This window comes from Sciurus vulgaris (genome assembly GCF_902686455.1).
Source record: "Sciurus vulgaris genome assembly, chromosome: 4".
NCBI classification, from domain to species: Eukaryota; Metazoa; Chordata; class Mammalia; order Rodentia; family Sciuridae; genus Sciurus; species Sciurus vulgaris.
The window spans coordinates 147,486,279-147,774,636 of NC_136464.1; the positions used below are offsets into that span (position 1 = coordinate 147,486,279).

A 288,358-nucleotide genomic window follows, 5' to 3' on the forward strand; every position below is an offset into this window, starting at 1 on the left:
CTGGCTCAGCCTCCTGGAGCAGCTTGGATTATAGGTATGAACCACCATGCCCAGCCTCCCTTGGTATTTATTTTCAGTTTTCCACAAATAAAAAAATTATACTGTGGTCATAAAGCTTCGATTCCATTTCCATTTCCTAGAAAGCTCAAAGAACATACTACATATTTTTGTTTCTTGATGTATTCTGACAAATTAATTCCCAGGAAAGTGATACAAATTTATATTCCTATAAATAGTGCTCAAGGATTTTTAACCTCCCTATATCATAATCAACAATATATTATAGAAGTTTAAAAAAATTCACTGGTTTAATATTTAATAATTACAAGTTGACTTTTCTTCATGTAAGCCACTTGTTCTTTTATGTCCTTTGTTCCTTTTCTATCAGGGTACTGATGTTTTTATTTCTTAAAGATATACACTTTACATGACAGGCCCAATAGGCCTATGTCAAGCCTCCCTACTAAATCTTTTTATTCTATTTGAAAAAAACCTCAAATGAGCAAACATTTAACAAATATCAAGAACAAAATACTTCCTTATGCCCAGGAAGGAGTTTTACCTACCAAGGATTTATGTCTCACAAGACAGATTAATTTTGATTAAATGAAACTTGTCTATACTTTAAGGAGGAGGTAGTTGAGTTAAGCATCAATTACTTTCAAAAGAATATAATTCGTGGGCTAGGGATATGGTTGAGGGGTAGAGTGCTTGCCTAGCATGCACAAGGCATTGGGTTTGATCCCTAGCAACACACACACACACATACACACACAAAAGAAAAGAAAGAAAAGAGTAATTTTTGGTACTCAGAAACCACTGTTAGAGAGAAATGTGAAGTACCAAGTAGACCCTATCTGCAGTAATACAGATCAGACACATAGTATCTGAGGAGCACAGGTTACCCTACCTTACACCACTGTACAACTCTCAAGAACTTGTCAGAGTCATCAAAAGTTCATGATGCCTAACAGAAATTATAAAATTATTACTGGATTTTTTCTGTAATAATATAAAACTAACTTTAAAAAATTCAGCTAGAACATAAAGTTCAGCTTCTATTACCACTTGCAAATACTTATCCTTCACCAGAATACACTTCATCCTTTGGGTTAGGCCTGTGGGGAAGGGCAGGATGTAAAGCAGCCATGTTGGTTCACAGTCTGAGGCCGCATGGGCAGAGCATCGGACAGGAGCAGGGGGCCCCAGACAGCTGTGTGTGGCATAGCCACCTATCAGCTTGTGCTTTTTAGACATGAAAGAGGGTACTGAACCATGGGGTGCTTAATCACTGAGCCATCCCCTCAGTCCTTTTATACATTTATTTTGAGACAGGGTCTTGCCAAGTCGCTGAGGTTGGTCTTGAAGGTGTGATCCTCCTGCCTCAATCTTCTGAGCTTCTAGGATTATAGGTGTAGGCCCAGCTAAACTACTCTTCAACATCAAAATTACTTTTTAGTTTATCTATCATAGTAGCCAAATATCTAGTTATCACTTTACTTTTTTTTTTATACTGAGGACTAAATACCCAGAGGCACTTGACCACTGAGCTGCATCCCCAGTTCTTATTTATTTTTTTGCGACAGGATTTTATTAAATTGCTGAGGTTGGCCTCAAAGTCACTGGGCTCACAGGTGTGTGCCATCTGCCTGGTTTATTATTTGCAGTACTGGGGATTGAACACAGGGCACTCTACCACTGAGCAGCTACATTCCCAACCCTTTAATTTTGAGCAAATTACCCTTGATAAATCGCCCAGGCTGGTTATCCTCCTATCTCGGGCTCTCCAGGAGCCAGAATTACAGGTATGCACCACAGTGCTTGCCTCAAACTTGTATCTTAATTAATACAAATTCCAAGCTGGGGAGTGTTGGCTTTGTCAAGAATACAATGGAACATAAAATGTAAAGGCTCAATTAGGGTAATGGTGTAAAAACAGAAAAATGAATAGGAAAGCCATTTTGGATTCTGAAAATATAGTTATCTGGGTGGGCAAAAGAGAGGTAAGAATTTGGTTTTAAATTTGAACCACATAGACGATTCCTACACTAATAATCAGGATAGAGAAAATAAGAAGGAAGAGTTGTATACAAATTAAGTAGATCTCTCAAAAGGCCATGAGAAATGTCTTAAGTATTCAAGAGAAAATCTGACATGAACTGGGTCTCATTTGCATTCAAATAATAATTTAAGAATCAGAGATTACAAATGGGAGAAATTATAAGTTTACCTAGAAAAGGATCCTTCTGTCTTAAAAAAAAAAAAAAAAAAAGCCAGAGTTGGGATGTAGCTCAGTGGATGTAGCTCTTGCCCAGTATGTGGCAGGGCTCTGGATGTGAAAGAAAAAAAAGTCACACACATAATACTTTAAATTTTTTCCCATTAGGTGAAACAATCTTAATGTTCCACTATTTATCTAAAAGAGTCAGTGATTGATGGAAATCCTCATGATGCAGGCATTCTCTCAGTTTTATCCATTATCAAACTACAGTGGACTTTTGCAATCATTTTGGTTTTTTTAGTCACTTGTTTAATTTTCTCCCAAAATGGATATTGTATTGGTTAAAGAACAGAAAGGTGATGGTGGGATGCACTAATAAGGAAAAGAGAAATATTACTGTAAATTCATCTAAAAATGTTCCCCCACAGTAACTTTGTGATCAAAATTATTATAATACATAGCAAGGTATCTCTAGTACTTCAAAAATAATTTTAGACAGGTGTAATCCCAGCTACTCAGGAGGTTCAAGGCCAGCCTCCATAATTTAGCAAGACTCTTGATATAAAAACAAAAACAACAAAAGGGCTGAAAATGCAGCTCAGTGGTGAAGCACCCCTGGGTTCAATCACCAGTATTGAAAAAGATAAATAAAAATAATGTTTAAGGGTTTGTTGTGTAGCACAGTAGTACATACTGTGTGCTCCATTTTGAATACCAAGCCCTAACACCAAAATAAACAATTTTTTAAATGATGATTATATGTAATTTGATTTTTCAGTTACTGAATACAATATATTTAAAGTATATATTTGACTTTTTTTTTTTTTTTTTTTTTGCAGTGCTGGGGATCAAACCTAGAAGGGGGAAGAAAAAACCCTCACGAGAACTGCTTATAATCATCATAAAATCTTAACTCATAAAATAATTTAGATTATTAAAGTGCCAAAGGCAAAACTTCCAGAACAGGTTCTGTGAGCAGTTTATAGACTTTATTATGTTGAATCACATAAATGTTACAATTTATGATCTGTCAAACTACATTACATTCACTTAAAAGTTGTTATAAATTTTTTTTTCTCACTAACAGTGCTTCACTGGATAATGGGAAAAATCTAAATTTGTATATTCAATGGTATTGCACTGGAATATCTACCTTATCAATCCAAGTGAAAACTGATTTACCTAGTCATTTAACATAGTTCATTCAAAATGCCATTTTAAAAAAATTCTAAATATCTTCAGATTATTATGAAATTCTGAAGACTCCATTCTTCAAAGAAAAATCAGGATACCTAGCTATTTAGAAATTACACATATTTAAATTTACACAACATGTGCAATATAGTGAATTTAAAGATGCAGTATTAATTTTGACTTTAGTCACATTACAAAAGAAACTAGAGTGGTTGGTGGTATAACTTAGATGTAGAGAGCATCTGCTTAACACGGACAAGGTCATGAGCCCCATCCCCAGCACCAAAACAAACGAAAAAATCTAGAAATGTAATAAATATTCAATAGGAGAGACCTAAGGCACTGAGTTTAAGTTTGGCATTCATATATTGAGATTTTGTATGCTTTCAATAAAACTATGGTAATTAGACCATTCTTGTTTGTAGGCTCATCTTTTTTTTTTTTTTAATTAATATATGTTTTAGTTGTAGGGGAACAAAATACCTTTATTTTATTTTTATGTGGTGCTGAGGTTCGAACCCCAGCCTCATGCGTGCCAGGCAAGCGCTCTACCACTGAGCCACAACCCCAAACCCCTGTAGTCTCATCTTAATTGTCTAAATGTTTCTATAGTAAGACCTCTTCTCACAGAAAAAGGATCATAAACTTGTCCTTAATATTAGCGTGAATAAGTGAAAGTTACAAATAAATTTAGTCCAAACAGAAAGTCAAGTTTTCCAGAAAGTTAAAAAATTATTTTTTAGTTAAAAACTGAATATCCATATTTCTCAATCTCTGCACTTTTTATTTAATATATTGTCTAATATGCATTAGGCACATAAATAGGTGAATGAGATACCAACGTTTTAGTAAACATTTGCTGACCTCCAACTACATTTTCTTCTTCCTTTTTCTTTTTTTTTCTGCTGGGCAGCCAATCCAAGGCCTCCAGCAATGCTAAGCACGTGGTGGCTGTATCACTGAGCTGCATTCCCAGCCTCTTATTGATGTTTCTTACTCATTTTTCTCCTACCTGGTATAATAACTTAGAAAATTATTTATTTGCCCATTCTGTTCCATCGTCCCAGATGTGGACCAGCTTAAAAAAACAAACAAACAAAAACTTAAAATTGCACAACAAATATATCATTTATAACTTTGTAATAACTGAAGAATTGAAAACTTGGGACTCAATGTGTTAACATGCTCTTCAGCCATCAACATAAAATTACTGATACTTGGATTATTGCAACTTAGGTTTTGTAAGGTTCATGAATAAAAAAGTAAACTCAGAAACAAAATTAATTTAAAATGTCAACTACTTTTTTTTTTCGTTCCTGCAAAATGTCTCCACATGTCCAGTAGACTTGATAGGGTCATCAGTTAACCTTGAAAAACTGCACACTGAATTGAGGCAGGTAACTTCCTCCACTTTCTTTTCATGCATGTCAAACTGCTAAAGTTAATCACCAGAATACTGCTCTTTCCGCTTGGTTCAGAACCAATAATTTTTTTTCTCAAATGAAAGGCCATGTGTGTTTTCTACTTAAAGAAAAAAAGAAAGAAAACGAGGTCATTCTCTTCTTTTTTCCTCCCACCCCCCAAAAACTCAGATGCTTTCCCCTACAAATGCCTCTTCCAGCTCCAAGACTAAGCAACCAAGCATGGCACAGCAGATGGAAAGATTTGTAACAACAACACATTGAAACTAGGGGGAAAATTTTTTTGACAAGGCTATTCTTTCAGTTTCCCTGATTCTGCGAAGACTACCACTTTTAGCTTTTAAAAATAAGTGCTGCAGGAATGCTGGCTGCACGCGTATGTATTTTTATTTAAACACAGAACCTGACGTCCCCTAATAAAAAGGATGGCCTCAAATAGCAACTCTTAAGATGAGCAAAGTTCAGCAGCCACTGTGGCAAACGCCAAAAATGAAGAGTTCTCTTTTGAATTTGAGGACAGCTGGTGAGGAGTCTCCCTTCTCTCCCCTTCCATCACCAGCTTTTTTGGGTTTCTGAATCCTGCAGTCCAACAGCCAGCCAGCCTCCTTTACCAATAAAGGGGGTCGATGGTCAGAATCTTTCCGAGACAGACTGCAGAGAAACAGCTCTCGAAAACCAAGGAATCAACGTTGAGGTACGAAACTCCGCTAAACCCAACAATGACCAACAAACCAAAGCTTGGCATCACCACTGCCGCACCACCCTCGCTTTACCCAGCTAGGGCTCTAAGAAACTGTGCTTTCAAGAAAGGTAGAAGGCGCCACCTTTCTTCCTTCGGTCCCTCCTCTCCCCTGTCTCTTCCCCCAGAACTCTTCTACAAGGACAAGCCGCTAAATAACCTTTCAACCACCAAGAAGCCCACTCCTAGCCACACACAAGATGGCAGGCTCACACCTACCGAAGGAAACAGCGGCGCCACCACTCCAGCGATCCCTGCCTTTAGACTAAAGGTAACTCCATTGGCCCATCCAGGAAGCGCGAGACAAGACGAGAGCTCTGGCAGCCAATCAGGAGGCGGCGCGCTCGGGAAGCCGCCGCGGTGCCGGCGGTCTGCGAGCTAACCTGCTGAGGCGTAGATCGGGTGGGGAGTGTGACCAATGGGCTCTAGGCCAAGCGGTGAGATGTCTTTGACTTCCGACTCCTCCCAGTTAGTGATTGCAGTAGGATGGGTTGGGTGTTAGAGGTTACGCGCTTGCACCTCCCCGGCCGAGTTGAAGTGTAATAAATGGTGAAGTACTTCCTGGCCATAGGGCACCTGGAGTCGTGTAGTCTCCCGGACAAGGAATTGAAGGACCTGACCCGCAGGCGAATCCAGCCTAGCCGACAGAGCGGGCGGAGCGCCACCCTCAGGTTTGGCGGGCGGCTTGGAAAACGTCGGTGTAGCGGTGCACGGCCGTGGGTAGCTCCTTGATGGTTCCTCCTGAAAACCTCCTGGAGCCCTCCGCCGCGTGAGCAGAGGTTGCACGGCAGCCGGTGCCCTACCTTTCTTTTGCACCCACGTACGTTCCGGGACTGCAGAAGGGATAGCGGTTGCTCTAAGTTGTCAAACCCTATTTCATTCTCTTATGGTGCACAACTTAAGGAGAGGTGATTCCCGGTCAGCTGGGAACCGGAGGATCTAAAAGGGGCCATAGGATATGAACTACAGTATAAAATTCCGAAGCAGAAGTTGAAGGATTAACCACTGACCCTTTTCACAGGTAAGATGACACAGCCTTAAATAAGTGAAATCATTTTATCCAAGACCCCGGAGTTGCGATTACAGCCTAAGAGCTCCTGACTTCAGCAGCCATAACCCTATAAATAAAAACAGAACGGAAAAGTATATAATTTGCTGTTCTTTACCATGTGGAAATCTGCAGTGAGTTCTGCATAAATGAAGGAACCCAAGCAAAGAGGGCTAACTTAGAGGCCGAAGAGTGGAGTAATCAAAACATGGGCTCTTGATACCAGGTTGTCTTGTTCCTTAATTTGTGTGCCACTTACAATGTGGCATCCCAAGCTTATTCATCATTAAAATTTTTTTATAAAGGCTTCCCCACATGATTGTTATGTAGATTAAGTAAAAGCTCATGAAGTACTTAGAAGCGTGCCGGACCCGTGATTTATACTCATGTTCTTTGCCATCATAATTAAATAGGGAACCAAGAGGAAATGGTCACATTGTCTTGTCCTTTTAGAAATGAAAAGGAACTATACATTGAAGCAATGTAGACTGACAATTATTTTTCTCCCAAAAAATGAAAAATTGAGGAAAAAAAAAACCCATATTTTAAAATTTCAGTCCCTGAAATATTAGCATCCTCTGTCTCTGGAGTATAATTTAGTGAGTGATTTAAATTTTCTTGTTTATGCTTTACTGTGTCTTGCTAACTTCTTTCATTAAGGGTTTTGTAAATTAAGTTATCTTCACATTTTTGAAAGGTGTGAACTGCACAGAAAGGTTTTTTTTTAAAGCTCTTACTGAGTCTACTTAAGTGGAAGTCTAAGTTGGTAGGACCTTTCTAGAAGGCAGTGTGGTAATATACTATATATGGCTTTAAAATGGATGATTCCCTTCTGAAAATCATGTACTTGAGTACACTTTTCCAGAATCCAGAATCCCCGAATGCTGTCACTCCCTGCCCTTAATGGACACTGACAACTGGCACAGAGCCTTCAAATCTTTTTATATGTAGCATAACTTACATAGTCTCTTAATTTGCATGTATGTATTTTAATGGAAATAGCATCATACTGTATCATTCTGTAACTTAATTTCTTCACTCAACAGTGTTTTTGCTGCACATACATGTTATTCATAGCTCATGTTATTTAGAAATCATGTCTTGTACCTGTTGCGTAGTGTTCCAGCATAAGACTGAGTTGTTCTGTTGATGAAAAACATATCTTTCTGCCTCTTGATAAAAGATTTCACATTAAATTCTGTTCTGTTTGACATGTGCTTTGTCCTCTTAATGGGCATTAGGTTGTTTCCAGTTTTTCACCTTAACATTACTTCAGGGAATATCTTTGAGGTTTTTTTTGCACATGTTTTATTTCTCAAGGATATACTCCTAATAGTGGAATTACTTGGTTTTAAGTTATGAACATAGTTTTAGTAGGTCTTACCAAGTTTGCCTCCAAAATATCTTTACTAATTTACCCATCCATGAGGGTCCGTCCGTACTGTCTAGCCCAATGCCAAATATTATCTTAATTTTTACACATCTGATGACTAAAAATGACTCATTTTTAATTTTCATCCTCTAACTTAATGTTGGAATATCTATTCATGTTTATTAACCTCTAATTTATATGAATTATTATAGTTTATTTTTAAAACTACCTGATTTTCTGTAGGATCACCTTAATGATTTAAGGAATTCTTTACATTTCCTGAATACTGTGTACTTTTTTTTTTTTTCTTTTTTAATCAGCTCACGTGATCCTTCCTCAGCCTGCCAAGTAGCTAGGACTACAGGCATGCCTTACCACACCTGATTGATATCCTATGTAATTTTTAAAATCTCTTCAGTTTTTTCTACCAGGTTTTTATAGTCTATATAAAATTAAAGAAGTTCTCTTTTATTCCTAGTTGCTAAGCACCCTCCCTCTCCCCAAGTGATTGACTCCCTATCCGCTTCCTTGCCTGTTACTTGGGATTGAACCCAGGGGTGTTCCACCATCGTGCTATGTCCCTAGTTTTTTTTTTTTTTTTTTTTTTTTTCTGTTTGGAGGCAGGGTCTTACTAAGTTACTGAGGCTGAACTCAGACTTGCATTCCTCCTGCCTCAGCTTCTGGAGTGCATGGGATTACAGGCATGTGCCACCATGCCAGTCTTCAAAGTGACTAATCTTTGTAGAAAAGTTTTGCTTTGTTTTTCTGCATCTAAAACTATAGTTTTCCTCCATTTATCTGTTAATATAGGAATTTGCACTGATAAATGTTCCAGTGTTAAACTTCTTGAGTATTCCTGGGACAGACCCCAATCTTACTCTTCTGCTGGATCCCTTTATTTAACATTTTTGAATTTATACTCGGAAATGATTTTGGCCTTGAGTTTTTCTACGAGTCACGGTTATAATAATCTCATAAAAAGAGTTGAGTATCTTCCCATATTTTTCCTACTCAGAAACAGTTTGTATAAGGTAGAAAATTCCATCCTTGAAAGCTTTGTACAGTTCATCTATGACTTCATGGATCTGGTGTACTGAAAATGAGGGGATGGGAATGTGTGGCATGCAACTCTGGTGAGATCTTGTGCAGTACATTTTTGTTGTTGTTGTTTATTGTTTTATTATGTCTGCAGCCCAAAATCCTTATTGTTTTAATTTCTTTTTATGCTTATTTTTCTAGGTAGGATTTTACTTCTTGAGCCCATGTGGTTGTTTTTGGTTTTGTTTTTTGTTTTTTTGTTTTTTTGTTTTTTTTTTTTTTGGTACTGGGAATTGAACCCAAGGGCTCTTAACCATTGAGCCACATCCCCACCCTTTTTAATATTTTATTTTGAGACAGGATTTTTTTTTTCACTAGGTTGCTTGGGGCCTTGCTAAGTTGCTGAAGCTGGCTTTGAACTCAAGATCCTCCTGCCTCAGCCTCCTGAGTGTTTGGGATTACAGGTGCCACTGTACCTGGCTTGAGCCCATTTGGTATTTTATCTTTTCCTGGAAATTTTTTGGTTCATCTATGCATTGCTATAAAGTTGTTTGAACCTTAGCATGTTTAAAAATTCTTTTAGTGTACACACATATATCTTTCATTTGTTTATTTTCTTTTCTCAGCTTCTTTAATTGAATGATTACATGAATAATTTCAATTTTCTCATTTTTTAATGAAAAAACTCATTTAAGGCTTAACTAATGCTCCGTATGCTGTTCTGGTAGGATCCTTTCTTCAAGTTTGATATGTATTATTTCAGCTGATCTTCATTTCTCAGATTTCAAAAATTTTTGAATTTAGATATCTTTTAAAGCTTTGCTATCTGTAGACAATAAATTATTTGGAAATCTTTTAAAATTTCAAGACATAGTGTAAGATAGAGTTTAATGTTAATTTTGATTTTTTTACTATATTCAGTGACTGATTTATGTAACGTAATTCTTTTGGAATTGTTGAGAACTCCTTTTGGTCTAGTATTCAGGTTCTGTAAATTGTATGCTCTTCTTCCTCTTCCTCCCAAAGTATTGGTTATTGGAATTAGAGTTTTATACATTTGTTAAACTAAGCCTGTAAATATATCTCTGATAAGCAAACACCCTTCCACTGAGCTCCACCCTAACCCCCTTTAAATTCTGTGTATTCTGATTTTTTCACCTACTTTGTGAGTGCCTGAGAACAGTTTACTTTCCCACCAAAATTTTGAATTTGTGAGTTTTTCTTGTTACTTCTTTAAGTTTTACTATTTCAGAGTGCTATTATTTGTAGGAGGCAAATGAATATTAAATCTTCATGGTGAATTGTTCTCTCTGTAAAACACTTGTCTACACTCTTGTTTAATATGAACATTTCTAGTATTTACTTGTTGTCTTTTGAAACATTCCTTCAGTTTCAACCTTTCTGTGACACTGTTTAAGTTTGATCTCATTTAAAATTTTCACTGCTAGATTTTGCTTAATCCAAGGTGACAGTCTATCCTAATGCATTCACCTTTGTTATGATTATTAATACATATACCCTTATCTCATTTTCTAGGCTCCATCTTTTCTTTGTTCTGTTTTAATAGACTGGCTTTACATGTTCAACAATTCTTAAACTTGTATTTTCCTAACAAGTATAAGTTTATCCAGTATTGGTATTCTCCTGATAATGGAAAAGCTTAGTGTGCTTTTACTTTACTTTCTCTGATCTATTCCCCCTGTAAAAAAAAAAAAAAAAGAACATGATCTTTTATGGTGATATCTTCTAGCATTTTTGTTTTGTTATTAAAGTCCATTTTAGCCAATATTTATTTAGCATTAATACATTTTACTCACTTGCTTACTATTGCTACCTCAGTGCTCTTTTCTGGGTTCATTTTTCTTCATGAAGTACTCCCTTATTTCTTTCAGTCTCTTAGTGACTCTTGAATGTTTGTAAAAAGTCTTATTTTGGTATCAAAAGACCTTGGTTAGGAATAGAAATATAGGTTCACACCTACTTTCCTTTAACATTTTGTATTTGGTATATCTGGTGAGAAGTCTCATTACCAATCTCATACATGTTCCTAGATAATCTAGATTTTCTTAAAATTTCTAATACCATCTTTATTATTGGTATTCTGAAACTTATCACAGATTGTCTAGTGGTGTGTATTAAGAATTATGCCCTAGTTAGCACTCAGTGGACTCTGTGGTCCAATTTGTATTCCAGTTCTTAGAATTTCTTGGTCAGTATTGCCTCATGTACATGTCAGGGTACTTTGTATTTCCTCTTGTTTCTTTGCTGTAGGTACTCTATGAACTGCTCAATTCAATCTTTCAGGTTACTAACTGACTCATCATGTGAGTCTGTTCTGTTATTCAGCCATCTATTACATTTGTTTGTTTTGGATCTCAAATTTCTAGTTGGTAAGTTTTCAAAACTCAAAACTTTATATTATTTCATGGATGAGGTTTCCTTCTTTAGCTTTTTGAGGATATCAGATATAATCACATTTGTTTTAAAATTATTTTCAGTATTCTTTATTAATTCTCCTCTTCAATGTATGCCCATCAGTTTGATGAGCTTGTGAGGTCTCATTTTCATGGTGTAGCCGTCTTCAGACGTTTGAGGATTCTCACTTGAGCACTCATCTCTACTGATTTCTTGTGCATCTTCTTGTGTATGTGATTATGGTTGCCATTATCTCTGCAGTTTCTCATCTCTTTCCTTTCCCCAGAGAGGCCTCACAGACTTGGTCTATGGAGAGTTCCCTTTGTTTTCAACATTACTGTCTATCTATAATACACACACACATCTATATATTTTTTAAAGTCTTCCAATATTTTTATGAGTTGGTGTGAAAGTGACAGAAGAATTTATCAAAATTCTTGGTAACATTCTCAAGATGTTAGCTAACATCTTGAGGATGCAACTTTTTGATTCCTTTTTGATCTATTAGTTATTCTAACTAGGTATATATCCTAAGGAAATAATCAGATATGCATAAAATATATTTGCTCTAGCATTAATTATTATACTAAAAAATAATTTTAAAATGTCTCCATGTCTGAAATAGAGGTTTATTTACATTAGTAATTAATAATTTATTAAAATTTAATTATTAAAATCCTTAATGTCTTCTTTTTTTCCCTGTATTGGGGATTGAATTCAGAATCTCACATATGGTAGGCAGATGCTCTACTTCTGAGCACAACCCCAGCCCTGGGTTTTGTTTATACTAGGAATTGAACTCCAGGGCATTTTACCACTAAGCTACCTCCCCAGCCCTCTTACTGAGTTGCCCAGTTTGGCCTCATTTTGTAACCCTTCTATCTCAGCTCTCCAAGTAGCTGGAGTTATAGATGTGCACCACTACACATGGCTCTTAACATACTTTAATGTGTGGCTTATTGATCAAAGTATATTATATAACCATTGAGTCATGTAAAAATATTGATGTGGGACAGTGCATGATATTATTAGTGAAAAGATTTCAGAATTCTATATACTAAAATCTACATATTTTTAAAAATTATATACTGAGAGAATAATAATAATTGCTAATATTAATTGAATCCTTCACTTCTGTCAGGCACTATTCTAAGTGATTATTAAGTCTTATCCATACAACTACCAATAAGGTAGTTAGCATCACTATCCCTGTTTTAAACATTTTTACAAAGTATAAAATGGGAATAGTTTGTTGGTTATTGATGTAATATAAGCATTAATGACTGTGTTATATATGGGTGATAAGATTATATGTGATTCTCAGTAATTTTCTTAATTTTGGTATTTTACACATTTTTTCTAGTTAATGTATATTTTGTAATAGTTCATGCTATTTTAAAAGAGCTTTTGTTGTAACTATCTTTTTTCTTTATATGTTTTGTTCCTTACAAATATGTATCATTCTTTATTGTTTTCCTTACAGAAATGTTTCATGCACTTGTGAACAAAAGATGGAGTTGGTTTTTATCTTTAAAAAGATATTGTCAATGATCTGATACAACTGTAAATGTTCACTTGATGAAGATGCATGGACCTGTCTTTTGTTTGAACTAGTGTTCATTTATGACAGTTCTTCAATCAGTTTCTATTTGAAAATTCATATATTTAAAGAATATTGGGTTAAAAATGGCATAATGTACATTCGTGGAAAACTGGATTTTGTAAAGACTACGGTTGGATTCCAGTAATTTTCTCCAAAGTGATTGATGTCAGTCTTCTAATAACTTAATTTTGAAGAATTTCATATATACAAACAACTACAGAAGATGGGAGAAAAAAATGGTAGGTTTGAAGAAAACGTTATTGAACTTTCTGTTTAAAGTTTATAGACACTGAATTGTGGAATTTTCAAGGTTTTTCATGTAAGTGACATTTCTGAATAAGAGTACATTAAGAACTTTTTTCCTCAGATAGCTACCAGTTTTGATTGTCTTTAGACCTAACAGTTAATCAGTAATTTAAAATCAGAACTCTAATGTTATTTTTAAAATATACTTTACTTTTAAGAAGATGTTCTTAGTTCTACAGAAAAATCAAGAAGATAATTCCCATACATCTAGTACCCAGTTTCACCTATGATTAACATCTTTCATTTAGATGATACATGTTATAATTAATAAACTAATATTAATACATTGTTATGGGGCGCAACTTAAGAACAGACCGATCACCACTGAGAAGTCCAAATTTGAGAGTCTTTATTAAGCTGGCCGGCTGACTGTCTCACACAATGCCCAAAAAAATGGCTATTGGGAGAACAGCCCCAACCACAGGTTTGTAGGGGTTCTTATACCAAAAATCACATTAATCATAAGTGTCTGTTACTATGATTTGAAATTACACATTAACATCATGAGATCATCAACAGAGGGGGAAGTGGGTCAAAATGACCCTTACCTCGGTACAAACTAAAGAATGGTTGCTAACATCCACACAATCACTGTTCACATGGTACGTTGTTTAGGAGCAATAGGAATCAAAAGAGAGCAATTCTTTACTACATAGGAGTTGCCATTGTATATTATTAAACATGTCACGCCAAGTAACTGATGATGGGCACAGAGGCGGGGTGTTCCCGTGGGAGAAGCTTATTTCCTACATAACATGGAGTCTCAGAGCAAAATGGAGTCTGTTTAATCATTTCCCTTAGAGTTTGGCCTGTAACATTCTCATGGAGTCAGATATGTCAGCCCATCACAACATTATTATTAAATAAACTCCATCGTCTGTTCAGATTTTCCTAGTATTTATGTAACCTCCTTTTACATTCCAGGATTCCATTCATTATACCATATTTTATTTCCTTTTCAAGCCTTAGGCTCCTTTTGGCTTTGGTAGTTTCTCAAATTCTTGTTATTGATTTTGTATCCAAGTATTTTTATTTGATGCCCCTCTATTGGAATCACTCTCTGATGTTTTTCTTATGATTAGACTGGGGTTATTGATTTGGAGGAATAAGATCACAGAATAAAGTACCATTTTTAATACATCATATCAAGGGTACATGATTTGAACATGATTTCTCTCTCATATTGAGCTTGATTAACTGGCTGATTTATGTGTGTTGCAAGGTTTCTCTACCTTAGAGAAAAGTTACCCCCCCCCCCCAATATCTCCTACTGTACTCTCTGGAAGTAAATCAGTATGTGTAGCCTACACTTAAGAAGTAGGGATTATGCTCCCCCTCCTTGAAAGTAAAATATCTACGTGAACTAATTATAATTCTCTTGCAAGAGAGATTTTTGTCTCTTTTCCCCCATTTATCTGTTCAAGTTATCAATTATTTATAAATGGACTAATGGGTACTTACTGTATATTTGAGCTATAATTCAGTACTGCTTTACATATTTTCTTCCTCAAATTGCCCCATGTTTGGCCTTTGGAAACTATTTAAGATGGTTCTTATGTCCCTTTGACATATCCCCATCAGTGTAAATATTTCTTTCTTATTTTTATTTCATAGCACTTTTTTATTTTCTGTCACTAGAAAATGTTCCAGATTCACCTTGTATATTTCTTGTAACAGTCCTAGAATTAGCCATTCCTTGAATGGTTCCTTTTATTGAAGAATAGTACTGGAAATCAAGATCTGGGCAATAGGTGTGCTTGTTGTTATCGGAGTGCCCTTGTTTATAGGCTTTCTCACCTGACAGAGTAAGGAAATATTTGCGGGTGTGTGTGTGTGTGTGTGTGTGTGTGTGTGTGTACACATAGACGTGTATACAGATATGTACATATACACAGGTATCTGAACATTTCATTGTATAGCTATCTGCATATTAAGCTAAGCATAAAAGTATATTATTTTCAACTCCAGCCCATTACCACATGTATCATTCTAGTCTCCTATCCTTGCTAATCTCTAAATTCCTACTCTAGTAGTAAGAAACTTGGTTCCCACTGTCCATCATCTATTTACTTAACTGATCAATTCCAGTATATATGTATGGATTTATCAGAATTGTAAACCTATTCCAATTTCAGCACCTTTCTACCTGGCCATTTAGTGAAGTCTATTTGTTATTAGATTATCTTCACAGACTACATTCCTTACTGGGATTCCTGACCTCCTAAATGAATTTTCTAAAATTTGCATATGTTAAGGTTCTATGGGTTTGGAAAATGTATACCATCATATATTTACCTTTACAGTATCATACAGAATAGTTTCACTGATCTTTAACATACGTAGGTGGATTAATATACAGATTTATAGTATTGGTTTCACTAGTCTATAATCTAGGCCAGTGGTTCTCAAACTTTTCTTGGTTTTAGAACTTTATACTCTTTATTTGAAACACCAGAGAACTTTTGTTTATATGGTAATAAGGGGCTGATATTTACTGTATTAGAAATTGAAACTGAGAAGTTTCAAAATGTCATTGGCTTATTTTTAAGAAAACAATAAATCCAATGTTAAAAGTATTTTTAAGATCTCCTAATTTCTAAAGGGAAAAAAATTAGTGAGAAAAGGATAACATTGTTTTTTATATTGTTGCAAATGTCTTTCAGTATGTGGCTTAAAAGGAGAGAGATTCTTGTACCTGCTTCTCCTTTTATGTGTTGCACTGTGTTGTGTTGATTGAAATGTATAGACAAGCTTCACAAAGATAGGAAGAGGGAAAATTATTTTAATAATCTTTCATATAATTGTGAACATTTTTCATGATTTGTTTTGTACTTTGAATGAGTCTTTTTCCTATATATATGATTTTACAACATATCAAAGCCACTTACAAAAATATCGTTCAGGGGGTTGGGGTTCTGGCTTGGTGGTAGAGCACTTGCCTAGTATGCGTGAGGCCCTGGGTTCGATCCTCAGCACCATATAAATATAAAATAAAGGTATTGTGTCCACCTACAATCAAAAAAGAAATTTAAAAAAATAAGTTCAGTGAAATATCTTACAAATATTGACACATTTCATTATACAGTATTAAAAATCATATTTGTTAATGTGCTTACTGGTCTCATTTAAAAGGTGATTAATTATTGAGAAGTTTTCAAGCTTGCTATGGTAAGGTTTCCAGAATTCTCATTTTCACTTTGTAGCTTGAATTTTATCATTAGCAACAAATGCTGTTACTTTTGACCTTCAAGTGCTAGGCTCACTTTGTTCCTTTTTCAGGAAAATATGTGCCAAATTTCCAAGTCTGACAAACCATACTTTCATCAGTGGGTTTTGTTTTGTGTTTCTTAAGTAGAAATAGCTCTCCATTTACAAAAAAAAAAAAAAAAAAAAAAAAAGGAGGGAAAAAGGAGGGGGAGAACTAGTTTGCTTTGTTTCTTCCAACAATCCCTTTCCCTTGAGACATCTATCATCTATCATACTGATTGGACAAATAATTGTAATTTATGTTGTTTCATCAAGAATATTCTGCATGGGGGCAGGGTACTGGGAATTGAATCCAGGGTTGCTTTTCCACTGAGCTATGTCCCCAGTTCTTTTTATTTTTTATTTTGAGGCAGGATCTCTCTAAGTTGCTGAGGCAAGCCTTGAAGTTGTGATCCTCCTGCCTCAGCCTCCCGAGTCACTAGGATTATAGGCCTGCACCACCTTGCCTGGCCATCAAAGGGTGAAGATCACAATGACTTAGTGGTAGTGTGGTGCCACTGCCTTGATTCCTGCTGACACATCAGCAGTTCTACCCACCAATGCCTTTGTATTGTAGAAAAGGCAAATGAGTTTTTATTATTATTATTATATCATCATCATCTTGTTTGCAAGTAAGCAAATGCTCTACCACTTTGGCTCTCATTATTATTATTTTTAAAATAATCTGACCTCCTGTAGTCTCTGAAAGGATTTGGGGACTCCCTGGGATTCACAGACCACATTTTACTGTTCACAGTTTCAGAGATCCTTTAGAATAATGCATGTTTCTGTGTACCTAGGTCATTATCAGTGCATTCAGTAAGTGCTCAATAAATTCTCATCTAGTAAATGAATTCATATCAGTATGATTCATGAATATTACCCTTTTACAAAGACTATCTTTGAGTTTGGGAGACATATAGTATGACTATATAATTTACATAGCTGTTATTGCTTTATGGGGTTTTTTTGCACATAATTATATACAAGCATGTTTGGACTGAGTAGTTATTAGATAGTATTCTTCAATTCTGAAGACAAGTAGCAAAATTAGTCTCCAAGTACTTACTCCTGTATTTTTTGTAAGTATAGTGAATCATATTAAAATATTTTCAGGGTTAGATTGTAACTCTGAGCATGCATACAATGTGCAAATAAGATCAACTGCAAGAAACTAAAATTGTTCCCTTTGTAGTAGTCATCCACATAGGCTGCAGCTGACATAAAAGACACTGTGATGTTTCTTTTTAGGACTACTCATTTAGTGTCCATGTGCACAGAAGTTGTTAACTGAATTTATTAGTTCAGTTTATCAGAAAGTTTGACACCTCTTTTCTTGCTCAATATTAAAGGTTTATATAGCAAGAGACAGAAAAATGATCAGAGTGACACAAGGAGCAAGTGCTATTTTAATGAGAATTAAAATTATCTCAGTATGAGATAATGATATCATAAGGAACAATATATTTATTTAAAACGCAGAACAAATACAATTTGCTTACTTACATTCATTTCATATAGAAATAAATAGTTGTATTATCTTTGATTGATTTTGTTTTCTTAAATTAATTTGGGGATGGTGGTGCTGGGGATCCAATCCAGAACCTTATATGTGCTCAGCAGGAGCTCCACCACTGATCTGTACTCCCAGTCTGGTTCCTTAAATTATGTTGCTATTATCTTCTTTATTAATTAGTTCTAAGACTAATTAGTACTGATACTTCTTAAGTAATTTTGTTTTAGGTATTTCCTATCAAAATAATTTAGTAATAATATATTGACATTTTTAAGAAGTTTTAAACAGTAGTCACTAAAAAACAAATAAAGTTTAAGTCCTAAATACTGTCTTTTAACATCACCGCTTCTTAGTTCAGGATAGAATTGTATAGATTCCAGAAGGGTGTTTGTTTGTTTTTGTGGTGCTGGGGATGGAACCCAAGGCCTCTGGAGTGCTGGGCAAGTGCTTTCAAGTGCAGCCCTGGCCTTCCAGAAACACACCTCCCCTCACCACATGCACACACTTTCTATTTCCTTCCTTCCTTCCTTTTTTTTTTTTTTTAAGTTTTTGTTTTTTGTAGTACTGGAGATTGAACCCAGAGTCTTGAGCATGCTGGGCAAGCACTCTACAACTGAACTGCATTCCCAGACCTTTAGCACAACTTTTAAATTAACTGGTTGATTTTTTGTTTCGTATGTGTGGTGCTAGGAATCAAACCAGGGCCTTGAAAATGCCAGACAAGCATTCTACCACTGAGCTATACTCACAGCCCAATTGGTTAATTTTCTTTTTCTTCCTGCCTCCCTCCCTCCCTTCCTCCCTTCCTTCCTTCCTTCCTTCCTTCCTTCGTGCTGGGAATTGAACCCAGGGCCTTGTGCACAATAGGCAAGCATTCTACAGCTGAGTTACATCCCTAGCACTAGTTCATTTGGGGCGGGGCCAGGGATTGAACCCAGGGGTTCTTAACCACTGAACCACATCCCCAGTCCTTTTTCTTTTATTATTTTGAGGCAGGTTTTTGCTAAGTTGCCACAGGCTTCGCTTAAGTTGCTGAGGCAGGCTTCAAACTTGGAATCCCCCTACCTCAGCCTCTCAAGCCGCTGGGATTACAGGTGTGTACCACTGTGCCCAGTTTGAGTTAATTTTTTTTTTTTTTTTTTTATGGTGCTGGGGATTGAACCCAGGGCCTTGTGCTTGCAAGGTAAGCACTCTACCAACTGAGCTATATCCCCAGCCCTTGAGTTAATTTTTTAATGGACATAAAAGGACATATTTATGGGGTATGGCTTGATAGTTCAATACATGCATACACTGATTAATGTTCAAGTTTGGTATATATCTTTTCAAATATTTGTCATTGTGGTGAAAGCATTCAAAACTTTTTCTACATTTTTTTTAAACGTACAGTACATTATCATTATCAGTAGTCACCCTACTGTGCAGTAGAGCACCAAAATTTATTTCTGCACTCTATCTGCAACTTCGTATCTGTTAACCAACCTTTTCTCTTCCTTCCTCTCTCCCTCCCTCCCTCCTCTCCCCAGTCTCTGGTAGACACTATTCTACTCTTAACTTTTGAGATTTTTAATTTTTTAAATTTTGAAATTTTAAGGTTTTTAGATGCCATATATGAGTGATATCAAGCAGTACTTGTCTTTCTGGGCCTGACTTATTTTACATAACAATATCCTCCATTTCTACCCATATATTGTCATAAATGACAGAATTTTATCCTTTTTATGGTTAAATAATATTCCATTGTGTATATAGACTGTTTTCTTTAAAAGTTGTTTTTAGGTACTTTCAAAATCTTTCTCATCTAGATGTCCACCTCTAACAAAGATAAATTCTTAGAATGGATAACTCATATTTATGAAAGGAATCATAGTAACAATCAAGTGCTTTGAATAATAGTTTTTGTCTGAAAGCAGTATTTTTGTTGTTTTTATTGTTGTTGTTGTTGGTGGTGGTGGTTATATCTGTGAAAAACTCAATGATTTAGGGACTGTAGGAAAGACCTGCTTCACAAAATGTTTTTCTCCCTAAGCTGAAAGACCTCACAGTGGAAGGCTTAACTCCTTTTGCCTAAGACTGTACTTTGTTTAAAAATGTACAGTAATCTCTTGCCAGTTGCCATATTCTGATCTGCACGTCAGCTCCTTGAAATTCAGGCTACTTTTTATATCCATTTTACAGATGTGGTCACGTAACAAGTGGCAATACTGGGATTCAACCCAGTGACATCTGCACAAAGCCTATTTTGTTAATTACTATTCCTGTTCTTTCCTTGACTCCTGAGATGCTACTCCCTTGAGTTTCCCTTCTATCTTCTCAGACATCATGGTTCCTTTTCCTATTTATTTCCTACATGTTGGTATTTTACAGGAGACACTTCTTAATATGTTTTCCATGAGGAATCAAACCTGCCATCTGACCCCAGCAAGTATTTGTAACCTATTGACTACAAAATTGTATTTCTGAATCAGATCTTAAACTTTATAACCTGCATACCTTGAATGCACAAAGAGCCTGTCCCTCCTTGAAATATCCCACTTGTACCTCTAACTTCATTTCTACCCCAGTGAATAGCATTACTTTGCATATGGTTGCCTGAAACAGAAAGATGGAAATCATTCTTAACCCACTGCCATCTGTGCAGCTTTTTTTAAAGAGACATATCTGAACACATCATAAAAGTTTACAATTTTCGAGTAGCCTTCTACATAAAAAAATAAAAGTTGCTTAGCATGGCGTGTAAGACCCTTAACATCATGACCCCTCCCTGCCCTTTAAAAACCATCTGTCATCACTTTTTTCCTCTCACAGTGAATTTGTTTCAAATCTTGAAATCTTGTCTGAACTGTGCTTTGAGGAATTAAAAGTAGGCTTCTGGTGCAGTCCGTATCAGGGCAGAGTGTTAACAGGGAAACAGTACTCCTCTTGAGGCCACTTGCTGACAGCTGCCCTAATTAGCCAGACATCTCCTTTGGGAAAGGTAACTTTCCCATGGAGATTGGTACTCTTGAGATCTATGCTTCATTCCTTATGAAGATTCTGCCTTCTTCGCCAAATTTGGAGGTTTGTTGTTTTGCTTAAGGAAAATAAATTTTTTTATAAGGTAACTAGTTTGGGCTGTTCTCATTAATCCTCCCAATGGCTATTCAATGACTCTTCCTTCTAAGCAGTTATCATTATGTCGCTTCTTTACTTAAGGCCTGTTTTTTTAAACAATTTTGTTTATTAATTTTAACAGTTTACAAATTGTGCTTGACATTTTAGGTATTCTTGTTACTTGAAACAGTGTAAATGAGATTTGATTTTCACCGATAGTTATCTTTCTTATATTTGTTTTCAATGTCAAAAGGATTATTTCTCTAGGAAAAGATGCTTACATCTTTTTGAGTAAGGTGTTAGTTTGCTGATCATCAGAAATATTGGCTTTTTTATATAATGTTACCTTAAATAAACATGATTTTGCTTCATGTAATTAAAGTTAACATAAAAGACTTTTTCAGATGAAATTGGACTGGGTGCAGTGGCGCATGCCTGTAATCTCACAGGCTCAGGAGGCTAAGGCAGGAGGATCACGAGTTCAAAGCAAGCCTCAGTAAAAGCAAGGTGCTAAGCAACTCAGTGAAACCTAGTCTCTAAATAAAATACACAGTAGGGCTGGGGATGTGGCTCAGTGGTCAAATGCCCCTGAGTTTAATCCCTAGTACCAAAAAAAAAAAGAAAGAAAAGAAAAGAAATTGGACAACAGCACTGGGGATGTGACTCTGAGGTAGAGTGCTTGCCTAGCATGCATGAGGTCCTCAGTTTAATCCCCAGCACCACCAAAAAAAGAAAGACTGAATGAAAGAAAAGAAATTGGACGTTTATTTTAACAATCATTGAGATCTTTTGTTCTGAAACCATCTACCTCTATACTTATTATAGGTTATATCCCTGACACTTGAAAAGTGCTTTCTATACGTGTGCTGTACTACTACTCTATCTAAAGCAAAATCCTTTCTTCTGTTTTCCAATTAAGAAATAGTGTCATTGAAGTGATATATATATTGTGTGTGAAGGGTACTGGGAATTGAGCCCACAGGGGCTTCATGCATGCTAGGCAAGCACTAAGCTACAAATACAGCCTGCAGTAGATTTTTAAAGTTAGCAGAAACTGGTGAAATACTTGAATCATATTCTTTGTTTCTAGCTTTGATTAGGAAACATAACCAAAATCCTTTTCTCAAAGTGACAGACCAATTGAATTTGATTTTATTTAGAAACCAAGTAGGTTTTTCTATAACATATGCCCTGTGGAAATGAGTCTGTTTCTGTTAAACTCTGAGATTATTAACCTACCTGTTTTTGTTTTAGGTGATGCAAAAACTTTCTGGATGGAACTGGAAGGTGATGGAAAAGTGGACTTTGTATTTGAAAAAGTGCAAAATGTGTTACAGTCACTTAAAGAGAAGATCAAAGATAGGTCTGCCACAAATAAAGGTATAAAGGAATAATCAATATACCTAATGTTGCCCACTGGCAATACTGTATAATTCTACTTCCAGTGTTATTTAAAAAGTAAAGTAATTTTTGTTTCCTAACAACCTAATAATAGTCTGTTTGCTCTTTTTTGTGCACTGCTCTGAGGAAAACTGTGGACATTTTGTAATAGTGAATGAATCTGATTACTTATGAGTAATAACTACTGAATTTATTTATTCTTATATCAAGCTTACTCTTTTTTTAAAAACCTTTATGTCTTTCTAAGCTGGGTGATGTTACAAAAGTAATATCTGCTTCTCATATAACATTTGGCATTTATAGAAAAATACAAGAGCTTATTCATTATGCCATCATTCAGACAGCTAGTTCTTACATGTATGGGTGTGTGTGGATAAAGTACAGAGGCTGGGGGTATGGATCAGTGTGGTTTGCATGTATAAAACCCTGAGTTCAGTCCTTGGCACCCTGCTCCCCAAAAAGAGTGCATTTAACTGCCTGCTAGAAACAACTTCCTCTACTAGTCTTACGATAGTTTTTTTTCTTTTCTATTGTCTATCTTTAACCCTAGTTAGTTGTAGAATATAAAACTTTAATGTAGAATACTTCAGTGCATAGGTTATACAGTATTTTTGGGGGAGGAGGGTTGCTTTTTTGGCAGTATTGAAGATTAAACCCAGGGGGGCTCTATTCCACCGAATTACATCCCCAACCTTTATTTATTTATTTTAAGAAAGGGTCTCACTATGTTGTAGTCTGACCTTGAACTTCCATCTTCCTGCCCCAGTATTATTAATAGCTGGGATTATAGGTGTGTGCAGGACACACAGTTTTAAAGCAAAAATTTCCCCAATTTTTTAATACTTTCTGGTGACATTTCTGGTTTTTTTTTTTTTTTTTTTTAAGCAACTTTTTAAAAAAATATTTTGTTTTAGTTGTAGGTGGACACAATACCTTTATTTTTATGTGGTGCTGAGAATTGAACCCAGGGCCCCATGCATGCTAGGTGAGCCCTCTGCCACTGAGCCACAACCCAGCCCAACATTTCTGTTCTTAAGACATTAATCTATTATATATTAGTAAAAACAAAATGGTACTACTTTAATATTCCTTTTCAAGCCTTCACAAGTCAGATAAATGTATTTCTGAATCCAGTTCCACCACCTCTAGCTGGATGACCTAAAATAAATAGCTTAGCCTCTGAGCCTCAATTTCTTTATCTCTAATGCACATAATTGTAAGAAATACTCAGACCAGGCATGGTGGCACATGCCTGTAACCCCAGCAACTTGGGAAGCTGAGTCAAGTCAGGAAGACCGAAAGTCAAGGCCAGCCTCTAAGCAACTTTAGTGAGATTATCTCAAAATAAAAAGTACTGGGATGTGACTCAGTGGTTAAACTCCCTTGAGTTCAATCCCCAGTACCACTTGGGAGTTGTGAGGTTAAATGTGAGTAAAGTACGTAAATTTTTGAACACGATAGCTGGTATTGTGAATAAAGGTGAGGGTGATGCTGATTATTTTCATTCCTTTCCCCCACTTGACAGAATACGTACAAGCAATGATTCTAGTGAATGAAGCAACTATAAGTAACAATTCAACATTAATCAAGGGTATGTACCTTTCTTATCCCAATCCTAGAGTATTCTCTGTTATTTTCTTGCCATGAAACAGGCCACCCTTTATGTCAAGTTAATTAAAGATAATTTGAAATACAATATAAGATCCACATTACTAAGTTATAAAATCAGTTTCCTCCATTAAATGAAAAATTTTATCCATCTGGAGATGAGGAAAGGCAAACAGAATTCTGAGATTCTAAGTCACTATAAACCTGCTTCTGTGAAGAACACTATTAGAAAGGAATAGTCTGTAGATAAATTTTTCATTTCTATGGTGGTTTTAGACCATCAGTCTTCAAAGTTCTAAACAAATTCAGTTTAGAAGAATCAAAGATAATAAAGAAAAACTGTTTCTGTATTCACAGTGCTTCAAATGTGTGATTTTTCTATACCACACAATTGCCCCATATCCTGTGGACACTGATAAGATGTCCTATAATTTAATTGATTTCTGGCACTAACTGTCTAGAGTTAGCATAGATTGCACAGGTTTAAAGGCTGAGTCCCACAAGACTTGCCCCCCACTTTAAATGCCAGTCACAAATGCTGAACCTCTGCTACTTGACTGATTTGGCTACTGACTTGGCTATAAATCAGGGATCCTCCTCACAGCTTTCTCCTGTTCAATAATTTTGCTATAATGGCTCACAGAATTCAGGAAAATGCTTTACTTATACCAGTTTATTATAGAGGATTCAAGTGAACACCCAGATGAAGAGGTCCATAGGGCATGGTCCAGTCTGGAAGGACACCAAGTGCAGGAGTAAAGTTATGAGGTGCACCACCCTCCTAGGATATGGATGCTTTTATCAACCTACAATTCCTCCAAACCACATTATTCAGGGATTTTATGGAGGTCTCATTACATTCACAAATGATCGAATCATTGGTCTTTGGTGGTTGTCTCAATCTCCTGCCCCTCTCTACTCCCTGGAGATGGAAAGCAGAAGTACTTAGGGTTGAAAGTTCATACCCTGTAATTGTGCTTTGGTCTTTCTGATGACCAGCCACCATCCTAAAGCTCTCCAGAGACCCTAGTCACCAGTCAGTTATCTTATCAGTATACAAAAGACACTCATCACTGGAGATTTCCAGGGTCTTAGAAGCTCTTATGTCAGGAACCAGGAACTAAGACCAAAGTGAAACAGAGGATGCTCAATCACCCTACCACTTAGGATATTAGAAGGTTTAGGAACTCTGTCAGGAATTGGGACAGGTCAAATATATACTTTTGTGTTATGAAACAACATGTACTAAGACTAGAATAACAAAATGATTTTTATCAGAATCGCTATTCCATAAACCTTAGTCTATCACATCACCATTCCATAAATCTTAATCTATCACAAATGCTAAAGTGTTGAGGAGGTATAACATTTACCAGATTTTAATACTGCTGAGTATTGTTAGAAAAATTTGGTTTTGTTTCACTGTCATAATTTGGAGTCTTCAGAATTTTAAGTCTCTGAAAATGTAGTATAACATCACCAGTCTATTTATTTTAAAGACCCTTTTTGTTTTTCATAAGTATTCATAAGTTCAAATAGCTAAAATACAGTTTTAGGAGAATATGTTCTTCAGGAAAATATCCCCCTTTCACAGTATTCTTCAGTAACATTTGGATTCAGGGGGAGGAGAATCTTTTTATCTCAGTGGCTGCATGAGAGCTGTGTATTAAACTGACAAATGACAAATTAACAGGAGAAAAGGCATACAGGTATAAACTCTTTTATTTTACATGCATAGGAGCATCACAGAAAGAAGTGACTACCCAAAGCAGCAATGAGATTTGAGAGCTTATTATATCATCATAATAAGGAAAAGGAAAGGGTGAGGAAAATGATTTTTTAAAAGTGAGTGGGAGGAAGAAGAGGCACTTATGGAAGTACAAATGACTTTTGAAAGTAAATGGGCCCTGAGGAGAGTAGATAGGAGATATCATTTGTAACAATGTCTGGATATAGTATCAACCTCCTCTGCTCTCTTGTGATGTATTCCTGGTTGGTACAATTCCTGTGATTTGTAATAACTTAAAGGATTTGTTTATTTGTTTTGGAAGACCTGTGTTTAGACAGTTAAAGAGGAGTTCAGAGAAAGCCTCTTCCTGCATTCAGTGATTCTTGAATGTTTTTAGCTCAAAATAATTCCTGTGCCACTGTGGCATATCCAGACCCCTTCAGAATCAATATACCTTAAGGAAAATTGCATTAATTTTATAAGAGAAAGGCTTTAAATGCAGGAGATGGTAACAAGGAACTAATTGTAAACCATTTTCCCTCTGAAACAGTTTACTTTCTGGTAAAATTGAGTTTTTGTTTTGGATCTTTTAAAGCAATAATTTCATCATTAGAAATGCCAAATATTATGATTGCATATTTTTATATAGTTTGTTCATCTGAAATGTAACCTATTTATTAAAAGTACCAGTGGCAGAGAAATGTTCTTAAGTGTTTAGAGAAGAGTTATGTAGTTTACATTGTTAGCATATATAAGGATTAAAAACCTGGTGGTTATAGAAGTTTCATGCTAGCATTTATTTATTTATTTATTTATTATTATTATTTTTATTTATCTTTTAATTTTTTACAGACTGCATTTTGATTCATTGTACACAAATTCATGTACACAAATTGTACATCATTTCATTTCTGTGGTTGTACACAATGTAGATTCATACCATTCGTGTAATCATACATGTACATAGGGTAATGATGTCTGTCTCATTCCACCATTTTTCATACCCCCTCCCTCTCATTTCCTTCTACATAATCTAAAGTTCCCCCATTCTTCTCTCACTCCGCAACCCCCTACCCCCCTTATATATCATTCTCCACTTATCAGGGAAAACATTCGACCTTTGGTTTTTTGGCCTTGGCTTATCTCACTTAGCATGATATTCTCCAATTCCATCCATTTATTTGCAATGCCATAATATTACTCTTCTTTAAGCACTTTTTAAAAAATATTTTAAAATACTGAGACTGAGAAAAACAAAAGAACTTGGTTGGTGTCAAGGTCATAACAAGCCATCCGGGATCAAACCTGGGCTCCCCAGGCTCCTTATTAAACCACCAATTGCCTTTATTTTTTTTGCTTATATATGACTTATATATTCTTGCAGTGTCTCCATAAAAGGATTTGATACTGTTTTCTTGAAAGGAACTATTTCCCTTTCCTTCCTCATCTAATAATTAATTTAAAATCTCCATGTTTTCATTAACTCTTACTTCAACTTTGCATATATGTTTGTTTCATTCATATTTGCTAATATGATTTATATGACTTTTTTAAAGAAATTATCTGAGAGAAAAAAATCAGAAATCCTTAATTTGTAAAACTTAATTTCTAGTCGGTTATTATAGTTTTCTTCAGCTATCAAATTTGAAGCCTTTTTTCTTTATCTAGACAATTAAAAAGAAATTTCTGTTTTCTGATGAGCCAAGAAGAAGCCTTGGATTTTAACTTTAGATATTATTTTAAGGAATGGGGCTGTAGCTAAGTGTTGGAGCACTTGCCTAGTGCGTGTGAAACCCTGCATATAGATAAAATAAAGATCCATGGACAACAAAAATATTTTTTAAAAAGATATTATTTTAAACTTTTATTGCTGTTGGATTTAGTAAGATTAAACTGCTCGTTCAGACTTCAGTTAGGCTCCTGAACCTTCTCCTTGGCCTATCTGTATATTTCTTACAAATCCAGTTTTAACAAGATCCTTGATCCCCCATTCTTGATATGTAATCACCCTCAGTATCTGATTAGGTTCCTCATCTCCCACCATCTCGGTCATATGTGATCACTGACCTGTCTCCATCAAGAATCCTATTGTGGGGACTGGCACTGTAGTTCAGTGGTAGAGCACTTACCTAGCATGTGTGAGGCACTGGGTTCAATCCTCAGCACTGCATATGAATAAATACAAAAATAAGGCTCCATCAACAACTAAGGAAAAAAAAAGAATCCTGTTGCGTTGGTTTATCCAGAATCCTCTTTACATGTTTTATGTTTCCTCTTGGTAATTTTCCACCCATTGATCCCACCTTGATTGTTAATTCCCACCTTGAAGTTAATTCCCACTTGCCCATACCATATTGAGAACTGAGCTCGATCCCCTCCCTCATGGAAAATCCCATTGTAGTGGTCCTATGTTTGTCACGATGGTTGTAAATTAGGTGCTTTATGGTGCTTCACCATGTATCATTGAACCCAGGAATGCTCTATCACTAAGTTACACCTCGAGCCTTTTCAAAATTTTGAGACAGTTCTTGCCAAATTTCTGAGGCTAGCCTCAAACTTGTAATTCTCCTTCCTCAGCCTTCCAAGTTGCTGGAATTATAGGTATGTGCTACTGTACCCAGCTGATTAATTTTTTCTTTAACAGCAAGTTAACAGTCTAGGACACAATAATTTTTTTTCTTACAGTTCATTGTGCATAGAAAAAATACATTAAAAAAAGTTTTTAAACTATAGAATACTCCACATGCTCACTTTACAGAATATGAACAGGGAATCTAAAGCTTTTTGTCACCAAATATACAACTTTATTTCTATGTTATAGACATGTTAGAGGGAAGCATAGATGAAATATAAAAAGCAGGAAAGAACAGAATACTTGCCCAGCATGTGCAAGGCCCAGGGTTTAATTGCCAGCACTGCCCTCCCCCTGCAAAAAAATGAGATAGAATTAAGTGTAAACAGATGTATGAAGAAATATTAAAAGAGGCAACCAAATACTTCAACCTATCCCCCACAAAATAGATAGTTGTAGAACAATGAAAAGATAAAAGATGTGTAAATTTTCCATTTTGTGACCTTCTGTAAACCTTGAAGGGCTATGTCATTTTCTGTAAAATATAGGTAAAGGCAGTTGATTGAAATTCAGATCAAATTAAAGCCAAACTAGAGTTTCTTCAGAAAAAATTCTAAACCTTCTAAATTTTTTAACGTATCCTATATTACTTACTTAACACTTCTAAAAATACACCTAATCTTTTGGCTCAATCTTGAAGTCGTAATATGTTTGCAAATTTTAGGGTTCCATGTGGGCACAATTTCTATTTGATATTATTTGGAATTTTAGTGAACGATTTTTAACTTGTTGCGCCTGTTGCTTGCATTTGTACTTTTTTAATGTAGATCATAGGCCTGTGACTCGGAGTGAACGGGAAAACAAATCAAATGTATTTTCCTCTACATCATATGAAAACCTCTTCCCAGCAGACTGTACATTTCTGTATGTATATAAATTATTTTTTAATTATTTGCATAGAATAGATGAACTATATAATAATAACAGTTTTTCCTATAAAGCTTTAATTTTAGTATTTTATGTAGGATAGGGCTCATGAGTCCCTTAACAGGTTACTTAATATCCCTAGGTAGTCCAGTCATAAATTTTTGCTTAAAATGTCTCTATTTATTAATACAGTGAAATCAAGTTGGCAGGGGTTTTTTTTTGTTTGTTTGTTTTTTAAGTCAATAGTAGGTAAATGCAGGATTTGGTTTATTCCTGATAAACATCACTTCTGAAGTTCATTTTACTAGCTCATCACAATGTTTTGAATTTTAAATCATCTGTCTGTAATGTTTTCTGTCCTTTCTAGCTTCTCATCTTGTCCAAGTAAATTAAATCTTTCTAGTCTTTATTGTGGTCACTGAAAATATTTAATAGTATAGAACCAAAGACAAAAACTTTTTGCTTCCTCTCTACACCACAGACCTCTTCTTACTGTTTAAAAAAAAAAAAAAAAAAAAAACTGTTCAGTTGTGAATCTACTTTCCTCTACTCTTGTCCTGCCTACATTTCTCTCTTATAAGGCTGTCGTGAGAAATCAAAATTCATTGCTATAGTATTCAATAGCATTTCCAAAACATCAAAACTTATTAAAAACTATCAAAAAGAAAAATTTGGTTAATTTGAACTTTTCTCACCTGGCTGTTGACTCAACACCTAGTGTTGGCTTTTTAAATTCTAAATTTTCCCTGGGCTGCTGGGGATTAAACCCAGGGCCTTACATATGCCAGCCAAATGCTGTACCACTGAGCCAATGGCTGTACCAGTATTCCAAAATTAGGTATGATCTTTAAATGGCAAACATGCAAAATGTTTATTTCACAGTTTGTCTTATTTTACTGTCATCCCAGAATATAAGAGTAACTAACTATCATGTTAGTGTGCAGTGTTTTTTAAAATGTGGAATTGAACTATTAATTTGAGATACTAATAAATAATTATTAAATTTGAGATACTAATAAATGATTATTTTAACAGGTCCACAGAAAATAAGGAAATTCTCCCTCTGGAAAATAAAATTATAGACTTGAGGGGAAAAAAGTCATCTTTGAATTTATCTTACCAAAGTCATAGTTGCTCTGGTGCTTGTCTAATGAAAATACCACCAAATTTCAAGGGAGAAAACCCTCTACAGCTACCAATCAAGTGTCACTTCCAAAGACGACATGCAAAGACAAATTCTCATTCTTCGGCACTTCATGTGAGTTATAAAACTCCTTGTGGAAGAAGTCTGCGAAATGTGGAGGAAGTCTTTCGTTACCTGCTTGAGACAGAGTGTAACTTTTTATTTACAGACAACTTTTCTTTCAATACCTATGTTCAGTTGACTCGGAATTACCCAAAACAAGAAGAAATTATTTCTGATGTGGATATTAGCAATGGAGTGGAATCAGTACCTGTTTCTTTCTGTAATGAAATTGATAGTAGAAAGCTTCCACAGTTTAAATACAGAAAGACTATGTGGCCACGAACATATTATCTAAACAACTTTTCCAACATGTTCACTGATTCATGTGACTGTTCTGAGGGCTGCATAGACATGTGAGTAGAAAAATGTGACATTTTTAAAACTTTTGAATGTAGGGACATTGACTTGTCACAAAGTGCTACTGTGTATCAGTTGGCTATCTAAATCCTATTTACCCAGAGTCTAAAATGGAAAGTTACTCTTCTTCACTAGCTATATGAAAGAAAAAACTGCCAGGTATAGTAACTTGAAAATGATTTCTTCTGAGGATGAGTATTTCCTTTAACCTAGAACCATAATCATGATAATAGCAATTACACTGCTGTTTAACAGAGCCAGACACTGTGACAAAGTACTTTACATACATTTTCTTATTTCATCACCACCCAACCCATGAGGTAAGTAATATTATCTCCATGTTACAAATGAGGAAGTTGAACCTCAGAGAAGTCATTTCAGATACACTATGGGACAAACAAATTAGATAGCTAGAATCTGAACCCAAGTTTGTTTGGGATTATTTGAGATAGAGTGTCACAATGTTGCTCTGGCTAGTCTTGAGCTGGTTACAAGCAATCCTACCTCACCCTCCCAAGTAGCTGTAACTACAGGTCCTCTTATCATTTTGAGTTAAAATTCTTGTTCTTAACTACTGTGTTATATTTTACTTCTATAAGTCATTTAAAAATAATTTTCTGGCTAACTTTTTAGAAAATTAATGGTGCTTGCAACTAGTATTCTTTGCTCACACTGTTGACATTCCATAAAAATTAAAACCATGTTCTAATACATTGAAAGAGAAATTCTTTAAGGGTATGCAATATATATACATTTGAGGGTATGCAGATAAGGAGTGGAATTGTGTTATATCTATATTTATCTTAATGCAAATCTAGCTATCTGTACTAGGCAAAAACAAAGAAGAGAAAGAAATAATTTAAATCTCTTTGTTCCCTCATCTCAGGGCAGGAATGGTCAGAGACCCCCAGTGGATGCTTGAATCCTTGCGTAGTACTAAACCCTTCATAAACTGTTTTTTTCCCATATGCTCTGTAGCATTATCTCAGTAACAAAGTTATTCTTTCTCAGGTTTTTGCTCTAGTGCCTCTTTTCCATCCCTACACTTGTGTTTTAGGGCCATCATTAAATAAAATAAGGATTATGTGAATATAAACACTGTGATACCATGATAGCCTATATGATAACCAAGATGACTACCAAGTGACTAACGGCAGGTAGTGTATGCAGTGTAACTAAGGGATGATTCACATCCCAGATGGGTCAGCATGAGGTTCCATCACACTACTTAGAACAGCATGTAATTTAAAATTTATGAATTGTTTATTTCTGGAATTTTCCAATTCATACTTTTAGACAGTAGTTTAATGGAAACTGCAGAAACTGAAACTGTGGATAAGGAAAGACCTACTGTAATGGATATAATAGTTTTCATCATCCTCTCAGTTAGCTGGATTATGAAATGAGAGACATAAATCTGCAATTAATCTCAATTTGTTTCAGTTCCTTTAAGCCTTTAGTAGAGACTTCAGTAGAGAAGACCTTTCATTATCCTGAGTTCATTATTTAAAAAAAAAAAATATATATATATATATATACATATATATATTGTTGAAAAAAGAAATATATATATTTATATATATATATATATATATAAAATATATATTTTAGATTCAAGCATGGTGGCATACCCCTGTAACCAATCCCAGTGACTGAGGAGGCTGAGGCAGGAGGATCACAAGTTTAAGACCAGTCTGGACAATTTAGCGACACCCTGTCTCAAAAAAAAAAAAGAAAATGCAGGGGACTGAGAATACAGCTCATTGATTGAACACTTGCCTAGCACATATAAATCCCTAGGTTCATTCCTCAGTACTGCCATAACAAAACAAAAAAAAGAGAAAAGCATAAAATGAAAAATTCTTTATACATCCAAGAAAAAAAAAATAGAGGGGCTGGGGTTGTGGCTCAGTGGTAGAGCATTTGCCTAGCATGTGTGAGGCTCTGGGTTTGATCCTCAGCACCACATAAAAATGAGTAAATAAAATAAAGGTATTATGTCCATCTATAACTAAAAACAATAAAAATTACAAAAAATTGAAAAGATGAAACTTTCAAAGAGATAATTTCTGTGAGTGCTCTATAATTGCAGAAGGATTGGAGTCCTCAGATTGAAAAGGCCAACTGTGTATGAAGAAGGGAAAGGAAGATAAATATACATCCAAATATATCATGATTCAACTTTTAAAATCTCTGGGTAGAGTAAATCTCAAAAGCTATCAGATAGCTATCAGATAGTGGCACATGCTCGGGAGGCTGAGGCAGGAGGGTCTTGAGTTCAAAGCCAGCCTCAGCAAAAAGCAATGTACTAAGCAACTCAGTGAGACCCTGTCTCTCATAAAATACAAAATAGGGCTGGGGATGTGGCTCAGTGGTCAAGTGTCCTCTAGTTCAATCCTCAGTACCCCCCACCTGCAAAAAGAAAAAAAAAAAAATTGATATCCTACAAAAGAAAAACATACAACCCATTTTTATAAAAAATAATGGAAGATGGGGGGCTGGGGTTGTGGCTCAGTGGTAGAGTGCTTGCCTAGCATGTGTGAGTCACTGTGTTTGGTTCTGAACACCACATATAAATAAATGAGTAAAATAAAGGTCTATCAACATCTAAAAAAAATTTTTTTTAAATGAAAGATGAGGGGGTGGGGGGAAGCTATATTAGTTTAAAGTGCTGAAGGAAAATGAAACCAAAACTAGTACTCTATACCTGGCCAATTATTTTAAGGGGTGATTTTTTTTTTCCAGTTACACAGCAGTTGAAGACATGTATACCTACTTTACAGCACCAGTATTTTTAGGTAGGTTTGCAGCATTGTTTTCCAAACAACAGATTTAGTGGAATGAAATATTGTTTAACTATTTGTAACAGTTATAATTAGCATTTTTAAAATTAAGTACTATAGGAAATACCCAATTACATCACATATAATAAGGTTGAAGTTTCATGCCATTGCATTTTATATACTTACATATAAAAATGCATATATGCCTATATAATATCATGAAGAAAATGTATTTTTTACTGTGGATCAGTCAAAAATATTTGAAAGCCACTACCTTTAAGATGCTTACACTTGTGCATAAAAATAGGGATACTCATTGCAACATTGTTTACTGAAAAACTGTAAGCTACTTAATTATAAACCAAGTGAGCAATAGCTAAATGCTATAGAAAAGCTAAAGGCATTAACCAGATTTTTATATAACACAGATGAATCTCAGAAACACTATGTTGAAGAGCAAGCAAGTTATAGTGTAATACCTATAGTAAATTTTTTTAAACATGGAAAGCAATACAATATGTTGTTGGTTTATACATGTGTATATAAGATTATCAAGGAAGCCACATCAAATCTGTTGAGGGTTTAGTTTTATCAGTAATGCTTTTCTTAAAAATTTAATATATTTTTTCATATATTGATATATATATATGTTTTAAATTATGTAGGAAAAAAGGTCTAGACAAAATGCTGACAACTAATAGAAATATGGATGTTAATTGTGTTTTTCTGAACTTCATACATTTTATAAACAAAATCACATTGAAGAAAGATAGGTTTTTACATCCATAAACTGAATCCAAGTTAATTAACTTATTATTTTCTCCTGTTACAAACAGCAGTCACCATTCTGATAATGTAATTTTGTTATATGTAGAAAATACAGAAGAGATTGATAGAGAAAAAGACTGTAGAGTCACTTGTTCAACAAAAGAAACTAAGATCCAGAGAATTTTACCCATCTCACCAGTAGTCACATAGCTGATTCTTAGCTGTGATACTCAGGTTCTGCGGTGTATGTTCCAGTCAAATTAACCTAAATAGGAAGAGGGGAAATATGTGGATTCAATTTTATGGTTACAAGTGCCTAACAACAATTTGAAAATAGGGTTCTAGTATCCAGATGTTGAATATCAGTCTCCAATCTGCTTTTGTGTCACTGGAGTAAGAGAGAACTTAGGATATCTACAAAACTATGATTCTGTGAATTTGACACACCTAAGTTTATCTGTTGTAGAAGAGCAGAACTAGCAGAATATTCACAAACAGGCTTCTGAATTGGAAATGATTTCATTTTGAAAAGTTAAACTCTATAGATAAGTATTTATTTCATAGGCAAATAGAAGTACGGTACAGTTTGTAATTATTTTAAAGCTTTTGATGTTGTCTCTCAAAGAGGTCTATATAGAGAAGTCTCATGCAGTCCATGAACCAAATAACTATTTTAAATACAATTATATTCTTTACATCTACCATTTACATCATTTACACTTTTATCAAGACAGTCTCTTAACTTGGTGCTTTTTTATTCTGACTTCTCCATCCATCGCCTTTGTTTTAGAACAAAATGTGCATGTCTTCAACTGACAGCAAGGAATGCCAAAAGTTGTCCTTTGTCAAGTAATAAAATAACCACTGGATATAAGTATAAAAGGCTACAGAGACAAATACCTACTGGGTAAGATACCTTGAGGATTTGTTGCAGGGTGTTTGTATCTGTGAAGGTGGGTACTTTTTTATTGTGGTTTATAGTCTTACAGACACTGTTCTTATCTGTTTCTAATATCCATAATCTAAATTATTAAGGAATAATAATTCAGAAAATCCCTCTACAATGTTCTTGGAAATGAAAGTCAGAGACCACACATTTATTATGCAGTGTACTCAAATACTAATCTGCTTCCAGCCTGGCTCTTAACCCTCTTAGGATCAGCCTACTTTGGGTAGCCATTTCCCCATTAACAAATATACTGGGCAGAGCTCATCTGAGAATTAGGAATTTTTGAGGTTGATATTACCAAATAACACATTTAGAACAGAAGTAGAGAATTTAACTTCTAGACATTTCCTTCCAAGACATATTTGAAAAACTAAAATTAATGTGCCAGGCATCTGACTTACTTTTCATGAACAGCCCTATGGGTAACTACTATTGTATAGTCCCTATTCTTAAAATGAAAAAACAAAATGAACCCATAGCTAATAAATGCAGAAGGTATGATGGGAACCCAGATAGACTAGCACTAAGAATTTTCAGGGTTAGGGTTGTAGCTCAGTGGTAGAACACTTGCCTAGCATGGGTGAGGTGCAGGGTTTGATCCACAGGACCACATACAAATAAAGGTATTGTGTCCCTCTACAACTAAAAATACTTTAAAAAAAAAATTCATAATCTTCCTCAGTACCAGCAAAGTAGCAATATAAATTGCTTTTTGCTTCTTGGGGCATCTTACTGATTTTCTCTTTTGCATATTTTGTTGACAGTATTTATGAATGCAGCCTGTTGTGCAAGTGTAATCGACAGAGGTGTCAAAACCGAGTTGTCCAACATGGTCCTCAAGTGAGGTTACAGGTGTTCAAAACTGAGAAGAAGGGTTGGGGGGTACGCTGCTTAGATGACATTGACAGAGGGACATTTGTTTGCATCTATTCAGGTAAAGCAAAGGTTTATTATCCAATTATTCTATAGTAGGATCTACATTTCTGAAAATACATTTTCCTAATCAGGAACCAGTGCAGACTGCTCGTTTAAAATTCCAGGTTCACTTCAGGGAGGGCAGGAAGAAGCTTGCAGAGGTATTAGCATTCACACTTGGCTCTCTGCCATGCACCACTTATACACATACGACACAGCCTGCTTAGACATTTCTTTCATATTTCTCAAAATAACTCTTGAATGGAAACTGCCTCTAATATGCCAAATGATGTCAAGAAGCATCATTAGCTTTGTCAGCATCACTAGAAAATGCAGAGAATCTCTGATAATATCTAATGAGGATGAGTGAGAGTAGCCAGTTGCTAATTCTGACTTGTCTATTATTTTGAGTTCCTTGAAAGAAAATGCATTAATTTTAGACTAGTATTTTAATGTTATGCGGGACTTTAATATGAGAATAGACACATAGAGCACTGTTTTAAATAGGTCATTTCTAAAAGAGTATAGGTTTTAAATGCCAAAGCTTTTTTAACTAGATAAAAAAGTTGCAAACCCCCCCTTTTTTTTTTGGTGTGTGTGTATGTGTGTGTGTGTGTGTGTGTGTGTGTGTGTGTGTGTGTGTGTGGTGTTGGGAATTGAACTCAGGGCCTTGTGCATGCAAGGCAAGCACTCTACCAGCTGAGCTATATCCCTAGCCCGAAAGTTGCAATTTTAAGACTAGATTTCACCTCTCTAGAAATCTTTGATTCATATTTTTGTTTTATTTTACTATAGGTAAATCTCTTGTCTTTTAGGTTATACCAAAAAGGACAAATGCTTCTTTCAGACACTTATGTTTCTTATGAGTAGAAGAAATCCCTTACTGCTTTTTTTTTTTTTTCCTTTTTGTTATCTCCCAATGATTTTCTAGGATGAGTTAATGTGTTTACACAGGATCCTTTGGTCATAGAGAAGAAATAGAGATGTCAGTTTGTTGTTAGCAATTATATCATCTTCCATCTTGTTCAAACTCTTTTTTCTTTTAGGAAGATTGCTAAACAGAGTTAATCCTCAGAAACCTAATGCTGTTGATGAAAATGGAAAAGAAGAGACTGTTATAAAAAATATATTTTCAAAAAAGAGGAAAATAGAAGTTGCATGTTCAGATTGTGAGATTGAAGTTATCCCATTAGAATTGGAAAAGCAACCTAAAAGTGCTAAAACTGAGGAATATCCACCTAAGTTTAGTAATAAATCAGAAGAACCTATTATGTAAGTAAGAGCTTAGGAACCCAATCACAGTTAATCTGTTATGAATCAAGAATGGTTCTTTCCCCTTTCTTCTTAGTCCCCCATCCCCCACTCCTATATATCATTTTGCTTCACAGTTATTAATTTAATAATTTGAGAAATCTAGGCCACTTTAATTTTAAAAAACCTAACCAACATACTTTCCTCAGTGCCCATTTCTGGAGTTTTTCCTTGGATGATTTTTACCAGGTTTTTTAGGGATGTCATGACTTTCACTTTTTTTGTTTTGTTTGTTTTCTTTTGTTTCATATTGCCATATTTGCAAAACTTCTATAGAGTCTCTTCATTTTTATAAACATACCTCAAAAATTACTGACTTTATATTTTCTCCTTCAGTGAGGGGTAGAGATGTTCTTAAATTAATTTCTAATAATGCATATTTATGTTATAGTGATATTATCTACATTTTGAGGTCTAGTAAAAAGAATTTTTAGTGATATACAGAATAATTTTGTTTTTTCCTTGCAGGGAGATGAGCTATAACAATATCTCAAGAACTCAGTATCATTCAGTTATTAGAAGTCCTAAATCCAAGACAGCCATTTTTCCACACAATGGGAAGAAGATGGTAAAAACTGAAAAATGTAGATGGGGCCCTTCTGAGACCATTAACTGTTAAATCTTACATTTCTATCCTTCTTAGTTTAAAATGTTTATGTTACTTAATACTGTATAGAATTTCTTGTATTGTTTTGGAATGGGTATGCTGTTGAAGTCTTAAGACATTTTATTTACTTGGTATTGTCTATGGCAGTTGGCACATTTCCAACTTAGATATATGAAGAGAACATTTAATAGTGATATTAAAAAAAAAGCGATGGAGTAATTTAGGTTAAAAAGAAAAGGTTATTTTGAGATATAAGAGAAAAAAGAGATGCAATTTTATAAAAGAATCATCCCGAAAGAATTATTTCACATGGTAACCTGAGGATACACTTTTTAAACTGAACTGAGAAGACTAGTCAGAGACTGAAACTTGGAAGAAGAGAAATATACAGGAAAAAGAACAGAGGCAGACATAATGGTAGCTTACAATAGGGCTTAGTGGTGAAAAATAAGAAACTGATCTACATGTACAAATACTTGCCCTCTGCTTAGTAACAATACAGTAGATAACCTCCTCAGTATCATATAGTTTATGAAAAGATTAAGCCACTAGGACTGGGTTTAACCTCCAGCTCTGCTGCATTCTAGCTGGCAAACAGTTCCATGGGTGCTTTTTTTTTTTATCTGTTAAATAAGGATAATAGTGTCTATCTCAACTGTTCTGAAGATTAAATAAGATAAACAAAAACCTTTCTTGGCACATTGCTTGGCACTCAACTAAGTGTTCAGTAAATATTGACATTTCAAATATTAAGAACTTGAAGAGAAAAAATAGTGGTCAGCATTTATTGAGCGATTAGTTGGGTGCTGAGCATTATGTAAACATACACCCCTCTATTTTAAAGCCAGCATCACCATTTAAAATTACTGCATTGTCTACAGTGCATAAAAATAGATTCTTTAACCTTTTCTTTGAAGTGGTAACTAGCCAGTAAATTTTTAATCCTTGCGTAATTTACAGTTGAAGACAAATTTATAATCTTACACAGCACTTATCTCAATATGGAGGATTATTAGAATTGAGAGGTACAGAAAGATGTATTGGATTTAATGCCCAAAGAATGTCCTGGCAGTCTTCATAGCTATAGCTTAATAAAGTACCTAAAAGTAGAACACATTGAGAAGGGGTAACACACACTGGCTCCATTAGTGTAAAGATTCCTTATAATATTAGTTGTGAAGCTTTTCAGAATTAACCTAGTAAATATAGCCTATGAAGATTGACATTTGATGAGACCTAACTGCTGAATACTTTTTCCTAATCTAGGAAGTAAAGATATCTCTTATTTTCTTTTAAGGGAATTGTTTCCTTGGAGTCTGCCATGTCAGAAGATGACGATGGATTTAAACCAGCCCCAGCACAAGTGAACTCTAAAGCCAGGGAAGCACAAAGTAGGCTATGTTTCACTTTGTGATTTTCTCTTATCTGCCTGTTTGTCTCTCTCTTGCTCAGTAACCTATGGCTTATTTTCTCAGATTTCACAGCAAACATGCTGCATTTGTGACCAAAGTTACAACTTGTTTAGATAAGGTATTGGCAAACTGGTTTACATAGGCCTACTGCCTGTGTATGTGTGTAGGCTGTGAAAGAATGATTTTTACATTAAAATAGTTGAAAAATATCAGAAGGTAAATATTTTATAACATTGAAAATAACAATTTCATTGTCAATAAGTAAAGTTCCACAGTCATTCATTTACATATTGTTTCTACTTTCACATTGCACCCACAGAGTTGAATAGTCACAATAGACCACATGGCTGCCAAAGTCTGAAGTATTTGCTATTTGACCCTTTACAAAATACGCTTGCTGACCTCTGATCTTATTGCCAACATTGACCTGATGCGGGCACTAGGAGTAGGGTGGACACCTCTGACTCTACATGGTCCACAGGTGGTGTCGGTGGCTTTGTAAGCATTGTCCAATGCAACTACTTCCTCTTTCTTTTGAACTCTTAAAGACACATCACTCTTTTGCAGTAGTCTAGCCAACACCACTGCAGACGATGACAGACATCTAGCCAAGGGCTAAAATGTTGCTCTGCTGAGTGCTTGTCTTTCAGAATCACCAGTCTCTGCCATAGTGAATATTAGAATTTAAACAAAACTAGGTCTTGGTACTTTGTGTTTCAATGGATCCCACAGTAAAGGAGACATTACCGAGAGACATTCCTTTTTGAAGAATTGACCACACATTGCTGCCTTTTCTTTGAACCTTCCTGAATTTGGAAGCCTAAATCAAGAAAGGGCATTTTAATGTATTATATTTATTTCAACATTTAATGTATGTGAGCCATAATGAATAGTATTGCTTCTGATTCCTTTGTCATTATCATTGACTTCTACAGTGTATATAAGCAGACAGTCCAAACATAGTTATATATATTTTTAATGTTTTTTATAGGCTATTTAAGCCCTCTTCTTTTATCTTTTTTATATTTTTTTAGTTGAAGATGGACAGAATACCTTTATTTTATTTATTTATTTTTATGTGGTGCTGAGGATCAAACACAGTGCCTCACATGTGCTAGGCAAGTGCTTTTCCACTGAGCTACAACCCCAGCCCATGGGTTTTTATATTTAATTGACATGTTAAAAATACATATTTATGGGGTACAGTTTGACATTCAGTACATGAATATAATGTATAATAATCAGATCAGGGTGGTTGGTGTATCTGTCACCTCTGACATCATTTCTTTGTATAAGACACATTAAAAATCCTTCCTACTAGCTATTTTGAAATATATAATTAATTATTGTTCACCATGATTATTCTGCACTACATAGAACAAAAGAAGTTACTCCTTCTGTCCAGCTGCACCACAGACTTGTTAACTTTAACCATCTGTCTATGCCCCTCATCCCACACCCTTCCCAGATTCTGGTAACCACTATTTGTTCTTGGCTTCTATGACATTTTGGCTGAAATGTAATTTTGTTGTGCCATTGAGTTAAGTGATATAGTGGCACTTTTTTCTTTTTTTTTAATAAGTGATTTTACTTACTTCATCTGACATGCATTCATACTTTTTTTTTTTAAGAAAACTTTCCATTATTTATCAGTTTATCTGCTTTTGAAGTGTCATTTATAAAAGTGTAATTACTGAATGGTCATCTAGCAAAACACCAAACTTAATAGTACTAATCCCTGGTGATACATACTTGTTGCTATTGGGATTTGTAGAGTGGTTCTGATTCTGAAGGGGACTTCTCAGGCCTTTCATTGGCACATATGGGCCTAGAGTGCTTCCTAAACCTCCATCTGTTGCATCTGTTCAAAATATATTTAAATACAGTTTCAGAGTTGAAGAAAAGAAATTTTGTTAGAGATTAAACATGGTAATGGGGAAGCAACGTGTAGATTCATAGTCATTGCTGTATAGTAGAATTTAGACAGGAGCCAAACATATTTGAGTTTGTTACCCCAGTTCTCATTATGAGTTAGGCAAATCTGTTTAACCCTGAGACTCAGAAGTTGCATTTGTAAAATTAAAGGAGGACTACCTACCTTAATACATTGTAAAGATTAATGATAATGAAAACAAATAGCATCTAATTGTTATTGTTAATGTCAGCACCATTGCTTAACCAAGTAAATTTCCTGACAATGTCTATTAGAGGACTCAAGATCCAACCAAGTTGAAGATTCTGAAGACAATCAGCTGATTGAATCAGATGTAATAGATGTGACAGAAGAAACTGTACCAGGGGGCAGATGTGACCAAGCAACCACATTGGATAATGAAAATGTTAAAAAAGAGTTTCAAATTAAAAAGCCCCAAGAGGAAAAATCTCCAATATGTCAAAACCAGCAGGTCTATCATGATGAAGAGTTGCCTAGTGAAACCAGGAATACCTCATCTGATTCTTTAATGAAGTCCCGTAAAGGCAATGTTTTTTTATTGGATGCCACAAAAGAAGGAAATGTGGGCCGCTTCCTTAATGTGAGTATAGGGGCTGAGAGGCATATTTCTTTATTTTTTTTTATTTTTTTATTTTTTAGTCCTAGATGGGCACAATATCTTTATTTTTATGCGGTGCTGAGGATCGAACACAGTACCTCACATGTGCGAAGCAAGCACTCTACCAGTGAGCCACAGTGCCAGCCCCTGAGATGCATATTTCTAAACAACTTTTTTCCCCATGCTTTAAAAAATTATGAGGATAATATGATTAACAGACAGTTCTAAAGCCAGACTACTTGGGTTAGGATTCCAGCACCCCACTTGGGTGTTCATGACATGTTATGTTCTTTTTCCCTCATTTCCTACCTTCCTACCTTTGTAATAGGGGATAATAATAACTACTTAGTATATTATGAGGATTAAATGAATTAATATAAAGTACTTCCAACTGCCAAAACATTTGCTTAAAAAAAAAAAAAACCACACAAAATAAGAAATGGTGTGTAGGGGTTGAGGTATTGTAGCTCAGTGGTAGCGCATTTGCCTAGCACATGTGAGGCACTGGGTTAGATTCTCAGTACCACATAAAAATAAATAATTAAAACAAAGGTATTATGTCCATCTACAACTAAGAAAAATAGTAACAAATGGTGTATAAAAAGTATTTAAACATACCAGAAGGTTTCTGACTTATCTGCTCAAGTTAAAATGTATGGACAGGAAATAATCATTGAAATTTAATTATGGCAGATATTTCACAGAATATTGTGGAGACTTGATCTCTGCAAATTTTGTGATACATAAATAAGTTGATGGCAGCTAGTGAGCACCTGAACAATATCAGAATGATGGTAATATGAAAAGAGAGTATCATCACATTAGAAACCTTGGAATGAAGATAAATGGTTTTTGTTCAGCAGAGAATCAGTTGCTTACACATGACTCCTCTTCTAAGGTCATGTTTTTGACTAGGATGTAAAAATTAATTAAGCAATTATTTTATGAAAAAAATAATCATTTTCATACACATTGTTCCAGTATGTATTCATTTTAAACTTTTTGTGAAAACTCTTTTGTTTAAAAAAATAATTTTAAAAAGTCCTACCTTGAGAAGTACTGTGCCCCTATTTACCTTCCCCCACTCCATTCTCTAATATAGTCATGACTTTTTTTTGCATTCTGGTATTTTTCTGTGATTACGAATAAATATATATGTGTTATTTGTCCCCACCTTTTTACAGACAGAATAGTATATTCACTGTTATATATTTTGCTTCTTGAATTAACATTGTATCTTGCAGATCTTCCCATATCAGTACACAGAGAGAACACCTCATTCTTTTCATTTGCATGGTTTTGTTCATAAGCTATGTATAATTCCATTGTATCAATGTACCAAAGTATAGGCGGACATTAGAGTTGTTTCCATATTTTACTGTTAAAACCAATGCTCCATGAATAATCAATACATAGATATGCAGATGAATCTGTAGAATACGTTCTTAAATATGAGTTTGTTGAATCAAAGGATAAGTGCATTTATAATAATGATAAATATTGACAGATTACTCACTTTTTTGGGTACTATTTTGCATTTCTATTACCAAGATATCAGAATGTCAAAGCAGGGCTTTTCTGAATGAGTTTCTATTAATAGTACCATCATGAACTATAGTATTTTATATAGTAGCATAGGAAAGAAAAGAAAATCAGATGTGTTGGAAACAGAATGGTATTCTAATACTATAAAACACAAGGTATCAAACTTTATGCTATATCTAACCTCTGTATTGTTTTTTTGTTTTTTAACAGCATAGTTGTTGCCCAAATCTCTTGGTACAGAATGTTTTTGTAGAAACACGTGACAGGAATTTTCCATTGGTGGCGTTCTTCACCAACAGGTTCGAAATTGGTTTTGCTGATATAATTTAATTCAGGAACTATGATTTTAAATATAACAAGCAAAAATATATAAAGATGTGTAATATAGCCCCAAATATCTGGTATCCTGGAATATTCAATTATCCTAAACCATTCCTAGTCAATAACATTTTGAACACTTGAAATTTCTATTCGATTCTCACTTAGAATTAAATTCTGAAAGGATTTAAGATCTTACCCAGTTCAGTGGAGGGGATGAATGACAAAAAGTGCTGTATTGTCATCATCTTAGAACTATCCCCCATCTGCTTCTATACCATAGGTTTACATTTGCAAAGCACACTTCCTCCCTTGTGGATATTAGCAGGTTCCTTCCTACTTAGGATTTTAGTAGATTTGAAAAAAAATTAAAATAATAATTCTTAATAAAAGATCATCCCTAACTTATGGGTCCTAGGGAGATAAAATAGATGATATTTTTAAGATGGTTATTGATGTTAATATGAAAATCGACATTCAGTTTTGATTCATTTGATTCATTTAAGATGGTTATGATTATTTTCATTTCTACTTTCTAGGTATGTGAAAGCAAGAACAGAACTAACATGGGATTATGGTTATGAAGCTGGGACTGTGCCTGACAAGGAAATACTGTGTCAATGTGGGGTTAATAAGTGTAGAAAAAAAATATTATAAATATGTAACTAATGCCTGTTCATGAAATTAGATAAGGCTCAAATTAGAGCCATGCTAAAGAACCCTCAGTCATCAGTGGAATTAATTTAGGTTGCTGTACACCAAGGTAATTCTTCTCATTATTAATTTTTTTCAGAGGATTCATATTATATTTCTATTTTATATGATTTAGAAATGCCAGGAACAAAATAAGAACATTTTCATATGCATAGACTATTCTTGTTTTTACGGCTGTTCAACTTTACTTGGGTACAATGGAAGTGTGTATATTTTATATGAAATACCACTGTATAATTTATAACTTATTTACAAATTGTATATTAAGAAAAACAAGTCAAATAGAATTCAGCTGTTTGAGTTACTTTTTTGATCATTATTATTTAGTTTATACCTGCAAGGACCAAATTTCCCATATTTACCTACAAAATTGATGTTTAATTCCTGGCAAATCATTATAGGCTGCAAGGTGGGCAACAGAACCTGAGTAATATGTAAGAACTAATTTTATACATATTATTCCTAAGATGTGCAGTTTTTTGTTGTTTTTTACCCCTGGTGGTAGGCCTCATGCATGCTTGACAAGTGCTCCACCACTGACACACACACCCAGTCCTCCGAAGTATTTTAATACTTGTTAAGAGAAGCTATATCTGGCTCCATGAAACACTGTTCCATCAATCATTTGAGTGGGGAGAAAAAACTCTTCAGTAAGTTAAGGGTCTGACAAACTCTTTTATTCAGCTCTTTGAGAAGCTTTTTTCCAGTTTCCCTTCACTCCTTCAATCCAGACAGGACAAGAGGGAATAGAAAGTTGGAAAAAATTGAATACTTTGTTCTAAAGAGAATAAAGCTGTAAATAAAAGAAATGTTGAAATTAGAGGGAATTGTCCTGGACAAAAATTTCACCTCAAACAAAACAAAACAAAACACTTTGAGCTTCTAAAACAGCTCTTGTTACATCCTGGGCATGGCTGGTTGTTTTTGTAGAGAAAAGGGAGAGCTAACTACTTTGCTATAGGCTAACCCTGATCATCTAGTGGAAAAGGGGACTGAGAAGCTCCAAAAATCAAAATTAATTTTATCCCTTAAAGAAAACTTACATTTGACTGCTAGGAACTTCTCCTGAGAACCAGGATGGGACTGTTAGATTGAAAAGGAGTAATTAAATGGAAACTGAGGCAGGAGGAGCACAGGTTCAAGGCTAGACTAAGCAACTTGGTAAGACCATGTGTCAGAAATGAAAAAGGCTTGGTGGTAAAGCTCCTCTAGGTTCAGTCCTCATGAGAGATGGGCGGAAAGGAATTCTTTTTTGAAGAGTTTATGTCTTGTTGTTGTTACTTGATTTGAGGTTTAGTTTGATTACCTTTCAAACAAATCTATTTTAGGTTTGAACCCAGTTTCTTAAAAACATTGAACCAGATGAAAATTAAACTTGAAATTGTTTTAAAAAATGGAAAACAAAAGAACTAAGAAAGCAGCCAAAAAATTAAAACCCAACAGCCTGCAGACAGATGAATCAAGTTTAGAAATCTGTGTTTTCACAGTAAAGATGCAGGAATTTTAGTCAGTACACTAAAATCAAGTGAAGAAATTTGATCACATATTTTGTGCACAAAATATTGTGAATCAGCCAATAGTTCCTTGAGATCTGCTTTAGGAGTCCATCTAACATTCAGAACCCTGAAATAGTCTATCAGTTTTAGCCTCTTGGAGAAATTTCTTCAGAAATTGTGGTCTGCTTCATCCTCAGTTGTTATACAGCTAGCATCTCGCATCAGTACCCTAGAGATTCCCTTTGTCTCTTACTGTCCTGTTTCTAGTTGAGTTTTCTTATTTCCCTTTTCCTTAGTTTACTCCTGTATGTTGGTGAAGCATAGCTGCCAATAGCTCATTTTTATTTTTATTTTTATTTTTGGACTGGGGATTGAACCCAGGGGCACTTTACCACTGAGCTATATTGCCAACCCTTTTTATTTTTTTACTTGAGATAGGTTTTCACTAAGTTGCCCAGGCTGGCCCTGCACTTGCAATCCTTATGCTTTAACTTCCTGGGTAGCTGCGACAAATGCTACTGTGTCTGATTCCAATAACTTTTGAAAAAGGAAAATGAGAATTAAATGTTTTGAGACTCCACATTTGAAATGTCTTTTACTTGATTACTATTTTGGCAGAGTATAGAATTCTTACCTCCCTTGAAGTTACAGTGTTGTCTCTGGTCAGAGTCCATTTTCATCCTTCCTTCTACTGGTGTTTGGTGAGGTCTTTTAATCTTAAAACTTTGTCTTTCAGTACAGAAACCATTTCTTGAAGGCTTTCTTATCTCTTTTTGGAATTTCTGTTACCAAAATGTTAGATCTCCAGAATTGGTTCTCTGGTTTTATATCTACTTTTCTCATAATTTCCAGCTCTATGTTACTGCTTTACCGTCTAGGAACTTAATCTTCAAATTCATTTATTGCATTCAATTTTTATGGTCACATATTTTTAATTTCTAAGAATTCTCTTTTCTTCTTTTAATGTCATCTTTATAACATCCTATATTGGCCCATGGTTGCAGTATTTTATATTTGCCTGTGTGCATATATATACATATGCATGCATTCATTATCTGTATTTTTTTCCTTGCTTATTCTCTGTCCTCCCAGCTTTGTTTCTCATTGTATGTTCGTTTTGGTCTTTAACATTTTGGGCTTTCCTTGGAGTTTGAGAGAATAATGCTGTCTACTCACATTTTAGAAAGAGTGAGAGAAAGGGCTCTTGGATTGCTTTACCACGCCTGAGTTGTTTTGCTGAGAAATCCTGTCAATCTCTTAAGAGTTTTCTTTTCTGCTTGTCAAGGCATACTTCATCCTCCTGAGGGGAAAGCAAAAAAAAAAAAAAAAAAAAAAAAAAAAAAAAAAAAAAAAAAGAATCATACGCCTAGGGTCTGCTCATTTCTTTCCCTTTTGCAACACCTCTGCCCCCAACCCCCACTGCATTCTTCTATAATACATTTCATACTTGTCAAGGCTGTTCAAATTACCTTTTTATCCCCAATTTTGCACTTGCAGCCTTAGAAACCTCAAAGTTCAAGACCTGCAGAAGTTTTCCTTTAATTCTTAAGCAAATCACCAATTATGCTTCTATTCATTAGGTTATGATTTAATTATATATATTTATGTTGCATACACGTATATTTATTACATGCACTGAAAACCTCATCTTGTATGGTGCTCTGTACCCAGTGGGTGCTAAATAAAGGCTTGCTTCTGGCAACTGGATTTAGGGTCTGTTAATTTTGCGTCGCTTTAAAATATGACTGTTTAGGCCGAACAGTGTGATGGAATTTCAGAAGAAACCTCAGAAGAGCTGAGCACAGGGCCCGGGGAGCAGGTAGGGGCGCTGGCCTATTTTGTCGTTTTCTGTTGTTGTTTAACCTATTAAAACAAAACGATCCAATCTGGAAAACTGCGAGAAAGCCCCATCTCCACCGCCGAGCTGGCTCTTCCCGCGCCAACCCTCCCAGCGGCAGCGGCTCCAGGGACAGCGCGGATCGAAGGAAGCGACGGCGCCGCCGGGCACTTCCGGGAGCGCGCGCCGTGGGGCCGCCGCAGTCGCCGCCCGCAGCCATGGCCCACGCATCCCCGCCCCGGTCCGAGACCGTGCGCCGCGCCGGCGGCCCCGAGGGGCACCCTGCGCGGGACGTGCTGCCGTTTCCCACCGGTGAGTACCGCGGGGCGCGGGGCCCGCGCCGGGAATGCCCTGCCGCCGCGTCGGGGACCTGCCCGGGCTGCCGGGGCCGCGCGGGACCAACTCACCCGCGCTCGCACTCCCGTGAGCGCGTGTCCCGGAGAAGGGGAGGGCGGCGCGGGGCCCCGTGCGCGGGGGGCTCTGAGGCTCCTGCTGGGAGTGAGAGGCGGGCTCGGCCAGCGTTTCGCTGGGGATGAGCCGCCAGGTCCTCCTGGCTCTGCTCCTTTGAAACTGCGAGCGCGATTCCACCCAGTGGTAAACCCTGCTGCGGGGAAGCTGGAGTCCACAGGCCCCGGCGAAGGGACTCTACAGGCAGCCGAGGCTCCGGAAGCAGCTGGGAAAGTCCTCAGAGGATGTGACTGGACACCATTTCCTCTTCTCCCCTGGGTGGTTCCCTGGGCCCTCGGCTTGAGTGAGTCTTCGGAGTGAGCCTTTTCCGTTCAACACCTGTAGAGCTCCCGAGATGTGCCAGGCGCTGGGCTAGCCCTAGGGATATAAAGATGAGTTAGGCAGTCCCTGCTCTAGAGGATAAAAGGCAACTTCAGTTCGGCACACATGAGGGGCCACTAACTTCTCCTGATGTGCAAGGAAGGCTTTTTTTTTTTTTTTTTTTTTTTTTTTTTTGGTACTGGGGATTGAACTCAGGGGCAATTTACCACGGAGCCACATCCCCAGTCCTATTTTGTATTTAGAGACAGGTTCTCGCTGAGTTGCTTAGCACCTCACCATTGCTGAGGCTGGCTTTGAACTCGCAATCCTCCTGTCTCAGCCTCCCGAGTCACTGGGATTACAGGCGTGCGCCACCGCCACCGTGCCCAGCACAAGGAAAACTTTTTAGAGGAGGGGATGCCTGGTCTTAACTTTTTTAAAGGGCAAGAGCCAGCCATAAGTGAAAAAGGCTAATGCAGGCAGAGGAGGACTTAAGTTAGAGCATCAAGCCATAAAACAAATGACAACCATAAGCCAACCAGTTGACTGTTTCGTTTAACTAATACGTATATGGACTGCAAAATGAGAAGACAGAGATGATGTTCCATCCTGCCATCTTTCCCAAATTCCAGAATTGTAAAACCAATTTCCATGTCTGCAGTGATCGCAAACTGAGTACTTCCTGAAGTGAGCTTGTTTCCCCCACACTGCAAACTTGTTCAACCACCAGCCTTCCCCATTCCATTCACCCAGTTGTTCAGGTCAAAAACCTTAGTGTTATGCTTAGCACTTTTCTTTTTTCCCCATCCCATCAATCAGGCCAGTTTGTTCTGTCTTCAGAATGTGTTTCCTGCCTGACTACTTCTTAACCACCTCCATTACTTCATCCAAGCCCAGGCTGCCATTGTCTTCTGTCAGGCTACTGGGCTCCTGCAGGCCTGCACAGCAAAGACACTTTTCCTGTTCTAGGGGTCTCCCATTTCTGTACCGTTCACCCCATGTTCTTTTCTGATTTGACTTTACCCATTTTGATGACTGCCACCTTCCTGCTGCCTTGTGTGTCCACTAAGCCACCAAATCTGCTTCAGGATCCTTATATTTGCTATTTCCTTGGCAAGGAAATTTCATCCATACATTGTCCCATTTCATTTCATGTTTTGATGTCTGCCTAATTATGTATCTTCCCTGAGCCTTGTCTGCCCATCCTCTCTAATACAGAATGCCCTCTTTGCCTCTGATTACCTCTTCCTGCTCTTTCTCTATGGACTTATCACTGTCCAGAGGGGGAAATTTTGTTTAATGTCTTTGCCACTGGAATGTAAGTTCCATGAAAGTTGAGATTTTTATTCTTTTCTATCTCCTTAGTGCCTAGAACTGTTGGCCTTGTAGCATAGGACATAGTAGGTCCTCATTAAATATTTGTCAAAGGACTGAAAGGCTTGTTTATAAGACTAAGGAGCTTGGCTTATGCTTTGTAGGTGATGAGAAAAATGTGTGCAGATAAGATATTTTATTTTATTTTTTGTAGAGCTGGGGATCAAATCCAAGGCCTCATACATGCTAGGCAAGCGTTCCAGCATTGTGCTAATCCTCAGTCTCAGATTATACATTTTAGATAAATCACTGTGGCAGTAATAGGAGGATTGGAACACAGTCATGACAGGGAAAGCAGAGGCAAGGATGTGAGCTTATCAGAATAGACTCAGAAAACAGAGGGCCAGGCAATGCACCTTCCACACTTGCACTGGAACAGCACACACATGAGTGTGCCAGAGAAATCAGGTCATGGGAATTTGAGTGTCAGTTAAGACTTGCTGGATGCAAATAGTACACAGTATAATTTAGGCAAAAAGATGCTGTTTATTAAGAAGCCGTTCTGAGCTTCCCCGTCTGCTGAGCATCCTGAAGGTCCCTGAGATAGCCTAGTGATGAATCAGGAGTTGCAGTTAGCTACAAGTCACAAAAATCAACCACAATGACTTTAGCAGGAAGCATAGACAGCCTCAGAACACAGAGGCTATAGCATTTTTCAGAAAGGGCCCAAAACTAGGGCAACAATATAACTATATAACAATATACCCTACTGGAAGGGGATTTTAAATGAAAGTTAAAGGATTAGTGGATCTCATTCCATTTAATTTATTCTTAAGTGGCAGAATGTGTTCCTTGGCCACCTACCTGGCTACACGGATTCTGCCCCTCTCTCCTCCTCCCCCCCAATGAATCGCCCTTTTCTGGTGGACTTAAGACCATATCTAGCATTGGGAAGGATATGCCTGTAGAGACCAAAGCCTTAGCAGTTCATTCCCAGGTATGATGGGCCCAGAGGTTTGGGAATCTGGAGCATTGCTGTGTTATTTAAGTTCCATGATTCTTACGTCCCAGGCTTGTAATTTTTCTTCAGCTTCATTCTTAGACCCTTTCTTACCTATCAGTTTCATGTTTGAGAATTCTAAAATCCTGTCATCTTGTTGGGTCAATCTGTTGAGTCCATGGGCTTGCTGAACCTGCTAGAATGACTCTGGGGAGTTCTGCCAATCTTCACTGTTCTTTGCCTCAGCTTCTAATGGAGACCAATGGCTCATTCCTAAAAACCTCAACACCTACAGGCATCCCTCCTAACTGAATATGTATAGTTCCTGAGTTCAGATGGCTCAGGAACCAAGTTGCCTAAAGGTACTTGGTCCAAAAGTTTCAGATAATCTATACAAAGAGTTCAGATAATGAAGGATTGCCTCCTGTGCCCCTAAAGTGACAAGACTCCCCCAGTTACAGAGTTACATGCTTCCTCCAGTCTAGAACTATAAATGAACTAGAAGAGCTAAGATCTTTTAGGGTACTCTGATACAGGGGTAGTTGAGCAGGAAGAAGCCTCTATGAGAGCCTGTGAGTCCTACCTTGAGTTTATTCATTGGTACTGCAAACTCCAGGTCAGTTCATAGCAGTGTGGTGACCTCTGTATTCTTACACGCCAAGGTCCTTGGAGCCCAAGGACTTAGGAGTGCATTTCAGACAGGGCATAGAGCTGTCAGAGTGAGTGCAGGAGGCCCTGCTTGGGTATCAGCCCATGTAGCACACCTGTCTGCAAGTGACCTTCAACTGTGCACAGCAAAGAGTGACACTGAATGAAAGCGTTCAACTCTTATACAATAAGGAACAGGTACATATTGTCAGACAGTGTGTTAACTTCTCTCTCTCTCTCTCTCTCTCTATATATATATATCCACACACACATACACACACACACACACACACACACACACACACATACATACACATACATACACATACATACACATTTTTTCATTGTAGATGAACACAATACCTTTATTTTTGTGTGGTGCTGAGGATCGAACCCAGTGCCTCACGCATGGTAGGTAAGCACTCTACCACTAAGCCACAACCCCAGCCCCTGTTAATCAATCAGCTTTCTGGCTGTGACAAAGTACTTGAGAAAAACAAAGGAGGAAAGGTTTATTTTGGCTCATGGTTTCAGAGGGTTTCAATCCATGGTTGGCTGGTTCCTTTGTTTTAGGCCTGAGGCCAGGCAGAAATGTCATGGTGGAAGGGTCCAACCAAGGAAAGCTGCTCAGCTGACGGCAGGCAGCCAGGAAGAGGAGAGTGCAAGTGTACAAGAAGTGGACCTGGGGCAAGATATACCCTTGTGGGGCAAACTCCCAGTGGCCTACTTCCTCCAGCTAGGCCACACCTCCTATAATTTCTACCACTTTCCAATCTGTTCAGTTATGAACCCATCAATAAATTAATCCATTAATCTGATTAAATCAGAGCCCTAATAATCCAACTATTTCCCTGAAGTCCTACCTCTGAACCTTGGTGAATTGGGGACAAAGCCTTCACCACACAAGCTGTTGGGAAACATTCTAGATCCAGGCATCACATGTTATTGTGGGAAACATGATAGTCTAGGGAATTTTAGCACTAGTAATGTCACTGCCTGACACTGCCCTTTTTAAGTCTGTGCTTTGTAAGGTTTTTGGTTTTGGTTTCAGTTTTGGGTTGTTTTGGCAGGGAAGAGCTAGTGTTAGGGATTCAACCCAGGGTGCTCTACCACTGAACCATATTTCCATCCCTTTTTATTTTCATTTTGAAACAGGGTCTCATCAAGTTGCCCAGGCTGACCACGAACTTGTGATCCTCCTGTCTTAGCCTCTGGAGTTGCTGGGATTATGTTTATGCACCACGGCATCTTCTTAAAAGCAGTTTTCTACTATAAACCAAAGGAATAAAAGGAATAAAAGGAGGAACACTAGCAAGGAGCAAAAAAGAAAAAAAAAAAAAAAAAAAAAAAAAAAGCTCATGCTTGTTGCCAAAATAATAGCAAGTTAACAAATTAGAGAAGCTTGCCTTTTAACTGCCTCCAGTCAGAATCTTCCCAACAACTGGCTTTTTGCTTCCTCTCTCTGCCTCTTCCCTTTTCTTCCCAGCTCCTTTTCCCTTAGTTGTTTTTCCTTTCCCCTCAAAACAATCTTATTCTTACCTTTGTATCTCTCTTTCCTGACTGATCATAATGTTGAATTTAAAGCACATGTAAGTTACATTACTCATTTGCTTTTTTTTTTTTTCTTTATTTATTTATAGAGACTGCATTTTGATTCATTGTACACAAATGGGGTATAACTTTTCATTTCTGTGGTTGTACATGATGTGGATTCACACCATTCATGTAATCATAAACATACATAGGGTAATACTGTTTTGTTCTACTATCTTTCCGTCCCCCACCCCCTCTCACCCTGTTTTCCTCTACACCATCCAAAGTTCCTTCATTCTTCTCTTCCCCCTGCCACCCGACCTCATTATATCTTGTCATCCACTTATCAGAGAAAACTTTCGACCTTTGGTTTTTTGGGCTTGGCCTATTTCACTTAGCATGATATTGTCCAACTTTATCCATTTACCAGCAAATGCCATAATTTTATTATTCTTCATGGCTGAGTAATATTCCATTGTGTATATGTACCACAGTTTCTTTATCCATTTGTCAATTGAAGGGCATCTTCGTTGGTTCCACAATCTAGCTATTGTGAATTGAGCTGCTATGAACATTGATGTGGCTGCATTACTGTAGTATGGTGATTTTAAGTCCTTTGGGTATAAACTGAGGAGTGGGATAGCTGGCTCAAATGGTGGTTCCATTCCAAGTTTTCTGAGGAATCTCCACACTACTTTCCAGAGTGGCTGCACTAATTTGCAACTCCACCAGAAATGTATGAGTGTGCCTTTTTCCCCAAACTCATGCCAACACTTATTATTGCTTGTGTTCTTGATAATATCCCTTCTAATTGGAGTTAGATAAAATCTTAGGGTGGTACTCATTTGCTTTTTTAATTCTCCCAGAATTTGCTTTTGAATATAGTATGGCATAGAGTTATAATTTTGTTTTGCTATGGATAGTTAACCAGAGCACTGTTTCTTGACTACATCATTGTTGTTGATTTGTAATGACAATAATTACTATTGAGAGCTCATCATGGGCAAGGCAGTATTTTCAGAACTTTGGTTCTATTTAATTTCATGGTTGTGTTTCATGAATGAAGATCTCCCTCATTTTTAGGCATTTTAAATGAATTAATTTTTTTCCTTAACCCATTTAAATATATATAAAATAAGTTACTTTTCCCCTTAGGTCCCCGATATTTTGATTTTTGGGGAGTTGAGACTATAAAAGCAAGTACTTGGCCTTTAGGGCTGGAGGAAGAGGTGTCAAGACAGTGAAATTCTACTTTTTCATTTCTCACCAGGAATGTTACTTATAGGTATCTTTCAGGTTGCAGAAAAGATGGAAAAAAGAACATGTGCACTCTGCCCCAAAGATCTCGAGTACAGTGTCCTGTACTTTGCACAGTCAGAGAATATAGCTGCTCATGAATGTTGTTTGGTAAGTTACTTGAAAACTTAAGTGAAACTACATGAGTCCCTTTAGGACTGGACATACCAGAATAGATAAATGGTACTTCGAATACAGTGAATAAGGAGTTGGCCGTTGGGCTTGTAAGTGGAGATTATGGCACATAGTTTTCTAACTTTAAAGGGTTTTAGCTCTTATTACCTTATAATTACTTGTAATTTTATTTATTTATAACTGGTCAAACACACAAAGAGACAGAACTATGGTGAAGAAGCTTCTTCAAAGATATTTTAATGAAGCTGGACACATTTGTGCATGCCTATAAGGCCAGTGACTTGGGAGGCCAAACAGGAGAATCTCAAGTTTGAGACGAGGCTGGGCAGCATAGTGGGAGAAGACCCTGTCTCAAAATGAAAATAAAAAGGGACTGGAGGTGTAGCTTGGTGGTAAAGCACCCCTGGGTTCAATCCCCAGTAAAACACAAACGCACATAAGCACAAAACATTTTAGCTGGGTGCATTGGCACACGCCTATAATCCCAGTGGCTTGGGAGGCTGAGGCAGGAGGATCAAGAGTTCAAAGCCAGCCTCTGCAAAAGCGAGGTGCTAAGCAACTCAGTGAGATCCTGTGTCTCGATAAAATACAAAATAGGGCTGGGGATGTGGCTCAGTTGTCAAGTGCCCCTGAGTTCAATCCCTGGAACCAAAAAAAAAAAAAAAAAATTTTTTTTTTTTAATGAAAGATTTCAAGTATAACAGACACCTATAAATGTTCCACCCAGACATAATTTCTGTCAAATGCTACAGATGTTTTAGATTTATCCATGGTGATAAACATAGTTGTAAGTCTTTCACTTTAAATACAGTGTTTCATTGCATTCAGCTGTTCTCCTGTGAATGGGCACTTAGGTTTTTCCAGTTTTCTTCTATAACTAACAGTTATCTAAAGCCTCCTCACACATATGCAAATTCTCTGGTCTAGAGAATATAGCTAAAAGGAGTTGCTGGGGAACATAGGTGGTGTTTTCTCTTCCCTAAATTTGCCAAATTTCCCTCCAAAGACATTTGACTTCCACTATTGTTTCAGAGTATTTTTCTCTAACACCTTGCTATACTTGATAATTATGAGGTTTTAATTATTTTCCCTCAATTCATATGAAATAGTATCTCTTTTGAACTCCCTCATTCTTGAGGGTTGCATATCAATTCATGTGCTTATGGTCCATTCTGGTTTCTGCATCCGCACATCGGGTGCTGGTAGTCTGTACATTTTATCTTTGGAGATGTTAGTTTTTGCTTATACGTATTTATATAAAAATAATAATGCTTTATTATTTGTTGTCATTTAATTTTATTTATGGAGTTTTCTGTCAGACAGAAGTTTATAATGTAAAGTCATAATTATTTTCCTTTAAGAATTCGAGATTTTTCACCCAAGAAATTGTTTTCTGATTCTTTTTCCCCTATAAGTTTTAAAATCTTGCTTTTCTCATTAGTTTCTTAACTCTACTGGACTATTACTATTATGTAAAGTAGAAATTGATTTTATCTTTCCATATGATTGACAGTTTTTCCCTCCAGTCTGTTTGTCTTGTAGTTCTGGAGATTGAACCCATCGTAGCAGGCAAGCACTCCACCACTGAGTTGTACCAGCCCTCCCACCACTGTTTCATGAGTAATTTATATTTTTGTCACTCATTGTAATGATAATAATGATAACTGTTGTTTATTGTGTGCCTGGTAGTGTTTTGGGAGCTTTACCTACATTAAACTGTTAATCCTCACTGCAGCCATTACTATCCCTACACTAAAGATGAAACAGCTGAGGCACTGAGCTGTCACTTTCCCAAGGTCCCACAGTTGTAAATGACAGCCAAAATCCACAAGAGTCCAGTTCTTTACACTTACCCAGGATGCCGACAAGAACAAAGCTCGTCTATAATCCCAGCTATTTGGGAGGCTGAGACAGGAGGATCATAAGTTTGAGGCCAGCCTGGGCAACTTAGTGACATCTTGTCTCGAAATTAAAAGGAATAGGGATGTAGTTCATTGAAGACTGTGGGTTTAATCCCTAGTACCGCAAAGAAAAATAAAATGAGCCTTGGCTCTTACTTTGGTGCTTCAAACTTTGAGATTTCACAAAGATTTCCATTGGAATTTTGATTAGAATTGTATTTAATTTATAGATGAATTTAGGGAAAATTAGACAACTTCATAATAGGAATCTTAATAGGGTCTCTCTCTTCAATTTAGATCCTTTATGAGTTTCAGTAATTTTTGAAGCTGGGCATGGTGGCACATGTCCTTAGTCCCTGTCTCAACAAACAAAAACAATGTAGTGTTTCAGCTATCACAGAGCATTGTTTTAGGCGCTGTATTCAATCTGGAGATGATTTAAAGTATATGGGAGGATATGCATGAGTCATATGCAAATACTACATCATTTTATATAAGTGACTTAAGCACTGGAAGATTTTGGTATCCAAGGTGGGGAGGGTCTTGGAATTATTCCCCAGAGGATACTGAGGGACAACTATATCTGTATTTTCTTCCTTTTTATTTTTTCATAGTATTTCATTGTATGTTTATGTCACAATTTGTTATCCATTCACCCCTTGATAGACACATGTATTATTTCCAGTTTGAGGCTATCGTAATAATTCTGTTATGAACATCTGTAAATCTTCATGTGGAAATAATGCTTTTATTTCTTTTAAGTGAACATCTAGCAGAATTGCTGTGTCATAAAAGTAAGTGTGCTCTTGGCTTTAAAAGTTATTGTTTTAGAGCCGGGCTAGGTAGTGTGTGCTTGCAGTCCCAGCTGCAGGAGACTGAGGCAAGAGCGTTACTTGAAACCAGGAGTATAAGAAGAGTCTGGGCAATGCAGGGAGACCCTGTCCCAGAAAGAATAGAGAAGAAAAAGTTGCGGGCTAGGAATAGATAGCTCTAGCTCTATTGTGGTAGAGTACTTGCCTACAGTGCAAAGGCCCTGAGTTTGATAACAAAAATTATCATTTTACACCTCTACCAACAATGTATACGAGTTTCACTTGTTCCATGTCCTCCCCAACACTTTTTTTTTTTCTGTACTAGGGATTTAACCCATAGGTGCTCTACCACTGAGCTACATCCCCAGCCCTTTTTTATTTTTACTTACTTATTTTTTATTTTTTTAAGTTATGCATGACAGAATGTATTTTGACATATCCTTTTTTATTTTTTATTTTGAGACAGGGTCTTGCTAAGTTGCTGAGGCTGGCTTTGAACTTGTGATCCTCCTGCCTCAGCCTCCCGAGCCACCGAGATTACAGGTGTGCACCACTGCACCTGGCAACACTTGGTATTTTCATTTTTTTTTAAATTGGGGCCAGTCTGTTGGGCATAGAGTGGTATCCCATTGTGGTTTTAATTTGCCTGAGAGTTAATGATATTAGGCATCTTTTCATGTGCTTATTCAGTATTCACTGAAAATCTTATATGAAGTGTTTGTTCAAATTCCCTGCCTCCCTTTGTTTGGTGGTGCTGGGGATAGAAGAACCCAGAGACTAGGGCCTTGCATGTGTTAAGTAAGTGCTCTACCACTGAGTACAGCCCCATCCTTGCCTATTGTTAATCTGTCAATTATTGTTTTCTATATGCTTGTACATTGTCAGTTAGATGTATTATAGCTGGGTATGATGTGGTGGCAGATTACATCTGTAATCCCAGCAACTTGAGAGGCTGAGGCAGGAGGATCGCAGGCTCAAGGCCAGCCTCAACAATTTAGCAAGGCTTTCAGCAACTTAGTGAGACCTGGTCTCAAAATAAAAAATAAGGGCTGGAGATGTAGCTTAGTTGTGAACTGCCCGAGTTAAGTCACCAGTGCCAACAACAAAACAAAGATGTATTATAAATCCATCTAGTGTCTGTCTTGCCTTTTTGTTTTCTCAGCAGTGTCTTTCAAAGAGCAAAAATTTTCTAAGTCAAATTTATTAACTTTATGGTTTCTGCTTTCTGTAAGAAATCTTTGCCTATGCCAGTGTCACAAAAATTTTTCTCTTATATATTTTTGGCCTTTGTTATTCGAGTATGTGTGTCATATTGATCTTCAATTGAGAAGGTAGGTTGGATTCTTTTGATTTCAAGTGACCCATAGAAATTCAAGCCAGCCTAAACACGGAGGAGTTTGTAATGAGGTTGCAGGGCATTTCATGCTCCTGAAGGCGAAGGTGCCGGCAGGTCTAAGAAATAGGAGCTGGAAAGCCATCAGGAATATCCTCTCTCTTGTCCTTGTTTCTGCTTTTATTTCTTGCATACTGAATTGTGTGGCATTCACTATTGCTCACAGTCCTAGGGTAGGGAATCTGGCCCAACTTGGCATCAGGGTCCACCCAGATCCAATTAGCCAGTGGGGGTCAGAGTCACATAATATAAAACTTGCCTGGGATTCAGGGTGGCTTGTGGTCTAATCATACACCCTGAAAAGTGATCACTGTTATACGCTCAATCCATCTTCCTCCTGGTGAGTATTTTTTAGTACCATTTTCTGGCCTGCAGCTTTCCATACTACTTTGTGTGTACTTGTTCTTTTGTTTTCCTACTTCAGCTGTATTCTTCAGCCCTTGTGGAATGTGAGGATCATGATCCATGTAATTATGATAGAAATTTTGATGTGGAATCAGTAAAGAAAGAAATCCAGAGAGGAAGAAAGCTGGTAAGTAGAAATGATTTTACTTCTTATACAGGATGACCATACTCTTGGGGTCGCATGCAAAAGAAAGTCATTTAATTGATAACCAGAGATAGAGAAGCATTTTAGCTGAAGATGTTTAGTATTTTAAAATGAACTACCAGGCTGCATTAGTAAAGTAGGTATGAATTAGAATGCTTTTGGCTGTAAGTGGAAGAAACCCTAGCTCAGACTGGCTTTAACAAAAAGAATGCTTTTTTTCCTCACTTAACCAGAGGAAACTCCAGTCTTAGGACATCAATGATGTCATCAGGGGCCCAGTTTCCTCCCCCTGCCTTTCTGGTCCCCAGCATCAACTTGTCCCCTCCTAGCTGTAGGGTGGCTGCATGAAGGAACTGGAGTATCAGACTTTCCTGTTCATATCCAGCAAGAAAAAGCTCATTCCCTCATGGAGAATAAGAGGACTTATGGAAGTCTAATTGGGTCTCAAACTCTTTGTGTGCCAGTTGCCAGGGTTAGCCATAACTTATCAGGAACTACCCATGGAGCCAAACCCATCAGGGGGCTGGCTATCTGGGAAGGAGAGAATGCTGAGGAGTTATCCTATGGGGTCCATTAGGTCCCCAGACTTCCTCTGGGAAAGGCACTCACAGCTTAGCAAGCAGGATAGGAAGTGTGAGTGCCTTGCATGCTTCCACAACCACAGCACGGTTAATGACTAAGAACAAACATGTATCAAGTCTTCGCAAAATGTTAGCATCAGCAGGGTCCTGCAGTAGGTGTTCCATACATTGTTCTGTGAAAACTCCCAGCTATAGATCTGATGATGCCCATTTTGTAAACAGAAAAAATGGAAAGTCCAGCGTGAAAAGAGAACAGTCTAGATGGAATTTGACCAAGTATGCTTTCTCAGCATACACGATACTGTAGTAGATCCTGAAGCAAGGCCTAAAAATGGAGAGTATGAATCCTGCCCTGGGTGTGTGTAGGAGACTGGACAGTGGTATGATTCATGCTGACACAGGGATAGGGAGGCCCCTGGAGTCCATTCAGGGACTTTGGGTATGATAAGTTGGGTGAGTAAGTAGCCTTTCTAATTGGAAAGTAGCAGGCAGACCTCAACTGAAAGATTGTTTTTGTTGTTCTTTGTTAGTGGATTTCAGTGGAGTTAATTGACTAGGGTTAAGGAAACCCACCATTAGATTCTAGAGGTAATCTACATGTGAAGGAAGAATCCAGGCTGAAGAAGGCGGGCAGCTGACTAGAAGCATAATACACAGGAGGGAGTGGGTATACCCGAGGGGTTTTGCAGACACTGCAATTCAGACTAGCTACTAGAAAGACTTCGGGATGCATTGGAAGTGGAGGATAAAGGAGCAAGGAGTGCAGCCACCTTAGGTCAAGGTTGGGCAGTGTCAGTATGGTGTGCGTGGCTTGACAGGGGCCAGCACCACTCTCCTCAGCAGGCTCCTCCCTGCAGCTGGGCTTCTGGACCCCTTCCTAGTGTGTGGTGGAGGGATGAAAAGAAAGATGGGCAAGGAATTCCAAGAGAGGGAACAGGGTGTACCAAAGTGTGGAAGGCAGTTTGAAGAACTGTAAGCAGGTGATTCCATGGTACTTTATTCTCTACTGAATGCCTGGACTTCTGCAGAGTGTGCTGATTCATACACCTGTTCCCTTGTTAAACAATGAATCTACGCTTGGTTTTCACCATAAGTAATGTTGCAACCAACAGCTTTGCACATGATTCCTTGTGTGCTTGTTTGAGCATTTCTGTAGTGCAAGCTCCTAGAAGTGGCACTGCTGAGTCAGAGAGAATTTCCTGTAAAAATGTTGAACTGTGCTGACCAATGTCCCCTGGGAAAGGTTGTACTGGTTTATGCTTCTTTGTATAGTGGATGAATGAAGGCCTCATATTCCATGTGTGGAGATGATCTTTCTCTTGCTGGCTATGAGCTAGAAAGCCTGACAAAATGCTCAAAGAAAGTGTGGCAAAAATGAGTGTCACTGTTCTTGTTTATTTTTGCCAAGTATAGAAAACTTTTACTTCACAGCTCCCTGATCACTGAAGAGGCTGAACATTATTTCTATCCAGGCCTCTGCACTGCCCCCACCCCACCAGCCAGCAGTTCTTCCCAGTCCTTTTGCAGTCTGTGGCCCCACACCATGGCCCACCTCTGCAGGGACTTCCAGACACCCCTCCTTCCTCCCTCCCCTCCTGCACCAATCACTTTCTTGTTCACCTGGCAAAGTCCCATCTTTGGATACACCTGTGTTTCATACATAAACATAGTAGCATCAGCACTTAAGCAGCTGAAGAGCTGGAGAAAAACCCACAAATGCGGTGCCTGGCTTAGATTCATGGCTACAGACCTCAGAAGGGTGCTCATCACTTCCCTTACGTGTCTACTTCACCCTCCACCCTCTACGTTTCCTGTCTCACATCCTGTCATCTCTACTTAAAACCTGTCCCACCTCCAATGTCCCAATCCCAAGTTGGCCGTCTCAGCTGTATTCACCTGCTTGTCCTCACCCTGCGTCTCGAAGTACCTTCTATTTTGGGGTGGGGGGTGGAGGGTAGGCAGGGCATTAACCAGGAATTGAACCCAGGGGCTTAAGTTGAACCACTGAGCCATATCCCCAACCCTTTTTATTTTTATTTTGAGAAAGGGTCTGAGTTGCTTAGGGTCTCACTAAGCTGCTGAGGCTGTCCTTGAACTTGTGATCCTCCTGCCTCAGCCTCTTGAGTTTACAGGTGTGTGCCCTGGCCCCTGGCTCTTTTGCCTTTCTGGACACACACACTGGGTGTCTTCTACTTTTCTGGCTACTTCCCCCGAGCCCTGGCTGCTTTCTCCTCTCCACTCAACCTCTGAGATTGTGCCCCATGTTGTGTATCTCCAGTCCTGTCCCCGCACTAGAGTTCCAGTCTACCAACCTGACACATTTCCACAGATACCTAAAGCATCTGATGATTGGGTTGGCCGATAACACAACTCCACCCCATCCAAACCTCCTCCTCCTTCACCCCAATAAATAGCACCATGACTCATCTGTTACCCAAAGCAGAAGTCTAAGGATGATCTTTCCCTCATCACATCCCTGCCCATCAGCAACACCCCCAGACACACTGCACCCTCCACCCACTTCTCTGTCATTAATCCACTGAAGTCGCTAGTCGCTCTCTCAAAGGTTGCTGAAGATTGTTGACACCCTGATTTCCTCCTGCCATCCTACCCAGCTCATTCTCTAAACAGCAGCTTGATCCCTTAAAAATACTGGTCTGTTCATGTTCCCCTTAAACAAACATAAAATTACTTGGCCTTATTCTGGCTTGTAAGCCCTGCATGACCCTGCCCACTCACCCTTGCTGTAACCAGAGGCATTCCTCTTGCCCTTCTGGTAAGCTTGCCAGTCAGGAGGCTCATTCTTGCCACAAGGACTGAGGGCCTCTACTTAGAATATCTTTCTCCCTGCTTTTTCACATGCTAGGAGCTCTTATTATTCAAACCTATACTTTACTGACCACCCAGTCTGAAGTAGGGACCAATGACACTGTCATTTGCCTTATTTTAGTTATATACAATGCATAAACCTTCTATGAGGTGTTATATTTTTGTTTGGGGTTTTTGCCAGTGCCAGGGATCTAACCCAGGACCTTTCATGTGCTAAGCAGGCACTCTACCACTGAGCTACCTCCCTGGCCCACCATGAGATGTTTTTAGGTTTGCTTTCTTTAACTGCTGTACCTCCTTTCCACTGCAATGTACACTCCACCAGGGCGGGTACCTTCTCTGCTCAGTCCACTGTCTTCCCCCTTATCCCTCAACAGTGTCTGTAATACTATGTACTTACAAAGACCTTAAGCAAATGAATGTTTATTGCCATTTGTATTTCTTTTGTGATTTGCCTGTTACCATTTTTCTGGGGATTATCTTAACCCTTTATCTAATATGCTGCTTTTTTTTGTTTTCTTTTTTTTTGGTGCCAGGGATTGAACCCAGGGGTGCTCTACCACTGAGCACATCCCCAGCCCTTTTTGTTTTTTCAGTGGGGTCTCGCCAAGTTGCTTAGGGCCTTGCTAAGTTGCTGAGGCCAGCTTTAAACTTGGAAACCTGGGCTGGGGATGCAGCTCAGTTGGTAGAGTGCCTGCCTTGAAAGCACAAGGCACACAAGGCCCTGGGTTCAATCCCCAGCACCGCAAAAAAAAAAAAAAAAAAAAAAACAACTTGGAATCCTGCTGCCTCAGCCTCCCGAGCTACTGGGATTACAGGTGTGTGCTGCCACGTGCGCTGCAAACATTTTTCTTTCCATCTTTTCCTTGTCTTAAATTTTTCAAATAGTATATGTCACCATTAAAATGAAAGTTTAAATTTTGTATATAGTCAGATCTGTCTTGTTCTTTGTGGCTTCTGGGTTTTTTACCTTCCTTAGTCTTCCTTTGCCTCAACACCATGCTTTTTTTTTCTTTCTATTTCCTAATTTTTTTTAAAGTTTATTTATTTGCTTTGCATAGTTAAAGAGTTTTAATTCATTCAAACTTTATTTGGGAGAGTCTTGTGAGGTAGGGATCTTTTTTTCCTATGCAAATAGTCATTTGGTCTCCCCCCAGTTAAACTGTCATTCTTATATGGTCTGATTTGGAACTCCGCCTTTTATCTTAATCTTGCTTCTCACCTACATTTGAACTGTCTTTATTTACATATTTGCTTGTGCTGCTGCTGGGGAATTGTGTGAGCCATCTGTTTTTGCAAGATGATCTCATTGTGCCACCAGTCATGCAGCCAGAGTATGAGGCTGATCAGCTGCAGTGGTGGCTGGATTCCCTAAACCAGTCAGGCTTCTGTGGTCACACATTGCCTAAGCATCCACACCATCTTCAATAAAACACCAAATCGAGAAATAAAAGCAAGGGATCAGATAAGCTAAACTAAGAAAAACATGTTACCGCCCCATTGAGTTTTTGGTTTTCTGGGGGTTTTTTGGGAGGTGGGGCGCTCTACTACATAGATTCCAAAGAAGTTCCCTTATTTTAGCTCACATTATCCTCAATAGGAATCCAACAGTTATTGTTACCCCAGAAATGAATCCAAGAGAAGTGACTGGCTCTGATTGAACTTGTAATCCTCTTGTCTCAGCCTCCCATTTCCCGGCAGGAGGCCAGGAGCTGCTCTTGCCTCAAGTTCCTATCCCCACAGGACTAGTAGCCTCGAGATGAACAAGTTGGCCAACTCTGATTTTTAGAAATCTCTTTTAAAAAGACATTGTTTTTTGAAAGAAAAAAACATTTTCTGCTTTTAATGGGATCATTACAGAACAGTCCATGCCAAGCATTCATTAGTTGAGGTTTTGCTGAAATTTCCAAATGAGCAGCCAAATGTAAAGAATATCTAATGTTTGTATGAAAGATGAAACTTTACCAGTAATATCCAGGATAAAAATACAGGACTGCTGGCTTAAATAACATCTAATGATATTTTTAAATTTTAACAAAGATTATGAAAAACAGGATCTTATTCAGTAAAATCTATTCCTCTGTAGAAATGCACATTGTGTCGTGAAAGAGGAGCCACCGTGGGATGTGACTTAAAAACCTGTGCCAAAAACTACCACTTTTTCTGTGCCAAAAAGGACAATGCATTTCCACAAGCTGATGGAGCTCAAGGGATTTATAAGTATTTAATACAACAGTTTTAAGCCTAATTTGGGGGATTGGGATAAGGAACAAGACTTTAAAAGCTAAATTTGTATAACTGATTTTCAAAGGAGAAGACAGTTTGGGGGATACCAAGTTGGGTATTTTCTCAGTAGCATAGAAAAAACAAGGTTTTGTTTTGCTTTTTTAAATTTCTCTGTATCCTGTCCTCCCTGGTAAAAACATCACCTGTCATAGTGATGTGAATGGCAGGAGATAGGGACCAGTTCAAAGCTATTCTTTTCTGACACAGGAAGCAGTCTTTTCTTATATAGCCACAGGCTCATCAGTTTTTGTCTTTAGTCTTGTACGTGGAATAAATGTAATTTCCACTGCCATACCAGTAAACAGCTACTTGTTCTGAATAATAGGATTGGTGTCATGAGAGCATTTTTTAGAAGTTTTTGTAAGATTTATTCATAAAGTAATTTTTTAAAAAATCCTACTCAGAGCCTAGATCCCCTTATCGAAGTGTCCCAGGCACTCTTTTATTAACTTATTTAATAACCACTTTTTGCCAGGCAAAGTCAATGTGCTATATTAATGTTAACTTGTGTCAGTCCAGGGAGGTGGATACTATTATCCCTATGTACAGATAAAGCCCTGAGCCACTCAGGAACTTTCCTCAGGTCACACAGTTGATGAGTGGCAGAGCTGGGTGTCAGAGATCCTGAGTCCCTTGCTCTTTACCACACCAGTTCATCTTCAGGCTTAGGGACCATACCTTCTAAAACAATGTGGGCAAGCCTGCCCAAGTTTCCAAAGTAATTTTAAATGAGTCTGAGCAAGTTAAATAGGTATTTTGTTGTTTGAGACATTAGGGAGTGTGTAAATAACCTTGTACAGTACTTCTTTTTATATGCAATTTGCTAAGAAACTCAGGATATGCTCAGAGTTTCACTTTGTTTTTTTTTTAACCTTTGTGAAGGGCCCATTTTATGACTTTTTTTTTTTTTAACAAAGACTTTAAACATAAGATCAAACAAAAGCAAGCAAAGTTGTGACTATCTTAAAGTTGAGGAAAACACACTGATCTTATATTATAACTAATGAATTAGGTCAATGAAAACTGTGCTTGAAAAAACTTAAGTACTTGGCAAATGAAAGTTCTCAGTCACCAAAACCTAAGGCAGAGACGTGAGGAGTTACTTTGCGGTATTGCTGGGAAGGCTGCGTGGAGGAGGTGGGACTTAGAAGATGGAGGTGACTGCACATTCCCTTAGGAGAGGAAGGCACTGCATCCTGTCCACCAGTCCCAATAGGAAAAGAGGGGAGAAGTAGCTGGGGCCGAGACAGAAGGGAGGGACCAAAGAAAACCAGACCTGTGCAGTTCTCTCACTTTAGTTCATGTAGTCTGTTGTGTTGGTTTCTTTGAGGACACTGAACAAATTTTAGGTTCTTTGTAGGTTAGATATAAGATCTGGAAATCTGCCAGCTTTGAAATCTACTTTTTCCCTAAATTAATGCATGCACTTTTGTGCTATTGTTGAAAATCAAACTTTGCCTGGTCTTATAGAAATCTGCATATCTTACAAGATTTTGGATCTTTACGTATCTTTGTATAGTCGAATGCCCCTAACCACCATATATGAACTAGTACTGTTCAGTCTTCAATCAGCACTCACTCTTTCAGAGAACACAATCTTTCTAAGATTCAGACGGCAGAGAAGACATCTAACAGACTCATCCACACTTGATGTAGGTTAATTTTATAGTGGCTTAACATTTCTCTTTAAAAGTCACTATTTAAAATGTAGCCATCATGAAAAATTAGTACCTTTTTAAACCACAAGGATATTGACATTATATTTGAAAACTATTAAAAGATTTCATGATTCTTTGAAATTGCTTATTTTCAGGGTGTTATGCCGACATCATGCTCCCAGATCATCAACCAATGCTCAGAGTGGTAAGTCTCTACAATTTCAATACTGTGGGTTTAAAGAAAGCCAGACATTTAGGTAAGACATGGAATAGTCTGATATACTCGCCTCATTGAATTAAAATATGAAATTAATATTTTACATACCTATAAATTTGTCAGTTTCTCTGTGCACTTATTTGATATGACTTTGAACCTGGTGTGCTCTATCACTGAGATATATCTCCAGCCTTTTATTTTTTGAGACAGGGTCTCACTAAGTTGCTGAGGCTGGCCTTTAATTTGCGATCCTCCTGCGTCAACCTCCTGAGTCACTGGGGTCACCACCGTGCCCAGCTTGACTAGTTTTTCTTTGTTTAAGTAGACCTATCTGGCCATTCTCACCATCCTGGTAGGACCAAACTAGACACTGTAAAAGCTTTGACTTTGTGACTACTACTCTTCTGTAGGAGTATTAGAATTTTCAGTAGGTAAAATTAGTAAAGTGCCATATACTCCCTGAATAAAAACTTCTAAAAATGTTTTTGAGAAGCATTTCATTTTAATTAAGGTAGAATAGATCCTGGCTAACTGGAGTTACGGGATGTACATTCATTCACGAGTGCATTCAGTGTACTTCCAGAACAGAAGTGTCTTACCAGTACTAAATCAGGAAGGTTCACAGTGACCTGGAGTCAGGACCTCTCTGGAAAAGACTTAGTTCTGTGCCATGCCAACTGCATTTTATGGGGGCAAAAAGCACTCTCAGAGCAGTATCTCTATACTTACTTTTCAGTCATTACCTTTTTAACTTATCAGGAAATGCCATAAAAAAGATTGCTGTCAATCAGTGTTTACTGACAGACTGTAAGTTTTAAAAAGCAGATAATCTTGGGCTGTCGGTGTAGCTCAGTGGCAGTGTGTCTTTGACATGTACAGGCCCTGGGTTCCGTACCTGGCACTACAAAAATCTGGATGTAAATCAGTCCTTTCCTCAAAGGAAAGGCTTGTTCTTTAGAATTCCAAAAAATCTAAAACATACCATACCCACTAACATACATCGCTTTTTTCACTTGGCTGTATTTTAAAGATCCTTCTGCATAACACATAAGCTTATGCATAATATTCCATGGTACAGCCATACCACAATTGAACTGTTGGCTGCTTGAGGGACATTCAGGCTATTTCCAGTTTTCCATTACACTTACTGCCATGGTTAACCCTGTTCTCCACACATCTTTGTGCCTTCATACAAACTATACTGTTAAGTAAAATCGTTGATTCCAAGAATATAAACAGTGAAACTCTATAGATAACTTGTAGCTAATTATCTTCCAAAAAGATATCTGCAGTACACAGTTACCCAAATCTCTGCAAATATTGTTTATTAAACATCTTCAGTCTGATATGTGAAGAATTTTTACTTTTTATCTTTTCACCAGTTGTCTTCCTATGACCTGCTTTATTCACGTTTCTATTCAATTAACCTGCTTCCTGAAGATTCTCTGTATGCCCATTTTTTCTACTTTATTTCCTTTTCATATTGACTGTAAGATTATTTTATATTTTAAAAATTAGCACTTTCCTGTGTTGAAATGTTTGCTGTGTCTTTTGACTTTGTGGACTTTTGATATATATGAGTTTTATATGTCATGTAATCAATCTTTTCCTTTATTCTGACTTAAGTGATTTATATTTTTAGGTGATTTTTCAAGAGTGAAAGGAAAAAGAGGAAGGAAGAAAAGTCTCCCAACAGACATTCATGTACTGGTAATTTGACTTCAATTTTCTTATAGCTTTACATTTCTTTATGTGGTGTCTTTATTTAAATCATTCTGAATTTCAGGTGAAATGTACTTTCCAAGTCACTGGAATAGCCAGCATCTGTATAATATCCTTCATTTGTGTTGTCTGACTAGATAAAGCTGAGACTGCTTCTTTTGAGAAGAATCCCATATTCAGAAGTTTTTAGATAATTCCTAATGATACAACTATGATGAAATTAGTAAGGAGAAGCTGGAAGTTTCTAGAGATGACATTATTCCCACAGATTCTGTGAAGCATTCCTTAGCACCAGTTAGAACGTCTGCCCTTGTAGAGTGCTTAGGTCCTTATATGACTGCGGGTACAGCTGAGCACTGGTACATAGTATTTCCCAATTATATGATCCAACACCTTGTTTGTAATTCTCATAATTTTCTAGGTTATATATAAAGTATATGAAGTACTTATAGGATTTTAAGTATTAACATCAACTCATATAAGCCAAATTAATATGAGCCAGCAGCCTCCACCCCTTGCTTTTATTTAAGAGATGTTTCTCAGGCTGGGTGAGGTGGCATGCACCTGCAGCCCAACTACTGAGGAGGTTGAGATGGGAGAATTACTTGCAGCCAGGAGCTCAAGGCCAACCTAGGCAACATAACTGTCTCAAAAACAAATGTTTCTCCCAGCTTCAGAAACTTGGCAAGAACCCTGTCTCAAAAAATTTAAAAAGGCTGGGAATGTGGCTCAGTGGTTAAGGGCCCCCTGGGTTCTGTCCCCAGTACCAAAGAAACAAAACAACACACAGTTTCTCAAACACCTCTTGTTTTACATGTAAAGTATCTATAAATATAAGGCATGGTTTTCCCCATTAACAGGCATCTAATTATACACAGCAGATTGGCTTTTGTGTATTAAATGCCAACAGTACAATCACTACAATCTTGCTTTTTCTCTTCCTCTAGCCACCCGAGACAACGCCGTTCAATAGATTTGTAAAACCAGTGAAGGAAAGCACAGCAGCTACCCAGGTTGTGCTCAGTGACTGCTATAACATGGCCTCCAGTACTTGTGAAAATGTTGACCCTTCAGTATTTCAGCTGCCCACTCCATAAGAACCCCATCTTATTTATGCAAATAAGTTGACTCAGAATGGGCTGGTGCTTCAGTATTAAGGATACACTTCTAATGAAGAAGCTGGGGTGCCTCACAGATTCAGTAATGTGCCACCCCACAATTTCTTGTAAGAAGTGTGACATAATAACTGACAAAAAAAAGGGGCAGGCTGTCATCTCAAGGATTTGAAGCTAAATTTTAGGAATTCCTCTTAATTCATATAGTTATTGTAAGCAAGGTTTTATCTTACAACACTTCATTCACTAGCAAAGGTGTTGTGTTATTCACTAATTAATTATGTTCGCCCTCCACTAGGCAAGGTTTGAAGAAGAAACCATAAGTGGGATGATTAGCTGCCCTACCATTTACTTATAAAAATGTTTTCCTTGTTAGATGCGATTGTGAAAATTCCTTTTCTTAAGAAATGTAAGGAAGCAGGACTTCTTAATGACTTATTTGAAGAAATATTAGACAAACTTCATTTGATTCAAGAAAGACTTATGGATGAGACTACTTCAGAATCAGGTACTGAATTTCCCAGTACAGAGGCTTTTCACAGACCTACATGTGAAACAGACAAAATAAGGAAAAAAAAGTTTCCCTTTGCATTCTTTAATAAAAATCATTGTGTATAAGTCTACTGTCTATTATAAATCAACAGAATGTAGACAGCTCACAGACTCAGTAAGTAGTTCTGACTGCTCTGACAGCTATGGTCTAGTTCCTGTAGGTGCATATAAGTGGGTGGGTGCATCTGGAGCTGAGGTGGCCACGTGGCTGCTCCCCACCACCCCTGCACCTGTATTTAAGAGTTGATAACAGTTAGGTTACAGTGCTGATATAACTCAAACTGCTTCCTAAATAAACCAAGAGCCCTCTATAAATGTTTACTCAAAGTTTAAGGTATAGGAGAAATTTAAATGTTTTGATCAATGTGTATTAGAACTTTCTTACAGAAGTTTCTTGAACTCTCAGGGAAGCTGAAGTTCCATTTGTAAGGTGCAAGTACATAGCTACTACCTATTAGCTTTCTTAACACCTAGTCTGAGCATACAAACTTTAAAGTTATTTCATAAGGGAAAGCTTGACCATCTATATTATAGCCAGCAATGCAAAATATATACTTATTTGAAAGATTATATTCTATAGGACAACCTGAGCACTTCTCAAACTTTGCTGAAGGATGTGTGCACGCACAGATAGCTGCTCCACCCCGGGCCTGAGTCTACATTTCTAACAAGTTCCACAGGAAAGGGATGTTCTGTTTACACTTCCCTGTTTTGGGTTATTTTCTGAAGTGTGACTGCACCCATGAATTGTTTGAAATTAATACTGAAATGTTTTTTCTCTCTCCAGAGTATGAGGAAATTGGGACTTCACTTTTTGACTGTAGATTATTTGAAGACACATTTGTAAATTTCAAGCAGGTATGTAAGTTATAAAAACTTAAATATTGAAATAGTATGATGCTATGTGGTAATAAGTCATTTAACAATATTGTTTTATTAAGTGAAAATAGCCCAGCCCATTACAAAAACAGTATTACAGGCACAGAAGAAAAAAAATATACACATAAGTAGGCACACAGGACAATTGCACTTAGTGGAAAGAGCAGTTACTTATAGGTATTGGATTGTAGTAATTTCTTCTGTCTTTTAATGCTGAAGTTTCCAAATTTCCTATATACAAATACTTGGGGTTTAATGAGAAGAAACTCATTGAAAAGAAACAACAGGCCAGATGTGGTGGTACACACCTGTTATCACACAAGCTCTGGAGGCTGAGACAGGAGGATCATGAGTCAAAGTCAGCCTCAGCAACTCAAAGAGACCCCATCTCTAAATAAATATAAAAAGGGCTGGGGATGCAGCTTAGTGGTAAAGTCCATGGGTTCAATCCCTCGGTACCAAAAAAAAAAAAAAGGAAACAAAAAATGGATTGCAAAATTGGCAGAGTATTCTGGCCCATGTGTAGGCACAGGCAAAGCTGGTGGGGCTTCCTGCACCCTCTCTGCTCTTGGTAGTGGTAAGGTAACAGTAAACTGTTCTGCAGTTTCCTCCCTTGTTAAAATTGTTCCTAGTTCTCCCAACAAATCTAATCCCCTATGAGAGGCATTGTAGATAGTTCTAAAGTTCATCAAAAATAAATGAAAATAGTCAAGAAGTTTTTGTAGAAGAGAAACTCAGGGTACTGTGGGTTGGAGGAGGGAGAAACCTTTCTATAAAGTACCAACCACTTATTGAGTCTCGCTCGCAGCACTGACGGCCTCAAGACAGGCAGATTTCCACTTATGATTCTGATCTGACCTTTGTTAAGGCTGCCACACAGGAGAGCGGGAGGAGTGGGGGATCAGATTCACAGGTAATTAGGTGCGAATGGCTCCCCCCGCCCCAACCCTGCACAATATGGTGCCCTATCTATGTTTTTTGTCAGAAAATGGTCTTAAAACAAATAGTACATATCCATGTCTAAACATACACAACTTTCTCATTTGGGTTTTATGTTATACATTTCTATTTGAATTTAGTCTTAACTACATTTATAATCAGCAAGAAAAATTTTTTTTAAATTACCTCAAATATCTTTCAACTCTCTTTTGTATTTAAGGCAGCTTTGAAATTTCTAAAAATCTTTTTATTAGAGACTCATCTCTTATTTTTTCATATGACATAGTTACATGTTTGGATGTCACACTGGTGGGCTGGTTGGGAGTCCACCTGTTTATAGTGCAATGCAGCGGGTACAAGGGATCAGGAGACACCACTTGGAACTGCATGAGAACCAGCTGAAAACGCTCAACTTTTGACACCACATTGATATTCTCTAGCTTAATGTAGTCTTACTAATGTGTACAGTTAATTGCAGGTATATGGTTCTGAAGATTATGTATTTTAAAACAAATTTTAAGGCTTTTAAAATTAATTGCCTTATTTATAAAGCCTAATTATGAAAACAAGTATCTTCTTGTTCCACAATAAAAATCTATTTCTAACACCAAAAGCTTTATATGTAACAAAAAACATGGGATGCATCTCTATGAAAGATTTACCCTCATCCTTGATATTTAGCCACATTCTCTCTTCTATTTATCAATTTTCAACAAATGCACACAGTGTAGCATGGAGGTTATACAAGTGTTCAAGTTTTCAAAGTATACAGACAATAGGGACTTTTTTTGCCACAAACTTATCCAAAAATCTTAAAGACTTACCAGCTTTATATGTGATAAATGCTGGAATCCCATTCTGAATCAGAAGAGGAAGCAGGCAGAAAGAAACCAGTTCCTGCTCACAAGACTCTAGGCTTTTCATTCGAGGAACAAGCACTGGACAATGTACTTGCAAGTGAAAGGAGCTAGAAATAGTACATTATTTCTCACGAAACCACTGAATAGTCACTTTATTTCTTCTTTTCAAAGCAATAGAGAATAAAATTCATGAATCTGAAGAAATGCGGCAGCAGCTGAAGGAAAACATTGAAGCTACTTAAGGATTTAAAACAAACCTTGTGCTCTTTTCAAGAAAACAGAGACCTCAGGTCAAGTTCCACTTCGGAATCCTCTCTGTCTTCCTAAAGATCTTAAACCAGTGGTCAGGTGAACTGCAAGCAGGCCTTACACCAGAGACCCAGCCCGAGAGGCACATACCTTCAGGACTAGGTGCTTATCCCTGTCTGGGCCCCAAACTGTGATCCCCACCAGCCTCTGCTCTGTTCTTGCTGATTGGCACTGCCAGCTGGAGCTTCTTGTCTCCCTATATCATCATGTCACTTCTACTACTACTACCTCTCCAATAAATGTTTCCAGGTTCTGCTTGAGTAAATTCAGTCATGTCTCCCATCTCTCCCACCTTCTGCTCTTAAAATTCTACAGGCAGCTTCCTGCTGGTGCATCCCCCTCCCCAGAGATCTAAGTGGATTCCAGTAACACACCAGATGTTCCCACTCCCAGGGTCTTTGCGACATCCCTGCTATGAAGTCTTAACTACTTTCTTCTTCTGCCTGTTCCTCCTGCAGTACCTATACCAGCCTCCCATTTATTCCATCTGAGATTACTTTTCCTTCATACCACTTTCCGAGTTTAATTAGCTATATCTCATATCACACTATGAGAGTATGTTCACTGAAACAATTTGTTGTTTCCTATTATCCTGCTGTTTTGCTCACTATTATATTCCCATCACTTAATATGCTCAAGCAAGTTGATAAAATAAATTCATCAAAATCCATAACTTTTGCCGGGCGCACACCTGTAACCCCAGTGGCTCAGGAGGCTGAGACAGGAGGATTGCAAGTTCAAAGCCCAGCCTCAGCAAAATTGAGGCCCTAAGCAACTCAGTGAGACCTGTCTCTAAATAAAATATGAAATAGGGCTGGGGATGTGGCTCAGTGGTCGAGTACCCCTGAGTTCAATCCCCGGTAGCCCCCACCCCCAAAAAATCCATAACTTTTGGGACCAGTTCCACGCCATAGTGGCACTCAGATAATAATAAATCTGAATGTACTGTTTCTCTTGTACCAATTTACCTGTCTTGTGTTAGTCTGCTTTTCAGAAATTTCTTTTCAGCCAGTTATTACATGACTATTTAGAAAGATTTTTTTAAAATCTGTTTTTAGTTATACAGGACAGTAGAATGTATTTTGACATACACATACCTGGAGTATAACTTTGTACATGATGTGGAGCTACAGTGAGGTATTTTTTATGTATGAACACAGGAAAGTTATGTCCGATTCATTCTACTGCCTTTCCCATCCCCACAACCCGCTCCCTTCCTTCCCAGTCCTCAATGACCATTTTATCACCTTTGAAACACCAAAATCTAAAGTGGGACTCTGTTAATAAAAATGTAAGTGGGAATATGCAAGAATGAATAGTTAAATGTTTTTCTCAACAATACACGATTCAGATTTTTGTGCCCATACCACCACCATCTACTGACATTCTCCTATTTATAGTTCTAATCACCCCCTGCTTTGGGGGCAAATACTGGGGCTAAGGCATGCTAAGCAAGTGCTCTACCTTGGAGTCACAGCCCCAGTCCCCCCACCACACCAATTTTTTTTCCTGAGACAGTCTGGCTTCCTGACACACTGGCCTTGAACCTGTAATCTTCCCACCTCAGCCTCCCAGGTAGCTGGGATTACAGGTGTTTGTCTCCACACCCAACCACAGTTCTCTGACTCAGAATAATGTTGCACGTCAAAATGGGTCTGAATGGAGTCCCCAGGCATAAGTAATCAAAAGCATCTGTTGAAGGAAGACTGTGAAATAGATGGAAAAATATATTCCATTCCCATTTAACAGCAGCCCTAGTCCAAGTCATCACCTAAGGACAGAAGGACTAAATCAGTGTAGTAACTCTGGCTGCATACTGGAATCATCTGGGGCCCTTTTAAAACTACAGAAGACGAGATTCCATCTGAGCCTTGCTGAATAGAGACTTCCCTGGTCTAAGATGAGACTAACGTTAACTTCCTATCCCACTATGACATCTTAGAGCAAGGCTTATCTGATTAATGATTTTGATGTCATGATCTTTATTTAAAAAGCACTGTCTTCTACTTTACTTTCAAATTTAATCTGTCACTCACAGTAGGTCATTTGGCATAGTGGAGCATCCTGTATTTGGGGGTCATAAAGTAAGCAAACTGCTACAACAGACCTGAGTGCGCTTCTACCCTGTCATTACTAAAACACCTCAATCAAATTATTGAATAGATATGAGCCTAATTTCGTTTTATGGGACAAAATGTGAACACTAAATAAGAAAAGTGTATGAAGCACAGGGCACAGTGCCTGGCATTTGGGGGATAATTATTGACTGTATACTCCCCTTTCCAACATTTCCTTCTAATAGTCACTGGCTTATCTACATTCTAACCAAACAAACTTGCTAATGTAAGTTCTAGAAGGCGCATTAGCCCCAACCTCTTAAGCCTTTGTTCATGCCACTTACCCCCGTTCTAGAGATGAGCAGAAGCACCATTTTCCCTCTTCTGTGCAGGACATCTTCATTCAGAACAAACTACTTGTATTAACCCTATTATTTTTTCTCTTATGAAAAAATATATCTTACTGTGTCATTAATTCCTAACCCTGTCTCCCCTCCTAAAAATTTTATATGCTCCTTAGCAAGAGGTGTTATTTTTTTCATTTGTCAGTATCCCAAGAGGATTCAGATATGACAGTTCAATTGTAATATCTTTTAAGAGGAATAAAATCCTAGGATTTCTGTGTGTATAGCTGAGAATCAAGCCATGGACATGTTCACAGCCCTAATTTCTAGTTGCCTACCAGCTAAGAATTTTACTACTGATTTTTTAAAACTGTGATAAAATATATGTAATAAAAAATTGACCATCTCAACCATTTCTAAGTGTACAGTGACATTAAATAAATTCACATTGTGCAACCATCAATCACCAAAAAACTCACCTTGCAAAACTGAAACGGTACTCATGAAACAACTCGTTCTCTCTCCCCCAGCTCCTGACAACCACCCTTCCACTTTCTGCCTCTGCACCTGACTATTCCAGATATGAACCTCATGAGTACAATCACACAGAATTTGTCTTTTTGTGACTGGTTTGCTTTCAATTAGCATGATGCCGGCCAAGTTAATCCATGCTGTCCCACATATCAAAATTTCCTACTTAAGGCTGCATACTGCACACTTCTAAGTGGGGGAAAAACAACTCTAGATGCCTGCCTTACCAGATTACTTTATTAATATCATTTTAAACATTACATAAATACCACTTATATACTAGAGTATCAAACATTGTTCCAGTAAGAAGTCCAAGAGTACATGTAGCGATATTTTAAGAAATGTGAACACTTTGGCTTCTGTTATTACATCAAATGAAATAAAAATCAATTTAAAGAATTGCTTCCATCTCCCGCTATGATTAACAATAAAACCAAGTAGTAGAAAAATAAGAGTATATTTAAAAAAAATACTCAAGTGCTTTTTGAAGGACTTGTTTCTCTTCACTATCATACATACTCATACAAATTACTCAGTAATCTGAGAAGTGGTTCTTCACCTATATTAGGAACTTGGTAAATATTTGCTGAATGAATGAACTATCCATGCATATGGATCTACCACTTCATTTTGTGCTTTTTGAAGAAATTTATTTTTTCAAGTAAGCAACAGTAAACATACTGAAGTTCTCATTTTGTTCAGATCATAATCCTACAGAATTGTAATTGTTAGAAATACCACCCATATAGCCAAGTTAATGTGCATTCATCGATACAGCAAGAAAAACTCTATCATGCTGCAGAACTAATTTTAACTAATTTATTGGACTTCAGTCACTTGTGATACTATCAAGAGAAAAGAGGATGGGGACTTCTAAAGTTTGCACTTACTTCACCTATCAACAATTTTCTTTGGAGTATCCCCTCCCGTCACCCTAATACAATATTCAAGAACAGTGCTAAAATAGTAACATTTTAGCTGCAACATATCTTCTCTCTTGTGAATGTAGCTCTGAAAACAAATTCAGGCACTAAGTTCAGAAGGGTCCTCTCTCAGGAAACTATAGTAGAGAGTCCACAGACCAGAGAGTTCAACAAGGTTTGTTCTTACAGCAAGCTCGATGAACATGTGATAAAACTCAAAAGTGAACACTCTTATATCCCAGTCACATTTCATAACCAGACCAAAAAGTAATAACTGTCTTTTATATAGGAGCTTTGTTGGAAAACCATGATTTTAGGATTCCTTTAAATTAAATTCTGCTAAACAGTATTATTAGCTAAACACAATTAAAGGGGGAAAATCCCAATTGAAAGATGGTGAAGTTTCAAATAAGCAAGTCTGTGATGGAATTTGGTATAGATAAATATATGAAGCAAATTCCATTAAGTCCTTGTAAGAAGGTGGTTTTAAGACCACTTCCTCAAGTCATAATGCAGCAGATCTGATGATGCAGCAGCCAGAAGGCAGGAGTACATAATGTTGGTTTTTTTGTTTGTTTGTTTTTGTTTTTTTTTAATGAGTGATCATTTATAGGGGAAGAGGTGATGGGGTAATTTACATTCCATTTTTCAAATTCAACCTTACTGAAATAATACACCATGAGATTAGTAGAGATTCTAATTAATAAAATCAACCTTTACCCAAAGATTCTTCGTTATCCATTTTTCATGGATAGTTCTACAGTACTGCTCCTGGTTAACCTACAAATTTACTTTTACTCAATTATTTCAACAGATTTAACTCAAAGTTAAAAGTTAAATGGAATATTCCTTTGATATATCTTGAAGTTTAAAAAGCCATCAAGAGTGAATACACACCAACAAAAGTTTCAAACAATTCTAACCGTCCTTCCCAGTAAGGTACTGGCTGGAACTAAGAGCAGCACTTCACCTACCCCGCTCTTCTGCCTGGTCAGCACTGTGAATTCCTGGTGAGCCTGTGCTCATTTCACAATCACAGCTCCTGATGTCAAGGGGTTGTACTATGTGACCCAACAGAGTTCTCAACAACTTCCTTTTTTGAAGTTCAGAAGTTCCTCTACTCATTACAAAAACAAAAGCAGCTGAACTTTCATCCCTTCACAATGTTCCAGCCCAATGTAAGAAAGTCACATTTAAATATACATATCTGGAAAGAGAAGTTGTTTAAAATGGTGCTGAGGAAAAGCCGATTATCTTTCCTGTATTCCTACAGAGAACTGCTCTCAGATGTGGAAAAACAACCTGATGGGTTTTACCTGCAGATCACATCACCCGTAGAGCACAAGCTGGACACATCACCAACAGTGCCCCCCAGCGCTCCACACACCCCAGCAGCCTCGGCTTCAGTTCTTAAAGGCTCCGCATTTACTGGCTTTAGCAATGAACTCCTTTAGCAGAGGGCCATCCATTTGCCAAAATGCTGCCGTCTGTGTAACTTCTGTCAAATGATTGATGCAAAACTTAAAGCAGAATTCTTCTAAATCCTGGACACATACAACAAAAATAAAACAAGAAGAGCCTTTGTTTATTAATTTTAATTTAATTTCTTCTCTACAAACCCCTCATCCCAACTTGCTCACCCTCCCCCAAAACACACTGAAGAGGCCAGATCCCTGACTCGAGTGTGAATCTGCCACACACGCACACACTCGCTGGGGTGAGGTGGGGGCAGCAGTCTTCCATGGTACCATAGTCCCAGTTACACTCAAGACAGTGTTGTACAAAGTCAAATGCCACTTTAGTTCAAGTTTTGTTATGTTCAAGATACCAGAGAAAGAAATTAAGATGTGGGGTTTAAGGAGACCATTTTAAGAAACAGAAAATGCATAAAGATTTATGGTTCACCTAAAGTGATATATTAAAAAGAAAATCCCCGAAACTTCAAATTGACTTTTGCATTCTTCTAATAAAAATCATTTTTAAAGCCACAAAAAATGTTTAACTTCCACACCACACACCTCCCAGAAAGTCAACACCAGAGAAACAGTTATATAAATTGGATTTTTCAGGTAGACAACTGGGAAGTCACCCACCCACCAACATTTAGGAAAAAATAATTATATATACACAAGTAGGAAACCAGAACAATTAAAAACTTGATTTTTGTCTATGCTTACACATCCTTTCACTGTCCACAAAACTCTAATATTGTTTATTCCTTCTAATGTTGGAACATATACTTAGTAAATCAATTAGCACCTGGAACACATATGAGAAACTAGATACACATAGTAAAGCACATCACACTAAAAGCCCTTAGCACAAACAGCTTAATTTTTATAACTTGGTCCCTGGTTAGTTGTCCACCAGAAGTCAATACTCAAATTCAAACTGAACCAGAACGTGACCCTTGAACGGCAGGACCTTGATGTCAAGTTCCCAGCTACCATTAGGAGGGAATTCTAGGAGTGGGCAAACATGGATCTCTTTTTTGCTCTCAGCATAGACCTCTGCTATCAACTATTCCTTACGTTAAGGGTCTCCTGACCCTGGTTAAAAGATGCCCTAAACTAAACTCAGAATAAGAGATAAACCACACAGCGAATGTGTATTAGCCAGGTGGCTGCCTGAATTTGTTTCCCAATAAAACTCAAAGTATATTGACATGTCAGTACAATCTCTGGAACTTTTCTTTTCTTTTTTGTACGGGCAATTGAACCCAAGAGTGCTTTACCCACTGAGCTACATCTTCAGACCTTTTTATCTTTTTCAGACAAGGTCTTGCTAAGTTGTCCAGGCTGGCCTTAAACTTCCAATCCTCCTGCCTCAGTCTCCCAAATTGCTGGTGATTACAGACATGCACCATCATGCCTGGCTTTGGGTCTGGTTTCCTAATCAGAGATCTCAGTGGGCTAAAAGTACAACTGAATGTGTGTCATAATAAAATAAAATGCAAAACAATAAACTATTCCTTCTCAGATGATTATTCAAGAAAAAGCACTGCTCACAGTATTAAAATCCAGTGATTGAAAAACAGTTTTCGGACTAATTATTTTCCACAAGTACAAAAAAGTCACAATTTAAATCTTATTTAGTAATCAAAAGTAGTGAAGTAGTTTACACATGGCTTGGGAAGAAGTAGTCATGCGCACAGAAAGTTCTTCAACCATGTATCAGATAGAATCGTTAAATGTTACATTTTAATTGTATGATTTCAAATTCACAAAGGAAATACCCTAATTCTGGCACTGTACCTTATTACTGGTAAGTCTACTAACTGGAATTCAACATCTTTTTCAGAGTACATGAAAAATGAGGTTACTTACTAATTGTGCAGAAATTACCTTCAGCATCAACTTAAGAATACTTTTTACATACTACATTACAGGTATATAAATGGTGCTAATTATAATTCACTGCATACATTTATGAAATGCTTCTATCAAACTGCCTTCCCTTCCCCACCAATTAGTTTGAACTTGTGATATATCTTAATATTAATCAAGTTTAACAGTTTCAAATATCAAAAGTCAAATTATAGAATACTGAAAACAATATAAATCTAATTTAAGTAAATAACTGAACTTTGATCAAGGCACTTCTATGCAAAAGAAAGCTCTAAATGCATTAGGAGATAAGAGATCTGAGCTTGCAAGTTCATTTGCCTCAGAGAGTGGCACAGTTAGTACACTCACCAACAAAGGGCCTGAGTCAGTTCACCTTTGAGAGGTCAGTTAAACATCCTTCTGATGAGGCCATATTGGGGAGATGCGGGGGTGGGGAGTGAACCCAGGGGCACTTACCCACTGAGCCACATACCTAGTTCTTTGAGACAGGGTCTTGCTAAGTTGCTTAGGGCCTTGATAAATTGCTGAGGCTGGCTTTGAACTTGCAAACCACCTGCCTCAACCTCCCAAGTAACTGGGATTACAAGTGGTGCCACCACACCTGGTGAGGTCACACTTCAATAAACAAAAGAACCTGCATGATCTGTTCATCTTATTCTGCACTTACACAAGAAATGCAACTCTTTCCCAAATAGTAACAACTATAATAGGACTGCGGGGCTTTATATATATAAAACAATTCCAAAAAGGAATCATTTGACCAACAGATTTTTTAAAAGTTTAAAACAGAATAAAAATAGATGAAGGATTATGTAGCCAACAGATGATAAAGTTCATAATAAAAGGAAAGTGTTCTTAAGGTCCATGGAGTAGGGAAGAGGGAAGAATCTAAAACAGAGGTCTCATATAATATTCCTTGTATCTGAAACTAATTTTATGACATTCTGTGGTAAAATTATTATAAAAGTGATTTTCAAACAAATCAAAAAGTAGATTTATTGTAATTAGCAAATAAATAAATCAAAATTCTAAAAAAGTATTCATTCCATATCTTTAAACATTTAAATATCCATTATATATACTCTGAAAACAAGTTCTTTCCACAGATTTTCTTCAGTAACAAAACAAGGACTGATGATCTTAGTATTCTCAATTTAAAAAGTCTAAAGCAGACTTTAATAGAGTCCTTATCCGGTCTTAAAATTCCAAAGCTAAAATAATCAAATACTTGTGCAGAAGACCAAATGGGACAGAGAAGACAGGCTGCCTCGTGTCGCAGCCACCTTCATATACACTCCAGATGGGGCGGGGGTGGGGGGGGATCACTGATGACACCTACCTCTGTATAAAGCTGTTGCTGATTGCAAAAAAAAAGCCCCCAAACCATAAATCTATAGTTCATTTTATAGCATTTCAAGTACAAAGACCAATGTGGTTTTGTTTGGGGAATGTTCCTATCACATGGCAAAAATAAGGTGCTTTCTTTTGTTACACAAAAAAACATTTCATGACCTACAGATCCAGGAAAACTTATTTAGTCCTCAGAGGGAAAAAAAAAAGGCTTTGGTACTAAGCTTTCCAACACTCATATCCAAAACCACTGTTAAGAGAGTTTTGTACCCAAACAAAACTGTAAGACATGAGTTGCCTCAGCAAGAAAGATTTTTCTGGAGAGTTCTCTGCTTTGGTGAAACAAATAATACTTGTCAACTATTTCTCATATGTTCAACTACATGTAAAAGTCAAAATCTTCCTAAAAAAGGATCAGTATAAATACTCAGCATTTCAAGATTTTTACAATAAGATAATGAACGATCTTGATATTTTATTCCCATTTTATCTCTTGATGTCAGTATTTGTTCAGGTCTGTATTAGGGGATAATTAAACAATCATTCTTCAAGTCCTTCATAAAACTTAAAGAAAGTTTGATAATGCATTCGTAATGCAAAGGTTCCACAATAACCAGTTTGCTTTTTTTAAAATCCTCATAGCTGAGTCTACACATTTTTTGTGCACAAAATCATCCTGTCAAAGGGGACGTGGTGGGGCCACAATCACTTTTTATAGAGAAAAGAGTAAATGTGAGAAGCAGGCAGCCACCATCTTCCTCACGTTTTGACCTACTGACAAGGCTGACGGTCACCTAGTACCCCCAAGTTGAGCTTCTCAAAATTAGTTCTTACAGTTAATTTCCAATCTGACTTATTAGAAGCTTTCAATCAACTAACATGTTACAGATGTATACACACACACAAAGTTAGATTTTCTTCTACTGTAAAAACTATAGTTATCAACTCATTAGTCTATAGTATTAAGAAAATAAAAGGTAAATGCACCACCAATTATAATTGATAATTATGATGCTCATATAAAAACCTTAAAAAATTACTACAGAAAGAAGCAATTATTTCTCTTTTATCTTCTTCTCAATTCTCTAATTTTTTTTTTTTTTTTTTTTTTTTTTTACAATGAATGTGTAACACTTGTGGAATTTCGGGTTTGCTATTTTAGATATTTTTTAAAGCACCCCTTCACAGTGAGGCGTTTCAAATATAATCCAGTCATTTAATGTGTATTTTGAGTGCTGGCAGTATGCCCACACTGTGACAGGCTCAGGAAATTACATATTATTTGCAATCTCTAAAGGAACAGTTTTCAAATGTGTTTATACCTACTCTAAGAAAAATAGAAATTAGTAAGCAATCAGCTGCTATGGGTAGAAATGGAATTAGGCTTTTCCTGTAAACCTTCTGGGGCAGATTTTAACTGAAGGGAGTAAATTTCCAAGATGTTTGTCTCTATCCAGGTTGATCTGACCAGCCTAAGTCTGCAAGGTCATAGTCCAGGGTATGGAACTTTTGAATGCAGAGGAGTGTGCACATGCACAGGGAAGATTCTGGAATCAATTGCCAAACGGACAGAAAAGGCATTGATCCAATTTAAAATTATATCATGGGATGGAAAAGAAATCTAAAGAAACAACATTTCTAGTAAAGAGGTTCAAGGTGTCACAGGAAGGTAGGGAAGAATATTGCTACCTCCCTTTTCTATTAGAAATAATTTACTTTGATCACTCTTCCATCTGCTGTCAGGACACAAAGTCAGCTACATTTGACCTTATCAAATATTTATAATCGCAACGTAAGCTCAAACAAAAATAGTATACATTTTGAAAATGTAAGACTTAATGGTCAACTTCAATTTCTAAGTGTGATAGATTATGAAGTTTGTCCTCTATTACCTCAAAGGCCACAACACGGATCTTTGATAAATTTCCTGTTACAGGTATTCCACCTTGTAAAATGATAATAAAACACCTATAAAAATAGGCTAACACACCAATCTTAGCTAGACATCAGATCCCTCTATCCCCTCTTTTTTGGTGGGGTGTGCTGGAGGGGTGTGCTAGGGAAGATTGAGCACAGGGGTGTTTTACCACTGACCCACATCCCCAGTCACCCCCCCCCTTTTATAAATATTTTTTTCATTGTTGTTGGACCTATATTTATTTATTTATATGCAGTGCTGAGAATCAATCCCAGTGCCTCACATATACTAGGCAAACAGTGAGTCACAACCTCAGCCCTACTTTTTATTTTTGAAACAGGGCCTCGCTAAGTTGCTGATACTGGCCTGGAACTTGAGATCTTCTGCCTCAGCCTCCCAAGTCACTGAGCTAACAGGGCATGTATCACCACACCCAATTTCCCCTATACCTTATATTCTCTATAAATTTGTAAAACCAACCTTATTCTTACTGCATTCTTTAGGATACTGTTTCCTGGGATTCAACAAACATTTACCATCAAGTGCCTAATATATGCCAGGCACTACAGTAAGGTACAGCTCCTACTCATGAAGAGCTTACAATCTGATGCTTTGCTTCTCAATCTCAAGAATATGCACTTTTATAAACACAAAATTTAAGACTCCCCAAAGTCCACTAATTCAGACTCTAGAGATCTGAGAATCCCAGGTTAGGAACTCAATCCAGTGTAAACAAAAACAAAGGATTCCACAGCAAGTTCTTAACACATGAATACTTGTGAATTATAATCAGACAATGACAGAATTCTGGAGCACACATGGATATAAATCATATGCATCCTAGGTTTCTGAAAGGGTAGAGTTGGGGAGACAGCAGTGGGTCTTGAAAAACAAACATGTAGATGCTGAGAAAGACTAGAAGCTAAGGCTCTCTGCCTGTCAGTCCGGTTGGGTGCAGCACTTTATATTCCGACCTGCTGCACAGCTGCCGGGACCTCAGTCAGTTGGGTTCTTATCTTAGTTAAGAATGGAAGTGGAGGAACAACCAATCTGGAGACAATGAACAGAGAATAAAGGAGAAAGACCAGGTTTCATTTTTGAGGATCAGTTGGTTAACTGAATCCCTAAACAGGCGAAGTTACTCATAATGTTCCTTGGGTCACATGAGAGAAGAGGGGTAAATGAGCATAGGGAGCTACAGGTGATTCTGGTTTGCTGTTCACTGTTTTGTTACCTCTGCATCATATCTGACTGCAGCAGAAAATAGTGTAAAGGCATTCTCCACAGTGATTCCTCGCTTGATAATGTGCTGGCAAAGTTTTTTCAGTCTGTTTTCACAGTAAGATGTTGCCAAATCCAACAGACCTAGAAGTAAAGAGTATGAGAAGTTTAATCTAGTTTACAATACTTCCCATAATTTATAAACATACACATTTCATTGGTGAAAAGTTATGAAGTCACAAGTTTCTTAGCAAATACTCTTTTTTTTTTGTTTTTGTTTTGTTTTAGGTATCTTCTTTTTTTTTTTTTTCTTGCGGTACTGGGGATTGAACCCAGGACCTTGTACTTGCGAGGCAAGCACTCTACCAACTGAGCTACCTCCCCAGCCCTTTTATTTTTTTAAGAATTTAACCTGGGCTGGGGATATAGCTCAGTTGGTAGAGTGCTTGCCTACAATGAAAAAGGTTCAATCCCCTGCACCACCAAAAAAAAAAAAAAAAAAAAAAAATTTAATCTTTATTTTTTATTTGTTTTTCATGTGGCACTGAGAATTGAACCCTCACCCATGCTAGGCAAGCACTCTACCACTGAGCTACAACCCCAGCCCTCTTAGCAAATATTCTGAATTTGAGTATGTAAATTCTTATTCCCAATCTCTCCCACCTCCAAAACATACCTCTCCTGTGCTCCCTTATGATTTCTTCTATAGTACAAAGGAAGAGGGGAAATGGAATTCCCCCCTTCATTTTTTTCCAAAGTGAGAAGCCCATTAATTAGTAACTTATACTTTATATTAAAAATTAAAATAAGTCCAGTTATAAACTGTCCATAATTATTAACCATGAAAACTACCCAGAACTGTTTTTAAAACATTTACTTCAAACTTTTTTTAATAACTAAATAAAAGCCAATACACCTGAAACTCTTTACGTTTCATTACTGTAAGGCAAGAAGCAATGTGCTCCTGACCACATAGCCTGAGGTACCTATGGCATCTTCGGGCGGCAGATCCACCGTGTCTGTGTAGAGGTACTGGAGAAAGGCACGATACACGGGGTAAGAAAACTGGTCTATTTCTATCACCTCCTTCATGTCCTCATTCCAATATGAGTGGAACATGGATCGAAAGTGCTCACACCTAAAACACAGTAGCAAAAGTTACCTGATGAATGTAATGAAGTCAGACAAACAGGTATTAGAGGAACCCTTGGTGACTGTGTTGTGATCAGAACCTAAAAACATCCCCTGTGCCAGAGCGTCTTCAACTGCCTATCACACACCCTCACTTTGATCTTTTCCTTCTTTTTTTATTTTTTATTGTAAATGGGCACAATACCTTTATTTTGTTTATTTAGTTTGTTTTGTTTTTAATGTGGTGCTGGGGAACAAACCCAGTGCCTCACGCATGCCAGGCAAATGCTCTACCTCTGAGCCACAACCCCAGCCCTCACTTTCATTTCTGATACCACCTACTAAGTAGTAAGACATATGGACAGCCCAGAATTACCTGGCACTGCAACAGTACGACTGTTTCTACCTGACAGCCCCTTTCTGATCAAGTTTTTTGGCTCATTTGCTATTTTTAAGGGTACACAGAAGTGCATTTTAAATAATGAAATGAGAGCTGCAGATGTAGCTCAGTAGCTGAGCATGTGCCTAGCATGCACAAGACGTTGGGTTCCATCCGCAGCACTGCAAAAACACAAAACAAAAAAAAAATTCAGAAATGAGAATTCAAAACTTTTAGTTATATACTGACATCACTGAAATGGTTAATTATTCGTTTTATGTAATTAATTTACTGAGTTTAAATGTTAACTGATATCTGTTTCAGCTGATTACTGCTCCGCTATCTGACAGGACAGGTTTTTTTTTTTTTCTTTCTGACTTATCTCAAAGTCACTCTCAGTTTGTGTCTGAGTGGCCTGTTCACTCTCTTTCCTCCCCTCCCAGGCCTGCCACAAATGTATCTATAAAACACCTTCATTAACACAGTCACATATTTCAAGAAAACCCAAGTTGTTTTTTTTTTTTTGCATTATATTTACAGATCCACCTGCATGAGTAATTGATCTCTTGATACTGAATTTGCTTACAGTACAGCATGCTTTGATTTTTTGTAAGTCATTATTTAAAGTGAGATATGATACAAAGGACACACACAATATTTTCAAAACCCATTCTAAATACTTAAAAAAAAAAAAAAGGCTCCAGTTACATAATTACTCTGAGAAGTTAAAAAGAAAGAGTTGTCTAAGCAGGGTATAATGTACAGGTCAGAAAACTGCAATGAAAGGACAGACCAGCTGACCACAGGGTCACTGGCAGAGACACACATCCAGTTCATGTTTTCAACCAATACTGTGGTTCAGATATGTTGGCCTGAGGTAATGAATGGTATATAGTTTCTCGATTCCCCTAAAATGCATTACTTTAGTTTATAACTAAATTTCCAAAAAAAAGACATGTAAACAGTTAGCAGTTTGATTTTACATGTCTTTCTCTCTATAATAATAACCTCAGTAGCAATAGTTGAAACAGTTATTAATAAATGCATAGTTCCCTCATATTTATATAAGGACTCCTGCCATTTATTACAGCTAAAGAACTTTTCTTTAACTGAAAATTAGATGTTCCTCAGTGCCAGAAGCCTAGTATTCCTAACTATGAAAGTTTTCTACTTGGGAAAAATGAACCTTTAATAGAAGAGGACATTATGAAGGGCTGGGGTTGTAGCTTAGTGGTAGAGCACTTGCCTAGCATGTGAGGCACTGGGTTCAATTCTCAGCACCACATAAAAATAAATAAAGGTCCATCAACAACTAAAAAAATATTTTTAAATAGAGGTATTACTTAAACAAATTTTCCAATGCAAACAAACACTTGAAAGATTTTTGTTCTGTTTTGTGGCGCTGAGAATCAAACCTAGGGCCTTGTGCATCCTAGATAAGCACTCTACCCCACTAAGCTACATCCCCAGCCCCCCAAAAAAAAAAAAAAAGACAAATACTTACACACCCCCATATACTTTTCCTAAAAGTTGCAGGAGCATAAATGAAACTCTTTGATAATAAATGGATTTGATAAATATTTGCGAAAATATTTGGCTGTGATGTTTCTTTCTATTGCTAAGACTAATGCCTTGCAGTATCCATTTTGTGGCATAGTAAGTTAAATGCAAAAAGAAAACAAAGTTATTGATGTCTCTAAGTTCATCAAAAAATACCTTATTTTCAAAACAGCTTTATGGACATGAATATATTTTCCATCAATTCGAAACTTAAGATCAGCAGTTTCTGGACTATCAAATTCTTTCTTCAGTGACTCTGCAACTGTTAAAAAGTCTTCATGCTCTGAAGGCAACAAACACACTATTAATACAGAAAGCTCAGTAGACAGATTTAAGATATGAAAGACTTTCAAAAGATCATCAGCAGCAACATGGTAGCTAACTCCATTCAATTTTTTTTCCAAGAGTTATTTGACAAATCAATATCACGGTATTAAAATAAGTGTCCTCCATCTACAAACTACCATAAAAACAAGTTTTTGGAGAAGTCAAATACCAGTCTTAGATGATCAGTCAGTCATGAGAAATGTGTGTTAAGAAAAAAAAAAAAAAAAAAAATCCAGGTACAGGGAGTTCATAAGGATTTGGTAACTCCCTCACAACTGAGGAGGTTCTTTCCTAGAACTGAGAATATGTCAATTTTCTTTGACCAAAACACTAAGAACATCTCTACTCTGGCTTTGGAGTGGTTTGGAGGGGTCAGCAATAATCAAATCAAGGAAGCCTGAGACAAATTTACCATCAAGTGGTCACACTAAGCAGTTAGATTCTTAAGCAGAGACATAGCTTTACCTAATCATCTAAAATCTAAACATTCCACTCAACCCTAAAAATGAATGTATAAGCAATCCTCACAACCTAGAAACTGAGCAAATGCACTCAGTAACAAGGGCAGAGTTTTACAAGAGCAGGTGATATCACCCAACAAGAACTGCTGTGATGAGTCCATAATAAGCAGAACTGTGCTATCCTGAAGGAAAAGGAAGGGCTCCTTCACGAATTCATGCAACGCTTTCTTTACATATAGGAAGAAAGGAAAAGAGAAGAAGGCACATTACAGAAACAAATTCCAGAGGTTCTCACCAAGTATTGAAAAAAGCGCTATGGACATGGAGAGAGGCTTCAACTGCCTACAAGCTGAGAACAGGGGCTTAACCAAAGACTTCAGCTAAAACCTAGGCTATAACTTAACAAATGAGGAAGGAAATATCATTTGCCTAAGCCCTCTGACCTTGAGCTGCAGCTCTGACTCAACCCCACAATGCAGAGCCCTCCTGGCTGAAGAGGAACAGTGGAAAATTTCTCTAAATCTAGTCTTTCCTTGATTCTGAGCCTGGATCACCGCAGGACCAAAGACAGGAAATGACCAAGGAGCAGAAAGTGCAGGGGTGGAGATGGCTACCTTCCCATCCCAAACAGAGGCTCTTGTGGGTGCTGCCACTTTTGCATCTGTCACAGGGTGGAAATGGCCCTTCCCCTTCTTTGTTTCCAGTGACAAGTATAGCACCTTTCAGAATAGAAATATTCCCCAGAGGTATGAATTCACCATCTGACCCTCTTCCTAACACTCAGCTGAGATCATAAGAGAGAAGGAAAAAAAAAAAAATTCTGACTTTTAGTGACTGGAAGGGAAAGAGATCATTTAGTACTGAAACAATCACTGACCACATTTTTTTCAAACCTAATACTGAAAATGTCACAACAGTGTACTGAAAAGGATATCTACGCCTTCTTAAGATGCAAGAACCTGAGGAAGCCTTTTATAAACAGGACCAGTCAGCAGTGTATTGAGAAATCACAGGACATGTTGTACAGCTGCATTTGGGCTATTCGTGCTACCTGTGTGTGATAAGAGCTAAACAGTCCCACTCAGCAAACAAAATTCTTTCTAATCTTATGTATTGAGATACATATACACACAGTTAAAGAAGCTGGCAAAATGAATTTAAAGGAAATGTTCTGTTTATTTCACATTAAGTTTAGCTGCAGCCTGATTCCTCCTCAAGGTGCTCTGTGCTCATGACAATGAGAGTGGGGAATGGGGGTGGAGCTTACTGAATGCAAGGTATTCTTTTGGAGTGATGTAAATGATGGATGTACACTAGGAATATCCTAAAAGTCACTGGATTCTACACTTCAAAAAATGGCTAACTTTATGTTATGTAAGTTTTTTTGTTCGGGGTTTTATTTCCTTTCTTTCAGACAGTCTCTCTCTATTGGCCAGGCTGGCCTTGACTCCCGAATTCTCTCACCTCAGTCCAGAGCTGCTGGGATTTCAGGTGTGTGCCACCTTGCCCAGTTTATGTTATGTAAATTTGATCTCAATTAAAAAGAAAGCACTCAGGGAGGGAAAAAAGAATCTTTAGGAATATTTAATGACATACTTAAATATGGTTAACACTGGGGAAAAATATTAAAGCAAAAGAAAAATAAAACATGGTAGAACCTAAAAGAGCCCACAACTAGCACATATGCAGGAATTGCTAAGTGGTCAGTTGACAGTACCACTCCTCCTGGGTGGAAGATGCCTGGGTGTCTTACCTACAGACAGAAGGCGCCAAGAAACAGCAGGAGTGGCAAAGCACGCAAACACGTCGTCGGTGCAGGAGAAGTGGGTGAGGTGGGGCAGGATCACAGACTGGCCCCGGCACTGGCCCCACATGTACACATGCCCTCCCTGGGTCTTGGCAGCAGATGTGTGAGTGGAGTGACAGGCTGCGATCTCCACTACCCTGAAAAGTTTAAGAAAAACACATGTCACTTCCTTACCACAGAAGCCCTCAGCACACCCGACACAGAAATTAAAAAGTTCATGCTTGGAACACCTCAAAAAACAGCCCAAGATCCAGAGTCGCTAGCAGCTATGTCACATGGACAAAACCAAAAAAGCCCTGTCTCTCCCGCTTCCTGACAGCGTAGGGTAAGTTAGGATCCTTAGTTAGGATAAATAATACGTACTGTTGAGGAAAACTTAGAAAAGCAGAATAGAAACCAAAGAAAAAGGAAAGTAGAGACTGAAAAAAACGTCCTGACTATTCTGGGGAGTTAAAATGTAGTAAATACCAACATCTTCAACATACCATTTCCTTGTAACTTTCTCTCCCACCTCTACCAGAGTTCAGAACATTCATAAGGCTCATAAACACTGGGCAAAGGGTCATGGACTCTGAACATTCCCACCCAAAAGGTCATGAGGCTACACACTGCATTTCACAGCACACTCCCTAGGCAGTGTCCCGGAAGCACAAGTCAACGCTCAGCATTTAGTAGATGAAACCTCAAAACCTGGTTCATTAAGCATCTATTCCAGTAACACATTAAATTAATATTTAAACAGATAATGTCCTTTTAAGAGGTTTTATTTATAAGTGCGTTTAGTTGGCAAACAGGGAAAGTTTGTACCACACTGAATTTCAACATAATCACAGACCCTATTTCACTTCCCTACTCAAGGTAAAATACCAAATCAGTCAGAATTACACCAACATGCATTCACACCTATCCATCAGAGGTGGTTATTTCAGAAAGCTGCATGAGGATCATACCAACATCATGTTCATTCTGGCTGGAACTCAAAACCATTTTACTCAAAGTGAGAATGTTAATAAAATGGAAGAGTCACAAAGCCAAATACCACAGCTCTGCCACACACAGTCCCAAGACCATAACACACACACACAGTCCCAAGACATAGCACAGCCAAGTTACCTTTCTTTTTCCACCATGATGTGTGCTGGGCTTAGCAGGTTATTTTTATTGCCAGTTCCCAGCTGCCCATACGTGTTAGCTCCCCAGGCATAGAGCAAGCCCTCGTCTGTTAGTGCTAGAGTATGTGCATAGCCACAGACAATCTGCAAGTAAACATAAATTGTTACCATTATGAGGACAATAGGAAGGGCACGGAAAACATCTCAGAGATTACAGCCAGCTTCTGCAGAATGCCAATTCACCATCAGGTGTGGACTGACATTTGCTGGAACATTAAAAAGCATTAAGAAAGCCTAAACCTTAAACTACTGGATTTCGACTCCGGTTTGTCACTTGATATGCTAGCATCACGTGCTTCCTTCTATGGGAATTTAGGGAAGATATAATACTAAATGGGGAAGGTGAAGGCACTGAAATTTGCTGGGGTGCGGGGGTAGGAGGAGTAAACCTCTGATATTTCACCATCTGGCAAGAGGCCTCAACACGTACCTGGTTCACACACACACTGTGCAAAGCTGCCACTCTCACCGGGCTCAGCTGATTGCCATTGTTTCCCAAGCCTAGCTGACCATTGCCATTGTAACCCCAGCCATACACCTAAGAGCAGAGAGAAAAGAAAGAATAGGCTTTGGAAACTGCCAGCGAGAATTAATAAAAATCCAGTCCATCTAAACAAACCAGGTACTCCAACACCTGTATTCTGCTCTAGGTAAAACTACAACTGATACACAAATAGGAAAAATTTGGGGGGTGAAGAATGGCAGAATTTGGCATCAGTTCTCACTCCATAACTTCCTAGTTTAAAAGCCTTGATGAAGTCATTTGGTTCCTGTCTTACAGATGAGGAAGCTGAGGATCATTAACAATTACTAAGCACTTACTGTAGGTTAGGACACTGTGAAAGGTACTAGGAATCCAAGTTTGGTAATGGTTTAACATGGAAAGTGGACACATGCAAATTTTCTGTAGACAGTAAGAGCTGAAACACAGATAATCAAGGCACTACAAGAATAGTGAGGAGCAAGGGTTTAGCTCTAGAAAGTTTGGGGAATAATGCAGAAAGCAGAGCTGAGGGATGAACATGGGGAAAAGAATTGCAGGCAGAAGGCATGCAGTGTGTCTGAGGCAGAGATAGAAGACAAGCTGGTGGGCCTGGCTGGACACACCTCAGGCAGCAACAGAAGACAAGAAGGAAGTGCCAGGCAACAAGTGACAAAAGACATTTGAGAAAGTGGAACACATCTAAGAATTTTCCACTGAAATATTTCAAAATAGAGACTAATTTAATTTATATTTGATTGACCACAATATGAAGGGTGACAGAAACGTATAAGACTAGAGGCAGGAAGACCATTTAATAGGTAATTTTAGTAGGCAAACAAGTGAGCTTGGATGAGGCTCCACACTGAGAAGGAACAAGGGAGCAAGAGGGGAGACAGGAAAAAGGTTAAACAGGGGTCCTCACAGAACAAGGTAGTCCCTCAGCTGTCTTGAGAGGGGGGCCATCTGCTGAAAGTAACAGGTGGCACAGGTTTGCTGGGAGGCTTAAAGGTTCAGCACAGCCAGCATGGGAGACAGGAAAAAGGAATGATCAAGAAGAGACAAAAAAAGATGTAGCCTTAGGCTGCAGCTGGTGGCACACCCCTGTAATCCCAGAAACTCAGGAAGCTGAGACAGGAGGATCCAAGCTCCAAGCCAGCTTCAGTAATTTAGCGAGGCTCTCAGCAACTTAGCAAGACCTTGTCTCAAAATTAAAAATAAAAAGGTCCCAGGATGTAGCTCAGTGGTAGGGTGCCCCTGCGTTCAATCACTGCTACTACTATGGAAAAAAAAAAAGTATTCAAATTTTTCTCATATTTATTTTCCTTTGTTAAAATAAATCACTTAATAGTAATTTTAAAGTTAAATTTATCTTCAAAAAAATAAAGGCGTAAACACTGAAAGAGGATATTTGATGACTATCCCAAGGAATTCTGAAGCCATGCAGGATGAGATCAGTACTAATAAAATTAGATCAACCTAGGTGAGAACTCAGTAAATTCTAAAGCACTCCAGGGCCCCAATGCATGATGCTATAACATCTGTGTCCACAATAGTATTTTTGCATAATTTTCATGCACTGAGAAAGGGATAGGTGGCAAGTACAAGTTAAAGTAAAAGTTGCAACCAGAAATAATTTCATAGACAGAACCATCAGCTCAAAGGTGAGGGTAGTTGAAAGGTGGATTTTTTAAAGTAGCTAACAACAATCAGGACAAAAAAATTCTGCCCTAGCAAATTGCTTCCTTCTATGATCAAACATTCAAGAAGTAATAGGTAGCTCTACAAAGACTTTATCAGCTGGCGCAGCTGACTTCCACTGGGAAAGAAAGGTGATCTCAAATTCTTTAGTCACAAATACCTATAAGCATTAGGCAATAAACAAAACTTAGCCATGCCAGAATTTTAACTTGCAGATAAATCTTGGGATTTAAAGAAATCATTCTGAGGCGCTAACACCCTCTGGCTGGTGCTTGATATCAGTCAGAGGTCAGAGGGGCTGACAACACAAAGCCCTCTTCCCTCCAATGCTTATGGCTCCCAAGGACACTTCCTGAAAGTGAAGTGAACTGGGAAGGGAGTGAAGGCTCACCTCACCATTGTCCAGCACAGCCATGGATGAGGTCTGACCACAGGCAATGCCAACCACCCTCTTGATATGTAAACAGTTGGTAACCTTTCGAGGAGTTGGTTGGTTTGTTGTAGATCCTGATCCCACCTGGCCACAGTTGTTATAGCCCCAAGCAAATACCTACAAGAGAAGGGGGAAAAAAATGAGTGTTTAGGGTGTGCTCTCGGTGAGCAGGACAAGTAACTTTAAGACAAGCATGGATCTTGGTATTACACCTACTAGAAGCTGGGAAGTTATCTTCTACAGAATCATTACACATACTGAAAAACAAAACATATCTTAAGGGATGAGGTAATTGTGTATCTGATTTGTGGTCTTGGCAAACACTATGAGACTCAAACACCTTAAGAATGAATTCTATCTCTTTAAAAACAGGAACAAGACACGGATGTCCTCTTTCACCACTTCAATTCAACACTGTCCTCCAAACTCTAGCCAGAGCAATTAAGCAGACCAAAGAAATTAAAGGGATACGAATAGGAAAAGAGGAACTTAAGCTGTCACTATTTGCTGATGACATGATTCTATATTTAGAGGATCCAAAAAACTCCTCCAGAAAACTTCTAGACCTCAATGAGTTCAGCAAAATCGCAGGCTATAAAATCAACATGCATAAATCCAAAGCATTTTTATACGCAAGTGACGAAACATCTGAAAGGGAAATGAGGAAAACAACTCCATTTGCAATAGCCTCAAAAAAATAAAATACTTGGGAATCAATCTAACCAAAGAGGTAAAAGATCTCTACAATGAAAACTACAAAATATTGAAGAAAGAAATTGAGGAAGACCTTAGAAGATGGAAAGATCTCCCATGTTCTTGGATAGGCAGAATTAATATTGTCAAAATGGCCATACTACCAAAAGTGCTAGACAGATTCAATGCAATTCCAATTAAAATCCCAATGATGTACCTTACAGAAATAGAGCAAGCAATCATGAAACTCATCTGGAAGAATAAGAAACCCAGAATAGCTAAAGCAATCCTTAGCAGGAAGAATGAAACAGGGGGTATCGCAATACCAGAACTTCAACTATACTACAAAGCAATAGTAACAAAACCGGCATGGTATTGGCACCAAAATAGACAGGTAGATCAATGGTACAGAATGGAGGACATGGACACAAACCCAAATAAATACAATTTTCTCATACTAGACAAAGGGGCCAAAAATATGCAATGGAGAAAAGACAGCCTCTTCAACAAATGGTGCTGGGAAAACTGGAAATCCATATGCAACAGAATGAAACTAAACCTATCTCTCACCCTGCACAAAAGCAACTCACGATGGATCAAGAACCTGGAAATCAGACTAGAGACCCTGCATCTTATAGAAGAAAAAGGAGGTCCAAATCTTCAACTTGTTGGCTTAGGATCAGACTTCCTTAACAGGACTCCCATAGCACAGGAAATAAAAGCAAGAATTAATAACTGGGGCAGCTTCAAACTAAAAAGGTTTCTCTCAGCAAAGGAAACTATCAGCAATGGGAAGAGAGAGCCTACAGAGTGGGAGAATATCTTTGCCACTCACACTTCAGATAGAGCACTAATTTCCAGAATATATAAAGAACTCAAAAAACTCTACACGAAGAATACAAAAATCCCAATCAACAAATGGGTATGAACAGACACTTCACCGAAGAAGATCTACAAGCAGTCAACAAACATATGAAAAAATGTTCACCATCTTTAGTAATAAGAGAAATGCAAATCAAAACTACACTAAGATTCCATCTCACCCCAATTAGAATGGCGATTATCAAGAATACAAACAACAATAGGTGTTGGAGAGGATGTGGGGAAAAAGGTACACTCATACATTGCTGGTGGGGCTGCAAATTAGTGCAGCCACTCTGGAAAGCAGTGTGGAGATTACATAGAAAACTTGGAATGGACCCACCATTTGACCCAGCTTTCCCACTCTTCAGCCTATACCCAAAGGACTTAAAATCAGCATACTACAGAGACACAGCCACATCAATGTTCATAGCTGCTCAACTCACCATAGCCATATTGTGGAACCAACCTAGGTCCTTCAATTGATGAATGGATAAAGAAACTGTGGTGTGTATATATATATATATATATACACACCATGGAATATTACTCAGCTATAAAGAATAATAAAATTATGGCATTTGCAGGCAAATAGATGAAATTGGAGAATATCATGCTAAGTGAGATAAGACAATCTCAAAAATCCAAAGGACAAACGATCTCGCTGATAAGTGGATGATGACACATAATGGGGGTGGGGGGCAAGAATGGAGGAAGGAAGGACTGTATAGAGGAAAAAGAGGGGTGGGGAAAAAAAAAAGAATGAATTCTAGGGATGGGGCTGTAACTCAGTAGTAGAATGCTTGCATAGCTGTGCAAAACACCACACACACACACACACACAAAGACTGAATTCTACTACCAAAAGGGTAGTCCTGATTATAGAACACAGGTTATGTTGGAGAAGAGTGTTCCTCCAATACTTTAAGCTAAGCTATGCTAAGTACAAATATGGTCATTATTTTTTTTTAAAGTAGAGGACTTTCACAATGGAAAGTAGATGTGTCCCACCAATACAAAACAGATGAACATAAAACAAAATGTGATATATGTACATACAATGGAATATTCTTCAGCCTTTAAAACTCCTGTCAACTTGAAGATCCTATGCTCAATGAAATAAGTGAGTCACAAAATGACAAATACTGTATGATATCACTTCTATAAGGCACTGAGAATTGTACAAGTAATAGAAACAGAAAGCAGAATGGCATTTGCCAAGAACTGGGGGAGGGGAGAATGGACAGTTAATGTTTAACAGATACAGTTTCTTTTATAAGATAAAGAGTTCTGGGTGTGGATGGTGGTAACAACTGCATTAACAATGTGAATGTATTTAAGGCCACTGAACTGTACTTAAAAAAGGTTAAAATGGGTGCTGGGGATATAGCTCAGTACTTGCCTAGCACAGGCAAGGCCCCTGGGCTCAATCTCCAGCACCACCAAGAAAAGAAGTTAAGATGGTAAATTTTATGTCATGCATATGTTCCCACAATTAAAAAATAAAGAATAAAAACAGCACACTTACCTCTCCATCAGCTGCTAAAGCCATTGAGTGATGTGATCCACAAGCTACTTCAACCACCTGCTTGATCAGGAGATTGGTACAGACATGGATGGGAGCGATGCCCTGGTTGGTCGTTCCATTCCCCAGCTGGCTGTATCCATTGTGGCCCCAGGCATAGACCACCCCATCTATACACACAGCACACAAAGAATCAGCTCCAAGAGGAAGTGGAAGCCCTGGTACTTTCTTTCCCAGACTTTGTACACCTCATTCTCTAAACCTTCTTTCTCCCACATTGCCCTCTCTTCTCTATAAAGGAACCACTGGTGGAACAGGAAAAAGAGGGATGAGAGAACAGGACAGAAAGAAGCAAAATCTTTAATGAAAGCTCTCAGTATCAGTATAGAAGATCAGTTTTATGGTCAGATGCCAACCTTCATGTATATGAAAACTAGACTTTCTAAATATTGATTCATGGCAGTAGTTTCTATGACAGGTACCAAGCAAAAGGTAGAGTCACAGAAAAGTTTATCACCAACCCTGACATCACTTTACCAAAAACCAAGCTTCAGGGAACCCCTGGAGGAGGGCTGTGTTACTCATTCACAGTGAACAGAGGAAAGAGGCATGCTGTTTGCTAGGGCAACAAAAATCACAAAGCTTCTCTCAAGCAGAGTATTTTGGTGACATGAAATGTGGCTGAATTTTTGTTTTTGAGGGGAGGCTTTATAAAGTAACCATTTTATGATGCTTATTTATTCTGTGTGTCAGGAATCTGGACAGGGAACACTGAGATGCTTGTCTTTGCTTCATGACCTGTGTGAGCTCAGAAAGACAGAAAAGCAGGGATGACTTGATGACCAGGGGCTGGCCCTCACCAACGGGCATCTTCACTCTCACTGTGGCTACCTTTGGAGAAGATAATCAGTTTAAAGGACACAACTCAGGAACAGTCAAATGGAAAAGCTACATAGGGCACAGAGTAGGGGAGGGGTGCAAAGCTTCCATATGCCCGACCCCAACCCAGCACCTTGATGTGGTCAACAACCAGGACACTCCTCTGCCTGAATTTTTTAAAATGGACTTTATGTTTTTGGAATTCTGACAGAGGTAATTTTTCTGTTTTGTATTATAATTTCATGCATTTCTTCCCACAGTCTGCATGGGTTTCAAGAGCAGGTTTTCCCAAATTTGGAGTTCTTCTCTGGTCTTTCCCGTGGTAATAAAACATCCTGATATATGCAGGACAACCCAGACCTGACAAAATGCAAAGACAACAGCTGAAATCAAGAGTCATGGTTAGACTACTGCCTGGACGACAGTCCCAGAGCAAGAAGGGGATAGTAGTGACGTCCAAATAGGTCCCGGCTGTCTATCTAGAACAGCGACCCATACACACTAAGAGTACTCTGGCAGGTACAAGGTTGACCTAGAGAACCTCTGATGTGCTTCTCATGAGGTGCCCCTTCCTACAGAAACAATGACGTAACCAACCATAAATGGGGAATTTCATCCTAAGAAGTATGCCACTCACAACTCAAAGTTTAAGAAAGAGTTAAAAACTGATCCACAACACTATAGTGAAATTGCAACACGTTAAAAAAAAAAAAGAAAGAAAGAAAGAAAAAGTAAAGGAAAAGGAAAAGTAGAGGCTTTAACTCCTAAAAGAGAAATACATACCTTGTTCTCAGACAGGTAACAGTATCATAAAGATGGCAGTTTTCCTATATAAATGTGTAAAATAAAAACAATAGCAATAAAATCCCTCAAGTTACTTTCAGGAGCTAGATAAACCATATTTTTAAAAAAGAATGCTAACTCTGCCAGTTTTAAGACCCAAAAAATGTTTATAAACTAAGTTTAATATTAGGACAGACTGATCAATGGGATAGAACTGAAAGTCTAGAAACAGATTAATTGCATGTGAAAATAAAAGCAACATCATTGGAAAACAAACTGGTTTGAGATAGCTGCAGGGTCATTTTGACAAATTACATTCATTTCTCATACTATACATCATGGTAACTTCTGACTGACATGAATCTGAAATATAAAAACTATATAGGAAAAGAGGGGGAAAGTTAGTTAACTCCTCCCTAATCCAGGAGGAGAGAAAATTTTCATACCTCAAAAATCCAGAAGCAATAAAAAAAGGACTAATTTTGAATCTAGTTACATTTTAAAACATATGCAACTTTTATGTGGTAAATTCCAAAAAAAATGAGCAAAGAAAAAATTAAAAACTGGAAAAAATATTTGCAATTTATATTAATGAGTATATAAAATCCCATATAAAAGAATTTCTAAAAATACAAAAAAAGACCAAAACCTAGAGAGAGATGAATTGACAGTTCAGTGAAAGAAATATAATGACTCTTAACCATATGAACAGACAGATGTTCAACCTTACTCTTATGAGGAGGAATGCAGATGACATCTTTATACAAGAGCCTGGCTCCCATTCACCAGGGCAGATCTAGGTACTACCACTGTCAAATCTCCACTATGCCATTAACGGAGACCCATGCTGAGCCCCAACATAGCACCTCTCTAAAAGACACCAGCCAGTCAGTTGGTGGCAAGATATTTACAACAGACCCTTTATATCCTGGAATGGGCAACCATTCCTATCATCAGAAACATATAGCCCAGGTACTGGTTTCAGGTCCCCAGGACCTCAGCGATCACCACTAATGGAGGTTCATGGAGTATTTAATCCACAGACATGGAACCCCAAAAACATCATTGGACCAAGGGACCAGTTTTGCAGCAAAAGTGCCACAGTGTGTACCTGATCATGGAATTTAGGATTCTTTAACATACTGCAACACCCAAAAGCTGCTGACCAGAAAGCATGATGGACGGGTGCACTGGCCAAGGCATAGCTGAGGCATCAGCCAGGAGATGCTGTCTCGTGGGGAAGGGATGCAGTCCACCAAGGTGAAGTATCTGCTATAAATACTCTCTGGTGCTGTATTCCTAACAGGCAGAATACATAGGTCCAAGAACTAAAAATGGATATATGAGTATCCCTACTAACCCTCACCCCTCGTGACCAACTTGGGGGATTTGAGCTTGTTATCCCTTCAATTTTAGGTTCTATGGGTTTAGAAATCCTGGTTCCTCAAGGACTAAAGAGAGTTCCACTGAACTGTGAGATGTGGCTGCTGAGAACTAGGCACTTCTAATCAAAAAGCAAAAGTAGGTAAGAGTCAGTGGTGGTGGTACATGCCTGTAATCTCAGCAATTCAGGAGGCTGACACAGAAGGATCACAAGTTCAAAACCAGCCTCAGCAACTTAGCCAGACTTTGTCTAAAAATAACAAATAAAAAGGGCTGAGGATATGGCTCAGTGGTAAAGTGCCCCTGGGTTCAATCCCCAGTACCAAATTAAAAAAAAAAAAAAAAAAGAGGAAAGAAGAGGAGTCACAGTCCTAGCAGGAAGAGGCAGGACTGCTGTTATGAGGGCAGAGATGAATATGGCTAGCACCTAGGGTCACTCCTGCAAGTCATCTTGCACGCCTAATAATGAGAGTGAAAAGAAATGTGCAGCAGCCATGGCCAGAGTTTCATGGCCAGGAGCTCAGAATCCTCAAGGATGAGTCAGAATCACCAACCAGGTAAACCACCTATGGCAAGTACCAGTCACTATTGCAAAGGTAAATATATACATATACTCTCTTCCTGTGATGCAGCATAGGAAAGGTGAACTCCATCATGAGATGGCTCTCAGTCCCAAATCCTGGGGAAACCTTCAAAAGTGATGCAATCCAACTGGACACTGGAATACACCACCTAGCCCTTTTCTGGTCACACTGTCTCTTAACATACCAAGGACAAAATTTCAGGATCACTTGAGACTTAAGAAATGAGCAAAAATGACCCAAGGATATGAGATCAGGGTAGGAGAGTGGGGGAAGGAGAGCATGGAGGGAGGCAAAGGAGCACCCATGAATTTCTAACTTTTAAGGAAATTCAGTTTAGTCTTCTGGGACTAACTGGCTACTGGGAAAGTAAACAAAAACAATTGTATAAGCAAAGTAACTTAATATTGTTTCAGAAGACAAAAAGAAATCCTCAAGGGCTGGGGTTGTAGCCCAGTGGAGGAGTGCTTGCCTAGTATGTATGAGGCACTGGATTCATTTCTCAGCACCGCATATGAATAAATAAATAAAAAACAAGAAATCCTCGAGCCCAAGATCTGTATGTAAAGTAATTATATCAAACAAATATTGAACTTCAAAGTAGTCATCAGATGGAACTAGACACTCAGTTTAACCAAAATACTCCTAAAACGTCCTTCAGAAATACTACACAAGCCAGTGAAGTATGGAGAAATGAACACAGGTTTTTATCTTACACCCTTCCCCAAATCCTACTGAAATGATAGTAAACGGGGAAAAAAGAAACACTCAAGGAGAAGACAAACAATAGAAAAAAACAGCCAGCAGGTCAAACCACTGATAGACATTAGCATTTTCTCACATCCCTTCCTTGGGAGGCTCTGAGAGAATGTGTTTCACCAGAATAAGGGCAAAATAAAACATGAAAAATAGGAGATTCAGAAAGGAAAAAGTGAAGGGCTTTCAAGAATGGTCGTGAATAGACATTCCAGACTGACAGCCGTAAAGTAGGCCAGTTCAGACTGGAGCAAGGGACTGAGGACTCCAGAGATTACCTGACCTGAGCAATGTAATGTTCAGTAGAAGAGTTTGGGTGTAGGTTAATGACAGACGTACAGAAAAGTAAATGAAATACCTTGAGGCAGTTAATAACCCTAGGAAAACAAACAGTTGTACAAAAAAGGAGAAGGCTTAGCTATATATATAACACACAGTCCAGCAATGTAAACATGAATACTGACTTAACCAGAAGTGAGATATCAGTATATAGAAAGGACAAAGACAGGGAAGGCAGGGGACAAGAGCTAAATTCGCTTTGCCACAAAAGAAAGTAGAAAGAGGGCTGGGGATATAGCTCAGTTGGTAGAGTGCTTAAGCACAAGGCCTGTGTTCAATCCACAGCATGGCAAAAAAAAGAAAAAAAAAAAAAAGAAAGAAAGTAAAAAGATAATATCTACAACTAAATTTAGAAATTGAAGTGTAAGCATGTTATTTTAAAAATGAGATTAAATTTCAGAAGAAACACCTGGGGGAGTCAAAAGGGGCTCCTCCTAAAAAGCACAAAGGGTGAGGAGAGCTAAGGCAGGAATACCTCTTTTTTTCACTCAAAATCTAAAACCATTAGATGGTTTAAAGTATTGAGTTGTTTTTAAAACTATTTAACTGATTGTACTACATATATATCACATAAGAATATGGTATACAACATGCAGAATGTTCAGTGTATACTGTGTAAAATGTATTACAAAAATTAAAATCGAATTAAATGCAAAAAGAAAAAATATTCCCACAAAAAAGCATTTATAGCATAAATGTAACGAGATATTTGAAACTGTATAATGTAGACTCTGAAAATAATTCCAACAGGAGAGTTGTCATTTTCTAAGGTTATCACTTGGGGGAAAAAAATTTGAATGTGTATGTTTTCACAGGTTGACTCTATAAAAACATGGCCTAGTGTTGATGCCTGACATCAAGGACGAGTTAAAACTGGTATGTCAGGAAAGCCTTAAGTCCTTAGGTCATGCCGGATGACAGCTGAACCAGCTGGTAAAGCAGTAACTGCTTGAAAAAGCTAGAGTGATACCAGAAAGTGTGACTACACAAAGCAGAAGTGAGACAACCACCTCATCACACTCCACACCAGTTAGACTCCTACTCCATAATCAGCTCCCATCTGGCTCACAGTTTGAGAGAGTTGCTGGCAATTAGAAAGCGAGATGCTAAGGCACATGGCAGCATCCAAGGAGGCTGGGATTCCTCAGTCTAGACATAGAAAGGCAGGGATGAAATCTGTCCCCCAAAGTCCACTCCAGAGGATCATCCAACAAAAAGCTGAGAATCTCTGCAAGAGTGAAAGCAAATGGGCCCCACCAGGTACAGTGGTGCACACCTGTAATCCCAGCAACTGGGAAGGCTGAAGCAGGAGGACCCTAAGTTCAAGGCAAAAAAAATAGTAAGAGCTGGGGATGTCACTCAATGGTGGAGTACCCCTGGGTTCAGTCCCTAATGAAAAGAAGGGAGAGAGAAAGAAAAAGGGAGGGAAAAAGGAAGGAGGAAGAGAATGAATGGAATGGGATGGAAATACAAAAGGAAGAACTTAGGTCTTATGTAACAAACTTTCAGAGTGTGCTGGTTGCCCACAGCCCAGAAAAATTCTACCAAAGAAAAATGTCTAGTCTCCTTTACTGATCTTGGGGAGGCAGAGAAAAAGAACAGGAATCTTTCCAACCACATTCCCCACTCTTTCAATGGCACTGCCTTGAATACCGGAGAATAAACAGATTTCTCAAGATGCAAGATCTACACAAAGAAAGGAAACCCAATTATCATTTATGTTTATGAAAATGAACCAGGGAAACACTTGATGTTGCCTAAGGAAAAGTCAGATTGCAAGGATCTCCTTTGGTATATCTAATCCTTCACTAGTTTCTATAAATAGTCTAAGCAGCATGCACAATGTGCAAGACATCATGGCTATTTCAGAGGTGGCCTGAAGTGTTTAACTTCTACCTGCTTCAGAAGTACAGTGTCTGAGAAATTAAAAAACAATTCAAAAATCAATTCTCCAATACAGCCCTACCTCCCCTTTGGCTCAGAATTAACTGTTCAATTCCCCACAAACTGAAAAACTAGATTTGTTCCCTCTTTACCTTCGGTGCTGAGAAGAACATGGGGGCCACTCCCATAACTAAGGCTTTTAATCTTCTTTCCACATAAAGATTCTAGCTTCTTGGGTACAAGTGTGCTCTGGTTATCTCCAGTTCCTAGACAGTTACTATAGTTCAGTCCAAACACAAAGACCTAGAAAACAAATAGTTTTGTCTGGGTCATCTGCCTCAAGTTATATTAAAAGTGCCTTTCTCTACCCTGAAAGTGGAGTTCAATAGGTAGGAAGAGACGGATAAGGTTGCTAAGAAAAACTCAACCTCTGCTAACATTACTTAAGTTTCACAACATTTGTCAATTCTATGGGGCAGAGGCATATTAAAACAAGAACAAAAGAGAAATTTTATAAAAGTCCTAGTCTTCCTGAATCTCAGGTTCTCTTTATCCTGTAATCTTTTCTCGGTCTTCAAACCACATACTCGGAAGCCCAGTCCCAAAACTGAACTCTAGTGTTCAGCCTTACCTCATCATTGTCAGTAACATACAGTGCTTCATTGGCTGAAGTGCCAAAGACACATGCTTTCCGAATAGACGCAATTTCCTGAGGGGAGAGCAGAGTGAAGATTGGCCACTTTCCTACATCCACCATGACTCTGGCTTCAAGTGACCTAAAAATAAGCTGACATCTCTGCTGGAACAAACAGAAAGGATTCCAAGAAAAAATTAAATAATTGCTAAGTTAACCTTAAAAAAAAAAAAAAAAAAAACCTGTTAATGAAAGCTAATTCCAGAATAAATGAAGTACCTTTGATTAAATGGATCACTTGCTCTCCCCAGCAACGTTTTCAATCCTTGTTCCACCTTCAAATCCAGGCCTTTTCCTGTAACAAAAGCAAGACATACTAAAACCGGGCATTTGTCTTGTTCATTATCTGCTCCACAGGTGTTACATACAGTCAAAACAGCAAACAAGTAATGAAGAGAAGATAGGCTACCTGTACAGAACCAGGGCCTCTCTTCAGGGATGTTCCCCTCACCTACTGAGATAAAATTAAAGATGACAGATAAAACTAATTTGTCTAAAATAGTCAATTATCTAGTTGAGAGATAACCAACTAGATTATACAATCAGACAATTGTCTGTCTACTATTCTCTCACCTAGAGATTGTCTAATGTGTCTAATGTGTGTGGGTGTGGTTGTTCTGAAAATCAGAAGTACTGCTTCTATCCCCCAACTCTTTTACTTCCATTCCTAGGTACCTGAAATACCCAACTCCTTATAGAAAATCACTGCCATGTGAAGCCACTATTTAATGATGGGAATAAAACATTCCTCAGACCACCTAGATTAAGCAAAATTCTAAGGAGTGCTTGCCCAAGGTTTACCAGATGAAACCATAAAAGAAAGTATTATATTCTGGTTCTAATTTCTTTGAACACACTGTTTACATACAGACAGATCATATGTCACCCAAATAAGGCAATTCACCCCAACCTTGGTGTTGAGCTGATGACTACAGCCTTTGAGCAAATCATAATTAGCTTAAATGGTACCCTAGAGCTGGGTGCAGGGAACTTCATCTACTGAAGGAATTTTATGTAAAGAATCCTTCCTTGTTAGGGTTCAATTTTTCTAAGGTTAAAGGGGCTTTCTAGAAATTCCAGAGGTTGCACGAGCACAAGATCCTATCATGCAAGTGAACTTCCATTTTCACTCTCACTTCTGGAAACTGAAAATCAACAAAAATCGGAGTTTCCTAATGAGGGCCAGAACTCTTTGAAGTTCCGTCCCATTTACCCCTCAGAACACTAACCACAACCAAGAGAGGCAGACTCAAGACCAAGTTCTTTATGGCTGCAGCACCTCCCCCAGTATATGTAGAGTGCTTGGGAGCTTGAGTATACTTAACCAATACCTCATTTCCCACCAGCTACAGAGATTTTTCCCATCAGCACTTGGATGATGAGGATCAGGTGCTTATCAGCTCCAAGTATCACACCACATATTCAGTGAGGATTAAATACCCTCTGCTGCTGCACAGCAGACTCATCAAATAACATTTGACTGTTCTTACAGGTGTGCATGCGTGACTATGTATACATGGGCATGCACACATGTATGCTGTTTGTTAATGAGGACAGGTAAAGGATTTGGGGAGAGTAAAAATAAACATGGTAAGAAAAAAAAGTTGCTTCAAATGGTATAAAAGTATAGGAAAGTAATTCTCCCTACCAATCTTCTCTGATCTCTCCTCAAAAGCAACCACTATAACCAATTGTTTGCAATTCCTTCCAAAGATAGTGCATACTCATTCAGGCATATATGTATGCATGTCCGTGTGTACTTTATTTTAATTTTTTTAATTGTTGATGGACTTTTATTTTATCCATTTATGTATATGTGGTGCTATGAACTGAACTTAGTACCTCACACATGCTAGGCAAGTGCTCTACCACTGAGCCACAACCTCAGCCCTGTGTGTACTTTAAAAACAAAAAGGAAGTTTTCCCCCTTAACAGTATATCGTAGAAACCATTCCATATTAGCACGTGTAGAACTACTTCATTTCTTTCAACAGTACTATATAATTTCAATACACGATTTAACAATTTGTTTCCTACTGAGAGGTCTCTGAGTCACTTCCAGTCCTTTTCTGGAACAATACTACAATTATGGCTTGCATATGTTATTGTTTAAATGTCCTATTTTATAATAAATTTCTAAAATTTCCAAAAATGGAATCGCTGGATCAAAGTCTAATGGCTATTTTACCCTTGATAGCTATTTCAAACTGTCCTCTAATGAGTAGTACCAATACATATAAAATCACCATCAGTGCAGGACAGCATCTATTTATGCTTCATTTATAACTATTCTTATATAATTATCTTAAAAGCTCTTAAAATTAAAAAAAAAAGATGCCCCTCAAATGGCCTGCCCTTGTCTCTTACAAAACAAATGGGGAGTCACAAACAATAATAACATCTATCAGCAACAGATAAATTTCAAGAACGCCCAGAAGTACATCAGACTATCAACCATACCAAATTAGTCTTCAACATTTAAAATTTTACAATACAGAATTAGCCAAAAACATAAGATTCACAACACTTTTAAAACTACAACACAAAGGGATACCATTCAAAACCATAAACTTCCTGAGAATGGTACAATTATTTTGAAACCATTAATCAGAGGCAACTCTGCCCGAAGGGTTTGGTAATCTGCAAGATGAGGCTAACCTTCATGACAGTTTATTATATGAGTTGAGTTTACCCATGACTAAATTACTTGAAGTTTTATTTTACAAGGTGTTTCTCCAAAGACTGGTAATTTAAGAGTCTATATAAAAAACCGCTCATATGTCTTATACGTGCATATTTATCCTAAAGAAAAAAGAGCATCGCCAAGTCCTTGGCATTGCAGAAGGGAACAAGCACTGAGGCCTTTTTTACTTTTTTTTTTTTTTTTTTTTTTAGGTGGCGCTGGGGATTGAACCCAGGGCCTTGTGCTTGCAAGGCAAGCACTGTACCAACTGAGCTATATCCCCAGCCCTACGTTTACTTTCAACCAGTCGGTGTGACATGCACTTAAATTGTTTAAGCCTGACTCCCAAAAATCTCTGCTAGCTCTAAAAGTCTATAATTTCATATTTAAGATATAATAAAGCAGCTTTGGACAATTTCTTAAATGCACAAGAAGAAAGGCAAAAATGTTGGCCAAGCAAGTAATTTCTCCCAGCAACATGATCAGGCAAAGCAAATGAAGAGCAGGAAAAAAGAAACAACTATCAACAATCTGCCTTCCTGCACTGTGGGAGGCTGCTTCATATGTTATTTCCTTCAATCTTCACGTTAATCTCATAAGGAGATAATAATTCATTCTTAGTAGATAGAAACTGTGGCTCAGAAGTGAAATGACCAGCCAAGGTCACATTGCAGAAAGTGGCATAGTCAGGATTCACTCCCACCCCAAAAATTTTATTGAGAACATCAACCCTGGCCTCCCCGTAGCTAAACTTCTCCAACAGTACTTCCTTTTGACTTTAAAAGAGATAGAGCCTCTTAGAATTTTCTAGCATATACATCAATCCAAACTAGACCCAGAGAACTACTAAGATGGCAGGTATCCCAGAGCATGATTGATAATCATTAAAATGATGAGCGATAATTAACATGTCAATCATTCATTACTTCCAATGTACTTCACTAAAAATGTTTTTTGCTAGTCTTTTCCATATTTAATCTAGGAAAGACTTTCTCATAAATAGCATTAATATGTTCAGTCCTTAATTGTCACTCATGCATAATTAGTAGGTGAACTGATGATTTTTTAATGCATAGAGATAAAACAAGGGAAGAAAAAAGAAACAAGCAGAGGTAAGAGAGGAGTTTAATACCCTCCACCCACGTGGATCTCCACATATTCTTTGGCACTGGAAAATATATTCTGTTCCCCCCGACACTTGCTCTAAGTCCATTAGCACTAAAGATCAATATCCCACTCCCAGGGATGGCTTTTCATAGCTACAGTGCGCCTCAGAGAGTCTGTGGCATGGGGAAGAAAAGGTTATTTTATTTTATACTCTAAAAGGCAAACAGCCAAGACGACAGAGAACTTCCAATTTTAGAAATCTACATTTAGAACTAGAGGGCTGAAGGAGTACAATAGCAACCAAACTTTCGATACCTCTAAGAGCAATATTTCACTTTCCCCGGAATCAAGTAATTAAGGGAGGATGAGGGAGGATTTTATTTTACTGACCTAGCAAATATATATTTGAATATGTTTACAGAGTTTAAGAAACAGACAACAGAGATAAATAGAACAGGAAAACTTTCTGATGAAATATGGTCTCAATATTAATATTAGTGATTATCTCTAAGCATGTGACTTTCACATAGACAATGAATCCCCTCCCCCATTCTAACTAGAATGTTTGGCACAAGGAGACTGAGGAGCAAGACTTTAACCTCTGGACCTGTCTTCTGCTGACCTAAAAGATTTCTAAGGAAAACAGGTGAGAATCAAGTAAACAACTCTTCAGAACTGGTTAGCACCAAGATTCTGACTCCTCTTTTGGTATCACCTGTGGAACATGAAGTGAGTTTACATCGTTCCTTATCATAAAACTGATCCTCAGGGAACCACAAGGACTGAATGTGGACCAGTCCTTTCAAATGGTCAAGACATTCTTCAGCATACCAGTTTAAAGCCAGGCTTAAATTATTTGAAAAAGCATTGTCAGATATGAAAAATAATTTTTTAAATTACAAAACCTTTTAATTACTCACATGTACAATGAAGATTCCACACAGAAGTTTGTTTTCCTAAATTGAATGGGTGATTTTAGTTATCAGTTTATGTTGTAAAGCTGCCTTACAATAAGAATGTATAGTTAATCAGTTATTGATAAAGTCTAAAATGCCTCACAAAAATATTAACATAAATATATTTATATAATATATAATATATAAACATATAAATAATGTGAACAAAATAATAGCACATATTACTAATTCTCCTGTAATCAACCTAGATATCAAGAACTCTGGGTGATACATATTAATGTATTAAATGGTAAAAATATATGCAAAATAGTGACAACTATACAAAAATTATATATCCCAGAAAACTGTTGTACAAAAGTCTAAAATTCTCAATATTTTAGCAGATGATAAAATGTAAAGCCCTTCCTCAGTAAAGAGCATCTGGTTTCTTACAAGAAAAAGGATTCCTCAGAGCATGCTTCCTTTGTGACCAATGGAAGTTCTTATTTGAGCAAAAAAGATTTAAGGATGTGGTCATCTTTTTCTCCATTTCTGAACACATTCTATTTCAATTCCAGGAACACTTTCAAATAAAAGAGTTCTAGGGTTTGGGTTCAACTTTTTGATGTACAAACTTGCAACTTAATGTCATCCACCTATACATTAGCAAAAGCAATTCAAAAAGCTTCTCAAGTTACAGAAGAGTCTAATGCTATCCACACCAGTCTTTCAACTTATTCTGATGGGCCCTCTGGGAATGAGCAGATGCTACAACACTGATTCAGACACCAAATATAATTCCCAGGTTAAGATAAGCCTCTGAAATTGAATCAGTCTTGAACATTTTAAAACACAAAATACACTTCAAAACTGTTGCACCATTCTATGGTCTAAGGACTGCAAATAAGATGCAAAGTTTCAAAGATTTGCTGAGACACTAATTCTGATACAGCCTCAGCTGCTAGAACAGCTGTCATCCACTTCTCTCTTCTGCATGCTCACATTTGGTAAGAATAAAAGGGAAAGAATGTCCAGAATCTCAACAAATTCCACAAGAGTGAATCTGAGAATGTAGCATTCTCCAAACTCAACCAGTTTGTCATCATTCATAAGGATGCAGCTGAAGCAATCACACTACCCTACTACCTTCATTTAAACACGACTTTGGTCTCAGAATTTCCCAACACTGATTGTGATTACCCTTTGCCTCATTAGTTGAGTTCAAAGTCAATATGCTTATTTACAAGGAAAACAAAAGGACCTACAGCTGTCAATTCCCAACAGACAATACATGATTTGACTTGAAGCACAACTTGCAGTAATGGCCTTTAGAAGCATTTCTTCAGTCCTATCATACACGGAGTTGCTTTTATCCCACTGTACAGTATTCAGCAATTCTAGGACATGGGAATCTGGTAGCTTATTGTAAGTGAAGAAATAACCCTACTGAAATCATGTGTTCAGATTGGAATAACAAGCAACCCAAGTTCCAGCAGTATTAAAAGAAAAAAATAACACATCCAGGGGTGTGAAGCTGTGATCCTATAAAAGTACTGCCTTTATGGGATACTTTTCAAAAGAAAATCAGGAAGGAAATCTCAATGAGAATGCTTTCTATGGCTTTGTTTTCTGTGGCAAGCATATAGGCATAATAAGACAGACTACATCAAAATAGATGGGTTAAAAGGTTAAAGAAATTGAAATGGACAGAACACAGTATTACATTTTATTTTTTCTAATGAGTTCAAGGCTGGGATGGAGGGGTCAAGTTCAAACTTACTTATGGTTTCATGAAGCTTTCCTATGTGGGTGTCCTGAAAGTAATTTTGTCTACTAGTCTCCAGCTAAGTGAAAAGTATCCAACTGTACCCTGCAATGAATGAAAGCCAAACTCAAAATCCAGCAATGGACAGACAAAACCATACTCTACTTATTCAATAAATGTTTACTGAATGTCATTAGGTAAACAAGACGGAGCTGACCCCAGAGGCTGCCCTCAGCAGAGCTTACCTGCGGTAGAAGCATCTAGACACGTAAGAGACACTCATGACAGTGTGCCACTGCTCTGATGCTGGGGTGCAGGGGTTGAGAGGTTGTGGGAGCCTGAGAAATGGCAAGTGTGCTTCAACTACACACTTGAAGAGAGATGACACCTCTAAAATAAGCATACATGCCAGGTCAAGGTCTGATGGAAGGACTCAAAGTGAGCATGGCTATAGACAAGCAGCTCAGGCTTTATCCTAGGAGCCACATGTAATCCCTGAAGGGTATAAGCAGGGCATGATCAGATGCAGGTCTGTAAAGATTACTCTGTCTGAACATGCAGTCTAGAGGGGGTTGAGGAAAAGTGCTTCAAGGGAGTCTAAATGGCTACAGTAAGCCAGGAAATAAAGGATGGATCCTACCCCAGGGAAAGGGAGAACACTGGACAGGAGGGAAGTTCAAAGAATTCTGTGACTAAATGGGAGGCAGGTACTGGGCAAGAGGAAAGGCAGAGCCAAGGATTACCTGGATGCTTGGTCTGAGTGTGTGAGTGGACCTCACTACCACTCACTCAATGGAGAATACAGTGGGTACCAAGGAATGAGGAGCTCCATTCTGGACATTTTAAGTTTTGGGTACTAGTGGGATATCAAAGTGCACACATCCCAACAGATTGATTTACAAATGTGAAGCTCCTCAGGAAAGAGATCTGGAGTGGAAATTTGAAAATCTGGCGTGAGATCAACCAGGGAAAAGTGTGTGAAGTGAGAAGTACGGACAATCATGGGCAGAAAGTGAAGAAACTAACAGGAAAGGGATAGGGTGTACCCCACAGAAAAGACTATAAAGGAAAAATGGAGGAAAACCAGCAGAGTGCAGTGTGATAAGTTACATATTGAGCATCACCAGCAGGAAGTACGCCAGCATCCAAAGTTCCCGAGAGACCAAAGTCAGGGCTGAGAAATGTTTATAGCTCTAACAAGGAGAATTACTGATGACCCCAATGAGTAGTATTTGTGAGGCTGTGGGTGGAAGAAGCCAGATTGCAGTAGCTTGAGCAGTGTGTGAGAGGTTAAAAAAAAAAAAGAAAGAAAGAAAGAAAACAATGAGCATAAACAACCTGTTCCAGAAATCTGACTGCCAAAGAAAATAGAGAACCAGGGTAGTAACTGTGAAATAAGATGGAGTTGAGAGACATTTTTTTGTAATCTTAAACATTAGATACCTGGGAAGGAGCCAGCAGAAATACCAAAGATAGAAGAGGTCAAATGTGGTGGTACACACCCATAATCCCAGCAACCAGGGAGGTTGAGGCAAAAGAATTGAAAGGTTGAAGCCAGCCTGGGCAACTGAGAGAGACCCTGTCTCAAAATAAAAATTTAAAAAGGCTGGGGAGGTTTGGCTCAGTGGTGGAGTGCTTGCCTAGCACCTCAAGGCCCTGAGTTCAATTCCCAGCCCCACACACAAAAAAGGAGAGGTTAGGGATATAGCTCAGCAGCAGAGTACCCCTGGGTCCAAAAAAAAAAAAAAAAAAGGGCACAATAAGAGAAGATATAACAACTATATAAGGTTCTTGAGAAAGCAGCAGATATGTGAGAGAAGCTACAGAAAGGGGAAAAGTATTCCATCCAACACAAAAGGAAGAGAAAAGGATGGAAATGGATGAAAAACTTTAAAGGCTGCAGAGTCAGATGTTGGAGATATACTCATTCACATGATCAATGCTTTCTCTCTTTTTACATACCCACCAGTAACACAGTAACATGAGTGTTCCAATTTTTACATGAGGGTTCCAATTTTTCATACCCTCACCAACCTTTATCATTGTCTATTTACATTACAGTCACTCCACTGTTTGAGATGGTATCTCAGTGCAGTTTTGATTTGCATCTGGGAGCATTCTCTTCAGAGGTCAACTATTTTTCCCTGTGAGGAAAGAGGTAAGGCTTTCTGTTGGAAGAAAGGAGGTAACAAAATGTAAAAAGGAATAACCCAGAAGGGGAAAAAAAATGTTTGGAGAAGTCTAAAACAGTCACTGGGCAAGAAGAGCCCACAAGGCTTGAGGTAACCTCTCATGTCCTGAAGAGATTTTCTTCTCCAGGAGTTCTTTGAAAGTTGTTCTAACCAGAACTGGAATAAAGTTGCTCAGAGAATGCTTTCATTTCACAGCAGTAACAGAGTGCTCCTGAAAAATCTCATCATTTTGTTTAAAGTCACACCAGAAATGACACTATGCTTAAGATTCACTCATCCTGAACTGTGAAAATGAAGTACCTCTCAAACACATGTTCACTACAGATCGGACATCTTTACTGTAAGAATTTTTAACTACAACCAATGCTAACTTCATCAAAGTGCAAAACAAACATCACACATCCATTGTTTCAATAACAGGTCATTCTGTGCCTGCTTTGACAGCACATATACTAAAACAATGGGTCATTCCTTTAAAACACCTTCAGATAATCATATCACAAAGTGTTTACTTATACCGGTAATAAAAATCACATATGCAATAACCAGTAATACAAAAGAAAATGATTTTATTTAAGCAGTTACCTGGTATATACACAGTCTAACTTATTCAACATAAGTACATTCCTATGTGACATAAAGATTAGTATAGAGATTTATCACTAAAGTATACTACTACATACATTGACCACAATTTTTGTGCTCAAGTTTTACATCTTAACACTAACTTATACTGTGACCCACATTGATACCAAGGGTTACTTATGGTAAAAGATGCTGCTGATTCAATTGTCTATTGCTGAGTAACTCGCCACTCCAAAATTCAGTGGCTTAAAACAAGAGCAGTGTATTTTTTCTCTTGAATATGAATTTTGAGTGTATGCACCTAGAGTAACTCACTAGGGCACAGGCAGTGGGAATTTAACCAGAGTTAAAACAAGCCTCACTCACATGTGAAACAACCTCAGTGATTCTTTTTTTTTCTCCACCTACTCTAGACCAAGCTTCTATAAACATTGACTGGCTTCTAAGACAGTGAAAGCTAAAGTTGTCATGCCTCTTAAGGACTATGCCCAAAATTGGGACATTATCACCTCCACCACCTTCTATTGGTCAAAACAAGTCAGAGGGTCAATCTCAATACAAATGAAGCAGAAACAGCCTCTATCTCCTGATTGCAGGAGCTGGCAGTCAAGTACAGTGATGGGAAAATTGTAGGTGGTAGTCATTTTTGGAAACAATGTACTCCAATTGTAAACAATACCACAGGATATCTCCACTGTATTGAGTTCAGGACTGAAGCACTTGAGAAGGGACTGACTTTGTCTATTTCCAAAACTATTAACTTTTTCTTAAGTTTCTGAAAGTATACCCCAGCAAAGAGCTGACCATGCAGAACGCTAATTTCAGGAAACCCATGGGATCTTCTTTTCTGGGACTATGAGAAGGACATACACCATCTTTTAGAAAAGGTCTAAGCATGGGTTCCCCTGGATGAGATCCATCACTTCCTGAAGTTCTTTCACACCTTACAATTTATTATGTACACAAGTATGATCTCATTTTAAAAAGAAAATCTAACACACATTACATATAGAAGCATTTCTTGCTATTAAAACTCCAGCTATCTAAACTATGAAAACTCAAGTATCAAACAGATTTGGGGAGCTTCAAAACTCTTGCTACTGGCTCTCCTAAATTTAGGAATGAGCTGGATTTAGATATCAGGACATCCCTTACAATCTGAAATCTCACAACCTAATAAATGTGTATAGAAAAAAAAGTTCTCATACTCTAAACATTAATTTATCTTTAGGTAGTATAATTATATGCCATATACATTCTTCTTTATATTTATCTGCATTTCTAAATGTTCTTCCATTCTTTGCTCACAAAATTTAAAAAATAAGTCTACACTGTGAACTAAATGTTCTTGGAAACTTTTTAATTGAATTAATGTTGTGGGTCAAAAATAATTGACAGGTAATCACTAATTGATCTCCTCTAGGAAGTCTATTCTGGTTAAATTCAGCCAAAACCCAACATATTCCTATTGTGCATTACTCAACACATACAAAACATGCAACATTTTTAGTTTTTTTTTTTTTTTTTTTTAAACCACAGAATAAAGCTAGGCATGGTGGCCCACACCTGTAATCACAGCTAACTCTGAAGGTTGAAGCAGGAGGACTGCAAGTTTCAGGCCAGGATCCGTAATTTAGTAAGCAAAATAAAAAATAAAAAGGAATGGGTCAGTGGTAGAGTTCCTGAAAATTAAGATAAGGCCAAGCACTTGCTGGAACGTACAGGTATTTTCTAATTTTAAAAAACTTACAAGAATTTTTTTTTTTTAAAAAAACTACAAGTTTAGCAGGATTGGTGGCACACACCTATAATCCCAGTAATCCCAGTCACTTGGGAGGGTAGGGCAGGTGGGGAAGGAGAATCCTGTCGGTCTACCAGTTGGAGACCAACCTGGCAACACGGTGAAACCCCCTCTCTAAATAAAGGAATGAATGTATGAAGGTACAAGATTGATAGCTTTGGTTTTTATGGCTATTCGTTTTCTTAAATTGATCACTTGAATAACACATAAAAATCACTTGCAGAAAACTCCTTAAACGTTAATAATACACAAGAGAAATACCCTAGAAGAAAAAAAGGACCTGTTTATAAGTTCGAACACTGACTGGTATTCACACAATGCATTGAAAACCATGCCACGGATGAAATGCTATATTAATAGAATCTAAATATACAGTTACATACTCAACCCAGAAAGCAGTTCAAAGGGGTGAAATTCATCCAGTGCTCACTTCAAACGGCCACGCTGAAGTTTAAAGCACACTACAAACTGCCCTCAGGATTCAACCATTTTTCCATGCCTTCGGGCATTATTTCCAGGCGAGGTTCAGATGTTAACCCACAAAACACACCAGTTTCAAAACTCAATATTTGCCCTCTATGCACTTTCATCCTCCTCATAAGCGAACAGGGCAAAGAAAGCATGATACAAGATTGTTTTATAAAACTGTACCTAGCTGCAACGAGTTTTGCAGCAGATGTCTCACCTACTTATTTGCAGGAGAGACTTCATAAAAAGAACCGTGTGCTCGACGGTCATCTTAAAAGAAAGCAGGTAGTTTTTATCATGCGCAGGACAGGTAAAATCCATTCAGTTTACCACACTGTTCCTGGGTACATGTCCCAGTAATAGAGTCCCCCTGTCCCCGCTTTTGTGGATTCTTTGTCGCCGGGAAAGCCGAGACTACAGCTTGTGACAACACGACCCTCGCGCCCTAAGGAGGAGATGCCAATATCCGGGCAAAGACCAAGTGGAAAAGGGGAGAGTCAGCCGGGTGGTCCCCCTCTCGCAACAAGGCGCCAGCGCAGTGACACTACTTCAGCTGTGGGCAAAAATAACAAACAAAAAAATACCCGCGTCCGTGCGGCTCAAATCAGAGAGCAGGACAAAACTTTCGCTCTCCTCTCCCACCCCAGCCTCCTCTCGGCAGGAGGAAACAACAGCTGAGGTGCCAGAGAGCCGGCTCCGAACGCAGCGCCCGCGAGCCCGGGAGTCCGAGAGAGGCGGGGAGGCGGGAGCGGGCAGGAGTAACGGGGCACACCCGGCCCGGCCTGCGGGAAGGGAGCCAGGGAAAGGACCGAGGCGGGGGAGGCATCGCGAGCGCGACCCGCACCCACCGCTACCTGCGAGGCCTGCCACCGCCGCGCCGGCCGGGCCCAGGCTCCCGAAGCGCCGCTGAGCTCTCGGAAGCTCTGCCAGCCGCAGAAGCTGGAGAGAACACCGAAGCCGACCGGCCGCGAAGGGGCGGAGCGCTAGGGCGCCGGGCGCGCAGGTCACGTGGCCCGGGCCGCTCACGTGACCCGGTGCGGCGCGCGCCACGCTGCCGCCCACCGGCCCTTACCCCCGCGCCCGGCCCTTTAAGCCCTCGGCGCATAGGGCTGGAAGCACCCTAGAAGTCCATCGGTCACGTGAGGCCAGCCCTGAATCTCTATAAAGTGTGGTGGCTGCGGCCGGGTCTCACGCTTTTGTCCCTCCGGGGAACCGGGGACGCGCGAAGCGCGGGCTTCAACTCTCCTTTCCGGCGGCTGGACGGAGGGGAGGGCACCCCAAGGGAACTGGGACAGAAAAGCGACCCGGAAAGCCAGCTCCCCGCCCGCTGTAGGGCGGATCTGGCCCCGAAGCACTGCCCAGGTGGTACTGCCTGGGAAGTGGGGCCTAGGAGACGCAGTTGTTTTACCTGAGCACGTGTTTTTCCCGCCCCTCACGGCCCCGAATTGAAAGCATTTGAGGAAGGTCAAGGGGTAAGGAGGGTGGGCTAAGTTAAGAAGGAAGGGGACGGGACACAGGATCCGAGGAATGGAAGACAGGCAGAGGTACCGCGGATGCACGCTGTCAAGGTTGGAAGGGACCTAAGCAGACATCTGACGCAACCTACTTTTAAGAAGCGGGTGAACTGAAGTCAGGGGAGGAGCTGCGCATGCCCGTCACATATAAAGACCACAATCAGATCAAATCCTGTACAGCTCTCAGACTCCCAGTTGCCTGTACAGAATTAAGTCCAACCTTGGCGTAGCACTCTATAGTCTTGTTCAAACTCACCTTTCCCATTCGAGCTCCCATGAAAAAATATAAAAACATTTTGCTTTCCAAGTATCGCTTAATTGCCCCACTAAGTTACTAGAAGAAACCTACTTTTCGCAACTGCCACTTCACCGACGCCACTAGAGGCTCTAGGTACGGGGAATTGTCTTGACTACTCAATTTTCGTTGGATTAGTTCCTTTTTTTCTAACTTACTTTAGTACTCTGCGTTTGTTTATTCTTCTGTTTCTGTCTGAAATGTTCTGAATCAGCGGGGGGGGGATAGTTGGGGGATAGAGGGAAGTAGACAATAAAGAGGTAAAAACATTTTTCCACACATTTTTATTGGTACATTATAGTTGTACATAATAATGACGGAATTTGTTGTTACGTTTTCCTATATCCACATAATAGAACAACATAATTTGGCCAATGTCACTCCCCAACAATTCCCTCCTCCCTTCCAATCTCCCACCCCTGGTCACTTTACTGATCTTCCTTTGATTTTCAAGATATCTCCCCACCGTTTTTTCCCCTCTTAAAACCAGATTTTATTCACAAACTTGGGATATGGGAATTGAGCCCAGTTCTATATCCTAATGTCTAGCGTTCCTGAATAAAACATGTTTTATCACTTTACTGTTTGGCGCTAGCTTTTTGCTTTTTTTTTTTTGTACTGGGAATTGAACCCAGGAGTGGTTCACCACTGAGTTATATTCCCAAGCCTTTTTATTTATTCAAAACAGGGTCTAGCTAAGTTACTCAGGCTGGCCTCTTAATTTGTGAACCTCCTGCCTCAGCCTCCCAACTTGCTGGGGTCACAAGTGTGCACCACTGCCCCAGTCTGGCTCTGGTTTTCTTAAGCAAACCCCGAAGAACACATCAATCTCCTACTCATCTTTCAAAATCCAGGTGAAATACCATCTGCTGCTATTTGTCTACTAATTTTCTTCCTTCTCTACACCCTCCTTCCTGATTGAACTTAAGCAATTAAAATTCATTCAGACAGCAACAGCTGCACTTCTTCCCTGATTTCCATAACATTGTACATATCCTAATCTCACATTGCCTGGAAATGTACTACACATTTCCTGTAAGAGGTGAATTATCTATTGCCATCTTCTCTCCTAGTTTATAAACTCTTTGAAACAGGATTCTCTGGATTTAGAACAATATGTAGCATGTGGTAGACCCTTAATATTTATTGAATAAAGTGATTTAACCAAATTAATTGTAATCAGTGAATTTAAGAGGCCTGTTTTACTCAGAGAAATCAGTTTCTTCTGGTTAAAACTTGATCAAAAGAATTTCTGTGAAACATGTTTATTTGAGGCCAAAACAAAACAGGAACTTGGGGTTGGAGTATTTCCCAAGCACTCACTGCTTATTATGTATCTGATGCCATACTTGGAGCATCTTGGAGGATAAAGTTGAATGAGATAGGGTTGCTGACTTCCAGGAATGTGAGGTCTGGTTCCTTATTCCAGTGCAAAGTATCATGATACAAGTGCTAAGTGAATACAAATGAGGGACCACAAATTAGGGGTCAGAAAAACTTCTTGGGAAGGTGAATTTGTAGGACAAGTAGTAGATGTGGTGAGGGAGAGAGATATTCCAGGAGTAAACAATATGTTCAAAGACAGAAGACATGAAACATGTTTAGGAAAAAAGCAAGTAACTATATTGATAGACTTGGTAACTTTCTACCTCCAGGAAAAGGAAACCTAATTTGGTTAATTCTGATGTACTTGAAAGAATGACATTTATTTGTATTAGTATTATTTATTGGACTAACTTTCATCAGACAAATCATAGGCTCTTCATCTGAAACTGGCCTAGGTACTTCTGGGTGGTTTGTTTTACACGCCATCACTGTCTCCCCCCAACACACCCCATCTCCAAAAGCTTTCTATGATTGCTATGCTAAAAATAGCAAAATTACTTGTTCCAAAGAAGATTATCTTAGTGTTCTATAAATTTCTTCTACAGGGTAAAATAACTCAATCTACAAGTGTACAATATGGAAAATGGCAAACCCCAAAACAGTGTGGCCAGGGAAGAGGGAGCGAGGAAGAAGGCCAAACATTGATAACATTGATCCATCCCCAATACATCCTTTCCTAGTGACAAGACAATCCTGGGGAAGGAGATATCCATCAAACCTAAAATGGCAGGCTGGGAGGAAACCAAAGCATTGATCCTTCCCCAAAATAAATCCTTTCCCAGTGATAGTGCAATGGGACCCTAAGGGAAAGACATAAGTACCGAATGCTTACCCCAGACCATCCATTCTTCCCCAAGTAAAAACATTGCCCAGTAAAAGCAAATTTCAAATTCACACAACCTGTTTCTTGAGTGCTCTGACAATAATTAAGTTACCTCTCAGTGTAGCATATATAAGAACAGATTCCTCCTTTGGCCAGGAGCTCATTTTCTACCCAGAAAGTGTGCCACCAGATGCATGACTCCACTGCTGAATAAAAGCTTTGCTGATCCATGAAGTTTGCACCCGTCTCGGTCATTTTGTGCTAACAAGTAGTAACTTAAAAAAGAAATTGGGCTCTATCTCCAGAATCCAGAGGTAGAGGGGAACCACTCTTCTTAATACTAATATATGATTACACTGGTAAAAAATATCTTTCACGAACCTAATAAAACAATGTGAAGTTTAAAATGGCATGGAAATAGGGGAACGATTCTAGTTGCTCCTGAGAGCTTAGAATTCATTTCAAAAGTTAATCTCTCAATAAATGGAAATCAGAACATCCTCTTTTGTTCACTCCATTTATGTGAGCCTCCTCTGTATTGATTTGGGCAGGTAAACTTTATTCCTTCAGCTGAACCATCTTTGCCAAGAAAATCTTCTCAAGGTCCCTGATTTTTCACAGTCAATGGAAACTTCTTGATATTGAATTAAAAGGGATTTCAGTTTCTTCCTCAAAGACTTGAAAACTACTTCTTCCAAGAGAATGAAAACAGTTGGGAGCACCCAGATTATCTCCTGTCTCCACCTTTTTTCTTTACTTCTTATCTCCTCTAGGGTTGGTTGAGATGGAGAGAAACAAGCCAGTGGACTACCAGCCAGCTTTGAACAGGGAACATTTTAGTCTGCCATATAAGATTCCTTACCTATTTAGCAAAAAACCCAGGAGATCTGTTCTGATAGTCTTGAAAACAATGTAATTATTTTGAGAATTGAGAATTAACAACTATTTTTGGATTTTTAGACATGTAATGAAATGTAGAATCTATCTGTAGAGAGATTCCACCCTGATTTTCTATTAGGGTAACCAAATGGTAAACATGATCAATCTCAATAAGTTTTATGGCCTTAATTGTCATCAAACTACAGTGGTAATAACTTTTGTTTTATAGTTGGGATAAATAAACTTTGCATAAAATAGGGAAGCAGATTAGGAGAAGTAACAGAGAATTGGAAAAAATTATCACGCTAAGTTCTTTTTTCTCTCATCCCTAGAAGTACATGAATTCCCTCTGCTGTTCATGCAAACATATTAAATAAATAAGTACCTTAGCCCTGGCTGAAGTAGATTACTTTTTTGACTCTCAACTTCAGCTGCACTGAAGTAGATCCTGTGCAGAAGAGGTGTCATAAAGAGATAAAAATATGTCATTCCTGACATATTTTAAGAATGAAACCCTTCCAAATAAATACACCTTTTGCTACTGCCTAATATCTCTTCTAGGTAAGTTCACCTTTATACATAAAGGAAATCATCCTCTGTTTAGTTCCTGTTCCACCTACATTTAGCTATGGTAATATCATGGCTCCTTAGGAGGCAACCAGCCTCCAGTAGGAGACAGGAGGTCTTCAGTCTTCTGAGAAGTAGGAGTTCTTACTGCAGGTTAGTTTAAAGCAGGACTGGTCCTCTTGATGCTAACATACATCTTTTTTTTTCCTAAGGCAGGGCTGCAGATCAAACCCAGAGCCTCATGCATGCCAGGCAAGTGCTCTACCGCTGAGCCACATTCCAACCCACTGATATACATCCTGAAGACTTCTTGGAGTACCTCCAGAGTGACAATGGACACAGTAAGACTACTCTCTGATGGAACATGACTCACCAATTTGAGATATTAAAGGTGAAGTTACCTGGGACAGATTGGATGGTTCTATGAAGAGAAATACAGAATGAGGAACCCTCCTACTTTTGGTTCTTCAAAGAGTTTAAGTTTAGGGAAGAAAAGAGAAGGGGGGACTGTTGTAGAGTGAAAGACTAAATAAACACAATATTCAAATGTAATGCATAAACCTTAAATGAAATTCTGGTTCCTTTTTGTCGCTGGCTCTTTGCGGTTCCAAAATCCGTGGATATTTGTCACCGCCTGCAGCAACAACTTGCACGGGTCTTATGGGTAGTGGAGTGGAAACTGAGGCACTTCTATCTTTCTCTTTAGTGCACTGCTTTCTTGCTTGTTCATAGAGGATAGAGGAAATGAGGTTCACTTGCTTTGAGAGGAGAGAGAGAGAGAGACTTTGAAAGAAGGACAGGCTTTTCTTAGAGCTTAGAAGAGAGACCTGCCACGCCTTAAAGTCCTGCATCCTATGAACTAAGGGTACGTCCACCCAAGGTGCCCTAGTGATGCGTCTCAGTTCTCAGTTCTGCAATCTGCCTTCCGCCACTGCCTGCTAGCTGCTGTGGTCTTTCTTCTGGCGTTTTTGCTAATGGCTGCTGTGGCGTGTCTTCTGCTACTGCTTTTCTGGTAATGGCTGCTGTGTCTGTCTCGCTCTGCCTATGCTTATATCACCTCCAGGAGGCTGGGAGCAGGCAATTAGTGCTCGAGAACACATACGCATACATTGTGTGCATGAAGGAGAAAATCACCTGAGTGTGCTTATGTCAATTAACCTCCTCGCTGCGGGTGTGATCAGGCGCCATCCCGGCGCCACCAACATGGCACAACCCCCAACACTTTTTTTTAAGCCATAAAAGATATTTTGTGGAGAAACACAGAAATATATATGGGGATGGAGATATAGCTCAATGACTGAATGAATATTTGCTTAGCATGCGTAAGACCCTGCATTCAATCCTCAGTGCTGCATAAATAAATAAGAAAAAAGGAAAAAAAGAAAGAAAAAGTTAATATGGACTAAATATTAGAAGATATTTAGGCCCAGCTGTAGTGGTGCATGCCTGTCATCCCAGCAACTTGGGAAGCTGAGGCAGGAGGATCACAGGTTCAAAGCCAGCCTCAGCAACTTAGCAAAGCTATAAGCAACCTAGTGAGACCTTATCTCAAAATAAAAAATAGAAAGGGCTGGAGATGTGGCTCAGTGGTTAAGCACCCCTGATTTCAATCCCTGGTACAAAAAAGAAAAAAAGAAAAAAATATTTGGAGATTTCTGTTCTTTTAGGTGTGACAGTAATTTTGAAAATATCCTTATTTTGATGAGATGTCCATAGTATGTAAAGACAGAGTAATATAATGAGATTTGCAAATAGTTCAACAAAAAATTAATACTATACCTAGTCATAAAGAGAGAGTACAATGGTGAAAAGTTAACAATTGTTAAATATATAAATTGTTCTTTGTACTCTTCTTTAAACTTTAAAATTTTTCTTAGTAAAAAGTTGGAAGTTTGGGGATGAAATATGACCTGTAAACTTCAAAGTGAGAAAGCAGGACATTTCAGTAATTTGTTTATTCTAAAAGGTGTTTTGAATATGTATCACATGCTACCAATGGTATTAAGCTCTGGTTATACATTGGTGAAAAAAATAGTAATGGTCTCTTCTGAAGTGCCAGCTTGCAGATGATACACTTCCAATATGACTAACCAAGGGTTTCTATTGTATTTGATCCACCAACGTCCCTCAACTTCTCCTTTAAGACTGAAGAATTTAAATAAAAATTATAGGCACACACCTATAAACCAAGCAGCTTGGGAGGCTGAGGCAGGAGAATGGCAAGCTCAAAGCCAGCCTCAACAACTTAGAAGGCTCTCAGCAACTTAGTGAGACCTTGTCTCAAAATAAAATATAAAAAGGACTGGGGATGAGGCTCAGTGGTTAAGCACCCCTGGGTTCAATCCCTGATACCAAAAAAAAAAAGATTTATTCCCTAGTTCTGGGAAACTTCTGACAGCTCTCTTCAGTGACTGTCTTGGCTAAAGAAAGCTGCCTTACCCTTCTAGGGACAGCCTGCAACAAACAGGGGCCAACATAAGGCTAAGACCTGACTCCCTCCCCTCAACAGAGCCAACTCTAAAGACTCATCTCAGCTTCAGAACTCCTCCTGGGATAGACTGGGGCCTGGTTGTGACTAGACTGCTGCTCTTGCTTCCATCTCTTTCCTCCACAAGTCCTGAAGAGGCCAAAAATAACTAAGCAGACTCGACCAGTTCATGTCAGCCAGTCTTTTCATCAGCCACTATCCTATTGACATAATGGATTAATGAACAAAGAAGACAAATAGCAAAGAGGGAGACTATACATGAACCCAGTAGTATGACCTTCACTCACTAATGTTAATCTACTGCCATGGACAACTAATCAACCTGCCACCAAGAGAAACCATTGCTGAATCCCAGTAAAGCACTCTCCCATGAAGATACCAACAAGCATTTGGTGGCAAGTTGACCACATTAGACTCTACCCACACTGGAAGGGGCAGGCAGTCATAGTAACAGCAACAGGCAGGTATCCTGTTTATGGGTTTGCCTTTCCTGCCTGCAGGGTCAGCCAATATGACTAACCAAGGGTTTCTATTGTATCTGATCCACCAACATCACATCCACATATGATTACATCACACCAAGTAACCTCCTTTACAAAAAAGGAGATGTGGCAATGGGCAAATGACCATGGAATCTACTGGACCTGTCATATTGCACACAATCCAGAAGTTGCGAGACTCATGAGCAATGGGACAGAATGTCGAAAGTGCCAGCTTGCAGATGATACCCTGCAAGGATAAGGCAGTGTTCTTCAGGAAGCAGTGGTGCCTTAAATCAATCACTTTTTTTTTTTTTTTCAGTGTTATATCCCAAGAGGAGAATACCTGGGAGTGGGTTCCAAAGTATGGAAGCAGCAGTGTCCCCACTTACCATCAATTTCAGTGACCACCTGGGGAATTTGTTTCTTCATCCTCACAACCCTCAGTCACAAGTTCAAAGATATTTATTCCTAGTAGAAACATTTCTATGAAGAAACAAAGCAGGAGTCTTTGTTGAACTTGAAGTCATATCACCATCCAGGTATTTTATGCCCCTCATGCCAAGAACCAGCCGGCAAGAATAGGATCTTGATTTGGGTAATTGAGTTATCATCAAGAGGCAGTAGAGCTACTATTTTATAATGGAGGCATGTATTTGACACCCAGATAATCAAATTGGGCATCTCTTGCTGCTGTCTTACACAATTTCAATGGCAAGTCCTGAGAAGGTAAAGAGGAAGTGGTACATATCTACATCAGGAGTCTGAGGCACTTCAACCCAAAAGTCACAGAGCTGCTAATCGACAATGAGGAGGATCTATAATAGATAGCAGAGAAGGGAGAAGCAGGCTCAACACCAGTTGCAGCAGCAGGGGGGCTGTAGTTAAATCTAGTAGCCTTTCTTCTATAAGCTTTCCCTGAGGAAAGTGGATCTGTGGGGCACAAGCTTTGTATGGTTCTGGATGCCACACTGCCCTGCCCAGGGTACAGTCATTAATCTTTTTGGGATTGCTTCAGCCAAAGAGAACACCTCACTCAAAGCCAGGCCCAATTCTGGGCAGTGAGAATCCCACTGACTGATTGACACCCAGTCCCACTTATTTCTCTTCAACAGGTGTTCATTAGAGGACCCCCCAATAAATTGTGCTGATCTCCATCTCATTGTTTCAAAGGTCATCTAACAGTCAGCTCATAGATATTAATTTGATTATATCTCATAGCTTCCCAAAGACATCTAACTAGTGACAGTCTCTCTACTGTCGATTATAGTTTGGAGAAGACAATAAACAAAAAATAAATAAATTTGTGATTCGTACTCTGAAGGAAATGAACACAATTCAGTGATAGCAAATAACAGAAGGTGAACTTGGTGAGGAGGTGACATTTAAGCCAAGAATGAAAGGACAGTTAGAAGTCAGTGAACAGCAGGAAGGTGACTATGTTTCAGAAAAATAAACATATCAGATAAGCAGTTCCTCAAGAACCTAGAATGTTTACCACTCAGAACTTAGTGGACCTTATTTCAAATACAAAGGGATTGTAAAAGCCCTTAAGGAATTTTGAAGCAAGAGCATATAATACTGTGATTGATATTTTTAAAATTCTCTCTGGGTACACTGTGGAAAACAGAGTGGGTAAGAGGAGACCATTAAGAAGGTATTACAGCAGCAAGAAAAGATACCCATCCAAAATTTGTTTCTTCTCTCCAAACCCTGTTCCTGATGCCCAAGACCCTGGAATTCCCTGCACAGACAGCTCCAATCAACTTCCAAGACCTGCAGATGCCTCTTCCCCAGCTCCATTCCCCTAAGCACAAACTACATAATAAAGAACCATGAGGGCCTGGGTGATAGCTTGGTCAGTAAAGTGCTTGCCTTGCAAGCACAAGGCCCTGAGTTCAATCCCCAGCACCGCAAAAAAAAATAATAAATTAATTAATTAATTAATTAAATAAAAGGAAATCACCATTGTTAAAAAAAAGAAGAAGAAAGAAAAGAAAAAAGAACCATGAGATGCCCAGGGAGTTGGCTCTTTGTGGGAATGTGGACAGAACTGGAAATGGAGTGTCTAGAAGCATGTGTGTGAAGCCCCTTGCAGTACCAGAAGAAACCAGAGTTGAGAAAGAACAGGGATAAGCTGAGGGGCAGGTGCCAGGATAATAGTCACTCACTCCCCTGCCAAATTTCAGTATAGAACCCAAAGGATTTTAAGAAGTCTAAATTTCAAGTTAGGTTATTAAGTTCATTATAAAGCTATATTTGTTAAGATAGGAGGATAAGACATTTTATTTAACAAGTTGTTAGCTTGGTTTTTAACCAAGATGGTATACGGACACCATTTGGAATTTTGTTTTGGGTCTTACAAATGTTAGGGATGATCTGAAAGTCACACTACCTACAACGAAACAATACGTGGACTGAAAGCTGGCTTCTTATTGCAAACCGTGGATACCAGAGGATAACGAAATAACACCTTAAAAATGATGGGGAAAAATATTTGTTAATGAATGTAGCATTCAGTTAAATTAGCATTCAAATATGAAAACAAAATAAAAACATTATTATTATTATTATCATTATTATTATTATTATACCAGGGATTGAACCCAGGGTCACTTAACCATCGAACCACATCCCCAGCCCTTTTTATTTTGAGGCAGGATCTCACTAAGTTGTTTAGGGCCTTGTTTAGTTGCTGAGGTTGGCCTCCAACCTGAGGTCCTCCTGCCTCAGCCTCCAGGGTAGCTGAGATTGCAGACGTGCGCCACCTTGTCTGGCTCAATAAAGGCATTTTCAAACCAAGCCTACAAGCTTTACCCACTCACTGATCCTTGGAAGGAAATTCTGAAGGATGTAGTTTCGAAGGAAGAAAAACTCAGCAGGAAAGACTAGAAAACAACAGTCAAAAATATGACTACCCGCCCGGCCGCCGGCAATCCCGCTCCGGGGCCAGCCGCCGCGCAGCGACTGCTCCCCGCCAGCACGGCCCGGCCCGGAGGGAGCCCGGAGGATGTTCGCAGCGGCCCGCGCATCCCCGGCTTCGTGCTTCCTCCCCTGGCTCTCGGAGAGTGCGGCTTTAATCCTGCATAACTAGAAGCGGCGAGCCAGGTGAATCACGCGTGTTGCATGAGGTTAAAGGGCCACGTCTTCCTTTCCCGATTGCAGGCCGGCTGCGCGCACGGGCAGCCGGGCAGCCGGGAAGCCGCTCACCGCGACCGCTCTGCGCAGCCCAGAGCCCGCGGAGCCTGCGCCGCGCGGGGGCGCACCGACCGCACCGTGCGGCGTCCCCGCCCACCCTGGCCAGAAAGCCCGCAAACCAGAGCCGCTGGGGAAGCCCGAGACGTCCAGCCCGGGAAGCCCGAGACGGCCGAGCAGCCTTTCCTTTTTAAACCTAAGGGTCGTTTGTAAAGAAGGCCCTTTCCGTTCCGAAGGGGGTCGGAATGGAGCGCCGCCCTTACACTTAACCATCCTCCGGGCTTCCAGCGACCAGGACACTGAAGGCGTTTTCGGCCTTCAGTCCTGTGGGAAGTCACCCCATTCCATCGGGCTGCTCCCAGGACTACCGTGGCTACCTCGCAGAGTGTCTGGGTCTTTTAAAATTACAGATGAAAACCAGGGCGTTCATAGATGCCATCAGAGAAAGTGAGGCCTGGAAAGCCCTGAGCGGAAAGGGCTGACCTGCTTCCCGCCACGCTGAACAGATTTAAGATATTTTTCCTTGGGTTTAGATGGACACGATACTTTTATTTATTCTTTTTATGTGGTGCTGAGAACCGAACCTAGTGCCTCACACATGCTAGGCAAGTGCTCTACAGTTGCCACATCCCCAGCCCCAGATTTAATTTTTTCAGTGAAACTGAAGAGGAGAAGAGAAAAACCAAAGCTGCCTCGTCCATTGTGTTCCTCTCCACTCTGGAAGAATTTTCTAAGACTATGCAACACATATGTAGTTGACATCTGAATTTTCTTGTCATCATTTAAAATATTTGGAAAGGATGTAATTTCTGACATTCTGATAATGGCATTCTAAAATTAATGTTACATCTTTAAAAAAAACCATCCAATAGAATCTACGTACAATAGAGATAAGATACTCATTCTCCATCCTAATAAATTTATGAAAATTATTTTTAAAGACAAACATTATTTTCTCCTTTAAGTCATTCCCAATCTATTCAGAGCTTAAAGATTTGAGGAGAAAAGCCAGGCAGACAAAGCTGAAGCAGTTTTTCTAGCCAATTTGAAAGGGAACGCTGCAAAAGATAGAACTGCGGGGTCACAACATGCCACCTCATTGACATTTCCTTTTCTCAGAGTAAGTTCCACCAGTCCCATTTGGTCTTCACAGGCAAGTCAAGGTCTTGGAGTTAAGGCACACATCCTGCAGTTCCATCTACAGTAAGGTGTTAGTTAACATTTTTATACAATTTTAAATACCTAACTTTTGCCTAATACTTTTTTCAGAACTTCATTTGCATTCCTGTATTATAAAGTATGTGTTCACAGTAAAAAAAAAAAAAAAAAAAAATTGACTTACCAGCAAAAAATTGGTAAACACATTGGAAAATCTGAATGAACATTGTCCATAAAAGTGACTAGTCTTTCTTCGTATACTATTTTGAGATTGTAAATCTGTTTGGCAAATTTTGTTTTTATTGTGAACGGTGATTGAACTCATCACTGCTGTTTACAGCAAGAGGGCAGTGGACGCCTTGCTGAGAGCTGTTAAATTTGAGGCTGTATATTGTTTGCACTAGTGTTGTTGATATGGATCTCCCTCTTAAAGGCAGGATACTGGAAATCTTCAGTGACAATGTAAGTCTACGGGTAGAATCTGTACTGCCTCAGATCAATAAAACTGGATGGGAAAACACACAAGCAACATGAAAAAACAAAGGAACAAAATGCCACAAACAAATCAAGATGCCCCAAAAGGAAAAGCCACTGGCAACACAATAGAAGAAATGACCAAGAAGGAGTTTAGAATTTACATAATCTGATCTGCAAAGTAAAGGATGGTACAAAGAGTGAAATGAAAGAGAAAATAAAGGAAATGAAAGGTCACTTCAATAAAGAGAGAATGAAAAAATAAGCAGAAATTCTCAAAATGAAGGAATCAATCAAATTATAAATTTAATGGAAAGCATCACCAACAGAGTAGACCATTTGGAAGACAGAACCTCAGACAATGAAGACAAAATATTTAATATTGAAAATAAAGTTGACCATGCAGAGAGGATGGTAAGCATCCATGAACAGAACTTCCAAGAATTATGGGATAACATGAAAAGATCAAATTTAAGAGTTTTCGGGGTAGAAGAAGGAGCAGAGATACAACCAAAGGAATTCACAGTATTTTCAATGACATAATATCAGACAATTTCCCAAAACTATAGAATGAAATGGAAAATCAAATACAGGAGGCTTATAGGACCCCAAATGTACAAAACTACAGCAGACCCACACCAAGACAAATTATAATGAAAATGACTAAAATACAGAATAATGATAAAATCTTAAAGGCTGTGAGAGAGAGAAAAAAAAAAGCAAATTATGTATAGGGGAAAACCAATTAGATCTCAACTGATTTCTCAACCCAGATCTTCAAAGCAAAGAAAACAGATGCCAACAAATAATTTTATATTCAGCAAAATTGTTTCAGATTTGAAGATGAAATTAAAACCTCCTCTGGTAAACAAAAGTTAAAAGAATTCACAATTAGAAAGCCTGCACTACAGAACATTCTCAACAAAATATTCCATGAGGATGAAGTGGAAAAAAAAAAAAGTGAAAACCAGCAAAAGGGGGAACTACACTAAAGAAATAGCCAAAAGAGAAACTAAATCAAATTGAAAGCCAGAAATAAACCAAAATAACCAAAAATACAAGTCATATCTTCTCAGTAATAATCTTGAATATTAATTGACTAAATTAATCAAAAGACATAGACTTGCAGATTTGATTAAAAAACAAGACTCAACAATATGCTGTCTCCAAGACACTCACCTCTTAGGCAAAGACATCCACAGACTGAAGGTGAAAGGATGGGAAAAAACATATCACTAATATGGGATTGTATAAATAAACAGGGATTTCTATTCTCATATCAGATAAAGTGGACTTCAAGCCAAAGTTAATCAGAAGGGGCAAAGAAGGTCATTTCATTCTACTGAAGGGAATTATATATCTGCAAGACATGATGATTGTAAATATTTATGCCCCAAACAATGGAGCATCTATGTACATCAAACAAACTCTTCTCAATTTTAAGAATCAAATAGACTACAACACAATAATACTGGTTGATTTTAACACACCTCTCACACTGCTGGACAGATCTTCTACACAAAAGCTAAATAAGGAAACTATAGAACTAAATAATATAATCAATAATTTAGACCTAACCGACATATATAGAATATTTCATCCATCAAAGAACGAATACACTTTTTTCTTGGCAGCACATAGATCCCTCTCTAAAATGGGCCATAGCTTATGCCACAAAGCAACTCTTAGTAATTACAAAAAATGGAGATAATAACCTTCATTCTATTGGATCATAATGAACTGAAATTAGAAATCAACAATAAAATAAAAAATAGAAGATACTATAACACATGGAGACTAAATAGTACACTATTGAATGACTAATGAATAGTAGAAGTAATAAAGGATGAAATGAAAAAATAGTTAGAGGCAAATGAAAATCCCGATACAACATACCAAAATCTCTGGGACATTGTGAAGACAGAACTAAGAGGAAAGTTTTTTGCATTGAGCTCATTTATTAAAAGAATAAAAAAGTCACCAAATAAATGAACTTATATTACATCTTAAAGCCCTAGAAAAAGAACAGAACAACACCAAAAGGAGACAGGAAGTACTTAAAATCAAAGCCAAAATCAATGAAATTGAAACAAAAGCAACAATTGAAAAAATTGACAAAACAAAAAGTTGGTTCTTTGAAAAAAATCAATAAAATTGATAAACCCCTAGTCACACTAACAAAGAGAAGAAGAGAGAAAACCCAAATTACTAAAATACCTGATGAAAAAGAAAATATCACAACAGTCACAACTGAAATATGGAAGATAATTAGAAACTATTATGAAAATTTATACTTCAATAAAATAGAAAATATTGAGGACATGAACAAATTTATAGAGACATGCAACCTACCTAAACTGAATCAGGAGGTTATACATGATTTCAACAGAACAATTTCAAGTAATGAAATAGAAAATGCCATTAAATATCTACCAATTAAGAAAAGCCCAGGACCAGATGGATTCTCAGCTGAGTTCAACAAGACCTTCAAAGAAGAATTAACACCAATACTCCAAATTATTCCATGAAATAGAAAAGGGGGGAACCCTTCCAAACTCATTCTATGAAGCTAATATCACCCTGATACCAAAACCAAACAAAGACACATCAAAGAAAGAAAATTTCAGACCAACATCCCTGATGAGTATTGTAAAAATTCTCAATAAAATTCTGAGAATTTGCATACAAAAACATATTAAAAAGAGAGTGCACCATGATCAAGTGGGGTTCATCCCAGGGATGCAGGGTTGGTTCAACATACAGAAATCAATAAACATTATTCATCATATCAGTAGTCTTAAAAACAAGAATCATATGATTATCTCAATAGACACAGAAAAAGCATTTGACGACATACAGCACCCCTTCATGTTCAAAACACTACAAAAACTAGGGATAGTAGGAACATACCTCAACAGTGTAAAAGCGGTATATTCTAAACCCAAGGACAACATAATTCTAAATGGAGAAAAATTGAAAGCATTCCCTTTAAAAACTGGAACAAGACAAGGATGCCCTCTTTCACCACTTTTATTCAATGTTGTTCTTGAAACTCTAGCCAGAGCAATTAGAAGAAAGAAATTCAAAGTATACAAACAGGTAAAGATGAATTCAAACCTTCACTATTTGCTGATAATATGATTGTATATTTGGAAGATCCAAAAAATTCCACCAAAAATCTTCTAGAACTAATAAATGAATTCAGCAAAGTAGCAGACTATAAAATCAATACCCATATATCAAACGCATTCCTATACATCAGTAATGAGTTCACTGAAAGAGAAATAAAGAACACTACCCCATTCACATTTGCCTCAAAAAAATAAAATAAAATACTTGGAATCAATCTAACAAAAGAGGTGAAAGACCACTACAAAACTACAGAATGCTAAAAAAAGAAATTGAGGAAGACCTTAGAAGATGGAAAGACCTCCCATGTTCCTGGATAGGCAGAATTAATGTTGTCAAAATGGCCATACTACCAAAACCATTATACAAACTTAATGCAATTCCTATTAAAATCCCATTGACATTCTTCAGAGAACTATAAAAAGCAATCATGAAATTCATTTGGAAAAATAAGAAACCCAGAATAGCCAAAGCTATCTTTAGCAAGAAAAGTGAAGCAGGAGACATCACAATACGAGACCTCAAACTATACTACAGAGCTATAGTAATAAAAACAGTATGGAATTGGCAGCAAAACAGACATGTAGACCAATGGTACAGAACAAAAGACACAGGGACAAACCCACATAAATACAGGTATCTCATATTAGACAAAGGTGCTAAAAACATTCACTGGAGAAAAGATAGCTTATTCAACAAATGATGCTGGGGAAAATGGAAAGCCACATGTAACAAAATAAAATTAAACCCTTATCTCTCGCCTTGAATGAAACTCAACTCACTGTGGATCAAAAACTTAGACACTAGAACAGAGACCCTGCAACTACTAGAAGAAAAAGTAGGCCCAAATCTTCACCAAATCTTCAATAAAGAAGCTAAAAAGCTTCTTCTCAGAAAAAGAGAAACAATAATGTGAAGAGAAAACCTACACATTGGGAGAAAATCTTTACTATATGCACCTCAGATAAAGCATTAAATTCTAGGACATATAAGAACTCAAAAAACTTAACACCAAAAAAACAAATAACCCAATCAATAAATGGGCTAAGGAATTGGGCAGACACTTCACAGAAGAAGATATACAATTGATCAATAAATATATGAAAAAATGTTCAACACTATCAATTAGGGAAATGTAAATTAAAACTACTCCAAGATTTCATTTCACTCTAATCAGAATGGCAATTATCAAGAATACTAGCAACAATAAATATTGGTGAGGATGTGGGGGAAAAGGTACACTCATACATTGCTGGTGGAAATGCAAACTGGTGTAACCATTATGGAAAACAGTATGGAGATTCCTCAGAAAACTTGGAATGGAACCACCAGTTGACCCATTTATCTCACTCCTTGATTTATACCCAAGGGACTTAACAATCAACATACTGCAGTGACACAGTCACATCAATGTTTATAGCAGTTCAATTCACAATAGCTAAACTATGGAACCAAACTAGATGCCCTTCAACAGTTGAATGGATAAAGAAAATGTTTATACACACACACACACACACACACACACACACAATGGATTATTACTCAACTTTAAAGAAGAATGAAATTCTGGAATTTGCAGGTAAATGGATGGAGTTAGAAAATACCATGCTAAGTGAAATAAGGCAAACCCAAAAAACCAAAGACCAAATGTTTTCTCTAATATGCAGAAGCTAATTCACAATAAGGTCGGGGAATAGAGAAGAATATATATTAGGTAGAGGGGAGTGAAGGGAGGGAAAGAGTATGGGGGAAGGAATGATAGTAGAGTGAAACAGACATTAACACCTCATGTACACATATGAATGCATGACTGATGTGATCCTGCAATATATAATCAGAAAAATGAGAGATTACACTTTATTTATGTATGATTTATCAAAATGATAAATGCATTCTACTGTCATGTACAACTAATTAGAACAAATAAAATTTTTTAAAAAAATTTTAAATGACTAATTTTTAGAGGATAGCCGCAAGATGGAACTAGAATATTATACGTGATAATCAAGTAGAAGAAAGGCAAAATTCAAAATTAAAACATTCTAAGGCCTAATGTTAAAATTTGCAGCTATAACTTAATATTTTTAAGGAAAACATCTAAAGCAAATATAGAAAGGAAGAGAGAAGAACAAATAGTTGGGAAAAGGTTTTAAAATCAAAACTAGTTTAACTGGTAGTATATATAAAATAGTCCTCATTTCAAAATGGAAAAACGGGCTCTATTTGTTCTTTTAAAATTTCTCTAACCAAAACCACTGACTATAAAATACCAGCTCAGTCACTCTTGTTCCCTAATTGTAAATTCTTATTCACTGATGAAGGAAATTTTATAAGAGTGGTTTCTTGACATTCTTATAAAACTTCATGAAAGATAGATATTAAGATGTTAGGGAAAATCTCATTTACTTAAGGCTTTTAAATAAATGAGTCAGTCACCAGTAACTCTTTTGCAAGGAATTCTTTGTAAATACACTTGAAAAATAACATCTAGAAGAGAAGACAGCAAATGGTATGAATCTGGGATTGGTATACATGTTCTGGTTCAGGGGCAGTGGGAAAGTCTTGGAAGGTTTAATCACCAATCTTCCAAACCACAGTGCAACCATAACTTCCAACCAAAAGGGCTTCATTTATACTTCTTATCATTTCACAGATTACATGAAATCTAATCAAGGCTTTCAGAAGTTAAATTCCATTAGTGAGAGAAAACTGAGAATTTGTATGAGCTAACATGCTAAATCCTGAAAAAGCTACTGGAACCAGGAAACAGAGAGCAGGATAAGCATTGTGGGGTATTCTGAGAAAAACTATTGAATGAATCATAAAAAGGGCTGAAGTAAATCACGAGGAAGGAGTAATTTTAAATACAATTTTTAAGATGACACCACCTTGAATTTTTATTTTGATTTCAAATTTTGATTTTCCTTTCTTTATCTCCCATTGATTTTTAAATCAGCTATGAATATGAAATATTCTTTCTACAAGTTATATTTATGAATAATTCAGATTTTCACTGCTTCTGCAATTTTATTTCCTGTATTTTCTCTAGCTTAAAAGAAATGCTAAATCAGCTGGGTGAGGTGGCACACACCTGTGTTCCCAGCAGCTCAGGAGGCTGAGGCAGGAGGATCACAAATTCAAAGCCAGCCTCAGCAACTTAGGGAGACCCTGTCTCAAAAGAACAGATAAAAAGGGAAGGGGTTATGGTCCAGTAGTCCAGTGGTAAACCACCCCTGGGTTCAATCCCTAGTACCAAAAAAAAAAAAAAAAAAAAAAAAAAAAAGCCAAATCATGCAAGCTAGGATCACCATTCTGCTTGTGTTTGAAGTTCAGTGTTTTAGGCTCTTGGTTTGTAATACTGAGTGACGATCTTAACAGAGCTCCTAATAAGACATAAAGCACTCCTCCAAGCTGCGATTCAGGGACCAACGTCCCTTCCCTTTCGTGGTTCCACCATCTTTAACAAATAGTTTCCAGGGTCTTTGCAGAGGGTAAAAAAAAAAAAAAGAAAAAAAGAAAGAAAGGAAGAGGAGGATCACATTGGGAGACTGTGAGCCCAGCCTAGAGGTAGCAAGCATCTCTTCCTCTCCTGTTCCAGGGGCTTCTCTCAGTCACAGGGCCACAAGTAACTACAAGTGAAGATGGGAGGTGTGGTTTAGCTGTCTGCCCAGGAAGAAAAAGAAATGTTTGATGAATTGTTAACCAATCTTTACCATACATACATTTATTTTTTCCATGTAATCCGAACAACCCATAATACATGTACTATGTATATTATACCATTTTACAGATGAAGAAAGTAAAATTTTGATAGACTGAGTACCAAACCTAATATCTCACAGCTAATAAATGGCAGAATTCAGACTCAAACCTAGGCACTCTAACTCTGGAAATCATATTTCTTACAAAGCTAACTGCATTATGACTGATATTCTTTACTGAAGAAGACTATTTAGGCTTTCTTTAGTTCGAAGTGTAGTTGAGGACTTGTAAGTAATCCAACCTCTTTTTAAGAGATGAAGAAATTGAGAGGTAGATTTTCCTAGTGAAGGTCAAATTATTGCTGTTCGAGTACCATACAATGAAAAATAACATTCATTAAATGAAAATATAATCTTGACAACCGAATAACTTAGGTCATTCTTTTGTGAATTTTCTTTTTTTCAGTGCTGGGGATTGAACCCAGGGCTTCATTGCATGCTAAGCAAGTGCTATACCACTGAGCTATACCCCCACCCTATATCATCCTTCTAAAAGTTAATTTCCTAAACTATATGGTTTAATATATGCAAGTGTTAAGATTTGTTTCTTGATACTTTTTCCTTTTTTTCCCTTTGCCCTGAAGAGGACGTTGCTGTGCAGAGTCAGCCTGCCACCGTGTGGTGTGGCCCAGACCTAGCATCTGTTGAATGTTTCATCCCCATTTATTTTGTTGTCACCAGAATTTTTACCCGTCAATTTAGATTGGATTTTGCCTGATGAAATTTATACTCAGCTATGGTATTTCTATAGGCTTAAACACTTTTAAATGTCAAGATACACTGTTTCATCTGACTCTGAAATTCTTGCAATATTTCCAGATCTGCTACAGAAGTGACTAATATTTGAAATGTGACCCAAGTACATTCACCAGAGGATTTTGTCAGTGCTTCACAAACAAGGACAAAAACAATTAGTAGGATCTATCTGAATCCACTCAGAAGTTATTCAATGAGCCGTTAGAAGGCAGAATCTCCAATCACGTGCATAGGTAGTATGAAGAACTGTTCAAAAACGGATGAAGCAGGACTGGGGTTATGGCTCAGCAGTAGAGCGCTTGCCTAGCACATGTAAGGCACTGGGCTCAATCCTCAGCACCACATACAAATAAATAAAAATAAAGGTGTTCACCTACAACTAAAAATATATTTTAAAAAAAAACAGAATGAAACATCTTCACTGAAGGAACATAAGAATTTATGATCTACATGTTCCCATGCAGCAAATTTCATGTGTAGCCAAATTTCAAAAACCTGGCAATAGAAGTATAACCATTTTCCATGAATTATATTAATTTGTTTGTTTAAAAAAAAAACAAGTGACAGAGCTGGGGATGTGGCTCAGTGGGTAGAGTGCTTGCCTAGCATGCGCAGGACCCTGGTTCCACCCCTAGCACTGTAAAATATACAAATAAAACCAACAACAAATAAATGACAACTGCTGTTTCTATTTACCCATAATCTAAGGGTCCTCAAACTAAAAACCAACAGAAAATATTACAGTTAATAATAAAATACTAGAAGCGTTACCACCAAAGACGGTGTGGGTTTTTAAAAGCAATATAAGGCCACAAATTCTTTACCATCCCTCCCATTGAGAGGTGGCATCTACGGACCCTCTCTTTGAATCTGAGTGTATTTATCATTTGCTTGTCACCAATCAAAGGCAGCAGAAGTGGCTCTGAGTGATTTTCCAGGCTGGGTCAGAAGAGGTGATAGATCTTTCTACTTGTGGAATGGAACATTTGCTCTGAAAGTTCTGAGCTTCCATGTCAAACGTCCAACTAACCCGAGGCCACCACATTGTGAATATAACAATTAATATGGACAGCACAGATGAAAGAACTCTAGTTGATAGTTTAGCTGAACCCCCAGCTGACAGTCAACAACTGTCAGTCAAGTAAGTGGGCCATATCGTACATCAGATGACTGAGTCCCCAGTTGACATCGGACAGCAGCAGCTTGAGATCCCAGGTGAGAACTGACTGATGAAGCCCTTCCTGAAATCCTGACCCTTGAAATCATGAGCAAAATAAATCACTATTTTAAGCCACTAAGCTCTGGGGTAATTTGGGTTTTTTTAAATTTATTTTTATTTTTATTTGTTCTTTTTAGATACACATGACAATAAAGTGGGGTGATTTGTTTCACAGCAAATATTAACCAAAATGGACAAAAATCATTAACCCTATTATTAAATATTCAACTAGAGCTTATAGACAAAATAAGAAGTGAAATGAGAGGTCTACTGTTGGAAGGGATAATAAATGATTGTCACGATTTAGACAGTGTGATTGTCTCCATAGACAACAGAAGAGAACCAACTGGATAAAAAGATAATTTAATATAATGTATGAGAACCTACAAAACATAGTAACTAATTAGTAAATGTATTTTGACAAAGACACCATTATCAATAGCAATAAATCCTAAACTATTTAATAACAAAGTTAAGAAATATGCAAAGCCTATGTGGAGAAAGCTGTTAAAAGTCCACTAAAGGGTAGAACTTTCAGATATGGTATTATGAAAGACATTGGGCCACTTCTTTCACAATTAACAATTATAAAAGCTGGAGAAATTTATTTAAAATGACTGATGTTTGAGGGGAAGGAGACTTGAGAAAAGTTTCTTTCTTTTTAATCAGGGATTGAACCCAGAGATAATCTTATCACTGAACTATGTCCCAGCCCTTTTCATTGCCTAGGCTGACCTTGAACTTGTAATCCTCCAGTAGCAGGGATCAGCCTCTCCAGTAGCAGGGATTTCAGGCATGTGCCCTTGCACCTGGCAAGAGTTTATTCTTTTTTTTTTTTTTTTTTTTTTTTGCGGTACTGGGGAATTGAACCCAGGGCCTTGTGCTTGCAAGGCAAGCACTCTACCAACTGAGCTATCTCCCAGCCCAAGAGTTTATTCTTGAATGAATGCTACCGCATCAGGTAAGAACTAAGAGTTCTTTTCCCGTAGTAAGCAAGAGGAACTAACTCCTCAACACCCTCCAGCTCTAGTGGCAGAAAAACAACCCTACTGGCTCAAGGTGTCAGAATGGAATTTAAGGCAGCAGAGCAGCAGGATATCTACATGAGAAAATCTATGAAAGCCACAGGAGTTCTGCGATTCAAAAGTTGAGTATGAAATGCTCAAATCCCTGCATGACTGCTCAACTGCAGAGACACACAAGAGACCCCAGGAAGCCTAATGAAAAACAGGCAGAGATTAGGGAGAAGTCCGCCTTCAGAAGTCAGAACTGCTTCCGGTGAGCTTTGTGAGTTTGCTGCACTGTGGACTCCCTGTGCAGAGATCTGGTTTTGCAGAAAGCAAAAACCTTATTGGCTTGAGGTGCCATTAAGCAGAGCTTGGTGCTGGCAGAGCAATTGGCTATTTAGAAAGAAAACAAGGAAAGTGGACAGTGGGTAAGCCTCCAAATCTGAGTATAAATTCTTCCCAAATTTGTGACTGAGCACTAAACTATACAGGCTCAGGCACTAGGGTAAAAAAGAAGCAACTGAAACTTGACAAAGCTGTGCAGAACCAGCCAGCAACTTCTATTAATTATTGGGGAGACAGATTTTTCATCTTAAATATAAGCAAATTAACTAGAACAAAAGGGTAACAACCCTCAGAAGAACAAAATGGAATCTAGGGTGAGTATGTTGCTGTGGTGTCCAATTTTAAGCCAAAAATTATGGATATGTGAAGAATCAGGAAACCATGACCACACTCAGGAAAAAAAATTGGTCAAAAGCTACTGGATCAAAGAGGCTCCAAATATTGGACTTAACATTTAAAGACTTCAAAGCAGCTAATAGAAGTATGTTCAAGAGTTAACAAGAAGTATGTTTCAAGAACTTGATGAAAGTATGATATTGCTGAGCAAAGAGGTGGGGAAATAAAAATGACAGAAGGAATCAAATAGCTGACTGGGGTGGCCCTAGTGACTCAGGAGGCTGAAGCAGGAGAATTGCACATCTGAGGCTAGTCTGGGTACCCTGGTGAGACCTTGTGTTACAATGTTAAAAACAGAAAATAAATAAAGGGCTAGGGCTGAAACTCAGCATAGAGTGCTTTCCTAGCATGTGCAAGGCCCTGAGTTCAACCCCCAGTATGCAAAATTAAAAAGTAGATGAAACTTTGTGAAGAATACAAAAGAAGACTTATGCAGCCAGGCTCGTTGGCACATGCTTGTAATCCCAGCGGCTCCAGAGTTCAAAGCCAGCCTCTGCAATTTAGCAAGGCCCTAGGCAATTTAATAAGACCCTATCTCAAAATTAAAATAAAAGGTGCTATGGAGGGGCTGGGATTGTGGCTCAGTGGTGGAGCACTTACCTAGCACACATGAGGCACTGGGTTCGATCCTTAGCACTACAGAAAAATAAATGAATAAAATAAAGGCATTGTGTCCATCTACAGCTAAAAATATTTTTTAAAAATAAAAATACAGCTATTGTGTCCATTTATAACCAAAAAAGAGCTGGGGATGTGACTCAATGGTTACGCACCCCTGGGTTCAATTCCTAGTACCAAAACAAAACAAAACAAAACAAAAAAACCACCAAAACCCCAAAAAAACAAATTTAAACAAATGGAGGGGCACATTTCAAGATAAGGAGTCTTAATTTTGTAATGATGTCAATTCTCCCCACATTAATCAAAAGCTACCCCAATCAGAATTCCAACATTTTCCCACCAGATTGTTTAATGAAATTTAAAAACATGATCCTAACATTAAAATGAAAGAGAAAATAGGCTGGGAATGTAGCTCAGTGGTAAAGAGCTTATCTAGCTTATCTAGCATGTGGTTGACCCTGGGTTCAATCCCCAGCACTGAAAGAGAGAGAGAGAGTGAGAGACAGAGAGAGAGAGAGAGAGAGAGAGACAGAGAGACAGAGAGAGGGAAGAAAATATGTGCATAAGATTGGCCATAAAATTGGGGGGGAGGGGTAAAATGCAGAGGACAGATTTTTTTTCTACCAGATATATCATTAAAGATATTCATTAAACTAATATGATATTGGAAAAAATCTACATATAGAATCATAGAATAGAAAGAATGCAGAAATATCCAAACCCACACATCCAAATAAATATGTGAACTTAATGTACAATAAAGATGCTCTTTCAGGGGCTGGGGATATAGCTCAGTTGGTAAAGTGCTTGCCTTGCATGCACAAGGCCCTGAGTTCAATCCCTGGCAACAAAAAAACAAACAAAAAAGATGCTCTTTCAACTTAGCCAGAAAAAAAAACAGTTTATTCAATAAGTTGTATTTATTCAATTCATCTAAGTTGTTTATTTTGTTGGCAAGAAGTCGTTCATAATATCCTATTTAGTTTGCCCCCCACACCTTTATTTGAGGTATGATTGGTATACAGAAAACTGTACGTGCTAAATGTACACCAGTTGGTGAGTTTGGACACATGGGTACAGTCATTACCATGACCACATCCTGGTAATAATAAACATGTCCTTCATTCCATCACCTCTGAAGATTTCCTGTGTCCCTTTGATTTGTTTGGTTGGTTTGGTTATATATTTGCATGTTTGTGTGTGTTCTAAGACAACTCAGTTTGAATTCTACTCTTCTAACAAATTTTTAACTATACAATATCTTATTAACTAGAGACACTATATTGTTTGGCCGATGTATAGAGTTTACTCATTTTGTATAATTGTGACTTTTTACCCATTAAGGAACAACTTTCCATGTCTCCCTCCCCCTGTTCTCTGGGAACCACCATTCTATTGTTTACTTCTACATCTTTGACTATTGTATTTACCCTATAAAAGAGAAGTCATGCAATATTTGTCTTTCTGTGACTGCCTTATTTCATTTAGCATAATGTCTTCCAAATCCATTCATGGCATTGCAAAAATGTAGAGTTTTCTTTTTTAAGGCAGAATAATATTCCACAGTAGTATTTATTATAACGAGTAATATTCCAAATAAATGTGTACAACACATTTTCTTTATTCATCTTCCAGTAGGCATTTGGGCTGACCCATACCTTTATTATTATAAATAACGCTGTCATCAACATAGAAATGCAGACGTCTCTTTAAGATCTGGATTTGAATTGCTTTTGGTGTATGTACCCAGAAATGGGATTGCTGGACCATATAGTTCTGTATTTATATATTTTGGCAGTACTGGGAATTGAACCCAGGGATAGTCTACTTCTAGGCTACATCCCCAGCCCTTTTTATTCTTTATTTTGAGACAGGGTCTTTTAAGTTGCCCATGCTGGTCTTGAACTTGCAATTCTCCTGTCTCAGTTTCCAGGAATTATGGACATGTGCCGTTGTGACTGGTTTTATTTTTAATTTTTAAAGAAACATCATATGTTTTCCACAGCAACTGTAGGATCGTACACCCCCACTAACAGCACACACTTTCCAACTTCTCCACCACCTTGCCAATGCTGGTTCCTTGTCACTTTTTCTAAATAGCCCTGGAATTCATAGCTGTAAGGAATTCTCACGAAACCACGCCAGGCACAGGAAATCACATAAGGGAATTTATTAAGCAAACAGAGTGTCTCCCTGCAGGGTAAGAGAGAAAATGAGAGGAAAAGAGAAAGGAAAGAGAAAGGGCGTGCACTAGAGAGAGTGGAAAGCGAGGAGGAGGAAAAGCAAGTGTGTAAGAGAGAAGCAAGAGAGGAAAGATGGCGGTTGAATTCCGCAGGGCTAACAGGGGACCAATAATGGAGAAGGATACTTGCAAGCTGACTGATGAACCAATAGCTAGCCAGGATGTTCACAGATTGACAAGTGGTTGGGAGGCGGGGAAAATGACTGCAACGGAATGGGCGGGGGAGCAGCTTTATACATTGCAATAGCAACATCCCTCCTTTTACTTTCATGGTTCTTATTCTTTTAATCAGCCTTATAAGCAACTTATCAATTTTATTATTTTTAAAAATCAACTTTTGATTGTTCTCAATTTTTTTCTATTTTAGTGATTCCCCATTCTTTTTTGGGGGCAGAGGTACTGGGAATTGAACTCCAAGGCACTCGACCCCTGAGCCATATCCCCAGCCCTATTTTGCTTTTTATTTAGAGACAGGGTCTGGCTGAGTTGCTGAGTGCCTCACTTTTGCTGAAGCTGGCTTTGAACTCTGGATTCTCCTGCCTCGGCCTCCCAAGCTGCTAGGCTTACCGGCCTGCAACTGTTGTCCACACCTGGCTAGTGATTTCCCATTCTTATTTTGATTATTTTATTTCTTCTACCTACTTAGTGTTTAATTTTTTTTCCCCTCTCTTTTTAATAAGATTGGCATTTAAATCACTGATTTACATCTTTCTTCTTTTTTTTCCCAAGGGTGGTGGGATTGCTGGGGACTGAACCCAGGGGTGCTTTACCACTGGGTCACATTTTTCTTTGAGGGGAAAGGGGGGCAACAGGGATTGAATTCAGGGGCACTCAACCACTGAGCCACATCCCCAGTCCTATTATATTTTATTTAGAAGCAGCATCTCCCTAAGTTGCTTAGGGCCTTGCTAAGTTGCTGAGGTTGGCCTTGAACCTTCGATAGTCATGCCTTAGCCTTCCAAGTTTCTGGGGTTATAGGCATGCACACTGTGCCTGGCTTATTCTTCTCTAATATAAGCACCCTAGTGAATAAATTTCCCCTTAAGTGGTGCTTTTGGAGCAACTCACAGATTTTAAAATATTGTATTTTTACTATCATTCAATCCATAATATTTTCTGATATCTTCTGTGGTCTGTGGAATATTTAGAAGCTTGTTATTTAATTTCCAAAAATTTGAGGATTTTGCAAGTATCTGTTTTTTATCTCTACCTTAATTCCACTGTGGTCACACAGAAGATATACTTTGTATGATTTCAATTTGTTAATAATTATTAAGATTGGGCCAAGTATTTGGCTCAGTGGTGGTATGTTTGCCTAGCATACATGAGGCACTAGTTCCATCCCAGCACCACTAAAAATTATTATTGTTGTTGTCATTGTTAAGGTTTGTTTTTAGAGACCAGCACATGATCTGTGTTGGTGAATATTCTGTGCTCCTTCATCTTACCCCATTAGACATGGTAGTGTTCTCTTCCAAGGTGGTAAATAGGAATGGGCTAGAAATGGGCTGGCAGACTCCATGATAGGAAACAGATTGAAAGCTCTTTTTTAAAAAATATTTTTTAATAGTCAATGGACCTTTATTTTATTTATTTATTTATATATGGTGCTGAGAATCGAACCCGGTGCCTCACACACACTAGGCAAGTGCTCTACCACTGAGCTACAAGCCTAGCCGATCACATACTATCTTGAAGGTGACAGATTTCATTTACTCAGAGAACAAGAACTTGAAGTGCTGGGGATGTGGCTCAGTGGTAGAATACTGACCTGACATGTGCAAAGGCCCTGAGTTCAATCCCAGTGCTGCAAAACACAAACAAAAGAACATGAACCCTCCATCTCATCACACATTTTCTGATTCAGGTCTCCTATATTCTACATGGTTCCATATATCCTCAGAGAGACACAGTAAAATAAGGATGACTTTTGGTTGTGGTGGTCATAATGGGGATTAAACCCAGGTAAGTGTGCTACCACTGAGCTACATCTCATCCCAAGGATGCTATTTTTTTTAAAATTCAGAAAACAACAAGGAGTCCATGGAAATTAGAAATATAATAACAGAAATGAACAACTTAATGGAAAGATTGAAAGGTAATGGTAGAGAAATTTTCCAGAAAGTAGAGTGAAATGCAAAAATGAGAGGGAAAAATGTACGTATTTTTAAAAATTAGAGTGTAAACCAGAGTGCAGTAACAAGTAACAGGAGTCTGGGCTGGGGTGGTGGCTCAGTTGTAGAGCGCTTGCCTGGCATGTGTGAGGCACTGGGTTTGATTCTCAGCCCTATATACAAATAAATAAATAAAGATTCATCAACAACTAAATAAAAATATTTTTAAATAACAGGATATTGAGAAAAAGAAGATTAAAAATGGAGAGGAGAATTCCAGATGTTTCAGAATTGCAGATAACTTGCTCATAGTAGTTAAGTAGCAGAGTGAAGGGCCAATTAAGTGTCCTACCCAATGGATGAAAACAGACTTCATACCAACCAAGACAAAGGATTATAAAATTTCAGAATTCCTGAAAGAAAAAATTTTATAATCTTCCAGAGAGAAAAATGTCACAATCACTGATCAAGAGTCAGTCTAGTTTGGAATTCTCAATAGCAATTGTGGAAGTCAGAAAATATTAGAGCAATACCTTCAAAGTTCTGAGGGGGCAGTGAATTTCATCCTAGAATTTCATACCCAACCAAATTATCAACCTTTACTAAAATGTACATCAAACTGTTGATCCTCATTACCAACGAGGGGAGGAATGGTTATATAGAGGGTGAACTTAGGAATTTGTGTCCTGTAGACATTTATATTGTTTGACTCTAAAACAGAAAAAATAGGTTCATCCTTCTTTTTTTTTTTTTTTTTAAATCTTTTTTTTTTTTAATTGTAAACAAATGGGATACATGTTGTTTCTCTGTTTGTACATGGCGTAAAGGCATACCATTTGTGTAATCATAAATTTACATAGAGCAATGTTGTTTGATTCATTCTGTTATTTTTTCCCTTCACCCCACCCCTCCCACCCCTCTTTACCCTCTATACAGTAGTTCCTTCCTCCATACTTGCCCCCCTCCCTAACCCTAACTCTAACCCTTCCCTCCCCCCCATTATGTGTCATCCTCCACTTATCAGCGATATCGTTCGTCCTTTGGCTTTTTGAGATCGGCCTATCTCACTTAGCATGATATTCTCCAATTTCATCCATTTGCCTGCAAATGTCATAATTTTATCATTCTTTATGGCTGAGTAATATTCCATTGTATATATATACCACAGTTTCTTTATCCACTCATCAATTGAAGGGCATCTAGGTTGGTTCCACAGTCTGGCTATTGTGAATTGAGCAGCTATGAACATTGATGTGGCTGTATCTCTGTAGTATGCAGATTTTAAGTCCTTTGGGTATAGGCCAAGGAGTGGGATAGCTGGGTCAAATGGTGGTTCCATTCCAAGTTTTCTAAGGAATCTCCACACTGCTTTCCATAGTGGCTGCACTAATTTGCAGCCCCACCAGCAGTGTATGAGTGTACCTTTCTCCCCATATCCTCGCCAACACCTGTTGTTGCTCGTATTCTTGATAATCGCCATTCTAATTGGGGTGAGATGGAATCTTAGGGTGGTTTTGATTTGCATTTCTCTTATTACTAGAGATGTTGAACATTTTTCCATATGTTTGTTGATTGCTTGTAGATCTTCTTCTGTGAAGTGTCTATTCATTTCCTTAGCCCATTTGTTGACTGGACTATTTGAATTCTTGGAGTAGAGTTTTTTGAGTTCTTTATAGATTCTGGAGATTAGTGCTCTATCTGAAGTATGATTGGCAAAGATATTCTCCCACTCTGTAGGCTCTCTCTTCGCATTGCTGATAGTTTCCTTTGCTGAGAGAAAGCTTTTTAGTTTGAATCTATCCCAGTGGTTGATTCTAGCTTTTATTTCTTGTGCTATGGGAGTCCTGTTAAGGAAGTCTGGTCCTAGACCAACAAGGTGAAGATTTGGACCTACTTTTTCTTCTATAATCTGCAGGGTCTCTGGTCTGATTCCGAGGTCCTTAATCCATTTTGAGTTTAGTTTCGTGCATGGTGAGAGATATGGGTTTAGTTTCATTCTGTTGCATATGGATTTCCAATTCTCCCAGCACCATTTGTTGAAGAGGCTATCTTTTCTCCATTGCATATTTTTGGCCCCTTTGTCTAGTATGAGAAAATTGTATTTATTTGGGTTTGTGTCCGTGTCCTCTATTCTGTACCATTGATCTACCTTTCTATTTTGGTACCAATACCATGCCGTTTTTGTTACTATTGCTTTGTAGTAGAGTTGAAGATCTGGTATTGCAATACCCCCTGTTTCACTCTTCCTGCTAAGGATTGCTTTAGCTATTCTGGGTTTCTTATTCTTCCAGATGAATTTCATAATTGTTTGCTCTATTTCTGTAAGGTACGTCATTGGGATTTTAATTGGAATTGCATTGAATTTGTGTAGCACTTTAGGTAGTATGGCCATTTTGACAATATTAATTCTTCCTATCCAAGAACATGGAAGATCTTTCCATCTTCTAAGGTGTTCTTTAATTTCTTTCTTTAGTGTTGTATAGTTCTCATTGTAGAGGTCTTTCACCTCTTTTGTGAGATTGATTCCCAAGTATTTTATTTTTTTCGAGGCTATTGTGAATGGGGTAGTTTTCCTAATTTCTCTTTCTGAAGATTCATCACTTATGTATAAAAATGCGTTGGATTTATGGGCATTGATCTTGTAACCTGCTACTTTACTGAATTCACTTATGAGTTCTAAGAGTTTTCTGGTGGAATTTCCAGGTTCCTCTAAATATATAATCATGTCATTAGCGAACAGGGATAGTTTGAGTTCTTCTTTCCCAATTCGTATCCCTTTAATCTCTTTGGTTTGTCTAATTGCTCTGGCCAGAGTCTCAAGAACGATGTTGAATAGAAGTGGTGAAAGAGGGCATCCCTGCCTTGTTCCAGTTTTTAGGGGGAATGCTTTCAGTTTTTCACCATTTAGAATGATATTAGCCATGGGCTTAGCATAAATGGCCTTTACAATGTTAAGGAATGTTCCCACTATCCCTATTTTTTCTAGTGTTTTGATCATGAAGGGGTGCTGTATTTTATCAAATGCTTTTTCTGCATCTATTGAAATAATCATGTGATTCTTGACTTTAAATCTATTAATATGGTGAATTACGTTTATTGATTTCCTGATGTTGAACCAACCTTGCATCCCTGGGATGAATCCCACTTGATCATGGTGCACTATCTTTTTAATATGTTTTTGTATGCGATTTGCTAAAATTTTGTTGAGAATTTTTGCGTCGATGTTCGTTAAGGATATTGGTCTGAAATTTTCTTTCCTTGATGAGTCTCTGTCTGGTTTAGGTATCAGTGTGATATTGGCTTCATAGAATGAGTTTGGGAGGGTTCCCTCCTCTTCTATTTTATGGAATACTTTGAGAAGTATTGGAATGAGCTCTTCTTTAAAGGTTTTGTAGAACTCGGCTGAGAACCCATCTGGTCCCGGACTTTTCTTTGTTGGTAGGCTTTTGATGACTTCTTCTATTTCAGTACTTGAAATTGGTCTATTTAAATTGTTTATGTCCTCCTCGTTCAGTTTAGGCAATTCATATGTCTCTAGAAACCTGTTGATGTCTTCGAAATTTTCTATTTTGTTGGAGTATAGATTTTCAAAATAGGTTCTAATTATGTTTTGTATTTCAATCCTGTCTGTTGTGATATTTCCTTGTTCATTCCGAATTTTAGTGATTTGGGTTTTCTCTCGTCTTCTCTTTGTTAGTGTGGCTAAAGGTTTATCAATTTTGTTTATTTTTTCAAAGAACCAGCTATTTATTTTGTCAATTTTTTGTATTGTTTCTTTTGTTTCAATTTCATTGATTTCAGCTCTGAGTTTAAGTATTTCCTGTCTTCTACGACTTTTGGTGCTGTTCTGTTCTTCTTTTTCTAGGGCTTTGAGCTGTAGTGTTAGGTCGTTTATTTGTTGAGTTTTACTTCTTTTATTAAGTGCGCTCCATGAAATAAATTTCCCTCTAAGTACTGCTTTCATAGTGTCCCAGAGATTTTGATATGATGTTTCTTTGTTCTCATTTACCTCTAAGAACTTTTTGATTTCCTTCCTAATATCTTCTGTTATCCATTCATCATATAATAGCATATTGTTTAATCTCCAGATGTTGGAATAGTTTCTGTGTTTTACTCTTTCATTTATTTCTAACTTCAATCCATTATGATCTGATAGAATACATGCTAGTGTCTCTATCGTCTTGTATTTGCTAACATTAGCTTTGTGGCATAATATATGGTCTATTTTAGAGAAGGATCCATGTGCTGCTGAGAAGAAAGTGTATTCGCTCTTGGTTGGATGGTATATTCTATAAATGTCCGTTAAGTCTAAATTATTGATTGTGTTATTGAGATCTATGGTTTCTTTGTTCAATTTTTGTCTGGAAGATCTGTCCAGTGGTGAGAGCGGCGTGTTAAAATCACCTAGTATTATTGTGTTGTGGTCTATTTGGTTTCTGAAATTGAGAAGGATTTGTTTGACATACATAGATGAGCCACTGTTTGGGGCATAGATGTTTATGATTGTTATATCTTGCTGATTTATGCTTCCCTTAAGCAGTATGAAATGACCTTCTTTATCCCTTCTGACTAACTTTGGCTTGAAGTCCACATTATCGGAAATGAGGATGGATACTCCAGCTTTTTTGCTGAGTCCATGTGCATGGTATGTTTTTCCCCATCCTTTCACCTTTAATCTATGGGTATCTTTTTCTATGAGGTGAGTCTCTTGCAGGCAACATATTGTTGGATCTTTCTTTTTAATCCAGTCTGCCAGTCTATGTCTTTTGATTGATGAATTCAGGCCATTAACATTCAGGGTTATTATAGAGAAATGATTTGGTTTCCCGGTCATTTGGTTCATTTTTAAAATTTTGTTTATTTATTTGTTTGACACAACTTGTTTCCTCCTTTATTTGACAATTCCTTTAGGATAATTCCTCCCTTTGCTGATTTGCTTCTTTGTTTTTCATCTCTTCCTCATGGAATATTTTGTTGAGAATGTTCTGTAATGCTGGCTTTCTTTTTGTAAATTCTTTTAGCTTTTGTTTATCATGGAAGGATTTTATTTCATCGTCAAATTTGAAGGTAAGTTTTGCTGGGTATAAGATTCCTGGTTGGCATCCATTTTCTTTCAGGGCTTGAAAAATGTTGTTCCAGGCCCTTCTAGCTTTTAGGGTCTGGATTGAAAAATCTGCTGATATGCGTATTGGTTTCCCCCTGAATGTAATTTGGTTCTTTTCTCTCACAGCCTTTAAAATTCTGTCTTTATTTTGTATGTTAGGTATTTTCATTATAATGTGCCTTGGTGTGGGTCTGTTGTAATTTTGTGTATTTGGAGTCCTATAAGCCTCTTGAACTTGATTTTCCATTTCATTCTTCAGATTTGGGAAATTTTCTGATATTATTTCATTGAATAGGTTGTTCATTCCTTTGGCTTGTTTCTCTAGACCTTCCTCAATCCCAATAATTCTTAAATTTGGCCTTTTCATGATATCCCATAGTTCTTGTAGATTCTGTTCATGATTTCTTACCATCTTCTCTGTTTGTTCAACTTTGTTTTCAAGGTTAAATATTTTGTCTTCAATGTCTGAGGTTCTGTCTTCCAGGTGTTCTATCCTATTGGATATGCTTTCTATGGAGTTCTTAATTTGGTTTATTGTTTCCTTCATGTCAAGGATTTCTGTTTGGTTTTTTTTCAATATCTCTAACTCTTTATTGAAATGATCTTTTGCTTCCTGTATTTGCTCTTTTAACTGTCGATTGGTGCGATCATTCAATGCTTGCATTTGCTCTTTCATCTCATCGTTTGCTTCTCTGATCATTTTAATTGTGTACATTCTGAACTCCTTTTCTGTCATTTCTTCTGCCATGCTGTCATTGGGTTTTATTGATGTAACATCTAGATTTGTTTGCATCATTTTCTTTCCTTGTTTTCTCATATTGTTCAGGTATCAGTGGACCGCTGAGATATTGCAGATTTCCTCTGTTGATTTACAATGTCCCTGAAGATTTCTATATATATCCCCTCTTAGCCTTCAGTAGGCTGAAGTCTTGGAGGAAGTTGATAATGCGGTGCTCCACAAGGAAGCTGCCTCTCTAGGAGTGGTGGCCTTCAGGTGGGGTATATTCCCTGCTAGTGGGCAGAGGTGCCTCCACTTGTTGACCAATGGTCATCCAAAGGGGACCTAGGCTGTGGGCTGAGGCAGGGCCTGTTTGGGCCTGTGTCTCTGGTTTTACCGTCCTTGTGGGGAAACCTCACCAGGCAGGGAAGACTCACCCATTGGGGAGGTCTCGCTGGTCAGTTTCCTCCTAGAGGTTCCCCTCAATTTACAGCTACTGCCTGGGCTGGGCTGCCTTCCTCTGCAAAGTTTCCAGGGGCCCGGCCCTACCTCCTGGGCCTGGGAGCCTCACCCTTCGCAGATGAATCTCCTTAGGCTGCCCCTCCTCAGAGAATTTGCCCACAGGCCTGGAACCTTCGCTCCGCCCTAAGCCTGTCTCTGTGCGGCTCTTCCACCCAGAAGCCTCCTAGATCCTGGGACCCTGCTCTGCACCTAATCGCCTGGCTGCGTGGCCCCTCCTCTGAGCAGCCACCTGTGGCCCCGAACAATCGCTCTGAGTCCCAGAGACCCGCCACAGGCCTCTTCCTCCAGACAGCCGCCCAGTATGCCGGTGCGGTCACTAGGAGTCCAAGAAACTTACTTCGTGCCTCCTCCTCCCACCAACCACCCGTAGCCCGGGGCAATCAATCACTCCGAGTCGAAGTGACCCTCCCCGTTCCTCCTCCTTCTCCAGATAACCCCCCGGGTGTTCAGGAGCAGTCCCTCTGAGTGGCTCTGAATCCACGTGACCTGCTGCACGGGTCCTCTGGGCACCGCCCGGAGCTCAGGTGCGGCCACTCAAGACCAAGCGTCCCACCACGCTTCTCCTCCAGGCAGCCCCCCTGTGTTCAGGAGCTGTCACTTTAAGTCCAAACAACTCACCACTCGCCTTCTCCTCTGAGCAGCCGCCTGGAGCGCTAATGCAGTCACTGCGAGTCCAAAGGACCCGCCGCGCTCCTCCTCCTCCTTCTCCTACTCCTCCGGGCAGGCCCCGGGGTTCAGAAGTGGTCAGAGTCCAAACAGCTCGCCACGCAGCCCCTTCTCTGGCAACCGCCTGTAGCTCTGGTGTAGTCACCCGAATCCAAGCGGCCGCTCCTCTTCCTCCTCGTCCTCAGGGCAGGCCCCGGTGTTCAGAAGCGTCGTTCTGATTCCAAACAGCTCACCGCACAGCTTCTCCTCTGGCAACCGCCTGCAGCTCTGGTGCAGTCTCTCCAAATCCAAGTGGCCACGCTCCTCTCCTCCTCCTCAGGGCAGGCCCCGGTGTCCTGAGTCCACACAGTTCTCCTCGCCACTCTTCCCCTGGGCAGCCACCGGAGCCCCAGTGGCTGCTCCGAGTCCCAGCGCTGTGCCGAGCGGCCTCCTTTACGGCGCTCCCAGCTATCCGAGTTCACTGCTCCAGCGGGGGGAGGGGCGTCTCGCCGGCAGTTCTACTTCAGAAAGTTTCCTGCGTTCCGGGACCCCCGTCCCATCCGGGATGCCCCCCCAGGGGGTGAGAGTCACCCGGCTGCTTTGAGTTGGTCCCAAGCGTCTCAATATCTCCTCTTTTGAATCCTGAGTCCTGGAGCAACATGAAATGCAGCCACCCTCTAGGCCGCCATCTTGAAACGCCCCCAGGTTCATCCTTCTTTAAAGTTGTGGTTTGGGTCTGGAATGTCCCTTAGCTCACCTGTTGAAAGTGTTAGGTAGGGTACGTCATTGGGATTTTAATTGGAATTGCATTGAATCTGTATAGCACTTTTGGTAGTATGGCCACTTTGACAATATTAATTCTGCCTATCCAAGAACATGGGAGATCCTTCCATCTTCTAAGGTTTTCTTTAATTTCTTTAGTGTTCTGTAGTTCTCATTGTAGAGGTCTTTCACCTCTTTTGTTAGATTGATTCCCAAGTTTTTTTTTTTTTTTTTTTTTTGAGGCTATTGTGAAGCAGTGTGGAGATTCCTCAGAAAGCTTGGAATGGAACAACCATTTGACCCAGCTATCCCACTCCTTGGCCTATACCCAAAGGACTTAAAATCAACATACTACAGGGATACAGCCACATCAATGTTCATAGTTGCTCAATTCACAATAGCCAGATTGTGGAACCAACCTAGATGCCCTTCAATTGATTAATGGATAAAGAAACTGTGGTATATTTATACAATGGAATATTACTCAGCCATAAAGAAGAATAAAAATGTGGCATTTGCAGGCAAATGGATGAAACTGGATAATATCATGCTAAGTGAGATAAGCCAATCTCAAAAAACCAAAGGAAGAATGATCTTGCTGATAAGCGGATGATGACACATAATGGGGGAGAGGGGGCAAGAATGGAGGAAGGAGGGACTATATAGAGAAAAGAGGAAAAGAGGGAAAAGAGGGGTGGGGGGTGGGGGAAAAATAACAGAATGAATCAAACAACATTACCCTATGTGTGATTACACAAATGTTATGCCTTTATTCCATGTACAAACAGAAACAACATGTATCCCATTTGTTTACAATAAAAATAAATTTAAAAAAAAAAGTGTTAGGTAGGTTAGTTAGCTATGAACAGGTTGGGGAGAGGGAAAGGACATTAGGCCTATGCATCAAGAAGAACCCAGGAGCCATAAAACTGAAATGGTGGCAAGCATTGGGAAATGAGATCCTGAATGCCTAACCTTCCCCAGGCTGCAAGAACTATAATCCCTCGAGGGATTTATTACTTAAGATCCTGGGACCCTAACTAAAATAATTATCAGAAAAGTGGGGTCTGGTACATCAAGACCTCCAGCTACAGCTAATTACAACCCCTCAAGGGGCGCTGTGGTTTTCAGATAAGCACCATCATTATCTCTTGCGACCAAGGATGTCACAATCACCTGTTAATCAGACTATCCAGGCCCTCACAGAGGAAGTTGCCGGGGGCTCTCCAAAGGGTAAAAAACCAATTTAGGGGAGGTAGGGAAATCAAGGCAAGAACAAAGGACTCAGTTTCCTTAAAAACTCCGGTCCTGTGAGAGCGTCCCATCCTCTCTTAGAGGCGGTTCACGCAGCCCCCATGCTGTACATAAACCTTCTCCTTTCATTCTCTCTATTAAACTTTTGCTTAATATTCTGTGTTTTCTCAAATTCTTTTTTAAAAAAAAAATATTCTTTAGTTGCCAATGAACCTTTATTTCTTTTTGTGTGGTGCTAAGGATCGAACCCAAGGCCTCACACAAGCTAGGCAAGTGTGCTACCACTGAGCCACAACCCCAGCCCTTGAGTTCTCTCTGGTGAAGTCACAAGGACTGGCACCTGAGGACTGCAGTGGCTGCCCTGGCTCCCGGCAGGGCCCCAGCTCCATAACAAAAGCATGACCCCCGAGGCAGCAAGGCTCAGAGGTGGGGTCTTTAGGAAATGATTGGCTCACGAGGGCTCTAACTCATCAGTGGATCAATCAATTGGATGGATTAATAATTTGAACAATGACTACTGCCTGGTAATGGTAGGCAGGTGGGGGGTTGGCTGGAGGAAGTGGGTCACTGGGGGTGTGACCTTGGACGGTATCTGTCCCTGGCTCCTTCCTCTCTTCGCTTCCTGGCTGCCATGAGCTGGGTGGCTTTCCTTCACCAAGTTATCCTGCCATGACGTTCTGCCTCACCCCAGGTTTAAGGGAACAGAGTCAGCCAGGGTAAAAGGACTGAATCTTTTGAAACCATGAGCCAAAACAAACTTTTCCTTCTCTAAGTTGCTCTTGTCAGGTGTTTTGGTCACAGCAATGAAAGCTGACTAAAACACTTCCGTCATGTTTTCAAACAAAGGAAGAGAACTGAATTAAACACTTTGCACATGCTTGCACACGTTAACAGTAAATTTTTCTGGGAAATCTAACAAACTCTCAAGTGCTGATTTTTTTTTTAACTACTCAATGCCCTTATGACATCCTTCCTAACCCAACTGGAGTTTGAGTGTTTGTTTTTCTCTTTCCTGCCAACTAAAAATACACTATCCAACTCAGGAAAGGCAACTGATTGAAAAGCTGCTGTGAGGAGGGCCTATTTTACATATTGAAACCAACCTTGCACTAAAATACCAAAAGCTTGCTGTGTCAGCTCCAGTTTTGAAGCAAGCCTGAAGCCCGTCACACAGGTTTGTGTTGGCCTCCACATTGTCCTGCCTGCATATTTTTAGGAGAAAAATCTCTTGCTACCATTTCTTTCCTCCCTGAGTGCAAGGAAACTTCCTGCAAATTCTGGAAAAGCTGCTCCAGTGCCAAGTTAATATTCTCTAGGTCTTTCTTGCACTGGAAGTAGATCATCCACTGCTGTTTCCTTTTTTCCTTAATTATTTATGAGAGAAAGATCCAGCACCAAGATATTTCTGTTCAGAACGGGAGAGAGAACAAAAAGACAGGCATAAAACCTTTCCCAGCTTTGCCACGTTCCTCACTGGGTTATACAGAAACATCAACACCAATAAAAGAGGGGATGCAAATAGCAGGAACATTCGGGAAGGTGAGCTGTGCTGTAAGTGGAAAACATAAGGCGCTTAATATGATAACTCAAAGTACAGTTTTAAAGCAAACGAAGACGTTTAAGACGGGTCTATGATTTGCTTATGTTATAATCTGTGTTGAATGCTGTTTCTCGGTATTCTAGTCTTCATCCATAAGAACCTCAAGAGCTAGGATGTAACTCAGTGGTAGAGTGCTTGCCCAGCTTGCATGAAGCTCTAGGTTCAACTCCCAGTATGGCCAAAAAGACAGAGAAAATTTTGACCCCTGCAACGTGGAGATGCATTCTGAGCAGTTTTTAGCAGTTTAATAATGTGACAGAGTATGTACAGAATTCCTCACAGCTGCTCAATAAAAATTGCATTATATCCTGATGTGGTGGAAAGTTCAAGGCCAGTCTGGGAAATTAGTGAGACCCTGTCTAAAAAATAATAATGAAGTCAAGAGAGGGTGGTCTGGGGATGTGGCTCAGTGCTAGAGTACTTACCTAGCATAGGCAAGGCCCTGTGTTCAGTTTTTAGTACCACAAAACAAAACAAAATAGATTAAATAACTCATCCCAGTACTACTATATTTCTAATATGTCTCCCAAAGTACACCTGTTGGATACGTAATCCTCAGTGTAACTGTGTTGACAGGTGGAACGTGTCCTGATTAGGACCTGAGGACAGAGCCCTCAAGACTGGAGCAATGACCTTGCGGTGGAGTGAGTTGGTTATTATGAGAATGGGTTGTTATGAGAGTGAGTTTGGACCTCTTTTGTTCTCTGCTACTTTCTTGCCCTGCTGCCTTCTGCCATTGACTGATGCAGCACAAAGACCGTCCCCAAATGCTAACGCCATGCTCTTGAACTTCCCAGACTCCAGAATAGTGTACCAAATAAATTTTTTCTTAATAAATTACCTAGTTTATGGTATTCTTTTGTTTTGTTTTGGGTACTGGGGCTTGAACCCAGAGGCACTTTACCACTGAGCTACATCTCCAGTCCTTTTTATTTTTCATTTTGAGACAAGGTCTTACTAAGTTGCTGAGGCTGACCTGGAACTTGCGATCCTCCTGCTTCAGCCTCCTGAGTTCTGGGATTATAGGCATGCATCACTGCGCCTGGCTAGTCTATGGTATTCTGTTATAGCAACACAAACAGGAGGAAGACATCAGATAACACAGAAAGAAAGAAGCAGATCTGGGGCCAAAAGCCACATCTTAATTCTTAACCTGTGTTTTTCCTCATTTATGATGAAATCTCATTTATAAAGCCATGCTATTTCATTTGTAAGATAGCAGGTAAGAATTACCGCAGCATTCTCTTTGGTTTTAAAATTTTGGACTTGATATCTGGGCATGGTGGTGCACACCTATAATCCCAGTGGCTCAGGAGGCTGAGGCAGGATTGCAAGTTCAAAGCCAGCCTCAGTAACTCAGCAAGGCCCTAAGCAACTTGGTGAGATCCTATCTCAAAATTTAAAAAATAATAAAAAGGGTTGGGGATGTGGCTCAGTGGTTAAGTGCCCTGGGTTCAATTCCCCGTATTAAAAAATAATTTTTTGGACCTGATGACCATGTAACACCAGTAACAAAATTTTGAACATATGAGATATACCTGCATGTGTGCACACACAAAGAGACAGAGACGGACAGACAGACAAACACACGCACACACTGATAACAAAGTTAAAAGACAAAGCTCTTGGGCTGGGGTTGTGACTCAGTGGTAGAGCGCTCACCTAGCATAGGCACTGGGTTTGGTCCTCAGTACCACACAAAAATAAATAGATAAATAAAGGTATTGTATCCATCTACAACTAAAAAAATATTCAAAAAAAGGACAAAGCTCTTGGAAGACAGCATTGCTTTATACAGAGACTCTTGTGTCGTGGAACACGTGGGTGGGATCGTAGCAGACATTGTGGCCCCCCAACACCTTTCCTGCTTTCTTTTCACTAAAGCTCGCACTATTTTATCCAGATATGAAAAGATAGGGGCAATATTCTCAGAGAAATTGAACGCAGCCTGGTCAAGCCAAGGCATTTCATTTCTCTCGGTCAATGAGATAAAAGGAGAAATTTGTAGCTTCGGGAACATATTTCCTTCTTGATTAAATAAATGCACACACACACACACACACACACAAACAAACACACAAGAGCAACCTTTCCCTTCTTCCTGTTTTTCAATTGAGTTGTGTGAAGATAAGGTGTTTGGTGTTGCTACACATGGAAGGAAATCTCACAGGTAAGTTGATGATGCGAAGGCAGAAAATGGAAAGAGACAGGCTTCTCTGTGATGCTTGAGCTGCAAACCAACCTGGATCCACCTCCCTCCAGACTTACCATCCTCAGAGAGTGTGAAAACCTTGTTTCCACCCTTGCAGCTGGGTGTTCTGTCACTTGCAGCCCAAAGCATCTTTACTCTGCCTCTCTGAGACTCAGCTTTGTTCTTTTATAAAATGGTGATAATAACACCTGGCAGAGTGGTTTTGAGAAGGAAATGAAATAATAAAGTGCCTAACAGAAGTGACGGCCACTAATATCATAAGCATGATAACTATGGTATAAAATCCTCGATGGTGGGAATGTTCTCTCCACTCTGTCCATCTCTCGGTGGCACTTGGCACATTTTCCCTACAACAGTGGCCTGGGGACAGTACACCCAGCTCCTACCCCCTCTATGTGTTGAGGACTGAGCCATGGGTGCTTAGCTCGGGGAGTCTAAAGGCCCAGCCTACAAGGGAAAAGATAAAATTAGAACCATGTAAGGAGCTGGGGCTGTAGGTCAGCAGCAGCGCGCTTGCCTAGCACCTGTAAGGCACTGGGTTTGATCCTTATGAACCACATAAAAATAAATAAAATAAAGGTATTCTGTCCACCTACAACTACAAAAAATATTCTTTAAACATGTAAGATTGAAGCATAATTGATAGTGCAACATAACATACTGAAAGATCTAGGCAAGCCATAAAATATTCATTTCTTTTGTCCTAGAAATCCCAACTTCATCAACCTGACCGATAGAAAAAAACTAAGTGAAAAGGAAAAACTTTATTCACAAAATCTTTAATTCAGGACAATTTTTGGTAGACTTGAGAAGGAAACCTAAGTATTTCCCCTTAAGGTAATGGAATGATGAAGCCAACACAATAATTTTTACTGAAGATTACGTTGGAGTAAGGCAATGTAGTTTTTGACATGAAAAAAATCAGAATGCAGGAGTGTGTGTACACTCTGCTTACAACCACGAGGACCACGGCTGTGGCTGGGCTGGCTATAACCGGGAGCAAGGGCCTTGGAACACAGGAAGTGAGGGGCTGCCGACTGCTGAAGGCACTCTGGCCACGAAAGGGAGGCAAGAGGATAAACACGACATTGCTAGTACCGTGGCTTATAAAGGGCACTGTTTGCTCTCCACTAGGGTTATTAGATGGGTCTCAAACAGCCCAGGCAGCCAAGTGCAGAGCCGAAGGTGCTGGGGGCAGCAAAGGTACAGATGGTTCTGCCACCTAAAAAGACACCCCCAGGGAAGGCATAGAGGCAGAAGCCCTACACCCAGGACTCATGACCCAGGCAGCCCTGAAGATGTACCAGGAAGACTGCCAGCTCTTCAGACACCATGAGGGAGTAGAGCATATGGAACTTGGGGTGGTGGGAACTGGGGATCCTTGCAATTGCTTTTGCTGGGCAGATATTTCTCATAGAATGTTTCCTATTGACTTGCCCTCTGTGAATACTGTTTGTGGTCAGAGTTCTAGAAAAGCATGAGCAGACAGATTTCTGTCCTTCAAAGGAATTCTCTGGAAGGCCATATATCAGCCATATTCCATGAAACCAATGACCTAGGAAAAGGCACATGGCTATCACAAATATGTTTGAAAAGCATGTGAAAAAATAAAATATATTTTTCTTACTCTAAATGTTTATTAAATATATTTGCAATCAATCATCTACTATATCCCATGACTGTCAACTTGGGTCTTCATACATGAACGTTCTGACTCCCTGCGAACTTGGAGCTCTTGCTGGTGGTTGACTCGCCTGGTTTTCATACGTGCCTGTGTCTGCCTCCATGCCACCACTGCACAGCCCGCCAAGCCAGCGTCATGTTCCCTGACAGCCCACAGGACACAGGTGGAAGCAGGCTCCCTGCACGAACGAGACCACGTGTCGCCTTGAAGGCAAAGAGCTCACTGACTCAGAGGGCAAGAAGGGTGACCTCTGGCTGTCACCAGGATGGCTTCTGGTTTGGGCATCTCCCCTGTCTTCCCACAGCGGTCCCTTGTTAATTTCTTTCCCCCAATTATGTCTTCCTTTTACTGTTGGACCCTAAAACTGAGCAATTAAGTTCTTTTTTTGTTGTTGTAACAAATATTTACGACACTCATTTCCTTTATCTTTCCCTCTTTCCTCTACCTCCTCCTCCCCGTTTTTCTTCCCCCCCTCATGTCTAGGGATGGAACTCAGCTTCACACAGGCAAGGCAAGTGCTCCCACTAAGCTCCATGCCCGACCCTACAATGTCTGTTTCTTAAACCTAGACATGTAAATTGTGCATAATAGAATCCACCTACTACTTGCATAATCTTTAAAGAAAATCAGGATAATGATGTAACAGAAACAAATAAGAGGAAAGTAACTCAATAAAATGGCACATAGTTCCATATGTAAATGCTCAGACCCAATCGCACTGATAAAGTCATCACATTCTTGCATCTAAAGGTAGAACCCATGTGGCCAATGACACTCAATACAGTGTTTTGCTGCAGCTAAAATGTCATGCTTCTGTTCAAAAGTGCTGCTGTTGATGATGGGATATTCCGAACAGTTCACAGTAAAGCTCCAAACAAATAAAACATAAAATTTCCACAATTCACCTATGCTTCAGGTTGGATATGGTTTTTCCCCCAAATGTTCATGTACTAGGGATTTGGTCCCCAACATGGTGGTGTTAGGAGGTGGCAGAGCCTTTAAAAGTAAAGCCTAGAGGGAGGTAATTGGGCCCTGGGGCCAATACCCTCATGAACAGATTGATCCTGTCTTGCTGAAGTTCTAGCTCTCATGTGACTAGATCAGTACTTTCAGAGAAGGTTGTTATAAAGCAAGACCACGCACAGTCATTTCCCTTTCCACTTCTCTGGCCATCTTGTGAAGCAGCCAGTGCACACTCACCAGGATGCCAGTGCAATGCTGTTGGGACCCTCCAACTACCAGAAATGTGAGCCAAATAAGCATCTTTACTTTATAAGCTATCCAGTCTCAGATATTTTGTTATATCAATGTAAAATGGACTAAGATGATGTAGTAAGTGCATTTCTGTAAAGCTTAGTATATGTGAAAATCATGTGAAAAATAGTTTATACTCACTCATATAAAACATTTGTTTCTGGAATCAGATTTTTTGGGAGAGGGGTACTGGGTATTGAACCCAGGGGCACTTTACCACTGAGCTACATCCCCAGCCTTTTGAAACAGGCTTTCATTAAGTTGCTTAGGGCCTTGCTAAATTGCTGAGGCTGGTCTTGAACTTGAGATCCTCCTGCCCCACCCTCCCAAGTCACTAGCATTACAGGTGTGTACCACTGTGCCTGACTAGATTTTTTTTTTTTTTTAATACAGGGGATTGAACCCAGTGATGCTCTACCAGTGAACTACACCCCCAGTCCTTTTAATTTTTATTTTGAGACAGGATCTCACTAAATTGCCCAGGCTGAACTTGAACTTGGAATCCTCCTGCATCAGTCTCCTGAACCATTGGGATTACAGATACATACCACAATGTCTGATGAGAGTCGGATAATTTTTAAATAGTGTTCTTTTTTAATCACATAAATGTCTGAGACAGTCAAAAGTTGAATTAAAAGTCAAGAAACATTCACTTTATAGAATTCCAGACATTATAGGTTGTCTAGAATCCCCCGCCCCCAGAGTTCCTGGTGAGTGCTTAAATCATTCTCAAAATATGTGAGTACTTTCAGCTTCTGAGCCCGAGAGAACCCCTGGACTCAGTAGCTGAGTCAACCTGTGGTCTTTTCCCACCCAGGAAAAACCTTACAATGGGCATAAAAACCTGTGAACAGTCATCCATACACACAACCTGTACAACCATGCCAAACTCAGATATATGTCTTAGGATGTCACAGGTTTCCTAAGAAATTATAATCACAGATGTAGTTAAAACCTCAGAGATTTTTCCACCTTTAGGATGACAGAAGCATCAATTCTTCCCCAAAACCCTAAAATATGACTTTGACATGCTCTACCTGGCTCCATCCCTGACTCACTCACTGGGAGCTGCTGGAGGGTAGGGAAGTTGGGGGGTTCCCAGGGCTGCTGACTGTCACTCCCCTGCCCGCTCCCCCAGATTCCTCACACGGCCCATGGTTGAGAACTTCTGATGGAGAGAGAGGTGATTCAAGAGACTGTACTCCCCTAAGTATGCGACCATGGAGGGCGGGAGGAAATCCATGAAAAACAAATGCATCCCATTTTTTTATGTGTGCGTAGACTGTATCTGGAAAATATCCAAGAAACCAACCATGTTGCTTGTTTCCCAGGAAAGGACCTGTATGGCTATACACAGGGGTAGGAAGGGCTTCCCGATACCATGCCATTTGGTACCTTTTGAATTTTGTATGGATAGCCTGGAAATATAAATAAATAAAATCTGAGTTTTTGAAGACACAATTCTGCTCACTCTCTGCTTCCTGGCTGTCATAAACTGTCAGCCTATCTTTTCTCCACCATGCCCTTCTGCCATAATGTTCTGCCTCACCTCAGGACCAACACCATGGAGTCAGCCCACCATGAACTGAACCTCTGAAACCAAGGAACATCCTCAGAACCAAGCTGTCAAGCGACGAAAATGCAAGATACATTAGAAGACCAGCTGAGCTCCCAGTCAGAAGCAGGATGAACTTTCAGCAATGTGTGTGGAAAATATCTTTGATGTTCAGCCATGCCAACCTTGGAAATGACTCTTGTTCCAGTTTTCAACTGAAACAACTATGATCAAGAGGCATCCTACTAATCCTAGGCAATTCAAGAAACATAATAGAAAACAACATTTTTTGGTTTTGCTTTAAGCCATTGTATTTTTTTTTTTTAATTTTTAAATTGTGGATGGGCACAATACATTTATTTTTAAAATTTATTTATATGCAGTGCTGAGGATCAAACCCAGTGCCTCACACATGCTAGGCAGGAACTCTACCACTGAGCTATACCCCCAGCCCAAGCCATTATATTTTGTAGTATGTTATATAGCAATAGACAATTGGGTCAGTTTTTTTTTTGTTATTGTAGTTGTTGTTTTTTGGTACTGGGGGATTGAACTCAGGGGCACTCAACCACTGAGCCACAGGCACAGCCCCTATTTTATTTAAAGACAGGGTCCCAATGAGTCGCTTAGTACCTCACTTTTGCTGAGGCTGACTTTGAACTTGCAATTCTCCTGCCTCCACCTCCCGAGCTGCTGGGATTACAGACATGCACTACTGCTCCTGGTTGGATCAGGTTTTTATGCACAGTTACCTGTCCATCCCAGTTAATGAAATGCTTTATATCAGCTACAATTGTCCAGCCCATCTCTGATAATGATTTAAAATTTGTTACCAAGATCTACCTTGGCATGAACTATAATCATTATCTTAGTATTTTGCAAGTATTTTGAATCTTTCTACCGCAGACTTCTCAAACTTAAATCATTTACCCTGATCATCATAAAAAATAAATAAAAGACACAGTCCTCGGGGAAAAAGCCATTAAATTGAGCAATGCAAGTTGAGAAAGTGAGAGATCAGAGAAAGGTGAGGTCACAAGAGAAAGAGAAAGGTGAGGGCCGTTATGAAGCTCAGGAAAAGGAGGCTGGGGAAGATAAATCTGTGGGCATTTCTCCAGCACTTTGCAGCTGAACAAAGCTCTTGTTCTCGCACTCTTCTCCTATGGCCCTGTCTGTAGAGAGGATAAAAGCAATCACTGTGTTCTGTCCCATGATAAATAATCTCTTAAACAACCACTAACTTCTCATCATTTCCAAACAAGCTGTTTGGACATTGTTTTCAGAACTGACTTAGTTACTAACCTGTGATGGTCCCCCCCACGATCCTCTTTCCTCGCCCCCAGGTGCACTGCACAGAAGACCAGTCCAGGATCTTGGGCCACACAGATCACTGGAGATGTGGTAACTAGCAGTCTTCGTTGTAAACTGGTTTGTGTGGGCGGTGGTGGTGCTTATGACTTGGCCCACCGGGCCTGACTGTATGAGAATTGACAGAAGTATATTTATAAATTCATACTCTGAACCATGAAGCTCTATTCAGGGACCCTCTTGGGAAGTGGGGACAGTGGAGGTGGGGCCCAAGACCCTTGTCTCCCCTCAGAGCCCCTCCTTCTTTTTCCAGGTCTGGAAGCTGCAGTCACAGGCCCTCAAAGGTGATCACACTCCACATGTACCAGCGTTGCTCTCTCCAGCCACACTCTGACTTTGATGGCTCTCTGTTCCTTCTTGAATAGTACCATTCTGGGGCCAGGGGCCAGGTCTTGGGCTAAGTATTTGTGCTTTAACTTACCACCCCCCATAACCTTCAGGTTAGGTACTATTATTACAGCCATTAATCCCATTTTATAAAGCAAGAAGGTGAGGCTTAGAGAAACTCAGGAACATGCTTGAGGTGACACAGCTAGTAAGTAGTGGAAGCCAGATGTGTCCCCTGCGGTCCAAGATCAAGGCCCACTGATATTCTCGACTCTACATTGTCTCCCCAGGGAAGCAGCCCTCCCCAAGCTCCTTTATTAGGCTAAGGGGATCGCGAGGTCTAGGTCTACACCGGAACTCAGGCCACACGGATGGGTTTTTGGGAACAAGGTGGAACAGGGTAAAAGTAACCACTGCTCCCCTGGCATTCATTTCTCCACCTACCATAGGACCTTGGCTCTCAGGAAAGCTCCATCACGTCTGGGGAGGCCTGAGCTCCCTGACAGTGTTCCCAGGTCCTCCCTCTGAATGCCTGTCTAGTCCCCAGAGGGCAGAACCTCCCTAAGACCCAAGAAGAATGCTACAAGGGATCCCCAGATACCCTGTAGGCTGTCTATGTGGCCCCTGGATCCTCAGGGCTGGGAGCGTAGTTCTGCTCTCTCAGCGGATTCCAACTAACCAATTTCTTAAAAAATTCCATTTTGGGGGCCGGGTTGTGGCTCAGTGGTAGAGCGCTTGCTCAGCATGAGTGAGTCACTGGGTTCAATTCTCAGCACCACATATAAATAAATAAATAAATGTCTATGGACAGCTAAAAATACTTTTTTAATTCTATTTTGTGCAGGTGTCATCTATTACGCAAGGGAGGCATAATGACACTCCTCAAGAAAAAAATTAAGCAATAACGTTCATCATGCCCAGTGCACCTCATTAACATTACCTTTTAATTTCTATGATTTACCTTCAACACCTATACCTATTTTTTTCATGCAGTACTTTAAAGCATGTATGGTTCTGTAAACCCAAATAACAAGAGAAAGTTTCTCTGACTCTCTCCACAGAAAGAACTTCTCCAAAGTACTGATATTTATTTGGGAATATCAGATCGCTGCAATGGAATATGGGTGCCATAGTAAACTACGTGCTTACTCAAGCGAAATGAGGCAAGGAGAAGCATTCAGAGGCAAAAATGCAGGGGGTTACATAAAATATTTTAAAATAATAAAACGTGGCTGTAAGAATCAATAACAAGGATGGTGTCAAAGATTAAGTAGACAGCTGCTGGGCAAATGTCCTTGCAGAAGTATTTTTTTGTGTAAGGTTGGGGTTTTGGCACAGTTTTTTGTGAACTGTTCTTCTCAGACATTTCTGCCTAAATGTCTGACAAGAAATTCTGTCTTCTTCATCTATTTATTTGTTTGTGGTTAAGGCTTGACAACCGTGAATCCTTTTGATTTGGACAAGTTCTACAGTCCCAAGCAAATAGAAGAATCTCCGGGTACCAGAAAAGCATTGATGCATATGCGGAAGAAGGTCTGACTTTCAGAACTCCGCTGAGATCACAGGACTGTGAGGGGAAGAGCGAAAGAAGGCAGCTGAAGGAGCTGAAGAAATAGCTCCTCTTGGAGAGCGTTTGCCTAGCATGCGCAGGGACCGCGGTTCGAATCCCCAGTTGGAGCCTGGCATGGTAGGAGAGCCCCTCATCCCAGCTACTCAGGAGCCTGACAGGAGATTGCAAAGTCTGAGGCCAGTCTGGGCAACTCAAAGGAGAGTAAAAATTTGAAAAGGGGCAGGGTGTAGCTCAATGGTAGAACACTTACCTACTATGTATGAGGTCCTGGGTTCAATCTTCAGTGCCACACAAATAGATAAATAAGTAGGAAGGGAGGTGAGCCCAGAGGCTCCTTCAGGCATAGGATCTGAGTTGTTGTGAAACAGGATTTGGGGCTGGGCCTGGTTCCACTAAGAGCTGAAGAGCTGCAGACATCTCTGGGGCACGTCCCTACTAGGGAAAGGAAGCAGAAAAAGGAGAAATTGCAACAGCCACAGCCCTTCCTTCACGTCTTATTCTTGGGACATGCCTGACAAGCAGAAAGCAGCTTCATGGTAGAAGAGAGCCCCAGACAAGGAACGTTTTGCCACAATCTAAAGAAAACACTGAGGTAATTTTAATTTTCATTCTTCTGCCTTTGGCAGGAGTGAAGAGAGGTATCTTATTTTCCTCTAAGACCAGCTGATACACACTCTTGGAGGTGAGATGTCCCTTTTCCTATTCTACCCATGTTTCTCCTAAGTCAGGGACAGGTCTTCTATCTGAGTGTGGGTTTTTTAAAAACAGGTGGAGCGTTCCGGAGGTCATTTACCTTGGTGAGTCACTGGAGGAAACCAGTTGGCTCCGAGTCATAAATTTGCCCCCAGTCAACAGTGGTTATAAATAGCCACTATAGATAGGACAGTGTGCTGGGTTCCTTCAGGCAGCGGGGGTCCAAGGTAGCAGAAGTTAGCATGGCCTCTTTACCTGGCAAGGAAAGGACGGAGCCGTCACTTCCAGGTTTAGGCTTACAGGAAGCAGAGAGGTCAGAGGCCACAGACCAGCAAAAATTGAAATCCTCTTTCTATAATTTCTACTGAACCAAAGCTGTCTAACTGGAACCCCATTTCCCCTCTTGGCTTTAACAACTAAGGCACGCGAGCCCACCTTTGTGTCTTCTAGGAGGCCTCACACTTCTCTGGAGCAGGCCCAGAGGGCAGCCGGCTGGTGGGGACTCACTCCCTCACTTCCTGGCCCTTTCAACACTAGTCCTGTCGTGGAGCAGAGGCTCTTCCCTGTGCCCTGGGGGTCTGCATTCCTTCAGAAAGTATCTACATGCCCGGCCTTTCTCGCTGGGACTTAGTAGTGGCCACCATGGGTTCTGTGAATTTCAGAGGTCACAAGGCAGAAGCCCAGGTGATGATGATGGGCCTCGACTCGGCAGGCAAGACCACCCTCCTGTACAAACTGAAGGGCTACCAGCTGGTGGAGACCCTGCCCACCATTGGTTTCAACGTAGAGCCTCTTGAAACTCCAGGGCGTGTGTCGCTGATCCTCTGGGATGTCGGAGGGCAGGCCCGGCTCAGGGCCAGCTGGAAGGACTACCTGGAAGGCACTGATGCTCTGGTGTACGTGCTGGACAGCACAGATGAAGCCCGCTTGCCCGAGGCTGTGGATGAGCTCGTGGAAGTCTTGAAGGACCCCAACATGGCTGGCGTCCCTTTCTTGGTGCTGGCCAATAAGCAGGAGGCGCCCGAGGCTCTCCCGCTGCTGGAGATCAGAAAGCGGCTGGGCCGCGAGTGCTTCCAGGACCGCTGCTGGGATCTCCGGGCCTGCAGCGCCCTCACCGGCCAGGGGCTGCCCGAGGCCCTGAGGAGCCTGCAGACTCTGCTGAAATCCCGCCGCCGCCTGTGTCTCGCGTTCAGAGCCAGTGGGGCAGGGCACAGGGACAGCAAGAACTCCTGGCCAGGCCACAGTGGCTTTTCTTCGCTTATGTGAACCGGAAGAACCGCTAATCCTTGAGAAACTTCGGCTCCATTCATCGAACCAGAAATCCTTCTATTCTTATGCAGGATATTTTCTTCTCGAGACTTATTTTCAGTGGCGTTTATGTTGAAAACCAGCTAACTATTCTTTGAATAATAATACTCTAAGAAAAAAAGAAAACCGTCAACATATTTTCATTTAAATTACCAAGTGTGGAGCAACAAGTGGTTACATAATAAATTGAGATGTAAGTTCCAAAAAAAAAGGGAGGTTTCAAAATCAAATTTGAGTATCATCCGGACACATTCATGATCATTATGACTGCTTTTCCTCGACTGGCAGCAGTGCAGGTGGGTTGGCTTCCACAGAATCTGCATTATAGAAGCTCCTGAGCAAGGAGCTGCTGAGTTAAGGCCTTCAAAACTTCACCCACCTTTCTCTACCCTTTGTCATCCTATGTGGGTCTTTTTCCCAAATCCCATTATTTCTTTTCTTTTCTTTTCCTTCTCTTTTCTCCTTCCTGTATCACATAGTCTTTCCTTAAAGAGCAGATCAATTATTTCATTCATTAAATCAAAAATATGTAGAGTGCTTCATTTGTGGTAAAAGACAACAGAGCTTTTAGATGTGAACCAGGTGTTTCAGAGGAGTTGTGAATTCTGAAGGTAGGGATCACAGCGGTGCCTATGGAAAGTTGCACACGGCATTCTAAAAGGGTTTTCAGGTGCCTGTTACCTGGGGTCCACAAAGTTCCCGAACTTATTTGCAAAATGTTATGCTTTTGGCCATTTTTCTAGGAAAGAGAACTTTTATCAGACTTTCAAAGACGTCTGTGATTCCCCAAAGTAAAGAATCAGTAATCTGGTTTTGTTCTTCATCCAATCCCAGAATGCCTTCTTTTATCTGAGTAACTTTAATGGCAAGAAGTTCACATTTCACATCTGTTCAAATGAAATAGCCTAAATGTGAGATAGTCCTTGGATCCTGCATTAAAATCAGCTTTCTAGTCAGGCGTGATGGTGCACGCCTGTAATTTCAGCAACTCAGGAGGCTGAGGCAGGAGAATCCAAGTTTGAGGTCAGTCTCAGCAATGTAGCAAGACCTTGTCTCAAATGAATAAACAAACAAATAAACAAATAAATAAGACTGGACATGTAGTTGAGTGGTAAAAGTGCCCTTGGGATCAATCCCCAGTACCCTCTCCCTCCCCACACACAAAAAATCAGCTTTCTAATAACTGCTGGTGGTGGTTCTGTCCTCTCTGGAGTAACAAAACGGAAGTTGGACCTCAGTCCCTCCTAACATCTGAGATCTGCCAGGTCCCTCTACCAGCTTTGGCATGCCTCGTTCTTTCTACTCTTCATCAATCAACATCCTTCAAAATTTCTTCTGTTAAACACTAAGAATGTGATGCAAAGATGAATGAGATAGGGCCTAGGCCTCAGGGAACTGGGGCTAGGCTCTGTGCTTGGAGTTTTACACAGGTCATCAATCATTCTCACAACTCTGCAAAGCAGGCAGTATTCCCATTTTATATAACAAGAAACTGAAGCTTGGAGAACTTGTGACCTCTTGTTGCTTGAGGCACAGGGATACTGGGGTGACATACTGGAATTCGAAACCAAATAGGTCTAGCCCTAATGCTTGCACTCTTCCACGACATCATATTCTGGAAGATTTAAGCAGGGAAGGCCTTCAATCAGCAGATGTGCTGGGGGGAGCATTCTAGTCGGAGGGAAGAGACTGCGTAGATGCACGGGGTGGGTGGATGTAGGAAGAGTAAGGAAGCTGGTATGCCTGGGAACAGGGGCTTGGAGTGAGGAGGGAGACAGTGACGTTGTAATAGGAGATAAAACTGGATAGGAAGTTTAGGTCCAAGTTGGGAAAGGTTGTTTGGATGTTAATACTTTAGGAGTTTGGCTCAGGGATGCAAAAATCATGAAGTTTTTCATTTAGGAGAATAACTTAGCAATCATGTGGGGGCGAGATAAAGAGAAAGGAGAAATGGGAAGGCAGGGAAACCAGCTGGATGACCATCACAGAACAGAAGAGAGGGAGAGAAAGCCATGAGAAAATTCAAGAGTTATTTTTGAGGGAAGAAGTTGAGAGAGGAAAAATTTGGAGATGGTTCAAGATCTTGATCCTACACAAAAGGAGGGATTGAAGTGCTATGAACAGAGAAGGCGAGCACAGGAAGAGCAGCCCGGGACAGGACTGGACCGCTGCACTCCGTGAGGTGTGGGGTGTGATCTGGTTATCACTCCCTTCAGATCATCCAGAATGTGAGCTTCTGGAGATGCTGAGAACCTGCAAGAGGCATCTTCTGGCTTCTGCTCGTGGAGGCTCATTTCCTCATGTGCTGTGTTCCTTCTGATTATGAGCTCATCTTCAGTAGGAGTTGTTTTTCCTGAATGACTTTTATGTGTCCTGGGTTGTGACAGTGTCTCTATGGAGTGGTTCTGTCTTAGCATCTCCTAGGATCCTGGGGATTTTAACTGGTTGGAGATTTTAATTGTTCTAGAACAAATATAGTGTTAGTTTTCCCACGTGGGCTTCTGGGCTCTGTGCCCATGCCACAGGCCCCAGAGAGCTCATTTTTGACAGATGTTTTTTTTTTTTCCTTTGCATCTATGACCCAAGTCAGACAATTTGCTTCCTCATACTTCCCTGGGACGGTGGGCAGCACGTTCCAACCTCCTTTTACAGAAGGCATCTCTTTGATGCTCTTGTTTTTCTTCTCAGTTCAGATCAACATCTTCTTTCCTCAAAGCAAGCCTAAGGTCACAGCTCAGTTCCTATACCAGCGTCATAACCTCAGCCAGGTCCTGAAGCCACTGGCTCCTCTAAAATCTCCAGGGTTTCAGCTTCCACTTAACTGCTTTGGCTGTGGGTTTGCTCTTCATTTCCATCACTTGAGGATTTCCCTTTTGTACAATGACAGTATACTTATTTTTGAGGCCGGGGGTACTGGGGATTGAACCCAGGGGTGCTTAACCACTTAGCCACATCCCCAGCCCTTTTTTGTTTTTATTTATTTATTTATTTATTTATTTAAAAAATTTTTAAGTTGTCAATGGACCTTTATTTAATTAATTTGTTTATATGCAGTGCTGAGACTCAGACCCAGGGCCTCACACATGCTAGACAAGTGGTCTCACTGGGCCACAACCCCAGCCCCTCTTTTTTGTTTTTTATTTAGACACAGGGTCTCCCTGAGTTGCTTAGGACCTCGCTAAGTTGCAGAGGTGCTGGGATGACAGGCCTGTACCACTGGCGCCTGGCAACATCTTAAAGTATCTTTTTTGCTACAGTTTACTGAACATTTCCCGGACTTTGTAATGGGAAAGCTGTGTTCTGTGTGGCTAGACGTCATGAACTTGTTTTGCTGTGTGGCCGGGAGCCTTCCCAGATGCTGGCAGCAGGGTGACCTGTTAGCTTGCATGGAGGAAGATGGCTATGCAGTGTTTGGAAGGAGGGAGAACCTGGAGCAAGACAGCCAGGGCAGAGGAAGACCGGGGTGCCTATTGATGGAGAGACACCCTCTTGACACCATTGGTCTGCACAGACTGTCATCACAGCTGCCCCATCATGTCCCTGGTCTCCTGACACTCCCTCTACTTTAGCCAGGTCAGTCTCCTCTCTGAGCCCAAGACACACCATGCTTGTTCCCACATGTGTGCTGCTTGCTGGAGGGCCAGTGGGTAGCCCTGCATTCTGAGTGTTTTCTTGGAGCCCACAGTCCTAGAAGGTGGGTAGACACAACTGGTCTTAATAAAGCCCAGGAAGTCTCCTTTCACCATTCCTTTCAGAACAAATTTCTGAAAAAGAACAATAATAGCACAATTAGAAAACCACGCCCAGGTAGTGCTAACCATTGCTTCCTGCTGGCCCAGGAATGTGCAACCACTCACACAGCATCACCTAGTCGGTGGTTCTAGGGTATTAATCACACAGTCCTCTGGGTGAAAGGTCGTTCTGAAAGTCTGGGAGTTCAAGGGCAGCTCTGCCAGCCTTCCACTCACCAGCTCGTGAAACACTGGCCCTGTGGGAATCCCACAGGGTGCAAGCCATGTGTACCCTCTTGGAATAACCTTTTCTTTTTTGCTGTACTGGGGTTTGAACCCAGGGAACTTTACTACTGAGCTCATCTCCAGGCCTTTTTTAAATTTTGAGACAGGGTTGCTGAGCCTAGCCTTGAACTTGCAATCCTCCTGACTTGGTCTCCCAAGTTGCTGGGATCATAGGCGTGAGCTGCCGTACCCAGTTCGTCCTTCTCTTGGGCTTTCTTCTTTTTTCTTCTCTTCTTCTTCCTCCCCCTCGTCGTCGTCGTCGTCGTCCTCCTCCTCCTCCTCCTCCTCCTCCTCCTTCTCCTCCTTCTTTTTTTTTTTGGTACTGGGGATTAAACTCAGGGGCACTTGACCACTGAGCCACATCCCCACTCTATTTTGTATTTTATTTAGAGACAGGTTCTCACTGAGTTGCTTAGCGCCCGGCCATTGCTGAGGCTGGCTTTGAATTCACAATCCTGTCTCAGTCTCCCTGGAATTACAGGCCTGTGCCACCACAACCGGCCTTCTCTTGGGGTTTCTAATGTCCTCTGTGCATATGCTCTGGTCTGTCAAGCTCCCATTTTGGGGGCTGGGGTAAGGAGGTTGGTCCTTAGAGTGACATGTCGACAGCAGTCCTACAGGGCACACAGCTTGGGAGAAGCCTCACACCTGCTCTTCCACAGGCTGAGGTTGTACTTCCTCTTCAGATCCAACCTGCTATTTCAGGATCCTCAGATTCTACCTCACCAGGAAGTCTGGCCTGCATATTCCAGCCTGTATATCCAGGCCTGCATATTCCAGCATATCCTCCCTCTGATCAACTCCTGTGGTGCTGGCTATTCTTAGTCCCTGGTCAATCTGTCTTAACTGGGCTGTTCAACGAGGCAATATGTGAGGATGGTGTACATTCCTAGAGATGAGGAGACTTACCTCCCTTGGATCTTCAAATCCTGGAAAAATGTGAGATACTGAGGTGCTTATTAAATACTTCAATGAAGAACAAGTAACGAAGTAAAGCCAGGGAACTGGGTGTCATGGTGGGGAGTCTCTAGGTCCTTGGAACTGTCCATAAAAAAAATACAAGATTGAAAACACCAAGAGGCTCATTGGCTTAAGAGCCAAAATGGCCGCACCCATCTCTCCTCAGGTATCCTTTGCAACAAAAAGTCACACGTACTTTTTCTAGAACATGTCATATTCCGAGTGACCTTACTTTTAGTCTGTGTAGGAAAGAGGGTGGTAAGTGGGGGACCAGAGTGAAGACTAAGAGGAATGACAAAATGGTTCAGCACAGGGCTTTTGCGTCAGCACCCACGTCAGGATGGGCAAGTCCCCAAGAGGGAGGTGAAGATGTTGACTTTGTTGCCACTTCTCGGATCTGTAAAACCAAATACAAATTAAAAATAAGAGACTGAAGGGCCTGGGGATGTGGCTTGGTGGTAGAGCGCTTGCCCAGCCTGAGAGAGACCCAGTACTGCAGAGAGAGGGAGAGAGAAAGCCAAAATAAAGGGGGGTTAATTCTCCCTTTTAAAAATAAAGAAGGCTTCACTCCCCTCCCTTTTCTTAGAGTATTAACTTTAGGGGACTTGTAATTTTAAGTGCTTTGCTCCGTCTCTTTGAGATGTGTATACATTTTTTTTTAAAGCCAAATAAAGCGCAGGAATGTCTTTTTCAGGACGGAGGAACCGTCCCTTTGAAATGTAATCATCAAAGGAAACAGCTCCCATTTCAGTGGGAGAGGGGGAGCCTGCACTTCAGGTTGCAAAACTACCCCTGTCCTAAAGATGAAAGAGCGTTGCTTTTCCTTTGGATAAAGCTAATGAGCTAACAGATGGTGACCTCCTTTACCAGGTGAGTCTAGGGCGAACTCCACGTGACAAATGGTGTTGTCAAGTCCTCTTGCTGGGGGAGGGGACCGACTCGGCAGGCTTTGCCTGGAGTGGCTGCATCTGTCTGTCTCCGCAGCCTCTTGGGGGCCTGCCTGGGGCGCACACCACATTCTGGTTGAATGCTTACTCAAGGATAAAACAATTTTCTTTCTCTACTACCTCTGTGGAGAGGTTTTCTGACCTGGAGGAAGATTTGTTTTAGATCATATCTACTTCCCAGATTCCACTGCCTGGCTCCATGAGCTTTTAGTTACACCCATTATTAGCAAAATAGCCTGGGTACAAGGAAGGGCATCCTAGTGAACGAAGGGTAACTCGCGGTGGTTTTTGGAGGGCACTTGATTAGGAAGGATGAGTGCGTGTTTGTCTTGACCTGTGGCACTCCTGCTGTCATGATTACCAGCCCTTGTGATGGCCCTGAACTCACCAAGAGGACTTTGCTGTGTCATCCCTGAATTTCCTACCAACATGGCTCATAAAAGCAGCAGCGCAGGAAAGACAGAACAATTTTAGAAAAAGAAAAGTCTTTTATTTTCCCCTTATTGTCTTGATTTCCACTCCTCTGATATGTATAGCCACAAGGAAATTTGGCTATGCAGCTAGAGATCATAACATATTGAAAAATTCTCCTTCAGAGACAGGATGATTCTGCCTCAGGTCTCAAACTAAAACCTAATAATGAATCTTCCCTCTCGTACCCAACCTGGGGGTCCAAGGATATTTTTATAGAATACTTCAAGCATGAAATTGCAAACCTAAACAAATTGATTCTCAGAAAGGCACCTCCCAAGGTTTCAAATAAAAGAAGGCATCATGATTATAAATGATCTCTGGATTATTGACATGATATGGTATCATTTTGCAATTTTCATTCTGCCTTTCTTTCAATTCCACAAGCTTCAGTTTCATGTGATATAAAATGCTGTCTTAACCTAGAAGGCAGGGATGAAGGAGATAAAGATTTATTTATGTAAATGTAAAGATCTGGAGAGAAAAATTCTTCCACAAAAGAATTGCTACCAAGTCAGGTGCAGTGACACATGTCTGTAATCCCAGGCTGAGGCAGGAGGATCAAAGCCAGACTCAGCAGATTAGCAAGGCGCTTAGCAACTCAGAGAGACCCCCGTCTCTAAATAAAATATAAAAAGGACTGAGGATGTGGTTAAGCATTCTGGGTTCTTAAAAAAAAAAATTGCTACCACAAGGAGATGACAACCTCACCCTTTGCTCAAATAGGTGCTGTCTAAATGCCAGTGAGTTTTGGAGCAGAGTTTGGGCTTGAAGTCCATCAGAACTGACTAGAACACCATTTCTGCTCCTCATCAACTGGGTATCTTTGAGCAAATTATTTAGCCAAGCTGCCTCATCTGCAGAGCTAGAATAATAGAAGGTAACTGAAGGTATTGTCTCCCAAAAAGTTCTTGTGATAACTGAGATTATGTCCATCTTGCCAACTTGTATTTCTTGGGCACCTACTCTGTACAATCACCTAGCTATGTACAAGATACACACAGATGAAGGAGATTCAAACAGTCCCTGACCTTGAATGTAGCTTTTAATAAGAGACCACTATTAATTTCTTCTAAGTCATGTTAAAAATGAAAATGAAGCATTGAATTCATTCCTCCCAGGCTCTTCTTGCGGATTTTTTCACCTATTCTTGGAATTCTCTAGAACCCAACTGGTAAAAAAGGGTCCAGGACAGGCGGGGGCTGAAAGAGCAGAGTCCAAGACTGTACTCAAGCATTCTGGAACCTGCTGGACTCTCAGCGTCCAGCCTCCCTGGCCTCCCCCCCACCATGCCTTTTTTTGGGGGGTGGGGGATACCAGGGATTGAACCCAGGGGTGCTTACCCACTGAATCACATCCTCTGCCCTTTAAAAAAATTTTTTTTCCGATGTTGATAGGTTTATTTTATTCATTTATTTATATGCAGGGCTGAGAGTCAAACCCAGTGCCTCACACATGCTAGGCAAGTGCTCTACCACTGAGCCACAACTCCAGACCTGTCCCCTGCCCTTTTAAGAAATATTTTACTTAGAGACAGGGTCTCATGATCCTCCTGCCTCAGCCTCCAGAGTCACTTGGATTATAGATGTGAGTCACCATGCCTGGATCCTCCCTGCCATTCTTAACTCCTCTATCCCTGTCCCTCTCTCTGGCCCTAGCCCAAAGTTCTTTCAATCTGAGTACTTGGAAGCGCAGCATTAACATCTCCATACACTTCAAATGAACACTCCTCTTGCAAAGGTTATTAAACTGAAAGGATTTCAGGAAACTGGAAATTCAATCTCATACTCAGCTCCTTTCTGAAATTCTACAATTACAGATTCATTCCTTGGACTTCAGTTTTTAAAAGAAAAACATCCCTAGAAGGACAGTGGGAAACATCAGTCATTTACAAATTTTTGTTTTGTTTGTTTCTTTGGCACTGAGGGTTGAACTCAGGGCCTTGCCGTGTTAGGCAATTTATATATTTAAATTTATATATATATATATATATATATATATATATATATATTTTTTTTTTTTTTTTTTTTTTTTTTTTTTTTTAGATGGGAGTCTCACTCAATTGCCCAGGCTGGCCTGGAATTTGCAGTCCTTCTGTCTCAGCCTCCTGAGTAGCTGGGACTGTTGCCCTGCACCAACATACCCAGGTCCCATTTAAACTCTAATGTGAATAGATTCTCAAGATCTTTTAAGGAGAAGTTCTAGGAAGGCAGCAAAGCGAAATTGAGAAGAACTGAAAGAAGTATACGGGGGATGCTGCCCAAAGAAGAGGCGCAGGACCATCGCCACTGTGCCTAAGACCAAACTGGTCTCATTGCCCACAGCCAGGACTACAGTCTGGCGGACTGCCACCTGCCCCAAGTGCTTGGAAGGCCCAAGAACTAACCAAGGGGCCACAGAACCAACTAGCTGGCCCAGGAGAGCCGCTCTGGGCTGGGATGTAGGTGGAGAATTACACTCTGGCTTCTTTCCCCACCCTCTGATTTGTGCCAGTCTCTCCATTAGAGATTGGCCTCCCAGGGCACCAAGTAGGGAGGCCCAGTTTGGAGAATGGATGGGGTGGGGCTCGAGAAGGACCCAGGGAAGAGGCAGTACAAACTCTTTATGACAGGTCAGGGGGAGCGCTGGTGTTCGAGGACAACCAGTCAGAAGTAGCCTTGGCCTTTCATTGAAAAAGCCACTCTTTCCTCACTGTGTCCTTCCCTCTGAGCGGGGCTCCCCCCATGGCAACAGGACAGCATGAGGACCCAGGCGGAAGAAGAACCTGCCATCACAAAACTCCACCGGTCTAGCCCCAGTGGAGGAGGAGTGCCTTCTTTTAAACCAGCCTTCCAAACTGTCACGTGCAACCGTCCCCCTCCTCCAGTCCCAGTCCTGAGTGTTTAAACATAGGGCCACATACTCTGGGGCACTCACATGACCCCCAAGAGTCAAGAGTCCAGGCAGTGGGCAGAGGCCTGTGGTTGTTTTGCTCTGCCACAAGCCTGGGTCACAAGGTTCTTACACAAATGTTGTGGCCCTTCCTTCCTCTTAGTTGGTGATGACTCAGGTTTTGGAAAGGAGCTCAGAGAACATTTGGCCAACAGTCTCGTTCTGGGCCCTCCTTAGGCAGCTTCTAAATAACTCAGGAGCTGGGCACAGACCTGACTCAGAAGGATGGATGGTCTCGCCAGGGCTCTGCATACTGTCCCTGTGAAGTCTTTAGGAGGAACCAAAAAAGTTGTTGAGACTTTGGCTTTAATGTTGTGAAATACATAATACGTCTAACTGTACTGTCTCTCCAAACCTCACCAGAGAGACAATAAAGGGATTAAAAAAAAAGTCACATGGGCAAAAAAGCAGAAGTAGCAGGTTTGAGATAGCAGTGAAATTGTAGAAGACGGAAAGTGCGCTCACAGACTAGAGAAAGCAGAAAGCCAGCTGCTGGGTGTGTGCATGCGTCTCGGTGGACTTCCTCTGTGCCACACGGGGGTCCACAGGATGAAATTGTATCATCTCATCTCCTCCCTCCCACTCTGGAAGTCTGTGCTCTAACCTTAGAGACTGGGCACAGGGAGGTTCAATAACTTGCCCCAGGTCACATGGCAGCATCTGAACCTCGGTGGATGGGACTATACTCTCTTTACACAAGAACTAGGTAGCAAAGGAGGCAGTCTCAAAATTTGGAATATCAGGGAGTACCAAAACTGGGTGGGAAACAGTTGATGGAAAGTTTGTATGAAGAGACCCTTAGATGCCTTCCTCATTTGACTCTGGCCGGCAGCTGCCCCTCTCCTTCAGGCAGAAGTCTCCTGGTTTCTTCTCTGGAGGCCCTTCCCAGTGGAGGATGGGGTGTCTCCTATGACAACAGGAGAACTGAGGGAAAGTTCGAGAACTGCCTGGAGGAGCTTCTCGGAGCCCTTCCCACTCAGCACCTGTGTGTGGTAAGAGGCCGCACACCCCAGGCAGGGGTCTGAGCACCTCTGCAGGGATCCTGACCAGCAGAGAGACCACAAGGACATGAAGTTCCCCCCATGAAGTGGCTGGCTCATCAGCTGTCATGGCCACACGGCTCATGTGGCTTTTTATCTGCTTTCAGGAACCTTCTTTTTTTTTCCCCTCTCTCTCTCTTACATTTTTCCTATAAAATGTAAACATGGAGAAATATTCTTAATAGCAACAACATTGAAATCTAAAGGATAATGGAACAAAGCCTTTAATATTCCAAGAACAATTTGAACAGCAAAACTGTGCTATAACCTATAGAATAAAACTAATATCTATGAGTCAATGCTGGTATAAATAAAAAACTGAGCGACTAGATCAATAGAGGAAAAGAAACAGCTCTACCTTACAAGAGAATTCCAACTGATAAAAGAAGGGAAATGGAAAAATCACCATTAGAACACTACAATATTAATTTTTACAAGGCAAGATTCATCAATGGATGCTGAAATTATTTGGTGAAAGTTTGAGGATAAACAAGATATTTGCAAAGTCTCAAAGTATATTCAATGATTTATTTATTAATTGCAGGAAAAATAATAATTTTATGGTGGAGAAATGCAGAACCACATGATCAAGGTTAGCATTGCTTGTACAATGCATGAAAAAGGGCACATTACCTCTGTGGTATTCTGCCCAGAATCCATAATTCAGTGTAATCCTGAGATGAATCCAAAATCAGGGACATTCTGCAGAATAACTGCCAGTATTCTTCAAATGTGTCATGGGAGACAAAGACTGAGGACCTGTCCCAGTTTGGAGGATTTAACATGACTCAACAACTAAATTCAATGTGGGAATCCTGGAAAAATAAAATGACATTATTGGAAACAGTGGTGAAACCCAAGGTCTACAGTTTAATAAACAGTAATGTACCAAAATTTATTTGCTGTTCTGACAATTATACTATGGCTATACGAGATGTGTGTTCAATATAACCCTGTACTGTTTTTACTGCCTTTCTTCAAATCTAAAATTATTTCAAAATGAAAAGTATGAAAAAAATCTACAGAAAATTTATTTTCAACCTGGAATTTTATACCAAAATTATGAACTGTGAGGATAAAATAACCCTCAACTGTAAGGATAAAATAATGACATTTTCCAGACATGCAAGGGCTAAGGTACCCTTCATTGGGAAGCTGCTGGTAGTCATGCTCCCTCAAAAGAATTCATCAAGGCAAAGACACGGCATCCAGGCAACATGGAACTCAACACTAAAGGAAAGAAAAGGAATTTCCAGAACAAAGGGTATGCAGAGTCCTACAGAGCAATCAGTATAGATAGGTGCAAGATCAATATTTCTCAGAAGAACAATGTCAAACAACCAATCAAAAACAATAAGGGCTGGGGCTGCAGCTCAGTGGTAGAGTACTTGCCTAGCATGTGTGAGGCACTGGGTTTGATCCTCAGCACCACATAAAAACAAATAAATAAAACAAAGGTATTGTGTCCATCTAAAGCTTTAAAAATAAAAAAAAATGGTTTACATATTTATTTGATTAAATTAGTGAAGTTTTCAGTTTTGACAGTTTGGGACTGAATTATTGGTAAGTATGTTGGAAACCAAGCAAACAAACAGAAAAAAGAGGCAATTATCAGCTCCTGGGAAAACAAAGTTATACTGCAAGCAAATGTAACCACACTATCCTAAGTGGCTTAGTTGTGAACTATTTTTTACATAATCATAATCATGTAAATACTAAATACTCACTTAACCAAAATTCCTATATTGGGAGGGAGAAAGAAGGGAAATATGGGTGAGGGCGGCTTGAGGGATGAGAGTTAAATTCTAGTCTTCCAAGGTAAGAAGTAAGGAGCTCACTGTCCAATGGGCTCCTGGTCTCAAGGCAAGATGTGCCCTCTAGGTGTCAATCCCAGGGAGACAGTGAAGAGGGCCGTGGCACCTGTGAAAACCTAGGGGTTTTTCTTCCCTTCTGCCCTAGGCAAGCTGGTGGGGAATGGAAGACAGCCAGGGCTGAGTGTGATCCGGGCTGAGGAGATGGGACAGACAGATGAGGCTGGCTCAGGAAGAGATGTGCTCAGGTTCCCTCTTGGCAGGGGCCAGACTCCAAAGAGATGCCACTTGGGGTGGAGTGCAGCCACAGGTCAAGGCAATTGACAGCTATCATGAGGTGGCCTGCTTTGGGCAGTGCTTTCCAAGGTGGTTTCTGCAAAGCTCTGGTGTTGAAGGATGTGAAGAGCTTGTGTGACTTGAAAAGAGAGTTCCACAGTCCAACAAGCTTGGGAAATGCTGGGTCACAGACATCAAACTGGCTTCCCCCCTGTTCAGAGCTCTTCATAAGAGGATGGTAACAGCAGGCAAGGGATATTGGCAAAGAGCGCCTCGTCATGAGCATGAAACCCTTTCTACACAGAGCAGAACACTGGGCCGTGCAGAGCCTGTGCTGTGGACTGACCCAAGCCCATAACCATGTGAGCTGGACCAGGTAAGGCAGTGAGTGTTTCCTCAGACATGTGCTCCTCCTCACAGCTGCCTGTGCTCAGCACCAGAATGCAGATTGTGGATAAGGAGGCTGAGGATCAGGCAAGTTCTGCATGTTGCCCAGAATCCCCGTCAGGGGCAGAGTGGTTCTAAGGCCCTGCGGAACAGCACAGCTGGACTCCGGTCTCCACACGTCCTCAGGCAGGCTGGCTTCAGGTTCTGCTACCTGTGCCCGTGGCATCAGGCAGTCTGCTCACCTTTCATTGCAGGGTTCTTCTTTGGTAGAAAGAAGACGATCATCCTTGTCCACAGGGTTCACAGGATTAATGAGAAGGTCCAATAATAAAACAAACAGAAAAGTGCTTTGAAGGGCACTGGGTATGCAGGTGTGGCACTAGCAACATCCGGTTCTTCCCCGAGTCCAAAGGCTCGGCATTCCAAAGCAATCACTTTCTTTAGCTGGTTTGCAAATTGCTTGTAAATAGGAAAAAGGCTGTTAGATAAGACAGTGGCTTTTCAAGTGGGCACCAGGAACCAGGAAGCCCAAAGGGGCTTAGGGAGGAGACCTGTTATCTGGAGGCTTTGAACTCAGACCTTGGAAGAACAGATGCCTTCAGACCTCACTGCTGTCTGCCCTCCCCCAGTCCTCCCATAGCTGCAGATGCTAAAAATACCCTGGTCACCTGCTGCCCGGTGAGGCAGCTAATCACTTGCCTTCCAGCACCAGAATCCAGGCCAGGCCTGGTCTAACCACAGACCCGTTGGGTTACATTCACTTCTTCCCACCCAGACAGCTATCCACAGCCAGGGCTGAATCACTAGGGCTGGAGGACAGTGCCCAGAGGAAGAGGGCCAAAGTCAAAGGTCCTGAGGCTGGAGGTGCTGACTGGGTTCAGGGTGATCAGAGAGGAAGGTGTTACTGGGGGTGGGGGTGGGAAGCTGCAGGGACAGGGCAGTGGCCACAACAGGCAAAGGCTTTACTATATAGAATAAAGTCATCTGCAAAATCCACAGATCAACCACCCAACTGCTGTCCTATTACCCCAGGCCACCAGATGTCACTGTGACAAGAAGCATGCATATTCATGGTCAGATCCCAGGACAGGTTCATAAATGTATGGAGATCATTCAATTTGTGGGTGCTCAGGGACATATGGGTGAAACCCATTTCCTGCTTCCAGTTCTTATGATTAGATCCCACTCCTGTGACCAAAATCAGCCGAACCCCCAAAAAACCGCCGAGAAATGCCAAAGATCAGCTCACCTTCACTTTCAACACAGTGCCATGAGTCAGCGATGAGAGGCAAAGATAGAATTTTTTTATTTACTCTTGGTTAAAACACAGAGACAGACACACATTTTTGGGGAATGTGAAGTGGCATGTCAGAGCATGGTGTTGCTCACATCTGAAAACATGGGGGCCCCAGGAGTGTACCTAAAAAAAAAAAACCCTGCATTACAAGGAACTGCTGTCCCTCAAACACTTGTTCCAACCAGTGAAAAGTACAAACAGGACCATGAAGCAAAAAGCAGACAATAAGATTGAGTGGCTACTGAAGTACAATGGACAGACTCAGGCGATCATACGTATACTTGGGTTAGTTTGGGGGAAGCTTGAAAACCCCATGAAACTAAGTAGTTTCCACAACTTGCAGGCTCCTGGAATGTCTAATGCTTAGTTTGAGATTCACTTTGAGTAGAAAGGGCACTTTTAAGTGGACTGGGACTAGTTCATGGAAAAGCCACGTGGTCTTGGGCAGGTGATCTAATCCCTCTATGCCACAGTTTCCTCCTGTATAAACTGGACTCTCTATGGCTCCTTTAAGCGGTCTAGGGTTCCAGCTGTGGCCCCGAGAGGCTCCTGTGCAAGGGGAAGGTGGATGTACAGAAATTACAATGGAATGCCACCCAGGGTCACCTAAGTGACACAGATAAGGACTTGTGAATTCAGAGACCCTCCCTCCTGTTTCTCAGGGGTGAAGGGGAACGCTGCTAGGACCCAAGGCTGCAGCATGATCTACATACCTGATCCTTTAAGAGCTGGGAGGTGGCCAACCAAATATTTAAGATGTCAACTTGATCTGTATTAATATGAGCATCTAAGGAAGCTGGTTTCCAAAAACAAATGATAACTGCTACCACCCAACACTCTGCAAGTGCACGAATGACCCAAGAATGAAGATTTTCTGTTATACTCTTGACAGCTGTTTTTTTGTGTATTTACAGAATGGTAACTTTAAGAAAAAGGAAAGAAAGTGGAAGGAAAGGATGTTAAATGTTTCTCCAGGAGTCACCCCCAGATGTTAACGTTTGAAAAGCAGAAACTAAGTTTATAATGGTGATCCCCTCTGAAGATAAGAGGGTTACTACTCTTTTTTTTTTCTTTTTCTTGTGCGATGGGATCTTGCTATGTTGCAGGCTGGTCTTACTCCTGTGGGCTCAAGCAAGCCTTCCACCTCAGCGCCCCCAGTGACTGGGACTACAGGTGTACCCCACCATGCCTGGCTTTATTGTATTCATTTATCTTAATTTTCCATTTTCAGCACTGTGTATCGATAATGTAATTTTTTTTCAGTGCTGGGGATCAAACCCGGGACCTGACACATGCTAGATGGGTGCTCTACACCCCAATTCCCATAAGCTTTTTTTTTTTTTTTTTTTAATTGCAAACACACTCTGACAGGATGATACATCAAACCATTATTGGTCATTAACCCTTTAAGGTTAATTAATGGATGTGATTTATTTCCTACAGTGAGATTATTGCTAGGTCTCAGGTCTACAGGATGTCTAGACAGAACTAGGAGCAGTGGAAAGGGAGAGAAAGTAAAGAGCCCCCACTCAGCAGTAGGTAGAAGGGGTAGGCTAGGTGCTACCTATCACCTCGAGGGTACATGTTTAAAACAGGGAGTTTGGGCCGGGGTTGTGGCTCAGTGGTAGAGGGCTTGCCTAGCATGTGTGAGGCACTGGGTTTGATTCTCAGCACCTCATATAAATAAATGAATAAATTAAAGGTCAATCTACATCTAAAAAAAATAAAATGAAGGATTGCAATATTCAACTTCTCATTCCAGAATTTGCCCAGTTACAGTTGATTTCCCTTTACAGAGTCAAACTCTCTACAAAACAAACACAATTATTTTAGTAATAATTAAAAATGAAGAAAAACAAAGGCTCCTTCTCTGGACTCTTGTATTTTGGCCTCCCTCTGGCCTTTCTTTAACAACTCTCAAGAGCAGCCTACAGTTTTCTCTTAGAGCCACGATACTAGTTACTTTGGGAGCAGAGGAGCTGACACAATCATATACAAGAAAACATCATTATTTAGACTCTCTTTAGGTGGGCGATGCTGACATCTGTCTCAGCATCACCTGGAGGCAGCGTTTGCAAGGCAAATTACTGTGGGAAGGGATGGCCCATGTGCAGGTCTGTTGCAAAACTCTCCTACCTATAATATAAGCTATGTAGTCCCTGCTGCAAAATTTTTAAATATATTTATTAAAGCTTGTTTTCTAAGGCCTGCTCCCAGGCAACAGATGTGATGGGGAGGATAGGGAAGGTACTGGAGAAAATGATCCTTAAGGGCTCAGACAAAATTTAGACTTTAAATAAATTGAAATGGTCACCTCCTAGTAGCTGGAGATTCTGAGGCTATAAGAGGAACACTCTGAAAGCGGTGCCTTATTTCATTAATTCTAAGAAGCTATCAAGCATAAGATATACTGTGTTTTTGAAAGCAAAAATCCACTGCCAACCAAATCATGACACAACTATAAAATTCATCCTAATTTTTTAAATGTTAAAGTGTGAGGGGAAACCCATCTTAGAATCAATGACATGACCTAAGGCTTTTCCTCTGCCAGTGTGGCCACCCCTGTGCCAAATCCTCATCCTCAGCTTGTGATAGCCTCCAGTGAACCGTTAGTCTCCTCTACTGTCAGCCAGGGACATTGACCCTTCTCTCACCTCACTTAATTGTGAAAACATTTAGATCTGTCCCTGCTTGGCAGCAGAGTGTATCCACACTCCAAGTTCCTAACAGTCTATAATCCCCCTTTCTCTCCCATTCAATACTCAGCAAAAACCCAGTTGGGGACAATCACGTTTGCAGGACTGCCCACAGGGTCTGCAGCCTATCTGGGTTGCTCTCCTGTTTAGCCCTGGATTGAGCTAGATCAGCAAAGAGCAAAGGACTGGAAACACTGGGTGATCCCTCCGGAGAGGCGTGGCCAAGCTCTCCTGTCTCCTGTCTCCCCATCTATCCACACCGAGGACACCCCTGACGTCCTGTTGTCAAGGACATAGGGTCTTCTTACCAGAAATCTTTTTAAAAATAAACTTTTTCTGCTGGGGTTGTGGCTCAGTGGTAGAGCGGCTTGCCTAGCATGTGTGAGGCACTGGGTGCGATTCTCAGCACTGCATATATATAAGTAAAATAAAGATCCAACAACTAAAAAAAATTTAAAAATTAAAATAAAAAAATAAACTTTTCAAGGTGAAAAATAACATGTATACTGAAAAACAAAATTTGTCTGTGCCCAAATGAATTATCACAAATTATAACTACCACTCAAATGAGAAAAAAATGGAACTCTATCCACATCTCAGAAGCCCCTGCATGACCTCTCCCCACCACTACCTTCACCTTCCTCCCCACAGGCAAACTCTATCCTGATTTCTAACACCATCCATTAGACTTATAGGTTGAGTATCCTTAACACAAAAATCTAAGATCTTTCTTTTAAAATAACTTCACTTTATTTATTCATTTATTTGTATGTGGTGCTGAGGATAGAACCCAGACCCTCACACATGCTAGGCAAGCGCTCCACCCCTGAGCTATAGCCCCAGTCCCCACCCCCCAAAGTCTAAAATCTGAAAAGATTTTGGAGCCTATTAGATTTTCAGATGAGGGATGCTCACCCATATAGTTTATGCAAATAGACTGAAATCAAAGTCTGAAATCAAAGACTGCCAACTCTGGTCCCAGGCATTTCAGTTAAGGGATACGCAACCTGTATCTGTTTTTGAAATTTACATAAATAGAACCATACAGTATATATTCTTTTAGTCTGGTCTCTTCCACTTACCAGGATGTCTGTGAAATTCTTCCACATTGTTATGAGCAGCACAAGGTTAATTTTCTCTGCTGTACAACAGTCCATTCTATGAACAGGCCATATGCATATGTATTTGTTTGTTCAGTATGTTGTGTCTGGGTTGGGGTAATTATGAATGATGCTGCCATTTTGGTGCACATATCAGTCAATTGTGTGAAGTCTGTAACTAGGAGTCAAATTGCTGGGTTACAGGGTACAGGTACTCAGTTAAGCACCTAGAGAGGGCTCCTGGTGACCACAGAGTTACCACCAGTGAGGCCACCACTGGGGTCACTCAGTGCACAGACCCTCTATTCCTCCTGGAAGTTCCTCCTGGTAGTTCCTGGAACTACCCAAGAAGTTGAACACTTGGGAGTGTGAGTGTTAAAACCTTCACATGACTTCACTTGTCAGTACAAAAGGACAGGGGGAGAGAAGGAGGGTTTATGTTGGCAACCAGAAGGGACTATTGAGACCAAAGAGGAAGCATCGTCTTTTCTGGATAAAGAATTAATGTAACACTCTCTACAGTATTCTATAATAATTATCTTTATTAAAGTAGAATGATTAATGCCAGCCATAAAAATGCACAATTAAATGTGATTATTACAAGTTACAATTTATTTACCCCTACTTTTCCCCCCCAGTGCTAGGAATCAAACCCAGGGCCTTGTACATGCCAGGCAAGTGCTCTACCACTGAGCTATACCCCCGGCCCTCTCTTTTTCTTATTTTGCTATTTAATTAATAACAACCACCACTACAACAATGACAACGAACACTTAGCATCTTACAATCAACTTGAAACAGGTTGTTCAGGAATAATAAGGAAAAAAATCAAGTATAGACTGGAACGTTCGCTCCATTCTGGTTCCTCAGACAAGACAGTAGTGTTGATGACTTTGAAAAGTCACCAGAGCTTCTTCCCTACTCCGGTTCCTTTGTGATGCATCCTCCTGAGTTCTACCCACGACTGCCACAGTAGCAGTCCTGGGATCAGAACCCACACACCATTAAAAAACACCAGGTAGACCCAAAAGTAGAACCGATTGTCGGTGTCCAGGTTGGGGCTTCCAAGAAGCCACTCTGGGAAGAAGGTCATCCAGTCACCATATAGTTCACACACGCACAGGGTGATCTGTATGAAATGCCTGCCGCAGAGAAAGAAGCAAGGAATGAACTACAGCTCGGCACCGCTCGGCACCCTGGGTTATGACACCCTTTCCGTAAGGGCAGCATCAGTGCAGTCTTGGCTGCAGAAAAGCTCTCTGGGGCTGGGGATGTGGCTCTGTGGTGGAGCGCTTGCCTAGTATGTGTGAGGCACTGGGTTCGATTCTCAGCACCACATAAAAATGAATAATAAAAAAAAAAAAGAATAAAGGTACTGTGTCCATCTATAGCTAAAAATTAAAAAAAAGAAAAGAAAAGCTCTCTGAAGCTGGCCTCAGGTTTTGTGTAGGGCTCCTTTGATGGGGCAAACCAAATTAATCTAAGAAGACTAGTCCTTTCTGGAGAAGCTGCATTGCCCTTTCTAGTAGATTAGTAGATTATTCTTGGAGTTAAATAAGGATCCCTGATACGTAGGTAAAGGGTCACACGCTGTGTCTGGCACACAGTCAGTATTCCCTGATGCAAGCATTGCATGTCCCTGTGAGGATGAACACACGGGTGCATGAAGCGTGTCTGCAGCCACGGTCATGGGGCCCAAAATACAGTCAGGCGCCAAGGAGAAACTCAATTTTGATTGACAACTATTGCCATAAAATTGGGTGAGGAAAAGTAAATTAATGACCTTGGAGTCCCCTTTCAAATCTGAGGCTTTATGATGAAATTTTAAATAATACTTCCTCAATATCAGATAGTAGAAAATGGAGTGCAATTGTACCAACCTGACATTGTTTGAGGGCCTCATTCCCCAGGTTGCCATCTATTTACCCAGGTCACTTCAGAGAATGGGTAATTGTTCATCTTCCTCCTCTGCCTCCCTAACCCTCCACAACCTGTTTCTAAAAACATCTCATTTATTTTTTTAGTATTGGAGACTGAATCCAGGGGCACTTTACCACTGAGCTACATCCCAACCCTTTTTATTATTTTTATTTTTATTTTATTTTTTAAAATGTCTTTTTCATATATACCTTTATTTTATTTATTTATATTTATGCAGTGCTGAGGATAGAACCCAGTGCCTCATACATCCTAGGCAAGTACTCTACCACTCAGCCAAGCCCAGCCCCTTTATTTTTTATTTTGAGACAGGGTCTTGCTAAATGATTGAGGCTCTTACTAAATTGCTGAGGCTGGCCTCAAACTTCTGATCCTCCTGTTCCAGCCTCCCAAGTCACTGGGATTACAGGTGTGCACAACCACACCTGGTCTCCTATTTAACTTGTGTGTCTAACTCAGAAATAAGTAGAAGAGTTTAATTTATGTCAAGTGAGAAAGAAGTTTTCTAGAGTGATTTAGGTAAAAGAGGAAAATATTACTCTTTTATTCTCCAAAATACTGGTGTCCAATCAGCCAACACTATTAACATCACTCTTGTTTTTCTAGAGATAGGGTGATTACCAGAATTTTATTTCTTATTTAAAGAAAAAAAAATTTTTTTTTTTTGGTACCGGGGATTGAACCCAGGGATGTTAACAATTGAGCCACATCCCCAGCCCTGTTTTGTACTTTATTTAAAGACAGGGTCTCACTGAGTTGCTTAGGCCTCACTAAGTTGCTGAGGCTGGCTTTGAACTCGCCATCCTCCTGCCTCAGCCTCCCAAACTGCTGGGATGACAGGATGAACCACTGTGCCTGGCTCTCATATTTTTTATTTTGAACGATACCAAATTTTCCTGGTGTACTGTGACCCTCATCTAATACCACACAATTTTCATTTGTATTCTACTTAAAAAAATTTTTTTTTAGTTGTAGATGGACACATGTCTTTATTTATTATTATGTGGTGCTGAGGATCAAAGCCAGTGCCTCAGACATTCGAGGCAAGCGCTCTACCACTGAGCCCCAGCCCCAGCCCCTGTATTCTACTTTTTATCTCACAGATAAATATAGTCACAGCTACTCCAAATGTCACTCCGTTTCTTCTCTTTTCGGAAGAACAGCAGAACACTTACCGATAGTATTTGTCTTTGACTATGGCATAAATGAGGAACAATGCCAGAAACCCATCCAGGACAACCGTCAGAATTTCCAAAGACACGATGGTTGGATCGAAATAAAGCCACCTTGCATCAGCTTTGCCATATTCTTTCCCTAAAGATAAAACATTGTTGTTAGTCATCTGGCAAATGTTTGCTTTTTTCAAGACAGTTAATGAAGATGACCTTTTTCCCTAAAAAAGAAGATCAAAAGAATACTTGCTATTCTCTTTACATTCTTCATAACAACAGCAGGTTATAGTTGTAAAGTAATTTACAGTTTCCAAAGTGCCTGCACAAATGTGCCCTCTCTATCCTTGAGCCTAGCAAAATTCTACATTAAGTCAACATAGTCAGTCTTTAATAATGATGTCTGGGAATGCATTGAAATTCCTTATTTCAATATTTCAATATAGCTGGGGGCAATGGTGCATACTTGTAATCCCAGCAGCTCTGGAGGCTAAGGCAGGAGGATTGCAAATTCAAAGCCAGCCTCGGCAAATTAGTGAGGCTCTAAGCAACTTAGTGAGACCCTGTCTCAAAAAAAATAAATAAATAAAAAGGGCTGGGGATGTGGCTCAGTGGTTAAGCACCCTGGGTTCAATCCCCAGTACCAAAAAAAAAAAAAAAAAAGAGAGAGAGAGAGAGAGTTCAGTATCTGATTGGTCTCAGCAGTGCAAACCTCTAGTTTCAGAATGGTCAGAGGAAGGATCTCTTGGGGTCAGGCAAAGTTTTTTCATGAAAAGCTGTCCTGAAAGAAAGGACAATAAACAGGGTTCTTTACTTAATGAGATAACACACAAGGTAGGCTGCCAGGAGGTCCCCCACGAGGCCACAAAAAGTCATCCAGCCTGTCCTTAGCTGACCCTGTCCTGAAATAACTATCCTAGGGGAAAGCAATGGAGCACTGAAAAACAAAGATTCCCCCTGAACTGAAACATACATACAGTGGGCAAGGTGTATCGACCAGTGCACCCCAAATTTAAGGAAACGTCACTTAAGTAAAATGCCAATGCTTTAGGAACCCGGAGATGAGTGGGTTTAAAACTAAACAACCTCATTCATTCTTCTTTCACTCAGCAAGTCTCTGAGCTCCCAGGGCGCTTCTGTGCTAGGCCTCCAGAATGCAGCAGCACCCAGGCCACACCTCTGCCCATATGTGACGCACACCAGAGGAGCCAAAACCTGCAGAGCAATGCTTAGAGAAGATAGGGACTGGAGGAGGTGGCACTGACACCCAAAGAGGGGGATGAGGGCCAGCTTCCTAGGTAGGACGTTCCGATCACTTCTCTTCACCGTGCTGGGAAGGGGGGAGTCCCACTTGGTGGGCCACAGAGATGGCGGAACACACCTGACGCTGGACGGAGGAGGAGGATGGCCGATACGAGTCATATTTGCTCAAGTGTGGGCAAGAGGTCACTACATCTTTAGGGCCACATGGAGGATGCACCTGGGAACATGGAGGTAGGCACGGTTGTAACTGAAAGGTGGGGATGCCCTGGTTCCCCTGACAAGGGTGATTGACTTGCTTGAATAGCTCTGTGGGTTGGCAGGGAACTGAGCCTGCTCCCTAGAGACAAGCAGGCAAGACACCCGGCTGCCACGATCAGGAGGGCTGACAGTTAGGGAAACTTATCCAAGGAAGCACAGTGGGGTGGGGGCCTTGCTAGTTAGTCATTGGAGGCCCTTGACTGATGTCAAGGCACAGAGTATGGATTTTGATTTGGGGCCTTCAGCCTCCAGGGGTAACTCTGAAACTGGATGAGGGGTAAGAGTGTTTCAGGGAGGAGCATGCCAATGGCCGGGGGCTGAGAACAGATGTCTGAAAGCACAGATAAGCTGGCAAAGCTAAGAAGATGGTTAAGGAGGCAGGATGGATGGAGTGGGCCCTGCTGCCCCCTAGTCCTCTCTCTGGCTTCTCCTGCTGCAGAACTTGGACCTCTCTTTGTTAGTTAAACACCTACACAACCAAAGGGCAAACGGGAGCATCCAAGAGCACAGTGGTGTGGTCATTTCCATTTATTTTGTGATTAATAGCTGGGCTTAGTCAGAGGCTTAGAGAGAAAGATACAAACTAATGGCTGGAGGAGGTTTCCACCAGCTGAGCCACTGCTGTGTGCTTGACCAGGGTGGAGATGAGGACATGTTGAGGGTTCTCATGCTTACAGCTGGCCTACAGCCTGGTGAAGCCAAGGGCAGGACATGGGACAATGCCTGGGGGACCCCAGTCCAGACCCTCTGAGTCAGAATCTGCATTTGAACAAGATTGCCAGGTGATTTTGTGAACCGTGGGGTCTGGGAAACACTACTTACTTTTTACTTGTATGAAAATAAAGGGTATCTTCATTAAAGTTTTTACTTCTTTAAGGTAAACAATGTAAATGTGAAGATGACTGAGAAAGATCATGTTATACACTCCCACATCATGGGATTAAGCCAAATAGGAGTGATTTACTTTCTTTTTAAAAATTTTATGGACACAATATCTTTGTTTTATTTTTTAATTTATTTTTATGTGATGCTAAGGATGGAATCCAGTGCCTCACACATGCTAGGCAAGTGCTCTACCACTGAGCTGTCAGAGGTGGTCATGTGGCTTCTAACAAAGGGGACCAGAGGGACACTCACCAAGGAGGAGCAGTGACTCAGTCTGGATCCCCCCAGCCTCTGGGCTTCACCAGCAAAGCTGAATACAAAGGCTCACCAACCAGCTGCAGGCTGCTTCCAGCCTGGCCCTGGCAGTGAAGGAGCAGGATTCAGACACCCAGGGTGACCACTGCGTAGTACATGAGGCAGCAAAGACAACACGTGTTCAGAAGCACAAATCAACTAACTCAATTCTCTAGAGGTTTTCTAGCACTAGTGGAGGACAGCAACCCCACACAGACCTGGGGCTGGAGGCTGTGGTTTCATACATGGAAGAAGCGTGATGGGGCGGGGGTGAACCCCGGTGGCGAGTGCCGGCTTAGCGCACCAAGGTTTGGTCGCAGCAAGCCGGCAAGCAGGTAGAGCACCAAACAATGCAGTCACCGATGCACAGTCTGAAAGCTGTTATCCTGAGCAAGGAGTTTTTCAAGAGTGTCCAAGACGCTACTGCGGGGCTCCTGTACGGGTCAGAATGACACCGTCCCTGCTGGGAAGCTGAAACTGACCGGGCGCTGGCTGATTTACAGTGGGCACCACGAAGGCACAGAAAGCCTGTTAACACCTCGGCGAGGCAGGACGAGTTTGAGAAGTCGTAAGAAGACACAGATGTACAATAAGGAGAAAGCTGATACTAAGGGTATGAAAACATCCCCACCATTCCAGTCTGAAGGCTGGAAGCTCTTCAATCTGCCCTCGGACATTTTTAGTGCACATCTTTACTGAGTCGTAATCGCACACCGCACAACTCACCTGTTTAAAGGCAGGTTTTATTATAGTCCCAGACTTGAATCAACACAGTCCAGCTCTGAAGAAAGAAGCCCCTGCCCGTCAGCAGTCACTCTTCAATCCTCCCAACTCTCCCGGCCCACGCCCGGCCCCCAGCAACCCCGCATCTATGATCCCTTTCTACCCAGGCACCTTCTGAAAGGCACCCTGCCGCAGCCTGTGTTCCACTGACGGCCACACTCGCAGTTAATGTCTTCTGACATTTCAAATGCAAATCGTTTTAATTACTTACATAAGGAAGCAATCAAGCCTTCGGAATCAGCAACATTTCCTACCAACGATAAGTAGACAAAAGGGCCTTCCTAGAGAAAAGAAAACCAAGACATGCTCTGGTTTAGCACCGCAACCACAGGATGGCACCACAGGATGGCGGTGCAGACGCAGGACACCGCGCCCGGCCCGCCTCCGCCCGCCCGCCCCACATCCTGGTCGCAGCCTTGGGTGTGAACAGAGAGCCCGCCACGCGGGACCCGCCAAGGGGGTATGTCCAGAGCTAAAGCACAATACTTGTCAGTTTTCAACCAGTGACATAAATGAAATCAGAGGTGTGTTCTTACATGGAAAAAAATAGGTGAAAATGTGCACAAAGAAAGCGCCTAACTGTTGCATTAAAAAGATAAGCTCTTTAATTATTCCAGAGATCTTAAATCTTTAAGAAAATTCTTAGAGTGGTTCGGGTTTTTTTGTTTTTTGTTTTTTACCCTCAAAGAAAAACAAAAAATCCAAGCACTCTCTTAACAAAAATGGTAACTGAATGTCTATAACAGTAACCCCCTTGTGTAAGGGCAACTTTAGGAAGACAAGAATGTTTTCGGGCTCTCTCTTGTCATTTAAGTAATGAACTATCTGTATTTCTCACTGAAGGGCTTCTTTGCCTAAGCTTTTAAGAAAACAAACTACTAGAATTCACTGGGGTATCATCTTGCTCCCTTAAATAACTTTTGTTGCTGTCAATACAAATCCCCTTATTGGGGATTGCAACCAAGACTGCCTTCGAACAACCATCCATTTGTTTATTTAGCAGTGCTGGGGATTAAACCCAGGGTGCTTTTACTACTAAGCTACAGCCCCAGCCCTTTTAAGACAGGGTCTTGCCCAATTGCTGAGACTGGCCTTAATTTTGTGAACCTCCTGCCTCAGCCTCCTGAGTCTCTGGGATTGCAGGCATGTGCCACCACACCCAGCTGTCTCTCTCTTTTTTAATCAAAATGATCACTTATTTGACATTAAAATAGTCTTTGCTTCTCCTCTCCTCACTTTCAGTACCACTTTCTAGGGTTACCATTTTTAATCATTTCTGTGGATTGCCTCCCTAATTATGTATCTTCCTTAGGCTGCTCTTCCTGAAAAGTTTACTTTATACCACTTCCCCTCTCCTTTCCAGTTTTTCGTAGCTATGTCATTCTTCTATTAGTTACCCAAATGTGTAACTCACGTCATAAATTGAAAACCTAGGCTCATTCAATCATCAATGTGGCACAATTTCCCGACTTCCTCTCATCTAACAAGATCATGAGACCCACCACACACTGCCTCCCCCTTTTCCCCACTTTGTATGGACATTATTGAGATTAGTTACATTTCCATTAAGGTTACATAACCATATTTATCTTCCCTGTTTTATCTGCCAGTGAATTCTAAAAGCTGAAAAGCATTCAAGGGGCTGGGGCTGTAGCTCAGTGGCAGGGCGCTTGCCTAGCATGTGTGACGCACTGGGTTCCATCCTCAGCACCACATAGAGATAAAATAAGTAAAATCAAAAGTATTGTAAAAAAAAGAAAAGAAAAGCATTCAATAGCATTTCTAATATTGTGATTATAGAAATATCATTCATTGCAGTGGGTCACAATTTCTTTTTTTTTTTTTTAATATTTATTTTGGGGGCTGGGGATATAGCTCAGTTGGTAGAATGCTTGCTTTGCAAGCACAAGGCCCTGGGTTCAATCCCCAGCACCGCAAAAAAGAAAAAAAAAATTTATTTTGTTGTTGATGGGCCTTTATTTATTTAAATTTACATACAGTGCTGACCATAGAACCCAGTGCCTCACACATGAGGCAAGCACTCTGCCACTGAGTCACACGCCCAGTCCATGGGTCACAATTTCTACAGCTCCAGAACCAAGTCCTGTGTCATTTAAGAATAACTGCAACTGCAAATGGAGTATCTTTTCTTACTTTATGAATGTCTCAAAATCATGCTATGATATTAGTCTGCTTCACATTTGGGCCATGACTTATTTGTAAGCTATTTTTGCTTATCCTAAAGTTTGTAATTGCCTTTCTTTTCTTTCTTTCTCTCTCTGATTGAGAGAAGAAATCTGTCTATCTCATGAATCTCCCAGTTTCTTACCTGTATTAACCTTTGTTAAACAGAGATTTTAAAGCTGCTTTGCACTTTCTTGATATTGTTAGTCACTTAACTGACAAATGTGGTTTGTATATGTAAAAATTATACTCTTTAAAGGACATTAATTCATATATGAAGTAAATAACTATTTTTACACAAATAAGTACTCCTTAGTTTCCTTATTTTGTAACACTTTATTTTCACTAGCCAATTTTTTATTTTTAGCAGTGAAAAAAATCCACTTTACTTCCTTGGCTTGATATGGGAACTTTCTAGACAAAGTACCACTGTCCTGGCCAGTAGGGGCAATGGAGCTGGGCTGAATTTGACCCTTCCTAGGCCTTAGTTCATCTATCTATAGAAGAAGGACTTGCTAAAATTAGATTGTGGATCTCATCCAAAACCTAGATGTGACTTCCACAAACAACCTCTTCCACTGGGCCCATAAGCAAAACATGGATTCTGACACTGGGTTAAGGACCTTTTCTTAGAAGCAACTGAGGGTAAGAACGAGATGGAGAGAGACCTGTAAATTAATAACATGCAGGGATCTACGAGTACAGAACTAATTTGTTCTACTTCATATCTGCCTGTTGAAGTTCTACTCATTCTACTCAGCTCAAACTCCCCTTATTATTTTAAAGTATTATTTGTTCTTTTTAGTTATACATAACAATAGACTGTATTTTGACATATCATGCATACATGGGGTATAACTTCCCATTCTTGTGGTTAAATTCGATGTGGAGTTTCACTGGTGGTGTATTCATATAAGAACATAGGAAAGTTATGTCCAATTCACTCTACAGTCTTTCCCATTCCATCTCCCTCCCTTCCCTTCATCCCCCTTTTCTAATACAATGAACTTCTATCCCCCGCCCCACAATTGTGTGTTAGCATCCACATATCAGAACGTTTGGTCTTTGTTTTTTGGGGATTGGCTTATTTCACTCAGCATGATAGCCTCCAGTTCCAAATGCCCTAATTCCATTCTTCTTTATGGCTGAGTAATATCCCATTGTGTATATATATATACCACATTTTCTTTATATGTTCATCTGTTGAAGGGCACCTATGTTGGTTCCATAGCTTAGCATTGTGAATTGAGCTGCTATAAACATTGATGTGGCCACATCACTTAGTATGCTGATTTTAAGTCCTTTGGGTATATGCTGAGGAGTGGGCTAACTGGGTCAAATGGCGGTTCCAGTCCCAGTTTTCTGAGAAATCCCCACACTGCTTTCCAGGATGGATGCATCAATTTGTAGTCCCACCAGCAATGTATGAGTGTACCTTTGTCCCTACTTCTCAACAACATTTATTTTCAAACCCCCTTTATTCTAAGAAACCCTCCAGAACTTCTTGTGAGGATGAATTTCTCACTCCCCTATAACTCACAGGTCATTAAACTGGTTTCTATGATCATCAGCTATCTGCTGCATATGGATCTTCAGCTCCCATTAGATCACATTATCTCTGGTGTCTGGTATATTGTCATCTCCATTTCAGAATCCTAAAGACTCTAGGAAGATTTTTGTGTTCAATGTTTGTTAATCTTGAAGTAATGACAAGTTCACACCATGAATCGCCTAAAAAGGAGGATGCCCTGATGAGGCTTTTAAATACACTATGTATTTCTTACTACATTAGTGTCCTAAATCTAAAGACAGTATATATATATATATATTTTTTTTATATGAATATATACGTTATAGTGTTATAATGAATATATTTGTGCCTTCAAATGCTGATCAGATATAATCCAGGAAGCAGATTGTACTGATTCTCTTGACAGAAGGTAGGTGCCCCTCTGTTATGGTTTGGCTATGAGGTTTCCCCAAAAGCTCCTGTATTAATGCAGGAATGTTCAGAGGTGCAATAACTGGATTATGAGAGCTGCAACCTAACTAGTCCATCCTAATTTGAACAGGCTGACTGGGTGGTACTATAAGCAGGAGGGGTGTGACTGGAGGGGGTCGGGTCACTGGTGGCAGCCCTGGAAGGGTTCATCTTCCCTGTGACCTCTTCTGGCTGCCAAGAATGAGCAGCACTCCTCCACCAGAACTTCCCGCCATGATGTGCTCCCTCACCTTGGGCCCAGAGCAATGGAGTCTGCCACGTATGGACAGAGACCTCTGAAATCGTGAGTCCCAAATAAACTTTCCCTCCTCTAAATTTTTCTTGTTGGATATTTTGGTCACAGAGACAATAAGCTGACTAATACACCCTCTTACACCAAAACTGACTTCTTCATCTCTTCCTCCAAACTGCCAGCTCTCTTGGGGCAAATGCATGATACACAGCACATGCTAATAAATGTTTACTAAAATAATAAGAAATAAAAGGAGGAGAGAGGATAAAGACAAGAGGTTTTTTTTTTTTTTTTTTTTTTTTTTTTTTTTTTTTTTTTTTTTTTTCAAAGCAACAAATATTCCACTTAAAAGTGGGGCAAAAGAAATGGCAAGACATTTCACCAAAGAGGATATATGGATGGCAAATGCACACATGAGGTGTTCAACAACATTAGCCATCAGGGAAATACAAATGAAAACCACCATGAAGGTCACCCTATCACTGTCAGAATGGTTTAAATGAAAAAGCATGGTAATGCCAAATGCTGGCAATGATGTGGAGAAAACAACCATTCACATATTATTCGCAGGATAACAGTGGTACAGCCACTCTGGGAAACTAGAGTTCAGTGATTCCTTCCAAACTAAACATGCAATGGCCACATGACCCAGTGGTTGCATGCTTGAGTATCCCAGAAAAATAAAAACTTATGTTCATGTAAAAACAAGGACACAAATGTTCACAGCAGTTTTATTTGTAATAGCTAAACCTGGATGTCCTGCAACGATCAAGGGTTAAACAAAAACACCATGGACTGTACAGCAATCAGAAGGAACCAACTAACTGCTGACACAGACAACCACTTGGATGATTCTCCAGGGAACCAAACTGAGTAAAAAGAGCAACCCTCAAAATATGATATACATTATGATTCTATGTATATAACCTTTTTTTTTTTTTAATCAGGGATTGAACTCAGGGGCACTCAACCACTGAGCCACATCCCCAGCCCTCTTTTGTATTTTATTTAGAGACAGGGTCTCACTGAGTTGCTTAGCGTCTTGCTTTTGCTGAGGCTGGCTTTGAACTTGCAATCCTCCAGCCTCAGTCTCCAGAACTGCTGGGATTACAGGCATGCGCCACTGCACCTGGCTGTATATATTTTTTGAAATGACATTTCAAATCATTTCAGGATTCAAATCATTTCAAATGATTTAGAGGATCTGTAAAATTTGAGAAATGGAGGACACATTAATGGTTGCCAAGAATTAGGGACTAGAGGTATGTGTAGTTATAAAAGGAAACATGAGACTTTCAGGGTATTAGAACTATTCAATATCTTGACTATTGTGGTGGACACACAAACCTACCTGGCTGATAAAATCATATAGAACACACACGCATAAATAAAACTGGGAAACCCAAGTAAAAAGTGGACCATATTCATGTCTATCTCCTGGTTGTGATATTAAACTATTGTTTTACAAAATCATACCATTGGGCGGAACCTAGGGAAAGTATCCACAGGAGTGCCGCCATTTTGTGTTCCCACCGGAAATGTACTGGGTTCTGATTTTGTATGTCCCTGGCCAACACTCACTAGTTTCCTTTATTGTTATTGTTGCTGTTTTAATGTCATCTTAATGAGTGTGAGGTAGTATGTCACTGTGTATCTCGACTTGTAGTTCCCTAATGATTAGGGATGTTGAGCATCTTTTCATGCACTTATTGATCATGTGTATGTACCCTTTGGAGAAAGGTCTACTCACAGTCTTTGTCCATCTTCGAGTTGTTTGCTTTGTTGTTGTTAAAAATGTAAAAGTTTTAAAATGCAGATATCACCACCCTGGTACTTGTCTTAGCCTGTTTTCTCTTACTATAACAAAATACTTGAAGCTGGAACTTTTTCAGAAAAGAGGTTTATTTAGCATATGGTTCTGGAGGTCCAAGAATATGTACTGGGCTCTGGCGGGGCCTTCTGGCTCTATCACAACATGGTGGATGGCATGATGGTAGGAAAAGGTGTGAGCGAGAAAGATCACAAGGTGAGAAGGAAACAAGAGGAATTCAGGGAACAGGCTCACTCTTTTTTTTAACACCCATTCTCCTAAGGACTTACTCACTCCTCAAGATCAGTATCTGTCCCTTCCTGGGTGATGCCGCCATGACCTGTTTACCTTGCACTAGGTAAATTTTCCTAAAGGTTTAGGTTCCTAAAGTTCCACACCGTAACACCACCACACTGGAGGCCAAGCTTCTCGCATGTGAACCCTTGTAGGGACAGACTCAAACCAAATCCAAACACAACAGTCACTACACACAGGGGCCTAGGCCACTCCATGAGCAAGATGAACAGATGATATTGCTAAAGTCAAAGCACTGGGTAACGCAGGGCAGGGGCCACTTCCTATGGACCTTAGGACAAGCTCTGTCAATTCACCTTGGGAGCAAAGAGTCTGTGGCAACTCTTCAGTGGCTACTCCCTTGTTGCCCAGTAGCTTCCTCTTTTGTCTTTTAAACCCCAGTGAATCCTTCCCTCCTTCATGCCACCTCTCAACCTGGCCAGAGTTCTGTCACTCACTCACTAGGCTGAATGACAACCATGTGTTTCTCCATCCAACTCCCCACGGAGGAAGCTCCTTGAAGACAGGCCGTGTGTTGATTACAAGCAATAAACACCACAGACAATCCCAGGCGGATTCCCCCGACTCTGCACAGCTGTTCTTGAACCAGGTAGCATTAGTTGGGTCACCTAATTTCTTTGTCCTCAGTTTTTTATAAGTTACCGCAGAGATGGGTTGGGTCCAGAGGCATAGTTTGCAAAGATTCACTGAATAGAGAAAATGCTTCGAATGACAGGGCAAGAGGACCCCGGCAGTCACAGGACAGGTCTGGTGGGCCAGTGGGGATCAGCACTGTCTAAATGCCAGATCTGACTTTTCCTAGGTGGTACAGCAGTTCTTCATACTGCCTTTATGTTTTCCATAAAAAGAGAGTCACGCAGGTGCACAAATGCTTGGTTTCTCTCTTCATAAAGTAGGCAGCACTCACAACTATCTAATTCTTTCCTCAGAACAACTCCAAGGGCTGGTGATCCCTCCCTACAAGATCAAACTTGCTTACCACTGTAATAGCTTTTTGTTACCCAAACCAAACGTGAGATGAGATAACTTTAAATGAAAGGTTTATTTAGCCCACAGTTTTGGAGGCAGGACCTCGCCCCTTGACAAACAGCAAAGTGCAGGGTGTGTGTGGAGGAAGGATCACATGTCCAGTGGGAAAGCAGGAAGAGGGAGGGCCAGGCTTGGTCCTTCGTAACCACCTCTCGGGAGAAGTGCTGAGGGGTTGCACAAGAACTGCCATAATCCCTTTTGAGGGCAGCAGTCCCAGTGACCCAAGGACCTCTCAGTAGGCCCCGCCTCTTGAAGGTTCCACCACCTCCCAAGACCAGCACCCTGGGGATCAAGCCTCCAACACATGGACCTTTGGGTGACACCTACACCACAGCCGCCCCTATCACGTCTGAAAAAGGACCGAGCGGAAAGTGGTGACCACGTCAGTATCAACGTTCCAGTCGGTACCTCTGAAAGGCTCTGTGGTTTCACATTGGCCTGTTCTGACTCCAAAGAGCTCAGGAGAATGGAGGTCAACAGACACAGGCCAATGGCTGCAGGCTGCGCTGTGTACAGCTCTCTCTCCAACAGCAGCAGATTCACTTCAAAACTGAGTAAACAAGGCGCTGGCGGCAGGGCCACTGCTTCAGAAGCAGACAGCTATTATGGTTCTGAGAGTCCTTGGGGGTTCCCAAACCAAATCTGTTCTAACCACACAGAGACCCAGAATGGAAAGCATTAGTTATTATGTGCCAAGGGCCAAAATTATCTGTAGAATTGCAAAGAATGGAGACGGGTACTAAGTTCTTTCCATGAATTCACGCTTTGTATTAATGAACTATAAAAGTAACTTTGTTCTTCCCCCTTAAAGTTATTTCTAGGCTCTGGAGCATGAAATTTGTATTGACTGGCGGAATCAACATGGAAGGTTATCCACTCTGGAAGCCTTTGATCACAACCTACCGTCAAGACCAGCCCTCTGGGACGAATCACGTGGGAAGTTCTAGGTTCAGATGCAGGGGGCATGGGACCCGGCAAAGGGCACCTGTGGGGTATTGCAATAACTGGGAAGGCAGAACCTGAAGAGGTGTAGGTGTAAGAGTAGTATGGGAATCTGGAGATAAGCCTGAGCAAAAACAAGCACAGCGGGCCCTTGGTATCAGTGGATCCATGTCCTTGGATTCAACCAACTGGGGATCAAAACTGTACTTAGGCATAAAACGGTCATGTCTGTACTGAATATTTACAGACTTTTCCCCTTGTCATTACTTCCTAAGCAATACAGTAAAACCACCATTCACACAACATCCACATGGCGTTAGATACTACGAGTCATCAAGAGCCAGGCGTGATGGCGCACACCTGTAATCCCAACAACACAGGAGGCTGAGGCAGGAGGATCACAAGTTTGAAGTCAGTCTCAGCAACTTATGAAGGCCCTCAGCAATTTAAACAAGACACTGTCTCAAAATTTTTAAAAAGAGAGGATGGGGATTAGCTCAGTGGTAAAAGGCTCCTGGGTTTAATTTCCAGTATCTAAAAAAAAAAAAAAAAAAACCACAGCAACTTGTCCAAGCTGAACAATGCATCGCTCAGAAACCAGTGGTTGGCAGCCCTTTGAGAGCCCAAACTAAGGTGCTGCTTGTCCTCTGAACTCAATTCTTGATCTTGCGGTCTCAAAGGTCCCCTGCCTGTCTTCACACGTCTTACAGGCAAGCAGGGGGCTCAGACCACGGGAAGGGCTACAGTGCTCAGAGTTCCAGACTGCTTGAGGCTGAGCTGCTCCAGGACCCTCTTCAGTGTAGGTCTGGATCAGCCTGAGCACACTCAGTGGACGGCACACAGCACATCAAGAAGCAAAAGCAAGCCACTACTACTCTTCCGCCCTATCAAAGTGGTGTTTCAGCAGTCGTTACTGTGAGTCCCCCAATGATTTGCACCTCAACAAACCACAGGGCAAACCTGCTTACTTCTGCAGGGGCAGCCACCAGGCAGATGATGCGTGAACACTTTGAGCATGTGGAGCACACAAGCGCACACACATGCTAAAACAAACAAAATGGGATGTGGGCTTCAACCTGGTGGCACTTTTCAACACTCCTCAATTGTCAAAGCACTCCTTGACAAAAGCCAAGAGGCATTTTCAGATTTTGAGTCTGGCAGCATGTTTGGTTTAAAAGAGATACTTGGGTAAAAAGAAAGGAAAGACAATGGCCATTAAAAAACAAACAAACAAACAAACAAACAAAAACCAGAAAGAAAGGAAACAACGCTCATTATTCATATTCTCTCTTTAAATTACCTGTGTGTGCCCTTTTGGTAAGAACTCGCACATCAAATTGCCACCCCTGCTGTCCTTCTTGACTCTGGGCGACACTTGCTGGGTAAATTCTCTCTTGCTGTCCATTTAATATACTAACTTTAGCTGGGTGTAGCACAGGTTTGTAACCCCAGTTACTAGGGAGGCTGAGGCAGGAGGATCCAAGTTTGAGGCCAGCTTCAGCAACTGAGCAAGGCCCTGTCTCAAAACAAAAAACAGAAAGGGCTGGGGATGTAGCTCTGTGATAGAGCCCTTACTAGTATGTATGAGGCCCTGGGTTCAATGCCCAGTACCACAAACAACTAAATAAACAGTAACAACAACAAAAATGAAAACAACTGAAACTCCTCTTTTATTTATTTAAGAAAACTTAAAGTTCTGGATACCCTGACACTTGACTTAAAAAATATAGGACACTTCCTACTGGATGTTTAAAACATGATTGAATTATGTAATTGAGCTGCTAACAAAAATCAGCTTAAAAACTAGAATGTATCATGGCAAATAAAATAAAATTAAGTAACAAAAGTCAGTCTCATTTTTCTCTTAAGATGTTCCAGACCTATTTTTTTTTGGGGGGGGGGGGCACTGAACCCAGGGCCTCATGCTTCATAGGCGAGCATTCTACCAAATGAGCTATATCCCCAGCCCCAAAACCTATTACTTTAACAACATATTTTACAGACTTTAAGACACCTGCGAGTCAAAGCTCAGAGAAAACAAATGTCCTCCTTATGTGAACCACTGCTATCTAACTTAAGCAACCAATTTACAGAGAATGCTCAATTTACTCATTGCAATCCATAAGAAAAAAATTGGCATAAAGATGGCTTTATAAAAATAGAAAATACAAAAAGAGGCCCAAGTTATATTTGAAGGTATTTGTGAGTTTTTTTTTTTTTTTTTTTAAGTGTGTGTGAATGAAAACCCAGAGAAAACAGTGTGACATTCATTAAGAGTGGGAGGACAAAGTGGGGTAAGAACAGAATCCCTGTGTAAACCCTGTCAACAGTTAGCATCTTCAAATCTGACTCACAAAATCTCAGCCTAATCAGACTGGCTGTTTCCGAGTCATGGCAAGAGCAGACATTGTTTCTGGAGGTATCAGCTGCTGTAGGCCTCCAGCAGTCCCCACAACAAGACACAGGTGACTTCAGATATTACGTTTGCGTCCATCATCCACCTAATGAAATGATGACTGCCATTTGACGGAACCAGGGCCCCCAGAGATGTTGTCACCTAACACTCAGAGTGGACTGCGCTCCCTCTCAGCCCTGCCCAGAGATATGCAGTTCTATCTGTCTGTCAACTCAGCAGTACTGGCTCTTAAGTTTCTATCAACTGCACACCAGCATTAACAGTGTGGACTGGGGGTCTGCTCTCATGCTGCTCTCAAGCACTAGGCAGAGTGCTTGCGTAACATGCACAGAGCCCTGGGTTTGATCCATCCCCAGCATGGCAAAGAAAATCTTGCTGATTCTCTTATGTTTTGTTTTCCACATAAAAGATCCCCCACCTCTGTAATTTGGTGCTCCCTATACTTATCATAGTTTGGTAAAGTCTAGTTTTTTGTTTTTTAGTACCAGGGATTGAACCCAGGGCACTTAACCACTGAGCCACATCCCCAGCCCTTTTTTGTATTTTATTTCAAGACAGGGTCTTGCCAAGTTGCTTAGGGACTCGCTAATTGTTGAGGCTGGCTTTGAACTTGGGATCCTCCTGCCTCAGCCTCCCTAGCTGCTGGGATTAAAGGTGTGTGCCACCATACCCAGATGGTAAAGTCTACTTTTAAACAAAGCATTTACTTTCTGCCTACTTGACCATCCCTCCAAAATGCTGAAGCTACCAATGAGTATTTTTCTCTTTTATATCCCCTCATTTTTTTTTTTTTAACCAAGCGTGTTATAGTAAGAACCATTTATTGAACAAGGGTACAAGGAAAAGTTTCAGTAGGAGATGAGAGAAAGTCCTGGATCCCTGGGAAACTGGTTGGTCCCCCAAGTAGGGAGATCAAGAAGAGGCCAAGTGAGGATATGAGAAGTGCCCGTAGCTGCAAGGTGCTCCCTGAGTGTGAGGGGAGTCTGGCTGGCTGGCTGTGCCGCTGAATCCATCTTTTTTTTTTTTTTTTTCAAGTTTTTATTTGTTCTTTTTATGAATCCATCTTATTAAGGAGCATGAAGCACTGGAAAATGTCAAAGCTCTTCCAATTGTGGGGCCACCAAACCTCCAACACCACTGCTCTGCAGAAGCCGGGGTTAGCATGATCAAACTTCCCTAGGAGGTTCTCCATGGTGCTGGCCATTGCCAGCAGGCTGGATCTTGGTTGCAGAGTTCCACCCAACCACGTACATTTTTACAGTGATCATGGAAATATGCAATTTATACAAATTTTGTCCTAAAAGACAGTGACTGACATAGAGAAATCTGACATCTTAGATCTCTGAACAATTTGAGGCTCAAAGTGCAAATGACTAATAATTACTATAAACTAAAAGGACAGAATCAATTCTTTCATTCATTCAACATCAGTAAATACAAAGAATAGCTTCAATACACCGATCACCATCCCAGGTACTTCAGAGAGCGGGGAAGACAAAATAAAGGGCTGGGATGTAGCCCGGGGCAACGCACTTCCCTGGCCTGCATGAGGCCCTGCCTTCCATCCCCAGCAATGGAAAAAAAAAAAAATATGTTTAGTGTTATAAAGAAAAAACTGGGACCAGATTTCCTCTAGAATATCTTCCCCATTTCAAAGGAAATAAAAATTCTGTAGCATTAAAATGTTTTGAAGTATGGACACTTCTTCCTTACACAAAAAAATTTAGGTCAGTTACAACAAAAACATTCAACTAAGTGATAAACTACACATCAGAATTAAAAAAAATTAATTAGTTATAAAAAGGAGTAATAATCCAAATCAGAGATCGATCAGAACATATTTACACAGCTATCTTTTGTTGTTATTATAGAGCTTCAATATAGTTCTGAGTTTCCAGGCAGTTCAAGAGAAAAGTGAGAAATATTTATATTGTTCTTACTTTCAGAAAAGAATAAACAAATCAATTTTTAGGAGGAAGTGAATTTCTCCTTACGCTTATCTGAAAAACAGACTTCTCATATAGGTTTCACATTGAGAGTGACATTAGTAACTACTGTTTCTCACATGAAACAGGAGAAAAATTCTGCTATTCCATAGTTCTAAGAGGACATTTTGTCTGTGCCAAGTATGGCACCTGATACCCAAGTAAGCACAAAAGTATTTACAAAAATAAGGAACAATGTATGAGAACAGGAGAGCATTCTGAGATTCAGCTGCACAGACAGCCACCCCTATTACTCAATGACACCATCTTGTTTATGATGCTAGAAAACAGATTGGATTTTGGTCTGCCCAAGTACCAGGGCTGCCCACGCACACCACAAAAAATGGATGATGGATCCCCATGACAGCTTTCAATCTGGCAGCACTTCTAGGCTTGACATCAACACACAGCTAACCCCACTGTGATTCACCAGGTCTGACAAACAGAATGAGGACTACGAAGTCATTTACTAGGAGGACATTTTAGAGCAAAACCGATGAATGAGGACACCGGTGAGAGACAACAGAGCTAGGGACAGACTATGGATAAAAGGGCAACTTGAGACCTGGTGCTACAGCAAGGGGTAGGGAAGAGAGTGAGGTTCTAGTAGTGGAAGTTCGGGACAGAGGAGGGATACCTGAAAGAGGGCAATGTCCAAAATCCACAAATCAACAGAGAGCTAAGCTCTAGTCATTTAGAAAATAATAAGGAGGGCTGGGATTGTGGTTCAGTGGTAGCGTGCTTGCCTGGCACTCAAGAAGCCCTGGGTTCGATCCTCAGCACCACATAAAAAAATAAAATAAAGGTATTGTGTCTGCCTACAACTAAAAAGTATATTTAAAAAAAAAAGAAAGAAAATAATAAGAGAAACAGGAATTATGAGCCAGGAAATATGGACAAAATATACATTGTGCTACTTTGTTGCTCTAAAATCCTTTGATGGCTACCTACACCACAATAAAATTCAAATACTTTCCTTTTATTCAAGCTCCCAGCTGGACCTGCCACATCTGTCTTATGTGAGCCCTGTACTCTGAATAATTCTGAACTTTGAGATGCTCCCCATACACAGGCATGCACATCCTGCCTCATGCTTCTGGCCGTGCCTATAATGGGGAATAACTGCCAAGCACCAGTACGGGACATGCTGCTGGTAATGTCTGAGAAATGGTGAGCCAAACAACTTATTTCTTTATGTAGGTTGCCAGTGCCCCTGTGGGAAGTCCACCTGCCCTCCACTCTAGGCTGACCTAGAGACCAGCACTGAATGGGGTCCAATGTGATCACCTTCTGGTTGGGCATCTGTGATATAAACCACCCCTGGGAATGTTTGGTTTGAAACTCCAACAGCAGAGTTCTGTGTCTGGTGGCAGCCAGCAAACCCATGCACTGCCCCCATCTGGTAAGGCAGTGGGGGTAAGGAGAGGCAGTTCAGGTCCCACTGAATGAGTTGTGGTTTCAGTTTGGCTCATCCCTTATTTCCAGGTATTCTTTTTAAAATTTTTTTTAAAATTACTTTTTATTTGTCAATGGATCTTTTATTTTATTTATGTGTGGTGCTGAGTATTGAACCCAGGGCCTCACACCAGCCAGGCAAGTGCTCTACCACTGAGCCACAACTCTAGCCCCCAGGGGTATTCTTTCAATAAACTCCCAACCAAAGACAATAAAGGCATATATTTTCCTTGCAGGTCTCAACTGCTTAATTCAAGTGCCATGAAATATCTCTGAGATGTATGCACAAATGTTGGTGGAAACACTTTGTAATATCAAATAAAAATGAGTTCATTAATGTGGGTTAAATTTTGTAAGAAGCATCTCAATTTCAGAGACATTAAAATGTAATGAAAGGGCTCACAGTAGTTACATCTTTAATGATTGTAATATGTGGAAAAATGTGCATCTTAGACTTGAAGAACTGAGGTACAGTATATTCACACAGGAACACACAGTATGTTCACAAAGGAACACTTTGTTCACAGTATGTTCACAGTATGTTCACAAAGGAACACTTTGAGTCAAGAAAGGTAAATGCCTCAAGAAGGGGCTGTGCAGAGAATATTGCCTTCAGAACAGGAAGCAGGAAGACCAGAACATAATTCCATACATCAGATGATACCTCAAGGCCCCATCAACAAAGTTATGTGTCAAGTTACCTGGAACAATGTGTTTGCAAAGTAGATTTACTCTTAAACTAGGTGATGGACATGCAGACATATATTTTTAGTATTTTTATACCTTTTTTTATGCCTAAAATGTAATTTTTTTTTTTTTTTTTTAACTTTTGGGTAGTGGGTATCGAACCCAGGGACATTTTACCACTGAGTTCCATTCCTATTCCTTTTTACTTTTTATTTTAAGACAGGGTCTTGGGGGTCTCTTCCTCTGGAGACGGCCCACATTCTCCCTTGAATGAGTATCTATTTTCATAAATAAATCTGTGTCTGATGGGAGGGGAAAAAAAAAAGAGTCTTGCTAAGTTGCTGAGGCTGGCTTTGAACTTGGGAGCCTCCAGTCTCAGTCTCCTGAGTCGCTGGGACTACAGGTGTGTTCCACTGTGCCAGGCATAAACTGTTTTTTTTACTGGGTTGAGCAACCGGTTTAATACCCCTGTTCTTTGGCAGATTTTGTGTTCAAGGGATAGTTTAAAACTCAATTCTATAAACAAAGGAGGTGAGGAAAATATTCATGGTCTCTTATCTCCCACATTATTAGGAAAGAAGAAATTTTGTAATTCCAGCAACTCAGGTATAGACATATATTTAAGTGGTAAATATCCACACCTAGATGATTATCGAAAACTTTCCTTCCTTTTTCTTTCTCAATATTACAGACTTTGACTTTATATTAAAGATCTATCTAGATTTAAGCCAGGTCAAATTTACAAACAAGAAGATATTTTGGCATAATTAAAAAAAGTTTTAAAAAGTGTGTGGGTGGGGGCATTTCAACAGAATCCTCTTAAACGCAGCCATATTGGCTATTTTATAAAGAGAGGTGTATTTTTAAGGACACATGTTTCCACACAGCTTAGAGCTATACAGAGTTTAAGCTCTGGAGTCAGAGGAAAGCAACTCAGAATTATTCCAGCTTCGTGGCACTGGAAAGTCACCTACTTTAAAGGATCTTTTTCACTTCTGTAAAATGGGGAGAATAAGTAGTTTATGGGATGTTTTAAGAAAAAAATTTAAATACAGTACTGTGCCAGGCACACAGTAGGTGCCCAATAAATGTGATTATTAGTTATGGCGGGACTTTTGTTTGCTTTGGTGCAGGTTCTGCGATTCGAAAAGGCCCTAAATTCTAAGGGCTTTTTTTTTTTTTTTTTTTCAATTCAACACTTATATGTAGGTAACAAAGGCAAGGAAGCCAAGGTTCTCGCTTCTGAGCAGCTCACAATCAAACAGAAACTCTTGCAGCAGTTCTCAGGGCTTTTGTTTTGCTTTAAGTTTGGTACAGGAATTGGGCGCTCCGTCCACCGACGTGGAGTCAGAACTCCCGGCCAGGCAGCATCTGGACCCAGGCCACGCGCGCCCGTCTCAGATCCCGCCCGGTCCCGCCGGACTTCCACCACCGGGAAGAAAAGTCGCTGGATGCCGTCATCCCGAAGGTCCAGGAGGCTCCCTGGGGTCGGGAGGGGTGGCCTAAAGGGAGGCAGCCGCCCGGAGCCACGGCACTTACCAGCACCAAGTGCACCAGGGCGTCGTAGCAGAGCCAGGCCAGCGCGCCGCGGTCCGCCGCCCCGCGCCCACGGCCCAGGCGGAGCCCCAGCGCGCAGCCCGCCGCCAGCAGCGCGGCGCACAGCCCCAGCGAGCGGCCCGCCGCCGCCCCCAGCTCCCAGCCGGCCTCCATGCCGCAGCCACCCGCTTGCTGGCCGCGCGGGGCGCGCGGGAAGAAGGCGGAGCCGCGGGAGGGCGGGGCGCGGCTCCCCTCCGGCCACGCCTCCAGGCCGGCCAGAGGAGCCCAGAGGTTCATCAGCTGTTCCTGCCGTGCAGGTCCAGGAATCTGGATGGGGCCTGCAAACCAGTTCACCCGCCTCCACCAAACCTGCTCCAGGCTAATCCCAAAGCACCCATCATAGGGGCACACATTTTTTATACGGTTTGATTTTTTTTTTTTTTTGGGGGGGGGGGTTACTGGGGTTTGAACCTAGGGGGCGCTTCACCACGGAGCTACAACCCAGGTTCTTTTTATGTACTTATTTTAAGACAGGGTCTCACTAAATTGCTGAGGCTAGTCTCTGGAGTCGCTGGGATGATAGGCGTGTGCCACCACGCCAGGCTGATGCGTCTTGATTTTTTTTTTTCTTTTAAGGGTCAAAACTTTAACCACAAAGTTAAGGTCTGATGAAAATTTTGACAGGAGACCAGACAAATTTTGGGACGAAATTGTCTAATTGGCCTTGCAAGTCTTCCCTAAGAGATGCTAAGCAAAGATGTTTGCATTGACCAGCAGGCTTTTTAAAGCTCATGTGGCTATTATTTCCATTTCTCAAAAACCCCCCAAAAAAGTAGCAAAAGTATGGGTAAGAGAAGCAATAAGTCACATCAGGATGGCACTAGATGCTTTTACCTACCTTATTTCACTTCACCCTGTGAGGTCGGTGAAATACGCCAGTCACAAGACGCACTGTATGATTCCACTTTCATGAGTTATCTAAAGTAGTCAGATTCATTGAAACTTTAAACCCATTGAAAACTTCTCTTTCCTCTTCCCCCACTCTCTGCCAAGTATCATCCTATGTTGATTGTGGAGACTGATTGCACAACACTATTGAACTGAATGGTTAAGATTGTAAATTTTGTTATCTGTATTTTATGATTTAAAAAAATGACTGCCAGTGGTTCAAAATCTTTTTCCCCTAGTCACTTCCTATACCATTTTTTAATGTAGTAGGTATCAGATAAAATTACCTTTTGTTTACACATTTATTGCTAGTCTCATGCCACTATAACAATAATCTCCATAGAGCCATGGGATTGTGACTGGCTTGTTTACTGTATCCATGACACCTACTAGAGTTTAACATATACTAATTGCTCAATTAAATAACTGCTGACTGAAGGAGATGGTCAAACTGCCATCTAATGCTCTGAATTCTTTCCTACAACTTAGAAAATTGATGGTTACTCTTTTTTTCAATGTATTTTCCAATGGCATTTTCCCACCAATTTTGACATCCTCCTTTAGCAATTATCTTCTCCCCTTCTGAGCAAAATAGAAAGCTGATGAGAAAACTAATTAGATTCACTATCTTCATACCCTGACTCTGTTCCTCAGCCCTACTTCAGTATGTAACTTCTGAATCACACTGATGGAGCTCTACGGTGACAGTGACTTCCACATCACTAAACCCAAAGGATAGTTTGTCCTTACCTTGTTCATTGTTTAGCAGCACCACTGGGCACTGAAATTTCTTTTCCCCTTGTTTTTTTGAGAAAACACAAAGGATGTTCTTCACACATCCAAGCCCTTTTTTTCTCTTTGCAAGCTCACCCTCCACTGATGTATGTGCTCACTAAATGCTGGAACTCCACGACACTGTCCTAAGCCCTTTCCACACTTCAGACACTGAACCTGCGGGCAGTCTCATCCTCACCCGATACTTTAATAGCCATTCAAATAGGCAGAGGATTCAAATCTCTAGCCCCGGTTCTCCTCTGATCTCCAGACCAATATTCCCAACTCCCCTGCTAGGCAAGTCTTGGCTATCTCAACTCAGCCCAACCCAGCTGCACTCACCTTCCACCTCCATGTCTGATTCTGTTTCCTATCTCATGTTGCTTCCATTCACTCAGTTGCTGTAGTCTAGGAACTTAGAAATCATCCATGACCCTTTCCTTTCCCCAGCTCCACTTCTAAGGCATCATCAACTCATCTGTTTTAGCAGGCATCTCTCTCCCCCCCCCCCCCCCCCACTGTGCTGGGGATTGAACCCAGGGCCTAGTGCTTGCAAGGCAAGCACTCTCTCGACTGAGCTATATCCCCAGCCCCTAGCAGGCATCTCTTGATCTATGCACTTCATGGACCAAACAGTCCACCACCTTGGTCTTGGTGTTTCACACCATGACCAGGAACCTTTGTCACTAAAATCCTGTCCTTACCTTAACAGTTAGTGATCGTTATTAAACATAATTTGTCATTCCTCTTGCTCAGTAATTTCCCAGTTCTTAAAATGCTAAAATCCTTCATACGACGTGCCAGGCTGTGGGGTCTGGCCCCTAGCTATTTTTGGAGCCCTGGTTAATCCTTCTCTCCATTTTAGTCTTTGATTTAGCAATACTTGCTTTCGTTCCCTTCAGCTTCCTGTAGTGCTTCCCACGTGGCTTTCGGACACACTCTTCCCATTGTCAGAAAACTTTCCAACCTGCACAATGAACTCCTGCATTTTCATCACAATCTGCTGTGTAATTTGGGGAAAAATTAACTTCTCTTTACCTAATGACGCAACCTTCTTTGCTTGGTATTTATAAGGTGTGCCTAAGTGGCCAGCGCTTCATAAGAGATGGCCATCAGCCCGATTATCATCTTAACTAAGTCAATTCTATTATTTTTTAATTCCTGTATACCTCTTTTTCCTAACATTTGTCATAATCTTTTGCTTTTCCTGTGATATTTTAAAGTATCCTGTGCTATATAGCATGGGACCTGGCATGGGATAGGGTGCTCAATAAATATTTCTAAAGGCTTAGTCAGAAATCTTATTCATAAGACTGAAGACACTAAGAGGATACATATAGATAACAGAATATGATCTTATGAGGAAAATGAACTGAATTAAGAAATATGAAATTAATTCTTACATTTAAGTTTGAAAAGGGTGGGTGCCTAAGTACTGGGTCAAAGAGAACTGAGGATGTTACTTGATCACAAATCTAATTATGAAGCTGGTAAAATAACTGAAACACTTGCTTCACCATTGTTTCCAGATAATGGAATGCTCCCATTCCACTGTACTCCAGAAACGAGTCACATCACACTCTATCATCGGAGTTCATTAAGTACATAAGCTGACATAAGCCGTCCAGCAATGACTTTATAACATGAAGGGAGGAAAAGCATGGGGTGCTGCGGCTGAGCAAGGGAGCTGATGAGAATGGATCAGTCTCTTCTGCTCTCAGGAAATAACCAAAATCTAGTTCAAATCAAAAGTTAATTTATAATGACACATTTGAGAGAGGGGACTTCTATTCAGGTTTAAGAGAGAATTTTATGCCAACTAAAGCTAGCCACAAAGTAGAACAAGCTCCCATAGTGTATCTCATCTGTTTCTCAAACTTTTCACTCTTAACCATTAAACACCTGCCTCAGTGGTAGGGCGCCCCCGGGTTCAACTCCAGAACCAAAAATAAAAAGTTTAAAAAAAAGACACTTGGGCTGGTGAGATAGCTCAGTTGGTAGAGTGCTTGCCTTGCAAGCACAAGACTCTGGGTTCGATCCCCAGCACCGCAAAAAAAAAAAAAAAACAAAAAAAACTTGATTTTGCCTTTAAAAGATTATATATGATGTGTACCTTACTGTGTAACACAGAATTGTGCTTACTTACCTCTTAGTACAGTTGCTGTCCCATGAAGATGTTCCTCGTTTATTACATAGCTTCACACACTACCTGGCACAATGCCCTGTAGTAGGCACCATGATTTGAGAACGGAAGATACTCAAGAAGGTGGATGGGCAGTTTGTTAGGATAGGGAAGGGGACATTGTAGAAATTCCCTGAAGGGAACACTTTCTTTATTGCATGGCTCAGTCAGTTCCCTGTACTTTTTTTTGGCGGGGGAAGGGCAGCAGTGGGGATCAAACCCAGGGCACCTGCTAGACAAGTGCTCTACCACGGAGCTATATAACTCAGGGGGCTATGACACCAAGCCAACCCCTCAGTTTAAAAAAAAAAAAAAATTTTTTTCTTGGAAGTTCTGGTCAAGATATTCAGGTTGGCCTTGAACTTGAAATACTCCTCACTTAGCCTCCAGAACAGCTGGAATTAAAGGTGTATGCCATGCCATCATGCCCAGCTTCGTCCCCTGGCTTTTAATCATTTAATGAATTTGTAAGTTTTCTGAGGGGCCCAATACCTCACAATGCATCAAGTGATTTTCAAACTCTGCTGATTTTCTAGTCCAATCCTAGCTTTTTATCATAGAATTTAAAGATCTTCACCTAAAAATGTTTGGAAAACACCGCTACGAGGCAGTTTTGGGATTTAGCAATCAACACATCTGTTACCCGTTTCAGACAACCCTGCTTTTTAGCTACAGGATAAATTTAAAAGGGTGACCTGGGACTCTCTATTCCCATTTCAAGCCTGTGCAATACAGATGGGTACAGCAACTCCTACAGTTCCCACAGGAGGATGATCTGGGAAATGAAGTGAGGTTTGTGTGTTAGTCAACTTATTGTTACTGTGAAAAATACCTAAGGAAAACAACATTATGGATCATAGTTTCAGTCCATAGTTGGTTGACTCCATTTCTCTAGGTCCGAGGAGAGGCAAAACAGATATGGTGGAGGAAAGCTTCTCAGCTCACAGTAGCCAAAAGTGGGGGGAGACACAGGATGTAGGGTTGGGACAAGACAGAGTTCCCAAGCATATGTCCCTAGTGACCTACTTCTTTTAACCATGCCCTATTTACTTATAGTTTCTACCACCTCCCAACAGTCCATTCAGCTATCAATGGATTAATCCACTGGTAAGGTCAAAGCCCTTATGATTCAAACACTTCCCAAAAGCCCCACCTCTGAACATGGCTGCATTGGGGCCCAGGCCTTTAACACATGAGTCTTTGAGGGACATTTCATATTCAAACCTTAATAGTCTTCCTCTGATTTTTCCTAAAATTCAAAATAAAGAAAAGGTACATTTTTATCTCTTTTTAATCTTATGCATCTGAAGAAACCCTGGGACTATTCACATAGCAAAGTCATGATTTAGGCTTCTGCATTTAAGACAGGGAGGTTCTGGCCCCCAGGGGAAACCTGACAATGTCTAGAGAGGCCTTTTTGATTGTCTTCACCTTGGGGGGAGGAGGATGAAGTATTAACATCTAGTGAGGAAAGCCTGGGAATGCTGCAAAACATCCTACAGTGCACAGGACAAAACCCACACAAGAAATAATTATCCAGACTAAGATGTTAATAGTGCAGGATTGAGAAACCCCAACATGGGCCAAAGTTAGTTGAGGGATTTCTTGGGCAAATAAAGTGTGGGTAGACGTTGCATCACCACATCATTTCCCCCAAATGTTTTCTCTATTTTTGGCAGCACTGGGGATCAAACCTGAGGCCTCTTGTGCATGCTAGGCTTGTGATCTGCCACTGAGCTACATCCCCAGTCCATTTCTCTTGATATCATGTATGGTGAGTGCATGCACTTTCTCTTTAGATCTCTCTAGTAATTTGAGAATCATCCTGTGACTATGTTTCAGCTACCTAATCGAGTACACCATTTATATGAAGAGTTCCTTCTAAGCCCTAGACATCAGTGATGGACAGAGAGAGCACCCTTTGGGATATATGCTTTAAAACTCACAGCTTAATGTACAGAAATTACATTCCCAAATAGATTTAATTCAAATTCCCCAGAGTTTAATGAGGGATAAAAATACTAACCATTACTTAAAGCAACTGACATTCATAAATGTCAGTCATTCTTGTTTACCTAACTACATATTGAATTCCCTGAAAAGGATAACCCTTCTGAAGGAAATGCTGGCAAGATTATGAGTACTATTACATTTATTTACTTATACACTGACTTCTTTCAAAAATAATTTGAAGTGGCATAATACAAAAGTAAAAATATTTCTATACTCAAAAGTTTGGCTGCTCTTTTTTTCTTTAATTGATCAAAGATTTGGGTTTCATTTAGTGCCACAACCTCTATCTACTGACAGGGGGTTAAAACTTTCAGGTTTACTTCAATTACTATTTTCTGTTACATGTTTTCAAGGGTTAGGCAGGCCTTAGAGTTTGTTTCATGAAAGTAAAAAATCACACCACCTTCTCAAATAAATGGTCTTTTTCTAAGTTATGCTGTTTAAATCTGAGATCCATCAGAAGAGGGTCATGTAACAATAGGCAGAGAATGCAGTGATGCAGCTGTAAGCTGAGAGCTGCCAAGGGCTGCCAGCCACCACCATAAGCTAGGAGAGGCAAGCAGGATCCTTCCAGATGCAGAGAGAGCCTGGACTAGTCACCACCTTGATTTTGGACTTCAAGACTCCAGAACCGTATGACAATAATTTCTATTGTCTAAAGTCACCTGATTTGTGGTACTTTGTTTGGCATTAATATAGATGTTGGTATATATTATTTGTCCCAAAATACTCTAGCATAATTGTTGGTCATCCTTGTTTGTTGTGGTGGGAAGTACATATAAAAATACACTAAAAGATTAATTCATGATTTGCCTCCATTGTGTTTGATAGTTGAAAAATCATTCCAAATTTAAATTTAACCATACAAGAAAACAAGCTAAGCAATTAAGTTACTTTCAGAAATAAGTCTTTCAATGTTTTATCATATTTGATAGCAGCTTTTTTTATTGGTTACAAAACCTAAGCCCATATACAAAATTAAGAACACGTTTAGATGCCTCTTTTGAAAGAACGTTTTAGTCTATTTTAACTGAGTTAAAAAAAAAATAAAAACAATGCAATTTTTAAACACTGTTTTGAAAACTTAAAAGTGCAGCAATATACTTAGTTTCCTTTATCTATGAAATGGTGCAATTCCAATTCAAAACTGGTAAGGTCACAATAAACTGAATCAAGCAAATGCATACATTTGTCTGCACTACTTGATGCTAATGTTCACTTAAATGTTAGTTTGCACTTAAAACACAAGGGGAAATAGGAATCATCATAGTAAAGGCCCAATTTTATTCTCAGTGTGTGCAAAATTTGAAAGGTAACTGTCAGTTAAGTATGAGAGTCTGGAAGAAACTAAGTTGAAAGGGGGACAAAAAATTCACAATATCCAGACAATTTGTACTTCATGGGTTTCACCAAAGTTTGTGACCTTAATTTGATTTGATTTTGTTATTCCTATTTTTAGTGAACACCACACAGTTTGAAAAATTTAGACGATAGTGTCTGAACAGGATGCAGTTACCATATGAAGCTTTAACTCAAAATTTGGATAAAGAAAAAAAGGCACAATGAACTTCAACTCAATTTTATGTGCACAAGAGTTGAAAAATCTGAGCCACCTTAAAGAGAAATTGATTCTAAAATTTATAAAACCTATAAATAATCAGAGGCCAAACCACTATATTAAAACAGATTCTCTAGCAAGTAAAAATCTTGCAGTTTAAACATACGCTTGTATCCACTTTAGATACAAGACAAAACTCACTCTTTAAAGTGGCTCCACCTTGGCAGATACATATATTTGTAATGAATGCACACCTGCTATGTATTGTTTATCAGTGAAAACACCCCAGTTGATTCACAAAGCTCTGATGGCATCTGTCTCATCTTCATCACAGTAAATACACCCCCCATAACTAAATGAGTTTAGATATTCTATCCCTTCACATCAATGCATTGGGAAATTATATCCAGTAAACAAGAGCAACAAAACCATTTCTGTGACAGCACAAATTATTTAGTTTAAAAATTTTCAAATCCATATTCGTTCATTAATAACTGGGTCAGACAATTTACCAAAAGCAATAACTTTACATAGTAATACCAGATTTTGCAGAACTACTTAAAGATCACTGCAAATCAGGTTTATGTTAAATAACTGCAGATTATTCCTCTATACAGATCCCTGTTTGAATCCTTTAATATGCACAGATGCTTTTAGAGTAAGATCTGAATGAACTTTCCCAATACTCAGAATGAAGTCTTATAACACTTCTAAATAGTTGCTGGTTTGTTGCCAACCACATTATCAAAAGCACTGGTTACTAAGTAAAAAATGTTTTAAGACTAAATTACAGTAAACATGAAAGCTCCACAGTTTAAACCCAATAAAAATCAACCATATCCAATTATCAGATTAGAACAAAAATATTAACTCCTGAAAGCTGAAAGCAAGATTTTTTTTTAAAAAAACATCACCAATGAATATTTTAGACCTTTGCGGTTTTGTTTTGTTTTCCTTTGTAGAGAGGGACTCTTGCTTTCAACTTAAACAGAAGTTCAAGTCTGTAACAGGTTGCAGCTCAGGTAAAATACCATGCACAGCATTTGATTACTTCAAAACAGCAGGAACACACAGGCTGAAGTGAGTGGTCAAATAGGGCTTGCTGTTCTCAAAAATTAGGTATAATGGTGAAAGCATTACCATCCATATCTAAAGTTCTTCCTCCAACCCTGGCTTCTGAGGCAGATAATAAACACATCAATTACTGGTAGATGAAGTACAGTTTTTTAAAACTTATCTGTTTAATCAATAACCAAGTTTCTTGTTTTTAAGTTACTTTTTTTTGTGTCAGTTCCACCAATGAAAATCATTTGGCTTGTACTTTAAAATCTATTCTTCCACATAAAGAATATGAAAATATGTTTGTGGAGGACAATGACGGAGGCTCAGATCATACTGCACCTCTTCAGTCTTCCAATGTGAATATGCATCATACCAAAGTGTCTTGATCCACAGTGCACCATTTTCCAAAGGAATACCAACGGGCAGCTGACTTGCCACCACTATGGAATATTTTAAACTGGAGACTGCAGTTGTCAGCATGGCACCAGGGACCAGGGAATATAGGGTAGTTGAGATTGTTAAGAATTCTAAAACAGTTTAGGAAATCATGCATATGCATTTACAGTCCATGTGAGAGTGACTTTTGGCAACTGCAAAGTGACTGAGACATGGCTTGCTTTAGAAGCATCAAAACGAAGAGGCATGTGTTTTGGAGCCTTTTGTTGCTGTTGTTCTTATCATTTGGTAGCCATCTGGTGGTGCTTCATATTGAACATGAGAAAAATGCTGCACTCAATTGACCTTAAAAATTAAATTCTTTTGTTTGAAGGTTGGCTGTTGGGTCGAAATTGTAAGTACCTCCTTGTGTTGCTTCAGGAATGAGGCTAGGATCTTCATCAATCTATAAAAACCAAGGGGGGGGAACCTTATTATATGGTGATACTATACATTATGGTACAATTTGAATTAATTCTTTACCTCTTAGGAGAAAATTCTGTATAATTTAATAACCTCAAATATTTGGGCAAATCAGTAATAATTTTATTGAGAAATTTAACAATTTTTAATTGAAAAAACATTTAAAAACTAACACTTTCTTAAATTTCTATCTTTCTGAACATATTTCTATAATTATGCTTCTTATCAGTTAATAGTCTTCAAATGCAACAAGAGCTGCTTTTATAATATTACTTTGTATTTTGTTTTGCTTTTTGTTTTTCAGTACTGAGAATCAATTTCAGGAGAGCTTTTAACACTGAGTTAGACGCCCAGGTTATTTTTTAGTTCTAGATAGGATCTCCCTAAGTTGCTAAGGTTGGCCTTGAACTTGTGATCCTCCTGTCTCAACCACTGGAGTCACTGGGATTACAGGCATGTGTCACTGCATCTGGCTACATTATTACCTTATAATTAAATTCTGGAGTAAAGTATTTAAGACAAGTGATTGATGGAGCTTCTAACAAATATAGTACAAAGTTAAGTCATATTATGTATACGTTGTAATCTATATGCAGACACATTGTATTTTAATACTTACGTCATCACCAGAAAAATATTGATCTATGATTTCAAATGCTAATTTATATATGTCTTCATTTTCATGTTGCTGCAAAACTTCAATTTTCTCCAACCCTGATAAAAAATATCAAAATAATTAAGGAGATAATTAAAACTGTGTACATAAATCCTAAGGATCTCAAAACACCCCTTCTTTCACCCAAAGATGACAGTCTAAAAAACAGATAAAAACCTGAGCAGCATTCCATTGATTTCTTCCACCTCTGAAGACTCTGAGGCACCCTGTTTCCTCGGGCAGGCAGTCTAAAAATTGCCTAAACGCTACTTTTGACAGATGTGTGGCACAGGGATGTAAAGGGATTTAATTTTAGGTTATATGGCAAGTTAGTGACAGTACTAAATCTGTGAACAGGGTTCTTATATCTCCTATAGCCATAATGAACCTGTGGAAATAACTGTTCAAAATGGAATTCACAAAATGTCTTCAGTTATGTTTAATATATTTACTTTGTGCACTGAATGCACAAATTCATTAATTAAAAAACATTAATAGTTTTCTTTGAAATGTCTTTTTGACTATGCTATGCTGAAATAGTTTCATTTGAAAAGAGCTAATAATATACATGCCAGAAAAATGGAAAACAGGTGTCAAAGATAATGTAGTGAAGCACTACAATGATATGTAGTAAAATTCATAAAATTATGAAATACTAAGTAATAAGCACTATGTCCTCTTTATAACTCCCACAGGTGGAAGTGAAGATACTGATATAAAACTGAACACTTAACAATTCTGTGAGTTGCTCAAACTTTCTGGGTTATGAACCTGATCATAATGCTAATTATAATATCTAATTATTACTAGCATTCATTATAATATAATGAGCAATAAATTAATAATAAGATTTGGATTTTACTTTTGTTTCTATCATACCAACTTCTACAATCTAGAAAAAGACTCATTAACATCTCTGGAATAATTTCTCCTTGATATTAAGAAAACCTCCCAGTTTCAGTAATCTACCATGCCACTGCATTTATTTTCTCTTAAAAAAATAAACTGGGTAGAATATTCATATAATGTAGTCAATGAAATATAAAAAAATAAAAACATGATATTGTGGTAAACTAAGGTTTGGACACTTTAGTACATATTCGAAAGCATATTTAAAATATTTGCTTCATATGTTATTACTAGAAAAAAATGATGCAGTATTTCAAATCACATTTCTTTCTCATTAAAATCTGAAAGTAACTTTTGTAGTAATAATGTGGTCATGCAGTTGTAGCAATCATAAGAACCATTATAACTGGTAGGATTCAAACAGAATATATAAATGTATAAATGATTAAGAAATCATTAACCTTTTCTAATAACATGAAATAGTATTTCCAGAAGTGAGGTCTACAGAATTGCATGATAATATATGTAATAGGAACAGTGGTTAGTTCCCACAAGAGTGAGTTGTTATAAAACAATGGTCCTGACCCCTAAATCGTTCTCTGGCATCCTGGCTCACCATATGATCTTTCTCATCTGTGTTTCAGCATGATGCCACTTGCCAGGAGGGCTTGATCAGAGGTCAAATAAATGAGGTCTCCCTATTTTGGATTTTCAGCTTCCAAAACTGTGAGCTAACTAGCTTTTTTCTTTGTAAGTATCCAAACTTCTGGTATTTTATTGTAGCAATGGAAAATGAACTCATTAAAATAATATCAATATTTCCAATGTCAATCTCTAGAAAGGGAATCTTTTACAGCTGTTTTTTATAAAATACGAACCGAGGTTTTCTGGAAAATACTCCTGGAATGTTAATAGTGAAAAAAAGAACAATAATATACTTCAATCATTTAACAACATATCCTAGTAATTATTTTCCTAATCAACTGACTTTTTTAAAAGAACTAACATTTTAGAGTTCCAGTGCTCAACTACTTTTCTTCTATTCACTCTTACCTCCACATTCTTCAATTATTTCAGCTATTGTGCTTGCTTCATCACCAGCCATTATCAGAATGTTTTTTAAACCATCTAGAACCACCTGAACCACTTGAGAATCTTTTACTGACAATAAATTACAGAATGGTGGTATTACATTCTGTTGTACAAGGTACTCAACCTAGACCACAAAAGAAAATAAAGTACAAAGATTAAAAACAACTAGCAATTTCTAAAATTAAGTAGTATACTTTCCAATATTAACAATTATGACAGTTAAAAAAATTTCAGACTCACCTGATCTTTTCTGCCACTTATTGTTAAGTTGCTAATTGCCCAAGCAGCTTCTTTTTGTGTTCCAAAGTCCCCCTAAAGATTAAAAAAGAAATCACCACATTAATTCTTTATCCAGAAAGTCTTGGTAATAACAGGTTAAGAGAGATGATGAACCCACAATGACTGACCTTAGCAAGCTGATGAATAATCATAGGAATTAATCCAGCATCTATTACAGCTTGAACTTGTTGCTGATTGCCTGCTGTTATGTTAGAAAGGAACCACACTGCTTCCTATAATTGAAAAAAATATGGGGCATTTTTATTTGCGAAACTGTATCTTTAAGGCTTTTCGTATTTTTATTTTAATATATTTTATATATATGATAAGACCCTGTATCTAAATTAAAAAAAAAAAAAAAAAAAAAAAAAAAACCACAAAATAGGGGCTGGGGATAATCCCTGGTACCTCCCCCTTTCCCCTGCAAAAGACAGAAAAAACTACAAGACTTAATTTCTGAATACTTTATTAAAACTACTTCTAACAAAAGTGAATTATTTGGCACACTGGGGCACACCTATAAAATTCTAGTGGCTCTGGAGGCTGAGACAGGAGGATCACAAGTTCAAAGTCAGCCTCAGCAACTTAGTGAGGCCCTAAACAACTTAGAGAGACCCTACCTCAAAAAAAAAAAGTGAATTGTTTTATTTCAAAAACATGTATTCAAAGATATACATGCTCAAGTATTTTAGAGAAATCAAGCATCAAACTAGTCTAGGATGGTTCTATAACATTAAAAGATTTACAAGCCACAAATAAGCTTACTATAATATTAGTGATAAAGGTTTATCTTCGGGGCTGGAGTTGTGGCTCAGTGGTAGAGTACTTGCCTAGCATGGGCTCTCGATTCTCAGCACCGCATATAAACAAATAAATAAATATCCATTGACAACTAAAAAAATTTTTTTTTAAATTTAAAAAAGGTATATCTTCTTTCTCTTCTACTATCGGTTTTTCTTTTCTTTTCCCCTCCATTTTCTTTTCTTTTTTATTTTCAATGCTGGTGATTCAACCCAGGGACTCACACATGGTAGGCAAGTATTCTACCACTGAGCCACATCCCCAGTCCTCTCTTCTCCATAACTGAAAGAGTTGATTATAAATTTATTCTGCCATATAACTGTGGTAAGATGTTAACAACTGGTGAATCTGTGTTTAGAGTACATGGGTGTTCTCTATACTATTCTTGCAATCTTTTTTTGTAGGTTTGAAATTTTTTAATTAAAATGCTAAGGGGAAAAATCAGGTTGGAAAATTCTAACTTCAGGATCTTTTGATTCAAAAAACATAAATTCTCAAAGTAAAAAACTTTTGAAGCAACTGCTTGTTGAATCTGAGTACGTATCTGTGTGAACTTTTTCCTTTTCCCCATGATACCTTCACTTAAGAGCACATCCCATCACAGGCCAGAACCAGTATCACATCTGACTGGCCTTTTCACTTCTTGGTCATTTTCAATTATGGAATATCTCAGTTATAAAAATACACTTTTGTTGTTTAAGTTTCCTCAGTAAAAATAACTGGTCCAGAGTCTGAGCCTTTGGCTTCTTTCTCTTTACTAGAGCAATAAAATATGATTTTTTGACAACGTACTCTTCTATCAAATCCAAGTAAAGTTACAGTCAAGCATCTATACGTAAATATAGTTATGATATAGAAGAAAAAATGATTAAATCTGTGCAGTTTGGGGAAAGCAGCATTTTAGGCAGAACAAAACTGCAATGAACAAAATTCAATTTAAAATCACAATGAGACACCACTTCATACGTACTAGGATGGCTATAATCATTTTTTAATGAAAAATAAATGCTGGCAAGATGGAGAAATTGGGCCCTCATATATTGCTGCTGGGAATATAAAATGGTGCGGCCACTGTGGAGCACAGTTCAGTGGTTTCTCAAAAAACTAACAAAAGATTACCATGACCCAGAAACTCCTGATTACATACCCAAAAGGACAGAAGATAAGAACATGAACAGGTATTTTATATGCCCATATTCACTGCATTAAAATTCATAATAGTCAAAAGGTGAAAACAATCCAGTATCAATCAACAGGTGAATGTATAAACAAAATGTGGTACAAACATATAATAGAATATTTATTCAGTCACAAGAAGGAATGAAACAGAATGAATCAAACAACATTACTCTATGTAAATTTATGATTACACAAATGGTATGCTTTTATGCCATGTACAGAGAAACGACATGTATCCCATTTGTTTACAATAAAATAGAAAAAAAAAAAAATAAGAAGGAATGAAGCTCTGATATATGCTACTAACCGGATGAACCTTGAAATCGTGCTATGTGAAATAAGCCAGACATAAAAAGACTGACATACTGTATTACATATTGCCCAATTGATAAAATAAACATATCAAGCTTAAAATCTTTTTAAAGAGAGTGAGTTTTAAAAAAAATGATCTTTGAGTTTAAGCACTCCATCTCAGGATTCATTCTAATTTTGTTGATGATTAAATTTTGATCTGTTTGTTTAAAAAAGGTAATAGTCATTTGAGTAGGTGATTTTTGCCTATACTTGTACCTAGTGGCTACAATTTAATAACTGTTGCTACTGTTCAATCTTTAAAAACACCAGTAGTCTAAAAATATTTTTCTTCTGTGATGATCAGGACAGTACTCATAGGAAGCAATTAAAAGTTGAAACAAAACCATTATAAAGTAAGATTAAACAATTCTCAACTGTAGTGGTTTTGAAGAAAACTACCAAATATCTAGCAATAGAAACTAGGGAGTGGTTAAAAAATGAGAGATACAAAGAGAAAGAAAAAACAATTGTGAGGACACCACATGCCTTACCTTATTTATCTTCTCTTTTGGATGTGATAAGAGATTTGGGAAGTGTGATAGGACATCACAATTGAGAACAACCTGGGTCTGCTCATCAGTGCCTGTCACTATGTTGCCAACTGCTCTGAGGGCTGCAGTCTAGATAGGGGATAAAATGTTTTCCATAAGTTCATTTCTTTATCATGAAATTGATTCTATATTTTTCATAACCCTAAGAAAATGTGAATATGTAAGGAACAAATGATTAACATTTATTTCATCTTTATACAAAGCAATAAGTAGGCTGAGTAATTCTGAAATTTAAACAATAATCTCTTGGGGGAAAAAAAGCAACTTTACATCTAATTAGAACTGGAGAGAGGGAGGCTGTGTATTTAGAAGGCTATTATAATTATATGAGAGAAAGAAAAGAGTCTTAAACTAAATCAGTAGCTCCACATAGATAAGGAGAGAGAGATGAGAAAACTGTAAGAATTAAAAAGGATCTGGTAACAAAGTGGGAAATGAGAGGAGGAATTACAGAATCTAAATTAGACCATGCTGTACAATGAAGGGGATACTGCACGATGAGAAAGTTCATGGGAGATGATCCATTTCATTTTTGTTTGGTTGTAATATCTGAAGGAGTTCTTAAGGGGTCAAGAACAATTGGCTCTATGGTTCTGAAACTCTGCAAAGAATCTGGGTGTGATAAACAGTTGGAAATCAAAAAATTAGGCTTAGAAGACTACGGGAGCAATCGTGAGGATAAGCACTAACAGACATAATTGAAGGCTGGTTGTATAAGTTAAATGGTTAGAGCAAACAATTCTATGTAAGAAAAAAGTTTAATATACTTACTTGAACTTTCACTTCCTGGTGGCTCAGAAGGGGCACAAGAAATGGCACAACCCCTGAATCAATAACCATCTGTATCTGTTCATTACCTCCATCTGTCAAGTATGACAGAGCCCAAACAGTGTCTACAAGAATCTACAGGAAGTGAAAAGAATAACCATTGGAATATTTGTTTGAATGCTAAAATACATAACGTATCAGAGTGATTACAGAAAAAGTAACCAAATTTTTATGTTTTAGCTTGGTGGCAAAGATAGCTGCTTAGTGACTAATTTGTTAAGTGGCAGGTACCTTACCTTTCTCTCAATGCCTATCTCAGATCACTCTTCACAAATATGGGACATAGAGAAGTCTGGAACAACTTCTATCCCAGTTTCTGAATCTATCTATCTATCAGATAAATTTAACAACAGGCAGAAAATAATTTTCCCTGACCTCCCCACAAATTAAGTACCTAATAATTACATGAAAACATCTCAGATACAGTAGTATGAGGCCAGTAAATCATACTGTTTCAAGTCTAGAAGACACCAAGGACTATCCACTCTCCTGGTTTTCAAACATGCTCAGCAATATAACTTTTCATACTATTGAGATAAACAGACAAAAGAAAAGACTTGGCACTTTAGTTTCATTTGGGAAAAAGTTGCTTGCAAAGTCCTTGAAACATGTCCCCAACTGAAAAAGCATGGGGTATAAATTATGATCTCATCCATCCTAATAAGAAAATAGTTTTATAGTTTTTTTCCTCATTTGAGCGGCCGGGTATTTGAACTGCGGTGCTTGCGCATGCTAGGCCAGCGCTCTCCAAAAGGAGCTATTTCTTCAGCTCCCCTAATATGAAAATAAAAGAAAATAAAAACAGCAATACAAGGTCAAAGAGTTTGTATGTGGTTCTTCTTGGAATACTCACAGAGGAATTATAAGATCTTATTCCATGTGAAATCCAGAGATATTTCTGATTAGGATATCCAAACAAAAGATATCCTGTTGCCCTAAAATAATAGCAGCTACCTGAATTCACATATCCTTCAGAAAAGCATAGATGTGAATAAGAGCAAATAAAACTATATTTGGCCCACACTCTCAGCATTACTAGGAGTCCAAAAACACTAATAACTCCAAATTACCTGCAAGAAGAGAAAAAATTAAATTCTAGCTTTTGTCTGAACTGCCTATTGCAAGCCTGTGTGAGATCTCAGAGGAGAGTCTACTTCAATGGGACAGTGACCATACGGCCTGCAAAGCCTAAAATTTTTACTCTGAACATTTACAGAAGAATATGTCAAACCCTTTTGTATAACATGTGCTCCATTCACCTAACAAATGATTGGGAAAAAAAAACTAATAAGAAGCATTTAATATATGTCATTAGTAGAGCAAGAACTAACACAAATGTGAGGATAAGAATGAAAGAATAATTTGTAAATGTTCTATGTTCTCAGAAAATAGAAATACTGCAACTTCAAAAATGGACAGACAGAGGCTATGCCTGAGGACTGACCCCATCTCTCACCACAGTAGCAGTGAGGTCACCTTGCTGTAGGTGTTTGCAGATGCTGTGTGTGTGAACAAAGTCTGGTTACCAACCAATGTAGCAGTAAAAAGATTTACAGAAACTGCCTAGCAACTCAGCAGGCTGAAACAGGAGGATCCCAAGTTCAAGGCCTGCCTGGGTAACTTAGCTAGACCCTCTCAAAATAAAACATAAAAAAGGCTGGGGTTATAACTCAAAGCATCCCTAGGTTCAATTCCCAGTACCTGGGATAGGGAGGGGGGTGATCTATAGAAACCAGTGTCTGATTGATACCCAAAATGCACAGGTAACAACTGAAAATACCTTGTCATGCCAAGAACCAGAAAAATCTCAATGCCAAAGAGAAAAGACAGTCAATGGATGCCAACACTGGAGATGGATTGATAAGGATTGTAAAATGCTTCAGTGAGTAATTATGAACATGTTTAAAACAAAAAAGTCTCAGGAAAGAAAAAGACATGACAAAGGAAAAAAAAAAGTGAACTCACAAGGTCAAGAGAAATCATCCAATTTGAATGACAGAACAATAACAAAAAATAATAATAATAAAGAAATGAGCAGAGCCCATGGGACTTATAGCACAATAATGACAGAACTAACATCTGTGTCGTCAGAGTTCTTGAAGAAGAGGAGCTCAAAAAAAAATGTGATGAAAAAATGGGGGAAAATGTACCAAATTTGGCAAAAGACATTAAGACTACACATTCAAAAATGGAAGGATAAGGTGAGAGAAGATGGAAAAAGCTTATTGATTATTGCACAGGTAATAGAAAGGAGTAAAAAAACATCATTTAAAACTGTCAAAACAGATGATAAAAAAATAAAACCACTAGAACAAAAATATAAACCTTCCCAAATACCAAAAGAAAACACACTAAAAGCAAAGAATAAAAGGCACAAATTATTACACAAAATGGGAAAATGTCAATAAAAGGATGAATGTAAGCATTTAATATATTTTATTGTAGATCAAGGAGTAATACAAATGTGAGGGTAAGAGTCAAAGAATAATCTTTAAAATGTTATATGTTCTGGGAAAATAGAAACAAAGTTGAAATAAACTGAAAACATAAATAGAATTGAATCATATATATCAGTCAATAGATGTAAACAGGTTTTCAACTGGTTTTCAAAATGAAACCTGTCTCTACACTGTATACAAGAGACATACCTAAAACAAAGTAATTCAGAAGGCTAAAAATAAAGGGAACAGCAAAGGTACACCAAGTAAATGTTAATAAAGGAAAAAGAATATAAAGTTAAATTCCGTAATTTACAACAAAGATGTAAAAGTTATAAAAATCTATTCACCAAATAATTCTGTAACCACCATTATAAAGGAGGTAATAAAAATACAAGATAAAATATATAAAAACATCATTGTCAGTATGAGGGAGGTCAAGTCAACAACAACAATGAAAAAATGAAGAAACAGATCTGCTTTTTTTTTTTGTACTGGGGACTGAACTGAGGGGGGTTTACCTATATCCTCAGTCCTTTTTATTTTATCACAGGGTCTCGCTAAGTTGCTGAGGCTGGCCTTGAAAGTTTGACCTCCTGTCTTAGCCTCCCAAGTCTCTGAGAGAAATGTGCACCATGCCCAGTAAGATATAAATCTTATAAATATATAATGAATTTTTATATCCTGATCATGGATAATACAACTTATATATGGAACACAAAAATTAGGTCGAAAGAAAACATTAGCAAATTACACAAGTCAGAAATAGTATAGGGCTGGGCTGTAGCACAGTGGTAGGGCACTTGCCTAGCAGGTGTGAGGCACTGGGTTCGATCCTCAGTACCACATAAAAATAAATAAATAAAATATAAAGGTATTGTGTGCATCTACAACTAAAAAATATTTAAAAAAAGAAATAGTACAAAAATATCAAAAGGTAATAAATTGGACATTATAAAATAAAAAAAATTATTTTCTACATGGAAATTTAACAACCTTATATTAAACAGTTCTTGGATAAAAGGAAATATACACAAAACTTACAAAATTTCTAAAAAATTATAATGGAAACACCACATATCAGAATCTATAGGATTTATTTTAAGTGATGACCAAAACAAAATTCACAGTCTTAAAAACTTATATAAATTTTCTGGGTATAGTGGTGTATGTCCACAATTCCAGACACTTTGGAGGCTGAGACAGGAGGATCTTAAGTTCCAGGACAGCAGGGCAACTTAGTGAGACCCTGTCACAAAACAAAAATTAAAGAAAGGGCTGGGGATGAAGTTCAGTAACAGAGAGCAATTGCCAACCATGAGCAAAGCCCTAGGTTCAATCCCCAATACAAACAAACAACAACAAAACCCACAGGAAGATAAAATAAATCATACAAATCGGTCCAAACACACAGAATATCTGTACAAAGGGTAAACCATAATGTGATCTATGTTTTCGATGATGATGATGTGTCAATAAAAAAATACAAAAGTGATGAGGTAAAGAACAAAAAAATTATAGATCTAATAAGTTAAAACCCCAGTTCTCTGAAAATATTAAAAAAGAAAACATCCCAGCTAACTTAATTAGAAAAAAAGAGGGCAGCAGTACAAAAATACAAATTAAGAAGCGATGAGGAAAGTCATTCTTGAAACAATAAACTTTAAAACAACAACAACAAAAAACCTATAAAGTACTCTGCTTGGTTACAAGTCAGTAAAGTTGTAAAACCTAGATGAAGTGAATTTCCTGGGACAATAATTTACAAAAACAGACCTTGATAAAGATAGAAAGCTTGAACAGGCCAACTTCCAAAGTAAAAACAGAGAAATATTTCAATCCCACAAAAAAGGAACCAAGACCCAAAAGGATAGATTTAAAGATACAAATTTTTCCAGAGCACAGAAAAGAAGTAGAATATTAATACCTTAAAAAATTATGAGTATTATATTTATTCACTTATTATATAACTTACTATGAATAAAAGACCAATTGTATTATCAATTAATTATATTAATGCAATTAACCAACTAACACTTTACTATTTAAATAATGCAAATTTTCATGCCTAATAAATAGCACCAAACTAAACTGCATATCATTACTTATTAAATACTAATGCAAAAATACTGATGCAAAACACAGCATACTGAGAGAATAATACAGCATGAACAAGTAACATTATTTGAGGAATGCAAGAAAGATTCAGTTTTAGGAATACTGTACAATAAAATCTCATAAGGAGAAAAATCATAGCATTATCTCATAAACACTGAAAAACCCTCACCATTTTTGAGAAAAGACTCATAAACATAAATTTATGGATATTTCTTTACATAATAAAGTACCTCTAACTCAAATTCTAGACACAACCAAAAAAAAACTGACAAATTTGATTAAATAAAAAGCAAAGAAAAAGTTTGCATGAAAAAATATATCGTAGTCAGAGACAAAACACAAGATAGAAATATATTCAAAATATGTACCATGAAAAACCAGAATATCTTTAATATAAAAAAAAACTCTTAAAAACTTAATAAGGAAAGAGGGGAGGATCTTGATCTGAAATCAATTTCCATGCATGTCTTTTTTTTTTTTTTTTTTTTTTTTGGTGGTGCTGGGGATTGAACTCAGGACCTTGTGCTGGCAAAGTAAACACTCTACCAACCAAGCTATATCCCCAGCCCACATGAATGAGTTTGTTGGGATGAACTCAACTACTATGTATAGCTATAAATTTTTTTTCTCAAAAAAAAAAAAGGCTAAGAAAAAATAAGACTAAACTTACAGAAAAGCAGACAATAAATATGAATAATCTGTTTGCATAAATACAAATAAAAATATCCTAAAAAACAAAATGTTTAACATCGCCCATAACAAGTGAAAAGCAAATTAAAACTGAGATAGTTTCTTACCTATCAGATAAACAAAAATTTCAAATGTGACAACACATCTATAGCAAAGCTATGGAGAAAGTCACTTTTATGTGCCACTAGTGGGGAGGCAAAATGGTATAATCCCTAAAAATCAGGTAATCTGGCAGTAAGTTAACAAAAATTTCAAATGCATTCACTCCTTGACCCAACAATCTTGCTTCTAGGAATTTATCATGACACTATACCCCTAATAATATAAAAATGCACAAGAATACTAAAATTGTGAATAAACTATGTCTACAAAACAGAATCCTGTAGAATGATAGTCTGCTCTGCTCTGTGATGTTTAAGAGACTCCAAAATGAAAGGTGGAACTTTGTTTCATTACATGACTCCTACTAGGAGCAGAAAATCATTTGTCCCCTAAGTAATACACAGAGGCTTAGATAATGAGGATTCCAGACTGAGATTAATGAATGGTTTTCAGTGGGGTCTCCATGACATTACCTCAAAGGCTAAAGCATGAGCCCAAGGTAAGCTAGTACTAGGTCTTAAACCTCTGAAAATGCATACTTGTGTAGTCTCCCTTTAGTTTTTTTTTTTTAATATACTGGGTCTTCGTTATTTAAAGAAACTTACAGGACCTTTGTTACTTAAAGAACCTTAAAAATTTTTTAATTCACGGCCTAAGATTATTGGATGTTTCTAATTTCTTCTGTTTCCTTCAGTTTGTTTTCCTTCTCTCTATTACTACACTAAAAGCTACTCAACATTTTTGATGTTGTTAATTTTGTTTGTTGCTGTCTTTTCCCATCTGAGCTACCTCTGCTGTTTCATACTTCATCCTTCTCCTCTTCATTTTTCTTGGTTTTCCTTTTCTTGGATTCTATGCCAAACTACTTGGCTTTTATGATCACTAATAATCAACGAATGTACTTGTTTCCTTCTAGTTAGTTAATTAATCATACACCAACAAAGTCTTTGGAAATCCTTGGCTACTTTATTTTTTACCATTTGTGTCCATTTTTTTGCTGCTGAAAACCTTTACAACTTTACCTCACCAATAATTTCAGATGCTTGAAGACTGCAAGAAAGCCAATGTACAGATAACTCAAATAGGGTAGACACACTCGCATACCAAGATTAAAATCCCTGCAGGGTCAATTTTTTGAATTAACAGTCTTCTTGCAAACTCGTATAATATGAACCACAGAAAAAACTCTAGCAATCAAAAGTCTTACAAGGATATGCTCAGCTAAGAGAGCTTCATGGATTTTTGCTACCTTCAGTACAGTAAATATGCTAACAAATAATGTCCTGTTAAGGACCATTACTGAAAACTATTACTATGTACAGCATTTCCTAGAAGATCAGATGTCTATGGAATGTTAACTTCATACAGGCTTCAGAGACAACTAGAGCTGAATCAAATTGCAATTAATTATATAATTACATTTAGCCCTTATATTCAGCCTAAGAATAACTCAGTAAACTTTGGGTGCTCAATTTCTGCACATTCCAAAGAAAGGACTGGTCTGGGATCAGCTCCTATGAGGTAGTCTGAGTCTGATAACAACCTCTTTTGTAGACCTGACACTGGGTTGTGCCAGATAGTTTATGCTAACAATTTAATTTATGGAAAACACCTCTTTTGATTCCTGCAGGCCTTGGGCCATGCTATATCAGTCTGACCTCAGGGAAGGGCTAAATAAGGTCAGTCACACAGGTAGTACATGCCATGTGGCTGACCCCCAACAAAAACTCTGGACACCAAGGTATAGGAGCTCCCTTGGACAGCAATAATTCATACGTGATGTCACACAACATTGCTGGGAGAATTAAGTGCTGCCTATGATTCCACTGGGAGAGGACAACTGGACTGGAAGCTTGCACCTGGCATTTTCCTCAACCCCATTCTATCTACTTTTGGTTTTGCTGATTTTAATCTTTTTGCTATAAAAAATTATAAGCACAAGTATAATACCTTTCCTAAGTGCTATAAGCCCTTTTTTTGAGTCATCAAAACTGAAGACGGTCTTAAGAATCTCCAATATACTTATCACCAATAATCTATTCTCAGCACATAACCAATCCACTATAACTGACTAATTTAATTGGTACCAGCAGTAAAATAATTCGAATTAATTTAGATGTGACACTGAAAACTGTCCAGTTCTTTCAAGCCATGGATGAATGACTTCAAAAAGGGGAAGAAAACCAGATGCTCCAGAATTACCAGGATTGCAAATTAACCTAAGCAACCCAACGATAGAAACAAACTCAGGGTCATTACTTAGTTTTGCTTTCTAAATGGTACATAGGCATATTAAAGTTCAAAACCTATGAATTGTCTCCACACTCCAAACCAGCCTTTCCTTAGCATTCTCAGTAGTCATAATTTAATAAATTCTTAATTTACTTCTCATGCTTTATACCTTTCCCTGCTGCTGTTTGTATACTCTGCTGCATTCTAACCAGAAATTCAAGTTCGGAAAAGCTAGCTATTATCCCTGACTCATCTTACCATCCATATCAAATTCAGCAAATTTATCACCTAAGTATTTCTCGAGTCTCCCTGGCCTTCTTAATTCTAATGCTTTGACCTGTAGTACTGGCCCTGATTTTTCTCATTTCCATCACAAAACCACCATAACTGATGTGCCTTCCCAACTCCAATTTCCTCTAAGATCTACACTTCTGTCAAGTAGTATGAGCTATCAATCCAAAATAGGATCTGACCATTTTTTCTTTAGTTCCCTATCAGTTATACAAAGAAGATACACGATTCTTAATGTGGTATCCAACATCCTGTATGATCTAGAACCTGATAAATCTCTGCCTTACTTTTTGTTTCATAATTTACATTGCTATCACACTACTTTAATGAAGTCCTTTACATTCCATTTTTAGCCCTTCCTCACATAATCTCAACCAATGCCAGTATTTTCGTTAATTCTTTATATACGGATAAATCCTAAATCCATATTGTCTTCTCCTTCTTGGAAATAGTGCTACAGAGGATCAACAAGTTCCCCAACTTCTACTTACTTTATCTCCTAACACTCAAAAATCTCCCTCCCTTAATTATTCCTGTTATTACTTGTTCTAGTTCAGACCTCTATCGAATTCTTTAAACCTATTATGGTAGCAAAAAGGGTCTGCATACACTCAAATTTTCCCTTTCTAAACCCTTCACACGTTTTGTTTTTGTGGTGTTGTTATTATCTTGGGGTACTGGGGATTGAACTCAGTGGTGCTTTACCACTGGGTTACACCGCCCCCATCCTTTTTATTTATTTTGAGAGAAGGACTCACTGAGTTGCCCAGGATGGCCTTGAACTTGTGATCCTGCTGCCTTAGACTCTGAGTCGCTGTACGGTCATGTCTGGAGACTTCCTTCTTTTTTTAATGCTCCTCTCAAATGTTACTTCTTTGGTGAAGTTTTCCGGTTTGCTAAACAAAATTATCTGTGTTTTCGTAATAATCTAGCACTTTCATCACTCCTTTATTATATTTTTTTCATTTGCTTTCATACCATATTATGTGATCATGGTATTGAAGAGCATAAACTTTTGGAACTGGCTTAAATTCTCAGCTACAGCTCTTTTGTATGCTATTAGTACATAATAAAGCTTTACCACTTTACAAATACTTTCAATAATCCTATAGTAGTCACCCTTTTATCTGTGGCAAATGCTACCACACCCTGTTTGACATTTAATTAAAACCCCTGCCCAGACCCATCAAGAGCAACATCTACATCTCAACGTGTGCTTTACTTACATTTATGTCCGTATGGTATATGAGGACACATAAAGCTGGCAAAATCTGAGGAAAGAAGATAGATAGTAAGTAACACACAGTTCATGGATATGTTAGTAAACAGGAACAAATATGACACAAAAAGCACTAAACACACACTGTTTCCAGGGCAAGAAAGTCAATGTTAAATTTGTTTGAATTTCTATTAGGAAAATGAAAATCTGATAAATCTGAAAAGCCAAAAGCATATTTCAAATGTCCAGTTAAAACATTCTATATATTCTACAGAGATTAATGTATCTTATAGGAAAAACACTAGTTTTCAATAACTTTATGGTAAATGATGGAAAATGTCAGCTGGGTGCAGTGAGGCACATCTGTAATCCCAGTGGCTCAGGAGGCTGAGGCAGGAGGATTCTAAGTTCAAAGCCAGGCTTAGCAACTTAGTGAGGCCCTGAGCAACTTAGTGAGACCCTGTCTCAAAATAAAAAATAAAATGGGCTAGGGATGTGGCTCAGTAGTTAAGCACCAATGGGTTCAATCCCTGGTACCAAAAAAAAAAAAAAAAAAAAAAAAAAAAAAAAAAAAAAAAGGTTGAATGAAAATGCAAATACAGTTAAAGCTATTTAAGAAAAGTTACTCTTACAGTTGTCATTGTCTCACTTACCTGATTAATGTTTATAAGATTTTTACTTAATAAGCTACTTAAGTGAAATTAAAACTTTTTGATTTCTGCCTTAGTCAAGAAAATTACAACCAATACAAAATATAAAGCTTTGTTTTATGGATTTTTAATCCTTACAGATCTCTTTTTAAGATCTGGGAGAGATTTTAAAATTCTTCCCAAGAAACTACACTACCCTTGTATAATAACAAAAGGTAGAAGAAGCTGGCTAAAGATGTAAATTAGAAAGAGACAGTCAATTGTTATCTAAACAGTCAAAGGAATAAAGGATTCATAGGATTTTTTAAAATACTCAAATATCCATACATATATATGTTAGCTGTAAACAGCAAAGTTTTACTCTGTGTTAATTAGATTTAACACTAATTTTGTCAGAAATCAATTAGACTTAATGTGATTTCACTCAAGAACATTTGCATGTAAGTACACTAGTTTTATCTGTAGTAACCCCTTTTTTAGTAATAACCACATAATGCAATGTACTAATAAAACTTAGATTTCTTTTCCCTCCTTTCATATTTTTCTATTTCAAATTTTTATGTTTATGAAAATAGTCATTAGAAAATAATTTTAGGATGGACTGATATTCTTTGAGGTACGATAAACACTCAATTTTTATTTCACAGAAGTCAGTAATTAAATATGGTATGTTACTAAAAATCTCATACCTGCAATGAAATCAGTATATGCATTATTTCATTCCCCTGTGCATGAACACCTAAAGCAAAAACATAGGGAAAATATACCATTTGTCCTTTACAGTTCTTCATTTACCTCCTGAACTGTCTCCATAGGCGGTGGGGGGTCCTTATTCCTGCAGAGATTGACAATGACCCATGTGACGTTCCGAAGGAAGGTGATGGGAATGGAGGGATTGATGAAGGACAGAAGAGGTTTGACAACTCCCAGTGATATGACATAATCTCTACATTGAGGACCATCACCTACAGAAATGAAAATTGTATTTAAAAAAAAAATTACATTCAGGATGAGAAAGTTTGAAATGTATGCAATGGCTTATGTTGGGACACTGATGTTCTATGTTTCCTCACCATTAGTCAAAGGCATCAAGTGTTGCTGTTTCTTCCGATTTTGGTTTGAGGAACACAAATTTAACCTACCGCTGCTGATAAAAATTATAAATCCTTTTGAAAGAGGTACCACCTTAAGTTAGTATTTGAGGGTAGAACCTATTCGACCCACATTAAATTCAGAGGAAACATAGTGTGTAATGGCTATGCCAATGTAGAAAAAAAGTTAATTAAGATTCTTAATTGGGAGTCTTTTCAAACCTAAATGCAACTTACCTATAATGTTTCCCAAAGCCCAAACTGCTTGTTCACAAACATTCTGATGTGGTGAATGAAGAAGTCTCAGAAAAAGAGGTACTGCATCTGTAATGAAAAAAACCCTAATACTTATACTGGTAAAATTTTGTTTATAAATTTCAGCCTAAGTAAGTTGATAAAATACACAGAGCCTGGCACATTGTAGCTGTCCAATTTACAGTTCCCTGGATGAATATATGTGGCCTGGATATCTTTAAAGATAATTTTAGTATTTTCCCCAGTACAGTAGTATTTGACTAACATACAAATTAACAGTATCTAACCATTATTATACTGTTAACTAAAAGAAAACAGCAGCATGACATCTTTCCTATAATTTATTTAAAAAAAAAAAAAAAGATGCTAGGCATGCCTGTGATTCCAGCTACCAGAGTATGAGGTAGGAAGACTGACGGTTTGGGAAAGCCTGGGCCATTTACTAAGATTATCTCAAGATAAAACAAAGACTAGGTAGCTCAGTGGTAGAGCACTTGTCTAACATATACAAGGCCCTGGATTCAATCACCATTTCCACACACTCAAAAGAGTCCCTACCCCAAACACGTAACTTAATTTTTTAAATCTTTTTTTGGGGGTTTGCAGGGTGGTGTTATGGGGAGTGACCCCAGGGTGTGTAACCACTAAACCACATCCCCAGCCTTTTTATTTTTTGTTTTGAGACAGGGTCTTACTAAGTTGCTTAAGGTCTTGCTAAGTTCCTGAAGCTGGCCTCAAACTTGTAATCCCCCTGCTTCAGCCTCCCAAATTGCTTGGATTACAGGGGTGCACCACCACACCCAGCTATTTTTTATTTTGAGAAAGGGTCTTGCTAAGTTGCTCAGGACCTTACTAAGTTGCTGAGGCTGGCTTTGAACTTGTGATCCTTCCAAGCTGCTGGGATTAGAGACATGCGACACAGCGACTAGCCTAACTTTAAAATAAAATACTTAAGCCAATGTAATTTTAATCCTGATACAGGACTAACCAAAGAATCGATTAATCTCATATCAGGTATATCTTATATTTCAAAACAATTTGTTATTATAATTTTCACTTTTTATATGACTTACATATTATACCCATTTCTAGGATAAGCTAGATCACTTTTTCATAAATTTCAATACTGTGCTCTCTCTGGGGTATTTTTGTTATAGCTTTGCATTACCTGACATTCTAATTTAAATTGACTCACACTTTAAACAAATAGAATTTATCAATTTTTATTACACATGTGTAATAAAATAACTTTTAGTATTTATACAAAGTTGGGCAGTCATAGACAATGTAATTTTATATTTCCATCATCACAAACGAAATCTCATATTCACAGCAACCATTCATTGCCTGTTTACTCCTCTGCCATCAACTGCCTTAGCTCTAGGTAATCATTAGATATTTGCTTTCTGTATAAATTTGCCTATTCTGGTCATTTCAAATAGATGAAATCATATTGCATGTGTTTTGTTTTTTATATCTGGCTTCTTTCACTTAGCATAATGCTTTTCAGGTTTACCCAGGATGTGGCAGGTAACAGTACTTTATTCTTTTTAATTGCTGAATTCCCTTGCATGTACCTTTTGTTTTATTGACTCATCTGCTAATGAACATGTGAATTGTTTATCAATAAAGCTGTTGTGAATATTTGTGTACAAGTCCTCGAATGAACATGTTTCACCTAGGAGTGGAACTACTGGGACATACAGTAACACTATGTTTAACCTTTTGAAAATATGTTTTTCAAAGCAGCTATACCATTTTACATTACCTCCAGTAACAGAGTTTCAATTGAGTCACATTTTTAATTGAACTAATCTCATTTATCACTTCTGTAAAAATGCAAGACTAGTATCATTATCATAAATTGAAAATAATCAAGAAATAAACAATGAGGGCTGGGGCTGTGGCTCAGTGGTACAGCGCTTGCTTGCCTAGCATGTGTGAGGCACTGGGTTTGATCCTCAGCACCACATAAAAATAAATAAAATGTACTGCGTTCATCTATAACTAGAAATATTAAAAAAAAAAAAAGAAATAAGCAATGAAAACAAAACACTGTTGTTAAATTCTACCTCCTAGTTTCTATTAAAGCCCTAGTCTAAAACCTGTGATCTTTTTGTTACAACAAACACCAAACTGGAAACTTCAGAAGGGCTGTGTCCCTTTCTATCACTATGTCATTAGTTATCAGCACATCTTGAGGTAGCAAAATTTTAAAAACATACACAGTATAACCATAAGTCATTCCTCATACCTTGAAGGTATTAGAAATAAAAACTGAAAATCCTGTATTGGGATGGAGGATGGTCTCCAGCCCGAAAAATAAAACTCTACTCCCTTTTTAGTAACCACAGTTAAGATTATATACTGATAGTTATGGGAAAGACATCAATCTTATAATATTTTTATAACAGAAAGTCAATCAGTTAAAATGTTAAAAGGTAAAAGTCCATCTTCACTACAAAACCCATTTTCTTGTCATCACTAAAAAGTTTAGAGGAAAAAGGAGTTTGACTTACTAGACTGTACAACAGCTTGAGTCTGTGCAGAAGTTCCTGATGCTATATTAGTTAGTGCCCAAGCAGCTTCAAACTGTAATGAAGGACTGTAAGAAATAATAATTAAAAAATCCATTTATACATACAACTACCACCTAAATTTATGAATCTCAGACCTATATAGCTCTCTTGAATTTAACATTTTATAACCAATGGCCTGCTGCACTCTTTGCCTGAATATCTCCCTGCCTCCCATGCCAAACCCTATAAACCTGCTTCTTTATATCATTGGTAGTTGTCACAATTAGCCGGTCAACATGTCCCTTGACTCTTTCTCTCCTGCAGACAACATATCTAATCAGAGTCATGACAATTTTACCTCTTGAATATTTCTTGCATTTACAAAATTACCCTTAATATCACTGTGCTAGATGAGGCCCTCATTATCTCAGTTGAATCACTGCCAGCCTCTAGGCTGGTCTTAAAGCTGGAACCCCATCTGATTCTACATACTATCTGTGTGACATATTGGAGATATTACAGGGCTGCATAATTTTGCTAAAAAAGACAAGATCATTATAATTTGGAATAGTCATGGAAGACCTCACAAAGAAAGTGCAAACTGATTTAACTTCTAAAGATGGATTTTAAAAGGCAGGCACTGAAAGCTGGGGCAAAAAAGATATCACAGGTGGAATCATCATGTGTATAGATGACAGGGAATAGATCAAGAGAGGTAAAGGCCAAGAAGAGATATAAAAAAGTTGGGAGCTTTTGTGTACAATGTGTCAAAATGCATTCTATTGTCATGTATAACCAATTAGAATAACAACAAAAAAAAAAGTTGGGAGGATGTTTCAAATCCTAAGCTACAAAATTTGTATTTATTCTATAGGTATACTAAGTATAGCGTGCTATTGAAAAGGGGAGTAAAGAAAATAATGGTTAGTTAACGGTGTGCAGGATGGATAAACAAGGTTAAAGGTTGATGTAGGAGAGCCCTATTAAAGAGAAGTACAAAAATGACCTGTCAAAAGAGTTACACTTGTAATCCCAGCAGTTTAAAAGGCTGAGGCAGGAGGATCAACAGTTCAAAGCCAGCCTCAGCAAAAGTGAAGTGCTAAGCAACTCAGGGAAACCCTGTCTCTAAATAAAACACAAAATAGGGCTGGGGATGTGGGTCAGTGGTGTCGTGTCCCTGAGTTCATTCCCTGCTACCCCCATATGGGGGAGGGGAATTATATACAAAAAGTTAGCATAGACAGATGAATGAGTACAAACCCCTTAATTAGAATACCACAGTAGGAGGGGTTAGAGCTAGCAAAAAGGAAGATAAGCCAAATAGGAAATTAGAAGATAAATGTATAAACATTGAAGAAAGTGAGGTTGTTAGCATCAAAAAAGTTAAATAGAATGAAGAAAAGATTTTAAGGAAAATAAATATCAGAGCTATAACAAGCAATGAAGATGGAAAATACAGCATTAAAAAAGATGGAAAACATATTAAGAAAATTGTGCACCACGATCAAGTGGGGTTCATTCCTGGAATGCAAGGATGGTTCAACATTCGTAAATCAATAAACGTAATCCATCATGTCAATAGACTTAAGGATAAGAATCATATGGTATTTCAATTGACGCAGAAAAAGCATTTGACAAAATACAACACCCCTTCATGCTCAAAACACTAGAAAAAGGGATAGTAGGAACATACCTGAACATTGTAAAGGCTATTTATGCTAAACCCATGGCCAACATCATTCTTAATGGAGAAAAACTGAAACCTTTCCCTTTAAAAATGGGAACAAGACAGGGATGTCCTCTTTCACCACTTCTATTCAACATTGTCCTCGAAACTCTAGCCAGAGCAATTAGGCAGACTAAAGAAATGAAAGGGATACGAATAGAAAAAGAGGAACTTAAGCTGTCACTATTTGCGGATGATATGATTCTATATTTAGAGGATCCAAAAACCTCCTCCAGAAAACTTCTAGACCTCATCAATGAATTCAGCAAAATAGCAGGCTATAAAATCAACATGCATAAATCTACAGTATTTTTATACACAAGCAATGAAACAGCTGAAAGGGAAATGAGGAAAACAACTCCATTTGCAATAGCCTCAAAAAAATAAAATACTTGGATATCAATCTAACCAAAGAGGTAAAAGATCTCTACAATGAAAACTACAAAACGCTGAAGAAAGAAATTAAGGAAGACCTTAGAAGATGGAAAGATCTCCCATGTTCTTGGATAGGCAGAATTAATATTGTCAAAATGGCCATACTACCAAAAGTGCTATACAGATTCAATGCAATTCCAATTAAAATCCAATGATGTACCTTACAGAAATAGAGCAAGCAATCATGAAATTCATCTGGAAGAATAAGAAACCCAGAATAGCTAAAGCAATCCTTAGCAGGAAGAATGAAACAGGGGGTATCGCAATACCAGAACTTCAACTATACTACAAAGCAATAGTAACAAAAACAGCATGGTATTGGCACCAAAATAGACAGGTAGATCAATGGTACAGAACAGAGGACATGGACACAAACCCAAATAAATATAATTTTCTCATACTAGACAAAGGTGCCAAAAATATGCAATGGAGGAAAGATAGCCTCTTCAACAAATGGTGCTGGGAAAACTGGTAATCCATATGCAACAGAATGAAACTAAACCCCTATCTCTCACCCTGCACAAAACTCAACTCAAAATGGATCAAGGACCTCGGAATCAGACCAGAGACCCTGCATCTTAAGAAGAAAAAGTAGGTCCAAATCTTCAACTTGTTGGCTTAGGATCAGACTTCCTTAACAGGACTCCCACAGCACAAGAAATAAAAGCAAGAATCAATAACTGGGATAGATTCAAACTAAATAGCTTTCTCTCAGCAAAGGAAACTATCAGCAATGCGAAGAGAGAGCCTACAGAGTGGGAGAATATCTTTGCCTCTCATACTTCAGATAGAGCACTAATTTCCAGAATATATAAAGAACTCAAAAAACTCTACACTAAGAATACAAATAACCCAATCAACAAATGGGCTAAGGAAATGAACAGACACTTCACAGAAGAAGATGTACAAGCAATCAACAGATATATGAAAAAATGTTCAACATCTTTAATAAGAAGAGAAATGCAAATCAAAACTACACTAAGATTCCATCTCACCCCAATTAGAATGGTGATTATCAAGAACACAAGCAACAATAGGTGTTGGAAAGGATGCACTCATACATTGCTGAGGTATGAGGTACACTCATACATTGCTGGTGGGACTGCAAATTAGTGCAGCCACTCTGGAAAGCAGTGTGGAGATTCCTTAGAAAACTTGGAATGGACCTACCATTTGACCCAGCTATCCCACTCCTCAGCCTATACCCAAAGGACTTAAAGTCAGCACACTACAGAGATACAGCCACATCAATGTTCATAGCGGCTCAATTCACAATAGCCAGACTATGGAACCATCCTAGATGCCCTTCAGTTGATGAATGGATAAAAGAAACTGTGGTATATAAATACAATGGAATATTACTCAGCTATAAAGAATAATAAAATTATGGCATTTGCAGGCAATTGGATGAAATTGGAGAATGTCATGCTAAGTGAGATAAGCCAGTCTCAAAAATCCAAAAGAGGAATGTCTCACTGATAAGCAGATGATGACACTTAATGGGGGGTGTGAGGGGTACAAGAATGGAGGAAGGAGGGACTGTATAGAGGGAAAAGAGGTGGGAGGGGTGGGGGAGAGGGAAAAAAATAACAGAATGAATCAAACATCATTACTCTATATAAATGTATGAATATGCAAATGGTATACTGTTACTCCATGTACAAACTGAAACAACATGTATCCCATTTGTTTACAATAAAAATAAATTAAAAAAAAAAAAAAGATGGAGCAGAGGAGGAAATGGAATAGTAGATAAGAACTACATGATGAATTCTGGGAGAAGGCAAGGAATAAGAAAGTATCTGAGGAGGAGGAGAAAATGAAAGACAGTAAGATCAGAGATGATAACGTATGTTGTCCCAAATTACAAGAAGAAAGGATTATTAAGCTGGCTAGGTGGTCTGGAACAATACTGGAAATGGGGGCCATAAATGAGAAAATATAAAGATATAAACAAATTGAATTACAAAGCCAGGGATAATCTTCCAATATGTCATGTGAAAAAAATTATAGAAAAATGCGTACATGAGTAAATAGTGAACAATTATTTTAATTTTAAGACTGTATAAAATGTTTTATGTATATATAATTTCCATTTTCTGCAACCACCTCATTTTACAGAAGAGGTATGTGAGGTTCAAAAATCACTTGGGTTTTGGACAATCGGCAAACCCTGGATTTAAACCACAGTCTATGGTGTTTTACAGTATAAAACAATTTCCCCATGAGATATCCATAAAGTTATATTTAAGTCACTAGCAATTTTCCTGCTTTGGGTGGTGGTTACTCAGGTCTGTGTTTTATAATTTTTCTTTAAAATGCATATATTTTAGCATACTTTTTTTCTTATATATATATATGCTGTTTCACAGACACATTCATACAAATGAGTCTATGCCAGAGGATGAAAAGAGTGAGCAAAAAAAGAAAGAAAACAGGACCATGAAGAAAAATAGGGCCCAAGTCAGGGGTAGTGGCACACAACTGTAATCCTAGTGACTTGAGAGGCCGAGGCAGGAGTATTACGATTTCAAGACCAGTCTGGACAATTTAGCAAGACTGGGTCTCAAAATAAAAAATAAAAAAGGGCAGGGATGTAGCTTAGTAGTAGAGTAACCCTGGGTTCAATTTTCAGAACCCCTATACCCACATACACAGACAAAGGGAATGGGGGACAGGAGCCTCTAAAGGTATAAGTAGGATATTGTTTATAAATAACTGACATTGGGCTTGGGATGTGGCTTAGTGGTAGTACGCTCGCCCAGCATGCGGGAGGCCCTGCATTCGATCCTCAGCACCACACAAAAATAAAATAAAGGTACTGTGTCCACCTACAACTTAAAAAAAAAAAAAACTGGTTTAAAAAAAAAAAACCTTTACCTTTACTTAAATAAATCTTGTTTCAGAAATACACACATGACAGCACAGAAAAAGTTTCAAGGGTCTAAGGGTGTGGGATGGGAAGGACTGTGCAACGTGATGGAAGCAGAAGGCACTTTTAAAAACTAAAAACCCTTAGTGGCAACATTTATATACCACTATTTTTATCTGTCAACTGAAAATTCCTTAGATAGCATTTAGCAAAATATCCCAAATTTTAGTCTAAATGCTTTTAAATGCAAAAATATCATTTGTTTTAAACATTTAAGTTAAGACTTATATTCTCCCCAGTTTATTCAAACTTACGAAGTTTAAGACATAGCCCTGAGATATTTCATAAGATACCAAACATTATTTTTTTGTTTTTCTTCTTGATAACCACCTAACTCAGTGTATTACAAACGAAAAGCATGATGTTAGACAACTAATCATGGCTGAAGCTCTATTAAAAACTACACAGAGAATCAGGGATCAGTTGGAATATTCCCAGGGTACAGAAGAGCCACTCAGTTCTGGAAACCATTCATGTTGACTAGTCATGAGGTTAATCTATATATAGAATCATAAGCAAAGGGTGACTCAAATACTATTTGGGTTGTTTTAAAGTATTACTAATTTAAAAAAAAAAACAACAAATAAAGACTTTATAGTCTTCAAGATAGATTAAAATAGGCAAATACTCAGGAGCTAAATATTTTCTATAAAATATATATTTTAGAAACTAAAAAGGAAAGTATTTTTGGTCTGTTGAATATGATCACACAATTAGAAAACTACTATAAAAAGACATGACAATTAAGAACATAATAAATGCAAGACCAAATTGAACCTCTTGGCTAGAAAACAATCCAAGATCTTAAATTAACTGGAAAAAAGCAAATAGGGAATTAAATCCATACTTACTTATCATCCCTCTCTAGACATTTGACTAAAATTGGTAAAATCCCAGATTTTATGAGGTCATCAATTGGTGGGTTTCTGTCACTGGATAATAGTTTTCTATAAAAAGAAAAAAAATTGTTATAATTTTCAAACTATGAACAGAAATAATAATGTACTCATCCTAGTCTATCAGCTAAAACACTGGAGATATAACTCTTTCACTGGACAAATTAGTATTTACCTTGCTGCCTGGACAGCACTCAACTGGACCACTGGGTTATCACTTGTGGCATTCTGTAAAACCAAATGTATATTTCAGAAATTTTAAAAGAATCTATTTAAAAAAGCTTCCAATTGATAATATTAAATTAACAACATACCTGTAATATAGCTTCTAGTGTTACATTTTGCTTAAAAAGAAGAGAAAAACGATAGTTCAGAATAGTTTATTAGCAAAACTACATTGATTAAATAGCTACCAGCTAAAGTTAGAGCTAACATGCTTTGTCATTATCAAATTGGTCTTATATTAAAAAATGAAGTTCTGGTTACCCTAAAATTTATTTTAAATATACTCTGTAAGAACAAAGTAACTTACTGCTTTAAAATCAGCATCAACATCTGAATCTTCTAAACTTTCTTCTTGGGGAACATTTCTCTTTTTCAGTAAGTGTTCATCTCTCTTGTTCTGAAAAGTAACCAATAAATGCTTAAGAACTCATGAGGGCTACTGTTAATGAAAATATTCATTGAAATTATTTCAACTTTAATTTGGGGATACAATACTATCATAAGCATGCAGCAAATATATTTTAACTAATATACCAGTTTTCTTTTCAGTGCTGGGAATGGAAATCAGGGCCTTACCTATGCTAGGTCAAGTATTCTGCACTGAGTTGCCTGAAGCAATTTATTAAGTCAGCTTAAAAAGGAAGATCTCAAGGCTCAAATGTTAAGGTGTGTACATATTTGCTGGGGGTGTAGGGAGGGGAATTCATTAACATGAATGTCACTTAACTTGCCATCACTTTGGATTTAAACTCTTACTATATAGCTTTTACAAATAAGAATTCTCTACTAGCAAATAAATACATTTCTATATTTTATGAGATTTCAACTTTGTCTAAAGAACTATACTGTTTCATACATTATGTAACTCTGGGTAAATCACCAATTTCTGTTTTTAGTTTGCTGTAGAATTAATGAAAACAAAGCATGGTGGTGCAAACCTATTCCTGTACTTGGGAGGCTAAGGCAGGAGGATCCCAAGTTTGAGGCCATTCTGGGGAACTTAGCAAGACCCTGTCTCAAAATAAAATCTAGAAAAGGACTGGATATGTAGCTTAGTGGCAGAGCACCTCTGGGTTCAATCCTCTGTATCATAAATAAATAAATAAATAAATAAATAAATAAATAAATAATAAAATAAAAAGGGCTGGAGATGTAGCTCAGTAGTAGTGTTTATGCATGAGACCCAGGATTCAATGCCCAGTACCAATAAATAAGATCAAAAGACTGGCTAAATGACTTCTAATATCCTTTTCAAATTAAAATTCCAAAGGATATACTTTTAGTGTTAAAAATACTATTTATTAAAGTGATTATAACATTATTGAAGAGGTATTAAATATTCATGACAATTCAGGTCAAACAAAATTAACACTAAAAACATAATGACTAATCTTCATGGCACCAACTTCTTTTTTATGGGGGTGGGGACAGTACTGGGGATTGAACCCAAACCCAGGGGTGCTTAACCACTGAGTCACATCGCCAGTTCCTTTTTTTGTATTTTATTCAGAGACAGGGTCTCACTGAGTTGCTTAGGGCCTAAGCTAAGTTGCTGAGGCTGGTTTTGAACTCACAATCCTCCTGCCTCAGCCTCCCCCGGGGCCGCTGAGTTTATATGCGTGCACCACACCAGGTGTCACCAATTTTTGTGCTATTTACATGTAAGCAAGTATGATTAAACAAACTGATGCCTATAAATACACTTATCATTCATTTAGCATTCATTCCCACTTATATCACAGTACCCTTCTTTAGTAATTACCCAAATAACCAATTTCAAATGATTTTTTAATTAAAGCATCTTGTAAACATTCAAATCAGAACATTGATGTTTTACATAGTCTCAAATGACGTCCACAGAATAGTTCTTAATTTACAACTGGAACACCTGAAATGGTATTCTTGACCAAGTGAAAAAAATATACAGCAAAAGACAATTCAACACTGTGTGCCCCTGGTCTGGTGCAATGAGAAAAACACTACTACTTTGTTGTATTCCTGACCAAAATCCATAAATAATCTCAGAAAAGTCAAACCTAAATCTGCTGTTCCACAACAAGGAGACCTATCCTCTTTAAAGGTGTAATCATGAAAGATAAAGACTGAGGAACAGCACCAGATTGAAGGAAACCAAAGAAACATGACAGTGAAATGCAACGTCTGATCTTAGATTGGATCTCTGATTTATAAAGTCCATTATGGAAAAATTTGCAAAATCTGAGTCAGGTTTGTGGACTAGATGACAAAATGTTACCTATGTTAATCTGATAAATGTATTGTGGTCACATGGGAAAGTGTCTCCTTTTATAAAATATCAACTGCTATATTAAGGGTAATGGGACATCATGCTTATAATTTGGTTTGAAGAAAAAAACAGACTAATCATTAGTTTACAATATTCATTTAGTTTATTAACTAGTATTAATTTATATAGATACATAAAAAGAAAGAATGAGTCAAATATGGAAAAATAATAACAATCCAAGGAAGCTGGGTACCAAGTGAAGGATACAATGGTGCTTTTTTGTACCATTCTTGCAACTTTAAATGAAATTGTTTCAAAGATTATTTTAAAAACATACAATATACAGTATTCTGTAATATATAATTTAAAAATCTATTATATAATACAGTAATTTAAACATCTCTTTGATTCAATTCAAATTAAAGTTTTCAATAAAATTTATGAGCAAACTAACTCCCCACCTAAATTATTTAAACCCTAATCCACTACTATTTTCATTCTTTATTTCCTCTAACCTTTCTAGAACCTAAACAATCAAACTTTCAAAGGTCTTTCCAGAAACTTACTCCATCATTCCTATTCTCTCAGGTATTTCAAGCATGGAAGTAACATAAAGTATAAATACAACTAAAACCTTCTATATATACACAGATCCTGTTCTAGGAATAGCAATTTATCTCTATGAATGAAGTGTGCTATCATTTTTAGTAGACAGCCTTTGTTTGGTAAGAAAGTTCCTATCTATTCCTAATTTGTTAAGTTTTTTTCCCCTTTTAAGCCATGAATGTGTTTTTAATTTTATTAAATTGCACTTCTTTGGCATCTAATGAAACGGGCATATAATTTTCCCTTTTTGCCTATAAATGTGGTAAATAGTTGCTTTTCTAATGTTAAACTATCCTTGAAAGTTCTGGAATAAACCTTTTTTTTTTTTTTTAAGTAAAGTGAATTTAATTTATAAATATTTTATTTAGGATTTTTCTTCCTCTATTTTTCCAAGTGAAACTGGCTGACAAGCATCTTTTCTCAGACTCTTTTGGTCTAGAACTTGGGGTCATAGTTGTTCTGGTTTCATAAGATGAGATGAGAAGTGTTCCCTTTTCACTTCCTTTGAAATCATTTAATAAAGCAAAAATTATCTGTTCCCTGAATGTCTGGTTAAAACGCTACCTGTAAAACTACAACTTTTCTTTTGCAGGAGGATTGGCAGAAGCCACATTTAAAGCTACTGATAAAAATCTCTTTGTTTTTAGATATATTCCGATTTTTTAATACGTTCTTGAATCTGCTGGGTAAAGTTTTTTTTTTCTTTTCCTCTCCTAGAAAACAAACCACTTCAGTTCAGTTTCAAATTTGTTGGCACAAAGTTGCTCATATTCAAATTATGGTAGACTCCTCCTGATAAAAATGACAATAACTCCCCTTTCCATACCCACACCTTTGGGTAGTACAGTTCTACGCTGACAGCTGGCCCCACTGTGTGACTTGCTTTGGCAAGGAGATAATTAAGCAAGCAGACTTGAAAAGTGCTGACATGTCAGGGGACACCCTTTCCCTTGCTCTTCTTTTTCTGAAACCATCATGTGAACAACAGATTCAGTGAAGGATGAGGCATTGTGGAAGATAACTGAGGTCCCGGCCAACACCCACACAAGATCATCCTATATCATGTAGTCACCAAACAACCGATCAACTGACCAGAGACAAGAAAGGAACCCAGAAGAAAGGAGCTGAATTTTCCCAGACCAAAAAACCTGTCAACCCAGAGAACTGTTAAATAAATTAAATGGCCATTATTTCAGGATGCCAAGTTTTGGAATGGTTTATTATGCAGTAAGAACTATTGATGTACTAATGTTTTAAAATATATGCTATAATTATATTAATATGCCTTTTAAAATTTCTCACATTACTTATCTGTTCCTTCTCTCTACTTGCTATGAATTTCTCCTATCAAGTACCTACCATTTTAACTACATCCTACAGGTTCTGACATGAAATTTTGTTGGTGCCCAACGTGTTCAGAAATGCTTTAAAACTTTCACAACTATGAGGTTTTTGTAACTGCCTTCTCCTCTCTGATTTCTAAATTAATCACACTATGGTCAGAGAACATGTCCTGTATAATACACTGGTATCAGCTGACATCTGCTTTGTACCAGAGGTTCTCAAACTTTCTCAGTCCACACTGTAGGCTAAAGGAAGTACCTGGCAGTTCATGATGTATATGTCTTTTTCTGGCAAAAATAAAAATGTATAATTTGAAAGAAAAAATTACTTAAGAGAAAATATGTGATTGAAAGGAATACAGAGTGCTTGAATGTTCAACAATCTCAAGATTTAACAGTTCCGTGATACCTGAAGAATTTCACTGTATTTCTTTCAAATTTTATAGTATCCCAAGGTCTCTTTTGAGTTCACTGCAGTATCCGAGTATCTCAGGGAATAGTTTGGAAACTATAGTTTCATATTATCACAAAATCAGTTTTCAAGTATGTATGTAGTTTTATATGTTTTTAGTCAAAACCTGTGAATTAAGCTAACTCCTATAACTGTGTTTATGCATTACTAAGAAGAAAGTCTCCCACAGTTATTAGCTCTTTGACAAATTTCTCCTAATTTTGCCATTTTTATGTTATATGTATGTGGGCAGGTTATTGGGCATATACTACAGCTTCTTAGTAAGTTGTTTCTTTCATCAACAATTAGATAACCTCTGAATTTAAACTGAAATCAACCTAACATAAGCCAAAATATCTAGGGCACAAGAAGCATACTTTTTGAAGACATGTACAAGTCAAGGAAAGGTAACATGATATGATTAATCATTAAAGGAAACTTCACCAAAACCAGTAATTTGAGGCTATGTAGCTGTGCTACATCATGTGCCAGGCACATGCAAGAACCTGGGTTCAATCCCTAGCACCACTCAGAACAATGGCAGCAGTAATCACGAAATTAAGCAAAAAACTCACTAGTAACAACTTGAATTATCCATTCACTTGACACGCCCAAGAGATTTTTGCCCTCCTGAAAGTTGCACTACAATATATTAAGCACACATAAAAGGCAGTCCTTTCTTTTGTCATGTGTAGCGGAGTTCATGGGGTATGTGTACTAGCCCAATTTCAATACCCACCTATTCTCAAACACCCACCTAGATTAGATAATTTCTTGAGTTCCTTTAAAAATTCATTATTGACCTATTAATCACATACTATATTTAATTCTTTTCAGATTTTGCTTTTTTTTTTAATTGTTTGCTTTATTTAGTTATACATGACAGCAGAATGCATTTTGATTCATTGTACACAAATGGAGTACAACTTTTCATATCTTGGTAGTACATGATGTAGTCACATCATTCATGTAATCATACATGTACATAGGGTAATGTTGTCTCATTCCACTATCTTTCCTTCCCCCATTCCCCTCCCCTTATTTCCCTCTATACAATCCAACATTCTACCATTCTTTCTTTACCTCTTCCTGTTATGTTTCAGCATCCACTCTTTTCAGATTTTGTTTTCTACCATATTCAAGCACAACAAATTGCCACTTCATAGGTCAAAAAGGTTATATAGAGATTTCTTATGTTTTAACCTAACGTTGAGTAAATAAGTTCTCTGTTTATTAATTTATAGATACAGTACTTCTTTTTCATTTACAATTTTCTCTTTCATCTGGAAAAAGTAGCCTGCAATTCTACACTTAAATTTGTGAAACAAGATAAGAGTCACTTCATATAAATCTTAAAAGGAGTCAGGCATCGTGGCAGATACCTGTAATCCCAGCAACTCAGGAGGTTATGGCTGGAGGATTGCAAATTCAAAGCAAGACTCAACAATTTAGAAAGATCCTGTCTCAAAATAAAACATACAAAGGACTGGAAATGAAGCTCAATGGCAAAGTATCCCTGGATTCAATCCCCAGTACTCAAATACCTTAAAAGGATGGATAATTTACTTATCAGTTTCACTAAAACCCAAAATAAGAAACAAATCTGTTTTTATATACTTTCCTCTTAAATCCTTATCTAGTTTTAGTTCTCCTAAAACTAAAATCCTTATTCTTGTAGATGAGTAAAAGGGAACACAAGAAACCTGGCTAAATTAAAACTACATAAATAGGAAATATCAGAGTCAAGACCCGAACTCACATAGTGACTACAGAGACTGTTTTCTTTGCTATATCCACTGCTTGTTTTTTGTTTTTGTTTTGTTTTTAAGTAGTAGCATAACTCCAGCTGTACCTAACTGATTCCAGCAAAGTAAGTAAAATGCTCACAAGACAGACTGTCCACTTAACATTAACACTTGTGAAACAACATTATTGCCAGGTGGTTACAAAGATATTCCACCCATTTTGTTGTTGTCTGTTTTTGTACTGGGGATTGAACCCAGGAGTGCTTTACCACTGAAATACATCCCCAGCCCTTGAAACAGAGTCCTACGAAGTTGCTGAAGCTGGCCTCAAATTTGCAACCCTCCTGCCTCAGCCTCTGAAGTTGCTGGAATTACAGGTATGTACCACTAGGCCTGGTCTGCAGGATCATTTAATTGTTCATTTCAAACAGCAGCTTTTTGGGGATTCTAATTTACCAGCTTAGGCTTTTCTTTTTACTTTTTTTTTTATAACTGAGAATTTTATTGAGATAACTGTAGATGCTAGTGTGCAGTTGTAAAACATAATAAAGAATGACCCCAGGCTGGGGTTACAGCTCATTTGGTAGAGTGTTTGCCTCACATGCACAAGGCCAATCCCACATGCACAAGTTCAATCCCAGCAGCACACATGCGCACACACACGCACACAAACACACAAAGAATGACCCCTTGTACCTATGTGCCTAGGTTCCTCCAATGGTAGCATTTGGCAAAACTACAATATTGGAATGTTGACAATGATTTAGTTCATCAATCTTATTCAGAATTCCCACTTTACATGCATTTGTGTGCATGTGTATGTGTAAATTCTGCACAATTTTATCAACCCATATAGGTTCATGTGTTCAAAACCACTGTCAAGATGCTAACGAGGGGCAGGGTGTTCACCTAGCACGTGTGAGGCACTGGGTTCAATCCTCAGCACCACATAAAAATAAATAAATAAAATAAAGGCATGCTGACCATCTACAACCACAAAAAATTAAAAAAAAAAAAAAAAGGTGTTAAAGAGTCCCAAAACACAAAATGCTTACCTGTTGCCCTTTCATAAGCAAACCCATCTCCTTCTCATTTCCCTATTCTCATATCTAATCCCAGGCAACCACTGTTTGTATTACATTTCCGAAATTCTGTCATTTAAAAAACATCACATAAAATGGAATTTCACACTATGTAACTGTCTTATGATGGTATTTTTTGACTCCGTATAATTCTATGGAGACTCATACAAATTGTTGGTTGTATTGATATTTTGTTCTTTTTATTGCCAACTTCAGACATATCACAGTTTAACAATTTGCCCTTAAAAGTTCACTTGCTTTGGTTTCTGAATTTTCACTATTACAAATAAAGCTGCTATAAACATTCATGCACAAGTTTTAAATGAACATAAGTTTTCATTTCTTTGGGATAAATGCCCAGGAGTGTGACTGAGTGTGACTGCTAGGTCACAGAGGTTTCATGTTTACATAAAAGCAGCTGAATGGCCTTCTAAAGTGATAGTACCATTTCACATTTCCATCAGTAACAAATGAATGATCCAGTATCTTCATGTCTCACCAGCATTTGGTGTTATCACTAGTTTTTATTTTAACCGCTCTGATAGATGTGTGGTTGTACTTTTATAATCTCTATTTCCCTGATGGCCAATAATAATAAACATCTTTTCAGGTGTTTATTTGCCAGCTGCGTATTCCCTAAATGAAATGACTCTTCACATTTTTGCTTATTATCCAATTGGGTTGTTTTCTTTTTTTTAACTACTGAGTTTTAAAAGTTCAGTAAATATACTGGATACTAGTCCTTTATTGGATATATGGTTTGCAGGTATTTTTTCCCACTGACTAGCTTGTCTTTTCATCTTTTTCACATGGCCTTCTTAGCATAAAATTTTTAATTCACTCAGGTCCAATTTATCAATCTGTCTTTTTATGGATAATGTTTCTATGGTGAAGTCTAAGTACTCTTTCTGTCTGACCCTAGATCCTTAAGATTTCTTCCATGTTTGTTTTGGTTTTGATACCAGGGATTGAACCAAGGGGCATTTAATCACTAAGCCACTTCCCCAGCCCTTTGTATTTTTGTTTTTTAGAGACAGGGTCTCACTAAGCTGCTAAGGACCTCACTAAATTGCTGAGGCTGGCTTTGAACTTGTGATCTTCCTACCTCAGCCTCCTGAGTCACTGGGATTACAGGTGTGCGCCACCATGCCCAGCTTTCTCCCATGTTTTTTTCCTTCAAAGTTTTATAGTTTTGTCCTTCACATTTCAATTTATTATTCATCTCATTCACACTCAAAGATGTGAGATTTATAGGTTGAGGTATTATTTTGGCCTATGGACGTTCAATTACTCTAAAATCATTTGTTGAAAAGGCCACCCTTCCTCCATTGCTTTGGTTTTGTACCTTTGCCCAAAATTAGTTGAGAGTCCATTTCCAGGTTCTATCTTCTATTGCATTGATCTATGTACCCATCCTTCTGCCAAAACAACACGGTATTGATTACTATATTGATCCACTTTAAGCTTTCATACTGGGTGAAGCAATTCTTCCTATTTTATTTTTCTTTGTCAATACTGTTTTAGCTATGCCAGAGTCTGTGCCTTTCCAGATACATTTTAAATAACCTTGTCTATTTCTACAAAAAATCTCGGGAAGCTTTCTATAGATAGTGCATTTAGGAATAACTGACACCTTTACTATGTTGAGACTTTCAATTCATAAATGTGGTAAATTTCTCTCCACTTACGTAAGTCTGGTTTGAGTTCTCTCATTAGCATTTTGTAATCAATATACAAATCCTGTACATTATATTAATGTACACCAAAGTATTTTATTTTCTTTGGAATGACTACAAATGGTATTACATTTTAAAAATTTTGGTTTCTGCATGTAGTTACTATACATAAATGATTGATTTTTGTGTTTCTTTATTCTGCAACCTTGCTAAACTCACTTATTAGACTTTAGGAGCTTTTTTATAGATCTCTTACGATTTTCTATATATATGTGTATATTTAGTTGTAGATGGACATAATACCTTTATTTTGTTTATTTAGTTTTATGTCGTGCTGGGGATTGAACCCAGGGCGCCTCATACATACTAGCCAAGCACTCTACCACTGAACTACAACCCCAGCCCCCTCTTGGGATTTTCTACATACATACTCATGTCACCTGCAGATATGGGTCATTTTATATCTTCTGTTCCAAACTATGTCTTTTATTTGTTTTTCTTGACTTAAAGCACTGGCTAGAACTTCCAGTTCTGTATGGAATAACATCAGTTAAGAATGGACACCCTTGCCTTGTTCTGAAATCTGAGGGGAAAGCATTCGTCTTTCACCATTAAGAAATTCACAGTGCTCATTTATCAAGATGAGGTAAATTTTTCCCATTCCTAAAAGGCTGAATGATTTTTATGAGAAATGAATACTGGATTTTGTCAAATGTTTTTCTTCCATTAATTGACATGATTGTATGATCTTTCTCCTTTAATCTGTTAATATGGGGAATTAATTTTTTAAAAGAGATATTTTGCCAAAAAGTCAAACAACTAAAATAAATACTGGATCTGATCAGCCAAATGAGGTACTTCAGTGGTTTTTTAAAAGCTCCTAATGTCTCCTCTTTAGTACCAACAGCCTGACTGAAAAGAAAATTATATCAAGTTTAAATAATGTGCCAAAGTTGAAAATACCAGTAACAGATTTTGGACTGATTCTCAACTTATAAAGAACTATTTACCAAGCAAACATTTACACTGAGCATTGTAACATAATGGTTAAGAGAACTGCCATTTAGCCTGTGACTTAAGGTAAGTTACTTAATTCCTATGTAATTCTGTCTACAATGTGATATGAACAGGAAGGAGTACAGACATCTGTGCAAGTGCTGAGACATAAAAGCCTAACTAAATAGGAAAGGAAGGGAGCAAGGATGTAAAAAAAAAAAAAAAAAAAAGTAAGAATTCATACAGAAAGAGTCAGAGGTCATTTAAACAGTATATATTAACAGACTAGATCTCATTCTCAATTTTGATCAGTATCAGTGTTATTCAAAGTGTGGTCCTCTGATTGGCTGGTAGTCCTCAAACTAGTTGTTATAAGTCTACTAAAGACAAGGAGTTTAGGTCAGAATGTAAATCAACGGTGAAAATAAGTGTACTATTTAGTTCACTTATTTAGGTGGAAAATTTACTTAAATTTTTTTTAATTGATAAAAATTGCATGTATTTATTGTGTACAACATGACGTTTTGAAATGTGCGTACATTATGCAATGACTATGAGCTAACAAATGCATTACTCGGACTTATTTTTTGTGGTGAAAACACTTAATATCTCAGCAGAACTTCAAGTACACATTAATATTAAATACAGCCAACATTATTTTACAATAGATTTCTTGAACTTATTTCTCCTATCTATCTGACAATTCATATCTTTTAGCCATTTTCTCACCCCATGCTCCTAAAACCCTTGGTAACCACCATTCTACTATCTACTTCTATGTGTTCAACTTTTTTAGATTCCACGAATAAGTGAGATCATGGAGCATTTATCGTTCTGTGCCTGGCAAATTTCACTTAATAAACCAAATGCCCTCCAGATTGATCTATGTTGTTGAAAATAACAGGACTGCCTTCTTTTTAAATGGCTGAATTGTGCATATATACCACATTTTGTCCACTCATTCATCTATTGATGAATGCTTAGGTTGATCCCATTTTTTGCCAAATGAGAATAACGCTGCAATGAACATTAGTGTGCAGGTACCTCTTTGACACACTAACTTCATTTCCTTTGCTTTTTCCACTGGAAATGCATATTCTCAGCAGTGAGACTGCTGGATCATATGGTAGTTCTATTTTTTAATTTTTTTAAGGAACCTTCATTCTGTTTTCCATAAAGGCTGTACTTAATTTACATTATTAACCATGTGTAAGGTTTCCCTTTTCTCCATATCCTCAACCAACACTCAGGATCATTTTAATAGGTATGAGGTGGTATTTCATTGTAGTCTTGATTTCTCCAATGATTAGTGATAGTGAAAATTTTTTTATATACCTGTGGCCATTTGTATGCTTTTTGTTTAATTTTGGTTTTTATTTTCTTTTTAAAATATGTTTATCCAGGATCTTTGTCCAAATTTTGGTCAGGTAATTTGTTTTCTTGCTACTGAATTTGAGTTCTTTACATTTTAGATAATAACCCTTTATCAGATGCATGAATTGCAAATATTTCCTCCCATTTCATAGATTGTCTCTTCACTCTGTTAATTGCTTCCTTTGCTGTGCAGCTTTTTAGTCTGATGTAATCCCATCTACTTTTACTTTATTTCCTGTGTTTTTTGGGGTCACATCCAGGGAAAAACTGCCCAGACCAATGTCATGGAGCTCCTCCCTGGTATTTTCTTCTAGTAATGTCAAAGGTTCCAGCCTTTTGTTTAAATCTTTACCTCATTTTGAATTGGTTTTTGTATATTATATGAGGTAAAGGTCTAATTTCATTCTTCCACATATAGATATCCAGTTTTCCCAACAACATTTATTGAATAGACTGTCCTTTCCCCACTGTTGAAAACTGGCACCACTGTTGTAAATCAATTGACCGTGAACGTGTGGATTTATTTCTCAGCTCTCTATTCTGTTCCATTGGTCTACGTGCCTGTTTTTATGTCGCTACCGTGCTGCTTTGATTACTATACTTTTATAGTAGATTTTCAAAGAGTATGATGCCGCTGGCTTTGTTCTTTTGCTTAAGATTGCTGTGTTATATTCAGGGTCTTTGTGGTTTCATATGAATTTTAGAACTGACTTTCTGTTTCTGTGAAAAGGAAATGGAATAGATCACTTTGGGTAGCTGGAATATTTTAACAATATTAAATCTTCCAACCAATGAACAAAGGGTATCTTTCTATTTATCTGGCTCTAAAAGAAGGAGTGCCCTGTTTTACATTGGGCACAAATTCTCTAACCTATCACAGATGAAGAATTTTCTTCAATAAATAATTTAAGTATAATTTTTTTTAAAAAAAATTTTTCTTTATATAATTTTACTAGGGACTGAACCCAGGGGCATTTAACTATAGACCCACATCCCTGGCCTGTTTTTTATTTTTCATTTTGAGACAGGGTCTCACTAAGTTGTTGAGGCTGGTTTTGAACTTGTGATCCTCCTGCCTCAGTCTCCCAAGCCACTGGGATTATAGGCATACACCACTATGCCTGGCTAAAAGTACAAATTTCAAAAGATAATAATTCGATTTAATTCTTGGATAATAGCATTTATTGAGTGCCAATTACATACCTAAAACTTTACTAGGCATTCTGAAACATGCTAGGGGAGAAACTTGGGAATCATTTTTAGGGGTTAGATGAATTCTTTCACTACAGAAGTAATCTCACAGAATTGAAATCTAATAGAAAATGAAATATTCAAAGAAACTTCCCACAGGTGAAGTGAGTTACCAATCCTTAAATGGGTAGAGCTCATCAATGAAACTCTGGGAACTAGATCCTTCTTATTTTATTTTCAAGAATTTCAGTGTCAGCATATAATACTGATTCACTTCTCAATGGAGATAGGAAGACTGGGAACAGAGAGAGACACTGACCATAAAGAGTAAACTAACTGCTCTTGAAGGGTTCTCCACACCTCTTCAGAATCATATCAAAATCAATTAAGCTTTGTCTGAAGTCTAGGTTTTGTTTCAAGAATTCCCTTAAGTAGGGAATTCTGAAATGTGAAATAATGAACTGCTTGAGAACTCTTTAATTTCATTTTCAATTCTTCTACAAGAATTTTCAGGAATCTAATCATATTAATAGGAAAAGAAATAGTTATCCAGAAAAACACACACACTTCTAAGAAAATCAAGGTGAACATTTAGGAAGATGTACTCTATGAACTGCTCTGATGCTGAATGCCCTTAAACTCTCCATGCCCCACCAGATAGAGAACAAGGACTTTGGGTTACTTCCCTCAACTTCCCTCCCTTTCAGCAGGAAGCAATTTGGAGATGTTGTCATCCATTTTTCCATAGAAATGGAATGTAGAAATTAACAGTGGGGAAACGTAACAGTAGTCCACCTTATGGTTTAAATACAGCCCTTGCATCTGATTTTTTAAATGGACCCGGTTTCTTTCTCTTCCCTTCCCAGCTCCTCACCAATCTCTCCCCCTTTCTAATCTCAGGGGAAACAGGATTACCCTTCTTCCCACCCTAGGCAGATTTATCTGTCCTTGAGTATACATCCACCACAGGAATGAAGTAACCCAGATTTTGGGAATGGTACCAGATCTCAGAAATGACTACCTCCCAAATGAACAAGTGAATTACAACTCCCACAGAGAACACATGGAATGTAGCCTTTGAATCACCTCTTTAAAAGTCCCCTGTTCCGAGTGGGAGAAAATCTTTTCCACACACACACTTCAGACAGAGCACTCATCTCCAAAGTTTATAAAGAACTTAAAATCTTTACACCCCAAATACAAAGAAACCAATCAATAAATGGGCTAAGGAACTGGGCAGACACTTCACAGAAGAAGATCTACAAGTGATCAACAAATAAATGAAAAGGTGCTCATCATCCCTAGTTATTAGAGAAATGCAAATTAAAATCACCCTAAGATTTCATCTAACTCCAATTAGAATGGCTATTAACACAAACACAAGCAATAATAAGTGTTGGCATGGATGTGGGGGAAAAAGGCACACTCATACATTGCTGGTGGAATTGCAAATTGGTGCATCCACTCTGGAAAGCAGTGTGGAGACTCCTCAGAAAACTTGGAATGGAACCACAAGTTGACCCAGCTATCTCACTCCTCGGTTTATACTCAAAGGACTTAAATCAGCATACTACAGTGATGCAGCCACATCAATGTTCATAGCAGCTCAATTCATAATAGCTAGACTGTGGAACCAAGATGCCCTTGACAAACGGATAAAGAAACTGTGATATATATATATATATATATATACACACACACACACAGACACACACAGACACACACACACACACACAAAGGAATATTACTTGGCCATAAAGAAGAATAAAATTATAGCATTTGCTGGTAAATGAATGAAGTTGGAAAATATCATGCTAAGTGAAATAGGCCAAGCTCAAAAAACCAAAGGTTGAATGTTTTCTCTGATAAGTGGATGACGATTTATAATGAGGAGGCGTGGCAGGGGGTGGGGGGGAGACAAGAATGAAGGAACTTTGGATGGTGTAGAGGAAAAAGAGGTGGGAGGGGGTTGGGGACAGAAAGACAGTAGAATGAAACAGACAGTATTACCCTATGTATGTTTATGAGTACACGAATAGTGTGAATCTACATTGTGTACAACCATAGAAAAGAAAAGTTGTACCCCATTTGTGTACAATGAATCAAAATGCAGATTGTAAAACTAAAAAAATAAAATGTCCCCTGTTTCTGCTGACAGAATCACAGCCTCTGGGACAAGAGGCCCCTGTATTTCTCCTTTGCTAGGAAAGCAATAAACCTTTATCCTTTTTAAAAAAAAAAAAAAAAAAAGTACTCTAACAAGTGAGAATTTTAAATTCCACAAATTCTAACTTCTATAAACAGAAGGCAGTATAACTATAGAAGTAGGAGCAAATAAACAAATATAAATACCTTAGATTTATAAGCATATTAGAAAGGCTAAAAAGCTTAAAACAAAGGGAGGCTTCTGTAGATGCCAGAACTAATATCAAAGTTTTAATGCAAGCTTAGAAAATTAAGAGAAAGTAAAGATTTATATGGGGGCGGAAGGGACAAATGGTATAATGTTAACAGATGACAATAAATTAATGATTAATTCCAATTTTATTCCTACTGGCTCTGTTAAGGAGAATGATCTTCATTTAATGAATGAAAACCAGATGCAAAAGGATACATCATTCTACCTATATAAAGTTCAAAACAAGTGAAATAATCTAGGGCATTAGGAATGAGAATAATGGTTGACTTTGGGGTTGATGGTGCCTAGGAAGGGGTGTGTAGTACAGAGAGTGTTCTCTTTCTTAATCTAGGAGCTGGTAACATGTTCATTTTACAAAAATTCTTCAGCTAGCTGTACACTCAAGATGTGTAGCCTTTTTTGTGTATGTGTTTTATTTATCAATAAAATGTTAAAAAGAAGCTAAGTCCAAAGTGTTAAGACTGGCAAGGAGATCTTGATTCACCGAGCTAAGGCTTACTTAATTTCTCTGGTCCAAATGATCCAAGGATCTGAAAGATCTTGCAAATACGACTTTCAAAACACTGTTATGTCCATATAGGAATTAAGAAGTTAGCTGGGCAGAGCATAGTTGTGTACCCTTGTAATTCCAGTTACTAGGGAGGTTGAGGCAAGAGCATCCCAAGTTCAAGGTCGTCTTCAGCAAACTTTAGCAAAACCCTGTCTTAAAAAAAAAAAAAAATTTTTCCCCAAATAAAAACAAGGCTGGGGGTGTAGCATACTGGTAAAGCACCCCCCAGTTCAAGTCAGAGGATGGCAGGGAGTAGCAGGGGGTTATGCAGTGGAAGGGCAAGGGGGAGGAGAAGTTGTTAACAGGATATTGCAATCAGCACGTAATTTCAAATTAAATAAAAGTAAGTGGTAAGGGGTATAGAAGAATGGAATTCAGAAACTATATACTATACCAATGAGCAAAACATCAATGTTGGGCAAAACTTCAAAACTTGAGTATGTCAATATTTGGGGAAAAAAGCTAATTTTAATTTATTCTTCATATTTCAAGTTAAATGTTATTCAGACAAACTTCTTTGAATTTCCAGTTTTAATAAATCTCAGCCTATATTATGGTTTGCATCTGAAAAGTGTCCCAAAAGTTCTTGAGCTGAAGGCTTGGTCCCCAATGTAACAGTGTTCAGAGGTGAAGCCTTTGGGAGGTGACTAAATTATGAGGGTTCTAACCTCATCAATGGATTAATCTGGCAAACAGAACTCTTCCTTTGTAAAGGTTTATAGATTTGAAAGGCTCTAGAGAGTCTGAAAGGGTGTATTCTTTCACAATCAAGACATTCCTATTATTTAAAACTGAAAAGTTCAAAGATGGTAATTTAATATAAGAAGGAGTTTTAGAAGTGAATTAGATCAGGACAAGAATCTAATCTAAGATTAACACCAGGGTCTGAAATAAATTTCAAATCTATTCTTAGAAAGTACATGTATCTAGAGGGAATTCATTATGTGTATCTTCTTGAATGGCAATTTAAATGTTTGCTTTAAATAAAATGGGTTTGCAAGAAAACACAATTTAATGGCAGTAACTCTTAAAATAATGTAATACAATATTTTAACAGCAGTTGCATTTGATTGGCAAGATGTAAGGTTTTTCCTACATCTATTTTTCTAAAATATCTCCAACAAGCATGTGTAACTTTTACACAGGAAAGGGGAGAGGAATCCTACCTAGCATACAGCCCACGGAAAGAGGATATAAAGGAAAAAGTATCCAACTTCATCAGATCTTTGGAAATTTCAATGATGATAAAGTACTACCCACAGTACCTAGGATACTTAATGGATGATACTATGAGTATATACCATTATAAACTAATGATGTATTTTTATGCTGTGTGTTTTAGGGATGACTATTAATTTGCCACAGTATTTTCATTCAAGTTATACAGAATTTTAACATCAGAAAAGTCCTTTAACTTGTTTTCTTAAAATGTATATCACTCTTACCTTACGCAGTTCAACTGTCACTTCATTTCTGTGTCTTCGCATTGTCTAAAAAAGAAAAATAAAGATTACTTAGGTAGCAAAACATTGATATTGCTAGTATGGTCTCAGGTATTTGAGACTTCAATTTAATCTTAAGAATTAAGAACTAATCATTTTCAGATTTTAAAAGATGAACTAAAATATAAAAAGCCAAAACTCAGTTTTACTCAATATGTGTTCTTGAATTCTGCGTAAGATGGAAGGTGGTGGCTTGGTAGCTAGTATCCATTCTCTTATTCTAACTGCACGAAGTTTTTTTTTTTGGGAGAACTATCTTCTCCCCAGTGTGTACTATCTTCATAAAACCTCAAGTGCCTTACTTTCTCCTAAATCAGGACCCAAAACACCAACAAAACTCCCCTGTAACTCTGAGTCCTAAACAAAGTAGAAAGGGAGATAAAAAGGGTCATTAAATTCCAAAGAATTTGGACCTGGTCGTGAGTAAATAATGCCTATATTCTTGGCTTTCTCTATTCCCCAATTCTCATTCTATGTGATGTCTCATGTTCTTCCAACAAATGATGATTACTTAAGTCAGTCAGAACTGGTTTTTGATGACTGCAACCAATGAATTCTATTGTCCCCCTACCTCTCATTCCCACAGCCAGTGCTGGTCAATTCTATCTCTTAACTATTCATGCTTTTAAAAAATAATTCATTGCCCTAATCTTAAAAACACATGAAAATGAAAATAAGTTTCAGACAAATATTTTATACCCAAAGTTCATGAAGATGTATCCTTCCAAGTTTATTAAAAGCCTCTATCTTGTATGTCTTAACAGAAACCACTGAAATTATATATCCCCTCTTTGATATACTAGATTCTTTCATTTTACATATTAAGTATGACCACATCCTTAAACTTCTAGAATAAAGACTATATGATCACAGTCTGTTAATCTTTTTATTATACTGCCAGATTCAGTTTGCCACAATTTAATTTTCCAATCAAAGCCAAAGACTGGAAGAACTGATTTTTAAAATGATCTAACTACATACCACTTACAAGTGATTCCTCTTCAGATTTAAAGACAAAAATATATTGAAACTGATTTTTGACAGGTTCTAAGACCAAAAATTAAATGCAAAATAAACCCAAAACATGAAGGAAGTAATAAAGAACAGAAATTGATGGAACTGAAAACAGGAAAGGGAAAAAAATAATGAAACAAAAATCTGTTTCCCTGGAAAAAAAAAATCAGTAAAACTGACACAAGACAAAATGAAACAAAGAGAGGACATAAATTTACCAGTGTTGGAAGGCAAAAAGGTGATATGACTACAGGTCTTAGAGACATCAAAAAGACAATAAGGGAATCTGCAAACAACTCTACACACATATACTTGACAATTTAAATGAAATGGATCCATCCTTCAGAACAACAAACTACTACAGCTCACACAATGAATAACACTATAATTAATACAGAAATTAAATCTGTAATTTAAAAATTTTCCTTCCAGGTTGAGATGGTTTAAGTGAATAATTTTTCCAAATGTCTGAAAAAGACCTAACATCAATTCTACACATCTCTTCAAAAACCTGTTATGAAGCTAGCATTACCCTAATAATAAAATCAAAGAATTCAATTGCATTAAAAAAAAAAGCACAGAACAATATTTCTCATGAACATATATGCAAAAATCTTTAGCAAAATATTACCAAATAGAATTCAATATACAGTAGTTCTCCTTTATCTATGGTTTTGCTTTCCAAGACTTTAGCCACAGTCAATGCCAGTCCCAAAATACAAAATGAAAAATTCCAAAAATAAACAGCTCATAAATTTTAAACTGTGCACCATTCTCAGTAGCATGATAAAATCTCCTGCAGTTCCATCCAGGATGTGAATCATCCCTTTGCCCAATGTTTTCATGCTGTGTACACTACCCACCTGTTAATCACTTAGCACCATCTTGGTTATTGGATCAACTGTTGTGGCATTACAATGCTTGTGTTAAAAAATAAATAAAAATAAAAAATAAACATTTGTGTTCAAGTAATCCCTACACAGTAGCCTAATTCTATGTCACAATGTCTATGTAATTCGCCTCACTTTGTCTTATCATATAAGCACTGTATCATCTCACATTATCATAAGGATAATTTTGGAATAAAATATTTTGAGAGACACCAAATCATACAGTTTTATTACAGTATATTGTAATAAAATGACTTGTATCATTTTATTGTTAATCTCTTACTAAGCTTAATTTATAATTTGGACTTCATGACAGATTTGTATGTACTGGGAAAAAACTGTGTGTGTGTGTGTAGACTGCTATTAGCTACAGTTTCAGGCACTCAGTAGAGTTCTTGGATTATATTCCCTACAGATAAGGGGGAACTACTGCACTAAAAGTATTATACATCATGACCAACTGAACTTTATTACACAGATGCATAGCTGGTTTGAGAATGAATCAATGTAAACCATAATAAACTAAAGCAGAAAAATCAATGATCACATTAGCCAATGCAGAAAAGGCATTTGACAAAAAATTCTACCATTCATAATAAAAACACTCAGAAAAATGACAACAGAGAGGAACTTCCTCAACTCAGAAAAAGAACTACAAAAAACCTATTGTTAATATCTTACTTAGTGGGCACAAGTCTGAAAATGTTCCTCCTAAGGCTGAGAACAAGACAAGTCCCTCTTACTGCTCTTATTCAATATAGTGCTGAGAGTTCTTACCAGTATACTAGCAGTGAACACAAGATTGAAAGTAAAAATACAATCTAAAAACAAAACAAAACAAAAAAACCACTTTTAACCTTTCAACAGATTTACAAATCCACAATTACACAAACTGCTGTTTATTGGGGACTAATAGACAGAAGCACGTCAGAGCAAGATAAGTAGTTCCCTACATTCAAAAGCAGAAGCAGGAAAAAGTTTGGCAAAGGCGCACTGCAGCCAACGAGTACGTATCTGGCCTTCCTCTAAAACTACTCACAGTACAATTAACAATAGCTAAGTTATGGAACCAGCCTAGGTGCCTAACAACAGACAAATGGATAGAGAAATCTGGTATATGTATACAATGAAGTGTTACTCAGCAGAAGAATAAAATTATGTCATCTGTCAGTACAGATGGAACTGGAGAACATCATGCTAAATTAAATAAGTCAGATTCAAAGTCAAGGGTAAAATGTGTGGACTCATATGCAGAAGCTAGAGAGAATAAGGAATTAAAAAAAGGGGAATGGTTTCATGCAAACGGAAGGGAGTGGAATAAAGGAAGGGGAATAAAGGAGCTAGAGGAGGAATGGGAAAGGGGAGAAACTGCAGAATGAAAATAACCATATTATGCTACTGTGTTCATGTATGAAGACAACAAAATGAACTCCACTTTTATGTGTAACTATAACGCATTAATTTAAAAAAAATGGAAGACAGAGAGGAAGGAGATCAGGGAAAGGGGGAGTGAAGGGAAAGGGGAAGTACTGGGCACTGAAATGGAGTAAATTATATTTTATGCATTTATGAATATGTCAAAATGATCCCTACTATTAACTATATAACTATAACGCACTAATAAAAAGTTTTTTTAAAAACTTAAAATGTCTAACTTCAGTTAACAAACAGTCCAAGAATCAGTGACCAGCATAATGTGCTTACCTAACTATCTTAACAATTTCATCTTATAAGGCCTGGGATGCAGGGTTAACTGGCACGCAAAAGGCAGTTACAACCAAGATGGCTGTAGTCATGTCACACTGAATCCCTATTATCCAAAAAAAAAAAAAAAAAAAAAAATATATATATATATATATGACTTGTATTTAGCACACTACACAACTTTGATGAAAAAATTCAATGACTATCTAAACACTGGAAAGACAATGTATTCATGAACTAGTAGACATTATAAAGATGTTGATTCTCCCCCACTGATACAAAGGTTTTAATGCAATTCCTATTCAAATCCCAAAAATCTTTTATAGATACAGAAAAGATTATTCCAAAATTTATACGGAAAGGCAAAGTTATTAGAATAGCTAAAACAATTCTGAAAAAGAATAAAGTGGGAACAATCAGCCTAGGCAATTTCAAGAGTTACCAAATAGTCAAAATACCAAACATTATGTAATATTGGTGGAGGGACATACACATTGGTCAATGGAACAGAACAAACAACCCAAAATAGATCCACAAAATTATGCCAAACTGTTTTTATAAAAGCATTTAAACGAACACTAGTGGCCTTTTCAACAAAGGGTGCTAGACCAGGTAGAAATTTACAGACAAAACATGAACCTTGACTTAAGCATCACATCTTAGTAAAAAATATTAACCCACAATGGATCACATGAGTAAGAAACCATATAAGTTACAGGAAAATAAAACAAAACAGGAGATAAATCTTTTAAGATGTGACTTGACCAAAAAGTTTGATTCATAAAGAAAGCTGGAAAACTGGACCTCACTAAAATTAAATCATTTTGTTCTGAAGAAGTCCATGTGAAGAAGATAAAAAAAGATGGGAACTGAAAAAAAATATTTGCAATCCACATATCCAATTAAAGGATAGTACCTAGAACCTATAAAGAACTCTTAAAACTCAACAGTTAGGGGCTAGGAATATAGCTCAACTGGTAGAGTGCTTGCCTTGAATGCACAAGGCCCTGGGTTCAATCCCACCACACCAAAACCAAAAGCAAAACAAAACAAAAAAACTCTACAGTTAAATAAACAACCAACTGAATTAGCAAAATGAGCAAAAGAAATGCAGTTATTTCATCGAAGAGGATATGTAAAGGGACAAATGAGCACATGAAAAAAATGTTCAATATCATTAGCCATTAGGGAAATGCAAATTAAAATCATAATGAGATACTACACATCTAGAATAAAAACTAATGACAACATAAATGCTGGCAAGGATGAAGATGTTTCATATTACTAATGGGACTAGAACACTAAACTAGTAAAAAAGAATAACAATTTGAAAAAGAGTTTGGTCATTTCTTATTTAAAAAAAAAAAAAAAACTTGCAACTACCATAGGACTCAGCAACTGCACTTCTAGGCATTTATCCCAGGGGAGCGAAAATTATATTCAAAAGAAACCTGAACACAAACCTTTACAACAGCTTCATTATTATTAGTCAAAACCTGGAAACAATCCAGATATCCTTCACAATTTAAGCAAACTCTGGATCTTCTATACTACGGAGTATTATTCAGTCATAAATAACAAAGTGCATGGAAAAAGAAATGCTGAGATTAAAAGATCATAGATAAATGCTACAATTTGGATAAGTGTTCCCGAAGGCTCTTGTGTTTAAAGATTTGGCCCCTAGCCCATGGTGCTATTAGGTACTGGAATCTTTAAGATGTGAACCTATAAGGTAAGAACTGTTAAGGGGGAAGTTATAAAAGGTAAATAAGTGAAAAGAAAAGTTGGAGGGTAAATACCTACTTCACACTAGGAACTGGAGAAATAAACCTTAAGATTTCTCATTTAGCCAGAACCTCAAGATGGCCAAAATGGACTGTTCCTGAACAGAAGCAAATGTACATGTTTATTACAGAAAAGCAGTTCCAATTAGACTCTTGGCATTAAGTACCAGTCACCAAATACACAAGAAAATAAACCAGCTTAAACAGAATCATAATCATAAGTTAAAGTGAATGGCAACAACCAAAAAAAAAAAAAAAAAAAAATTAAAAAAATTAAAAATGGGAGCATCCCTTTTGGAGTTAGGATACTGGAATTAACTTACAAAAAATGCAAAAAAAAAAAAAAACACTATAGCAAATATTCGAGGTCTATAAAAATGGAATTTAAAATATCAGTGAGTCAGAAGAAATTACCAGTAGCCTTTAAAAATAAAAGAACCACACAAAACTGATATGAAATCTGCTGAAATAAAGAAATAAAAACAAAATTAAGAACTTAAAAAGGTTTTAAAGTAGATCTGATGTGCTTTAAGGAGATTCTGTGAACTCCAAAGAAGAAAGAAATCAACAATCATGAAATATAAGAGGCATAATGATGATAAACAAGAAGAGAAACAGAATAAAATAAGCTACAAAACAATGTTTAAAATCCAGAAAGATAAAGATATTGGACAGAAGCAACATCTGAAGAGATAACCACTAAGAATTTTCCAGGACCCACGAAAAACAATAAACCACAGATTCAAAAAGGGCAACGAACTTCAAGCAGTAAAATAAAAGTAAATGCACACCTGGATGCATCACAGTAAAACTGCAGAACACAAAAGACAAAAAGAAATTCTAAAAGGAGACAGAGAAAAAGACAGATTGTCTTCAAAGAGCAACAGACTCAAACTTTTTAAAAATTCTCTAATTTTATTTGCTTACAAATGGTTCTATTTTACTGGTCTATAATCTTATTAACAAATAATAAAGTACACAGTTTTAAATTTTTGATTATTGTATCCCCATTTTTTTTTTTTCTTCCTACAGTTTTTCAGTCTTAGAAACAATTTCAGAATTACTTTAGATATACAGTAACAAGCAGCCTGTCCTGAGCTATTCCATTCTGGGTAGCAATATTAAGGTAGGATGGCTTACCATCTTGTTTGTGTAAGATAACAATCACCATCTGCCCAGTACAACCATAAGGCACAAACTGATAAGTCATCTGTTTGTGCAAACAAAAAATTACCACCCCTGAGGTTACTGGACACAGTAGACCAACAATGCAACTATATTGTCCCAGATATAAGAGGAGAGACACCTCAGACTATAGCGTGGGACAACGACCTGTCCTTCCTGTGTCATAGGCCCCTCAGGTGTACTCTTCAAGTCCTCTCTGCCTAGGAGATTGCCAGGTGACAGACTATCTACTGTCCCCAGACTCATTTGGCAAGATCCTCTCTGCCTTCTGGACCCTTCCCTTTGACATTTCTGCAATTGGTTTGTTAGAACAATACCTGACTACCTGTAATGACTCTTGGCACTGACTTTTGGCATTCTCTTTACTCTTTTTTCAGTAACATAAAATATTACATTCACATTCACATGTATAGTGTATAAAATTACATGAAGTGTGCTGTGTGATTTGAGTGCTACAAATATAGCAATTAAGACTAGAATGGAACAAAGAACTTCTGATTATTATGGTCATGACTCCAAGGAAAACCAGGAGTACTCAGTGAAATAAAGGCAATGAAACTGATGTACTTTATGAATCCATTAACATTCAATAAATCCTGACATTGTGGAAGGACACAAGCAAGACAGTCTGTATAATATTAGTACAACATACTCACAAGGTCCTGGGTTCTGCATTTGTATAATTAACAAAAACTTCACCTTTTTAAAGACCCAGGATCTTCTCAGAATCTGATGAAAGTCACTTTAAAAATAGACCATGTGGGGCTAGGGCTGTGGCTTAGTGGTAGAGCACCTGCCTAGCATGTGTGAAGCACTGGATTCGATTCTCAGCACCAAACATTATTAAATGAATAAAATAAAGGTCTACCAACATCTAAAAAATTCTTTTTAAAAAAACAGACCATATTGTTGGCATGCAATCTCAGGTGATTCTGGGTCCATAAAAAGCCTCTGTCAACCACAGGCTAAGAATCTCTATAATGAAAAAATAAATCAATAATTTCAAAAGTACAGAAAGAGGGGCTGGGGAGGATAGCTCAGTTGGTAGAGTGCTTGTCTTGCAAGCACAAGGCCCTGGGTTCGATCCCTAGCACCGCAAGAAAAAAAAAAAAAAAAAAAAAGGACAAAGAAAACATCCTGGGGTGATGTTTCTGGATCATAGTGATTGTAAAACTATAAATTTGCAAAAAATCCAACTGTACACTATCAGTGAACTATACAGAATATAAAGTATACCTTAATAAGCCTATGAAAGAAAAACTCTCTGCAATACATATATTTAAACAATACTTGTTTTTTGGACCACCAACAGTTTTTCTGAGCATACTAACTGAAGCAAGCACATAAATTTTACTTGAGAAGAGAAGGTAGGAGACAAAACCATTTTGGGAATTCATTTGGGTTTCTAAGACTACACAAGGATACAAGATTGCCCTCTCAAGTAATGACACAAGAGCTGGTGATTCAACTAAGTGGTGCAGAACTCCCTGGCATGTGCGAGGTCCTGGGTTCTATCCCCCAGCACTGTCAAAAAACAAAGTATGGGCTGAGGATGTAGTTCAGGGTTAGAGTGCTTGCTTGGAATGTTCAGGGTCCTGGGTCAACTCCTAGCACAAAAACAAACCAAAAAACAAAGGAAGAAAGGAGTGAAACAGACAAAAAGCCTAGAGGACACTGTACTGATACCCTTAAGATTGTCATCAATTGAGTATTCATGTTTTGGGGTATTCATGACCCAGCTAAGCCAAAAGAGGTGAAAATGTCTTCAATATGCTGAGAGAACTACTAACTTTGGACTTAGAATTCTAATAAAAAAAGAACGATAGAATTAAAATGGTACCACTCCACAGTTGTTAGTAAAGTAATGGTTCTAGGCAATGGATCATCATGGTCGCTAACACCACAAAAAGAAATAATTCTGATATTATGTACCGCATACTGGAAGTGTTATAGCACCCAAAAAGTAAAATGTGAACCCACAAAATGAGATAAAAGATTTATGTATCATGTATCTCATGAGAGACTTTTAACTAGAATACATAATGGACCCTAACAACTCATTAAAAGGATGTGAGGAAGCTGAAATCCTCAGATGCTGCTGGTGGGACTGGTATAGATACTTTTGGAAAACAATCTGGCAGTTCTTACCAAATTCCACCCTTAAGGATATATTTACAAGACATAAAAACCTGTATCTGTACAAACACACACACAAATGGTCACAGCAACACTATTCACAATAGCCAAAAGGTGAAAACTACCCAAATGTCCATCAGTTGACGAATGGACCCATACAATATGGTATACCCAACGTAAAACGTTTAGCAAAAAAAAAAAAAAAAAAAATTGCTCACATATACTAGTAACATGCAAGAACTTTGAATACATGCTATGTGGAAAAAAGCCAGTCACAACTGATCACGTATTACATGATTCCAACACTGTGAATATTCAGAATAGGAAAATCTTACAGAGACAGAAAGATTGCTTCCTTAGATCTATGGGAGGAGGAGAATATTGGGAGGATGAGGAAATGGCAAATGAACACTAAATAACATTTCTTTCAGTGGTGGTGAAAATATTCTAAAATTGATTGTGGTAATGGTTCTGCATTTTCACAAATAAAATAAAAACATTCTGTTATATTCTTTAAATGAATGAATTGCAAGTTATAAGAATTATATCTCAATAAGTGAATAAATAAATCAGAACAGGCTTTCTACATCTAGCAACCAATTTTTAGGAAACATGGGAACAAAGAACATGCTAAACAACACTGGCATGACAATTAGCAAAATCTATTACAACTCTATTTCTCTAACTACAAAAGCAACGAGGCCAAAAAGGGAACAGGCAGTTTGAGAAACAAAGAAGAAATCTACAGGTGAACAGAAGTTTAAGAGACATATCAATTAGTCGCAACAAATAGATCTTATTTGGCAACTGATTCAAACAAAATCTAATGGGTTTTATATATGATTCAAGCTTTACAGATAGAAGACAACTGGGGAAATGTGAACACCGGACATTTAATGGAGTTACTACTGTTAATTTTATTTATCTGTAATAAAAAATAAAATCCTAACTTTTAAGGATATATAACAAATATATATATATAGAGAGAGAGAGAGAGCGAGCTAAAAAAAAGTAGAAAATAAATTCACCAAACAAACCTAAACCCAAACACATAGATACTTGATATGACAAGAGATGGCATTGCAAACCACTGGGAAAAAGCCCAGTCAGTAAATGGTACTATGCCAATTACTCAAGATGGGAAGAAAAAGAAACTGCAGGCTAGTGTACTACCATAAAGAAAAATCAATTCTAGAGGGACTGAAGACTTGGAAAGCAACACTTTAAATTTTTAAAGTAAAATATCTTTATGATCCCTGAATGAAGAAAGATTTCTGAAGTAGAAAACAAAAAGTAAAAACAAGAGTAATTCCATCAAAATTAAGCTATTCTTTCAGATTCCACATAGGCAATCCAAACTGGGAAGATACTTAAAGTTCTCTTACACATCAATAATAAAAAGACAACAGAAAAAATATGTAGAAAGACAAAAAAAAAAAAAAAAAGACATTTTTTTAATCTTAAAACTATAGCCAACATAAAAAGGTGGTCAACCTAATTAGGAAAATGCATATTATGATCACAATGAGATACCATTTTGCATTTACTAGGTTACCAAAATTAGTAAGTACATCACCATCTCATAAAGATGTAGAACAACTGGTAAACTGTCAACTAGTATAACCACTTTTGGGAAACAATTTGGGAAAATCCAGTGAAAAAGAAAAATACCCAAAAGACATCACCAGTTCTACTCCAAGGTATAAACCCTAAAGGAATTCTTGCATACATGTGCCATGAGATACACAAGCAGTTTCTTGGCATCCCTGGTCTGTAATAGCAAAAAATTCTTTAAGAATAATAAAAGCATCCCAAATGTTCATTAAAAGAATGAAGTGTCAAGATACAATCCAGAAATAGGTTTGGTGAACAAACTACGTTTTTTTTTTTTTTTTAAATCATTTTGATATTTTTATAAAACTAGCAAGCAAAATTAATGCTATAGAAATTTCAGGATGCAAACATATGGTAAATCTAGAGAAGGAAAGCGACAATTTACACAAATTTGTGATAGTAGGTAAATTCTGGAAGGAAAAACAGGGATAGGATCAGAAAGGTAAACACAGCTTCACAGGGTACTGGTGATGCTCTAGGTCTTAAATAAGATATTGGATTGTTGGATATTTATTATTGCTTCAAAACTTAATTTTTTAGTATAAAATATTACTTTTTGAATGTTTAACAGAAAGAAAATAATGTTGATGTATCGACATGCATTTTGTGCTTACAACAGCTGTGATGATTCACTGACATTTTGCTTCTATTTCACTTGTGCCTAGTAACATCAACTATAACCTGCAACCATGCAGAGTAAAAAATAAGGGTAAAAATTCTTCACCTGAATTCAATTCAGAGTGTGACCCCTGAAACACTTGACAATCTTAACACCTTCAAGTATCTTAATTCAAAATCTCATTCACCTTCCCGTATTGTACTTTGGGTTAACTGTTCTCAAATTTTAGCCTGGATCAGAATTGCATGGCTTGTTAAAACAAACTTTTGGGATCCATTCCCAAAAATTCTCAAGCAATAGATCTGTGACAAGGTAAAAATTTCTGTTTGTAACAAGATCTCAGATGATGATGTTGATGCTATTAGTTCAGGAACCACACACTTAGGACACTGGTCTAATTAACACACAAATATATAGTAACACAATCACCACCAAATCAGAAAGCATCAAAATCCTACTGAACAGTTTTCTTTTAAGGTAATTAAAACAATGTAAATTATTTAGCACACATAGAACCCATATGATGGACAAATTACATTAATGCACTCTCCCATGATGACATAACAAAGTAGTCAGAAACATCAGCTGTGGAGTCAGCTTGAGATTTAATCCTTGCTCCCGACATGCAAATTTCATGATATTCTGGGAATGTTAGTCTCTCTCTTTCTCTCTCCTCTTTTTTTTTTTTTTTTTTTTTTTGGTTGTAGATGGACACAATGCCTTTATTTTGTTTATTTTTATGTGGTGCTGAAGATGAAACCAGTGCCTCACAAGTGCTAGGCAAGTGCCCTACCATTGAGCCACAACAGCAGCCCATTGTGGGCCACTTTGAAGACAATATCTCACCTCACAGGGTTCCTGAGATCAAGGAATCCAGTCATATTTAGTGTTTTTAACAAGGGCAGTGCCTGGCACACAGACAACCTCCAATACATGTTAACTATCCTCATCACTGTTAATTAACACAACTCATACTCCTGTACTCCACTTGTGTCAGGGTCGATGTCTCATTGACCTCTATATAGCTTCTACCCAAGTAGAAAAGGTTTATAACCACCTTTCCCTATTCTCATTTCTGTCACCACTCACTGAAGACTCTTGTCAAATGGCTGTTTTCCTCTCCCATCCAAATCCTGACAATACCTATGATGTCTTCAACAAACCTCCAAACAGTTCAGTTTAAGAGGCTGGCCAGGCACAGACTGATGCTCTTTCCCCTACTTCTCACCCCATTCAGTTTGTTTCACTATGACTCAAGATTCTATGGTAATCCTACAGGGGGCTGGGGAGATAGCTCAGTCGGTAGAGTGCTTGCCTTGTAAGCACAAGACCCTGGGTTCGATCCCCAGCACCAAAAAAAAAAAAAAAAAAAAAAAACCACAACTGAACCAGCTACAAATCCATCACTCCAAATAGTATAAATTTTGAATGTTTTACATTTCTTTCAAAAACTATAAAACATAGCCCCCTCTACTTCTACTTTGTTGTCCTGGTAAAATATTAACGCTGGGTTGCTTTAATTCTCACTCCAAAATCTGTGGTTAAGTGCAGCAACCCAAAAAGAAATTAAATTACTCAACCTCCACTCTAGATCTCTAACCTCAATTAAGTTCTCAATGTTTTTTGTTTAGAAATCTTTCTAGGCTTCCCTGGTTAGAACTTGCACAAAAAAAGCTACTGTTCTCAAGCCCCCTTTTCCATATCCTCCTTCCCTTCAACAGAAGACCAGTCCTCCTATTTCCTAAGAAAAGAGAAATCATCACAAAGTAACAACTACTTAACATTCTATCAGGTACATCCAAATCTTCTCAATATCACACTAAACCTGTATCCTCAAACATCCTTATCTCCTTTCCTTTATCCAAAAGACAGTTCAAGAGGTGGCTGTTTGTGCTGACTCATTCTCATTATCACCTTGCTTTATCAATTATCTCCTCTCCAATTCTTCATCCTTTATTTCCTATCATCATGAACATATCCACTCTCTTTCTTCTTCAACCTACATTTTCTTCTGACCACAGTCCTCCTTAGTCAACTTTTTTTTTTTTTAAAAAGAGCAGTCTGCACTGTATTCACTTCTTCACTTCCATTCATTTAGCCCATTCCATCCAAAAGTCCACCAATATGATATTGGCCAACTGCAACCTTCCGCTAATGAAACACAATCCTTACTTAGTAGGTCACATCTCTGTAAGAGAATTCTGTTCAAACCACTCGTTCATTCTCATCTTCCTGATCATAATTCTACACTCCTGGTTTTCTTCCCCGTTCCCCTTTATTCATCCATGTTTTTCTTCCCTAGGTTCTGTCTATAACCCACAGGCCCATTCACTTATGAATTCTAAGTTATCATACATATTTCCATGGCTTCAATTATCAAGTACTTCCTAATACCTCTAGGTCATCTGGATGTTTCCTGATGAATTCTGAATGTGCAGTAATGTATAACTTTTCAATGAAGTTATAAACAGAAAATATATATCAAGAAACATCTAGTTAATCTTTAAAGATATGGAAATTCTTTGACGTTACAATAGCTGTATATTGTTTTTGCTAAGCTGTTTATTCTTGGTTGTGATTAACACATTTAAATGAAAAGCACTTTTCTGTTAGAATTGCTTTGAGACCTAATTCACTAAACATACAATTCATCCATTTAAAGTATACAATTCAATGGTTTTTAGTATACTCACTGAGTTGAAGAACTACCACCACAATCAAATTTAGACTATTTTCATCACAATAAAGAAATCTTATATCCTTTAGTAGTCACTCCCCAGTCTACCAATCCTCTACCTCAATCTCATGCAACAAATAATCTATTTTTTCTTTACAGATTTGCCAAGGTAGACAGAAATGTTAGATGTCAGGCTTAAATCATTCCTTCAACTACAGCTTCCTTTAGTCAGCAACCTTTAAATAAACTACTCTATTTGTAAGTAAACAGATTTGGGTGTATTTAGCAAGTCCAACAACCCTGAGAACTTAAGCAGCTTAAAAATTTAAGCCCAGATCTCTCTCCTGAACTCAAGTGCCTTCCAGATTACTCCCCAGAAATCCCCAAAAGTGCCTTATGATATTCAAAACTGAGCTCATCATTTTCTTCACCGATTTTGCTTCATCTGCTGTTTGTTTTTTTTTTTCAATGTAGGTGGACATAATAACTTTATTTTATTTATTCATTTTTTAATGTGGTGCTAAGGATCAAACCCAGTGCCTCACAAGTGCTAGGCAAGCTGTCTACTACTGAGCCACAACCCAGCCCTCATCTACAGCTTTTTACTCTATCTGTAACAGTACTCTCTAAAAAGTAGGTAATCAGGGGCCATAGCTGCATTTCAGTGGCAGAGTGCTTTCCTAGCATGTGTGAGTCACTGGGTCAATCTTTAGCACCACAAAAAAATAATTTTTTTAAAAGGTAAGTATAATCATCAACATTTGTCCCCCTTTTCTGTCTATAGGTTGTAATCTGCATTTCCAACTTTAAATCTCAATACTTCTATACAATGGAGCTTTTTTTAACCTCAGTGGTTTTTATTTTGCATGTTTAATAACTAGCCTGGTCTTCCTGATGTCTTTTACTCCTTCTTAAAACAATTCTATGATCTTAAAAATACTTATTTTATAGTCTTTATCTGATATCTCTACCAGTGAATTTCTTAAGACTTAAACCTGATGTTTTCAGTGTCTGCACATTACCTGTAGTAGATTTGTGTGTTTTATAACTCTGACTTATGAGATTGGAGTAGATTTACCTGTCCCTCTTCCTGTGATAGTAAGACTATCCAAAAATTTGAAACATTTACCAGCCTCGAAATAGAAACTAAGAGTTAAAAGTATCCTATGTAAATTTATGATTACACAAATGGTATGCCTTTACTCCATGTACAGAGAAACAACATGTATCCCATTTGTTTACAATAAAAAAAAAATAAAAATAAAAAGAGTTAAAAGTAAATGACTTAAGAATCTAAGTAGTGAAGTAATATTCTGAATATAGTTACATTCTTAAATGTTCACATAATATTCTGAATGTACAGACATACACCACATAACATCAACAATGGACCACACATCTGATGCCAGTTCCATAAGATTACAATGGAACTGAAAACTCCCTATTGCCATCTACATCTACAATGTACTAGTGCAGCAATTCAGGAGGCTGAGACAGAAGGATCCCAAGATCAAAGCCAGACTCAGCAACTTAGCAAGACTTGATTTTAAAATGAAAACAAAAAAAAGGGGTGGGGGTGGGGGAAGGGATTGGGGTTGTTGCTCTGTGGCAGAAGGCCCCTGGGTGCAATGCTCCGTACTAAAAATAAATAAAGATACTGTAAAAGAGCATGCTGTGTATGCCAGCAGCAGCCTCATACATCTCCATCAAATGACTGACTTACACCATCTAGGTTTGTAGAAGTGCACTCTATGATGTTCACAGAATGATGAAATCACCTAACAACATGCTTCTCAGAATATATCCCTGTGGTTAAGCAACACATGATTCAGAATATGTAATATACTAAATTATATTAAATTTAATTATAAACTATATTAAATTTTCTTTTTGAATGGTTTCATCTCTGAAAGACAAGCAGTGTTTTGATCTCCAAAATCTTTAGTATAGGAAATTAAGAACAAATATGAAACTTCAAGCCATCTTTTCTACCAAGTCCCATTAATTTGTTACAATCTTAAAAAATGTAAAATGAAGTAGACCAGTTTAATAGTAAATCTTATCTCAAAACTGCAACAAAAACTGAAACTTGTGTCAACTCCTCAAAAAAAACCTAATTCCACTGAGATAAAAAATTCTACTAAAGAAAATTATATTCCTAGATATCAACTAGAATTTTAAAAATTAAGGAAGGAGAGATTTTTTACTTTTACAAAAAACTTTGAAAAGTTCCTTTTAAGTTCTCAGTAACAGTAAATGCTAGGGACTGAGAATATAGAGTTCAGCTCAAGGACCTGGGTTCAATCCCTAGTACCACTAAATAATTAAATACTGTTGACGATGTGAGGGAAAAGACAAACATGTATTGTTGGTGAGACTGCAAATTAGTACAACCACTTTGTAAAGCAGTATGGAGATTCCTCAAGAACTGGGAATGGACTCTCTATTAAGACACAGTTGTTCTACTCCTTGGTATTTATCCAAAAGAACCAAAATCAGCTTACTATAGTGATACAGGCAAACCAATGTTCATAGCAGTGCAATTAATAATAGCCAAGTTATGGTACCAGCCTGTCAACAGACAAATGGTAAAGTATGGTATATATATACACACAATGGAGTTTTACTCAGCCATAAAGAATGACTATCACGTTTGCTAGTAAATGAATGGATCTGGAGAATACCATGCTAAGTGAAATAAGTCAGACTCAGAAAGTTAAGGGTTGAATGTTTTCTATCATACTAAATTAAGGAGCAAGAGAGAGCGAGAGAGACAGAAAAGGAATAAAAAGGGGGCAAGGGGAATTGCATGAAACAAGAAGGGAGTCCAACAGAAAAGATAAAGGCAATCTAAATGGAGGGAGGATGAGAAAAACAAAGAAGTACTGAGGAATGAAATACCCCAAATTATGTTTTGTCCATATATGACTATACCAAAATAAATTCTGCTTTTATATATGTGCATTATATATTATAATGCACTCACTGAAGAAATAATAGTAATAAATAATAGGAGATTAGAGTAGAACAAATGGGTCAGGAGCAGGGTAGAGGGGAGGAAAAGGGAAGGCACTAGGGAATGAAATTGATCAAATTATGTACATGTATGAATATGGCATAATAAATCATAATGCATAATTACAATGCACCCATTTTTTAAAATGGATCATTAAAAAGTCCTGACTGGTATAGGGCTGGACAGACAGGACTAAACTATAGGACTTCGTGTCTCAAGAGTTTAAAATCTCAGAGCAATATCATGAAATAATTTAATTTAAGAAGAACGTCGAGAGGATAGCTTACAAATGAGGAATATTTTCATCATCTTAACTGTGGCGATGATTTCATGAGTGTACACATGTCAAAGCACATATTACACACTTTATATTACAGTTTATTATATGTTAATTGTACTTCAATAAAGCTACTTTTAAAAAGTCTTAAATGTAAGTGCAAAAATTATAATTCCTATATATCTTCTTAGGTATTAAAGTCACAAAAGTGACACAATGCAAAGAAACATGAGAGACTCTGCCACTAACTAGCTATGGGATCCTGAGCATATTACTTAACCACTCTCTGAACCCAATGAGAATACCATAATCTATCACTAGAAGACAGTATAGTGAAAGTACCTTTCATAACAGGTCCAAAAACCATAACTTATTACTATATGATGTTAGATGTATCTATACAAACCATTCATTCAAATTTGTCCCTTATTAATTCCCTATGTTACAAAGTGAGTACCAATAGCAAATATATGTACTTCACATATAATCTATATCAAGGTTGGGTGCAGTGGCACACACCTGTAATCCCAAGGGCTAAGGCAGGAGGAATCCAAGTTCAAAGCCAGTCTCAGCAACTTGTGAGGCACTTAGTAATTTAGTGAGACCCTGACTCTAACAAAATATAAAAAAGGGGGCTGGGGATGTTGTTCAGTGATTAAGCATCTCTGGGTTTAATCCCCAGTACCAAAAACAAAACAAAAAAAACTATATCAAGGTCCAAAATGTACACACCACTGTTTCATCTTTCTATGTTCAAACTGTTTGCATTGCTGTATTTAGAATGCTGCCCTCTTGGACGTATGTTGTTTGGTTTGGTCTTGCCTCAATCCAGCCTGACAATCTCTGCCTTTCAGTTATATGAAACGTAATTATTGATACAGTTGAAACTAGACATTTTGTTGTGCTATTTTTGTCTTCTATCATCTCATTTGTTTTTAACACTGTTCCTAGTTGTCTTCTGTTAGTCAAATTTTTAAACATTCTACTTCATTCCTCTGTCCTGCAGCTTTGTCTTTTAATTTTGTTATTTTCTCATTAAAGATAATAATTTGCAACTACAACTTAAAACAATATATTCAGAATTAATAATCTACTAATAAAGGCAATTTTAAGTTCCAGCATTCACACTGCACACACACATGCACAACTGCCACCACTGCAGTATTGTAGATTGACAGAGATTTGGCAGTTCTTAAACATTTGTGGACTCACTTCCTTTGCAACTCTCTCTCCCAGGAGTCCCCCTCTTACGTTTCTGTCTATTCTGTCACCTGGAACACCATAAACATACTTCAAGCCAAGAAGACTATGGTATTCTGCCCCAAGTAGAAGGATCAGAGTGACCTCAGATAAAACCCACCAATTTATAATTTCACCAGTCATATCATATTTTGCCTAGATCTCATCAATGTTATGTGAGAGCAGGTAACTATAAGGAACTGCACCATTACTAGAAGTTGCTTAGGACGTCACTAAGTTACTAAGCTGCTGAGGCTGGCTTTGAATTTGCAATCTTCCTGCCTCAGCCTCCCATGTGTTGTAGTTCTTTATGTATTCTGGATACAAGTCATACGTGTGTGTATGATTTACAAATATTTTCTTCCATCTGTAAATTGCTTTTCTACATTTTAGATATCTTGAGGAACAAAATTTTAATTTTGTTACGTGCTTTTTAACGTTGTACTAAGTAACTACTTCTGAAGTTATAAAATTGTGGGTCTGTTTCTCCTCACAGTTTTATAGTTTTAGTTCTTTTCTTTTTCTTTTCTTTTTTTTTTTTTTTTTTTTGGTGCTGGGGATTGAACTCAGGGCCTTGTGCTTGCGAGGCAAGCACTCTACCAACTGAGCTATCTCCCCAGTCCTAGTTTTAGTTCTTACATGAAGGTCTCTGTCTAATTCGGAGTTACTTTTTAAATATGGTGTGCAGTAGGGGTTTAATATCTTAAAAATATCAACATCCTGTTTTCTCATTTATTGAAAAGACTGTTCTTTCTCTGTTGCATTTTGCCACCACTGTTGAAAAATCAAATGACCTACAAAAAACTCAGGTGCCATTGTGAGTTTATTTCTGGACTCTCAATTTTATTTCACTCGTCTATATGCCTATCCTAATGCCAATACCACAGTAGTTTTGTAATAAGTTCTGAAATTACTTTGGTCTACAATTTCACTTTGTTCTTTTTCAAGATTGTTTTGGTTAGTAGAGGTTCTTTGCAATACCACATGAACTCTAGGATTAAATTGTCAATATCTGCAAAAGAAAGGAAACAGACAAGTCAGCTTGGATTTTATAGGAACTGTATTAAATTTGTACATCATTTAGGAAGAATGAAATTAACCAATTATTAATCTTTCCAACCCATTAGTGTCTACTTATTTAATTTCTTTCAATGAAGCTGCAGTTTTCAGTACACAATTACCATACTTCTTTAGCTAAATTGATTCCTGAGTATTTCACTCTTTGTAATGTAATAGAATTGTTTTCTTAATTTTCACATTTTTGTAGCTAATGTATTGAAATACAACTTTTAAAAATACAGTGATATTAATCCTGCAGTCTTGTTAAACACATATTTAAAAATTTTTTTTTAGTTGTCAGTGGACCTTTATTTTTTTTAATTTATTTACATGCAGTACTGACAATCAAACTCAGTGCCTCGTACATACTAGGCAAGCACTCTGCCACTAAGCCACAACCCCAGTCCTTGTTAAACATATTTATTAGTTAAACCATATTATCTGTAAATAGACTTAGTTTTACTTCTTACTTTCCAACCTGGTTATCTTTTTTTTTTTTCTTGCCCTATTGTCCTGGCTAGAAAATCCAGTACAATACTGAATAAGAGCAATAATTAATTCTTTGCCTTGTTTCTAATCTTAGAAAGTTTTTAATCTTTCACTAACATAAAACTACCTGTGGATCTTTCAGACACTCTTTTAAAAATATAATTTGATTATCAATGGATCTTTTAAGTTTTATTTATTTATATATGGTGCTGAGTATCAAACCCAGGGCCTCACACATGCCAGGCAAGCACTCTACCACTGAGCCACAACTCCAGCCCCCCAGAGACACTCTTTTCAAAAAGGTCCATACATAAGAGTAGGAGAGAACTAAATTCAAACAGATGCATAAAACCCAACACAGGAATACAAGAACTAAGAAGAAACAAGGCAACACAGCGTGACTCCTAAAGTTCTTAATTAGCCAGCAACTGACTCTCCAGATATACTGACATAGATGAGTATCAGATAAAAAAATTCAAAAGAATGATTATAAAAATGATCAACGAATTCCACAAAATCCAGAAAATTCCACAAATTCCAGAAAAACAACTGAATGAATTAAGGAAATTGGTATAAGATAAGAGTAAAAATTTCAATTAAGAGACAGAGATATTGAAAAAGAACCAAAGAGAAATCATGGAAATAAGAGACATAATAAATCAAATAAAATGTTCAGTTGCAAGTCTCTAACAGAAAAGACCATGCTAAAGACAGAATCTCAGGGTTAGAAGACAAAGTGGCCAGTTTTGAACATTCACACAATATTAAAGAAAAGAAGGTAAGTAAAAATGACCAGAATGTACAAGAACTCCTACTACGGTAAGAGACCAAATTTAAGAATCACTGTAATTGAAGAGAGATGTGAGGTGCACACTAATGGAATGGCTAACCTCTTCTGGGAAATAACAGAAAGGTGTCCAAACCCTGAGAATGAGATGGACATCCAGATAAAGGAGTTATTCAAAATCAAATCTCATTTGAGGTACATCTAAGCAAATGAGAAACAGAAACCAAATTAAACACTAGAAATAAATCAAAATGGCAGGAAATAATAAACACTGCTCTATAACAACAATGAATGTAAATGGTCTCAACTCACCAATTAAAACATATGGGCTGGGAGAATGATTTAGAAAACAAGACTCAACTATATGTTGTTTGCAAGAGGCTCATTTTACAGGGAAACATATTCACAAGCTCAAAGTTAAAGGACAGAAATTAATATTCCATGCAAATGAAGCCTGAAAACAAGCAGAGGTACTCACTCTGATATTCAAAAACGCAGACTTCAAGCCAAAATTATTCAGAAGAGACAAAGAAGGTCACTTCATACTACTAAAGAAAACAATTTTAAAAGGAGATATAACAATAGTAAATATTTATATCCCAAACATTGTACACCTAATTACATAGAAGAAACACTACTCAAATTAAAGGCTCAGACCCCAGTACAATAATATTGGGTTATTTCAACACACCTCTCTCTCTCTCTCATCAACAGATAGGTAGGTCACCCAGACAAACACTGAATAAAAACTCTGGACCTGAAATATGTTATAAATCAAATGGAAGTTAACAGACATCTATACAATACTTCATCCCAAAACAGCCAAATATACTTCTTTTCTCAGGAGCTTGTAAAAACATCCAAAATAGACCATATTTTAGGTCACAAAGCAACTCTTAGCAAGAAAAAGAGTATATAATTCCTTGTATAATGGAATAAAATCAGAAATCAACACCAAAACCCCCTACAGAAACTATATAAACACATAGAAATTGAACAATACACTTCTGAATGATGAATAGATGATTATAGAAATCAGGGGAGAAATTTTAAAATTCTTAGATTCAAATGAGAATGATACAAGGTATCTGAACCTTTGGGAAACTACAAAGGCAATCCTAAGAGAAAAATTTATAGCTATGAGTGTCTACAACAGAAATTCAGAAAAATAGCAAATAAACTTAATGATGCAACTGAAAGTCCTCGAAAAAAGAAGAAATCAAATCTAAAAATCAGTAAGAGGAAGGAAATAATTATGATTGGAATTGAAATCAATGAAATTGAGATAAAAAAAAAACACAAAGAATCAATGAAATAAATGGTTCTTTGAAAAGATAAAAGAGATTGATTCAGCTAAACTAACCAATAGAAAAAGAAAGAAGACCCAAACTAATAAAATTAGAGATGAAAAAGGAGAAGTCATCAAAGACATGACAGAAATATATATCATTAGGGGCTATTTTGAAAACTTATGCGCCAATAAATTGGAGAACCTAAAAGGAATGGATACATTTCTAAACACATAAAACCTGCCACAATTGAACTGAGGACACAGAAGGGGCAGGGGTTGTGGCTCAGTGGTGGAGCACTTGCCTAGCATGTGTGAGGCACTGGGTTCAATCCTCAGCACCATATAAAAATAAATAAAGGTCCATTGAGAACCTAAAAAATATATATATAAAAGTGCGCAGAAAACCTAAGCAGACCAATAACCAGCAATGAGACAGAGACAGTAATAAAAGTCTTCCAACAAAGAAAAGTCCAGGAACAACTAGATTCTCAGCTGAATTATGCCTCAAATTATTCCATGAAATAGGGATAGAACATCTCCAAATTAATTCTATGAAACCAGTATCAAACTCGTACCAAAACCAGATAAGGACATATCAAAGAAAGGTAACTATAAACCAATGTCCCTGATGAACTCAGATGCAAAAATCCTTAATAAAACATTAGCAATCATACTTAACAACATATTAAGAAGATGATACATCATGACCAAGTTGGTTTTATCCCAGAGATACAAGGTTAATTTAACATATGCAAATCAATAAATATAATTCATCATGTAAGTAGAATTAAGGACAAAAATCACTTAGTCATCTTAATAGATGGAGAAAGCCTTTGACAAAACTCAGTACCCATTCATGATTAAAATAAAAAAATCTAAAACTGAAGAAACTAGAAATAAAAAGAACTTTCCTCAGTGTCCCTATTTGCTGATGACATGATTATATATTTAGAGGAACCAAGAAATTCCACCAGAAAACTTTTAGAACTCATAAGTGAATTCAGTAAAGTAGCAGGATATAAGATCAATGCTCATAAATCCAATGCATTTTTATACATACGTGATGAATCTTCAGAAAGAACAGTTAGGAAAAATACCCCATTCACAATAGCTTTGAAAAAATAAAATACTTGGGAATCAATCTAACAAAAGAGGTGAAAGACCTCTACAATGAGAACTACAGAACACTAAAGAAAGAAATTAAAGAAAACCTTAGAAGATGGAAAGATCTCCCATGTTCTTGGATAGGCAGAATTAATATTGTCAAAATGGCCATACTACCAAAAGTGCTATATAGATTCAATGCAATTCCAATTAAAATCCCAATGATGTACCTTACGCTAATAGAGCAAGCAATCATGAAATTCATCTGGAAGAATAAGAAACCCAGAATAGCTGATGCAATCCTTAGCAGGAAGAGTGAAACGGGGGGTATCGCAATACCAGAACTTCAACTATACTACAAAGCAATAGTAACAAAAACAGCATGGTATTGGCACCAAAATAGACAGGTAGATCAATGGTACAGAATAGAGGACACGGACACAAACCCAAATAAATACAATTTTCTCATACTAGACAAAGGTCCAAAAATATGCAATGGAGAAAAGATAGCCTCTTCAACAAATGGTGCTGGAAAAACTGGAAATCCATATGCAACAGAATGAAACTAAACCCCTATCACTCACCCTGCACAAAACTCAACTCAAAATGGACCATCGACCTCAGAATCAGACCAGAGACCCTGCATCTTATAGAAGAAAAAATAAGTCCAAATCTTCAACATGTCGGCTTAGGATCAGACTTCCTTAACAGGACTCCCATAGCATAAGAAATAAAAGCAAGAGTCAATAACTGGGATAGATTCAAACTAAATAGCTTTCTCTTAGCAAAGCAAAGAGAGAACCTACAGAGTGGGAGAAAATCTTTGCCACTCATACTTCAGATAGAGCGCTAATTTCCAGAATCTATAAAGAACTCAAAAAATTCTACATCAAGAATACAAATAACCCAATCAACAAATGGGCTAAGGAAATGAACAGACACTTCACAGAAGAAGATCTACAAGCAATCAACAGATATATGAAAAAATGTTCAACATCTTTAATAAGAGAAATGCAAATCAAAACTACACTAAGATTCCATCTCACCCCAATTAGAATGGCGATTATCAAGAACACAAGCAACAATAGGTGTTGGAGAGGATGTGGGGAAAAAGGTACACTCATACACTGCTGGTGGGATTGCAAATTAGTGCAGCCACTCTGGAAAGCAGTGTGGAGATTCCTCAGAAAGCTTAGAATGGAACCACCATTTGACCCACCTATCCCACTCCTCAGCCTATACCAAAGGACGTAAAATCAGCATATTACAGAGATGCAGTCACAACAATGTTCATAGCTGCTCAATTCACAATAGCCAGATTGTGGAACCAACCTAGATGCCCTTCAATTGATGAATTGATAAAGAAACTGTGGTACAATGGAATATTACTCAGCCATAAAAAATAATAAAATCATGGCGTTTGCAGGTAAATGGATGAAATTGGAGAATATCATGCTAAGTGAGATAAGCTGATCTCAAAAAACTAAAGGACAAATGATCTCACTGATAAGTGGATGATGACACACAATGGGGGAGTGGGGGGGGCAAGAATGGAGGAAGGAAGGACTGTATAGAAGGATAAGAAGGGTGGGAGGGGTGGGGGGGAGAAAAAAATAACAGAATGAATCAAAAACTATTACCCTAGGTAAATGTATGTTTACAAAAACGGTATGCCTCTGCTTCATGTACAGAGAAACAAGATGTATCCCATTTGTTTACAATAAAAATGAATTTTAAAAAAAAGAACTTTCCTCAACATCATAAAGGCTATATATGACAAACTCAAAGCTGATATCATAGTGAATGAGGAAAAACTGAAAGCACTTCCTTTAAAAACTGGAATAAGACAAGGATCTCCACTCTCACAACTCCTATTTAATATAGTACCAAAAATTCTAGCTAGAGCTATTAGGCAAGAGAAGGTAATAAAAGGAATAAAATAGGAAAGGAAGAAGTCAAATTATCACTGTTTGCAGATGATATGACCCTATACTGAGAAGATCTAAAAAGCTCCATCAAAAGACTGATTGCGCTAATAAACAAAAGCATCAAAGTAGCAGGTTACACAATTAACTTACAAAAAAATCAATAGCTTTCCTACATATCATTAATGAACCTTCTGAGAAAGAAATGAGGGAAACAATTCCATTCACAATAGCCTCAAAAAAAAAAAATCTAAAATAAAATTCCTAAGAATAAATCTAACCAAGGAACTAAAAGACCTCTACAATGAAAACTATGGAATATTGAAGAAAAAAAAACAAAGACATAAGATGATGAAAAGACCTCCCATGTTCATGAATAGGCAGAAATAATATTGTTAAAATGGCCACAGGATCAAAAGCAATATACAGATTCAATGCAATTCCCATTAAAATACCAATGACATTCTTCACAGAAATAGGAAGAATTCTGAAATTCATGTGGAAGAATAAAAGACCCAGAATATCAAAGCAATCCTAAGGCAAAAAAGGCTGGAGAGCATCACAATACTTGACTTTAAATTATACTACAGAGCTATAATAATTAAAACTGCATGGTACTGGCATAAAAACAGACATATAAGCCAGGCACAGTGGCACCCACCTGTAATCCCAAAGACTTGGGAAGCTGAGGCAGGAGAATGGTGAGTTCAAAATGAGCCTCAGCAACTTAGCAAGGCCCTAAGCAACTTCTCAAGACTCTTTCTCTTCATAAAATTTTAAAAGGCCAGGGAGCAGGGGGTAGGAGGGGTTAGGGCACTGGGGATGTGGGGCAATGGTTACATTCCTCTGGGTTCAATCCCTGGTACCAAAACAAACACAAACAAACAAAAAATAATAAATGATGAAGAGGAAATAGAGAAAAAGGATCACTTTTATGTTGGTGAGACTGTAAATTAGTACAGCCATTATGGAAATCAGTATGGAGATTCTCTAAAGTCTAGGCATGGTACCACCATAAGACCCAGCTGTACCACTGCTGGCTACTTCTAAATAATTAGTCATCACTATAGTGACACATGCATACCCATGCATATTGCAGCACAATTCACAAAAGTTGAACTATGGAACCAGATTAAGTGTCCATCAACAGATTAAGAAAATGTGGTGTATACATACAAAATGGACTTTCACTGAGTCATAAAGAATGAACTTATGTCATCTGCAGGAAAATGAATTGGAATTTAAGAACATGAAGTGAAATAAGCCAAACTCAGAAAGTCAAGTGTTGTTATGTTTTCTCAAATATGTGGAAGCTAGTAAGAAAAAGGAAAAGAAAGGTCAAGGGGAATCTCATGAAAATCAAAGGTAGATCAGTACAGTAAAGGAAGGGGACCAGAAGGAAGGAGAAGGGAAGGGGGAGAATTACCAAGGAATGATACTGGCCAAATTATAT

The 288,358-nt window shown here is 38.5% G+C and overlaps 6 protein-coding genes and 1 long non-coding RNA gene across 11 annotated transcripts in view; 3 read left to right on the forward strand and 4 right to left on the reverse strand.

Moving 5' to 3' along the window:
* Nucleotides 1–2,344: 2,344 nt before the first annotated feature.
* SETDB2 (SET domain bifurcated histone lysine methyltransferase 2) lies at nt 2,345–48,124 on the forward strand. Its single transcript, XM_079137640.1, has 14 exons — nt 2,345–6,596; nt 12,932–13,290; nt 22,467–22,592; nt 24,139–24,204; nt 29,350–29,446; nt 30,485–31,048; nt 35,394–35,510; nt 36,317–36,486; nt 37,514–37,739; nt 38,247–38,346; nt 39,683–39,776; nt 42,006–42,331; nt 44,105–44,193; nt 44,752–48,124. Exons 2-14 carry the CDS (start codon nt 13,275–13,277, stop codon nt 44,867–44,869), a joined length of 2,109 nt encoding a protein of 702 aa, XP_078993766.1. The 5' UTR covers nt 2,345–6,596; nt 12,932–13,274; the 3' UTR covers nt 44,870–48,124.
* On the reverse strand, nt 28,564–47,724 carry LOC306659857. Its single transcript, XR_013763471.1, has 4 exons — nt 47,599–47,724; nt 41,550–41,658; nt 34,810–34,868; nt 28,564–28,876 (listed from the first exon to the last, which is right to left on the reverse strand). It is a non-coding gene; the product is annotated as an uncharacterized lncRNA (long non-coding RNA).
* A 289-nt stretch (nt 48,125–48,413) lies between the features above and the next one.
* Nucleotides 48,414–74,593, forward strand: PHF11 (PHD finger protein 11). Its single transcript, XM_079137697.1, is given in 12 exon segments — nt 48,414–48,571; nt 54,808–54,929; nt 59,484–59,591; nt 65,106–65,239; nt 67,119–67,168; nt 68,823–68,890; nt 69,850–69,915; nt 70,394–70,399; nt 70,402–70,525; nt 71,357–71,431; nt 73,419–73,480; nt 73,482–74,593. Coding segments are annotated over 12 exon segments (1,002 nt in total). The 5' UTR covers nt 48,414–48,477; the 3' UTR covers nt 73,575–74,593.
* A 3,381-nt stretch (nt 74,594–77,974) lies between these two features.
* RCBTB1 (RCC1 and BTB domain containing protein 1) lies at nt 77,975–117,547 on the reverse strand. Of its 5 annotated transcripts, none has more exons than XM_079137667.1 (14): nt 117,429–117,540; nt 115,872–115,910; nt 105,297–105,372; nt 105,015–105,179; nt 104,536–104,686; nt 97,782–97,948; nt 94,658–94,816; nt 92,515–92,622; nt 92,026–92,168; nt 90,859–91,049; nt 88,474–88,600; nt 86,234–86,385; nt 85,261–85,391; nt 77,975–78,955 (listed from the first exon to the last, which is right to left on the reverse strand). In XM_079137667.1, the coding sequence occupies exons 4-14, from the start codon at nt 105,138–105,140 to the stop codon at nt 78,815–78,817; spliced, it is 1,596 nt and encodes a 531-aa protein (XP_078993793.1). In that variant the 5' UTR covers nt 105,141–105,179; nt 105,297–105,372; nt 115,872–115,910; nt 117,429–117,540; the 3' UTR covers nt 77,975–78,814. The 5 variants fall into 5 exon arrangements, with proteins under 5 accessions (XP_078993793.1, XP_078993796.1, XP_078993792.1 ...); XM_079137670.1 differs by having other exon boundaries at nt 105,015–105,182; XM_079137666.1 differs by lacking the exon at nt 115,872–115,910 and having other exon boundaries at nt 117,429–117,547.
* Nucleotides 117,548–166,505: 48,958 nt separating this feature from the next.
* On the forward strand, nt 166,506–168,271 carry ARL11 (ARF like GTPase 11). The gene has a single exon (XM_079137273.1). It carries the CDS (start codon nt 167,294–167,296, stop codon nt 167,954–167,956), a length of 663 nt encoding a protein of 220 aa, XP_078993399.1. The 5' UTR covers nt 166,506–167,293; the 3' UTR covers nt 167,957–168,271.
* An 18,176-nt stretch (nt 168,272–186,447) lies between these two features.
* On the reverse strand, nt 186,448–209,329 carry EBPL (EBP like). The gene is made up of 4 exons (XM_079137683.1): nt 209,117–209,329; nt 192,732–192,801; nt 189,044–189,182; nt 186,448–187,072 (listed from the first exon to the last, which is right to left on the reverse strand). Exons 1-4 carry the CDS (start codon nt 209,285–209,287, stop codon nt 186,832–186,834), a joined length of 621 nt encoding a protein of 206 aa, XP_078993809.1. The 5' UTR covers nt 209,288–209,329; the 3' UTR covers nt 186,448–186,831.
* Nucleotides 209,330–215,957: 6,628 nt separating this feature from the next.
* The window catches only part of KPNA3 (karyopherin subunit alpha 3), an 88,348-nt gene continuing 15,947 nt past the window's right edge, over nt 215,958–288,358 (reverse strand). Inside the window, exons 2-17 of the mRNA XM_079137671.1 lie at nt 262,039–262,083; nt 245,223–245,312; nt 245,005–245,034; nt 244,866–244,918; nt 244,646–244,741; nt 238,702–238,787; nt 236,165–236,251; nt 235,632–235,801; nt 234,194–234,238; nt 225,040–225,171; nt 224,209–224,337; nt 221,512–221,616; nt 221,345–221,416; nt 221,066–221,228; nt 219,128–219,222; nt 215,958–218,491 (exon numbers count right to left, since the gene is read on the reverse strand). Coding sequence (XP_078993797.1) covers nt 218,393–218,491; nt 219,128–219,222; nt 221,066–221,228; nt 221,345–221,416; nt 221,512–221,616; nt 224,209–224,337; nt 225,040–225,171; nt 234,194–234,238; nt 235,632–235,801; nt 236,165–236,251; nt 238,702–238,787; nt 244,646–244,741; nt 244,866–244,918; nt 245,005–245,034; nt 245,223–245,312; nt 262,039–262,083 — 1,497 coding nt within the window. The 3' untranslated portion in view covers nt 215,958–218,392. The remainder of the gene's footprint in view (nt 218,492–219,127; nt 219,223–221,065; nt 221,229–221,344; nt 221,417–221,511; nt 221,617–224,208; nt 224,338–225,039; nt 225,172–234,193; nt 234,239–235,631; nt 235,802–236,164; nt 236,252–238,701; nt 238,788–244,645; nt 244,742–244,865; nt 244,919–245,004; nt 245,035–245,222; nt 245,313–262,038; nt 262,084–288,358) is intronic.

What these genes read in the sequence shown, in the direction of transcription:
- SETDB2 (XM_079137640.1), top strand. An exon ending in CAATTCAACATTAATCAAGG is followed by an intron (nt 24,205 to 29,349) that starts GTATGTACCTTT and finishes TTTTTAATGTAG; the next exon opens with ATCATAGGCCTGTGACTCGG. An exon ending in AAATCAGAAGAACCTATTAT is followed by an intron (nt 37,740 to 38,246) that starts GTAAGTAAGAGC and finishes TTTTCCTTGCAG; the next exon opens with GGAGATGAGCTATAACAATA.
- RCBTB1 (XM_079137666.1), bottom strand. Translation starts at nt 105,140, where the DNA reads ATGGTGGATGTAGGAAAGTGGCCAATCTTCACTCTGCTCTCCCCTCAG. An exon ending in TGTTCTTCTCAGCACCGAAG is followed by an intron (nt 97,949 to 104,535) that starts GTAAAGAGGGAA and finishes CTGTGTGTATAG; the next exon opens with ATGGGGTGGTCTATGCCTGG. An exon ending in CAGTCAGATATGATGCAGAG is followed by an intron (nt 78,956 to 85,260) that starts GTAACAAAACAG and finishes GTATGTGTCCAG; the next exon opens with GATTTAGAAGAATTCTGCTT.
- ARL11 (XM_079137273.1), top strand. Translation starts at nt 167,294, where the DNA reads ATGCCCGGCCTTTCTCGCTGGGACTTAGTAGTGGCCACCATGGGTTCT.
- EBPL (XM_079137683.1), bottom strand. Translation starts at nt 209,287, where the DNA reads ATGGAGGCCGGCTGGGAGCTGGGGGCGGCGGCGGGCCGCTCGCTGGGG. An exon ending in CCCTGGTGCACTTGGTGCTG is followed by an intron (nt 192,802 to 209,116) that starts GTAAGTGCCGTG and finishes TCTTTTCTCTAG; the next exon opens with GAAGGCCCTTTTGTCTACTT. An exon ending in GTCAAAGACAAATACTATCG is followed by an intron (nt 187,073 to 189,043) that starts GTAAGTGTTCTG and finishes TCTCTGCGGCAG; the next exon opens with GCATTTCATACAGATCACCC.